Source organism: Oryctolagus cuniculus, chromosome 1 (assembly GCF_964237555.1).
Source record: "Oryctolagus cuniculus chromosome 1, mOryCun1.1, whole genome shotgun sequence".
Taxonomy (NCBI): Eukaryota; Metazoa; Chordata; class Mammalia; order Lagomorpha; family Leporidae; genus Oryctolagus; species Oryctolagus cuniculus.
Genome location: NC_091432.1, coordinates 132,320 through 387,788, shown reverse-complemented (window position 1 = coordinate 387,788; position 255,469 = coordinate 132,320). Strand labels below are relative to the sequence as shown.

The 255,469-nt window shown below is 68.9% G+C and overlaps 28 protein-coding genes and 1 long non-coding RNA gene across 87 annotated transcripts in view; 16 read left to right on the top strand and 13 right to left on the bottom strand.

Moving 5' to 3' along the window:
* Positions 1-16,763, top strand: part of CHID1 (chitinase domain containing 1) — a 32,524-nt gene extending 15,761 nt beyond the window's left edge. For 3 of the 6 annotated variants that reach the window (XM_070056504.1, XM_070056537.1, XM_070056573.1), the window contains 5 exons: positions 5,785-5,886; positions 6,362-6,517; positions 16,260-16,340; positions 16,444-16,486; positions 16,596-16,763. In XM_070056504.1, the coding sequence (XP_069912605.1) occupies positions 5,785-5,886; positions 6,362-6,517; positions 16,260-16,340; positions 16,444-16,486; positions 16,596-16,694 (481 nt within the window). In that variant the 3' untranslated portion in view covers positions 16,695-16,763. Of the gene's footprint in view, positions 1-5,784; positions 5,887-6,361; positions 6,518-16,259; positions 16,352-16,443; positions 16,487-16,564 lie in introns of all 6 variants that reach the window. The other 3 variants (XM_070056610.1, XM_070056639.1, XM_070056661.1) reach the window with 1 other exon arrangement.
* Positions 16,764-18,600: 1,837 nt separating this feature from the next.
* Positions 18,601-32,635, bottom strand: TSPAN4 (tetraspanin 4). 5 transcript variants are annotated; one of them, XM_051829806.2, is made up of 8 exons: positions 32,498-32,635; positions 28,114-28,193; positions 21,616-21,807; positions 20,603-20,677; positions 20,012-20,113; positions 19,795-19,926; positions 19,632-19,715; positions 18,601-19,070 (listed from the first exon to the last, which is right to left on the bottom strand). In XM_051829806.2, the coding sequence occupies exons 2-8, from the start codon at positions 28,174-28,176 to the stop codon at positions 19,002-19,004; spliced, it is 717 nt and encodes a 238-aa protein (XP_051685766.2). In that variant the 5' UTR covers positions 28,177-28,193; positions 32,498-32,635; the 3' UTR covers positions 18,601-19,001. The 5 variants fall into 5 exon arrangements, with proteins under 5 accessions (XP_051685766.2, XP_051685765.2, XP_069912974.1 ...); XM_051829805.2 differs by lacking the exon at positions 32,498-32,635 and adding an exon at positions 31,607-31,765; XM_070056873.1 differs by lacking the exon at positions 32,498-32,635 and adding an exon at positions 31,446-31,527.
* A 74-nt stretch (positions 32,636-32,709) lies between these two features.
* POLR2L (RNA polymerase II, I and III subunit L) lies at positions 32,710-33,712 on the top strand. The gene is made up of 2 exons (XM_051829810.2): positions 32,710-32,874; positions 33,477-33,712. The coding sequence occupies exons 1-2, from the start codon at positions 32,780-32,782 to the stop codon at positions 33,583-33,585; spliced, it is 204 nt and encodes a 67-aa protein (XP_051685770.1). The 5' UTR covers positions 32,710-32,779; the 3' UTR covers positions 33,586-33,712.
* A 604-nt stretch (positions 33,713-34,316) lies between these two features.
* Positions 34,317-38,075, bottom strand: CD151 (CD151 molecule (Raph blood group)). Of its 2 annotated transcripts, none has more exons than XM_051829808.2 (9): positions 37,922-38,075; positions 36,965-37,020; positions 36,088-36,211; positions 35,817-36,008; positions 35,662-35,736; positions 35,438-35,542; positions 35,203-35,361; positions 35,011-35,097; positions 34,317-34,938 (listed from the first exon to the last, which is right to left on the bottom strand). In XM_051829808.2, the coding sequence occupies exons 3-9, from the start codon at positions 36,169-36,171 to the stop codon at positions 34,879-34,881; spliced, it is 762 nt and encodes a 253-aa protein (XP_051685768.1). In that variant the 5' UTR covers positions 36,172-36,211; positions 36,965-37,020; positions 37,922-38,075; the 3' UTR covers positions 34,317-34,878. The 2 variants fall into 2 exon arrangements, with proteins under 2 accessions (XP_051685768.1, XP_051685769.1); XM_051829809.2 differs by having other exon boundaries at positions 36,088-36,178.
* A 454-nt stretch (positions 38,076-38,529) lies between these two features.
* Positions 38,530-43,240, bottom strand: CRACR2B (calcium release activated channel regulator 2B). 3 transcript variants are annotated; one of them, XM_070056456.1, is made up of 10 exons: positions 42,814-43,240; positions 41,122-41,304; positions 40,926-41,037; positions 40,464-40,662; positions 39,851-39,997; positions 39,660-39,750; positions 39,435-39,527; positions 39,137-39,303; positions 38,943-39,014; positions 38,530-38,864 (listed from the first exon to the last, which is right to left on the bottom strand). In XM_070056456.1, the coding sequence occupies exons 2-10, from the start codon at positions 41,281-41,283 to the stop codon at positions 38,699-38,701; spliced, it is 1,209 nt and encodes a 402-aa protein (XP_069912557.1). In that variant the 5' UTR covers positions 41,284-41,304; positions 42,814-43,240; the 3' UTR covers positions 38,530-38,698. The 3 variants fall into 3 exon arrangements, with proteins under 3 accessions (XP_069912557.1, XP_069912525.1, XP_069912584.1); XM_070056424.1 differs by lacking the exon at positions 42,814-43,240 and adding an exon at positions 42,248-42,367; XM_070056483.1 differs by lacking the exons at positions 39,137-39,303; positions 42,814-43,240 and adding an exon at positions 42,248-42,367.
* A 153-nt stretch (positions 43,241-43,393) lies between these two features.
* On the bottom strand, positions 43,394-47,875 carry PNPLA2 (patatin like phospholipase domain containing 2). Its single transcript, XM_051829799.2, has 10 exons — positions 47,750-47,875; positions 47,118-47,366; positions 45,721-45,953; positions 45,577-45,642; positions 45,131-45,340; positions 44,983-45,043; positions 44,695-44,850; positions 44,420-44,552; positions 44,186-44,308; positions 43,394-44,109 (listed from the first exon to the last, which is right to left on the bottom strand). Exons 2-10 carry the CDS (start codon positions 47,302-47,304, stop codon positions 43,827-43,829), a joined length of 1,452 nt encoding a protein of 483 aa, XP_051685759.1. The 5' UTR covers positions 47,305-47,366; positions 47,750-47,875; the 3' UTR covers positions 43,394-43,826.
* A 1,051-nt stretch (positions 47,876-48,926) lies between these two features.
* RPLP2 (ribosomal protein lateral stalk subunit P2) lies at positions 48,927-50,360 on the bottom strand. The gene is made up of 5 exons (XM_070057027.1): positions 50,135-50,360; positions 49,898-50,021; positions 49,757-49,805; positions 49,110-49,208; positions 48,927-49,037 (listed from the first exon to the last, which is right to left on the bottom strand). The coding sequence occupies exons 2-5, from the start codon at positions 50,018-50,020 to the stop codon at positions 48,961-48,963; spliced, it is 348 nt and encodes a 115-aa protein (XP_069913128.1). The 5' UTR covers position 50,021; positions 50,135-50,360; the 3' UTR covers positions 48,927-48,960.
* Positions 50,361-51,082: 722 nt separating this feature from the next.
* On the top strand, positions 51,083-58,673 carry PIDD1 (p53-induced death domain protein 1). 7 transcript variants are annotated; one of them, XM_070056258.1, is made up of 16 exons: positions 53,661-53,891; positions 54,073-54,448; positions 54,784-55,197; positions 55,423-55,632; positions 55,714-55,768; positions 55,866-56,067; positions 56,147-56,272; positions 56,377-56,556; positions 56,634-56,781; positions 56,869-57,004; positions 57,233-57,383; positions 57,460-57,583; positions 57,653-57,771; positions 57,851-57,958; positions 58,041-58,240; positions 58,340-58,673. In XM_070056258.1, exons 2-16 carry the CDS (start codon positions 54,151-54,153, stop codon positions 58,584-58,586), a joined length of 2,718 nt encoding a protein of 905 aa, XP_069912359.1. In that variant the 5' UTR covers positions 53,661-53,891; positions 54,073-54,150; the 3' UTR covers positions 58,587-58,673. The 7 variants fall into 7 exon arrangements, with proteins under 7 accessions (XP_069912311.1, XP_069912333.1, XP_069912303.1 ...); XM_070056210.1 differs by lacking the exon at positions 53,661-53,891 and adding an exon at positions 51,083-51,441 and having other exon boundaries at positions 56,869-57,383; XM_070056232.1 differs by having other exon boundaries at positions 53,657-53,891; positions 56,869-57,383; positions 58,134-58,240.
* A 445-nt stretch (positions 58,674-59,118) lies between these two features.
* Positions 59,119-65,092, top strand: SLC25A22 (solute carrier family 25 member 22). Its single transcript, XM_051830015.2, has 11 exons — positions 59,119-59,222; positions 60,655-60,817; positions 61,458-61,625; positions 61,712-61,837; positions 61,948-62,003; positions 62,686-62,776; positions 63,104-63,222; positions 63,311-63,473; positions 63,558-63,712; positions 63,784-63,859; positions 63,933-65,092. Exons 3-11 carry the CDS (start codon positions 61,606-61,608, stop codon positions 64,084-64,086), a joined length of 960 nt encoding a protein of 319 aa, XP_051685975.1. The 5' UTR covers positions 59,119-59,222; positions 60,655-60,817; positions 61,458-61,605; the 3' UTR covers positions 64,087-65,092.
* A 116-nt stretch (positions 65,093-65,208) lies between these two features.
* On the top strand, positions 65,209-67,564 carry CEND1 (cell cycle exit and neuronal differentiation 1). Of its 2 annotated transcripts, none has more exons than XM_051830017.2 (2): positions 65,209-65,372; positions 66,362-67,564. In XM_051830017.2, the coding sequence occupies exon 2, from the start codon at positions 66,434-66,436 to the stop codon at positions 66,884-66,886; it is 453 nt and encodes a 150-aa protein (XP_051685977.2). In that variant the 5' UTR covers positions 65,209-65,372; positions 66,362-66,433; the 3' UTR covers positions 66,887-67,564. The 2 variants fall into 2 exon arrangements, with proteins under 2 accessions (XP_051685977.2, XP_051685978.2); XM_051830018.2 differs by having other exon boundaries at positions 65,224-65,372; positions 66,420-67,564.
* Positions 67,565-73,733: 6,169 nt separating this feature from the next.
* Positions 73,734-77,467, top strand: GATD1 (glutamine amidotransferase class 1 domain containing 1). Its single transcript, XM_051830011.2, has 8 exons — positions 73,734-73,876; positions 74,061-74,137; positions 74,476-74,581; positions 74,679-74,786; positions 75,294-75,388; positions 75,835-75,928; positions 76,029-76,137; positions 76,319-77,467. The coding sequence occupies exons 1-8, from the start codon at positions 73,789-73,791 to the stop codon at positions 76,323-76,325; spliced, it is 684 nt and encodes a 227-aa protein (XP_051685971.1). The 5' UTR covers positions 73,734-73,788; the 3' UTR covers positions 76,326-77,467.
* TALDO1 (transaldolase 1) lies at positions 77,404-83,554 on the bottom strand. Its single transcript, XM_051830010.2, has 8 exons — positions 83,376-83,554; positions 80,118-80,241; positions 79,542-79,649; positions 79,307-79,438; positions 78,198-78,373; positions 77,923-78,120; positions 77,684-77,829; positions 77,404-77,595 (listed from the first exon to the last, which is right to left on the bottom strand). The coding sequence occupies exons 1-8, from the start codon at positions 83,470-83,472 to the stop codon at positions 77,551-77,553; spliced, it is 1,026 nt and encodes a 341-aa protein (XP_051685970.2). The 5' UTR covers positions 83,473-83,554; the 3' UTR covers positions 77,404-77,550.
* Positions 83,555-87,763: 4,209 nt separating this feature from the next.
* On the bottom strand, positions 87,764-101,752 carry EPS8L2 (EPS8 signaling adaptor L2). Of its 4 annotated transcripts, none has more exons than XM_070055357.1 (21): positions 101,616-101,752; positions 98,935-99,060; positions 98,794-98,849; positions 98,261-98,325; positions 94,071-94,250; positions 93,813-93,962; positions 93,660-93,739; positions 93,436-93,578; positions 93,290-93,360; positions 93,077-93,203; positions 92,623-92,711; positions 91,967-92,041; positions 91,665-91,813; positions 91,446-91,578; positions 91,059-91,171; positions 89,820-89,925; positions 89,311-89,427; positions 89,021-89,093; positions 88,743-88,923; positions 88,514-88,646; positions 87,764-88,433 (listed from the first exon to the last, which is right to left on the bottom strand). In XM_070055357.1, exons 2-21 carry the CDS (start codon positions 98,976-98,978, stop codon positions 88,356-88,358), a joined length of 2,163 nt encoding a protein of 720 aa, XP_069911458.1. In that variant the 5' UTR covers positions 98,979-99,060; positions 101,616-101,752; the 3' UTR covers positions 87,764-88,355. The 4 variants fall into 4 exon arrangements, with proteins under 4 accessions (XP_069911458.1, XP_069911501.1, XP_069911545.1 ...); XM_070055400.1 differs by having other exon boundaries at positions 94,071-94,232; XM_070055444.1 differs by having other exon boundaries at positions 98,965-99,060.
* A 998-nt stretch (positions 101,753-102,750) lies between these two features.
* TMEM80 (transmembrane protein 80) lies at positions 102,751-107,974 on the bottom strand. Of its 6 annotated transcripts, none has more exons than XM_070055677.1 (5): positions 107,436-107,974; positions 105,562-106,073; positions 105,109-105,202; positions 104,742-105,035; positions 102,751-103,967 (listed from the first exon to the last, which is right to left on the bottom strand). In XM_070055677.1, exons 2-5 carry the CDS (start codon positions 105,619-105,621, stop codon positions 103,762-103,764), a joined length of 654 nt encoding a protein of 217 aa, XP_069911778.1. In that variant the 5' UTR covers positions 105,622-106,073; positions 107,436-107,974; the 3' UTR covers positions 102,751-103,761. The 6 variants fall into 6 exon arrangements, with proteins under 6 accessions (XP_069911778.1, XP_069911877.1, XP_069911835.1 ...); XM_070055776.1 differs by having other exon boundaries at positions 105,712-106,073; XM_070055734.1 differs by having other exon boundaries at positions 106,054-106,073.
* A 45-nt stretch (positions 107,975-108,019) lies between these two features.
* On the top strand, positions 108,020-125,357 carry DEAF1 (DEAF1 transcription factor). Of its 2 annotated transcripts, none has more exons than XM_070055551.1 (12): positions 108,020-108,474; positions 109,515-109,612; positions 110,933-111,062; positions 111,149-111,295; positions 112,002-112,141; positions 112,535-112,600; positions 115,081-115,207; positions 115,567-115,695; positions 115,991-116,119; positions 117,505-117,752; positions 123,204-123,290; positions 124,999-125,357. In XM_070055551.1, exons 1-12 carry the CDS (start codon positions 108,177-108,179, stop codon positions 125,101-125,103), a joined length of 1,704 nt encoding a protein of 567 aa, XP_069911652.1. In that variant the 5' UTR covers positions 108,020-108,176; the 3' UTR covers positions 125,104-125,357. The 2 variants fall into 2 exon arrangements, with proteins under 2 accessions (XP_069911652.1, XP_069911633.1); XM_070055532.1 differs by having other exon boundaries at positions 123,201-123,290.
* LOC138846792 (uncharacterized) lies at positions 117,843-121,922 on the top strand. The gene is made up of 2 exons (XM_070063501.1): positions 117,843-117,935; positions 118,012-121,922. The coding sequence occupies exons 1-2, from the start codon at positions 117,843-117,845 to the stop codon at positions 119,191-119,193; spliced, it is 1,275 nt and encodes a 424-aa protein (XP_069919602.1). The 3' UTR covers positions 119,194-121,922.
* A 1,233-nt stretch (positions 125,358-126,590) lies between the features above and the next one.
* DRD4 (dopamine receptor D4) lies at positions 126,591-129,016 on the bottom strand. Of its 2 annotated transcripts, none has more exons than XM_070055626.1 (4): positions 128,706-129,016; positions 127,831-127,943; positions 127,215-127,744; positions 126,591-126,765 (listed from the first exon to the last, which is right to left on the bottom strand). In XM_070055626.1, the coding sequence occupies exons 1-4, from the start codon at positions 128,970-128,972 to the stop codon at positions 126,722-126,724; spliced, it is 954 nt and encodes a 317-aa protein (XP_069911727.1). In that variant the 5' UTR covers positions 128,973-129,016; the 3' UTR covers positions 126,591-126,721. The 2 variants fall into 2 exon arrangements, with proteins under 2 accessions (XP_069911727.1, XP_069911698.1); XM_070055597.1 differs by having other exon boundaries at positions 126,623-127,125; positions 128,706-129,004.
* A 3,692-nt stretch (positions 129,017-132,708) lies between these two features.
* On the top strand, positions 132,709-133,433 carry SCT (secretin). Its single transcript, XM_070055277.1, has 3 exons — positions 132,709-133,004; positions 133,102-133,180; positions 133,294-133,433. The coding sequence occupies exons 1-3, from the start codon at positions 132,739-132,741 to the stop codon at positions 133,393-133,395; spliced, it is 447 nt and encodes a 148-aa protein (XP_069911378.1). The 5' UTR covers positions 132,709-132,738; the 3' UTR covers positions 133,396-133,433.
* A 765-nt stretch (positions 133,434-134,198) lies between these two features.
* On the top strand, positions 134,199-139,031 carry CDHR5 (cadherin related family member 5). 5 transcript variants are annotated; one of them, XM_070054277.1, is made up of 15 exons: positions 134,199-134,379; positions 134,456-134,631; positions 134,822-134,872; positions 135,209-135,301; positions 135,413-135,514; positions 135,595-135,705; positions 135,795-135,965; positions 136,305-136,395; positions 136,477-136,574; positions 136,651-136,851; positions 136,939-137,052; positions 137,134-137,218; positions 137,685-137,792; positions 138,313-138,470; positions 138,628-139,031. In XM_070054277.1, exons 1-15 carry the CDS (start codon positions 134,274-134,276, stop codon positions 138,982-138,984), a joined length of 2,022 nt encoding a protein of 673 aa, XP_069910378.1. In that variant the 5' UTR covers positions 134,199-134,273; the 3' UTR covers positions 138,985-139,031. The 5 variants fall into 5 exon arrangements, with proteins under 5 accessions (XP_069910378.1, XP_069910336.1, XP_069910305.1 ...); XM_070054235.1 differs by having other exon boundaries at positions 137,484-137,792; XM_070054204.1 differs by having other exon boundaries at positions 137,460-137,792.
* Positions 139,032-139,362: 331 nt separating this feature from the next.
* Positions 139,363-142,079, top strand: IRF7 (interferon regulatory factor 7). Of its 2 annotated transcripts, none has more exons than XM_070055166.1 (10): positions 139,363-139,498; positions 139,815-140,082; positions 140,163-140,325; positions 140,411-140,618; positions 140,706-140,755; positions 140,833-140,962; positions 141,070-141,156; positions 141,232-141,621; positions 141,707-141,825; positions 141,902-142,079. In XM_070055166.1, the coding sequence occupies exons 2-10, from the start codon at positions 140,063-140,065 to the stop codon at positions 142,046-142,048; spliced, it is 1,314 nt and encodes a 437-aa protein (XP_069911267.1). In that variant the 5' UTR covers positions 139,363-139,498; positions 139,815-140,062; the 3' UTR covers positions 142,049-142,079. The 2 variants fall into 2 exon arrangements, with proteins under 2 accessions (XP_069911267.1, XP_069911224.1); XM_070055123.1 differs by having other exon boundaries at positions 140,703-140,755.
* Positions 142,080-142,234: 155 nt separating this feature from the next.
* On the bottom strand, positions 142,235-163,073 carry PHRF1 (PHD and ring finger domains 1). Of its 2 annotated transcripts, none has more exons than XM_070054068.1 (18): positions 162,911-163,073; positions 160,756-160,853; positions 160,174-160,302; positions 159,179-159,384; positions 156,947-157,030; positions 155,393-155,511; positions 153,047-153,150; positions 152,620-152,795; positions 151,856-151,985; positions 151,027-151,130; positions 147,336-147,517; positions 147,077-147,196; positions 146,455-146,609; positions 143,412-145,958; positions 143,148-143,302; positions 142,804-143,061; positions 142,536-142,664; positions 142,235-142,470 (listed from the first exon to the last, which is right to left on the bottom strand). In XM_070054068.1, exons 2-18 carry the CDS (start codon positions 160,829-160,831, stop codon positions 142,327-142,329), a joined length of 4,818 nt encoding a protein of 1,605 aa, XP_069910169.1. In that variant the 5' UTR covers positions 160,832-160,853; positions 162,911-163,073; the 3' UTR covers positions 142,235-142,326. The 2 variants fall into 2 exon arrangements, with proteins under 2 accessions (XP_069910169.1, XP_069910212.1); XM_070054111.1 differs by having other exon boundaries at positions 147,077-147,193.
* A 257-nt stretch (positions 163,074-163,330) lies between these two features.
* LOC127486741 (uncharacterized) lies at positions 163,331-167,524 on the top strand. Its single transcript, XR_007913343.2, has 2 exons — positions 163,331-166,342; positions 166,789-167,524. It is a non-coding gene; the product is annotated as an uncharacterized lncRNA (long non-coding RNA).
* Positions 167,525-168,693: 1,169 nt separating this feature from the next.
* On the bottom strand, positions 168,694-171,814 carry RASSF7 (Ras association domain family member 7). Of its 3 annotated transcripts, none has more exons than XM_051830921.2 (6): positions 171,791-171,814; positions 170,253-170,383; positions 169,463-170,151; positions 169,225-169,353; positions 169,069-169,134; positions 168,694-168,984 (listed from the first exon to the last, which is right to left on the bottom strand). In XM_051830921.2, the coding sequence occupies exons 2-5, from the start codon at positions 170,374-170,376 to the stop codon at positions 169,078-169,080; spliced, it is 999 nt and encodes a 332-aa protein (XP_051686881.2). In that variant the 5' UTR covers positions 170,377-170,383; positions 171,791-171,814; the 3' UTR covers positions 168,694-168,984; positions 169,069-169,077. The 3 variants fall into 3 exon arrangements, with proteins under 3 accessions (XP_051686881.2, XP_051686882.2, XP_051686883.2); XM_051830922.2 differs by lacking the exon at positions 171,791-171,814 and adding an exon at positions 171,027-171,181 and having other exon boundaries at positions 169,069-169,150; XM_051830923.2 differs by lacking the exon at positions 171,791-171,814 and adding an exon at positions 170,609-170,756 and having other exon boundaries at positions 169,069-169,150.
* LMNTD2 (lamin tail domain containing 2) lies at positions 171,242-175,994 on the top strand. Of its 3 annotated transcripts, none has more exons than XM_051830908.2 (14): positions 171,242-171,367; positions 172,244-172,508; positions 172,597-172,749; positions 172,868-172,955; positions 173,032-173,166; positions 173,254-173,328; positions 173,410-173,486; positions 173,680-173,924; positions 174,125-174,221; positions 174,312-174,498; positions 174,577-174,696; positions 174,778-175,264; positions 175,338-175,390; positions 175,785-175,994. In XM_051830908.2, the coding sequence occupies exons 2-14, from the start codon at positions 172,312-172,314 to the stop codon at positions 175,914-175,916; spliced, it is 2,046 nt and encodes a 681-aa protein (XP_051686868.1). In that variant the 5' UTR covers positions 171,242-171,367; positions 172,244-172,311; the 3' UTR covers positions 175,917-175,994. The 3 variants fall into 3 exon arrangements, with proteins under 3 accessions (XP_051686868.1, XP_051686867.1, XP_051686869.1); XM_051830907.2 differs by lacking the exon at positions 171,242-171,367 and adding an exon at positions 171,886-172,014; XM_051830909.2 differs by lacking the exon at positions 171,242-171,367 and adding an exon at positions 172,020-172,085.
* Positions 175,906-187,792, bottom strand: LRRC56 (leucine rich repeat containing 56). Of its 11 annotated transcripts, XM_051830916.2 has the most exons (13): positions 187,314-187,792; positions 186,228-186,297; positions 185,689-185,879; positions 184,994-185,081; positions 183,959-184,019; positions 180,994-181,090; positions 180,719-180,919; positions 178,928-179,099; positions 178,554-178,730; positions 178,411-178,475; positions 178,199-178,326; positions 177,902-178,020; positions 175,906-176,589 (listed from the first exon to the last, which is right to left on the bottom strand). In XM_051830916.2, the coding sequence occupies exons 3-13, from the start codon at positions 185,863-185,865 to the stop codon at positions 176,279-176,281; spliced, it is 1,596 nt and encodes a 531-aa protein (XP_051686876.1). In that variant the 5' UTR covers positions 185,866-185,879; positions 186,228-186,297; positions 187,314-187,792; the 3' UTR covers positions 175,906-176,278. The 11 variants fall into 11 exon arrangements, 10 of the variants coding, with proteins under 10 accessions (XP_051686876.1, XP_051686870.1, XP_051686871.1 ...); XM_051830910.2 differs by having other exon boundaries at positions 178,199-178,475; XM_051830911.2 differs by having other exon boundaries at positions 178,199-178,475; positions 185,689-185,876.
* A 190-nt stretch (positions 187,793-187,982) lies between these two features.
* HRAS (HRas proto-oncogene, GTPase) lies at positions 187,983-192,323 on the top strand. Of its 2 annotated transcripts, XR_011381420.1 has the most exons (7): positions 187,983-188,166; positions 189,043-189,201; positions 189,283-189,461; positions 189,539-189,698; positions 189,795-189,876; positions 190,245-190,368; positions 192,040-192,323. XR_011381420.1 is itself a non-coding variant. In XM_051830659.2 (6 exons), the coding sequence occupies exons 2-5, from the start codon at positions 189,091-189,093 to the stop codon at positions 190,362-190,364; spliced, it is 570 nt and encodes a 189-aa protein (XP_051686619.1). In that variant the 5' UTR covers positions 187,983-188,166; positions 189,043-189,090; the 3' UTR covers positions 190,365-190,368; positions 192,040-192,323. The 2 variants fall into 2 exon arrangements, 1 of the variants encoding a protein (XP_051686619.1); XM_051830659.2 differs by lacking the exon at positions 189,795-189,876.
* A 6,804-nt stretch (positions 192,324-199,127) lies between these two features.
* RNH1 (ribonuclease/angiogenin inhibitor 1) lies at positions 199,128-206,640 on the top strand. 3 transcript variants are annotated; one of them, XM_051830650.2, is made up of 10 exons: positions 199,128-199,284; positions 202,570-202,710; positions 203,673-203,843; positions 204,229-204,399; positions 204,546-204,716; positions 204,798-204,968; positions 205,057-205,227; positions 205,347-205,517; positions 206,253-206,423; positions 206,497-206,640. In XM_051830650.2, the coding sequence occupies exons 2-10, from the start codon at positions 202,625-202,627 to the stop codon at positions 206,582-206,584; spliced, it is 1,371 nt and encodes a 456-aa protein (XP_051686610.2). In that variant the 5' UTR covers positions 199,128-199,284; positions 202,570-202,624; the 3' UTR covers positions 206,585-206,640. The 3 variants fall into 3 exon arrangements, with proteins under 3 accessions (XP_051686610.2, XP_069911053.1, XP_069911073.1); XM_070054952.1 differs by lacking the exon at positions 199,128-199,284 and adding an exon at positions 199,545-201,623; XM_070054972.1 differs by lacking the exon at positions 199,128-199,284 and adding an exon at positions 201,665-202,325.
* A 1,311-nt stretch (positions 206,641-207,951) lies between these two features.
* PTDSS2 (phosphatidylserine synthase 2) lies at positions 207,952-232,231 on the bottom strand. Of its 6 annotated transcripts, none has more exons than XM_070054877.1 (12): positions 232,077-232,226; positions 225,759-225,860; positions 218,527-218,609; positions 215,974-216,041; positions 212,144-212,278; positions 211,924-211,974; positions 211,468-211,581; positions 209,524-209,642; positions 209,262-209,376; positions 209,042-209,187; positions 208,735-208,920; positions 207,952-208,622 (listed from the first exon to the last, which is right to left on the bottom strand). In XM_070054877.1, exons 7-12 carry the CDS (start codon positions 211,573-211,575, stop codon positions 208,463-208,465), a joined length of 834 nt encoding a protein of 277 aa, XP_069910978.1. In that variant the 5' UTR covers positions 211,576-211,581; positions 211,924-211,974; positions 212,144-212,278; positions 215,974-216,041; positions 218,527-218,609; positions 225,759-225,860; positions 232,077-232,226; the 3' UTR covers positions 207,952-208,462. The 6 variants fall into 6 exon arrangements, with proteins under 6 accessions (XP_069910978.1, XP_069910964.1, XP_069910981.1 ...); XM_070054863.1 differs by lacking the exon at positions 232,077-232,226 and adding an exon at positions 228,579-228,934; XM_070054880.1 differs by lacking the exon at positions 218,527-218,609.
* Positions 232,232-234,917: 2,686 nt separating this feature from the next.
* Positions 234,918-251,957, top strand: ANO9 (anoctamin 9). 2 transcript variants are annotated; one of them, XM_070053884.1, is made up of 24 exons: positions 234,918-235,023; positions 238,825-238,899; positions 238,978-239,091; positions 239,359-239,504; positions 240,138-240,184; positions 240,260-240,318; positions 240,397-240,470; positions 241,072-241,206; positions 241,284-241,380; positions 241,524-241,584; positions 241,676-241,758; positions 242,166-242,270; positions 242,736-242,903; positions 242,988-243,024; positions 243,244-243,355; positions 247,993-248,050; positions 248,135-248,232; positions 248,310-248,443; positions 248,540-248,692; positions 249,129-249,276; positions 249,666-249,770; positions 250,329-250,422; positions 250,506-250,618; positions 250,915-251,957. In XM_070053884.1, the coding sequence occupies exons 1-24, from the start codon at positions 235,018-235,020 to the stop codon at positions 250,940-250,942; spliced, it is 2,250 nt and encodes a 749-aa protein (XP_069909985.1). In that variant the 5' UTR covers positions 234,918-235,017; the 3' UTR covers positions 250,943-251,957. The 2 variants fall into 2 exon arrangements, with proteins under 2 accessions (XP_069909985.1, XP_069910016.1); XM_070053915.1 differs by lacking the exon at positions 238,978-239,091.
* Positions 251,958-255,469: the final 3,512 nt, after the last annotated feature.

Here is a 255,469-nt window from a genome sequence, read left to right as displayed (position 1 = left end):
CTGCAAGCTGCTGTGTGCGCTCTGCCTGCCCACTGGGCTGAACCCTCCCGTTCCTGTCTGTCCTCCCACCCTTGTTGGAGAGAAGCTGCAGAGGGGCTGCAGTGTGTCTGTCTGTCTGCAGGGGGCGTCTTAGTTCACCCTGCACCTCACAGAGGCTCCCTGTTGGGGGCAGAACAGCAGCCGGGAGGGAGTTCTGTGAGCAGCAGCAGGGAAGGGCACCCAGCCTCAGCACCACAGTGCCGCGGGGCCTGCTGCCTCTTGGTGGCTCTGCTTTCAAATAAATAAATAAATCTAAGAAAAACAGCGCATCCGTGGATTGGACTTGTGTGATGTCCATTGAAAGCAGAGCCACAGAGAGGCAGAGAGAGAGAGGTCTTCCATCCGCTGGTTCGCTCCCCCCCAGCCACAACAGCCGGAGCTGGGACGAAACAAAGCCAGCAGCCAGGAGATTCTTCTGGGTCTCCCACGTGGGTGCAGGGGCCCGAGCACTTGGGCCATCTTCCGCTGCTTTCCCAGGCCACAGCAGAGAGCTGGAGGGAAGTGGAGCAGCCGGGACTCAAACCGGTGCCCATATGGGATGCCGGCACTGCCGGTGGCAGCTTTACACGCTGCACTATAACGCCCACCCCTCTGTGCCTCTTGACTGCACAGATCCCTCTCTTGTCCGATCCCGTGGGTCTCAGATACTCGACCACAAGGTTCTCAGGAGGGGTCGGGGCAGGGGCACAGGCTGGGGCTGGTGGAGTCCCAGCGGCGGCTTCCTCAAGCGCGGAGCCCAGGGGGATGTCCAGAGCTAGAGCGACGTGGGTCAGGCTGGGAGCACGCCGCCCTCACTCGCTGGGGCTGCCCCTGCCTGGTAGCACTGGCCGAGCTCCTCTTTGCTCTGTTACACTCTGAAAAATGAAGCCGGCCCCTGCCTGGGGCCAGTCGGTGCCCGTGGCCTGTGGCCTATGGTTGTTGGGCTGGCACATGTCTGTCACATGTGCACATGCCGCACTGAGGGGCATGGCGCAGAGCCACCCACGCCGAGGGCACGACCGTCCTTCAGCTCAGGGACTGCGTGGGTCACGTCCTTGGAGGAGGTGTGGGGGTGTTCCCAGGTTTCTGTGCCACTTTCTGTGGTTAGTGGGAGTCACACCTGCACAGGTGGCCACACCTGCCTGAGCCTCAGTGGGCGCGGCCCGCTGTGCCAGGCACACCTGGGGTGGGTTGGGCCACGCGGTGGTGGGGAGGGACCTGGACGGAGGCTGCACGTCCAGTAGGGACAGTGACGCTCCCGAGCCTCCGCTGCCAGGGCACCCGCGCTCGCGGGCTGGGCACGAACGAGGCCCTGTCTGTGGTGGAGCGGGGCTGAACCCCAGCAACCCCACTGGGCCGTGCTCGCACATGGGGCCAGTCTGTCCAGGGCTTCATCACCAGCCTCTGGTGCCCAGCTGAGATAGGAGGGCACCCTTTTTTTTTTTTTTTTAAGATATATTCTTTGAAATGCAGAGTTATAGAAAGAGAGAGAGGGAGAGAGAGAAGTCTTCCATCCGCTGGTTCACTCCCCAGATGGCTGCAACAGCCGGGCTGCACCTGCTCAAAACCAGGAGCTTCATCTGGGCCCCTACCTGGGTGCAGGGCCCAAGCGCTCGGCCGTCTTCTGCAGCCTTCCCAGGTGCGCTGGCAGAGCTGGACTGAAGTGGAGCAGCCAGGACTTGACCTGGGGCCATGGAAGCTGTTAGGGTCACAGGAGGCGGTCTAACCAAGTGTGCCGGCGCGGAGGGAGCCCCTGAAAGTGGTGGGGCTAGGGACCTGTAGAAGGCAGCTGCCCCGTATTCGGGGACACTGGAACAGTGGCCACTTAGTTCCCACGGTTCCCGAGGCCGGAAGCCTGAGACCTGCGTGCCTGCAGCGTCGGCCTCCGGTGAGGGCCCCTCCTGGCTGCAGAGGTGTCCCCTCTCTCTGTCCCCTCTCTCTGTCCCCTCTCTCTGTGTCCCCTCTCTCTGTGTCCTCTCTCTCTGTCCTCTCTCTCTCTGTGTGTCCTCTCTCTGTCCCCTCTCTGTATCTTCTCTCTCTCTCTGTCCCATCTGTGTCCTTTCTCTGTCCCCTCTCTCTGTGTCCTCTCTCTGTCCCCTCTCTGTATCTTCTCTCTCTCTGTGTCCCGTCTGTGTCCCCTCTCTCTCTCTGTGTCCTCTCTCTCTCTCTGTCCCCTCTCTCTCTGTGTGTCCCCTCTCTCTCTGTGTCCTCTCTCTCTCTCTGTGTCCCCTCTCTCTCTGTGTCCCCTCTCTCTCTGTGTCCGCTCTCTGTGTCCCCTCCCGATGTCCTCAGTGGTGGGTTTCCTGGTCTCCTTGCAAGGATAATCCCATCATGAGAGCTCCGCCCTCAGGAGCTCCTCTGACCTTGGTCACCTGCCCAAGGCCCCACCTCCTAGCACACGGGGGTCAGGGCCTCCGCGGGAGAACTCGGGGCGCACACACACACACACACACACACACACACCCCGTCTATGGTGATGTTTACTATAAACAGGTGGGAGTTGAGAAAGGCCTCTGGGTACAGGGGGAGCTGCCTGTCCCTCTGCAGGGGGTCCCACAGCTGCCTGTCCCCTGCCCCGGGGGCTGGCCCTGACAGAGGCCGAGGCCGAGGGAAGAACAGGGCCCCGGGACAGAGGGACAGTAACAATATGCTGTCCACAGGCCTGGGGGAGGGGCTCTGGCTGGAGCTGCCTCCTGCACTGGTCCCCAGCCGGACACAGTTCAGGACTGCCAGGCCCTGACCCGCCACGGTGCCCTGCAGGCGCCCCGTCAGCCGCACAGAGCCTGGTTCCCTATCGCCGCCGTTCCTGGGTCCCATTTCTCCCCACTGCTGCGCTGCCTGCCCCTTGGGGGTGGAGTCTCTGATCTTTCACCTTGGTCTTCAGGGCTCCACACACCCCTGCCCTCAGCCCTCGCCCTCTGTCCCCCTCCCCACCTCGCAGCCCCTGCTGCACCGTGACCAGGTGAGAGAGGCAGCTGCCTGAGGAAGCGCCGTGGTTGACGGCGGGGCCAGGCCATGCCCTGGAGGGGGTGTCCACGAGCTCGGAGGCAGCAGACAGCACTGGACCCTGAGCCAGCGCTAGACAGGACTCTTCAGACTTCCCAGGGGCCCCTCAGGCCCGCAGGCGCGGGTGGGTGGGATCAGGCCTGTGGCCCCTGGCCTAGAGAGCATAGCTGGAGTTGGGGTCCCCACTGGTGCCTCTCAAAGCCCGACATGGCTCAGAGCCTGAGTTTGCCCAGAGAGCAGCAGGCCTGGCCCCAGTCGGACGTCCGTCTGCAGCCCTCTTGTGGGCTCCCAGCCGGGGGTGGGGGAGGGGGAGCTCTTCCAGAGTGGAGCCGCCAGGCTGCCCTCCCAGCAGGAGGGGCCTGGGCCCCCCAGGGCAGCTCCTTCCATTCCCAGAATGGGGGGGGCTGCTCAGAGCCCTCCCAGCCCCCACTGCACCTCCAGTGCACCTCGCTCTCTCAGGGCTTTCCAACCCTGGAGCTTGGAGACCCCCAGGGACGGGAGTCCTGGGATGGGAGGGAGGTGAGAAACAGCCCTGGGTCTGGGCAGGACTTGAGGCCTGAGGCTGAGGGGCCGCACCTACGACCCCTCCAGCAAGGCCCCTCCCTGCCTGATGAGACCCTAGGCTGGGGGACGGCGGGGCCGCGCACCCCGCACTCCTCGTGTGGCATGAAGCTTTGAGGAGAGCTGAAGCCCGGCGCCGCCGTCCCGGGTGGGAGTCTGGCCGAGCTTCCCCTGGGAGAGCCCGCGCGGCCTGAGTCGCACCCGCAGTCTGGTTTCCCACTTGCAGCTGGCGGCAGCTGGCATGGTGGGACTGCCGCGTGAGGGGCAGGGGCTCCCGAGGCACCTCTGGGCAGGTGGGCTTGGGGTCCTGGTGTGGGGGGAGGGGCAGGATGTGGGCATAGCACAGGGAAGTGTCCTGTCCAGGAGCCGGGGCCGCCAGAGAGGTTGAGCCTGAGGGGACCCTGGCTGGTTCCCAGCAGGGGCCTGTGGGAGCCGGGCCCGAAACTGCCAGCGGGTAGGGCTCCCCGGGTGAGGGGAAGTGGTGTGGTGCCTCCAGCCTGCCCGGAGCACACGTGCCCACTCGCAGCAGAGTTACCCTGAGTGGCGGGGCTCAGACTGCCTGCCCTGGTTCCTGGGAACTCGGCCCCTTCCTCCTGGTGCCCCATCCATGCCCAGGCCCCTCTGTCCCGTGGCCTCCTGCTGTGGGGACTCCACCTCAGCAGCCTTGTGCCCCACCTGCCGCTGGACTGTCCCAGGCTGTCCCAGGAGATGGGGGCCTGGTGGGTCTAAGTCGAGGACGAGGTGCCTGAGGGAGGTGCTGGGCTCGTTCACGGCTTCCCAGGGGCGGGGACGCCATCTTTGGCACCTGGGGCCCCCACCCACTGACCCATCCTTCGAAGCCTGGCGTTTGTCCTTCCCGCCTTTGCCTGGCCGATCACCACCACAAGCCAGATGAGCCAGCTGGGGCGGCTGAGCGGCTGTCAGGAAATGGATGCGGCAGTGGCCACTGCCGTCCCTGTTGGTGACCCAGCGTGGTGGGCTCCTGGAGGGCACAGTGAAGGGGGAAGGGGCCGCCCCGTCAGCCTCAGCCGCCGTCCAGGCTGTGTCCTGTAGGTGGGCCTCTGGCCACACAGAACGGATCTGACCAGGTGACGAGGCCTCCCCAGACCCTCCTGCCTCTTCCCCTGTCACGTGGGTGGGCTGTCAGCTGGTCTCCCCACTGATGCCAGGCCTACGCCAGCACCCCAGAGGCTCCCTGAGGCTGTGCCGGGGGAGCCCTCAATGTGGACTGGTTGGAGCCAGGGATGTGTGCGGGCTACTGAGTGTCTCACCTCGGGACAGGTGGGCCTGTGCCAGGTGGAAGCTTCTCCTGGGGCTGGGAGGCCTTTCTGAGGCTCCCCGGGTCCTCGTCCACGCGCCCATCTCCCTTCTGCTGGGGTCTGTGTCCTGTGTGTGGCCTTAGGAGTGTGGCTGTCCCCACCCCAGCCAGGACGGTTGCCGTGCAGACATGTCCCTCGAGCTCCCTGCTATGGCCGTGCCTTCCTGGGAAAGGTCTGGGCCCACGGTCACTGTCTGCTCCTGCTGGAGGCCCCTGCTGGTGTAGCTGCCCCATGGCCCTGGGTGCTCGGCAGGTCTCTGGCATGGCCTGAGCCCCTGCGGAGGGGCATCCTGGGCCCTTCCACACCTGAGGCCCTGGCCCGGGGCTCCCTAGCCCCATCTGCGGCCCTGGCAAGCTGAGTTCTGCTTAGGGCCCGCTTGGGGGTGTGAGTGAGCATCAGGGCTGCTGTGGGCAGAGCAGGTGGGCCTTCCTGGGTCCCCTGAGAGCAAGAACAGGCGCTCCCGCTGCGAGGCAGAGCCCAGGGAGGAGCGGTGTCCCGTGGGCAGCAGGGGCCTGGGTGATTCTGGCCTGGCCCCCGCCTGCCCACCCCTTTGGGATCGTCCTGCTGCACTGTGCAGCTCCCAGCCCTGCCTGCAGAGGCCACCTCCATGGCAAGCAGAGAGGGACACCTCTGCCCCGCCCGCCTGCAGCCCTGCCAGCCCCCAAACCGGTGCCCAGCCTCTGAGCAATCGCGGCCAGCACTGTCTGGGGAAAAGTGACCCAGGACCCTCGCAGAGGGGAGGGCAGGGAGGGGGAGTGGGCCGGTGACCCCCACAGCGGCCTGGGATCCTGCTGGACCCTGGCAGCAGTGGAGCTGGGGCAGCCCCGGGAGAGGCCCGAGGGCCACGCCAGGAGCCCACGTGGTCTGCTGGTCTCTGCAGGACTGACCGGCTGGGCACGTTCACGCACAAGGAGTTCGAGCAGCTTGCCCCCGTGATGGACGGCTTCAGCCTCATGACCTACGACTACTCCACGTCGCAGCAGTGAGTGCACGTGCGGGGCCTCCACGAAGCTTCTGGCCAGCGCCCTGGCCTCCCGGGCGGACACCCTCCCGGCTGTGGGCCCTGCCGCTCGCCACTGGTGGTCACCTCTGGAGGAAGCTGTGGCTCTGTGTCTCTCTCCTCTGCCTGTGAGAGGTGGTCTGGGGGCAGGGGCGGGGGGCTGCCCACCTGGGGGAGCTGTGAGAAACACGCAGGCGGTTGTCCGGGAGGAAGGAGGCTGGAAGGCCAGGGTGTGCTGACCCCTCCCCACCCCGTGTCCGGGCCTGGCCTGTGCTCCAGGGAGGGGGAGGCTACTCAGTGAGCACCTTAGCCCAGGTGCAGCGGGAGGTGCCCGGCCCCCCTGCTGGCTGCCTGGTCTCTGGGGAGAAGTGCCCCCTGAGGTGACAACCTCAGGGACCGGGGTCAGGTGCGGGGCTCCCTGCCTGCAGCCGAAATCCACTCCTTGTCGCTCCTGCAGGCCTGGCCCCAATGCCCCCCTGTCCTGGGTTCGAGCCTGTGTCCAGGTTCTGGACCCCAAGTCCATGTGGCGCAGCAAGATCCTTCTGGGGCTCAACTTCTACGGCATGGACTACGCGGCCTCGAAGGACGCCCGCGAGCCCGTCACTGGGCCCAGGTGAGCGCAGGGCTGGCCTCGCCGCGCTTGGGCTGGCGCGCTCCGGAAAAGCGGGGTGGGGTGGGGGCGTCCAGGTTCCGCCAGGCTCTGAACCTCAGGGTCGGAGACGAGCACTGGACGAGGGGCTCACGGTGTTGCTGTCCCCTGCACTGGCCCAGGGCTCCTTGTCCTCCGGCCGCCCCGCCCGGCCACGTGGCCCTGCTTCGCCGGGCGGCGCTCGCCTTGTGCCTGGGCCTCTGAGGCTCCTGCAGGGCTCGCGCTGCACGGCGCTGCCGCCCGTCTTCCCACGGGCTGTGCTGTCGCCTGCTTTCCTCTGCGTTTTGTTTTAAGAGTTAGGTGCTTGACAGGCAGAATTACAGAGGGAGAGGGAGTTGGGGGGCGGGGAGGGAGGAATCTTCCATCCACTAATTCCCGCCCCACAAGGCTGCGATGGCCGGGGCTGGGTCCAGCACGTGGGTGACGCACGGAAGGACTTGCGCTCTTGTCCACTGCCTGCCCCTGCAGATGGGGCGTCTCGGGGCCCTTCCACATCTGAGGCGCGTTCCCGGGAGCTGGATTGGAGCGGAACGGCTGGGACTTGAACCGGCGCTCCTAGGGGATCTGGCTTTGCAGGCAGCAGCTTAACTCGCTGTGCCACAGTGCTGGCCCCGCACGTGATTTTCTATTCCTTCCTCTGTTTTTCTCCTCCTCTGGGGTCCTGTGGTGTGGCCTGTGGGGCTGTCACCCTGGGAACGGGCGCCAGCCGTCGCGAGTTTGCCGGGCTCGGCGCTGGGCGTTTGGCTTCCTCTGAGTCTTCGTGTCTTGCTCTGGGTGCGGTTGTGTCCCGCCTCCTGGGAGCAGCTTGAGCCACCGTTTCCCTGAGAGCCTGGTGCTCTTCGTGGGGTGGTCTTCAGAGTCTGGGACCCTGGGGCTACTCACTTAGCTCAGCTTTGTGGGAACCTCGGGGGGTCCCCCAGGCCTGCTGTCTGTGAGGGCCGCTGCGCCCGTTGTCAGGGCGGTGAGCTGAGGCTCGGCCACCTGCCCCAGGTCGCTGGTGGTGGCCTGTGCTGGCCCCACCGTGGTGTCTCCCTGCAGGGGGGGAGCTGGGGCGTCAGGTGAGGAATGTGCTGGGCAGCTCTCCTGCCTGGTCTGAGGGACCCCTCACGGCCGAGACTGCCCTCACGTCGGGCCAGCCATGCTCTGAGGTCAGGGGACAGAGGGAGGGCTGGCCATGGGGCAGACTTTCTCCCACTCCATGTCCACAGTCCTCTGTGTGCACGACTGGCCCTGGGGTCTGGGGTCCAGCACAGGCATGGGCCGCCTGCCCGTCTTCTGGGCCCTGGTGCTGGGTGTGCTGTGTCACTGAGCCTGGGCCTGATGTGGGCGGGGACGGGGGGCGGTCTGCTGGCTGAGGAGGACCGGGGGAGGTGGCGTGCGTGGCACACGGGGCTGCAGTGGCCCGAGGCTCCTGGCTGCCGTTGCCCAGTGGGTCAGGGAGTCAGCTAGCAGCTGTGGTGCCGCGCTGGGAGACCTGGTGGGGCTGCCCGCAGGCCCCTCCCTTCCACCCCAGGGCCCCCAGTGTCCCTGCACCTCTGGGGCAGCGGGTGCTGAGATGGAGGCCGGGTCAGTCTCTGGGTGTTCAGCCCAGGACCCTGCAGCACACAGTGAGGTGCTGGGTGCCCGTCTGCCCCAGTCAGCACTGCTCAGCCCTCTGCTGCACCCCCCTTCCACAGCCATTCTCTCTCCTGGGATCTCGGGAAGGTCCCCCTGCTGCCCCCTCCCACGTCCCTGAAATGGTGCCTGGCTCAGGGGGGTGGACGGGGCTGTTGTCCGCAGGATGCCTGGCCACGCGCCTGCTGATGCCGGCACAGCGCGGAGGACGCTTCCTCCTGCCGCAGAGGGAGCATTTCCCAGCCCAGAGCCAGGCGCCCCCGTCGGCCTTTGGAAGTCTGCCTTCGAGTTACCATCCATGCATGGGCTCGGGCAGGCGGCCACGTCACGCGTCCTGGGGGGCTGAGAGCTGGAGGCCACGTCCAGGTGTGCGGGACTGGCTGCTCCCGGGACCTCCGTCCGGGCAGCAGGTGCTCACGGGGTCACCCCTGGATGTCCACGTGCTCATTCTTCTCAGAGGCTCCCTGGCTATGTGGTCAGGGCCCCATGGCCTCCTTTCACCTTAGTCACCTCCGTGGCTGCTGCCTCCAAGTGCGATGCGTGTGAAGACACTAGGGCGGAGTGGGGCACCCTTGTCCCGCCAGGAGCCCTTGGGCACTGTTAGCATCCGCTGCAGATTGATTGGATCGCGAGTCCTGCTTGCTGTTGCCTCTTTGGGGCCAGAAGAAATGGTCTCATACGTTCCCCAGCCCTGTCCTGGGGTCTGGGGGACACGGCTCAGCCCCGGCACCCGCCATGGGGGGAGGAGCTGTGATGCGGGGAACACGGCCGCGCAGCAGCTGAAGTTCAGTTGTTGAAGCCTCCGCCCCCTCCCCAGGTCAGCCGCACAGCGCACGGCTTGGCCGGCCCACCCCCGGGTGCTCAGTGCTCATCTGTTCTGAGGAGGGGCTGGGGCTGGGGGTCAGGGAGTTGTGACGATGAAGGCATGCGTGAATCTGGCTGCACGGACCTGTGCACCGTGTGTTCATGCGTGTATGAACGTGCAGGTGACCACATGGGCCGCCTCAGGCCTCCTCCACAGCCCTGCCCTGATAGGATTCTGGATGCCCCCAGCCAGGGAGGGGAGCCACTGCTGTCCCGCCTCACCTCCCAGCCGGCCCTCCTCTCCCATCAGCTCCTTGCCAGGGGTGCAGGGGAGGGCCCTGGGCCCAGGAGGTTCAGGCCTGGACCCAGACCCACAGGAGGGAGCAGTGGGCAGAGTGGAGCTCACTGGGTGGCCAGCAGCTCTGCCCTGTCTGACTGCAGTGGGCACTGCCCACCGCCTCACCTCGGTCAGGACAGCAGCGCAGACGCCAGCTCAGCAGAGTGGCCTCCCATGAGGCCGGAGACTCACGTGTCCACTCCTGTGGCCGCAGAGCTGAGCAGGAAGTGCTGACAGCAAGGCTGTGTCTCCTCCCTCAAGGGCACAGCAGGGGCATGCACCCGCTGTGTTCTGTGCCACTGTGGCTAGTCCTGCAGCCACAGGGACCGAGGGGACACATGGGGATGACAGGGAAGGCGCCCACAGCCGCCAGAGTCCTCGCAGGATGGCCCTGGCTCAGAGCCATGCTGGCTTTCCCTCCTTGAGTGGGCCATGCTCCCTGAATGTCTGAGGGGAGGAGGAGCTGCGCCCGGGGCCATGCACTCGCCCCCAGGCCAGAGGTCCTTAGAATGTTCATCCCGATGGCCCAGGGACGTCCGCCCCCACCAACCCACTGTCCCCCGAGGCGCGTGAGGTTAGAACTGCTTGCTCTCTTTCCCATTTTTTTTTTTTTAATATTTATTTGAAAGGCATTTATACAGAGAAAGAGAGAGTCGTCTTCCGTCCACTGATTCACTCCCCAGATGGTTGCAATGGGCAGGGCTGGGCCAGGCAGGAGCCAGGAGCTTCGTCCCGGTCTCCAGCAGGGTGGTAGCAGGGACCCAGCACTGGGCCGTCTTCCGCTGCCTCCCCAGGTGCATTAACAGGGCTGGGTCGGCAGCACCGCAGTGGGGCTCAGCTTCGCAGCACCATGGGTGCCGGTGTCGCCCGCGCGGCCGCGCCCGCACCGCACGCCTGCCCCTCCCCTCGCTTGTGTTGGTGCCGGATCTGCTTTTCTCTCCAGCGTCTCCCTCGAGGGCCACAGCTGCCCCCTGGGACCCCAGGAGCGCGGAGGGAGCTCCGAGGGTCCTGCTGGGGTGTGGCCGGATCCCACACCTGGACGTGAGGGCCCCACAGAGAGGGTCTCGGAGACCTGGGAGGCCCCAGCATCAGCTGCATCCCCCTGCCTAGAGAGGGCTTGGCCTGAGGATGGGTGAGGGTCCCAAGTGCCTACAGGCAACCCAGGGGCTGACTGGAGCCCTAGGGTCCCAGACAGGGCTTCTCCCTGCACAGCCTGCACCCAGAGCTGGCCCAGACTAGCGGTCTTGAGCCTGGCCCTGTGAGGCAAGCGCAGGGCACTGTCCGCTCACTGTGGTAACCAAGTCCCTCGGCCCCCAAGGCCTCTCTGCAGCTGGGTTCTCCTTGTTGGGGTCTCACGAGCGGGAAGAGTCCAGTGCCCTGCTCGTGCGAGCCCAGAGCTCCGTGGCACTGCCTCGGCTACGGGTGCGTACGTTTGGTCCAGGTTAGTGGTACAGCGGCCTCTTGGGCAGCTTGGCGGGCAGCAGCATTGGCCCCAGTGTGTAAGTGGTGGCGATGGGGCAAGGAGCCAAGCACACGTGAGGGAGGGAGACCGACCCCCAAACCTGGGTCCGCTTGCCCGAGGCGCAGAAGCCCGCGCTGACTTCCGGTGCTGGAAGAGGGAGGTTCCTGTTCCTGCCTCCCCAGGGTCAGAGGTGAGGGGTCTCATGGGTGCCGTGGGGGGGTGACAGGTGCATGTCCAGGTCCCTCGCTGGTCAGCGGTGCTCCTGGCCCTCCTTTGGTTGGTGATACTGTGTTCTGTTCGTTCTCCCCCCTCCCGCTTCCCTCCCCCCCCCTTCCTCCCCTCCCTCGGACACCCACAGCCCCCCCCCCCCCAGCTTTCAGAATGAAGTTGCCCTGGTGGCCTGGCCAGCCAGCCTCTCCCAGGGCTATCTGCCGTCCCTCTCGGCCTCCAGCACTGGAGCCTGGGCCCATCCAGGGTTGAGCGCGGTCAGCCACCTCGCCATCTGCTCAGCGCAGGCAGAGCCGGAGCCCTGTGGTGCAGAAAGCCGCCGGCTCACTCAGGCCAGTGGCCGCGCTGTGTTCAGCCTGTGCCAGCCAGGCCAGCCATCTGTGCCTGCCCGAGGGGGCTCTGCGAAGCAGTGTTCACTGGTCGTGACCGTGACCGTGGGCAGGGTTCCCCAGGTCACGGCCCGTCTCTAACGCAGTCTGGGCAGTGGGGAACATCCCGGAAGGGACTGCATCAGGCCTGACCTGGCTCCCTCCATTCCTGGGATGCGTGTCCCTCGCACGTGGGACTGGGTGCTGATCTGTGGACACCTGTGGCTGCCCCACTGCCCTGGTGGGCCCAGACGTCCCTCCTGCCCAGAGGCTCTGCCCAGGCCTCAGCAGGGCCCCCTCCAGAGGAGAGATGGCTGGGGGGAGGAGACGCCGAGGAGGCCAGAGAGGCAGCTCTCGGCAGTGCCCCAACCCAGGGGCTGTTGGGGACACATGGCCCCAGCCCTCTGTGGAGGCCCCCGTGGGAGGCACTGGTCTCTGCAGTGTATCTGTGGCCCTGCTGGCACTGCTGGGGCCGACACTGTCCTTGACCTGGCCTCCTTACCTCCTGCTATGGAGATGGCTGGGCGAGGGGCCTGGGTCTCACCAGAGGGGCTCCAGCCCTGCAGAACTCTGTTTGCAGCACCAGCCAGGCGTTTGCCGGGCCTGCACACTCATCAGCCTGCCTCCTTGGCCTGCGCCCCGCCCACCCTCCCGGCTCTGCCTCCCCGGCCCGGCCTCCCCGGAGTGCCCCCGTTGCCCAGCCTTTCCGATGGGCCGGGCCTGCAGCTGCCTCCTCTCCTGCCGCTGGCAGCCCCTGGCCCTGGCTGCCTCCTGGCCAGGGACAGAACTGAAGGGACAGCGTCTTCTAGAGGGCTGTGCTCCTCACGAAGCCGCTGTGTGTCGTCCGCCTGGGGCCGCGGGCCCTGGCCTTGTCTCCGTCCTCCCCCGGCACGGTCCCTTGGTCCGTCCTGCCTCCGTGGGATGTGGTGTTTCTGCTGTCCTGTCCAGAGCATTTTCTGCCTTGTGTCCCGGTCCCTGCTCACCTGTGCTTTGAAGGGTTCCCCTCGCTGGCGCCTTCAAGGTGGACACGAGTGTATCTTGTCTGAATCCCCGTGGGCCGGCTTTGTCCCACTGCTCTGCCCAAAGGTGCAAGTCCCAGGTTCCAGAGAGAGCTGTGTTCATCCTGCCTTGTGGCCCCCGCCTGTGCAGCCACGGGACTCCTCCCACGGTGCCCCACAGGGAAGGGGACCACATACTCCAGGTGTGCCTGGGACCTCAGGTCATCCTAGGCATTTCACCCTGACAGGAGCAGCCGGGGCTCGGAGTGGCCATGCTGGTCCCTGGTGCAGCTGACCCCGCACACGCTCTGGGCCCCCTGCTCACTCCCCCTCTCCAGTGTACCTGCAGGTGGCGCCTGCTGGCTGCCCCAGGACCCAAGGTCTTTCCTAGTGGGCAGTGGCACCTGTCACTGGTGGGACAGAGCCAGGAAGCGTGTGGGAGCCTCCGGCCCTGGTCCTTGAGCTCACTCCTGGTTGGTCCAGGGGGCACAGGTGGTGGCCTCAGGTGCCCTGCACTGTTCCTATCTGGTGACTGCCTCTGTCCCCTGGGAAAAAGCTCTGACAAGGCACAGCACTGCCCCTTGGCGCGGGTGAGGCGCAGGTGTGTGGCCGTCACCCCGCCCGCCCCACGTTTCCTCCATCCCTGTCGGCCTGGAGTGAGGGAGGGCTCTTCACACCTCTCCCTGCTGAGATCCCGGCGCCACCTCCTACCCCGCCTGGCTCCGTCCACGCTGGCTCTGCACGTGGGTCGAGATGCCGTAGAATATCTGGGCTCTGCTCTGGCCCAGCCCTGCTCTTCAGGAGACCATTTGAGCAGAGCAAGGGTCGAGGTGGCCATCTGCTGCCACCAGCGCCCCACGTGCGGCATCTGACACTGGCCTCAGGCCACGTCCTCCAGAGCCGCCACGTGGCTCGGCTGCCAGGCGAGGGCCCCTGCTTCCGGGCTCTCAGGACGCCCGCCCGCTGCCGTCCCAGGGCATCCTGAACCCGGGTGCTCAGGCCAGCTCGGCAGCAGTGGCTTCTGCTGGGAGAGCGCCCACCGCAGGCCAGTCCAGGTGGCCCTCCCGGCTGGTGTGCCTGGTTGTGGGGCGTGGCTCAGGCTGCTGGGAGAGCGCCCACCGCAGGCAAGTCCAGCCAGTCCAGGTGGCCCTCCCGGCTGGTGTGCCTGGTTGCGGGGCATGGTTCAGGCTGCTGGGAGAGCGCCCACCCCAGGCCAGTCCAGGTGGCCCTCCCGGCTGGTGTGCCTGGTTGCGGGGCGTGGCTCAGGGCTGGCGTCTCCACCTCCCCTGGGTTCCTGTGTCCTGTCTGCCTTTTTAGCCTGGGCCAGGCCCCATCCCTGGTTCCTGCCTTTGTCCCACGAAGCTTCAGGCTGCTGTCCCCACAGCGATCGCCAGAGCCCTGGGGGCCGGGAGCCCTGCTCTGCGGCGGTCGCTGTGCTTGGCGTCTCTGTTCTGGTCTCTCTGACGCACTCCTTGGCCCTTGCGCTCCGGGACGGTCACTTCCTGGAGGGCACAGCTCGTGGACCTGAACGCCGGGGGCCTTCATCACCCGCAGCAGCAGTCGCCCCGCACCCCCCTCCCCAGCTCTGCCTGTGCCGAGTGCCGGCCGCACCTGCAGTTCTAGGGGAGGGTGTGCTCGGTTATTGGCAGGGAGCCCCGTGCCCGAGTGCCCCTCTGGCTGCCTGGGGCGCCCTGCTGGCAGCTTCCTCCCAGCAGCCCCTGCTCCCATGGAGGCACGTGCGGCCCTTGCTGCTCCCCAGGGTCGTGCTCAGGCCCTAGGGGAGGGGTCCAGGCCCAGGCCTTGTGTGCCTGGAGTTGGGGGTGCTGCTGGGCGGGAAAGCACCAGTCTGGGCGGCCGCCCCTGCTCCGCTGGGCGTCGTCTATCCCGTGGCCTCCTGCAGACTGCCCGCCCTCACCATGTTCCTGTGTGGGGCCTGGAGGAAGGGTGAGCAGGAGCCCCGCCAGGGTCCCTTCCCAAATTCCGGGAGCAGGCTCGCCCCGCCCAGCCCAGGGCCCGTGTGTGGTGAGCAGTCCATGGGGTCTGCACTCTGGTTGTGTCTGCCCCCAGCGAGGGACCCGGCACCCATGGGAGTCCTGGCTGACACCCAAGCCTCAGCTCCAGGAGGCAGCGGATTCTGAGGAGGCGATACACGCCCGGGAGGAAGCCTGAGTGTGCGTGTGGCCAGAGCTCCCCACGGGGCCGGGGTCATCTGCCCCCACCCTGCAAGGCTCAGGTTCCTCTCACAGAGCCATTAGCGGTCATCAGATCTGCCCAGCACCTTCAGGTGGTCAGAGCCGGCGCTGGGCCAGGGCTGTCCCCTGGGCACCTGTGGCAGGGTCTGGTCTGCAGGGGCTTGTGGAAGGGACCAGGAAGGTCTGGGATGGGCGCAGAGAGAGAGCAGGGCTGTGGCACCTCGGTGGCTGCAGCCTAAGCAGAAACTGCCACAGAACCATGCGTGGTCACTGACAGGGTGGACACGGGGCCGTGCGTGGTCACTCACAGGGTAGATGTGGGGCTGTGTGTGGTCGCTGACAAGGGTGGATGTGGAGTCGTGCATGGTCACCCACAGGGTAGACATGGGTCTGTGCATGGTCACTGACAGTGGACATAGAGCCGTGTGTGGTCACTGACAGGGTGGACGTGGGGCCATGTGTGGTCACTGACAGTGGATATGGGGCCGTGTGTGGTCACCGACAGGGTGGACACGAGGCCGTGCATGGTCACTGACAGGGTGGTCGTGGGGCCGTGTGTGGTCACTGACGGTGGACGTGGGGCCGTGCGTGGTCACTGACGGTGGACGTGGGGCCGTGCGTGGACACGGGGCCGTGCGTGGTCACTGACGGTGGACGTGGGGCCGTGCATGGTCACTGACGGTGGACGTGGGGCCGTGCGTGGCCAGTGACAAGCCGCAGCTCACACTCCGGGCCCCGTGCAGCGCCGGTCTTGGTGCTGGGCAGCGGGGTGCCCTTGTCCTGCACTAGCCCTTCCAGCACTGGGCCCCACTGCTGCCCCTTCCCCAGCTCTCCCGGACCCCCCAGCGTCCTGGCTGGCCGGGTCTGCACGTGCCCACTGGGACGTTCCTGGGCCAGGGATGTCGGTGCAGCAGCCGCAGGCTGGCTCATGACGGGCACGTGGGGGCAGGGCCGCTTGGCGCAGGAAGCTGGTGCTGTCGCTTGCCCGCCTGTGCCTTGTCGGGGGCTGGGAGGCCCTGATGCCGCAGAGCGGCCCCGAGCCAGGGCTTCCCGCAGGCCGTGCTGCCCTCGGGCGTTGCTGGACAAGGTGTCCGCCGCTCTGGTCTGGAAGAGGCCCGGGGGTGGGGCGCTGCCGCCTGGCTCAGGACAAAGGCCCTCCCTGTTCTGGAGCCTGAGGTCCTGCACCCCGGGGTCCCCACAGTGAGGGGACCGGCTCTGTGCTGCAGGTGTCAGTCCTGGCTGGTCCTGGCCGCCCACCAAGCCACCTGTCCACGCTGCCGACTCCACGGCCCCCGACACTGGTCTCACACGTTCAGTGAGACGGGTGAGGGCTTGGGTCCCCCACAAACCTCTGGAAGCCTCAGCCCTGGCCAGCACCTGGGGACTCTGAAATCAGGCCCCTGGAGCTGAATGGGGCTGCGGGGTCCACGGCAGGGGTCCAGCCTCTGGCGGCTGGAAACTGCCGCCCCCACACCTGGGCCCGCGGCAGGGCCCGAGCAGCCTGGTCTCTCCAGCTGACCGCTCTCACTGGGCTCTGAGGAGAGTGTGTCCAGCGGCCACCCTCGGTCGGGCCATTATCGGGAGGACTCGGGGTGACTTCTCCCGAGGTTCTGCCTCTGGGGGTGCGAGGTAGGGCCTGGGGAGACTGTGGCTCCAGTTCCTGCCGATGGCCGCACCCACAGCCTCGCCTCGGCCCCTCCCAGGTACATCCAGACCCTGAAGGACCACAAGCCGCGGCTGGTGTGGGACAGCCAGGCCGCAGAGCACGCCTTCGAGTACAAGAAGTGAGTGGGACGTGGGCGAGGGGGCGGCGGCTGGGCAGAGGCACTGCAGGGGGGCCTGGGCGGGCGGAGGCACAGGGCAGCCGTGGGTCCTTCTGTCTTCCAGGAGCCGAGGCGGGAGGCACGTCGTCTTCTACCCCACCCTGCAGGTGAGTGCCGTGGTGCCCACCGGGGACCCTCGCCCTCCGTGGGGCAGTGGGAATGCACCCCGCGGCCCTGGAGTCTAGGCCGCCATCCCTCACCTCTGTCTGCCCACAGTCTCTGCAGGTGCGGCTGGAGCTGGCCAGGGAGCTGGGCGTCGGGGTCTCCATCTGGGAGCTGGGTCAGGGTCTGGACTACTTCTACGACCTGCTCTAGGCAGGCAGGTGTGCGCTGCTAAGCTGTGGAACGACTGGGTGTGCAATACAGGCTGTGCTGTGTGCTGTGCACTGTGACACGTCTGTGGCTGCGACACCGCACCTCAGGGCCCCACCCCCACAGGGACCCACCCAGCCCGCAGCCCCCCTCACGGAGCCCCGCCCACCCCACCCCAGGCTCAGCTTTGCTTCCTGTGGCTTGGGGTCGCGTGGGGGTTGGAAGCTTTGGAACAATCCCAGGCTCCACACCTGGACTCCAGGGGCCCCATGTGAACCCAGGAGCTGGTGAGAGCAGAGCTGAGGCCCCTCTCACCCATCACAAACCTCCTGGCCTCAGGCACAGGTGTGTGCAGGTGCCAGACACCTGACAGCCACAGAAACGGCCCCAGGAAGGCCAGCATGGCTGGGGTGGGGGGTCACACAGGACGTTGGGGCCGAGACCCCAGCACAGCTCTGCCTGGTCCCAGCGCAGAACAGAGCAAGGGGCTGAGCCTGGGATGGGTCAGCCCCGGTGACAGCCCGGGGCAGGTGCCCGGAGCTTCTGTCCACCCGCTGCTACCCCCATGCAGTGGCTGCGGCCGCAGGCCAAGCTCTACACCCTGAGAAACAGCTGGGACTTCTGTGTCGCGAGGCGAGGGATGGCTGACCCTCGCTGCCCCCCATCCTCCTCACCCCTGGCCCTCTGCAGTCCGCGGACCATGAAGCCCCTAGGTCCTGGGTCCCGGGCTGGGGGGCAGGGCTCTCAGCCCACTCCCCGAGGGGATGGGAGTGGGAGAGGCTTTTAGGGGGGCTCTAGTCGGGGCCTGGCTGGCGAGCTAATAGCTGTGCCAGGTGGGGAGAAACCGTAGGGCAGGACAGGCCATGACAACCCCCCCTTCCCGGTCCTGCAGGGCCCAAGGGCCGCGCTGGCCCCGCTGGTTTGGGGGTCGGGGACTGGGATGAAGCCTCGCAGGTGCCAGGTGGGGCAGCGCCGGGTTAAACAGGAAGATGGGGGTGCGGCTGGGGCCGGAGCACTGGCCAGTCCATCTCCCTGGGGAGCTCAGCCCCCTCCCGCAGGCGGGGGGCAGGGGCAGGGGAGGCCACCGCACCCAGCACACTGGTGCCGAGGGTGGCAGAGCAGGACGTCCACATCCGTGTGGTGGGGGAAGCAGAGGGCAGCCTCCTCCAGGGGATGCCCCAGGCACGTGGGCCGAGGGGACTCCGCTGGGAGTGGCCGAGCCCTGGAGGGCCCTGTGGGAGGGGGAGGCCCTGGGTTCTGGGGCAGTCGCCGAAGGGCATGGAGAGGCTCACAGCTGGCAGATGGGGGCTCCGGGGTCTGGCCAGGGGCACCTGCACCCAGGAAAACGGGGCTGAGCGAGCCATGGGACCCTGCCCCCGGCTTCCTCCCGGGAAGGGCACTGCCCTGACACTGGGTCTGGCGCGTCACCAGAGATCTCTGGGGTCCTCTGGCCCCCTGGGGTCAGCAGGCCGTGTCTGAGCCTCCCTGGCTCGCAGGGTGACGATCTGAGGGGGACTCCAGGGGCGGCAGGAATGGGGACGGCTGGAGCTTGAGCCCATGGGGTGCACCTGAGCTAACAGGGCTCGTGGGAAGGGTGGGAGGGCCCCCACCCCGGACCCCTGGCTGTCCCTGCGGCGAGCAGCTCCCCCAGCTGGGACCCCTGAATCTCCCCGTTTCTGTAGTCCTGCGCCCTGGGGTCCCCCGTGATCTACAGGGACACACGGGGCAGAGCTCCTCGGAGCAAAACAGGAAGGGAGGGCGGGTGTGGACGCCAGGGCCAGCAGCTCCTGGGAGACAAGGGAAGGCGTTTGCTTAGCTGTCCTCGGTGGGCTCTGGGAGCCCTGTGGCTGGCACTGGACGCCACAGCAGCCCCGGGCGCGTGTCCAGGCCTGGAGACACGGGGCGGGGAGCCGCTCACACACTTTATTAAGATGCACCTGGGCCTGCGCCCGCCGTGGAATGCGAGTAATGGGGTCAGGCCCCACCAGAGCACCAGGACCAGTGGGCAGGCCTCCAGGGTGTCCTGGGGGGCTGGGGGCCCCACCACTGTGAGCGCTGCCCTGGAGAATACATGGATATAAAAATGCCGGAAGCCCCTCCCGCCCCAGCCTGGACATCGCGGCCAGCACCTGTCCGCCCCTCCGTCCGGTCCAGAGACCCTGCAGCTGCCGGAGCTGGGGCCCCCCAGGACAGGCCCCTGGGCGCTTGCTGCTCCCCCCCCGTGCCGGGTCCTGTGGCGGGAGAGTGCTGGGCCGTGGCGGTCTCCCTGGCAGGGTGTCCTTTGGCAGAGAAGCAGGGGTGTCGGGCGGGCTACGCGCAGTAGGTGTCCGCCTTTACCACCTGGCAGTACATGGTCATGGCGAAGGTCAGGCCCAGAATCTGTGGGGGGAGGGGCTGCTGTGGTCAAGGCCCCAAACCCCAAGGTCTGCCTGGCAGGCCCTGCCCACCAGAGACGGGGCGTCCACCACAGATGGGGCACCCACCACAGGTAGAGCGTCCACCAGACGGGGCGTGCCCAGTTGGTTTCCAGACCCCAGGGGTCCCCGGGCTCTGCTGGCAGCTCCCTGGGTCACAGCCCCCCACCCTCAGGCCAGGGCCCCCAGTGCCTGCCCCACTGTGACCACCCGAGTACATCCTGCGACCTGGCCGTGACCCCAGCTGTCCATCGGTGCGCCCCAGGCACGGAGCAGGCTGCCCTACCGGGGGTGGTCTCTCATGCTGGCACCAGGACTCAGGGACTGAGGTGGGGAAGCAGGGTGGGGCCAGTCCTCTGACCACCAACCAGCACAGGCTGGCCCAGCCTGTCTCCCCACTGGACCTGGGTTCAGGAGCCAGGCTGTCCCCACCCAAAGCCCTCCAGCCGTCTGTCCCGCCGTCCTCACAGCCTGCACTGCCACCAGGAGGTCCCCTGGGGTCCAGGGACCGCCCCGCCCCGCGTACCTGCACGAGCGCCGTGCACAGCCCAAAGATGCCCACGGCCAGCAGGTTCTCCTGGAGCCAGACCTTCACCGTCTCGTAGCAGGGCTGCGGGGGGCCGGGGGCAGGTCAGCGGGCTGGGGAGGCCCCGCCCGAGGCCTGCCCTGCCCCGGCCCGCCGCGCTCACCGCCTTCCACCAGGTGCCGGGCGCGTGCAGCCCGCAGCTCTCGCTGAACTCCAGGCAGCAGGAGTCGGGCACGCGCGTGGCGTTGTACACCTCGAACCAGTCGGTGTAGTTGGAGACGCCGCAGCAGCGGAACTGGGGGAGCCAAGCACAGGGCTGGGGCGGAGGGCACACGCCCGGGCCCCGCCCCTCCCGCGGCCCCGCCCCCACCGCGCCTCACGTCGGTCTGGATGATGCTCCAGGCGTTGGTGAGGCCCACGTTGCCCTTCGTGCCGAACAGGTGCAGGCCCTTCTTCAGGTCTTGCTGGGCATACCTGTCAATCTGGGGGTGCAGCAGGGTCAGCAGGGCCCCCGGCCGTGCCCTCCAGCCAGGCCCAGGCCGGTCCTCTTCCTGAAGTCACTCCCTGCGCCCCCAGATGCCCCCCCAGGGCCCAGGCCCCTCTCATCGCTGTGCCCCATCCGTGGGGTCCATGCAATTGTCAGGACACACACGTGTCTCCTTGGGGACAACCAGGCCCAGACCCCAGTCTACAAGACCAACTGCCCAGGAAGGAACCAGGCCCCTGGAGGAAGCCCCCGCCGGGGCGGGAGAGGACCAAGAGGAGCCCGGCGTGTCGGGGGCCAGAGAGGCTGTGCTCCGGAAAGCGAGGCCCCCGTGGGGTGTGGCGGGAAGGCGGGGCCAGGAGGGGGCTCCCGCAGCCAGCGAGATGCCCCGGAAGGGAGCGGCTGTCATAACGGGAGCAGTCCAGCGTTGAGGGCAGTAAGAGCCAGACAAGCCCTGGACAGCAGGGGTGCCCGTGGGCGGCCGTACCTGCTCCGTGTAGGCCAAGAACAGCACCGCGATGGTGGCTTCGAGCAGGAACACCAGCAGCAGCAGCACGAAGAACTGCGGGCAGCGGGGCTCGGTGAGGGCAGGCAGGGACCCGCACACCACCCCAGGGCCGCCCCTCACCCCAGAACCCTCGGCACCCTGCCCGGGCAACTGTGCACGGAGCCCAGCTCCGGTACCCCCACCACCCCCGGGACCACAGGTCACCCCCACTGGTGCACTTGGAAGGGGTCCCAGGCACGGCCAGTGCAGGGGCTGTGAAATCCCTGTGTAGGGCAGCCCACGGCCAGCACGTCCTCAGGCAAGACCACGGTGAGGGAACCAAGACCCTGAGCTGCAAAAGTCCCCCGCCCCGGCCACACAAGCCCTGCGGCCCAGGGGCAGCCGTGTCCAGCCCAGCCCTGGGCGCTGCCGGCTGGGTCTGGCGTGGGGAGGCGGCCTTAGCTCGCCATGCTCCCAGACCGGTCACTGCTGTGTGGGGCAGACGGTGGACAGGAGCCCAGACATCGCGGGGCCCTGGACGGGGGGCACAAGCAGGGCAGGGCCAGGTGGCCGTGAGTGGGCCCTGTCGCGTCTTGGGTCCCCTCGCAGCCTTGCTGCCCCCGGGACCTGCACATGAAGCGTCCTCGGCTGTCAGAGGAGCTCCGAGCCCGACTGTGAGGGGAGGCCCTGCGGGAGGGGCAGAGGGACTCAGGCCAAGGGCCACTCGGGGCTTCCTGATCGGAGACCTGTGGTGCCCCAGGTCCGGGGGCTCGCCCAGGACCCGCCCCTCTGTAACCACGGTGACTCATGGGCCCACATCCCGCGGTGGTCGGAAGGACTCGGCAGCCCAGCAAAGCTGCTCACGCATGCGCACGTCCCACTGGGGTAGGCCCCCAGCCCTAGCGCATTTCCCGACATCAGCGCCTCCTGCACTCAGGGCCGGGGGCTGCCACCCAGCCTCACCCTCCGGCCAGTGCCCCAGGTCAGGCACCAGGCCCCCCGCCGTCACTCACGGTGAGCAGGAGGCACTTGTTCTCCTTGATGGCTCCGATGCAGCCCACGAAGCCGATGGCCATGACGAAGGTGCCGGTGGCAATGAGCAGGTTGGCGGCCGACAGGGACGGGAAGGAGGAGGACAGGGTGGCGAAGTTCCCCTGTGTGGCGGCCAGCCAGATGCCGACGCCGAGGACGCCGCAGCCTCCCAGCTGGGACCGAGGCACAAAGGGCTGAGGGGCCGGCCAGGGCAGAGCCGGAGGCTGCGCCGACACCAGCCTGAGCCCCCCAGGCGGGCCCCTGCCCACCCCGGCCGCCCAGTGGGCCCTCAGGGGTGTCTGGGGTCACCAGAGCTGGACGCCCACCCAGCCTTGGCCTGAGTCCTGGGCCGGTGTCCCCTTCCGCACAGCCCACAGCCACAGAGGGTGATGACCTGCAGGGACCCCAACCCCACCCCCTCACCTGCAGTGGACAGGGCCGGGGCTCCAGAGCCTGGCCCGCAGCCGCCAGGGGTGCCTGCCTGCTCCCCTCAGGCCACTTGGTCCCAAGGACCCCGCACACCAGGTGCCCTGCCCCTCCCCACAGCCTCTTCACCACTGGTGGGGGCTCCCCGGAGACCGGATGCTCGGTGCCCCACCCCTGCCGTCAGGGTTCAGGGTGGGTTCTTGGCTGGCTCCAGGCAGGGGGACTGCCCCGGGGAAAGGCTGGGCAGTCCCGGACCCCAGACTAGAGGAGCTCGCACGGCACCCACCAGAGCCACCACAAGCCCCTCATCACCCCCACAAAGGCCTCCCTACCCCGAGGCTGGACTCAACCCCCACCTTCCCCGCAAGAAGCTCTGGCTGGGAGAGGGACAGCCCCCAGCCCCCGCCCGCCACAGCAGCCCAGGCCTGAGGTCATCACCCCCACAGGGCGCCAGGACCCTGGCAGCCCCAGGAGGCCACCCCTCCCCCCACCAGCAGCCAGGGTGAGCTGGTGGCCGCTGACTGCCCGGAAACACCATGCCGTGGTCGGGGGACGGGGCAGCCCCCAGCCCAAGGGCAGCAGCTGCTGCAGGCCCCGGGACCAAACCTTGCGGAGGGCAGAGCCACCCCCACCTTCGCGTCCACTCTGCCACTCCCGGGATGCTGCACTGCAGGAGGTGGGGGCCCTGGGGTTCCTGAGGCCACTGGGGGAGGGCTGTGAGCCTGGCGGCACTGGCACCGGCGACACGCCTCAGCAGCGTCTGTCGCCCGGCCCCGGGCGGGACAAGGGTCTCCAGCCCCGCAGAGATGCCCGCCTCCCCCTGGGGCGCAGCTGCGTGGTGGGCGCAGCACTGTCCACGGTGCTGACTGGATGAGGCCGTGGGCAGGGGCGGTGCCTGGGCCGCCCACGCCCGCCGTCAGGGAGGGGCACTCCCCACTTGAGGGAGCAGAGCAGAGGCTGGACAGGTGCTGGGCTGAGCCTGCCTGACCCTGCGGGTGGCCCACGGGGGGCAAGGGGCAGACTCTCATGGCCTTGCCCAGCTGCTGCCCTCGGGACTGGGGCAGGGGGTGCCCCCCGAGGGATGGGCAGAGCCCCGGGCTGACACAGGCCCTGAGCAGGTCCTGCTGCCGAGGAACCAAGCCGCCGGGGCGCAGTGGGCCCCTCCCGGGGGGCGCTCCTCTGAGCTGGGTGCCCCTGTCCCGCACCGGCCAGGGAGGGACATCAGACGCTGGCGTCGGGGGCAGATCCACGGTTAAAACCCAAGCTTCCTGTGCAGTGCACGCCCACCCCAAGGTGGGCAGGGACCTCGCCCCTTGGGACGCCTGGGAGGGCTTGAGGACCGTGTGAGGCAGCCGCGCCGCGGGGGGGGGGGGCACCTTCCAGCCCCGCCCCGCCCCTCCGCAGCCCAGCCAGGGAAGGAGACCCCGCCCCCGCACTGCCACGCAGCCGGCCTGGCCTGTGACCTGCCGCTCCCCCGGGCCCGGCGTGTTCTTGCAGATCGGCCGCGTGCAAACTCGCACGCACGCACGTGTGCCCGCTCGCCGCGTGAACATCACCTGTGATTTTGAAAATGCTTCTGTGCACGCAGCTTTTAAAACCCTGTGGCAGGGAAATGACAGCCTCCAAGCGCAGGGGGAGTGGGCCCGTCAGAGAGACGGGCCTCAGAGGAGGGTGCGGCGACTGGAGCCACCAACCCCAACACCTGCTCCCTGCCCCCCTGCTGCCGCGCCCCCGGCCAGACAAGCCTGCGGGAGGCTCCACCCAGGGGAGAGTCCACCCACCCTGGGCTCAGCTCTGTCCCCCGCTCAGCCCCTGCCTCGGACCAGCTCACCAAAGGGCTCACCCTTTGCCCCGTCTGCCCAGCACACACGGCCCCACTCAGCCCCGTCTCGCTCACTCGGAGCTCAGCGGCGACCACCCAAGCCTGCGGTGAGGTGACAGCCCTCAGGAGCCCCAGCCCAGCGCCCGCCACCACTCACCCCTCAGCGTGCACTTCCTGGGCCCCACAAAGCCTGGTGACTGCGGGGGCAGTGCCAGCTGGCCCTCTGCCCAAGGCCCCTCCAGCCCCACGGCCCAGAGTGGCAGATGGCCGGGCAGATGGCCACGTCCTGGGAGCGGGGGAGAGGGCTGGGTGCCCACGGGGGGCCGAGGCTCTTGTCCAGAAGCCCCACCCCTGCCTGGCAGGGACCCTGTGGCTGGCGGAAATGCTCGGGTCTCTCCTGGCTGGGATGTTGGCTCTGTGAGCAGAATGAGCCCATCCACTTACAATTCTGTCTTCTTAAACATGCCAGGCTCACCCAGGGTGGTGGCAGAGCTGCCGGGAGCCCACAGGGGCAGGCGTGCCCCACAGACCCCTGGCTGCCAGCCCTCCCCCAGCCTCTGGGAGCCAGGAGCTCCGCCCAGCAGAGCACGGGGTGCTGCCGGCCCCAAGGGAGCCGTGGGGCTGCACACAGAGCCGTGGCCACCCTCGGGGCACCCAGCTCACCAAAGGGGCAGACCCGCGCCTCTGCCCTGGGCGTCTGCAGCCCAAGAGCGGGCGCTGAAGCTGTGAGGCTCAGGGGCTGGGCCCTGGACCACTGGACTCTCACTGCCCTTCCTCCAAGGGGTTCCACGTGGGGCCAGCACAGACCAACCAGGCAGGAGCTGGGGGCTCCCGCACCACCGCCCACCTCCCGTGCCAGGCCAGTCTGCGGTACGACAGGGAAACTGGGCCCGGAGGACGACTTGCTCCGGCCACCCTGAGCCTGACTGCACCCCTCGGGAACCAGTCCCGGCTGGGACCAGGAGGGGCACCTGCCAGGAGGCCCAGCACAGTGGAGGCCCTGAGCTCGGCCACGTCCATGTCTGGGAGGAGCTGGGCAGGCACCAGGCCACGGCAGAGCCACGGAGTCCTGACCCTGCCAGAGAGCTCGGGTCCCTCTTCCTCCCTGGACCACCCGTGGGGCGGACAGACCCCCAGCACAGGGCAGGGAGGTGGGGTGCAGGGGCGTGACCCCGCCCTCTCCCTCCCCAAAGGGCTTCAACTTCCATTACTGAAAAAGCTCAGGGGACAGAGGCCCAGCTGTTGATGCAGCCACAGCAGGGGTTCCAGGGCTGCACAGCCCCCCACACCCAGCCCCCAACACAGGCCCCACGCCCACCCCCCACACCCAGCCCCCAACACAGGCCCCACGCCCACCCCCTACACCCAGCCCTCTGACACCCAGCCCCCCGACACAGGCCCCATGCCCACATCCCTACACCCAGCCCCCCGACACAGGCCCCATGCCCACATCCCTACACCCAGCCCCCCGACACAGGCCCCATGCCCACATCCCTACACCCAGACCCCTGACACAGGCCCCACGCCCACCCCCCACACCCAGCCCCCAACACAGGCCCCACGCCCACCCCCTACACCCAGCCCCCCGACACAGGCCCCATGCCCACATCCCTACACCCAGCCCCCCGACACAGGCCCCATGCCCACATCCCTACACCCAGACCCCTGACACAGGCCCCACGCCCACCCCCCACACCCAGCCCCCAACACAGGCCCCACGCCCACCCCCTACACCCAGCCCTCTGACACCCAGCCCCCCGACACAGGCCCCATGCCCACATCCCTACACCCAGCCCCCCAACACAGGCCCCATGCCCACATCCCTACACCCAGACCCCTGACACAGGCCCCATGCCCACCCCCCACACCCAGCCCCCAACACAGGCCCCATGCCCACCCCCCACACCCAGCCCCCTGACACCCAGCCCCCCGACACAGGCCCCATGCCCACCCCCCACACCCAGCCCTCCGACACAGGCCCCACGCCCACCCCCCACACCCAGCCCCCAACACAGGCCCCACGCCCACCCCCCACACCCAGCCCTCTGACACAGGCCCCACGCCCACCCTCCACACCCAGACCCCTGACACAGGCCCCATGCCCACCCCCCACACCCAGCCCTCTGACACAGGCCCCACGCCCACCCTCCACACTCAGCCCCCCAACACAGGCCCCACGCCCACCCCCCACACCCAGCCCCCCAACACAGGCCCCACACCCACCCCTCCACACTCAGCCCCCCAACACAGGCCCCACGCCCACCCCCCACACCCAGCCCCCCAACACAGGCCCCACGCCCACCCCCCATGCCCAGGCCCTGCACTGGGTCCCGGGGCTGCACAGCCCCCCATTGGCCATGCGCCCCCGTGCCCCGCTCCAGGCCCTGCACTGGGTCCCGGGGCTGCAGAGCCCCCCGCTGGCCAGTGCCCCCCGCGCCCCCATCCCCCGCCCCCCGCCCCCAGGCCTCACTCAAGTGGGCAGGGCTCCAGGATACACCCCAGGCCCATCACAGGGACCAAGGCCCCACCGGACCCCAGCTGTGCAGACCCCAACAGGGCTGCCCTCACCCAGTGAAGGAGGGCGGGCACGGCCCCGAGCCCCCCGACACCTCGTGAGAGACGCCCCTGCATCCTGCCTCCCACGGGACCCAAGACCCCGCCTGGCAGCCCCACCCTCACCCCATCAAGCAGGGCAGCGAAAGCCGCTCAAACCAGCCCCCTGCAGCCCCCTCCTCCCAGCCCCCAGTGCGACCTCGGGGCCTTGGGCACCCACTCCCACAGTGGGGCTGCTGGGGCGTCCGGCCTCAGCCCAGGAAGCAGGTGTCCGCCTAAGGGCCCCGGGGGACTGGGGACTCGGAGGCGGGTCCCACGGCAGAGCCAGGAGGAGGGGTCAGGCCAGCGGGCAGCAGGAAGCCGCACAGGGCACTTCCTCCTCACCTCCCTGGAGCAGGGGCACGGCGCAGGCCCCAGCACCGCCCACTCGGAAGCACACCTGCCCCACTGCCACCCCTCCACCTCCACAGGGCGGCTTCCAGCCCTGGGGGCCACAGACAGATCCTGGACCCCAGCGGGCACAGGCTGGGCAGGGCAGGGGTGCAACTGGGCAGCAACAGGGCATTGGGTGTTGCAGCCCAGGAGGCCACCAGGGCGTCTGGGCTGGTGTCCTGGGATGGAGGCACCGTCCAGGGACAGTGAGGCAGGTGCACCCTGCTGCTGCCGGCGGCTTCTGTGGGGTCACGGTTCTTCCTGGGGACCCGTTAAGTGGGCTGCGCCGAGCAGACAGGCCCCCTTGAGGGGCCCCTTCTCCCAGCAGGCAGGTGTCCAGGTCACCAGGAGGGCAGGGGAGGGGAGAAGAGGACCCAGCCCCTCCCCCACACCCCATCCCCATCTACACTGGCTGGGAGCTCCACCCTCACAGCCACCCCAAGACATGGGACCCTGCCCACCTCTGCCACCCCCTCCCAGGTCCTGGGCCTCAGTGCCCACCCAAGTGACCACCCAGGGGGTGGCCATGAGGGGCAGGAGCCCCCTCGGGTCACTCCCCATGGAGGCCCAAGCTGGCTGCGCTCCCAGTGACCGCCGGCCCCTGCCCCGAGCCGAGGAGACCAGGCCATGGCAGGGGCAGCCGTCACAGGACCACACGCAGGGGCCCAGCAGGGCCGGCGCCAGACCCCATCCCAGCACAGGGGCCTGGGGGCTGGAGTGACTGCGGGCAGGAATCCTCCACCAAGCTCCCCACCCAGCTAGGGGAGCCCCGGGTGCAGCCCCGAGCAGGTCATGAGGGTCGGCCCCAGGGCCAGGCCTGGAAAGTTCTCCCAGGGGTCAGGTGTGAGGCGTCCCCGGCCCCCTCCACACACAGGTCCCACCTGGAAGCCACAGACAGCAAAAGTTCAGGGAGCCAGGGCCCCCCACCTCCTCACCACAGCCCTGCCTGGTGTCCCGGGCAGGCCCACCAGCCCTCTTCCATCCCCTGGTGCCTCTGGGCAACAGAGAAACTCCTGGCCTCGGGAGTCCCAGGGGGCTGGCAGGGCTGAGGCCAGGACGGAGGGGGCGCAGGGGGCGCACGTGCCGCCCAGCACACCGCTGGCCCCCACCTGGCCTCCGGGTCTGGGAGTGGTGCAGTGCCCAGGCGGCCCTGTCCAGCACACGCGCCTGTGCGGAAGCCCGGTGGACACCGCGCGGTAGCGGCATCGTCCCGCCCCGTGCACCTGCCCGGTGCGCGCGCACTCACCCAGAAGAGCAGGTTGAAGGCGAACATCAGGTACTTGACGCCCTGCAGGCAGCCGCGCGCCATGCTGCAGCGCTTCAGCTCTAGGAGGAAGATGAAGGAGAGGTCCAGGTAGAAGACCACGTACTTGCTGCCCTTGGGCGACGTGGAGCGCGCCTGGGCCGCCTTGGGGCCGAAGAAGGCGCCCGCGCCCGCGCGCCCGCCCAGGCTGCTGCCGCGCCGGAAGGGGCCGCCGCGCGCGAAGCCCGGCTCCTGGCCCTCGGGCGACGGGCTGCGCCGGTACGCGGACTCGTCCGTGCTGGAGCGCCGCATGGCGCCGGCGGCCGGGGGCCCGGAGCGCTCAGCGCCGCGCGCCCGCCGCCCCGGAACGCCCCATCCCGCCGGCCCCGCGGCGGCCCGGACCCGCCGGGCCCGGACCCCTGCCCCGCCGGCCGCGGCGCCTCCGCCCGCCCGCGCGCAGCCAATCCGAGGCGGCCCCGCCCCGCGCGGACCCCCCTCCCGCCCCGCCGGCCAATGGTGGCGCCGCGCCCCCTCCCCGCGGCCCGCCCACCTGCGAATGCGGGCGACCGGCGCAGCGCGGTGCGAACCCAGAAGCGACCCAGTTGCGGTCGTGGCTGCTCGGGGTGGGGGCGGGCGCAAGGCAGGGGGCGTGGGGGCCGGAGGCTTTCGGGCGCACAGCAGGGTCCGGAACACAGGCCCCCGGGCCCGGCTTCGAGGGCAGCCACACCGCGCCCAGCCGGCGCCATGCCGCCGTCAGCACTTTCAAGTGCTGGCCACTTGGGACAAGGGGCTCGGTGTTTCCTGGGGCGCCAGTCCAGGAGGGCCCCCACGCCTCCCGGACCCAGGCAAAGGCACAGGGGACATGCGCCGGTGACCCTCGAACTCGTGCGTGTGCACGTAGATTCTCAGACGAGGCTGGGGGGCAGAGGGCCCAGTGGTGGGGGGACACGACCGGGTGGCCCGCAGCACCGAGCACGGGGAGGGCTGGGAAGCCCCACGCTCAGGGCGGCAGCCCGGCTGGCATGGCCTTCCTGGTCAGCATGGCGGGAGGCTGGGAGTGCCCACCCCTTGGTACAGCCCCCAGAATACAGTCCAAAGAGGAAGGGACACACGCAAGGTCCCCGGGGGTCGGGCAGCAGAGGCCGTGAGCCATGGCCACTAGCACAGCCGTCCAGCCCTGGAGACCTAAGGGGTCTCCCGAGTGACCGCCCAGGAGGTGTCCGGGTGGCAGGGTCGGGAGGGGCTGCAGCTGCGGGCGGAACCTCTGAGTGCCCGAGGGCCACCTGCTCTCTGCTGCCCCCCACGGCTCCGTGGAGAACTGCAGCCCCAGCCCCCAAGGCGGTGGACAACTCCCTCACCGAGGTCCAGCCCGGCCCACGTGGCCCTTGTGCCTGCGTCACGAGGGTTCTTTGGCGTGCGTGGGCCTCAGGAGTGGGGGGAGGAAGCACCACCCACGGCTCTTCCCAGGGAGCAAGTGCAGCCATGGGCCCTGGAGACCCCAGCGGCCCCCAGCCCCAGCTGGCCTCCCAGCTTGGTGCCTGTGGGCCAGCTGAGGGGGAGGGATCACAGGGGCCAGGGGGCACCAGAGCCGACCCCTCCGGCCGCCTCACCACGCACAGCAGCCTCACCCTCCTGGACCACCTGGGGCGGCGGGGACAGAGGCCGGCGGGGGCTGCCCCAGAGCCTCCCCTGCACGGGGACGGCCGAGGCTGGGGTGGGGCAGTGACGGGCAGGGGTCCCCAGTGAGTACGGGGGAAAGACGGGGTAGAGGGGAGCCTGACAGGATACCTGCCCAGGATGCCACCAGAATGTCCCCCAAAACCCTGTGCCCACCCCCACCTGCAGATCCCTGCACACACCACCCCCACGGAGCAGAGGGTGCAGCCAGGGTGATGCCTCCAGCCCCTCCCCCACAGGAGTCCCCTCCCCCAGGGAGACGGGCTCAGGAGGTCCAGCACCAGGCCTGCCTGGTTCGTAGGGGGAGCTGGAGGCAGGTCCATACAGGGCAGGAAGGAGGCCAGCAGGGAGTGTGCAGCTGGACGCGAGGGCACAGGGACAGCTCTGTCCCCTCCCCAGCTCAGAGGGGGCCTCAGGGACAAGCCTTGACCCTAGGCTCATCCACCCGCCGTCTGTCCGGCCAGCAGGGGCTCTGCGCTCCCCCTGCCCCCAGGACTGCTCACGGGGGCTTCTCCCAGCCCTGCCGGCTTCACATGTCCTGGCCATGTCCCCTCACACACAAGGGCTCCAATCCCACCCTGGCTGGCTGGCCGGAGGCCCCAGGAGTTCAAGGCCACAGCCCTGTAGGGGTGCATGAGGGAAGCAGGGGACAGGGACACCCACCTGGCCAGGCCGCTCAGACAGGCCCCCCAGATGGTGAGACGGAGACCCACGGCGGCTGGGAGCCTCGGCGGCGTGGTGGCAGCCCTGCCAGCCCGCCCACGGAGGCCCCAGGCTGAGCCGGCTCAGGGGCGGCTTGGAGGAGGCGGCCAGCACCTCCAACACAAACAGACCGAGGTGTCCACTCCAGGCCCTCAGGGGTGGGCACCACAAACCCGGGGCCCAGGCGGCCTGGCGCCTGCACACAGAGGCTGCACACATGGCCTGGGCGGGACCCGGCCCGGCTGGAGGCTGAGACGGCTCTGCCACCGCCTGTCCCACGGGAGGCCAGCTCCTGGCTCAGCACCCTGGATCACACGGGAGTGGGGGAAGGGCGGGCCTGCCCCCCCACGCCTCCTGGCCCGGGCAGCTCACTCCCATCTGCAGACGCCACAGCGCAGGGCTGTGAGGGCTGCGAGGGGCTCTCAGCGGCAGCACGTGTGAGCTGTCCACACCCGTGTTCCTGGCCCCGTGCGGGCGGCATGCACACAGCACACGCCAGCAGGCAGGAGTAGGGGTGGAGGCCGGGGTCCCGGCACGAGCGTCCCCACCCTGCTCAGCCAAAGTCTTACAGACGGGGAAACTGAGGCTGCGTCCTGGGGACGAGGGGCAGGGTCTGCGAATCCCGCCCGCCCCCCCCCCCCCCCCCCCCCCGCGCACTGCCCCTGGCTGCCCAGCACCCACCGCGGCCCTGCCGCTGGCCTGTTTCCAGGGCAACGCCCGGGGGGCGGGGCTTGGCAGCTGAAACCTGTCACGAGTTTCCCGGTCCCCTGCCCTGACGTGACCCCCCCTCCTCTGGCCAGCACCACCAGGAAAGCCCCCCACCCTCCCCAGAGAGGCCCAGCTGCTGCCCCCCACGCCACCACGGGCCAGGCCAGGGCTGACCCCTCGAGGCTCCCCAGCAGGCGCAAGTGCAGAGGGGGCGGGGCGCGCTGGGGGACATCCGGGAGCCCCCCCACCTCAGGTCGGCACGCACGCGGAATCCCAGGAATGCCGCCTTGGCCAGGGCCCCCGCAGGGGAGGGCGGCTCACTCCCCCACTCCCACAGTAAACAGCGGCGCCCAGTGGGAGCAGGGGCGGGGCAGGCCCCTGACCCCTCCCCCAGGAAGGCCCCACTCACGCGCTGGGCGCCCACCGGGCTGGCCTCCCGGACCCGGGCTCCCTCTCCTCCACAGCCGCGGCCGCCGAGCCTGGGTCTGACCCCAGGCCACGGTGACTCACGGCCCCATCCTGCCCCTCTGGCCAGGGCAGGATGTGCGTCCACTCAGCCTGGGGGAGGGAGGCAGAGAAGGGAAGTGGCCAGGGCTCGTGGCTCCGCACGTGGCCGAGAGGGCACTAACCCTGGCAGGGCAGTGGCTCTGGGCAGCCCCACTCCGGACCTGAGACCCTTCGTCCCCGTCCCTGTCCAGCGTCTGCCCTGAGCGGGCACTCAGCAGATGCCGGGGTCCCGCGTGAGGACCCCGCCCCGGCCACACATCCAAGGCCAGCAAACCTGGCCAGAGCCCCGCGGGGGCCACGGGCAACACCCCCACAGCCCTGCGGCTCCCCAGCCCGCCTGGGGCAGCCGGGGCACCAGGCTCAGCCCGGTCCACCCGGGAGGCAGCAGCCCCGCCCGTGGAGCCCCTGAAGGGGACGCACAGCTGGGGCTGCCCCTACGCGGGGGCCCTGGCCTTCGAGGGTCAGCTCAAAGGGGCTGACCACACGCCCAGCGCCAGGCCCGGGAAAGAGCGAACAAGACGCCGACAGACTGCCGTCGGGGCTCCCAGCAACTCCCCGCGGGGACCCGAGCCTCGCGCAGGGCTCAAGGGACAGCGACCGGGTCCAGGCCGGGCCGGGCCGGGAGGCGGGAAGGTCCGTCCGAGGCCTCCCGCCCCGGGGCCAGACCCTCTCGCCGGGCCCCTCGCCCGGCCCCACTTGTTGCTGCGACCGGCCTGGGGCTCCGCACTGGAGGTGGCGCTCGCGCGCCGCGGCTGATGTCCGCGTCCGGGTCCAGCCGGCGCCCGCGTAGTACCTGGGCCGCCGCCTCCCGCCGCCGCACCGCGTCGTCCGCTCCCGCCGCGCAGCTGTCAGTCAAGCGGACACGAGAAACGCGAACCGGCGCCGCCGAGCCCTTTTGGCCGAGCCCAGTCGCCGTAGCGCGGCACGTACCAAACCGCCGGACGGGGGGCGCCGCCGGACGCGGCCTCCAATCGGCGCCGAGGAACCCCGCGCCAGTGGGCGCGCCCGGGGCGGGGCCTGCAGCGCCGCGGACGGGCCCGGCAGTGCGCGGGGCTGCCGCGGAGTGCGCGCCGCCATGATCATCCCGGTGCGCTGTTTCACGTGCGGCAAGATCGTCGGCAACAAGTGGGAGGCCTACCTGGGGCTGCTGCAGGCGGAGTACACCGAGGGGTGAGGCGCCGGGCGCGTGGGGCCCGGGGGCGGGGCGGGGCGGGGACCGGGCCCACCCGCGCCTCCTGTCCCGCGCCGCGGGCTGACGCGGGGCTGCGGCGGGGCGGAGGGGCAGGGGCTGCTTTGCCGAGGCCCCTCGGTCGCGCCTTCTCACTCCCAAGCCGCCTCCTCCGCCCCCCGGAGCCAGCGCTGCAGGAGTTTTCTGGAAGCGTCTCGTTGGTTTCCGGAAGTAGAAGGGTGGCTCCCTGAGAGTGGGGGTCCCGCGGGGCTGCGGTCGTGGTCGGGAGTCCCGGCCCCCGGGGGAGGGGGCGCCGGGGCTGCCCTGGCCACCGTGAGCCCAGCCTGGGAGAGGGCGGGCCGGGGCTGGGCCGGGAGGCTGGAGCCTCTGGGTGGGGAAGGGGTGGCCCTGGGTGGCTCCTCCCCGGTGCATCCTGGGGGGACCTGTCCACCTGGCCTGGAGCAGGGGCGAGCCCGGCTGTCTGGTCGCAGGGATGCTCCGGCCGCTGGGCCCGGGCTGGGCCGGGAGGCCGGAGCCCCCGGGTGGGAAGGGGCGCGCTGGGGGCGAGCCCGGCGCAGGCCGCCTCACTGCTGTCTGGTCGCAGGGACGCCCTGGACGCCCTGGGGCTGAAGCGCTACTGCTGCCGCCGAATGCTGCTGGCCCACGTGGACCTCATCGAGAAACTGCTCAACTACGCGCCCCTGGAGAAGTAGCGCCGCCCCGCCATGGCCCGCGGCGTCCTGCCCTGCGTCCTCGCGGCCGGGCTGTCAGACGCCGGGAGCAGAGGCGGGCCGCGCGCACGCATGTCGCCAGCCGCCCAGTAAAGTCCTTGCACAAACACCACTGGTCCCCTCCTTGGCCTCGCTCCGCCCCCCCCCCCCCAGTCCACCTGGCCCAGCTGTCTCGGGGTCCTGGTTCCTGCTCCCTGGTCCCCGCCCACCCAGCGTGGCTGCTCGTCCGAGCCTGCACTGCCTGCTGCGGTCAGCGGCTGCCCTTGCCTGGGTCCCCACCCTGTGGCCCTGTCGGGGTCGCACCAGCCCTGAGCGCCCTCAGGCTCCCGGGGGCCCTTCCCGGGCTGTCCCTGCGGGCCCAGGCTGAGGGCCAGGGAGCAGCTACTCCCAGCAACCCACACGGGGCCGAGCCCGCGGTCAGCTGGGGACGGGGACCAGGGCAGAGCAGGGCCATGGTGGCCGAGCCACTGCTGTCCCCAGGGTGTTGGCCGCATCGCAGAGCTGTCCCCGGCTCCTGGCAGGACCTGCAGGCCCCTCGTCTGCTCACTGCCTGTGCCACAGTGACCACAGTGGGCCCAGGGCCAGCTGGAGACGCCAGCACCCCTACGCTCAGGCGGAGCCCCTCACACCGGCCCCCAGCGGTGCCCCCGCCCAGCCTGCGAGCCGGGTCCACCCCTGCTAGCCTGCGCGTGCCTGAGGCAGGAGCTTCACTGTCCACTCCACGCACTTTATTAAGCCCGTCACGTGACAGACTGGGGTGCAGCAGGCCCCCGGCCCCACACAGGGACCTCCTGGGGGAGGGGGCAGAGGAGGGGGCTTGGGCTGGGCAGGCGCACTCCAGACCCAACACAGGCGTCCAAGGGTCCCCCAAGACTGTGGGAGGGGGCGCTGCTGGAGCCGCCCCCCCCCCCCCCCCGCAGAAAGCTGTACAGTGAAAGGCACTTGGCCGCCTCTGGGTGTGAGAGGCTGGCACGGGTGGGGGCAGAGGCGTGGCTTCCTCAGGGTCAGTAGTCTCCACTCCGCAGTGGGGTGCCGGAGCCCAGGCCCCCCAAGCAGAAAGCTGAGCAGCGAAAGGCACTGGGGTGTGGTGGGGGTCCGGGGCGTGGCTTCCTGTGGGTCAGTAGTGGGTGGCAGGGAGCCCAAGCCCCCAGACAGCCGAGCAGTGACGGGGCGTGGCCGGCGCGGTGGGGGTCCGGGTATGGGTGTGACGGGGGCGTGGCTTCCTCCGGCGTCAGTAGTGTCCACTCAGCAGCGAGGCGGGGAGGCCAGGCCCCCTCAGTAGTGCTCCAGCTTCAGGCTCCGGTACAGGCAGCAAGTGAAGAACATGCCGAAGACCTGCGGAGCCGGGCTGTGAGCGGGCGCCAGGGCCGCGGCCGCGTCCCCCACCACGGCCCGGCAGGCCCGCACCTGCACACACGCGATGCCCACGCCCACCGCGCCGATGACCCGCAGGTGCTCCTGGATGAAGGTCTCCAGCTTGGTGATGCAGCCGCCCTGGGGGTGGGGACAGGTGCTAGGGGCGGGGCCGGGGCCGGAGCCCCGCCCACCTCCACCTGGCAGACGGGGCGTGGTCCCGCTCGGCAATCCGGGCCCGCCTACCTCCACCTTGTAGATGTTGGAGGCGTGGTCCCGCTGCCCGCAGTTGGGCACCACGGTCTTGCAGCAGCTGTCAGGGACCACGCGGTCCCCGGCCTCGCTCGAGCGGATCCACTCGCTCTCCCGCCAGTCCCGCGAGCTGTTGCTGCCGCAGCAGTGGAACTGCAGGGCCGAGAGCAGGGTCGGCTGAGCCGCCACGCCCGCCCCGGCCACCAGGCCCCCCCTGGGCCCCACCCACCTCCTGCTGCAGCTTGTCCACCGCGCTGGTCACTCCCTCGTGGCCTGGCTGCCGGTACTGCCTGGTCATGGTGCCCTTGAGGTTCTCCTTCAGCTCTGCGTTCAGCTGGGGGGGGCAGCTCTTCCAGGTCAGGCGGGGGGGCGGGGGCGGGGCCGGACGCCTGCCCCCCGCCCCCCCAGGCCCGCTGTGAGCCGCGGCGCTGCCTTGCCCCCCCCAGCCCTCACCTGCTGGTAGTAGACGTAGGCCAGGATGCCCGCGATGATCTCCAGCAGGAAGATGAGCAGCAGCAAGAGGAAGTACTAGGGGACAGACACCCCCGTTCTGGGCGGACCCCACGGGCGCAGCCCCCCACCCCACCCCCAGGGGCCCCACCGCTGACCAGGCGCAGCAGGTTCCTCCGCTCCTTGAAGGTGGCGCAGCAGCCAAGCACGCCAGTAACCATGACCACGACGCCGGCCACCACCAGGATGTAGGCTGTGGCCAGGTACGTGCTGGAGGCCAGCAGGCTGATGTAGTCACTCTTGAGGGCCAGCGTCCAGACCCCCACGGCCATGACGGCCAGGCCGGCCAGCTGCGGACAGCGTGCCGGGTCAGGCCGGGCCGGGGCCGGGCGCGGGGGGCGGGTGGCGCGGGCAGCCCCCCCTGCTCACCCAGAAGCAGCAGTTGTAGGTGAAGAGCAGGTACTTGAGGCAGACGGTGCCACACGTGGCCTTCTTCTCGCTGAACTCGCCCATCCTGGGGCTGGCGGGGGAGGTCGGAGGCCCGGGCACACGCCTGGCCGGGGGACCCGGAGATGCCCGGGCGCAGGGGGCAGACAGGACATGAGTCACTTCCCAGGGAGAAGGGCTCAGGAGCCCAGGACCCGGCAAGGGCTCCTGCTGACTCACTCCTGCCCGCGGCCCCACCGCGGGCTGCAGGCCCAGGACAGGGGCCCGCAGAGGCACCCCAGGGGCGGGGGACAGGGCTCTGCCCACCCTCACCGAGGCGCAGGAGCTGGAGGGTCAGCAGAAGGGCAGGTGTTCCCCCCCCGTGGGGGGGCACTGGGAGAGGCCTGCGGGCGCAGACTGGGGCTGGGGGGCACTGGGAGAGGCCTGCGGGTGCAGACTGGGGCTGGGGGGCACTGGGAGAGGCCTGCGGGCGCAGACTGGGGCTGGGGGGCACTGGGAGAGGCCTGCGGGTGCAGACTGGGGCTGGGGGGCACTGGGAGAGGCCTGCGGGCGCAGACTGGGGCTGGGGGGGCACTGGGAGAGGCCTGCGGGCGCAGACTGGGGCTGGGGGGGCACCGGGAGAGGCCTGCGGGCGCAGACTGGGGCTTGGGGGGCGCAGACTGGGGCTGGGGGGCACTGGGAGAGGCCTGCGGGCGCAGACTGGGGCTGGGGGGCACTGGGAGAGGCCTGCGGGCGCAGACTGGGGCTGGGGGGGCACCGGGAGAGGCCTGCGGGCGCAGACTGGGGCTGGCGCCCGGGGCCAGGTTTGCAGACGGGCAGCCCAGCTGCACTTTCACCTCCTGCCCCGCCCAGCACTCACCTGCGGCGGGAACAACGTCTCTGGGACAGGTGGGCGGAAGTTCCCAAGAAGCTGGGCTGCAGGGCAGGTAACAGGTTACTGGCCTGGCTCCTGCGGACAGGCAGAACCCTGCCCCAGCCTCCTAGCCACCAAGGCCGTGGCCAGGGCCCCCGGGAAAACTGGCCAGCAGTGGCCAGGCCCGGTATTTTTGTCTGGACAAGGGTGGGGCAGAAAAGGCATTCGGACAGTCCGATCCTGGGAGGGGCTTCGCCCCACCCATGCCCTCCGCCCACGAAAGAGCAGCTAGCGGGGCACAACCCCCCAAGTTCCACCCACGCCGCTGGGGAACTCAGACTCCCCGCATCAACTCCCGGGGCCACGCACAGCTGTGCCCCTGGGGCTGACTCAGAGGCCCCAGGCTTTGTGAGGCTACTGGGGTTGGACCGGATCCCCGCCACCCGGCCAGGCAGGGCGGCCCCTCCAGGGACGGCTGGTGGCCGTGAGCCCCCGGGGACAGGAGCGTGGGAGCCTGGGTGGCCAGAAATAGATACAGCGGCCGCGCGCAGAGCCGTCCCGGGCCTCTCCCGCGCCCCAGTGCGGGGGCTCCGGGGCTCCGCAGCTGGCGGGTTCGGGCGCAGTCTGCGGTGAGGTCACCGCTGGGGCCGGGGCCCGCCCATATGCACAGGGCAGGGGTGGGCCTGCGGGCGGAGGGAAGGGGCCGGGGTCGGAGACACTGCGTGGGGCGCTCGGGCTGGGAGTTTCAGGGCTCCGCGCACGGCGGGGACGCCCGCCAGTCCCAGGGTTCGGGAGGCGCCTCCCCCACCCCGACCGCCTGGCGCCGGGCTCCCCCGGAAGGGCCTGCGGCCGCGTCCGGCGGGCGTAGCCTCCCGCGCGCAAACGCCGGGCCCCGCGACCAGGCGCGCAGGGGCTGCGGGCCATCGGCTTCGCTCGTTCGGCCCGGCTCGGCCGCGCACTCACCGGCCACGCGTCGGAGTCGGCCCGGGCTGCGGCGCTGCGGGGGCGGCGGTTCCAGCGGAGAATGCGCGGCAGGGGCCGCTGGCGAGACGCCCCGCCCCCGACACGAGCTGCGGCCACGCCCGCGGCGCCGGGCCCCGCCCCCTGGACGGGGCCACGCCCGCGGCCCGCAGACAGCGCCAGGCAGGTCTGAGCCGGCTTCGCGAAGTGCGGGCCTCGGCGGAGGGAAGCGGGGCTGCGGAGGGGCTGGAAAGGAGGCAGAGACCACCGCGCGGAGGTCCCCGACAGCGGCGAGATCCGGCGGCCTCCCCGCGTCGGCAGAACCGAGGCCGGCCCGGGGCGGGGGAGGGTGAGGGGGCTTCGCGCCGGTGCGTCTGGGCCCCCACCCCCGGGGGTCTGTCAGTCTGTCAGTTCGGTTGGCAGGGCTGCGTGCCGGGAAACGCACTCGGGGTTGGCTGGTGAGCGTGGGAACCTCCACTGGCCGCCAGGTCCCACGGAAGGGACGGTGAGGGCTCGGGTGACGACCCACGGCCGGAAGCCCCCCGCCCCGCACCAGGGCCACGTGCCCCGCACAGGTACCGCGCACTTGCACGACGCCGAGGACGAGGCAGTGCAGTCCCTGGACTTTATTTGGCAGTTTTTATGATTTTTCCCCGCTGGACACCGATGCGGACAGGAGGAAGACGCCCCACTGCCCCCCAACCCCTACTCGGCCCCTGCGCCCGCAGGGCTTCAAGGCGCGCCCTGTCCCGCTAACGCCCTGTGCGTGGCTCGGGCCGGTCAGCGTGCACTGGGAAGGTGGCCGGAGCCACGTCTGGGGGGACGAGTCCAGCCGCCCAGCGTGGGCCCGGGCGGGCAGGCGGTGGCCGGGGCCTTCCTGCGGCCGGGGCCCAGCAGCCGGGCCTCACAGGCGTCCCTCGCGTCGCGGAGCCGCGTGTTCAGCTCCCTGGGGAAGGCAGAAGGCGAGGTCGGAGGGGTCCCTGCCCTCCCGGAGGGGCCGGGGCTGCGTGGCGCCCGCCCGCACCTGAGCAGCTCCAGCTGCCGCAGCAGGCTGCGTTTCTCCTTCTGCATGTTCCTGGACACCGCGACCACGTCTCTGCGGGCGGGGAGGGGCGGCCTGGATGCGGCGGACCGCTGGGGAGACCCCTCCCCTGCCCCGCAGGCCCTGGGGGGTGGAAGTGGCCCGGGCCGGGGCCGCGCCTGCCCCGCCCGCCGCACCTCTGCGTTTGCTCCTGGCGACCCCGCGCGTCGCCCTCCAGCCTGCGAAGCTGCTCCTGCGCCCCCTCGAGCTGCGCCCGCAGCGCCTCGTGGGCGCGCCACAGCTGGGCGTTCTGGGCCTGCGCCTCCAGCTGCTCCGCGACGCGGGCCTGCAACTGCTGCTCCAGCTGCGGGTGTCGGGGGCGGAGGCTGGCGAGGAAGGCCCGCCGCTTCCCGGGGAGCCGCGCCCGCCCGTTCCGGGGCCCGGGACCTCGGCAGGGCCAGGAGCGCTGGGGAGGGGCGAGGGCTGCGCGCTCACCTCCCGCTGCCGCAGCCCCGCGCGCTCCAGCTCCTGCTCGCAGCTCTGCAGCTCCACCTCCAGGCGGCCCCTCCACTCCTCCCGCGGCGGGTTCTGGAACGCGCGGGCACCTGAGCCTCCGCTGGCCACGTGGTGCGCGGTGGGCGGGGCGGGGCGGGGCGACGCGGGAAGCCCAGCAGGTGTGTCGGGGACCCGGGGGGGGGGGGGGACGGGGCGCGCGCCCACCTGCGTGCGAAGGCGCTGGCGCTGCTGGCGAAGCTGCTGCTCCAGCTCCTCGTACAGACAGCGCACCTCCCTCTCGTGCTCTCTTTCCCGCCTTCGGGGTCGGGCCGGACAGCAGATGAGAACCTGCGGGCGCTGCGGCCCCCGCGCCCGGCTGCTCCCGGGAGCCCCTCCGCCCGGCTCCCAGCCCTCACCGCCGCAGCGCCTGCTCCAGGCCGTCGCGCTCCCGGGCCGCCTCCTCCAGGCAGGCAGTCGCACTCATCAGCACGTCCTCGAAAGAGCCCAGCAGCTCCGGCCGCTCGCGCTGCAGCCTGGCCCAGAGCCCGCGCACAGCGCGCTGCCTAGAGGGAGCGGGTGGGGACAGGAGCTGGAGCGCCGAGTGCCACTGGCCAGCCCCACCCTCCCCTGCGCCCAGGACGGCGAAGGCGCGCGCGGGGCTCCCCACTGGCCAGCCCCACCCTCCCCTGCGCCCAGGACGGCGAAGGCGCGTGTGCCGTGCGCGGGGCTCCCCTCCCGCGGGTGCTCTGGGGCCACGCCTGTGGTGTGGCTGCAGGGCGTCCAGTGTTCCCGGGGCTGTGCCCCGCCGCCCCTCCTCCCTGCAGCCGCCTCCTGGAATGCAAATTCTGCGGGGGGTGGTGGTGGAGAAATCTCGGTGCCTCCCAGCTGTGGGAGAGGCTGGGCCCGACAGCCAGGGACCCAGTGTGGGAGCAGTGGTCGGGGCCGGTGCCCCGAGGGACAGCAGAAGGGGGTGGGCGGGTGCGAGTGCCCCAGGAGACAGAAGAGGGGACGGGGGCCCGCAGCACTCACCCCCCCAGGGCGGGGGCCACCCCCAGCTGCTCCAGCAGGGCTGAGATTTGCTCCTGGCCCTCCTGCTCCTCCTCCTCCTCCTCTCCGTCCTCCAGAGAGCCCCTGGCGCCCCGCGCATCTGACCAGCCCGACTCAAAGGTTTCCTCTGGAGCTCGGGAGGGGGCCGTGCCCTGGGCAGGCTCCACCCCCACGAACTTCCCTGTGGGCGCGAGGGGGGACAGCAGGACCAGGGTCGTCACCCCGCTGGCCTGCTCCGCTCCCCTCCCGCACACGTCCTGCCCACTCTCAGGGCCGAGTTTCCTGTTTTTCTTCCTCCTTCTGGTCCTATTGGCCCCGGCTCCACCTGGGGCTGCCAGGGAGGGGCTGGGGGGCAGGAAGGCCAGCTCTCCAGCCGCCTGTGCGCCCGGCAGGGACCCTGTGAGCCGGGCAGTCTCAGGAGGGCAGGCAGGGCCTGGGGCTCACCCAGGCCCAGGCAGAACTCGCGGGCGGTGAGGAAGCCGGCGTGGGCCTGGTCGAGACTCTCAAACACGGCTTCCAGCTGCTCCGGCGTGAGGGGCAGGTCGCTCTGTAGGCCCTGCCCGGGCAGGGACAGCGGGGATGAGTGCGCCAGCCCCGGACGCGGGCCGGCCTCCCGGGCTGGGGCTGGGGCTGGGCTCACCTGCAGGTCGAGCCGGGTGATGAAGCCCTTGGCCTCCTTGTCGCAGAGCAGAAAGAGTTCCCGGGCCTGCTGCAGCACGGACGCCCGCCGCCCCGCCGGGGGCCCCTCCTCCTCCCCCTCCTCTTGAGCCTCCCCAGCCCCAGGCTGCCCGGGGCTGGCCATGGGAGCAGGGGCTCTGCTGTGCTGTGAAGCCAGGAGGGGGAGGGGAGGTGAGCTGGGGACCAGCAGCAGGTGACAAGGCAGGTGGCAGCGGAGTGCCTCCCCGTGGTGTCACTGGGGTGGGTGAGGCAGGCTAGGGCCTGTGGGGGCTGCCCAGGGTGGCACTGGCCAATAGAGACCAGAGGGAGCCAGTGCGGGCTGGGGGTGGCAATCTCAGGGGCCTCTTGGGTGTAGAAGAGGGATTAGCAGAGAAGCCCACCAGAGCCTGGAGCCAGGGGTACCCGTCAGGTTTGACCCCTGCGAAGACCCAGCCATTCCTGGCCAAGCCCTAGGCCTCTGCATGGCCCCTGACAGCTGGCAGACAGGGCCAGGTCCTCCCTCCTGGGGCCAGGCCCCACCAAGCACGGGTGCAAGGTCCCAGGGCGCACCAGAGCCTCCCATGGCTTTTCTAAGAAGGCCTATAAATTCTGGGTTTCCCATCCCTTCCCCCCGGAGTGGCCCCTTTCATGTCCTGGGGCCCCACCCCCTAATCAGAGCCACCTGCCTGGCCCCCAGCCTGCACCAGCGGTCCCCCCACCTGGGACCCTCCCCCCACCCATATGTCGGGAGAAGGGGGCGAACTCCAAAGAGGCAAGTCTCAGGAAGCGGTGGGCGGGGGCGGGTCAGCAGGGATCGAGGCATCGCGGCCAAACCCGAACCGCTGCCTCCGCCTGGCAAGGCTGCCACCCCGCCGGCGACTGCCACTCCACGGGACTGAGGTCTGTCCCAGCCGGAAGCTGCGCGGCGGCCGGCCCGGGAGCCTGGAGGAAAAGCTGGCGGGGTGGGGCTACGAGCCGCCTCCGCTCCCCGCACCCCCCCGCCCCGGTGCCCCCCGGGCACGACTGCAGCCCCCGACGAGGCGGCGGGCGGGCGGGGACCAGGCGAGCGCGGCGGAGGGCCCCCGGCGGCTGGACCTGCGAGCGCTTACCTGGGACGGCGCCGCCGCACCTGCTGCGCGCCAGAGCAGCTCCTCCCGGAAACGCGGCGCGCCCCGCCCCTGCTCAGACCCCGGCTGCCTACCGCGGGGCGCAGGGCCCGAGCCGCCCCTACTGCCCCGCAGACACCGAGACCCCAGCAAGGCCCGGTCCCGGGCGGAGCCGCCGCGCGGTGTCCCCGCCTCTCGGCGCTGCCCTGGACGGCCCGACCCCCGGAGGGCGCGAGTGGCCAGCGGAGCAGCGATATGCCCCGGAGGGAGACCTGGCGACCCCCTGTAGCAGGGTCACGGCTCTGCTGGGCCGGGGTGCAGACACGGGAGTGTGGCGAGAAGGACCCCCGTCCCCAAGGATCTGATGCCGGGTCCCCGCGCGGGTGTGCAGGAAGCCGGCAGGCAGGAAACAGAGCGACTGCTTTCCGCGCCAGCGCTCTTTGGCGCCTCGCGATCTCGGCTCTCCGATGGTAAGCGCCAAGCCGGGACACTGGCAGCACCAAGTGCAGGCGGGGGCGGGGTGGAGGGAGGACCCCTCCGCCTTTTGGGGCACCCCCACCTGCTCCTACCTGGAGGGCTCCTCTCCCCTCACCAGCAGCACCTGGGGCTCCTGGGTGTCTCCCTGGACAGTCCAACCGCAGCAGGCTGGGCCCCAGAACGACCTTGACAGGGACAGGGGGGCGGCCCCTGGCACAGGGCACCTGGTACCTGCCTGGCCGGCTCGCCCAGTCTTGTGGCCCCAGGTCTAGGACCAACCGTTATTGTTGGCTGGGGGGTGCCACCACAGCCAACCCCCACCTTCTGGGAGGGGCAAGCAGGGGTGGACCCAGTAAGACTAAGCGCACTGGAGAGGTACCCCAGCCCACAGCCCTTCTCCGTTCCCCTGGGGCCAAGGGGTGCTGGCCTTGTCCCCTAGGGTCGCCAGCCCTGGGCCAACAGAGCTGAGCTCCTGGCACCCAGGACCTGCCCTGCTTCCAGACTGCAGATCCCTGTGGTCTCCCCTGGCGCTGGCAGGAGGCGGAGTGAGGGAGGGCAGGGCCTGGGGCGCCAGAGAGGACCAGCTGTGTGGCAATGCCCAAGGTGCAACCAGACCCGGAGCGGCCCCACGCCCCCGCCGCGTCACCCTGAGCCGGGAGTGCCATCGCCGCCTTCTGTAAACATTCTGGTTTTATTTAGCAAGCAGGGATCCTGAGCGGACGTTCCCAGTGGCTCTCGGGAAACTGCCCTGGCGTGGACCACACAGGTGTGGGTCCTAGTCAGAGGCCTGAGGCGCTCCTAGTGTCCACAGGGTGGGCAGCAGGCTCTGTGCACCTCGGGACACGTGGAAGCAAAGTGGCCGAAGCCAAGCTGTGCCATTTATTACGTCTGCCTTGGCGAAAATAAATAATTCTTCACACAGTTCTGTGAACCGGGACAAGCCAGGAAGGAGGCGCAGGTGCACGGTTCTCAGGTGGGAGGGGCCCAGGCGCCAGGGAGGGTGCTCCGCCCCCGCCCCACTGGGTGTGGCCAGCAAGGGGCTGTGGGGGCCTCACAGCACAACTCGGCATCGCGCTCTGGAGGAGGCAGCCCCGGGATCGCCGGCTCAGCAAGGGGGCAGGGGCAGGCCGGGGGCGCTCAGAGAGGGCTCCGGGTCCGCGGGCTGGGGGGCAGGCCCCGTGGGCTCGCGCAGGCGCAGGGCGTCGGGCGGGAAGGCCACGTTGGTGCAGAAGAGCCCGAGCAGCAGCTGGCGCTGGCACTCCTCCCACTTGGCCAGCGCGTCCCCCAGCGAGAGGTTGCTGCGCATCCAGCGGGGCAGCGCCTGGCTGCAGGACAGCGGCACGGAGGGCAGGGACTGTGCGCGGCGCAGCTCCGCCTGCTCCGCCAGCCTGCGGGGGGGGCGGGGGGGGCTTCAGTGGGGCTGCGAGGCAGCGGCGGGGCCCACGGGCGCTCACGGCGGCTCACCTGGCGGGCAGGTGGCTGCCCAGCTTCCTCTTGGCGCGCATCATCAGGTACTGGCAGATGCTGCCCGTCTGCTCCTTCATCCACCGGATGTCCTCGGGGACGTCGGGCAGCCACTCCAGCAGGCTGCGGAGGGGCGAGGGGCTGCGTCTGTGCCCCTGCGGCCGCCCCCCCGCCCGCCCTCCCAGAGCGCGGTGCCCGGCACCCCCTCGCGCCACCCTGCGTCCGGCCACCCACCGGATGGTGAAGGAGACGGCGCTCTCCAGCGGCAGCGTGTAGGGTACCATCATGGCGGTGGCCAGGCGCACGGGCAGCATGTTGGACAGCGTGGCCATCAGGTCCTTGGGCTCCACGCAGGCCTCCAGCAGGGCTGAGGTGGGGGGTAGGAGGTGGGCGAGGGTCGGAACGGCAGAGCCCCGCCCAGCGTGCGCGCGCCTCGGGCCTCAGTTCCCTGCAGCCCAACTGGGCCCCTCCATGCCCGTGCCCCTGCCTGCGCGCACGCGCATGCGCACCCTCATTGAGCCGTGCAGGCAGGTGCTCCAGGATGTGATCCTCCTCCCCCCGCGGCGGCAAGGGGGCCTCTCCTCCGGGCGTCTCCTCGGCCGGCTCGGGGTCGCGGGGCTGGGCGGCGGGCAGCGCCAGCAAGGGGTTGGGCTGGTTCAAGAGGCCTGCGGTGGGGGAGGGGGTGGGAGCGGGATGGCAGGGCTGACCAGCAGGGCCACCGCCGCTGCTGGCCGGCAGGGGGCAGCACCAGCCCGGTACAGGCCCCCGACCCCGCACCCGGGGCCGCGCGCACGCACCGTTCCGCCGCAGGAAGCGCAGGCCGTCCCTGTAGCCCTGTTTGCACATCTCCCGCAGCACCTGCGGCGGGACAACGTGAGCACACGAGCTCCGTCCCCGCCCCTCGTCCGCCCACCAGCTCCGGGCCGGCCCGTGGGCGCGGCTCACCAGGGGCTCGGGCGGGAAGAGCGCCTTGGACAGGCGGTAGAGGTTGCGCAGGTTGAACTGGATGCTGGTGTTGGTGACCCTGAGCTCGTGGATGTTGGTGGAGCCGTCCTGGGGGCAGATGTCGCTCTCGCCCGAGAACGGCGACACGGTGATGGTGTTCCTGAGCTCGGACAGCGGCAGGTTGTCCGAGATGCCGCCGTCCACGTAGCGCTTCGGCGGCGACACACGCACGGTCACAGGTGCGGGTGGCCCGCGCCCGCGCCCGCACCCGCCCTGCCGCTACTGCATTCGGGCCTCTTACCCAGTGGGCTCTGGCCGCCTGCCGGCCTGGGCAGCGGGCAGAGGCCCGGACAGCTGGGGGTGGGGCAGCCACCGGAAGTGCGGCTCATTGAGTGGCACCAGAAGTGTGGGGGGGTGTGCCCAGGGCCCCGGGCAGGGGTACTCACCACGCCTTGCAGGGCAGGAGGGATGAGGCCACAGTACACTGGGATGAACGTGCTGCACACGTTGGCCTGCAGGGCAGGGCAGGGCAGGGCCGTGAGCCGGCCCGGTCGGCCCCGCCCCCCGCCCCCCGCCGGCCCCAGGCCCACCTGGATGAGCTCCTCCTTGGAGCTGAAGTGGGACAGGATGACGTTCTGGCCGTCGGAGACGCGGGTCAGCGAGATGCCCAGGCGCCCGCTCGCGCGCTCATGGCCGTCGTCGGGCAGGGTCTTCAGCAGGCAGCCGCGGATGGTCTTCACCAGGTTGAAGGAGGGGTGCAGGGGCCCCAGGAACCGCTTCCGGGCCTCCTTGGACACTTCGATGATGTTGGCACCTGCCTCACCTGGACGCCAAGGCCAGGGTCAGGGGCCCCCGCCGGGACACCCGTCACCACCCCCGGGTGGCCAGCAGCGACTAGGACTTGCCCTCTGCCTGGTATTTCCCAACCGCCCGTCCCCGTGAGTCACAGCTCCGGGGTGGCAGTCAGCCCAGGACAGGGGACAGGGCACGGGCTTCACCCACTTGGCCGGCCCAGACCGCAAAGTCCAGCACAGCCCACAGACATCAGGCTGACGTGTGGGGGGCCCCCGTGGGGAAGGCAGCCCAAGGACAGCCCCGGGATGAGGCCAGTCTCTCCAGGGGGCAGGGCTGAGGACCTTCCTGGACACGCGTGGGCCCTCCCTCCCAGGCGGGGGGCTCTGCCCACTCAGGGACAGCCTCTGCTCCAGGAGTGTTTGGGGGTCGCTGGGGGACACGCATTGGGCATGGCACCCCGCCCTGGCCATGTGGCCTGTGTCAGTGGGAGGAGGCAGGACTGGGGGGGTCAGTGAGCCTTCCACCCCACGCCCTCCAGGCAAAGGTTCAGGAGGGGTCAAGGAGAACCCTGGACATGCGCCTGCTTGGCATGGCACCCAGGCCGGGGACCTCGTGGTCCTGGCGGGCTGGGGGCTGGGCAGGCCCCCGGGGACTCCTGAAGTGGCCTTGTGCAGTAAACACCGCTCCCCATGTGGCAGCCGGAAGTGCGTGTGTGGACAGGCCACTAGGGTACTGCTGACCGCAGGGCTCCAGAGTCCAGAAACACCCCAGGGAGTCCAGCACACGGTAAGCAAGAGCAGGAAGAAGCGCTGGCCCTGCCCAGACCCACTGACCCCTCCCCCAAGGTCCCCGGGGCAGAGCGGGGCCACACCAGGGCCCAGCCACGCAGCCTGGACCCGCACAGCCCCAGGACGCAGTGACCGCTGGCCCCGAGACCGAGGGGCGGGAGGGGGGTGGACCCGAGTTCCTCCTCCCCCACCGCGGCCCCGCCCCCGAGTTCCCTTCCCTTTCCAATGGAACAGCTCGGGCTGCACCTGCCGGCCGGGCCCTCCCCAGTGGAGCCCCGCACTGTCCGAGCAAAACAAACCAGGCCCCGCCCACGGACCGGCACCCCGCACACCCTGCGCCCGCCGCGGGGCCGGCTTCTCGCGCACGGGGGGCGCCGCCCGCCCGCCCGCGGGTCCCCGCTCACCCAGGCAGGCGCCCGTGACGAGCGCGGTGGCTGTGAGCGCCCCGGCCGAGGCGCCGTAGATGTGCGTGGCGTTGGCCACCAGGAAGGGCGCGTGCTCGCGGAGGCAGGAGGCCACGCCGACGTGGTAGACGCCCAGGAAGCCACAGCCCGCGAACGAGATGTTCCACTTGCTCTCCCGCGGGAACATCGCGGCGGGCGGCCGGCCGTGCGGGGCTCGGCTCCGGGTCTCCGCCGGCGGAGGCGGGGACGCTGCCGAGGGTGGCGCGGGAGGCGCTTTTAGTGCGGGGCGGGGCGGGGCCGGCGCGCGCGGCCAATGGGGGCGCGCGGGGAACGGCCGCGCCCCGGGGCCCCGCCCCCAGCGCCGAGATGCCCGCAGCCCCGCTTAGCCGGCCGCGGGACCCGACGAAGCCCCGGCCCCGCGGGGGTCGCAGGCCGGGGCACTCTCGGGAGCCTGGTGCGGAGCCGGGCGCCGCGCGGAGCAGCCTCCTCCTCCGGGTCCGCCCCGACACCGCCCCGGAAGCCGAGGAGCGCGGCCCCGCTGCCCAACTCAGAGCCGCGCCGAGCCGGCCTCGGGTCGGAGGACCCGCACGTCCGCCACGAGCCGCGCACTCCTCCCGGGCCCACGCGCCCACCTTGGTCAGTGCCGGGGTCCGACTGAGGCTCCTCCGGCCGCCTGGTCCACCTGGGGGTGACTGGCGCCCGCCCCTGCCCCGCCCGCGGTGGGTCCGGGGGCGGAGCGCTTCCGGGCGCTGTGCCTCCCGCCCCTTTCCGCATTTTTTCTCCGTGATCGTGGCCGGCTGGGCTGGCCGGGGCCCAAGATCGGTGTAGGGGCCCGTCCAGGCTGGGGCGGCGGCAGGTCGTGCCCACCTGCCCCTCTGGGAACTCGACGGGGATGTACTTAAGGGATCGTGCCCCTGGCGTGGGGCCAGAGCCGCCAAGCGCTCTGGGCCTGAGAAACAAGCCGGGTCACAGGTGCGGGAGGGCTGGGCGGTGACTGCCCAGGGTGAGCAGGAAAGGGGTGCAGGGTTGAGAGCGGGGTCCTGGAGGGGGACACAGCCCGACTGAGGAGGTGGGAGGGTGTGGCCAGGGACTGCCAGGAGACCCTCAGAGGGAGGGGCCAGCGCCCCAGGGCCACCCTGGAAGGTCCAGGGGGCTCACAAGGCACTGGACCTCCTCCCCAAGATCTGTTGCCAGGAGGCCGGGAGGCCGGCCTCGGCCCTCCGCGGCAGCCGGGCCCGACACCTCTTACCCGGTTTCCACAGCACCAGGGCCACTCTGGGGACAGACCCCTCCTCCAGCAGGCTGGGAGCCAGGGTCAGGGCGGGTGATTCCTGGAATCCTGGCCTGGGCTGGGCGCCGCGCTCCCTGGAGGCTCGGGTCACCGCTGCCCCCACAGCCCCTGGCCCCCCAGCCTACTCCACTAAGGGGCTTTCCGGAGGGGCTGCGCTGGAACCCGAGCCCCTGCAGTCAGGGCGCCCCCACCCAGCCGAGCCCGGGCGCAGCGACTCCTCCGCTGCGCACAGCCGGTCAGAGGCACGGCCCCCACGGGCAGCTGCTCCACGGCGCCCTGCTAACGCGTCAAAGGCCTCCTGGGCCCCCGCACCCCTGGGAGACGTGGACGCAGCTCGGGGCGCTGGCCGTGGGCTGGCCCAGCTCGTCCTCACGGCCGTCCGGGGAGTGACCGGCGGTGGAGGCTCCGCCCCCCTCAGCCTTTCACGCACAGCGTAGCAGAAAACAGCAGAGAAATCTCGGGTCCGCGGCCCTCAGGGGGCGCCCCGCAGCCCTCCCCGCACAGAGAGACTCAGAGGCTCCGGTACAAAGGCTTTATTGGGGGGGGGGGGGGCTAGTCGAACAGGCCGAATCCCATGTCGTCGTCCGACTCCTCGGACTCCTCCTTCTTCTCCTCCTTCTTCTCCTCGGCTGCAGGGACAGAGGCAGTGAGCGGCCGCCCGCGGAGACCCCAGCCCACGCCCCGGCTCCCCGCCCACTCACCTGCGGCGGGCGCCGAGCCGGCAGCAGGGGCCGCGGAGCCCGGGGCGGCAGAGACGGCCACAGCCGTGCCGGCGGGCACACTGGCCAGCTTGCCGATACCTGGGGGAGGCGGGGGGAGCGATGCCTGGAGGGCCCTCGCCGGCACAGCCCTTGGGGGGGGATCCCGCGGCCCCAAGACCCCGTCTGCAAACTCGGCTTTTAAATTACCAAGTCTCAGCACCGCGCGCCACGCGCAGCAGAGCCGTAGGAGCGCCCCCAACGGGACTGCCCGCACCGCGCGCGAGCGGGGCCGTAGGAGCGCCCCCAACGGGACTGCCCGCACCGCGCGCGGGAGCGGGGCCGTAGGAGCGCCCCCAACGGGACTGCCCGCCCCGCGCACGGGAGCGGGGCCGTAGGAGCGCCCCCAACGGGACTGCCCGCACCGCGCACGGGAGCGAGGCCGTAGGAGCGCCCCCAACGGGACTGCCCGCACCGCGCGGGAGCGGAGCTGTAGGAGCGCCCGCCCGGGACCGCCCCGACGCCGACCCCGACGCCGGCGCCCGCGCCGCTCCGCCCTGCTCTGGTCCACAAGCGAACCCTGGCGGGCCACGAGCCGGCCGGCAGGGATTAGGATGGACCCCCGCCCGCAGCCCGCGCCCCCCGCTCACCCTGCGCGATCACGTCCTCGATGTTCTTCCCGTTCAGCTCGCTGATGACCTGGCGGGGACACGCGCGGGGCGCTCAGCACGGGCGCGGGGGCCCGCACGCTCGGCGGCGGCGTGACCGGCCCAGCCCTCCCGCGCCCCCACCTTGTTCAGCCGGTCGTCATCCGCCTCGATGCCCACGCTGTCCAGGATCTTCTTGATGTCTTTGGCGCTGGGCGAGGAGTTGCCCCCGAGGGCGGCCAGCAGGTAGGAGGCCACGTAGCGCATGCTGCGGGCGGCGGCGGCGTTACCGCGGCGACCCCCGCGCGCAGCCCGGGGAGGCCCCAGCCCCGCACCCCCGCCGACCCCGCGCCCGCTCCCGAGGCCCGGCGCTCCACTCACGCGGCGGCGGCGGCGGACGGGCCTCACGCGTGCGACCTCGGCGGCGTCCGGGGCGGAAAGGAAGGCGCCGGCGCAGTGGGCGGGGGTAAACCGCTACCCAGAAGCCTCTGCGCCGGAATGCGAGGCGCCTCCGGATGACGTCCGCGGCGCGCAGCCAATGACGGCAGGAGAGGCGCCATCGTTCGCTGCCTACCCAGGCGGTCGCCGTGGCAAAAGCGAAAGATTGTTCCCGGACTGGCTTCCCGGATACCGTAGGGCCGAAGGTCCCTGGATATGGGCAGGGCGGCGGGCGAAGAAGGCTGACCGGGACTTCGTCTGCCTTCCGCGCCTCGCGCTCCCAGCATGCCACGCGGCGCCTACAGAGCCCAGCATGCAGCGCGGCCGCCACGCGCGTGCGCATCTCGTGCCGCGAACCACGAGTCCCATGATGCACCGCTACCGGAAGTCGCGGCCCCTGCCGGCCTGGAGCGGCCGCACGTGGGCGCGGCGAGCCTGCGCGCCCAGCCGCCTCGCCTGGGCCCCGCGCGCGACACGAGGTCTGCGTGACCGGCCGATGGCGTCCGTGTTCTCGCCCGCGCTGGCCGCGCGTCCGTCCCGGCACGCGTGGCTCAGTCACCCGCTCGGGCCCGCGACCCGGGTCATGGGGGCCCCACCCTTGCTGGGGTAGTAGAGAAAGACGGGTCTTGTGCGGCCTGGGGAAGCGTCCCTGAGCTGAGAGGGGACAGGGAGCCAGCCCGGCGCGCGTCCTGATGGGCTCCAACCGGAGCGCAAGTCCCCGCGCGTGGGTCAGGACCCAGTGTGTGAGCGCACCCCGAGCCCCCAAGCGTGGGGTCAGGAGCCGTGTGTGAGCGCGCCCCCCCCCGAGCCCCCGCGCGTGGGGTCAGGCCCGGTGTGTGAGCGCGCCCCCCCCCGAGCCCCCGCGCGTGGGGTCAGGCCCGATTGTGAGCGCACCCCGAGTCCCCGCGCGTGGGGTCAGGAGCCGTGTGTGAGCGCGCCCCACCCCCGAGCCCCCAAGCGTGAGATCAGAACCCGGTGTGTGAGCGCACCCCGAGCCCCCGCGCGTGGGGTCAGGCCCGGTGTGTGAGCGCGCCCCGAGCCCCCGCGCGTGGGGTCAGGCCCGGTGTGAGGGCGCCCCCCCCCCGAGCCCCCGCGCAGGGCGTCAGGAGCCGTGTGTGAGCTTGGGCCGCAGGCCGCCCCTCTAACGCAGGAGGACCCTGGGCACTCGGGAAGTGGGAGGCCAAGTCCTGGCGAGGGCGGACTCCGGTGCAGCCCCAGAAGCAGCTGTCCGATGCTTCACGCAGAGATGGGTGCGTTGCTGGGTTTTTGGTGATCGCCACCTTTCTGAACCGTGCAGTTCGCGGAGGCCGCGTCACTGCTGTGGCCTCACAGCCCCGCCTGGTCCCTGGGCTGCACCCCCAGCCTTAGCGACCCCCATACACTCACAGCAGAGCTACAGAGCGAGGGAGACAGACGTCTTTCATCTGCTGGTTCACTCCTCAAATGGCCACAACTGCTGGGGCTGGGCCAGGCTGAAGCCAGGGGCCTGGAGTTCCATCCGGGTCTCCCACGTGGGTGCGGGGGCCCAGGTGCTCTCCCAGGGCGTCAGCAGAGCTGGATCGGAAGTGGAGCAGCCAGGAACCAGTGCGCATGGGGTGCCAGGGTTGTTGCACCGCGCCAGCCCCCTGGGTCTCTGTGTGTCGTTTTAAATACGTATTTATGTGGAAAGCAGAGCGAAGGGAGACAGCCAGGTCTTCCACCCGCTGGTCCATTCCCCACATGGCTGCCACGGGGAGGCCGGGCTGCAGCCGGGATCCAGGAACTCTGAGTCTCCCCTGTGCGGGGCGCCCGGAGCACCCGGGGGGGGGGCTGCATGGGAGGTGGAGCAGCCAGGACCCAACCAGGCCTCCTGGAGGGCGCTCCTGCTGCCACAGGGTGCCTGCCCTGCTCGTCTATTTAATAGATTTGAAAGGCAGACAGAGGGGCGGGCGCTGTGGCAGAGCAGTGAGGCTGCCACCTCAAAAATAGGTGGGGCCGGCGCCGCAGCTCAATAGGCAAATCCTCCACCTTGCACACCGGGTTCTAGTCCTGGTCGGGGCGCCGGATTCTGTCCCGGTTGCTCCTCTTCCAGGCCAGCTCTCTGCTGTGGCCAGGGAGTGCAGTGGAGGATGGCCCAAGTGCTTGGGCCTTGCACCCCATGGGAGACCAGGAGAAGTACCTGGCTCCTGCCTTCGGATCAGCGCGGTGCACGGGCCGCAGTGCACCGGCCGCGGCGGCCATTGGAGGGTGAACCGATGGCAAAAGGAAGACCTTTCTCTCTGTCTCTCTCTCTCTCACTGTCCACTCTGCCTGTAAAAGAAAAAAAAAAAATAGGTGGCCCATACGGGCGCCAGTTCCAGTCCCGGCTGCTCCACTTCCAATCCAGCTCTCTGCTGTGGCCTGGGAAAGCAGTGGAAGATGGCCCAGGTCCTTGGGCCCCTGCACGCGCATGGGAGACCCGGGAGAAGCTCCTGACTTCGGATCGGCGCAGCTCCAGCCGTTGCAGCCATCTGGGGAGTGAACCAGCAGATGGAAGACCTCTCTCTCTCTCTCTCTCTCTCTCTCTCTCTCTCTCTCTCTCTCCCCCTCTCTCTCCTCTCCTTCTCTCTTTCTCCTCTCTCTGTGTAACTCTGAATTTCAAATAAATAAATATTTTTTTAAAAATAAAAGGCAGAAAGAGATCCATGAACTGGGTCAGTCCCCAGCTCAGAACAGCCAGGGCAGGGCCAGGCCAAAGCCAGGAGCCTGCAGCTCCATCCAGGTCTCCTGGGGGCGGGGACACCCGCTGTCTCCCTGGGGTGCAGCTGGGCCGGGGAACAGAGCTGGGGCTGTGGTGTCTGTGGGGGCTTCCTGTGGGTGGGGTCCCTCTTCCAGGGGAACGTGTCCAAGGTTCCTTCCTTAGCACCTATCACATTCACTCCTTTTCTCTCTCTCTCTCTCTTTTTTTTTTTCCCAGAGTGGTGGTTTTATTTTTAAATTTCTGTTTTCATTTTATTTGAAAGAGACTGAGATGTTCCAGAGACAGGTTCACTCCGCAAACTCCTAAACAGCCAGGGCTGGGCCAAGCCAAACTAGGAGCCTGGAGCTCAGTGGGCCCCCCCCCGTGGGGGGCAGGGGCCGAGTGCTTCAGGCATCTCTGCAGCCCCCCAGGTGCACAGAGCCAGGACCCTAACCTCTCGGCTGTAGGCTCCCAAGGGTACACCGAGTGCCCACCCCAAATACACTCCATGAGGCTCAGAAGTACCCCCCTGATTGGGCCTATGAAGGATCCCCCCTTCAAACGGCCACTAGGCGGGCACTAGGAGGGAGGCCTGGCGGGAGCCGCGGGTCCACCTCGCGGCGGGCAGGGACGAGCAGGGGAGGGGCGGCGCGGGGAGGGCGCACAGGCCTGGCTGGGAGCACCTGGCACCTGTTCTGCTGGGTGACAACAGCCCCGCGTGCGGTGGGCGGGGGGCGTGTTTGGAGGGGCGGGGCCCAGAGTCCCCGCCTGCCCGCCCGGAAACGCGCGGGCGGGAAGCGGGAAGCGGGAAGCCGGGCGGGCGCCTGGACCCGGGTGCGCGGCGCCGCGACCCGGCCGGGGTGTGCAGCTGCCCCCGACGCGAGGGACCGCGCTCCTTCCCTGGCGGCGGGGGCGGCGGAGCGTGGGCTCTCGGGGCTGAGCCGCGCGGTAGGTGCGGGTCCTAGGCACCGCGGTCCAAGCCGATGCGCGAGAGGGTCGAAGGTGGGCTCTTAACCCCAGGACTGGGGCAGACTGGGCTCCCCACCCCAGGCAGCGCTGTCCACGCTCGGTGCCCCTCAGACGCTGGACCACAGCCCCCAACAGTGACCCTGCAGAGCCCAGGCTGAGGGGGAGGGGGAGAGACCCAGCCCCCATCACACTCACTCCTCTCCCTGCCTCGCAGCTTCCCAGGGCCTGCCTGAGCAGGCCTGCTCTGCGAGCTGGGACATGCCTGGCCCCCAGGGACGGCCGGGGGGTGACGATGGCCACAGTGGCGGAGGGGCTGGAGCCCGAGGCAGCTGCCACGGGAGATGCTGCAGCAGCGGCGGCGGTGGGTGCCGGGCCCGGGGCGGCTCCTCTCCTGGCCGGGAAGCAGCTGAACTTGGACCTGTACCCCGCGGGCTGCCAGCGACTGCTGCACCTGTGCGCCCAGCAGCCGACGCAGCTGCTGCAGGTGGAGTTCCTGCGGCTGAGCACCCACGAAGACCCCGGGCTGCTGGAGGCCGCCCTGGCCCGGGTGCCTGCACGCCTGCCCCGCCTCCGCTCCCTGGTCCTCAAAGGTGAGCCCGGCCGCGGCGTCTGACCCTCTCCCCACCCCTCCCTGCTGCCCTGCCTCAGGCCCGCCCCCACCCATCAGCTGCCCTGGTCCGCCGTCCCCTGCGCTCTGTGGAGCCTGGCTCCCCCTGAGCAGATCCAGTGTGGACGCCGCTCCTGGGGAAGGACGTGGGCGGCGCTGCCTGGGGCTGAGCCATGGCTCCATCCCTGCGCCCTCCGCCTGCAGCACCGAGCCCGCGTCTGCCTGTCCCCATGCAGCGCCAGGTGCGGGGGCCAGCAGGGCCGAGCTGGCAGCCAGGGCCCTGGCTCTGAAGGTCACGTCTGCCCCTCCCCGTCCCAGGAGGCCAACGCCGGGACATGCTGGGTGCCTGCCTCCCGGGCACCCTGACCACGCTGCCAGCCAGCCTGAGTGGCCTGGGCCGCCTGGCCCACCTGGACCTGAGCTTCAACAGCCTGCGGACGCTGCCGGCCTGCGTCCCACACATGCGCAGCCTGGACGCTCTCCTCCTGTCCCATAACCGCCTCTCGGAGCTGCCCGAGGCCCTGGGAGCCCTCCCTGCCCTCACCTTCCTCACTGTGACGCACAACCGGCTCCGGGCGCTGCCCGCGACGCTGGGGGCGCTGTCCACCCTGCAGCGCCTCGACCTGTCTGAGAACCTGCTGGACTCCCTGCCCGCCGCCATCGGGGGCCTAAGCCGCCTCTCTGAGCTCAACCTGGCCTCGAACGCGCTGCAGAGCGTCCCGGCCTCCCTCGGTGAGTGGCAGCGGAGGCCCTGGGCTCCTGGGGCAGCACCCTGCAGCCTCACATGGGCTCTGGCCCCTCTCCGCTTCTGTAGGGGCCCCTGCACCCGCAGCCTGCCCTCAGCCCAGCCTTCAAGGCCTCCATGAGGCCCACTGAGTCTGCCAAGGGGCGGTGTCCGCGAGGGTGGCCCCCGCAGGCCCCCCCTCCCGGCGCTAAGCCGGCCCCGCCTGCCTGCAGCCCGCCTCCGGTGCCTGCGGCTCCTGGTCCTGCACAGCAACCGCCTCACCTCCGTGCCCGCTGACCTGGCCGGCCTCCCGCTGCTCGCCCAGCTGGACCTGAGGGACAACCAGCTCCGGGCCGTGCCCCCTGAGCTCCTGGACGCACCCTTCGTGCGCCTGCAGGGGAACCCCCTGGGCGAGGCCCCAGCAGCCTCCCCGAGTCCCCCAGGTAGGCCTGTTGCCAGGGAGGGGCACCACAGGGGAGACGCGGGCGGTGGCACCCCCCAGGATCTGTCCGCCCCTCCCGCAGGGACCCCCATGGATCCGGAGATGCCTCGGCTGCGCCTGACCTCGGACGCGGGCAGGTACCGGGCAGGGCTGGAAGAGCGGCCAGGACGTGCCCTGGGGGTTCTGGCGTCCACGGGGGCCCTGTGTGTGTGACCGACGCTCCTCCACCCTCAGCTTTCCCGTCACCCCGTGGGGCTGCTCCGTGACCCTGGCCCATGGTGTCCGCCTGCTGTTCCCGGCCGGGGCCACCACCGCCCCCGTCACCATCCACTACCAGCTATGGCTGCCGCAGCCGGGCCTCGTCTCGCTGGGCCCTCACGACTCCCTGCTCAGCAGTGTCCTGGAGCTGTGGCCCCACGGGCTGACCTTCCGGCAGGCACGGCCAAGGCAGGTGGGGGGTGGGCGTGGAGCCCCCAGGCCCGGCTCTGGCCCTCACACGGCCCCCTGCCTGGCAGGATGTGAGCCTGTGGCTGCTTGTTGTCCCCCCACGGACCCAGCTTTGCCGTGAGGTGGTGGTCAGGACCCGGAGTGACGGCAGCTGGAGCGACCTGGAGACCTTCCTGGAGGAAGAGGCACCCAAAGTGAGAGCTGCCCAGGCCTGGCCTGGTGCTGTCCACCCCTGCCCGCTGTTTGCCTGGACCCCCGGCCTGACTCAGCCTCTCCTCTGACCCCTCCCCTGTCCCAGCGGCTCTGGGCCCGCTGCCAGGTGCCCCACTTCTCGTGGTTCCTCGTGGTTCTGCGCCCTGTGTCCGATGCCTGCCTGGTGCCGCCAGAGGGGACCCTGCTGTGCTCCTCTGGCCACCCTGGGGTCAAGGTCACCTTCCCCCCAGGGGCCACCCAGGAGCCTCGTCACGTGTCCATGCAGGTACGGCCAGCATAGGGCCATGGGCGGCTGGGGCGCCTCCGCGCACGGTGGACACTCAGGCGGCCTGTCTGCCCCAGGTGCTGCGCATGGCCGGCCGGGAGCTGCGAGCCCTGCTTGGGGAGCCTGGGGCCGCCGTGAGCCCCCTACTGCGCCTCTCGCAGAGCGGCCCCACGTCCTTCCTGCGGCCGGTCACCGTGCAGCTGCCCTTGCCCCCTGGCCTCACAGGTGAGAGGCGGCTGTGTGGCCCCTGGGCCGGTGGCCTGCAGGGCAGCCCTGCAGCGGGGCCTCAGCCTGCTGTCCCGTCCTGTCCAGGCCTCGACCTGGACCGTTCCCGCCTGCACCTGCTGCACCGGGCTCCTCCTGAGGCCACGTGGGATGACATCACGGCTGCGGTGGCGCTGGAGGTCACCCACCTGTATGCACGCTTCCAGGTCACACACTTCTCCTGGTCAGTGCCCCCCCCCCGCCCTCAGCCCCATCCCTGTGTGCCCAGCCCCTGGTCACTCCTCCTGGTCAGCCCCCCAGCCCCAGGTCACTGCTCCTGGTCAGCCCCCCCCAGCCCCTGGTCACTCCTCCTGTTCAGCCCCCCAGCCCCTGGTCACTGCTCCTGGTCAGCGCCCCCAGCCCCTTCAGCCCCGCCCCCGTCTGCCCAGCCCCCAGCTCACCCGCCCCCCAGGTACTGGCTCTGGTACACCACCAAGGCCCGCGTGGGGGACCTGGCCCGCAAGGCCTGGGAGCGGCTGCGGCTGCACCGCGTGAACCTCATCGCACTGCAGAGGCGCCGGGACCCCGAGCAGGTCCTGCTGCAGTGCCTGCCCCGCAACAAGGTGGGGCGGTGGAGGGGGCGGGCAGCAGGTGGCGGGCGTGGCAAGGCCTCGGGCTGCAGCGCGCCGGTGCCCGCAGGTGGACGCCACCCTGCAGCGGCTGCTGGAGCGATACCGCGGCCCCGAGCCCTCCGACACTGTGGAGGTGTTCGAGGGCGAGAAGTTCTTTGCAGCCTTCGAGCGGGGCATCGAGGTGGACGCTGGTAGGCTCTGTGCCCCCGGGGAGGGGCGGGTCCCTGGGTGCGCCCCCTGCTGAGCCCCCTGGCCCCCAGACCGCCCCGACTGCGTGGAGGGCAGGATCTGCTTCGTCTTCTACTCACACCTGAAGAACGTGAAGGAGGTGTACGTGACCACCGCCCTGGACCGGGAGGCTCAGGCCGTGCGAGGACAGGTGGGCGGGGCGGGGGCGGCGGTAGGGCCCGGGCTGCCCGGACACCCGCCGGAGCTCTGAACCCCGCCTGATCTCCCAGGTGTCCTTCTACCGGGGCTCGGTGCCCACGGAGGTGCCCAAGGAGGCCGCCCGGCAGAGGAAGGGTGCGGACGCCCTCTGGATGGCCACTCTGCCCCTCAAGCTGCCGGTGAGGGCAGGGGCAGGGCTGGCCCGGGGTGACGGAGTGTGGAGTGGCGTTAGGGGCTCACCGCACACTCTCCCTGCCACAGAGACTGCGGGCGCCCAAGGGGCGGGGGCAGGGGGCCAGCCTCTCCCTGGCACCTCTGAACCTGGGGGACGCTGAGAACGGCTTCCTGACTCAGGCCAACCTGCTGAGCGTGGCCGGGCGCCTGGGGCCCGACTGGCCCACGGTGGCCCTGCACCTGGGCCTGCCCTACGGGGAGCTGCAGCGCATCCGCCACGACTTCCGGTGAGGGGAGGCGGGGTGGGGCCGGCGCAGGCTGGGGAGGGAGGGTGCCGCCGCCGGGGGCCCAGGGAGCACGGTGCCAGCGCCTCTGCCCCCTCCCAGGGATGACCTGGACGGGCAGACCCGCCACATGCTGTTCTCCTGGGCCGAGCGCCAGGCCGGGCAGCCGGGGGCCGCGGGGCTGCTGGTGAGGGCGCTGGAGCAGAGTGACCGGCGCGACGTGGCCGAAGAAGTCCGCGCGGTCTTGGACCTCGGCCACCGCAAGTACCAGGACAGCATCCGGCGCACAGGCCTGGCCCCCGAGGACCCCCCGCTGCCGGGGCCTCCAGCCTCACAGGCCCTGGCCTAGGCCTGGCCGGCTTGGGCTGGGCAGAGCCCCCAGCGCCCGGCCTCTCAGTGGTCGCGTGTGCAACAAATACAGATGGTGCCATCTGCCTCCCGGAGCTCCGTTCATTTGTGGGGCGGAGGGGGGAGGCCGGGTGCCGAGAGGGCGGCCGTGGCGGCCGGGCAGGGGCTCTGTGCGCCGTGCATCTCCCCAGGGAGCCGGAGGAGCCTGTGCTACAAAGTACCCGCAGTGGCCGACCGGATACAAAGTTGCCCTGTGGCTGAGCTGTGTGTCCCTGCCCTGGCCGCCCGCTTGGCCAGTGGTCCCCAAGCGCGCCCACGTGTCTGGCTTGGGATTGGGACCCCCTCCCCTTCCACAGCACCCCCACCCGCGGCCCCTGGGGCCTCGGCCTGAAGAAGCGCTGCCTTGAGGGCCCGACTCCGGGCTCCCAGGTGCCGGCGGGCGCGCGGCGGCGGCACGGCCGGGCGCAGTGGCCCCGGCGGCCGGGAGGGGGAGCCGAAGCCCGCGTGCGGGCCGGGGCCGGGGCCGGGGCCGGGGGCGGAGCGCGCGCGGCGCCGAGCGGACGCGCCTCCCCGCCTAGGTGCTGGCGGGCGCGCGGCGCGGCGGGGAGGCGAGCGCGGCGCGGCTCGGCGGAGCGCGGTGAGTGCCCGGGGGCGGCCGCGTGCGCCCACTGGGGCGCGGCCGGGGCGCCTCGGCGCGGGGAGGTGACAGCGGCCGGCCAGGGCGCAGGGCGGCCGTGGCAGGGCCGGAACCGGCGGATGCTGCGGCCGCCCTGTCGCCCGGGTGTGGGAGGCCGTGCTCGGCCCCGGCGGTGCCGGGCGCGCTCCCCGTGCACACGTGTCCTCGAGGGTGGGAGCCTGGCGCCTGAGCTCAGGAGCGGCCGGGCCAGGGGCGCGCTCGCGGCCCCCCCCCCCCCCCGCGGACATGTGTGGACACGTGCGTGGCCGGAGTCCCGGCAGGGCCTGAGCCGGCAGCGGGCGCCCCCGACCGCTTCTCCTTTGTCCGCCGTTCGGGGCGCGGCGCCATGGAAGACCCTGTCCGAGCCTCTCCAGCCGCGGGACAGAAAGCGATTGAATGGGGAGGCAGCGGCCAGCCCGGGCTCCGAGCCTCACCCCCCACTGCCTTTCTTGGGAGTAGGAGGAGCCGGCAGCCTCCTCCGTGGGAGAATTCACCCTGCAGGCCCGGGAGAAGCAGCGCCGGCCCGGGCTCTGCTGCTGTCCCCAGCCGGCCCGGGGCCTCGGTTTACCCAGCGGGGAGGGAGTGGACAGCGAGGGCTGGCTTAGCCCTGGGGCCTTTGTGGTCCGGCCAGGACCGCTGGGTTTCTGAGGCAACGTGGGTGTCCCTGGAGGGCCTGTGACAGCTGTCTCTCCCGCAGGGCTGGGAGCCTCCGTGGAGGCAGGAGGAGGGGGATGAGTCCAGGACGCTGCTCTTTGCTCCCCGTCCCAGGGCACAGAGCCTCCTTCGCTCTGCTGAGGACTGGCCCCTGCCATGTGGGTGCCCCCACCCCAGATGGGACCTGAGGGCTGGGCCCGACCTCGCCCTAGAAGGCCTCAGGGCAGCTGGAAGAGCTGGGTGGGGCTGGGGGGAGGGAGAGATCAGGTTGAAGTTCAGAGGTCGGCAGGAGGCCCTGGGTGGGGCTGAGCCAGGTGAGCGAGAGCCTCGGTGACACTCAGCCAGCCCCGTCTTCCCTACTGACCCTGTGTGCTCCTGCCCCTAAGGGACACAAAGGCACGGGTGGGCACTGACTCATCTCCCCCCGGGGCACAGGACAGACCGCCCTCCCGGTCCTGGGGCCCTGGACAGGTTCCGGTTGGGAGGCGGTGCTGCACTCGGCCCAAAGCTACAGACAGGACCCCCGGCTACCACACCCCCAGCCGCGGGAGGCGGTGGGTCCCCGGACCACTTCCCCCATCCCTGAGGGCCCAGGCCCTGCTGGGCTCTGAGAAATGTCCCACCTCCTCTTCCCTTAGCCCCAGCTCGCCCAAAGTGAAAGAGAAAGTCGCCCCCCCCACAGGCCCGCCCCACCCCGCCCCTCGGCCAATCCCTGAGCCCCCCTCGCCTCCTCCCCCAGCCTCCCGGCTGCCGGCTTTATCTGCCAGGGGAGGCGGCTTTCTGGAGTGCTGGAGGATCCAGTGCCGCCGGCACCTCAGCGCGGGGGCTGGGGGGAGAGGCGCAAGCTTTCGGAGGCACCTTGGGTGCGAGCCAGCGAGCGACCCCGGGCAGCAGGCTGCGGGGTGAGTCTGTGATAGCTGACCCCCGACGGGACAGGGGTGGGGGCGACACGGGAGAGGATCCAGGGCTCCAGGACCCCCCATTTCACTTCTGATGGCTGCCCTCCATGGGAAGCCCCTGAGGCTGGCTCTGGCCCTGCGCTGATGGGAGACGCCCCTTCTTTCTTGCCTGCAGAGGATGGGGGGCAACCATGGGGAGCCCCAGGCCAGCCCCCCCGGCTGCCCACTTCCAAGGCCCCCGGAGGTCCCAGTGGCCACGGCCCTCTTGGCAGCCCTGAGCCAGGTGCTGGTGGGGTTTCTGGGGCGCCAGCCCCCATCCTGGAGAGGCCGATGCCAGCGTGTCTGCTCAAGGGCAGGGTAGGGGTGACGGTCACCACAACCGGGTCGGTCCAGGGGTCAAGGTGCACGGGCAGCCACGCTGACCCATGCCGCTGTCCCCCAGAGCTGCCTGGCCCTTTAAAAGCTGGAGCTCAGCCCGTGTGCACGTGAGCGCCAGCGTGTGCGTGTGGGAGGCCAGCCGGGAGGACACGGGTGGGGGTGAGGGGGTAGACATGCTGGTGGCTGCAGCCTGGGGCGGGGGTGAGGGGCAGACGCTGCCTCCCCTCTGCAGGCCCTGCTCTATGCCTGCCCCTCTCCCCTGCAGCACAGAAGCGCAGCGGCAGGCACCTACACAGTCCCTGCAGGTGGGAGGCCAGCACCTCCCCCTCGCCCGTCCACCCTCTGGCCACCACCGACACCGCCTCCCCTCCCCCGCCGCGTCTCCTGCTCCTGCCTGGCTGTGCCGGAGTTAAATGGCTGAGAAACAGATCAGGTCAGCAGCAACCCCCAGCCCCCCCCCCCCGCCCCAGGCCCCATCTGTGGTCGGGGGGCAGTCCTGACGGCCCCCTGCCCACACAGCCTGCCCGCCAAGCTCATCAACGGCGGCATCGCCGGCCTGATCGGGGTCACCTGCGTGTTCCCCATCGACCTGGCCAAGACGCGGCTGCAGAACCAGCAGAATGGCCAGCGCATGTACTCCAGCATGTGAGTGCCCGGCGGCCGGGGGCAGCTCCGCCCCTCCCTCATTCTTGGAAAGGGAGAACCCTCCTGGGGCAGGGCAGGGGCCCCAGGTCACCCCCTCCCCTTGGCTGCAGGTCCGACTGTCTCATCAAGACTATCCGCTCTGAGGGCTACTTCGGGATGTACCGGGGTGAGGCTCGGGACGCTCGGGACGGGGCAGCGTGCTGTGAGTGCTGTGTCCCCTGGGGCTGGCTGCACCTGCTGCTGGCAGTGGAGACTGGGATGAGGGAGGGGCCGGCCCGGGTTTATGGTAGCGGCTCCCGGCCGCTCACCTAGGCCTTACCCCCACCTGCCCTTGGTGCTGGTACTCCCCCCCCTCCGCCCTCTGGCACAGGCAGGAGCCCATCTGTGCCTAGAAACAAGGGGGGGCTGTGGCTGCAAAGCAGCTTAGGACACACTCGGAGCTGGGATTTGCCCAGAAGCCACGCAGCCCTGAGCCTTCGGCACTGGCGCACGGCCTCCCCAGGGCTCTGCCCCCACGGACCTGGACCTGTGTCCTACCAGTGCGAGCACCCGTGTTCCCCATGGAGGCCTCCCAGTGGGCTCTGGGCTCCCTGCTTCACTGCCCCATAGCAGAGAGACCAAAGCCAGAGGAAGGGGGCTAGCGGAAGGCCCGGCCCTGTCCCCACCAGTCCCGCCCCACCTGGCACAACCCAGGCCCAAATGTGGGTAAGAGGGCAGGAGGAGGCAGCCGAGAGCGGCTGGGATGGGGCTGTGCCAGCCGGAAGGCCGCGCTGGCTGCCAGCCTCCCAGCCCAGGCCACCGAGCGTGTCCACTGTGCCCCACCCCGTCTGAGCCCCGCGCGCCCACAGGAGCTGCCGTGAACCTGACCTTGGTCACCCCTGAGAAGGCCATCAAGCTGGCGGCCAACGACTTCTTCCGATATCAGCTCTCCAAAGACGGGTGAGGGGCTTGGGTGCCAGGGGACAGAGCAGGCCAGGGCTGAGGTCAGTGTAGCCAGCTGGGTGCCCCCCACCCGCCTGCAGGCCTCACCTGGACTGTTTGACCTTGTGGGGGCAGCCCCCCCACACACACACAGGGGCCCAGGGCCCCGCCCTCAGCCCCCAGGGCAGCCTCACCTGCAGTGGGAGGGACACTCGGCACCCCAGCTCCCTGCACGGGGCGTGTCCGAGGCTCAGTACCCCTCCCTGCCCCTGTGGCAGCAGCGTCTGTCTCACCTCTGGGGTAGGGAGCCTCCCCCTCCTCACGGGCCCCGCCCCTGCGTGACAGGCAGCCGCTGACCCTGCCTAAGGAGATGCTGGCGGGCTGTGGGGCTGGCACCTGCCAGGTGATCGTGACCACGCCCATGGAGATGCTGAAGATCCAACTGCAGGACGCGGGACGCCTCGGTGAGGGCGGGGCTTGCGCGGGGGGGGGCGGGGCGGCCGCCGGGGCCCCACCCCTCCCAAGGAGACTCAGCCGCCCCTGTGCCACCAGCCGCCCAGAGAAAGATACTGGCCGCCCAGGCGCAGCTCTCGGCCCAGCCCTCGGTGGAGGCCCAGGCTGCTCCCCGGCCCACGGCCGTCCAGCTCACCCGGGACCTGCTGCGGACCCGCGGCATCGCAGGCCTCTACAAGGGACTGGGGGCCACGCTGCTCAGGTTGGAGGGCCGGGCTGGTGGCAGGCGGCCGGGCCCCGCCCCCAGCCGCGCCGCCCCCGCCGCCAGCTTGCTGCCTCTCCACAGGGACGTCCCTTTCTCCGTCGTCTACTTCCCTCTCTTTGCCAACCTGAACCAGCTGGGCCGCCCGGCGACCGAGGAGAAGTCGCCCTTCTACGTGTCCTTCCTGGCCGGCTGCGTGGCCGGGAGCGCGGCCGCCGTGGCCGTCAATCCCTGCGATGGTCAGTAGGGGCCAGGGCGGGGTGCGCGGGCTCCCGGGCGGGGCTCCGGCGCTCACCCCCGCCTCTCTTAGTGGTGAAGACGCGGCTGCAGTCACTCCAGCGCGGCCTGAACGAGGACACCTACTCGGGCTTCCTGGACTGCGCCAGGTGCGCCGGGGCGGGGCGGGGCGGGGCGTGGGGGGCGGCGCCGGCCCTGGTCCTGACCTCCCCTCCCCCACAGGAAGATCTGGCGGCACGAGGGCCCCTCGGCCTTCCTGAAGGGCGCCTACTGCCGCGCGCTGGTCATCGCCCCCCTGTTCGGCATCGCGCAGGTGGTGTACTTCCTGGGCATCGCCGAGTCTCTGCTGGCGCTGCTGCAGCGTCCCCAGCCCTGAGCCCTCCCCCGGGGCGGGGGAGCTGGGAGGGGATGCAGGGTCCACGTGGGTGGCACACACCCAGGGCTTCGCCTGCCCAACCTTTGGGATCAACGTCTTATTTATGTAGAAAATGCGGAGATTCTTACATTCCTCAAGCCAGCCCCTGCCCCAGTCCTGTGCCGGCTTGAAGGCCCCCGGGGACGGAGCTGGTCTCTGGGCTGGGGGCTCCCAGGCCTGGGCTGGGCAGACTGGACCCCACCCCCTCCAGTCCACCGCCTCTCATCTCTGAGGCCCTCCTGGTCCACGGAGGGGATCCATACAAATCTATTTATTGAGTCTGCTGCGCCCACGTGGCTCTGCCATCTTCCCGTCCGTCCGTCCGTCCGTCTGGCCTGCCGGCCGGCCCTGCTGCCTAGCTCACGTCGGCCTGGCCAGCATTGGGGGGGAGCCACACCCACCCTGTGGGACCCACACGTTGTGAGGGGTGGGTGATTGGGGAGCAGGTCCCGCCCACCAGCCCTCAGCTGGCCTGGCCCCGTGGGGCCCGGGTGCTGTCAGGCTGTCCAGAGAAGCCCCGCCCGGCCCCTCTTGCTGCATCTCCTGCAGACCTCTCCTGAGACACCCCCGTCCCTGCCCTGGGATTGGTCGGCCGGAGAGCAAGCAGGAAGACCAGCGGCCGGGCTGCCCTCCCCCAGGGTCCACTGCTCTTGGGACCTCTGCCGGAGGCCCCTGGCCACCCCCAGACCCCCAGACGCTGGGTGGAGGCCTCTCCCCGCCCGTCCCTGCCATGTGAATGTGTTGGTGATTGATCTGACGTGCTGGTGCTGTGTTCCCAGACTGGGCGCCCCAGGCCCTCCCCCACCCCGTGACACTACCTGGGCTCAGTTCTCGGTTTCCCCGTCACCTCCGTACCTTGGAAGCTGTGCTGCTGCTTACAGATTATATTTTTTTTTCCTTTGAAGAGTTTTAAAAGTAATTTTTTGTGTCTTGTCATGTAAGAGGATAAATAAATATTCTACCTAGATGCCTCTCTGGGAGTCTGTTTGGGGGAGGGGCCGGGATGCTGGGCGGCCGCCTGCGCTAAGCCTCGCCCCGGCCGGGGGCGGAGCCGCGGTGGCCGCGAGGGGCGGGCGCTGAACCTGCGGCCCCGCCCCTCGCTGGTCTTCTGCCCGGGCGCGGTGCATTGTGGGCATCTCCCAGGCTCTCCGCACCGCACCGCATCGCATCGCATCGCATCGCCTGGGCAGCCGCCGCCCGCCGTCCAGAGGGAACGCAGCGCCGCGGTGCGAGGCCCGCAGGACGGCGTAAGGCGGGGGGCTCGCGGGTGGGCGGGGGGGGCCGAGTGTGGTGCCTGGGGGTGCAAGCCTGCCTGGTGCTCTCCTGAGCACCGTGGCTCTGGGAGGGGGAAGAAGCGGCTGGGAGGTGAGAGGGCTCAGAAATAAGGGAGGGGGAGACCACTGCCCGCTGCGCATGTGATGCCCAGCGGCTGGCACCCCCCTGCCGGGGGCGCTGGGGGTGGGAAAGGGAGGCCCTCGCTCCCTGGGATGCGGGGCAGTGGCTGGTCCTCTCCCCGGACACCCTCCTCACGCGGTGACCTTCAGATGACCTTCAGTGAGGTCACTGCATCAGGCCCGGGGTGGGGAACCTGAGCGGCAGCCTCGTCACTGGCTCCCTCTTCCTTCCCGGCTGGGGGACCCCTCAGCCTTCCCCCAGGGGAGACAGGCGGCCCCAGGTCTCCAGGCAGGCGGCTGGGCCTGGGGTGCTGTCCCCGCCCTCACCTGGGCCGCTGAGAATCTGGGCGAGGCCCAGCCCATCCTGCACCTGGCCTGCAGGCTTGTTCTGGGGACACCTGCGTCCCCAAGGCAAGCACTGCCCCGGGGCAGCAAGGACTCAGTGTCCTTGAGCTGCCTGCAGAGGGGACCTCCAGGGAGCAGTCTCAGTGCCACCTCCAGGTCCTTGCAGTCCCACTCCCAACCCCAGCAGCCGCCTGCAGCCGGCCCCGCCCTGCCCTTCCCCACCTGGGCTGAGTGCGCAGGCCGGATTCTTCCCCCTCGGTGCCTCCCTGCCCTGCGCCGGCGGCAGGGGCGTAGCCCAGATCTGCAGGAGGGCCCTGTCTGCCCACCTGCGGCCAGCCAGAGGGCAGGAGCTGGTGGAGGCCAGACCAGCAAGAGGAGGGTCTGACACCCACAGGAAGCTCCCTAGAGGGGACTCCTGGGGGGACCATGAGCCAGGCAGGGGTGGGGGCGCCCAGGAGCGGAGCCTTGCCCACCCCCTCCCTGGTGTCTGCCTGCAGGCCCGTACCATGCTCAGGGACCAGCCGCGCTGACCGCCTGCCTGTCCCACACGCCCAGCAGCCCCACCTGCCATGGAGTCCAGAGGGAAGGGAACCAGCAGCCCCAAGCCCGACACGAAGGTGCCCCAGGCTGCCACTGAGGCCAAGGCCCCCCCAGCCACCGACGGAAAAGCTCCCTCCGCCAAGCCCGTGAAGAAGGAGGCCCAGACGGAGAGGCAGGAGCGGCCGGCAGCCCCTGCCCCCGCGCCAGCCAAGGCAGACCCCGCCCTCCTCAACAACCACAGCAACCTGAAGCCGGCCCCCGCCGCCCCCGCCGCTCCCGCCGCGCCCGGCAGTCCCGACGCAGCCCCAGAGCCCAAGGGTCCCGGGGATGGGGCCGAAGAGCACGCATCCACCTGCGGGGGCCCCGGGGGCCGAGGGCCCTGGCCCTTGGAGAACTTGACCCCCTTGCTGGTGGCCGGGGGTGTGGCCGTGGCAGCCGTGGCCCTGGTTCTTGGAGTGGTCTTTTGGGCCCGGAAAAAATGATGCCCGGTGCCCAGCTCGGGGCCGGGAGCCACTTTCTGTACAGAGCTGGAGGGCAGTGCATGCAAGGCCTCACCGTCACACATCCGTGTACACACGCACACACACGCACACGCACTCCCCAGCCCCGCCCCCGGCTGCACAGCCCTAGGGCCGTGGAGAAGGATGGGGCATTAAAGGGCGTGGTGTCTCATTCTCCCCACTCCTGCTCTCTGTGTGCAGCTGGGCGGGACACGGGGGGCTGACCGGAGGCGGCCTCCGCCAGTCCCTGGCCGGGCTCTGCCCAGGGCACCTCTCCCAGCTTGTGCCCGGGAGCCCCTGGGGCTGGGACTGCCTCACCCCCTGCCCAGAGTGGCGACTGTCCTGGGGGCAGCCGAGAGCCCCAGGGAGGGGAGGACCCTGAGGACCCCGCCCCCAGCTCCGCGAGGGCCCCTCCCATCTGCTTCCAGCGCCCCCTGTCTAACAAGCGTATAAATGCAATAATACCGGTAGAGTAGAACCATTTGGCGGGCGAGCGACACCCGTGCTCGGCCCCATCCTGCCTGCAGGGAGACTCTGGCCCTCGGCCCTGTGGCAGAGGGCTGGCTCTGTGGGAGCGAGGTGTGCCCACATCTGGGTGGTGGCCGTGGGCACCCCGGGCCCGAGGAGAGGCCGAGTCTGAAATAAACTCTGTTATCCGAAGGCTGGGCTGGCGTCTCACCCTGCACTCGGGTAGGGGGTAGGGGGTGGGGGCCGTGAGGCCCAGGTGGGGGCGTCTCACCTGCACTGGGAGGGGCGGGGCTTCCATGGGGGAATGAGGAAGGCACAGATGCCCATGCTGGGCTTTCCAGGGACAGGTGGGGGAGCCCCAGGTCCCCTGGCCGGCCCCCTGCCGCCCCAATGCCCCTGAGCCTGATGGGCTGACTCGCAGACCCTCAGCCTTCCCGGGAGCCCTCACACCAGAGGGACACTGAGCAGTGGGGCCATGGGATCGGGGACGGGGGCCTCATTCCAGGAGGGGCCCTGCTGTCGGCCTCTCAGCACCTCTCCCTGGAGGCACGCAGGCCCCCAAGCCCACCCCAAGCAGCCTCCAGCTGACCAGGCCTCCATGTAGCCCCAGAAGTGCTGTGGGCTCTCCTGGGCACCTTCCCCTAGACCTGCTCTACTTCCCGCGGGCCCTGCTTGTGCCCACCCCCACCCAGAGACACAGCCCACATCCGTCTCTGGGCCCCCAACCCAGGCCCAGATGGGGTCAGCACCCATGGTGCACCTGCTGCCCCGTCCCAGAACACCCCTCCAAACCTCCATTTTTGTCCATATACGTATAAAGATTTATTTGAGAAGCAGAGTTAGAGAGAGAGAGGTCTTCCATCACTGGTTCACTCCCCAGTTGGTCGCAACGGCCGGAGCTGCGCCAAGCCAAAGCCAGGAGCCAGGAGCTTCCTCGGGGTTTCCCACACGAGGGCAGGGGCCCAAGGACCTGGGCCATCCCCCACTGCTTTCCCAGGCCAGAGCAGAGCTGGATCGGAAGTGGAGCAGCCGGGACTCAGACTGGTGCTCATGTGGGATGCCAGTGCCGCAGTCAGAGGCTTGACCCACTACACCACAGCGCCAGTCCCTGTCCACATGTTTTTTTAAGATTTATTTTATTTATTTGAGAGACAGAGATCTTCCACCAACTGGTTCACTCCCCAAATGCATCAGCCAGGGCTGTGCCAGGCCGAAGTCCGGAGCCAGGAGCTCCTTCCGGGTCCCCCACATGGGTGCAGGGGCCCCAGCTCTGGCCATCATCGGCTGCCTTCCCAGGCCACCAGCAGGGAGCTGGACTGAACAGATGCTCTGATTGGGATGCCGGTTCACAAGCAGTGGGGTCACCTGCTGCACCTTCGCGCCGGCCGCTGCAGCCTCTTAACCTCTGCACCCCCTGCCACCGGCAAGTCCAGGAGGCCGCCGGCCGCGCAGGGAGCAGGGTGCAGGGCACAGGGCGCATGCGTGGCTCCAGCTTCCAGCTCACCAGCCCCTCCCAATCCCGCCATCCCGGCAGGCAGGCAGACAAGCTGTTGCTGGGCGTCCGGAGAGGGGGCGGCTGAGTCCCCCGGCGGCCGGCCCTGGGCGCTGCGGCCCTGGCAGAGTCTGAAGGGTGCTGCGGCTGTGCCGGCCTCGCGGGGCCCCTGCGGCACTGGGAGCAGAACAGCACTTGTTTTGTTTATTTTTTGTCTCCTAGTTGTTCACCCACCTGAGAGAGAGCATCGCTGGCTGGCTCACTCCCCAAATGCCTGCGAAGGCTGCGGCTGGGCCAGGACTCGAACCCGGCACTCGGGAGCAGCACAGGCGCCAGCCTGGCCCCCGCACCAACACCTGCCCGCTCCCCTCCTTTTTAGGGCTGAAGAAAGCAACATCCCAGGAAGAATGGGGGGGGGTGCCCGTTCACGTCCCGGACGCGGGGACGCACGCTCAGCCGCCCGTGCACCCTGCACTCACACGGACTGCCTGCCACCTGGGCCGCGACTGCGTCTTTCCCGCCAGGACGCCCCAGGGCCCCGTGCACCCCCCGCCCGGACACGGGTCCCATCCTCTGCCTCCTGGCACGGCCCACCCTGAGCTGGCCGCCTGCCCCTGCCCGAGACCCCTTCCTCACGTCACTGCACAGCGGCCTTGTTTCTCCGACTTGGCGTCATTCCCAGAGACCCTCCTAAGAGGGTCTTGGGGCCGCCCAGGGCTTTTTTTTTTTTTTTTTTTTGGATTTATTTAGGGGCCTGTGTTGTGGCACAGCAGTCAAGCTGCCACCAGGACACTCGCACCCCACATGGGCGCCGGTTCCGATCCTGCTCCCTGCTGATGGCCAGGGAAAGCAGCGGAAGATGGGACAAGGGCTTGGCCCCTGCGCCCCGTGGGAGACCGGATGGAGCTCCTGGCTTTGGCCTGGCCTGGCCCTGGCCACTGTGGTCATCTGGGCAGTGGACCAGTGGCTGGAAGGCTGCCAGGTCCCAGGCCTGCCTCCACATTTTTTTTTAAGCAGGGAGCTGGATTGAGGCGGCCAGGGCCCACACTGGGGCTCCTGTGGGATGCCGGTGTCACAGCGTGGCTCAGCCCACTGTACCACGGGGCCGGCCCTCGAGAAAGAGTTTTCATTATTCTACCCCAGAACTACTCACGGGTAAGGTCTACGCAAGCGTCAATGTAAAAAGCACACAGTGCACAAAGCAAAGGCCGAAAAACTCGGAGCCGAGGGGGGGCCCCAGGGCAGCTGCACCCCCACCCGGCCCCCTGCCTCCTCCTCACACCCACCCCTCCCCCACACCTGGGACACCTGCCCCAGTGCTCAGGCCCTGCCCCTGCCCCTGCCCAGGGCGAGACCCACGTGTGGGGGTTGCCATTCACTGCCTGGTGTCCCTGCCCCTGCCTGAACCCATCCACACGGCACCCCCCCACCCCCACCTAATCCCATCCACACGGCACCCCCCACCCCCACCCGATCCCGTCCACACGGCACCCCCCACCCCCACCTGATCCTGTCCACACGGCACCCCCCAACCTCCACCTGATCCCGTCCACACGGCACCCCCCACCCCCACCTGATCCCGTCCACATGGCACCCCCCCACAGGCACCCCCCACCCCCACCTGATCCCGTCCACACGGCACCCCCCACCCCCACCTGATCCCGTCCACACGGCACCCCCCACCCCCACCTGATCCCGTCCACACGGCACCCCCCACCCCCACCTGATCCCGTCCACACGGCACCCCCCACCCCCACCTGATCCCGTCCACACGGCACCCCCCACCCCCACCTGATCCCGTCCACACGGCACCCCCCCACCCCCACCTGATCCCGTCCACATGGCACCCCCCCACAGGCACCCCCCCCACCCCCACCTGATCCCGTCCACACGGCACCCCCCCACCCCCACCTGATCCCGTCCACACGGCACCCCCCCACCCCCACCTGATCCCGTCCACACGGCACCCCCCCACCCCCACCTGATCCCGTCCACATGGCACCCCCCCACAGGCACCCCCCCCACCCCCACCTAATCCCATCCACACGGCACCCCCCACCCCCACCTGATCCCGTCCACACGGCACCCCCCCACCCCCACCTGATCCCGTCCACACGGCACCCCCCCACCCCCACCTGATCCCGTCCACACGGCACCCCCCACAGGCACCCTCCCACCCCCACCCCCCACGCCACAGGCCCAGGGAGGACTCTCCTCTCCTGGTCCAGGTGCCCACATCCGGGATACCTGGTTGCTAAGGCATCTCAGTGAGGGAAGTTCCTGGGAAGGCGGCGCTGGGCGGACAGCGCCTACTGCTGCCCAGGGGCTCTGAGGGAGGGCGAGGAGCAGGCAGGGGCCACCGGTCCAGGGAGGCCTCACCCAGAGACCGGAGGTGCTCCCCACCCCTGGATCCCAGCACAGCAAGGGCGAGAGACAGAAACCAGACCATGCAACCTCTGGTGCACCCCTCGGCCCTGACACAGCAGAGCCCTGGTGCCCCCGCCCAAACCTGCTCCAGCACCCGGGTCCTGAGTAGCCTGCGAGTGACCCCAGCCCCACACCGGGTCCTGAGTACCTTGAGGATGACCCCAGCCCCCACACCCCAGTCCTGAGTAGCCCGCGGATGACCCCCAGCCCCACACTGGGTCCTGAGTAGCCCGCGGGTGACCCCAGCCCCACACTGGGTCCTGAGTAGCCCGCGGGTGACCCCAGCCTCACACCGGGTCCTGAGTAGCTTGAGGATGACCCCAGCCCCACACTGGGTCCTGAGTAGCCCGTGGGTGACCCCAGCCCCACACCCCAGTCCTGAGTAGCCCGCGAATGACCCCAGCCCCACACCGGGTCCTGAGTAGCCCATGGATGACCCCCAGCCCCACACCGGGTCCTGAGTAGCCCATGGATGACCCCCAGCCCCACACTGGGTCCTGAGTAGCTTGAGGATGACCCCAGCCCCACACCCCAGTCCTGAGTAGCCTGAGGATGACCCCAGCCCCACACCGGGTCCTGAGTAGCCCGTGGGTGACCCCAGCCCCACACCCCAGTCCTGAGTAGCCCGCGAATGACCCCAGCCCCACACCGGGTCCTGAGTAGCCCGCGGATGACCCCAGCCCCACACCGGGTCCTGAGTAGCCCGCGGATGACCCCAGCCCCACACCCCAGTCCTGAGTAGCCAACGGATGACCCCAGCCCCACACCCCAGTCCTGAGTAGCCTGAGGATGACCCCAGCCCCACACCGGGTCCTGAGTAGCCCGTGGGTGACCCCAGCCCCACACCCCAGTCCTGAGTAGCCCGCGAATGACCCCAGCCCCACACCGGGTCCTGAGTAGCCCGCGGATGACCCCAGCCCCACACCGGGTCCTGAGTAGCCCGCGGATGACCCCAGCCCCACACCCCAGTCCTGAGTAGCCAACGGATGACCCCAGCCCCCACGCCCCAGTCCTGAGTAGCCTGAGGATGACCCCAGCCCCACACCCCAGTCCTGAGTAGCCCGCGGATGACCCCCAGCCCCACACTGGGTCCTGAGTAGCCCGCGGGTGACCCCAGCCCCACACCCCAGTCCTGAGTAGCCCGCGGGTGACCCCAGCCCCCACGCCCCAGTCCTGAGTAGCCTGAGGATGACCCCAGCCCCACACCCCAGTCCTGAGTAGCCTGAGGATGACCCCAGCCCCACACCCCAGTCCTGAGTAGCCCACGGATGACCCCAGCCCCCATGCCCAGGTCCTGAGTAGCCCGCGGGTGACCCCAACCCCACACCGGGTCCTGAGTAGCCCATGGATGACCCTAGCCCCCAGACCCCAGTCCTGAGTAGCCCGCGGGTCACACCCCAGTCCTGAGTAGCCGCGGATGACCCCAGCCCCCACGCCCAGGTCCTGGCAGGGGACTGCCCAGCAGGTGCAGGCCTTCATCACCCAGGCCCGGGACTCTTCCCAAGAGGCGCCCCACGGCCGGGCCGCTGGCTGCAGACCTGTGTGGGCCCCAGGACCCCCCTGTGCTTTGCCCAGCTGCCCAGAGCAGACCTGGTCATGTCCAGGTGTGTCCAGTCCCTTGGCCCTAAGCAGCACCTGCACCTCACCTGGGGGCAGGGGCCACGGGGCCGGCCACCAGAATGGGAGGGGCCCCGCCTGCAGCCGCTGGGGCCAGTGCACTCCAGGGCTTGCCCAGGCCTCTCCCCAGGGGTCACAAGATTGCCCAGGGCTGCAGCAGAGGCCGCTGGGCCCTCCATGCCCCCAGCATGGTCCTCAGAGCCCCTTGGCCTCCTCAGTCCGCCAGCCCAGGCCGTACTGAATGCCCGTTAGCCGGCAGAACCCCCACCCAGCAGCTTCAGATCCGCCGGGCCCCAAACCCAGACCCTTGACGCGGGACACCCCCAGCAGCCCGGCCAGAACCCGGTCGTCTGCCCACTGTCCTGGGAGGCGGAGCCCACTCGCCCCTGCCCACCCCCCTGGACGCCTGCGGAAAAGCCCCTACCCCTCAGGTGCACAACCTGCGCGGTTACCTGCCCGGACTCAGGAGGCGCCCCCGGGGCAGGGACCCGCGCCCACGGGAAAGGACCCTCGTGCACGGGGCAGGCACCCCTGGCCGGCGCTGGCTGGAGGAGCCCATGGCCAAGTTAGGGACAGGAAAGGGGGAACAGAGCTCCCGCAGTGACCAGCACCAGGTGCGGGCCGGGGTCTCCTCGAGTCTGCGGGCATCCGGCCGGGGAGCGCTCTCTCGCCGCTCTCCGGAGCAATCCCCGCCCCCAAGCCAGGGCAGCCGCGGGCCCTCGGAGCAGCGGAGAGAGCGGCCCGCTACGCGCCCAGACCCCCAGCCCCAGGACGGACACCGCCCCGTGAAGAAGGCGACGGCGCATGCGCCCAGCCGCGGCCCCGCCCCGAGCTCGTACCCCTCCGGGAGCGCGCGCCCGAGCGCCCAGCCCCTCGGCGCATGCGCACGCACGCCCCCGCCGCCATGGCTGCCGAGAGGCTCCCGAGCCGGCCCGCCTGTCTTCTGGTGGCCAGCGGAGCCGCGGAAGGTGGGGTCGCGGGCCGCGGGCGGCCGCTCGCCGGGAGGCGCGGGCCGGGGTCCTGGGGGCGGCCCTCTGCGGCCCTGCTGCCCGCGCCTGAGGGGTCTCCCAGGAAAGGCCCCCGGCGGCCGCAGCGTCGGTGGCCAGCGCTGGGGCCGGGCCGCCCAGGCTACCCGAGACCCTCGTCCTGCAGGTGTGTCCGCCCAGTCCTTCCTCCACTGCTTCTCGCTGGCCAGCGCCGCCTTCAACCTGCAGGTGGCCACGCCCGGGGTGAGTTCCGCCAGCGCCCCGGGGTCCCGGCCCCAGGCGGCTGGGGTGACCCCTGGGCTGGCTCGGCCGAGGGCGCCTCTGTGGCTTTTTGTTGCCTGTGGGGGCGGGCGTGGCCGTGGCCCTCAGGCGTGGACGGCTCCTAGGAGGGCCGCGTTGTGCGTCTGTGGCTGCGCAGGCTGGGACTGAGGACTGTGGGGTCAGGGGTGTGGCAGAGCCCGCAGGACCCCGGGCTGTGTCCACTCGCGTGTGGGACTGCCCTGGGCCGCCACACACAGGGCCCCCTCTGCCCGAGGGCCTCAGCCGACCCGGGATGACCAGCGCTCGCCTTGCGTGGGCAGGGGAAGGCCGTGGACTTCGTGGATGTGACCGAGAGCAACGCGCGCTGGGTGCAGGACTTCCGCCTCAAGGCCTACGCCAGCCCTGCCAAACTCGAGTCCATCGACGGTGGGCGGAGGGCGTCCCCCGGGGGAGGGAAGCGAGGGGAGCCTGGCCCTGCCCCCCCCCGGCGGCCGTGCTGGGGCTGACCGCGGTCTCCTCCCAGGCGCCAGGTACCACGCCCTGCTGATCCCCAGCTGTCCCGGGGCCCTGGCCGACCTGGCCAGCAGCGGGTCCCTGGCCCGCGTCCTACGGCATTTCCACTCTGAGAGCAGTAAGTGGCCCCGGGGCCCGGGCGGGTGACAGAGTGGCCCGGGCTCGGTGGGGCTGGGGGGGGTGATGAGCTGGGGCCGGCACTCATGAGGACAGTGTGAAGGGTGTGGGGCCTCCCACGGTGTCCCCGCAGCACCTGGGGATGGCAAATAGGCCCACCGGACCCCCTCAGCCTCCCTGGGTCCCCCTACACTTCCACTGGCCCCCCTAGACCCCCGAAGCTTCCCAGGACCCCCAAGGCCCCCCTGGATCCCTGCAGCCCCCTAGACCCCCGTGGCCTCCTGGACCCTTGTGACCTACTGGACACGCGCAGCTTCTTGGGACCTCCGTGGCCCCCCTCTGGCCTCCCTGGATCCCCACAGCCTCGTGGGACCCCACTGGCCCCCGTGGGTGTTTCTGGGCCACCAAACCCTGCAGGCCTGGGCTCTGAGCAGGCCCCTCCCGAGCACCTGCTGGGTGTTTCCTGGGGGGGGGTCCGGGCCTCAGGCCTCCCCCTCGCTGCTTTCAGAGCCCATCTGTGCCGTGGGCCACGGTGTCGCCGCCCTGTGCTGTGCCACCAACGAGGACAGATCCTGGGTGTTCCGGGGCTACAGCCTGACGGGGGTGAGTGCCTCCCGCCCGCCCCGCCCTGGGGCTGCCCGTCCCATGGGGTGGGGGCTGTGCGCCTGCCGCTGCACACGGCCCCTCCAGCAAGAGTGGGCGCCTCGCTCAGGGGCTGTGAGGGGTCTGGCGCGGCTGAATGACAGCCTGGGGCGAGGACGGGGTCTCCACCTGCCCGGGCCCGCTGGCTATGGGGTCGGAGGGAGAGGCCCCGAGGTGGGCGGCAGTGCAGCCTGTGACTGGCTGCCTCCCGCCACCCCAGTTCAGCCGTCCTCCCTCCCTGTGGGACCCCCCCCCCAGCCTGGCCTGACTCGGCCCCGTCTGGCGTGTGTGGTGGGGTCCCTCCCTGCTCCGTTTGGCCTTGCCGGTCTCTGCGGCAGCCTTGAGTGGCGGCGGGTGGTGGGCGCTGGGCGGGGCAGCCGGCTCAGCTCCGCGCCCGCCGCCCCCAGCCCCCCGTGTGCGAGCTGGTCCGGGCGCCCGGCTTCGCCCGCCTGCCGCTCATCGTGGAGGACTTCGTGAAGGACGCGGGCGCCAACTTCAGCGGTGAGCCGCGGGCGCCGCTGCGGGGATGGGTGGGGCTGGCAGCCCGGGCCACGCGGCCTGCGGCCCGCTGACCACCGGAGCCCGTGTCCTCGGTCCTCAGCCAGCGAGCCGGGCGCCGTGCACGTCGTGCTGGACCGCCACCTGGTCACCGGCCAGAACGCCAGCTCCACCGTCCCCGCCGTGCAGAACCTGCTCTTCCTCTGCAGCCGGTGAGGGGCGGGTGGGGGGCCGCGGGGGCCGGTGGGGGGCCGGGTGGGGGGCCGCGGGGGCTCGGTGAGGGGCCACGGGGGCGGGTGAGGGGCCGCGGGGGCCGGGTGGGGGGCTGCGGGGGCTCGGTGGGGGGCCGCGGGCCAGAGCTGGCTGGGCCCTGACCGAGTGCCTGTCCCGCAGGAAGTGAGCCGGGAGGCCACCTCGTCCTGGAGCCCCCCCCCCCCCCCCCCGGGTGCTGGGCGCAGGCTCCTCCCGCCCTGGCCACTGGGGGAGCCTGGGGAGGGGACGCTCGGACCGGAGGTGAGCAGGGCTGTTTTGGAGCTGCAGCCCGGCGCCTGGCTGGTGCCCCCCTGAACCCTGGCCTGGCCTGTGGCCTCAGATTGTCAGAGGCGGGGGGCCCGGAGCTGGTGCCGTGGGGTTCCCTGCCCGAGCCCTCCGCCCTCCTCCCTCCTGCTGGGGTGTGGCCTGGCTGCAGCCTCCCTGCCTCTGCCCCAGGCAGCTGTCCAGTGTGGGGGTCCCAGCCCACCCAGTGCCCACGGCCTCCCTGGCCCCTCCACGGGTGCTGGTGGGCGCGCAGACGTGGGGGGGACGCAGAGAAGCAAACCTCCACCTTGACGCCCGAGGTCCGGGCTGGCTCGGCGGTGCCCAGCTGGGGGCCTCCTGGTCCCTGTGAGCTCGGGGACTTGGGGCACATGTGGTGTAGTGGTGGGCGCCTGGGGGAGGAGCCCCCCAGGCACAGGAGCCCAACAGGAGTCCCAGGGTGGCCCAGAGGAGGAAGCGCAGGAAGTGTGCCTCAGGAGGGCCTGTGTAGGGGGCAGGGACAGGGCAGGACTGCACTGCCCCCCAGGGAAGGGGAGGCCCCAGCGTCAGGGCCCCCCAGGGAGTTGAGTGCAGGGAAGGGCTGCCCACAGGGCCTGGCCTCCGTCCTGGGAGACCTGCAGGGTCAGCTCCCAGGGAGGGGGCTTGGCTGCTGAGGGAGGGACCCAGCGCCGGGTGTGGGATGGTGAGGCTCTGCTCAGCCCTGCTGTCCCCACAAGGTGGCGCCACTGGGCTGCACAGGAGCCTGAGCCTGGCCTGGCCCCGGAGGTCAGCAGTGACTGCTCCCTGCACCCCGAGCTGGGACGCAGGGCAGGACCCCAGGACCCCGGCACCAAAGCCCACCCCTCCCAGCCCCACCAGTGCAGCTCTGAGGCCGACCCTGACTGGGGTCAGCCGGGAAGGGGTGTGACGGGCGGTGGCTGGGGCAGGGAGGAGACCACAGAACAGTGAGGAAAGTGACTGCTTCAATGCGTTAGGCAGAATTTACATAAAATCAGAAACCTGTGTCCATCCCCGCTCCAATTGCTACAAAACGATTCGTCAAGCCAGGCGTCCGCCCGTCCTGGAGGGCGCGGTCGGGTCCCGCCGGGGTCTCACTTGCCGTTCTCCGAGCCGTTCTCCGAGCTGAACATGCGCTCCTGCGGTGGAGCGCGGGGTGAGCGGGCCCCCAGCACGGGTGTCTGGCGCGGGGCAGCCCCCCAGCGCTGGTCTCCCCCGGGCACTCACCGTCAGCACGCGCTCCAGCTTCACGGCGTCGGCGGTGAACTTGCGGATCCCGTCCGAGAGCTTCTCCACGGCCATCTGGTCCTCGTTGTGCAGCCAGCGGAAGGCCGCCTCGTCCAGGTGCACCTGCTCCAGGTCGCTGGCCTGGGCTGCGGGACGCACACGCACCAGGGCCCTGCAGGCCTGCCCCGGCCCACGCCCCGCCGCCCCCCGCCCGCCCGCCCCCGGCGCGCCGGCCTCACCCGCCTTGGCCGAGAGCACGGGCGCCAGTTTGGTGCTGTCCCTCTGCAGCTCCCCCAGCAGCTTGGGCGAGATGGTGAGGAAGTCACAGCCGGCCAGCGCCTTGATCTCGCCCGTGTTGCGGAAGGAGGCGCCCATGACGATGGTCTTGTAGCCGAACTTCTTGTAGTAGTTGTAGATCTTGGTGACGCTCCGCACCCCTGCAGGGGCCGGGCACAGGTCAGCCCGCTCGCTGGGTCAGCCTGCCCCACCCTGCAGCCCACGCCCGCGGCCTCACCAGGGTCCTCGAGGGGCTCGTAGGCCTTCTTCTCCGTGTTGGCCACGTGCCAGTCCAGGATGCGCCCCACGAAGGGGGAGATGAGCGTCACGCCCGCCTCGGCGCAGGCCACGGCCTGGGCGAAGGAGAAGAGCAGCGTCATGTTGCAGTGGACGCCGTGCTGCTGCTCCAGCTCCCTGCGGGCGGGGACACGGCCTCTGAGAGGAGCCCCCCCAGCAGCCTGCCGCAGGGCAGGTGCCGCAGCCTGCACGTCCACACCCCGACCTGCGCACTGCGCGGGAGGCAGGTGGGGCCGTGCCTCGTTCACGTGGCCCGGCCACAACAGGCAGACCCGCCAGGGTCCCGCACGGGCCTGTCCTGGCTACAGCTGCGCCACCCCAGGGACTCCAGCCGCTAGCTCCTGTCCCTTCTGCGCCGAGCATCCACGTGTACACGTTCACTCTAATAATTTATCTTAAAAGACGTGATGTACTGTCCATTTATTTGAAAGCCAGAGGTGGACATCAGCACACACACAGCCCTTCTGTCTGCTGGTTCACTCTCCAGATGCTGGGCCAGACGAGCCAGGAGCTCATCCGGGTGTCCCCCGTGGGTGCAGGGGCCCGGGAACTTGGGCCATCACTGTGCTCTCCTGGGCCGTGCAGTGGCTGGGGGCTGGAACTGGGACGGAGCTGGGACTGGAACCCACGCTGCCGTGGCGTCCCAGACAGCACACGCCGGCCCCGACCGGTCACGTTTAAAACCATGTAAGATCTCTGCTGACTCTGCCTTTCCGAGAAATCAATCATTTGAGACAAAAGGGGGGGGGCTGGTGCTTGTGCCGCCCCCATCTGAGTGCCAGCTGCAGTCCCAGCTGCGCCACTTGGTCCAGCTCCCGGCTAACGGCCCCAGGAGGCTGTGGAGGTCGACCCCAGAGCCTGGGCCCTTGCACCCACGTGGGAGACCCTCCAGGCTCTGGCTTCAGCCTGGCCCAGCCCTGGCCACTGGGGCCATCTGGGAGGGAACCCGCAAGTGGAAGGCCCCTCTCTCCCCCTCTGCCTTTCAAATCAGTAGCTAAGTCTTACACCGCACGCCCACTTAGGCCTGTGGGACCAGGCGGGCACACCTACTTTCCTGCCTGGATGCCTTCCCAGGTGGACGCCAGCTTTATCAGAATCCTGTCCCTGCTGATGCCGGCTTCCTCGTAGAGCTGGATGAGGCGCCTGGCTCGGGCCACCATTGCGTCCTTGTCGAAGGAGAGCCTGTGGGAGCGAGGGGACCCTTCCAGGCGGTGCAGGGAGGAACCGAGACCCCGCCCTCCACAAGTGCCTGCCCACGCCCTGGGGCTGCCAGGATCGCACGCACCTCGCGTCCACCTCTGTGGACACGCGGCCCGGAATCTTCTTCAGTATCTCTGCTCCGAACAACACAAAAAGCTTGTCCATGGCGTCTTTAATCTGGTCCTCTTGGGACCTGAAATTCCAGAAGAAGCATGCTCAGCTCAGGCTTACAGGGGTCTGCGAAGCAAGTCCCGCTCCCCCAAGGACGCAGGGTGACGGGCGGGGGACGCGGTGCCTGCACCCTGCATGCGGTTCCCTGCCCGAGCACCTGGGAGGCGGCACGGGAGGGTCCAAGTGCTTGGGCCCCTGCACCCACGGGGGAGACGCGGCTGGAGCTCCCGGCTCCAGCCTGGCCCAGGCCTGGCCGCCGAAGGCATCTGGGGTGTGACCCTTCACTCTGCCTCTTCAGCAGAAAAGTGGATAAGACATTAAAAACATCATTTGAGAAAGGAGCGGGGACCTCGGTGTTACACCGTGGGGTGGGCATGTGGGGCGCACGCTGCAGACGGAGCCCGAGTGCGGCAGGTGCGCCCGGCTCAGCAGGCACTGGGGACGCCCCAGAACCCGCGCCTGAGGGAGACGGGGCCTGGCCGGCACTCACCCGCCGCGCGCCTTGCCGTAGGCCATGGCCTCCTGCACCAGCTCCTGGTAGGCGGGCATCTGCGCTGCGGCCAGGATCAGCGACGGGTTGGTGGTGGCATCCTGGGGCTTGAACTCCTCGATGGCTGGGGGCACGATTCCCACACACAGGAGGGTCAGTCGGCGGCAGCCTGACAGGGTCCCCCCGGCCCCACGCCCCTCGCCGTCTGTCGCCAGGGCTGGCCAGGAAGCAGCCGTTTGCGCAATGGCGAAAGCACCACCAGTGCCGAGCGCCTGAGGCCAAACGCACTCGGCGAGAGCCGACTTCTGGTCCCGTGGGAGCGGGCGGGGTGCCCACTGGTGCAAAGTCGGCACACAGCAGGCTGCCGCCCGCAGGCCCCATCTTGGCGTGAGCCCGTCCTCAGGAACCCAGTGGCGCCTGACCTGGGCCTTGTGGCCAGGCCGCCCCAGCGGGACATCCACGTGAAAAGCAGGCCGGTGTTGGGCACAGCGGGTTAGGCCGCCTGCAGCACCAGCACCCCCCACGGGCGCCTGCTCCGTCCCGGCTGCCCCACTTCCAATCCGGCTCCCTGCTGACGGCCGGGGAGGCTGTGCTTGGGAGACCCAGAGGTCCTGGCTCCCAGGCCATCAGGGGAGAGAACCAGCGATGGAAACCCCCACCCCCCACCCCCCGCTCTGCCTTTCAGGTAAATAATAAAACTTTACAAAGAAGCACAGCAGGTGCACAGCCCTGGTGCCGCCCAGCGCCGGTCACCGCAGGTGCCGAGGCAGGAGTTCCCTGAGCAAAGCACGAAGGTTGGTGGCTGACGGGGGGACCCCGTGTGCCCTCCGGGGCGACGCCACGCACGCGCCCTGACAGGCGGAAAGGGACGCCTAGCTCCCAGGGCCGGACACCTCCCCAGCTGTTTGTTTTAAGATTCGTTATTTACTTGGAGGGCTACCCGCTGGTTCACTCCCCAAATGTCCACAGCGGCCAGGGCTGGGCCAGTCAAAGCCAGGAGCCGGCAGCTCCCTCGGTCCTCCCACACGGGCGCCCGGGCCATCAGAGCAGCTGGGGCTGCAGCCGGCACTGATATGGCTGCTGGCCCCTGCGGTCCTCAGGATGTCCGCACTAGGGCACGGAGCCGGCACGGTCGGCCAGAACCCACCGAGTCCTTGGGAAGCTGGCGCTGGTCACCTCGTTTTCACAACGCAAAGCAGGACCAAGGTCTGGCCGGGACAGCAGACAGCTTCGGGGCCCAGGGACCCTGCACACGAGGGGGGCTCCAGGAAGAGCACCCACAGCTTTGATCTCGTTTCCGAGGAGGCCTGTGGGGCCAGCGTCTCTGACCCAAGAGCTGGGCCCCTGCACCCACGGGGGGACCCGGATGGGCTCCGGGCTCCTGCTCCAGCCTGGCCCAGCCCTGGAGGTTGCAGGCATTTGGGGAGAGCTTTCTCCTCCTCTCCCCTGTCCCTGTCCCACAGCGGGGAAGGCATTAGGACACTGCTGGGTGCCTGCGCCCCACCAGAGGGCCCGGGCTGCAGTCACAGCTCCACTCCTTGCCCAGCCTCCTGCTGGACACGCCCTGGGGGGCAGCAGGTGCCGGCTCCGGGGCACGTGGGGAAGACCCTGGTGGTGACCCGAACTCCTGGTCTTGTCCCAGCCCAGCCCCAGCTACGGCGTTATCAAATTAAATTAAAATATCATCACTTGTGTTTAAAGACAGCTCGGCCCCGCCCACAGCCCCCCATCTAGCTCGACCCCGCCCACAGCCCCCAGCTCGGCCCCGCCCACAGCCCCCAGCTCGGCCCCGCCCACAGCCCCCAGGCTCTAGCTCAGCTCTGCCCACAGCCCCCAGCTCGGCCCCGCCCACAGCCCCCAGGCTCCAGCTCGGCCCCGCCCACAGCCCCCAGCTCGGCCCCGCCCACAGCCCCCAGGCTCTAGCTCAGCTCTGCCCACAGCCCCCAGCTCGGCCCCGCCCACAGCCCCCAGGCTCCAGCTCGGCCCCGCCCACAGCCCCCAGGCTCTAGCTCAGCTCTGCCCACAGCCCCCAGCTCGGCCCCGCCCACAGCCCCCAGGCTCCAGCTCGGCCCCGCCCACAGCCCCCAGGCTCTAGCTCAGCTCTGCCCACAGCCCCCAGCTCGGCCCCGCCCACAGCCCCCAGGCTCCAGCTCGGCCCCGCCCACAGACCCCAGGCTCCAGCTCGGCCCCGCCCACAGCCCCCAGGCTCCAGCTCGGCCCCGCCCACAGCCCCCAGGCTCCAGCTCGGCCCCGCCCCCAGCCCCCAGCAGAGCCGTGCACCAGCTCCCCGGTGGGCGGCCGGGACCCAGGGACTGGGCCGTCACCGCTGCCGCCCAAGGTGCGCACGGCAGGGAGGAGGGTCAGCACCGAGACCGGCCGGCGGCCGGTAAACAAGCGCCCGCCCGGTTCCTCAAGTCACCGTGAGAAAGCAGAAAGGAGAGGAAGTCGCCTCCTCTTCCTCCTCGCGGGCCGACTCCCCCGAGAACCCTACCTGTCCCCAGCACCCACGCACCCTGCGAGGGCGCGCCAGCCCCTCCCCGCTCCCACAGCACGACCACCCCCGGGCGCCACCCACCCACCCCGCGGGGCCGACTGGCGGGGGCGGGGGCAGCGACACCGGCCCGGCCCGGGCGAGCCCCAGGGCGCACGGCCTCCGCGGCTCAGGGGCTCTGGACGCCGGCCCCACCCTCTGCCCGGTCCTGAGGGGGCTCCCGGGTAACCAGGGGCTCCGAGGCCGGGGTGTCCCGGGGGCGCCACGGAGCCGGCGGCCCTGACTCAGGCTGCGGTCCCCTGACCCCGGCCCCGGCGCCCCTGACCCCGGCCCCCGCGCCCCCGACCCCGGCCCCCGCGCCCCCGGCCCCGGCCCCCGCGCCCCCGACCCCGGCCCCCGCGCCCCTGACCCCGGCCCCGGCGCCCCCGGCCCCGGCCCCCGCGCCCCCGACCCCGGCCCCCGCGCCCCTGACCCCGGCCCCCGCGCCCCCGACCCCGGCCCCCGCGCCCCCGGCCCCGGCCCCCGCGCCCCCGGCCCCGGCCCCCGCGCCCCCGACCCCGGCCCCCGCGCCCCTGACCCCGGCCCCCGCGCCCCCGGCCCCGGCCCCCGCGCCCCCGACCCCGGCCCCCGCGCCCCTGACCCCGGCCCCCGCGCCCCCGGCCCCGGCCCCCGCGCCCCTCTCCGGGTCCGCGGAACTTCCGCCCCGGGCTGGAGGCCGGCTCGGGCGCCGCGCGGGCGAGGGCGCGTGCACCGCGGCCCGGCCTCACCGTGGAAGTCGCCTGTGTCGGCCACCACAGTGGTGAACTGCTTGAGCTGCTCCAGCGCGGACTCCATGCGCTGGCGCTTCACGGGGGACCCCGACATGGCGCGGCGGCGGCGGCGGCGGCGGCGGCGGCGGCGGACGCGGGAGGCTCAGGCCGGGCCCACAATGCCCCGCGCGCCCGGCCAATCGGAGCGCGGGGCAGGAGGGAGGGGCGGGAGGCCCCGCCCCTGGAGACGGGCCCCGCCCCTGGAGACGAGCCCGCCTCCTCGCATGAGCCCCGCCCGCGGAGGCCGAGGCCCGCCGCTCCCCGGCGAGAGTGGGCAGGGCCGCGGCGGGGCGCGGCTGGGGGTGGGTTCTCTGCAGCCGACCAGTGCCCGTGAACCGGGGTGCGGGGCTGCGCGTCGTTCCCTGGCCTCGCGTCTTCTTGCGTCTAGTTCTGAACGTTGCGTGTCGTGCTCGCCTGGTCCCCTTTGGGGCGCCCGGTGGGGACCCACCCGCCGCAGTGGTGCAAACTAGCTGCCAGGGGACCTCTCCCCACGGAGACGGAGGTGGGACGCGGGGCGCCTCTGCCAGTGCGGACGCTCCGGGCCCGCTGGGACCCGCACGTGGCGCTACGGGCCTACAGCCCCGCACAGGGCGAGGACCGGGAGGGGCTGGCTCTGGGGCTGGGTGGGGTGGGGAGGGGTCGACGCAGAGGGTGAACCCGAGTGGGAGCCCAACCTCTTCTCTCCTGCCTCTTGGTTTCCTAAGTTATGTGTTTGAAAGGCAGCGAGAGGCCGGCGCCTCGGCTCACTAGGCTAATCCTCTGCCTTGCGGCGCCGGCACACCGGGTTCTAGTCCTGGTCGGGGCGCCGGATTCTGTCCCGGTTGCCCCTCTTCCAGGCCAGCTCTCTGCTGTGGCCAGGGAAGGCAGTGGAGGATGGCCCAAGTGCTTGGGCCCTGCACCCCATGAGAGACCAGGAGAAGCACCTGGCTCCTGCCATCGGATCAGCGCGGTGCGCCGGCTGCAGCGTGCCAGCCGCGGCGGCCACTGGAGGGTGAACCAACGGCAAAGGAAGACCTTTCTCTCTGTCTCTCTCTCTCACTGTCCACACTCTGCCTGTCAAAAAAAAAAAAAAGGCAGAGAGAAAGCGCGCGCAAGTGAGCGAGAGAGAGAGAGAGAGAGAGAGAGAGAGAGAGGGCTTCATCGTCTGGTTCACTCCCCAGGTGGCAGCAGGGCAGGGCCAGGCCCAGCCCTGGGCGGCGTCCTCTGCTCTCCCAGGCGGTCAGCGGGCGCTGGATGTGGACCAGGCAGAGCAGCCTCTGGAGCTCGGTATCTGCATCCAAGACTCCGGCACAACCCGGTCCCCACCGGGTCGTCTAAGTGACTTGTTTATTTAGAAGAGAGATGGAGAGAGACAGAACGAGAGACACAGAACGAGAGACTGAGAGAGACAGGGAAAGAGCCCATGCCCACAACAGCCTGGCTGAATTCGGATTGGACGCTCCAGGTTTCTCCCTGTAGCAGGGAGCCGGGGTCAGGGCTGAGCAGGTGCCACCGGGCTGGGGGCTGGGGGCTGCCCACCAGCTGGAGGGGCGCACACCCTGTTCCCTCACCCTCCTCCCTCCTGCCCAGGGCTGGCAGCTGCTTCCCCCAGGGCCACGTCTGCACAAACCAACTTCCCCGTTCAGCCCTGGGCACAGCAGAGGCCCCCAGGCCCTGGCCCCGCCCCTGGGCTCCCCGTGAGGGCCGGGCACCTGCTGCTGTGGCACCAGAACCTCACTTTGCCTGGGGCCCCTCAGACGCTCCCACAGGAGGTGCCAAGGTGTGGTCAGGGTCAGTCTTCGTGGTGCCCCCGACCCCCGAGCTGCCTGTGTCCGGGCAGTGCCTTTCTGGAGGACGGAGCCAAGACCTCCAGCTGCGCCGCGTGCAGAGAGGAGTGGGCCTTGTGGCTCAGCAGGTGCCTGCTCCTGCTTCCACCCAGCTTCCTGCCATGGCCTGCGAGGCAGTGGTGATGGCTCAAGTCCCTGGGCCCTGCACCCACGGGGGGACCCCGATGATGCTCCTGGCTCCTGGTTTCAGCCTGGCCCAGAACCAGCAGTGGAAAATACTAAACTTTTAAAAAAGATTTATCTTTTTTAAGATTTATTTATTTATTTGAAAATCAGAGTTACCCAGAGAAGGAGAGAGAGAGAGAGAGAGAGAGGTCCTCCGTTTGCTGGTTCACTCCCCTATTGGCCATAACGGCTGGAGCTGCACCAATCCGAAGCCAGGAGCCAGGAGCCAGGAGCTTCTTCCGGGTCTCCCACGCGGGTACAGGGGCCCAAGGACTTGGGCCATCTTCTACTGTTTTCCCAGGCCACAGCAGAGAGCTGGATCTGAAGTGGAGCAGCTGGGACTCGAACCGGTGCCCACATGGGATGCCAGCGCGGCAGGTAGAGGCTTTACCTGCTACGCCACAGCGCCAGCCCCAGGTTTATGTCTTTATTTGGAAGTCAGACTTGGAGAGAGAGATCCAGAGCCCAGCCCTGGCTGTTGCAGCCATTTGGGGAGTGAACCAGTGGACAGAAGACCTCTACCTCTCTCGCTCACTCGCTCTCTCTCTCCCCCTCCCTCCCTCCCTCTCTGTAACTCTGCCTTTCAAATAAATAAATAAACCTTAAAAACATGGGTAATTCGGCTGCATCCCAGCAGAACGGGAATACACTTCCCGGGTCAGGAATTCGTCCACAGAACTCAGTGGGCAGACAGCTGCAGGGAAGGGGTGCAGGCGTGAGGCGGGCGCCCCCCGAAGGCCACGCAGTGGGGCCCGGACACCCATGTGCCACGGGGCTGTTCCCCGGGACCCCCAGGCCAGCAGCCTGAGACCTAGAGCAGGCAGCGCCCGCTTTGGGGGACCCTCCTGGGCCTGTCCCTGAGGCCACTGCTGACCCAGGCTCTGGTGGACACAGCACTCGGCCCCTGCTTCCCCCTTTGTGGGGGGGGGGCACCGTTGGAGCTGACAACACCGCAGGAGGCAACATGCGTGGTCTCCAGCTCCCGGCCTCAGCAAGGGGCCACTGTGAGGGCCTCGGTGCCCTGTGCTGTCACCATCACCAGGCCGTCCTGCCGCATCCCTGACTCTGTGTGAGGTTCCCGGCGTCCCAAGTCCTCCCCTGCACGCCCTTCCCTGGACACCGAGGCTGGGCCCCCTCACGTCTGGGGGGTGGGACGAGACACCTGACAGCCCCCCCCCCCAACCTCTTTCCAGAAGAGACAAAGCCCTTCCGGAACGGCACGGGCAGCCCCTGGCGTCCTGGCCAGGCCTGGCCGGGTGTGGGTGGCCAAGGCCAGCTGCTGGGAGAGCCGGGAAACGATAGCCACAAAGACACGCTTGTCCCCAGGACAGAGCCGGGTCTTGTCCAGCTTGGGCCTTGCCACCCCATCCCCCACCTCTGAGGTCTGCAGCCAGCAGCTCGGGCCCCTCCCCCAGGCCCCCAGCAGGCACTGCTGGGCAGCCCATGGGGTGAGTGGTTGAGGACACACTCGCTGGACCGGATGAACGCACCTGAACCCAGGTCTGGGGCCTGGCAGGAGGCCCCGGAGGCCAGTGCTCAGTGGGCGAAGGTTGCAACCTGTCACCCCCTGACCTGCAGGCCCCAGGAGGCGACCCTGGCAGCCAGCGCTGTAGGAGCCGAGAGACCTGGCTTGAGGGCCGGGGGCTGGAGTGTGGTCGGCCGTCCAGGAGGCACAGAGGGCAGCGGCCTGGGCATGGGAGGGCTCGGGGAGCGGAGGAACCACTGCAGATTCTGGGCCCCAGCACTGAGGCTGCAGGGGAGGCAAGGCCTGCGGGTGGTGGGTGATGGGGCTGGCCCCCGGTCAGCAGAGGCCGCTCCTGGAGCAGGTGGAGCCCTGCGTCCCCACTGGTGGCCCTGATTCCCTACCGGCCAGAATGCAGGTTGCAGGGGGCCCATGGTCCTGCCCAAGGGGAGGGGACCCTCGTTCCCTGGCCTGGGGCATTGGCCAAGGGGCTGCAGCTCAGAGGGGACACTCCAGCTCCCCTGGATCTGGGTGGCCTGTCTGGGTGTCGATGGCAGAGGCCCACGAGGCTCAGCCCCTACTGCATCCCCGGACACCCCTCCCCCGCCCTGGGGTCGGTCCCGGGCTGCTTTGGAGACACCTTCGCTGCCCGCTCGGCCCGGGCTGGGGCCCCTCCTGGCGGCCGCTCGCCGCAGCTCGCAACGGGGCCAGCAGGGGGCGCCCTCAGCCTCCCCCGTGGCTGCGGCTCAGACGAGGCGGGGCCCAAACTCTTGGCTGGACTCAGGCCTCTTCCCCGCCCGCTCCACGTTCTGGGGTTTGCGTCCCAGCAGAAGAGCGGGCAGCCGGGCCAGGATCATCCCGCGATCACCCCCTCCCCGAAACAGACACATGGCTGCCGGGAAGCTGACGGTTTAATGACAGGGAGCCCCCGCAGCGCCCGGGGCGGGCACACCAGCCAGCAGCCACGGACAGGACCCTGTGGCCTGAGGCCGCGTCAGAGCAGGCTCTGGGCTCTGTGGGGAGGGACGGGCTCCGAGGAAAGGACTTGTGTCCAGTCCATCCTCGGTCCTTTAAGGGGCTCGGGGCTCGGTGTGCACCCCACCCCACTCTGCGCCCAAGTCCTGTCCGGGAGCCTCTGCCCCGGCTGCCGCTGGCCGGGGTGCAAGGGCACATCCGCAGGGGAGGCCACAGGAAGAACCCCCCACCTCCGGGGATTCTGTGGTCTGCAGGGGCTGGCACCGCCCAGCGGCAGCTTTGGCTGAGGCCCGCCGTGGACTGGGCTGGGGCTGGGGTGGCAGAGTCGCTGCCCACGGGTGTCGCTGGGCGGGAGGTACATCGCCTGCAGGCCCTCGGCCAGGGGCAGAGCCCGGCTGGGCACCGCGCCCCATCCGCGTCCTTGGTCGGAAATACACGTGCGGAAACCGCGCAGCGCGCACGGCCCGCACGGCTCAGCCCTTGCAGACGCGCGCCCCACGCCACAGGCGTCTAGCTGGCGTCCCGCCGCTGGTTCTTGGAATGGAACTTGCTCATGAGCTCCTCCAGCTCCGACCCGCTCTGCTGCTTCTAAGGAGAAGACACAGGGTGGCGTGGGCGTGGGCGCGCGCGCCGGGGCGGGGGGCGGGGGGCGCGTGGCGCGCGCTCACCTCCAGCACGGCCTTCTGCACCGTGAGCTGGCTGTACACGCGGGCGCCCTCCTCCCCGCACACCTTCCTCAGCTCGTCCTTGTTGAGCGAGAAGAGCTGCGGGCCCGTCAGGATGCCCAGGTTCTCCACGATTCTGCGGGCGGACGGGCGGAGGCAGTGAGGGCGGGCCGTGGGCGCGCCCGCCGCCCCCGCCGCCCCCGCCGCCCGCCAGCCCCGCCCCGCCGCTCACCGAGCGCTAAAGGCCTTGGCTTCCAGCCAGGCGCGGACCTCTTCCGGGCCGGAGTCGAAGCTGAGCGGTGGGTGCGCGGGGGCGCTGCGCTCGGCGCGGGGCTGGCGCGGCGGCTGCGCGCGGATGTGGTTGATTTTGCGCACCAGCTCGTCGTTGACCTCGTCCATGTGGTGGATGAGCTCTGCGGGGGGGGGGGGGGGGACAGCGGGCTCAGCCGCCAGCCCGCCGGCCGCTCCCCTCCTCGCACCCCCCCCCCGCCCCGCACAGCACCCGCTCACCGTCTTTGTTCCCCGCAAAGCTCGGGGGCAGCTTGTGGGTCGGGCTGGCTGGACCCCAGTACTTCTGTCCAGCCTGCGGGGTCGGGGTCGGGGGGTATCAGGCGCTCCGCCCGCCGCTCCTCCCGCCCTGCCCCCGCCTCCCGCGCCCGGGTGCGGGATCCCCTGGCCAGCCCCGGACAGTGCCTGGAGCAGCCCGGACTCCAGGAGGCGCGCAGACGTGGCTACCCCTCCCCCACCCCTGCTCCGGGCCCTGGGCAGGACGGAGCCCGGGCGGGCGGGCGGGCGGGCACCTCGAGCGGGCCGGCCGCGTCCTCGGGCCGGGCTTCGGCCAGGATGTTGCAGGGCACGTAGCCGGCCTGGCCACTGCGGTTGCACAGCTTCCACCACTGCCGGCCGTCCTCCAGCACCTGCGGGCAGCAGCGGGTGAGGCCCGCACACCCCACCCCGCCCTGCTCACAGCTCCCACAGCAGCCCGGGGCCTTCCCCACGGCCAGTGGATGGAGACCCCTCCCCCGCCAGCCCACCGCTCACAGGGAGCACTCCCGGAGCCCTCCGAGGCCTGTCCTAGCCCCCTGCGGGCCTCCCCTCCCCCGCCCCTTTCCCTGGGGGCTGGCCGGCCTGGATTCCACCGGGTGGGATGCGGCTCCTGCACCAGTGAGTGACAGCCTGGCCAGGTCTCCTGGAGGGTCCCCACCTGCCAGAGGCTGCTCAGCCCAGCCCCCGCTCAGCCAGGGAGCCCCCTGCCCCAGCTGGAGCTGCCCCGTGGGGGCCCCGTGGGGGGTTGGGCTGCAGCCCTCACCTCCAGGACCTCATCCTTGAGCACGGACAGCTCATTGGCGTTGCGGGCGGTGAAGTCGTAGAGGATCCTGACGTACTTCGCCATGGCCGGCGTGGGCTGGTGGCCCCTGCGTGGGACAGGAGGGGCTCAGCGCAGGGCTGGGCTGGGCCGGGCCGGGCCTTCCCGGTGCAGTGCCTCAGCCGCGCAGCGGTCCAGGTCACAGCGCAGTGAGGCTGCGCTCCTCAGCCGGGAATGAAAACTGTGACAGCCCCAGAGCGCTGGGCCGCGGAGGTGGGCGGGGCTGGCCCCAACCCAGGCCACCCAGGGGCCTCCAGCTGAGAAGCCTGCACCTGCACCCCACACAGCAAGCCTAGGCTGCCCGGTCAGTGTGGCGCTGGCCACAGGGCAGCTCCCTGGGGAGGGGGACGCTTCTCACGGCTGCCGGGACAAGGGGCGTGGCGGGCTTGGTTAAACGTGGGAGACCTGGACAGAGCTCGGGTCCCAGTTCTGCCAGGCCCAGCTACTTGGGGATGGATGGAGACCTCTCTCTCCCTCTTTCAAGTAAACAGTCAGCAAATCACAAAGCAGGGCCGTGTTGTGGCACAGCGTGTGTGTGCACCTCGCCTTGGCGTCCCGGCTGCTCGGTCTCCCGCTAACGCTCCTGGGAGAGCAGATCCCGGCCCAGGAGCTGGCCCCTGCCGCCTACGTGGGAGACCTGGATGAGCTCCAGGCCCTCGCCTGGCTCAGCCGTGCCCACTGTGGCCGTTTGGGGAGTGAACCAGCAGATGGAAGATCTGTCTGTCTCTCCCTCTCTGTCATTCTGCCATCCAGATAAATAAATAAATCTTTAAAAAGAATGAAATACAATGCAGGCTGTGGCCCCTGCCCCTGGTGGTGAGAGACACTCCCCAGGCAGGCCCTGGGCCAGGACCCAGAGCAGAGCGGAAGTGAGGGTGGGGGGGGGCAGGGAGGTGAGGGCCAGGTCACGCACCAGGAGGGACGGCTCTGGCGCGGGCACATCCTCGCCCTGGGACCTCCGTGAGCTCAGCAAAGCCCTGTTTATTCCCAGGTCACCTGCTCCAGGTGTTCTCTTATAGCACCAGGGAGGGGCTAAGGCAGGAACCTCCTCCCCTTGACTCACAAGGAAGCGTGGAGGCAGCGAGGGCTGAACCCCCACCGGTACACAGCGCGGTGGCAGCCTACACGCGGGAGAGCCCCTATGCTTTGGAGAGTGAGGGTCGCGCCCTGAGCGGGGCTCACCTGTGACCGTGTGTGGGGCCAGCGGCCAACAGGGCCTCCCCCGGGGGCGTGGCCTCAGGGGCAAGGCCGTGCTTCAGGGAGTTGCGGAAGGACAGTCGGCTCCCTGGAGTCAGCTGTGGGGAAAGCAGACGCTGTGGGCGTGCCGAGCGGGGAAGGAGGGAGGGACCAGGCCCGGGCCAGGCCGGGACCGCAGCACTGGGGACTCGGGGAACCAGCTGTGACGGAGGCATCACCAAGACAGAGCCAGACACCCGGGCGGGGCCACAGGGACGTGGACGGGGCTGGGGGAGAGGAGCCAGCCCAGCTGGGGGGGGGCTGGGGGAGAGGAGCCAGCCCAGCTCGGGGGGGGGGGCAGCCGGGTTGCAGCGGGGCTGTGAGGACTCTGACCTCAGCATCTGGGGCCGGGGCCAGGCCCTCCACCTCCCAGGGGGCCTCCTGCAGCACGTCCAGGGGCGGCTCCCAGCCGCTGTGGAACCTGGGCACGTAGAGGAGCACCTGCGGCTCCCGTGGCCACTCAGCGCTGGAAGGAAAGTCCCGGGGGTCAGTGGCAACCCGGCCAGAACCCCCATCCAGGTGTGCCCCCACTCCTTCCCCGCCACACGGTACCGGGGCCTTGTCCAGGTCTCCCCCAGCGACTCCCACAGTGCCATCTCTTTGGGCACCAGGTGGCCGCGCAGGAAGCCCACGGCGTCCCTGGACAGCAGGGGGCTGGACACGGAGCGGGCAATGTCGGGGCCCCCGCAGGTGTTCACGATCTGCGGTACAGCGGGGTTCAGATGGGCCCCAGCCCCTCCACCCTCCACCCTCCGCCTGCAGCTCCCGGGACCCCAGCTCTCCCACGCCCCGCCCCCGCGCCCCCAGCACCAGGTCCAGGGTCCCCAGCCCCTCCCACGCCCCGCCCCCAGCACCAGGTCTAGAGGCCCGAAGAGGAAGTGCACGAGCTCCGCTGCACTGGGGTTCTGGATATGCTTCCGCAGCTTGGCCTGGGGGGGCACAGGGGGCGGGGTCAGGTGGGGGCGGGGACACGGGCGGGGGACAAGTGAGGGCGGGGACACGGGCGGGAGGGGGACAGGTGGGGACGGGGACACGGGTGGGATGGGACAGGTCGGGGCGGGGACACGGGCGGGAGGGGACAGGTGGGGGCGGGGACACGGGTGGGATGGGTCAGGTGAGGGCGGGCACAGGGGGCAGGGTCAGGTGGGGGCGGGGACACGGGCCGGGGGGGGGGACAGGTGGGGGCGGGGACACGGGCGGAAGGGGGACAGGTGGGGGCGGGGACACGGGCGGGATGGGACAGGTGGGGGCGGGGACACGGGCGGAAGGGGGACAGGTGGGGGCGGGGACACGGGCGGGAGGGGGACAGGTGGGGGCGGGGACACGGGCGGGATGGGTCAGGTGAGGGCGGGGACGCGGGCGGGAGGGGGACAGGTGGGGGCGGGGACACGGGCAGGGGGCAGGTGAGGGCGGGGACACGGGCGGGAGGGGACAGGTGGGGGCGGGGACACGCGGGGGCGGGGACACGGGCGGGGGCAGGTGAGAGCAGCGGGCCGGAGGCGCCACGCACCAGCAGGTTGAGCGCCAGCTTGGTCTTCTGGAAGCAGTCCACAAACTCGCTCTCGGATGGCGGCCGCGCCCGCAGTGTGAGAACGCCCTCTGCGGGTGGGGCAGCCCTGAGCCGCGGGCGCTGCGGGCGGTGCGGGCGCGGCCCCGCGGCCCCCCTCCGCCGCCCGCGCGCACCTGCCGGCCCCTCCCCGCCCGCGCGCACCCGCGGCCCCCGCGCGCACCTGCCGGCCCCTCCCCGCCCGCGCGCACCCGCGGCCCCCGCGCGCACCTGCCGGCCCCTCCCCGCCCGCGCGCACCCGCGGCCCCCGCGCGCACCTGCCGGCCCCTCCCCGCCCGCGCGCACCCGCGGCCCCCGCGCGCACCTGCCGGCCCCTCCCCGCCCGCGCGCACCCGCGGCCCCGCGCGCACCTGCCGGCCCCTCCCCGCCCGCGCGCACCCGCGGCCCCCGCGCGCACCTGCCGGCCCCTTGCGGGCCTTCTTCTTGCCCTTCTTGCGTTGGTTCAGCTGCTTGAACGCCTCGGCCGCCTTCTGCAGCCGCGCCACGAACCACTCGATGTCGTCCAGGGCGCAGTTGAGGATTTGCTGCGGTGCGGGGGGCAGGGGTCAGCGGCCGGGGGCCCCTCCGCGGCGGGGGGAGACCGCCCCGCAGGCGCCCGGCCCGCACCCACCGTCTCCTTCTCGATCTTCTGCGCCAGGGCGGCCCGGGGCTCCTCGTCCTGCGAGTCCTGGCGGCAGAAGCCTGGCGGGGGACGGCGCAGCTGTGGACCCCGGCCCGCCCCGCCCCGAGCGCGCCCCGCCCACCCCCGTCGCGCACCTGGCTCGCCGGCGGGCGCCCAGGCCCCCACGCGGTTCCTGGCCTGAGCCGAGTCCCTGCCGAGGCGCTGGAAGGGCACGGGGGCCGGGCCCTGGGGAGGGGGCAGGATCGACTGCCGCTGCCGAATCTTCTCCTGGTGGCCCCTGGCGGCACAAAGACCGCCCCGCTTAGCCGGGCCGGGCGACCCCGCCCCGCCCCGCCCCCCCGCGAGACCCCCGCCCTACTTGAGGGTCTGCGGCCGCGTCTTCTTGCCCAGCCGGCAGTCGGCCAGCGCGCTCTCGATGTCCTCGTGCACCAGCTCCGCCTGCGGGCCCGGGGCGTCAGGGCGGTGGGCGCAGCGCGGGGCCCACGGCCGCCGCCCCCCGGCCGGTCCTCACCTCCACCTCGTCGCAGTGGAAGAAGTGGACGTCGGGCTTGGTCTGCTCGGGGTCCTGGCACACGAGCAGCAGCACGGACGCGTAGCGCAGCTGGTTCAGCACCGTCTGGCTGAGCTGCACGGTGGCCAGCGGGAAGTTCTCCAGCTCCTCCTGCGGGCGGGCGGTCAGGCGCGGCGGGCACACGGCCACCCGCGACTCGCGGCACACACACCTGTGGGCCCCAGCCGCGCCCCCAGGCCCCCCCCGGCCGGGCCGCACCTGGGACTCCACGTCCAGCAGCCGCACGCAGCGGTCGTCCACCTGCAGAAGCATCTCCTGCGTCCAGATCTTGTCCTTGGAGCTCAGCTGCACCAGCTTGCGGATGGCGTCGTCCACGGACGCGATGGCCTCGCTCTTGTCCATGATAAACGTGGCCAGGTGCTGGGGAGGGGCGGGCCACTGCTGGGCTCAGCGCTGCCTGTGCTGGCCCTCAGGTGGACATCAGTGGGGGCCGTAACCAACCCCACCGGCAGTGTTGTGGGCTCCACTCTCCCAGCCCCCTCCCCACGGGGCTCCCGGTGACCACTGGCCTTTGCCAGACCAGTCCCTGCTCCTGTGCCTCTGTGGGCACAGCCACAGCCCCAGGGTGGGGGGGGGCTGCCGGGGCGGGGCTCTGCAGGCTGGTTTGCTGCTGTCTCCCAGCTCCCGCCATGGCCCGGAGCATCCACCCGGGCCCTCACTGAGCCACAAACCCAACACGGACTGGGACCCTCAGACACTAAACTCGAACACGACACCACGGAAAGGCCCCCGGAGGACACCCGGGGCAGCTCCCCACGGCCTGCTCCGTGGGTGCTACCTAAGCAAAAGCAAAACCTGACACCAACAAAGCTGCAGAAGACAGGATCTCCGCCCGGTCCCTGGGAAACGCCACGGAGAGGGCGGACACAGGCAGCAGGAAGTTTCCTCACAGAGGGGACAGCGTTCACCCCGAGGCGGCAGAGGGCAGGGAGCGTGGACAAGCGGCCCAGGCTTGAGCGGTGAGGCCACGGAAACGGACTCAGTGACCACTCAGGAGCCTGCGCCCCCGGCCCTGCGGCTCTGCTGTTTGGGGACGGATCGACCGACACGGAGAGGCCTGGTGTCACCCCCGCGGGCTCCCACCCCAACCTGGCTGGCCCCCGCGGGACAAGGCGGGGACACACACCTCTCCCCCAGCTCCCACACGTGTCACAGCCAGGCCGGCCAGCCTAGGGGCCAGCAAGAGGGGACAGAGAGAGTGGGCAGGAGCTCCCAGGGGCTGTGTGCATGAGGCCGGACACACCTGGAACACACACTGCTGGGAGAGACCAGCACAGCCAGGAGATACGGCCAGGCCACTGGACTGGGCCAGGCCCCTGGACCACTGGACACAACAGGAGGACACGACCAGAAGCTCCTGGCTCCTGCTTTGGCCTGGCCCAGCCCTGGCCATTGTGGCCATCTGGGGAATGAACCAGTGGGTGGAAAACCTCTCTTTCTCTCTCTCTCTCTCCCTCCCTCTCTGTAACTGTCTCTCAAATAAATAAATAAATGAATCTTAAAACGAAACAGACACTGCCGCCTGCATCCCACATCACAGGGCCTGGGTTCAAGTCCCAGCCCCGCTTCTGAATCAGCTCCCTGCTAATTCACCTGGCAGGCAGCAGTGAGGGCTACGTGCTTAGGCCCTGCCACCCACAGAGGAGACCCAGAGGGAGTGCCTGGCTCCTGGCTTCAAGCTGGCCCAGCCCTGGCTGTTGTGGGCATTTGGAGAGTGAACCAGCTGTCTGTCTCTCACTTTCTGCCTTTGAAGTAAATAAAATAAAGAAATACAAATTGGGGCTGGCATTGTGGCACAGTGCAAAGCCAGCTTCTCGTAGGAACGTTGGATCAGGTCCCGGCTGCTGCTCTTCCGATCCAGCTCCCTGCTGTGGCCGGGGAAAGCAGTGGAGGACGGATCAAGTGCTTGGGCCCCTGCACCTGCGTGGGAGACCTGGAGGAAGCTCCTGGCTCCTGGCTTCGGCCTGGCCCAGTCTCAGGGTCACTGCAGCCATTTGGGGAGTGGTCCAGCAGGTGGAAGATCTCTCTGTCTCTCTCCTCCTCTATCTTTGTAATTCTGGCTTTCAAACAAATAAGTCTTTTTAAAAAAGAAATAAAACTTAAACATGAAAGGTGCAAGGGCAGGCATCGGCCTAGAGGCTAAGGCCAGGTGAAGACGCCTTTACGTACTTGACAGGTAGAGAGGGAGGTCCTCCCTCTGATGGTTCACTCTGCAATGGCCAGGGCTGGGTCAGGCCGAAGCCAGGAGCCAGGAGCTTCCTCCGGGTCTCCCGCGCGGGTGCAGGGGCCCAAGCACTTGGGCCATCTTCCACTGCTTTCCCAGGGCATAGCAGGGAGCTGGGTTGGAAGTGGAGCAGCCGGGACTTGAACCTGTGCCCACATGGGATGCCGGCACTGCAGGCAGCGGCTGAGCCCACGGCACCACGGTGCCAGCTGCTTGACCACAGCTTTCTGCCAGTAAGGACCCTGGGAGGTGCAGTGGTGGCTCAAGTGTCAGGGTCCCTGCCCCCCACCTGGGAGCCCTGGGCCATCAGCTGGCCCATCCTGTCTGTGGGGAGTGAACCAGAGGATGGGCGCTCTCCCTCCGTCTCTATCTATTCAAATAGTGTAAATGAATAACTAAAAAAACCAAAGGGGCATCCCCACAGATCTTAGAGACGCGAAGGGAATTCTAACCAAAGTCTCCCCACAAAGAAAGCTGTGCCCCCAAAGGCCCCCAGGGGCCCTAGAGACCACGTGAGGAAGAAGCAACGGCAGACGAGACAGCGAGGCCCTGACACCTGCCCAGGTCTGTCCGACAGCAAGGCAAGGGGGTCAGATGCCTCGGACGCCCCAGAGAGGAGAGTCGGCCCGGCCGACGCCCCAGCGGCCAACCCTGCCCCGCCGGCGCCTGTCCCGGCTGCTCCACTTCCTGTCCAGTTCCCCCTGATCGCCTGGGAGGGCGGCAGAGGTCGGCCCAGGTTCCTTGGCCCCTGCACGCATGAGGGAGACCTGGAGGAAGCCTGGCCCGGCCCCGGCTGTTCCGGCCACCTGGGGGGGACTCAGCGGATGGAAGGCCCCTCTCTCTCAGTCTCCCCCTCCCCGGGTCTCTGGCCTCCCAGTCAGCAGACCTGATGCTGCCCTGAGCAGGGGCGGTGGGCGGTGGGCAGTGGGTGGTGGGCGGTGGGCGGAGCAGCCCCACGGGGAGGGGACGCTCACACGGGGGAAAGGCCGCGCGGAAGCAGGGGTCCCAGCGGGCCACGGCCCCCACGGCGGGATGGCAGCGGCCTCTGAGAACAGAGGGTGACCGCGGGCCATCAAAACCGGACCTCCGAGCAGCCGGAGGCGGCGTCCAGGTCCCACTCCCGCCCCACTCCTGCTCACGTTGGCCCCGGGGGCCCTTCCACCCCCGCGGGAGACCTGGACGGAGTTCCCGGCCCCTGGCTCGGGCCTGGCACGGCCACCGCAGGCATCGGGGACTGAGCCGGCAGCTAGGGGCTCTTGTGGCTCAGCGTTTTGGGGCGACAGTGGTGGTGACACAGCTGCAGGGTACCCCGCTGGACCCACCGCACAAGACAAAGGAGCTCACCCACAGACACGGGCCTCGGGGATCAGGGTGGGTCTGGCCCGCGCCCTCGGGCCCCGGGCGGGAAAACCCCACACACTGCACACCCCTGCTGTCCTCTGGGAGGGCAGAGCCAGGCCAGCAGGAGCAAAGTCCAGGCACCCGGCCAGGAGGCCCAGGCAGCTCCTCACCTCTGAGGGCAGAGTCCCGGGCAGAGAGGTGCTGGCATTGCCGGGAAGGAACCGCAGGACACCTCTGTGCCCGGCCCACGGGCTCCGAGCCGGCAGCCGCCGCCCACTGGGCCACGCAGCCCAGCAGGAGTGCCCTGGTCACGGCCCAGGCTGCGAGGCCTCGGGACTCCTGGAGGTTCCTTGTACCCATTCCACAGAGGAGGAAGCTGAGGTGTGGGAGAGACGCCCCATCACTGCAGCCGGGGCCACGCAGGCTCCCCTCCCCCACAGCCCCTGTGCCAGGCCGGCCAGCTCCCGGGCACAGGAGGGCTGAGCCGGTGCGAGGCAGACCCTGGGCTGCCAGTGACAGCTGAAGGGATGGAGACCCGAGTGGAGTCGCCGCTCCTGGCTTCCGCCTGGCCCGGGAGCCTCCCCGCCCTGTGTGTCCCCTGCTTCTCAGAACTCTGGTGATGGGTTATAAAACTCGGACAGCGCCTCCTCGGCTGACCACAGAGGGGGCCACCTTCCACCTCCACATCCAGGCCCCCGCCCGGGGACACAGCGCCCAGGAGTCTCCCTGGGCAGTACTGGTCAGTGGCACCCCCTGGGGAGGGAAGCGGCTGCTGCAGGTGTCAGCCGGGGCCTCCCCTCCCCTGCCGGCCCAGGGGCCTCACCTGCACGTGGTACTGGGAGGTCTCCTGCATGATGACGTTGGAGTTGGAGTATTTCTTCCTCTGCTCTGATGTGGGGAGACTCAGTCAGTCCAGGGGACAGGGCCACCACAGGGGACAGAGTCGGGTGAGGGGTTGGGAAGTCCCCCAGCGTCCGTGGAGGGGGCAGCGGCTGCCTGTGCCTGGAGGGCTGCCCCCCCCCACCCTCACAGCTGCTGGCTACAAAGCCCCCGCACCCCTCTTGCTTTCCAGATGGGGGTGTTCAAATGGGGGGTGTGGTGGGCTGGGGGCAGGGACTCAGGCAGGAACAGGACAGGGCTGGGGGAGGGTGGCCAGCCCCCTCCCCCCCGCCGACACCGGGCTGCTCACCCCCCCCCCCCGCCCGCGATCAGGTTCCTGTGAGCAGCACGGGATCAATATTGATGCTCCCTGAATTATTTGTGAAGGCCGCTCCCCTTACGGGTGGGGGAGGGGCGTTTTGCCGCTGCTCAGAGCACCAGGGTAGCCAGGGTGGGGGAGCCGCGAACCTCACTCACCAAACAGGTCCTTGGCACTCATCTTGGCCACGCCATCGGCCCGGCCCAGGCTGCCACTGCGGGGGAGGGGCAGGTGAGGCCACAGCCGGGGCAGGGGCACCCCTCCCCGGGGGCCCGCGGTGGGCATGGGGCTCGGCTCACTTGGTGGCACCCGGGCAGCAGCTCACGGACCCTGAGTGGCTCATGGCGTCCTCGGTTCTCAGAGGCGGTGGCCGGCGGCGCAGACCTCAGCCCGGTGCAGTCTGGAGCCCGGGGCCCTGCTCACAGCTGAGTGGACAGGGGAGCTGAGCTGACACCTCCTGGCCTGGCCGGGGCCTGGGCAGGGGTCCTCAGGAAGCAGAGCCCCTGCCCTGGGCCCCACCTCGCCCCAGACCCTCTCTCTGGTCTAAGCGGGCTGGGGGTGCTGGGATGACAGTGCCCAGGTCCTGGGGGCCAGCGGGGCAGGAGGGCGGGGCTGTGGAGAAACAGCCCGGAAGAAGCCCCCGCCCCAGGCCCCGTCCCTGCTCCCCCAAGGCCTCTGCCTCCGCTGGCGCTGCCCAGGGACTCGTGCTCCTACACAGACTGGCCCCTGGCTCCCTCTTCGGTCTGGGGGCTCTCGGGGGGCCGGAGCAGGTTGTGTGCACGGAGTCCTGGGGTCCCAGCCACCCAGAAGGCTCCCCGCGGAGAGGGTCCCGGCCAGGACAGGACCCCTGACAGGAGGCCCAGCAAGGGGGAGTGGGCGGGGCAGCACTGCTGCCCAGAGGGGTGCCTGGCCCCTCCCCGGGGGGCGGCGGAGCCTGTGTCCCCAGCCAGACTGACGTCCTGTGGGCTGCTGGGCAGGGCCCTCCTGGGGGTGTCCAGGCGTGGCCCGGGGGGCTTGGCCGGATTCCTCTGTCCACCCGTCTGTGCAGTATGTCCGGAATGTTCATGACCTCAGTGGGTGAGTCCCGGTGTTTGCTTAATGAAATTCCTGGCTGGCTCAGCCAAGGCGCTGGCACGTGGGGCCAGTGTGCACGTGTGCGCACACGAACACACACACACACGCAGCAACACAGCAACACCACAGATACACACAGATCCAACACACACAGACACGATACACTCACACACACACAGACACCACACACACACAGACACCACACACACATACACACAGACACGATACACAACACACACACAAATACCACACACACATACACACAGAGCAACACCATAGATACACAGACACCACATACAACACACAGACACCACACACACATCAACATCTCACAGACACAGACACCACAAACACACGCAGCAACACAGCAACACCACAGATACACACAGATCCAACACACACAGACACGACACACTCACATACACACAGACACCACACACACACACACAGACACCACACACACACACAGACACCACACACACACACACACAGACACGATACACAACACACACACAAATACCACACACACATACACACAGAGCAACACCATAGATACACAGACACCACATACAACACACAGACACCACACACACAGACACACAACACACATCAACATCTCACAGACACAGACACCACAAACACACGCAGCAACACAGCAACGCCACAGATACAGACACCACACACAATACACACACAGACACGATACACTCACATACACAGAGCAACACCATAGATACAACACAGACACCACACACACGTCAACACACACCATCACACACACAGCACACACATGCACAGACACAAACGCCATACACACATGTACACATATCACATATGTCAACACACAGCACACACAGACACCATACACACACATACACACATCACAACACAGCATACAAACACACCATGCACTACACACAAACACAGATTCTCTGATACACGCACACACGTGGGCACACACATGGCACACACAGGGGCACACACACGGCACACGGAGGGGCACACACACGGCACACACAGGGGCACACACACGTGGGCACACACACGGCACACACACGTGGGCACACACACGGCACACACAGGGGCACACACACACGGCACACATAGGCTGAGACTTGCGCATGCTGTGTCTTCTGCTCCCTGGGGGGCGGCAGGGGGCATCAGGCCCCAGGTGGGGATCAGGCCCCGGGGTGGGTGGGGCCCCAGGGGCTTGGGCTGCACTTTGGCTCACGGTCATGGCTTTCCGGGTCTGCAGGCAGGGCCAGGCATGCACGGTGCCCAGCTGGCCCCACGGGCTCCAAGTTCAAATTCCAGCTCCACGCTGGGTGACCTTGGGGAGGGGTCAGCTTACTCACAGGGGCTCCTGGCTGCCCTCCAGGAGCTGGGCGGGGCCCTGGGGTAACCCTGGGAGGCTGTGAGTGGAGAGACCCCGAAGGGCCTGGGGGTGTGCCCGGTGGGCCCAGGAGACGCGCCTGGCATCCGGTGGCCTTGGGCAGCAGTGGGAGGGGAGGGGTGGGGCAGAGGTGGTCTGGGGCGGGCCTCAGGGGACGACCAGTCTGCCTTCTGTCCCCTGCCACCAGGGCCTGGGAGCCCTCGGGATCCTCCCCGAAGCACCGGAGGCCCAGCCGGGACCGGAACCTGGTCCTGGAGGCCCTGCCTGGCTCGGACACCCAGGAAGTGCCAGGTCGGGCAAGGGAAGCCCCTCTCCCTACCTCCCCCGAGCCGACCTGGGGGCTGGGAGGGGGCGGCCGCGTGGGTGAGTCACCGCGGCTGCCTTGAAGACGTCGGTGCGCCCGGCGCCTCCCAGCACCGACGGGCAGGCCCTGCCCGGCCCGGCCCGGGCCCCCAGCGCACCGAGAGCCCCGCGCCCGGCGCCCCCGCCCGCGCGCCTCGGCGGAGCGCTCACCTGCTGCCCGCGAAGGTCCCTCGGCCCCGCGTCCGCCGCCGTCCCAGTCTGTCCGCGCCTGGGCCGCCGCGCTCGGTGTCCGCGGACGGGCGGGACGCGCGGCGGGGCGGGGCGGGCCGGACGGGGCGAGGTGGAACCTGAGCGACAGGTTCGGAGTCACCGGGGTGCGCGGGGCGGGGCCCGGAGCCTCGCCCCCGCCCTCCGGCCCCACCCCCAGTCCTGCGCGGCCCCCGACCCAGCTGGGCCCCCCGGCGCGGGCGGCACGGAACCGGCAGAGCTCGCCCCGCAGGTGTGGGGGCCCCGGGGTCGCTGCTGGCACTGGCGGCCCGCTGAGGGCTCCAGCCGCGAGGAGGCCAGGGCTGCGTCCCCGGCCACAGGTGTCCCCCGCGGGCCCCAGGTCCAGAGGGATCCCCTTTCGGTTCAGCCCAGCCCCGACCCCCATTACTGGGGAGCGGCCCGGCTCCGGCTGTGCGGGGGTCAGAGGCGGTTCTGAGCGCCTCAGATGGGCGGGGCCACGCAAGCAGCCTCCAGCCTGGACACCTGAGTGAGGGCGGGGCTCCCTCTCCCTCCCCAAGGCCCACATCTCTGGGACCCCGGGGACAGGTCGGAGGGCAGGTGCCCTGGGCTGGTAGGCGAGAAGGAAGTGCACACGGGCAGAGGTCAGGCCCAGGCCACGCTGGACCCGCCCTAGGGACCCACAGGCTCTGACTGCTGCTAGGGAGGCCAGGCCAGGTCCAAGGTCCCAGGAGGGCCGGTGGCACCGCAGCTGGGCTGTGCAGACAGACAGGAAGTGGCGCGGGGCCTGCCCAGGGCCGGTGGGGCCTGGCTTCCTGGTTTATGGCCTTTGCGGCTGATCTGGAACACACCTGGATCCCGCTGCCCACGTGACCTCGCCCTGCCCCAGCAGCCCAGGCCCGCAGTGGGCACCGTCCACGCCGAGTCAGCAGTCTCCTTTGCGCCGCTGTCTGCGCCCCCTCCCCCAGGGGGACACTGCCTCCTGCAGGCGGGGGCGGGGTGTGTAGGCCGGGGGAGGCCCAGCTCCTGCTGGCCACTGCAGCCTCTCCAGCCAAGAGCAGAGCCTGAGCTCCCGCCAAGGCCGTGGGGAAGGCGGGCGGGGGGCAGTGACGAGCAGACATCCAGGGGCTCCAACGTTTATTTAAAAAGTGCACAGAACAAGCTCTGGTCCGAACAAGAGGCGTGGGGAGGGGTCAGCTCGGACGCCTTCCTCGGGGCTGGGGAGGGTCAGCTCGGGCGCCTTCCTCGGGGCTGGGGAGGGGTCAGCTCGGGCGCCTTCCTCGGGGCTGGAGAGGGTCAGCTCGGACGCCTTCCTCGGGGCTGGGGAGGGGTCAGCTCGGGGCTGGAGAGGGTCAGCTCGGATGCCTTCCTCGGGGCTGGGGAGGGTCAGCTCGGATGCCTTCCTCGGGGCTGGGGAGGGTCAGCTCGGATGCCTTCCTCGGGGCTGGGGAGGGGTCAGCTCGGGCGCCTTCCTCGGGGCTGGAGAGGGTCAGCTCGGACGCCTTCCTCGGGGCTGGGGAGGGGTCAGCTCGGACGCCTTCCTCGGGGCTGGGGAGGGGTCAGCTCGGGGCTGGAGAGGGTCAGCTCGGATGGCTTCCTCGGGGCTGGGGAGGGGTCAGCTCGGGCGCCTTCCTCGGGGCTGGGGAGGGGTCAGCTCGGGCGCCTTCCTCGGGGCTGGGGAGGGTCAGCTCGGACGCCTTCCTCGGGGCTGGGGAGGGGTCAGCTCGGACGCCTTCCTCGGGGCTGGGGAGGGGTCAGCTCGGACGCCTTCCTCGGGGCTGGGGAGAAGCTGCAGCTGGGGGCCCAGGCCCGAGAGCCGCCCACTTCCTCCACACCTGTTTCTTTAGGAAGCCGGACGCGGCCTGGCCCAGGCCCCCCAAAGCCCCTGCCCTGGGCTGTGCTGTCCAGCAGGGACCCTGGCGACTATGAAGGCACCGGAAACCAGCGAGGAACCACGGGCCTCCCGGGGGCGAAGCCGGCAGGAAGCAGCCTCTCTGAGCGGCCACGGGGCTCTGTCCTCCCTCGGCCCGAGGGTCAGGGGTGCCGCCCTCAGTCCTGGGCAGACGCTCCCCGTGAGCAGCAGGTCCTGGACGGAGGCAGAGGCCTGGGGGCAGGGGCTCCTCGGCGGCGGCTACCTCACCAAGGCGGCGATGACCACCAGCTGCAGGACGGCCTCCAGGCCGTGCAGCGCCAGGCGCGCGGCCCCGAGGGCCGAGTCCGCCCACAGCACCAGCGTCTGCCGGAGCAGGAAGTGGACGGCCAGGAGGGCGCTGACCGCTGTGAGGGCCAGGCTGGCGGCCAGCGGCCCCTCGGCCTCCGTCAGGTTGCCCTTGGTGCCTGGAGAGCAGAGCGAAGGTTGAGGGGGCTGCGGGGGCTCCTGCCCGAGCCTCAGCGCCTCTCAGCTGAGACCGATTTTTTTTTTTTTTTTTACAGGCAGAGTGGACAGTGAGAGAGAGACAGAGAGAAAGGTCTTCCTTCGCTGTTGGTTCACCCTCCAATGGCCGCCGCGGCCGGCGCACCGCGCTGATCAGAAGGCAGGAGCCAGGTGCTTATCCTGGTCTCCCATGGGGTGCAGGGCCCAAGCACTTGGGCCATCCTCCACTGCACTCCCTGGCCACAGCAGAGAGCTGGCCTGGAAGAGGGGCAACCGGGACAGAACCCGGCGCCCCGACCGGGACTAGAACCCGGTGTGCCGGCGCCGCTAGGCGGAGGATTAGCCTGTTGAGCCATGGTGCTGGCAACTGAGACTGATTTTGTTGAAAACCCCTGAGGCACCTGGCCCTGGGCTGAGGTCAGCTTTGGACAATTTCAGGAACACCCAACAGACCAAACTGCACCCTCCTGGGATGGCCCCGTCCCCGTGGAGGAGCCGAAGCGGTGACAGCGAGGACGCTGGCTCGCTCCCCTACGCCCCGCGGAGTCCCAGGTCCTAGGACGCGGAGGGCCGGGGCCCCGATTCCTCGGGTCCCTCGCTGGACCCTGGGCCTCACGGGTGGACGCGCGAGGGCCAGGGCCTGGCAGTGGCCTCTCAGGTGCGGTCCAGTCCTGTCTGCAGACGGACGGGTGAGAGGCCAGGGCTGCAGGCCGGGGCAGGGAGGCATCCACACTCACCTCTGGGCCCTGGTCCTGGACGAGAATTAACCCCTTCCTTCAGGGGACGGCACCTGCAGCTGGGCAGGGGGCCGGGAGCCAGGCCAGCCCCCTCCTCACACGCCGAGACCCGGGCAGGGCCCTGAAGGCCCAGGACCCCTTGGCGGTGACCCGAGCAGGTGCCGTGTCGGCCGCTCGGTGCCGTGGGCGGCGTCCACTCACCCAGGTGCAGCCGCAGGGCTTCGAGCAGCCCCATCAGCAGGAGCAGAGCCGCGTCCAGGAGCAGGTGGCCGGGCGGGCAGCTGAAGGCCTGACCTGCGGGCACACAGCGGGGCTGCAGCGGCTGGCGGGCGGCCCCCAGGGCGCCCGGCGGGGGGGGGGGGCTTACTTTTATAGAGCAGCATCAGGAGGGTGGCCGGGAAGTAGAGGGCGCAGAAGGCCCGGCTGAGGCGGAACAGCGCCTGCAGGGGCGCCGAGGACAGCTGCGGCGGTTAAGGGGCCTCACTCAGAACGGGGGCACGCAGGTCCGGCCCGGGTGCGTGGAGCCCTGGGCTCCCAGTCCTGGTGCGGGCACTGGGACCCCCGAGGCAGGAGGGCGGGGCGGCTGCAGGCCGGCAGGCCCTGCTTTCCTGCCCCCCTTTGGAGAAAGCTGTTCCTCTCCGCCTGGGGGCAGCTCGGCCCCGGTGGGGGGCGGCGGGAGAGGAGCCCTGCACCCCCTCCCCGGAACCCAGCGCTTAACAGCGGAATCACTGCCGGCCGGAGCCTCCGCACCCGCCCCGCTCCCTGCCGGCGGCCTGGGAAGGCAGCAGGTGAGGACCCACGCGTCGGGCCCCGCCCCGACCTGGGAGACCTGGATGGAGCTCCTGGCTCCCGCCGGCTCAGCCCTGGCCGTTGTGGTCATTTGAGTGAAGAAGCTGATGGAAGACTCCTCTCTCTCTCTCTGTGACAGCAATCAATCTTTTAAAAAGATTTATTCGAGAGGCAGGGTTACCGAGAGAGAGGTCCTCCTTCGACTGGGTCACTCCCCAGATGGCCCCAACGGCTGGAGCTGGGCCAGGCTGAAGCCAGGAGCTTCCTCCGGTCTCCCACGCGCGTGCAGGGCCCAAGCATCTGGGCCGTCTTCCACTGCTTCCCCAGGCCACAGCAGGGAGTTGGGTGGGAAGAGGAGCAGCCGGGACTCGCACCAGCGCCCATATGGGATGCCGGCACCGCAGGCAGAGGATCAGCCGCCTCCGCCACAGCGCCCGCCCCCGTCAATCTTAGGAAAAGGCAGCGCGGCCGACAGCTTCCTGGCCAGCAGGTCCTGCGGGCGCGAGTGCTTGTGGCAGGATACCACCTCCGAGGAGCCGCTCCCTGCAAGACACAGCGTCCCCGGGTGAGGTGGACACCCGCGGCCTTCTCAACACCGACACCGACCCCCCAGCAGGAAGCTCCTGTGGGCCCCCTGCAGGCACCCTCCCGGGCCCTCTCGCCCGTCCCTGCCCTCCTCTGCAACTGCACCCGTCACCCAGAGCACCCCCCCCGACACGCGCTCTGGCCCAGTCGATTTTATTTATTTGAGGGGCAGAGTTACAGACGGAGAGACACAGAGAATCTTCCACCCCCTGGTTCACTCCACAGTTGGCCACAACAGCCAGAGCCAGGCCAGGAGCTTCCTCGGGTCTCCCACGTGGGTGCAGGGGCCCAAGGACCTGGGCCGTCTTCCACTGCATTAGCAGGGAGCTGGATCGAAGTGGAGCAGCCGGGACTCGAACCGCTGCCCACATGGGATGCCTTAGCCCACTCCACCACAGCGCCGGCCTCTGGCCCAGTCTTCTGGTCGTGCCCACCCCACAGGGCCCCTGCGGCCTCTCCCCTCGGTCCTGAGCCCGGCCCCGCGCCCGCAGCTCCCGCGGAGGCGGTTCTTGCCCGGCGGCCTTTGCAGCCCCGGGGACGGCCGCCAGGGCGCGCTCGCCTCGCGCGGGCGAAGCGGTCTGGGGGGCGTGCGGGGCGCCGGGGGTCCCTGCGCCCTCCCAGGCCGGACGACGGTCACTGGGGGTCTCCCTCCCTCCCAGGCCGCCACTGCTACAAAGGGGGAACCCGCTGGTCTTTCCGACCGGGCGGGGGCGGGGCAGGTGCTGGCGCAGCGGCTGGGGGCCCGGGTTCGAGACCAGCCGCTCCACTTCCCATCCCGCTGCCTGGGGGACACCCGGGCCGGGTCCCAGGCTCCTGGCTGCCCCGGGGCTGTGCGGCCACTGGGGGAGTGGCCAGCGGGTGGACGCTCGCTCTCTCCCCCTGTAGCCGCCTTTCAAATAAATCTACAGACCCACTGAGCCGGCAGCGCACCAGGGTCGGTCACCCCTTGGCCGCCCCAGCCCCACTGCCCAGGCCTCCGCCCGCAGGACCCCGCACCTGCCCGGGCAGGAGGCCGCGCGGCCGGGGGCGCGCCGGGCGGGGACCCTCGCGCGCGCCCACGAGCCCGACGCACGGAGCGCGCCCCTCAGCCTTAAAGGAGCCGCGACGCGGGCGGGCCCGAGGGCGTCCCGCTCGGCGGGGACCCCGCGCCGCGCGGCCTGCCGTGTGCGGGATCGCGGCCGGCCCCGCCCCGCTCCCGGGGGCGGCTTCCCGCGGGGGGCCACGGCGTGTCCCAGGCTGGCGGCCTCGCGGGCCCGCTGAAAGCCCCAGCCCGGGACGACGGCGAGGCCCGCTCGGCCGTCACCTCACGCCGCCGCTCACCTCGCCGCGCGGCCGCCATCTTGCCCCGCTCCCGGCGGCCCCTGCGCGGCCTCGGCCATTTTCGCTGCGACCGAAGGGGCCCGACCGCGCCGCGACCGAGGCCTGACTCGTCCGTCCGGCGGCGCTCGGCCACTTTCGGACCGGAGGAGGCGGGGAGCCGAGGTTCGGGAGGATTTGGACTCGGGGGCGTTCGGCTCAGATCGGCTTGGCCTCGGGGCGAATCGGCTCCGTCCGGGGCCGCAAGCGTCTCCCGGAGAGGCCGAACTGCGTCGTCGAAGGCCGGCGAGAGCCCGCCCGGAGCCGGACGTCGCCGTCGGCCGCGGGCCACCGTGGGCAGGGCCTCGCAGGCAGAGAGGAGGGCTCGGGACCGAGCCGCTCGGAAACGCCCGTGCGGCCTCGGAAGCGTTCGGACCGGGCTCGTACGGCCTCGGAAGGGTTCGGACCGGCTCGTGCGGCCTCGGAAGCATTCGGACCGGCTCGTGCGGCCTCGGAAGCGTTCGGGCCGGCTCGGCGCCTCACTTCGGGCTGCTTCGGCTCTCCTCGGCTCCAGGCTCCTGGCACAGGCTCGGCTCGGCTCGGCTCGGCCCGGCCCGGCCCGGCGCGGCTCGGCGGACGGCTAGGCGTAACTTCGGGCGGCGTCGGCCCGGCTCGGCCCGCCTCTTCGGGCCCCGCTTCGGGCTCGGCTCCCACAGCTTCGGGCGGCCCCGGACGCAGCCTTCGGGCGGGCTCGGCGGAGTCCGGATGGAGGACTCGGACTCGGCGGCAAAGCAGCTGGGCCTGGCCGAGGCGGCGGCGGTGGCGGCCGCGGCCGCTGTGGCGGCGGCGGCCGCGGCCGCAGCGGGGGGCGAGGCCGAGGAGCCGGTGCTGAGCAGGGACGAGGACTCGGAGGAGGACGCGGACTCGGAGGCCGAGCGCGAGACACGGCGGGTCACGGCCGTGGCGGTGATGGCTGCCGAGCCCGGGCACATGGACATGGGCGCCGAGGCCCTGCCCGGCCCCGACGAGGCGGCTGCCGCCGCCGCCGCCGCCGCCTTCGCAGGCAAGTGCGCCGCGCCGGCTCCTGCGCGCCTGCCCCGCACGCCGGCCCCGCAGGGACACCTGCTTCCTTCTGCACCTCACGTTACCCGTGTTCTGGAACCTTCTGCACACCTGCCTGCCCCCCGCGCCGTGCATGCTGGGTGCTGGTGGCACAGGAGGGTCACGCGGATGCCGCGGTGCAGGTGGCCAGCTCCCTGCCCCGGCCTCCCCGTGTGTCCGCTCGCTGCTCGACACCCGAGCCTTGGGCTGTGCGGCCAGTGCCCTGCAGAGGGGTGCCTCCCCGCTGCTGACCGCTGACCGGCAAGGCTGCTGGCCCTGGGACTGGGGGTCAGGGGCGTGGCCCTGAGCAGTTCTGGGCCGGGTGGCCAGCAGGAGGCGCCACCGTGGGCTGTTTGAAGGACGCTGGTTTGGCGATGTGTTCGTGCCCTGAAGTCCTTTGTGCCGGTGTTACAGGGTGTGGGGGACGTGCAGGCCAAGTGGCTGCTGGTTTGTGACTCCGTGACCAGCGGTGCCTCTGTCCACTCGTGCGCTCGGACACCGGCCCTGCCCGGGCAGCCCCGGGGCTGGCCGCATGGCCTCTGAGTGGCCGCTGCGTGGTCAGCGCTCCTGCTGGGGCCTGGTGGTGCAGGTGGACGGGGGCCCTGTCCCTGCAGCTTGGTGGGTGCTGGGGAGGCTTGGGGCGGGAATCTTATGGCACAGAAGGGAGCTCGCTCGGCTGAGGACCAGGGAATGCCAGGGTGGTGGCACATGTGGTGTCATGTGTGTGCCTGCACACGTGTGTGAGATGTGTGTCCCCACGTGGTGTATGTAGTGTGTGCCTGCTATGTGTGCACATGCGTGTGTGATGTATGTGGGCATGCACACACGTGTGTAGGTGTGTGGAGGACACTGGCGGAGGCGGGAGCTGGCAGGTGAGCTGAGCCGCTCAGGGGGAGGAGCTGGGGTGGGGGCGTGTGGCCTGCTGGGTGGGGCCTTGTTAGGGCGGGGCCTCTGTCGGGGTCCCCGCGCTCTCTCGCCTGAGGTGGCCTCGTCCTGTTGCAGAGGTGACCACGGTGACTGTGGCCAACGTGGGGGCCTCTGCAGACAACGTCTTCACGACCTCGGTGGCGAACGCGGCCTCCATCTCGGGACACGTGCTGGTAAGCCGCCCCTGGGTCTGCACACAGCCGAGGAGGGGGCTGCCCACAGGGCTGGGGGGCTGGGGGGCAGGGGCCCCGCTGAGCGACGGGCAGTGCACAGTGGACGGAGTTTCGTGAGGTGTTCAGGATGTGGGGGAGCTGGAGGGAGCCCCGCACAGTGGGCTGGGGCCGGGGCTGTTGGCCCCCGTGCAGGGGGCTAGGGCTGGGGCTGGGGCTGTCAGCCCCTGTGCAGTGGGCTGGGGCTGGGGCTGTCAGCCCCCGTGCAGTGGGCTGGGGCTGGGGCTGTCGGCCCCCGTGCAGGGGGCTGGGGCTGGGGCTGGGGGCTGGGGCTGTCGGCCTCCGGGCAGTGGGCTGGGGCTGGGGCCGGGGCTGTCGGCCCCTGTGCAGGGGGCTGGGGCTGGGGCTGGGGCCGGGGCTGTCGGCCCCCGTGCAGGGGGCTGGGGCTGGGGCTGGGGCTGGGGGCTGGGGGCTGGGGGCTGGGGCTGACGGCCTCTGGGCAGTGGGCTGGGGCCGGGGCTGTCGGCCCCCATGCAGTGGGCTGGGGGCTGGGGCTGACGGTCTCCGGGCAGTGGGCTGGGGCCGGGGCTGTCGGCCTCTGTGCAGTGGGCTGGGGCTGGGGCTGTTGGCCTCCGGGCAGTGGGCTGGGGCTGGGGCTGGGGCTGTCGGCCTCCGGGCAGTGGGCTGGGCCTGGGGCTGGGGCTGTTGGCCTCCGGGCAGTGGGCTGGGGCTGGGGCCGGGGCCGGGGCTGTCGGCCTCCGGGCAGTGGGCTGGGGCTGGGGCCGGGGCTGTCGGCCTCCGGGCAGTGGGCTGGGCCCAGCTCCCAGCGCTGCTGCTCACCTTGGGGCAGGGACACACTGCAGTCCCGTGGTCTCCCGCTTCTCCCCACCCTCCCTTCCTTGGGGGAGCCTGGAGCCTGCCGTGACCGCACTGACCACCAGGGGGCTCCCGTGAGACGGGGGTGGGGGCACAGCCTGTGAGCCAGGGCCAGCGTCCTCCTGACTGGGGCGCGTTCCTGCTTCGCCGCTGGTTCCCCACTGCTGAGATGAAGGCTCAGCACCGAGTGCTGCTTTGGGGGGCGCCCTGGGGCAGCAGTGTGGCCAGGAGGGGCCGGGGCCGGGCCAGCTGTGTCCAGGGCAGTGGTCGGCACGGGGCCGGGCCAGCTGTGTCCAGGGCTGGGGCCCGGCGCGGGGCTGGGCTGGGCAGGCGCCCTTGGCCTCCTGCTCACACTGACTCGTGGTCAGCACACGACGCGGGTGCCGGCCTCGCCCTGCGCAGGCCACGGCCGTCTTCCGTGGTCGTCAGCGCCGCCACTTCTTGCAGTCGGGCCGCACGGCCCTGCAGATCGGCGACGGCCTGAACGCGGAGAAGGCCACGCTGATCGTGGTGCACGCCGACGGCAGCATCGTGGAGACCACGGGGCTGAAGGGCGCGGCCGCCCCCCTGGCGCCAGGTGAGGCTCCCGCGCGGGGTCTGCAGAAAGCGTGGGGTCGCCGGCAGCGCGGCCGCCGCGTGACCGCAGCTCGCGTCCCTCACCAGGGCCTCAGTCTCCCCCCGCTCCTCTCACCCCCGGCCAAGAAAAGACGGGCACCAAGTACAACTGGGACCCCTCGGTGTACGACAGCGAGCTGCCCGTGCGCTGCAGGAACGTCAGCGGCACGCTGCACAAGAGCCGGCTGGGCTCGGGTGAGGGCGGGGCGGGGCCTGGGCGGGCGCTGGAGGGGCGGGGCGGGGCGGGGCCTGGGCGGGCGCTGGAGGGGCGGGGGCGGGGCCTGGGGCGGGCACTGGAGGGGCGGGGGCAGGGGAGGGGCCTGGGCGGGCGCTGGAGGGGCGGGGCGGGGGCGGGGCCTGGGCGGGCACTGGAGGGGCGGGGGCGGGGCTTGGGGCGGGCACTGGAGGGGCGGGGCACTGGAGGGGTGGGACAGGGGAGGAGGGCGGGGCAGGGGCTTGGGCAGGCACTGGAGGGGGCGGGGCAGGGGCAGGGGAGGGGCTTGGGGCGGGCACTGGAGGGGGCAGGGCAGGGTCTTGGGCGGGCACTGGCGGGGGGGGGGCAGGGGCGGGGCAGGGGGAGGTGCTCGGGTGAGGGCGGGGCTAGGGGAGGGGGCTGGGGAGGAGCTCGGGGGAGGATCCTGGGTACCAGGGCTCAGGTGAGGGGGGCTCGGGGGAGGGGCTCGGGTCCTGGGCAGGTGAGGGCCCCAGGCCGAGGCCAGGTGGGGAGAGAGCAGGTAGGGGTGGGGCTGTGGCTGAGGCGACCCTGGGAGTGGGCAGCCGGAGGTCAGCACAGCCTGCTGGCCTGGGTGTGGGTGGAGGTTTCCCACGTGCCTGGAGGGCCTGGGCTGGCCAGCGGGGGCGGGGGGCAGAGTGGCCCCGTGACTGCTGCTGCTTGGCCCAGGCGGCCGAGGACGCTGCATCAAGCAGGGGGAGAACTGGTACAGCCCCACCGAGTTCGAGGCCATGGCCGGACGCGCCAGCAGCAAGGACTGGAAGCGCAGCATCCGCTATGCAGGGCGCCCCCTGCAGTGCCTCATCCAGGTACGTGTGGGGGAGGGGGCAGGGGGCCTGCAGCGCCTCCTCCAGGTAGGGAGAGGGCAGGGCGCCCCCTGCAGTGCCTCATCCAGGTACGTGTGGGGGAGGGGGTAAGGGGGGAGGGGGAGGGGTCTGCAGTGCCGCGTCTAGGTTGGGGGGCCGGGGCCGGCCCTGCGGTCAGAGGGCCCCTGGTCACTGGTCCTCTCCGGAGCAGGGCAGTAGGAGAGTAGGAGGGTGGGGGGAGCTTCCCCACGCACCTGGTGTGGCCCCTCCCCAGGGGCGCGGGCAGGTGGACAGGCCCTGGACGCCAGGGTCCTATTTCTCAGGGCTCCAGAAGGAGGGAGACGGCAGCGCCCGGCCGGCCACGGCGCCCTAACCCGAGCGTTGTCTGGGTTCCAGGACGGGATCCTGAACCCCCACGCGGCCTCCTGCACCTGTGCCGCCTGCTGTGACGACCTGACCCTGGTAGGTTCCTGGGGAGCCGCCGCCCCTGCCCGAGACCGGGGGCGCCTTGACTGACGGCCGCGCGAGCCGGGCACGCAGCAGTGCGGCTGCGGGCCGCGCTGTGTGCTGTGTTGGGGGTTCTGGCGCAGACGCGTCACGGAGCTCGCTCGGGGACAGAACCTCGAGTCTGAAATCCCGCCTCGTGAGAGCCGCTCAGCGAGCCCCCACTGTGTGACAGAACTGGGGCGACGGGCACGCGGGCGTGGAGCCAGCGCAGGCGGGTGACAGGCAGACGGGCGACGGGCGCGCGGGCGTGGAGCCAGCGCAGGCGGGTGACAGGCAGACGGGCGACGGGCGCGTGTCAGTGTGGAGCCAGCGCAGGCGGGTGACAGGCAGACGGGCGACGGGCGCGTGTCAGTGTGGAGCCAGCGCAGGCGGGTGACAGGCAGACGGGCGACGGGCGCGTGTCAGTGTGGAGCCAGCGCAGGCGGGTGACAGGCAGACGGGCGACGGGCGCGTGTCAGTGTGGAGCCAGCGCAGGCGGGTGACAGGCAGACGGGCGACGGGCGCACGGGCGTGGAGCCAGCGCAGGCGGGTGACAGGCAGACGGGCGACGGGCACGCGGGCGTGGAGCCAGCGCAGGCGGGTGACAGGCAGACAGGCGACGGGCGCGTGTCAGTGTGGAGCCAGCGCAGGCGGGTGACAGGCAGACGGGCGCGCGTGGGCGTGGAGCCAGCGCAGGCGGGTGACAGGCAGACGGGCGATGGGCGCGCGGGCGTGGAGCCAGCGCAGGCGGGTGACAGGCAGACGGGCGACGGGCGCGTGTGGGCGTGGAGCCAGCGCAGGCGGGTGACAGGCAGACAGGCGACGGGCGCGTGTCAGTGTGGAGCCAGCGCAGGCGGGTGACAGGCAGACGGGTGACGGGCGCGTGTGGGCGTGGAGCCAACGCAGGCGGGTGACAGGCAGACGGGTGACGGGCGCGTGTCGGTGTGGAGCCGACGCAGACGTGGCATCGTGGAAGTCACGCGACTGAGTTCTAGAAGTTCGGGCGCTGAGACCTGTGCGGGCTCCTTCAGCCCCCAAGGCCGAGGCTGGGTCTGCTGGACGGTGGCCAGGGCCTGTACACGGAGCTACAGGAGTCCCTGGCGGGGAGACCTCCGTCCACAGCCCTGGGGGTGCAGGGGGACCTCCGTCCACAGCCCTGGGGGCGCAGGGGGACCTCCGTCCAGCTCTGGGGGTGCAGGGGGACCTCCGTCCACAGCCCTGGGGGTGCAGGGGGGCCTCCGTCCACAGCCCTGGGGGTGCAGGGGGACCTCTGTCCACAGCAGTGGTGTGCCAGGGGACCTCCGTCCACAGCACTGGTGTGCCAGGGGACCTCGGTCCACAGCAGTGGGGGTGCAGGGGGACCTCCGTCCACAGCAGTGGGGTGCAGGGGGACCTCCGTCCACAGCAGTGGTGTGCCAGGGGACCTCCGTCCACAGCACTGGGGGTGCAGGGGGGCCTCCGTCCACAGCCCTGGGGGTGCAGGGGGACCTCTGTCCACAGCCCTGGGGGTGCAGGGGGACCTCCGTCCATCTCTGGGGGTGCAGAGGGATCTCTGTCCACAGCATTGGGGGTGCAGAGGGACCTCCGTCCACAGCTCTGGGGGTGCAGGGGGACCTCGATCCACAGCCCTGGGGGTGCAGGGGGACCTCCGTCCACAGCAGTGGGGGTGCAGAGGGACCTCCGTCCACAGCTCTGGGGGTGCAGGGGGACCTCCGTCCAAAGCACTGGTGTGCCGGGGGACCTCTGTCCACCGGCGGCAGCCTTCAAGAACAAGCCTTGTGGATTTGCCCCCACAGCCTCTGTCCAGAGTGATCTGCTGGCTGGGCCGGGTGGGGCTGCCTGGTGGTGTGCGGTCCTCCTGCTGGAGTCCTGGGGAGGCTCGGCTCCCTGCCGCCCCCGCCCCCGGCTCCCCCGCGCCTGCCCCGGCCAGTGGTTCCGTCTCCCGGGAGCCCCAGCAGCCCCTGGGTCACGGCTCAGTCTCCTTCCCGACATTTGGTGGAATTATTAGTGTAGAGAGGGGTGTTGTTTTTCTTTTCTTTTTTTTTTTTTTTTGAAAGATTTATTTATTTGAAGAAAGCGTTACAGGGCGGGGGGGGGGGAGGGGTGGGGAGGTCTTCCGTCTGCTGGTTCACTCCCCAGATGGCAACGGCCAGAGCTGCATGGATCCGGTGCCAGGAGCCTCTCCCGGGTCTCCCACGCAGGTGCAGGGGCCCAAGGACTTGGGCCGTTCCCTTCTGCTCTCCCAGGCTAATTAGCTCTCACAGAGCTAATGGAGCAGCCAGGATTTGAACTGGCACTCGTGGGATGCCGGCGTGGCAGGCGGCAGTTCAGGGCCACGCTCACGCTCGGCTTCCCGACACGGTCTCACCACGCGTCCAGGGCTTGCGCCAGGAGTGGAGGCAGAGCGGCCTCCCTCACGCCAGTGCCGCCACCGGCCGGCTTTGCTTTCCCCGCAGAGTGGGCCGGTCAGGCTCTTTGTGCCTTACAAACGGCGCAAGAAGGAGAACGAGCTGCCCACCACCCCAGTCAAGAAGGACGCGCCCAAGAACATCACGCTGCTGCCGGCCACCGCCGCCACCACCTGTGAGTGCCCAGTGCTGCGCGAGGGGAGGGGAGGTGGCTCCCCGGGAACCCGTGTGCCGGGGCGCACGGCTGCAGCCCGAGTCTTTGGTTTGCTTGAAAAGCAGAGTTCAGTGCCCAAGTCCCGTAACAGCCCGGAGCTCCGTCCAGTTCCCCCCCGGGGGTGCAGGGACCCCAGCGCCGAGCCGTCCCTGCAGCCCCCCAGGCAGTTCTGACCCAGGTGGTGGGCGTCTGAACCGTGACCCCCGGCCGCGCACCCACCCTGGCCTCCTGACCAAACCGGCCGGGCTCACGGCTGGAATGGCGGCAGCGTGAGCCCAGGTCCCTCCCCGTGCCGGCCTGAGCCTCCTCCGCCTTTGCAGTTACCGTGACACCCTCGGGACAGATCAGCACCTCCGGGGCCCTGACCTTCGACCGGGCGTCCACCGTGGAGGCCACGGCCGTCATATCCGAGAGTCCGGCCCAGGGAGATGTGTTTGCGGGAGCCACAGGTGAGCCTCAGCCCCGCGTGACGCGTCCCCGGCCGCCTCCTCACCGTGGCCAAGCTGTGGGCTGGGCTGGCCCGCACGGGGGCCCGGCCGGGGCAGGACCCGAGTGACCGGCCCGGCTCTGAAAACTGGCTGTTTGCCAGCTCCTGCCGCCGCCCAGGGCTGTGTGGAGCCGGCCGGAGGCGCTGGTGTTGGGGACCGGTTCCCCTGCCCCTGAGTGGCCGGGGGTCCCCACGTGGGCAGGCTCCCAGTCTGCTGTGCCCGTGCACGTCCCAGCCAGCCTCCCTCTCCCCTCCAGTGCAGGAGGCTGGGGTGCAGCCGCCGTGCCGCGTGGGCCACCCCGAGCCCCACTACCCCGGCTACCAGGACGGCTGCCAGATGGGCCCGTTCCCCGAGGCCGCCTTGCCCACCTCACACCCCAAGATAGGTGAGTGTGAAGACTGATTCATCTATTTTCTCATCTTGCCGAGAGGCGGAGGGAGGGAGCGCCCGCGTGCTGGCTCGCTCCCCACACACCCACAGCAGCCAGGGCTGGCCAGGCCGAAGCCAGGAGCTGAGCGCTCCGTCGGGTCTCCCATGTGGCTGCTGCCTCCCGGTGCGCGCTGGCAAGAAGCTGGAGTCAGGAGCCAGGGCGGGGACTCAGGCCAGGCCCTCCGACGGGATGCGGTTTGCCTGTGCCCCCTGCCTGTGTCCGCAGAGGGAGACCCGTGAGCACCGGCCGCCACGGGGAGCGCCGTGACCTGGGGGCTGCCGCGTGAGAGCAGGGGGTGGAGCTGCGTGCCCCCACCCCACGGGGTGCTTGCACTTTGGCCCTTTCTGCCCCCTCGGGCAGCACAGAGAGGCCCGGCCCTCGTCCACGCGTCCTGCACGGGCTGACGCTGCGCCTGAGCGAGCCCGTGTGCGTGTGAACGTGTGTGTGCGTGTGAACGTGTGTGTGCGTGTGAGCCCGTGTGTGTGTGCGGCTGTGCCGCTGCGCCTGAGCGAGCCCGTGTGCGTGTGAACGTGTGTGTGCGTGTGAACGTGTGTGTGCGTGTGAGCCCGTGTGCGTGTGCGGCTGTGCCGCTGCGCCTGAGCGAGCCCGTGTACGTGTGAACGTGTGTGTGCGTGTGAGCCCGTGAGCGTGTGCGGCTGTGACGCTGCGCCTGAGTGAGCCCGTGTGTGTGTGTGCGTGTGAACATGTGTGTGCATGTGAGCCCGTGTGTGTGTGCGGCTGTGTGTGTGTGTGTGTGAGCCCGTGAGTGTGTGTGTCTGTGTGTGTGCGTGTGAGCCCGTGAGTGTGTGTCTGTGTGCTCTCCTGTGTGTGCTCACCTGTGAGTTCTCTCCTGTGCACCTGCCTCCCAGGTCCGGCAGCAGGTCTGCTTCAGGTCCAGGCCCTCTGTTGTGCCCCCACTTCCCAGCTCTGTCACTCTCCTCTCAGCTCAGACCGGAGCCCCGCTGTGGCCGCAGGGCTGGGCCGCTCCAGCCGGGGACACCTGGTTCTGGCCCCGACTTCCGTGCAGGGCTCTCACGGGGCCGCCGTCCAAGGGGCCAGCTCTGCTCTTGCAGGGCTGGTACGGCTGTCCGGATCTTAGCCCAGCTTCCGGGTGCTCGGGTCCCTGCCCTGGGAGGCCCGGTGGGCCCTGCCTGCCCAGCGCTGGCCTCTGTGCGCGTGGGGCGGGCAGCCGGCACGGGGAGGCTGTGTTGGCCCCTAGTGAGGAAATGGTGGCGGGCGCTCGCTCTGTGGGGTCACCCTGCCGCACCGGCTTTCTTGGGGAATCAAGTGTGGGGCCGGGAGGGCGGGCCCCCCATCGCCCTGGCGCTCGTCTGTTCCAGTGCTGACGTCCCTGCCCGCCCTGGCCGTCCCTCCCTCCACGCCCACGAAGGCCGTGCCCCCTGCCGTGGTGAGCGGGCTGGAGCCGGCGGAGCAGCGGAGCTGGCTGTACCTGGAGGAGATGGTGAACTCCCTGCTGAGCACCGCGCAGCAGCTGAAGACGCTGTTCGAGCAGGCCCGGCAGGCCAGCTCCTACCGCGAGGCCGCGGCCACGCAGGCCAAGGCCCAGGCCGACGCCGAGCGCAAGGAGGTAGGGCAGGCCGCCGGGGGCGGCGCTACACCCACGCGCCTTCCTCTGCGCTGGACGGAGAGAGGCTTTCCGTCCACCGTTCAGGCCCCGATGGGTGGCTGCAGCGGCGGGGCCTGGGTCTCCTTTGGGCTGAAGCAGGGAGAGGGTGAGAAGTGGGGCAGCCGGGATTCGAACCCGTGCCGCGTGGGATGCGGGCATCAGGGGGCCGCACCCCGCCCTGGGCCACGGCCCCGCCCCGGGGGAGGCGTTGTCTCAGTAGGGAGGCATCTGGGAGCCATTTTATGGGCAGGGAGGGTTCCTGCTTCCCGGTGGTCTTGGCTGCTGCAGAGGCTGGACGGTGCTGGGGGGGTGCAGCGGCAGCGCCTCCCGCAGCTCTGTGTGCGCTCTCCCGTCCTCACCCCTCCCGTCCTCACCCCTGTCCTCACCGCCTCCCTGTCCTCACTCCTCCCTGTCCTCACTCCTCCCGTCCTCACCCCTGTCCTCACCCCCTCCCCATCCTCACCCCTGTCCTCACCCCTCCCGTCCTCACCCCTGTCCTCACCGCCTCCCTGTCCTCACTCCTCCCTGTCCTCACCCCTCCCCGTCCTCACCCCTGTCCTCACCCCTCCCGTCCTCACCCCTGTCCTCACCGCCTCCCCGTCCTCACTCCTCCCTGTCCTCACCCCTCCCCGTCCTCACCCCTCCCCGTCCTCACCCCTGTCCTCACCCCTCCCGTCCTCATCCCTGTCCTCACCCCCTTCCCCATCCTCACCCCTCCCCGTCCTCACCCCGTCCTCACCCCTCCCGTCCTCACCCCTTCCCCGTCCTCACCCCTCCCCGTCCTCACCCCTGTCCTCACCCCTCCCTGTCCTCACCGCCTCCCCGTCCTCAACCCTCCCCGTCCTCACCGCCTCCCCGTCCTCACCCCTCCCCGTCCTCACCACCTCCCCGTCCTCACCCCTGTCCTCACCGCCTCCCCGTCCTCACTCCTCCCTGTCCTCACCCCTCCCGTCCTCACCCCTGTCCTCACCCCCTCCCCGTCCTCACCACCTCCCCGTCTTCACCCCTGTCCTCACCCCCTCCCCATCTTCACCCCTGTCCTCACCGCCTCCCCGTCCTCACTCCTCCCTGTCCTCACCCCTCCCCGTCCTCAACCCTCCCCGTCCTCACCGCCTCCCCATCCTCACCACCTCCCCGTCCTCACCCCTGTCCTCACCCCCTCCCTGTCCTCACCCCTCCCCGTCCTCACCCCTGTCCTCACCCCCTCCCCGTCCTCACCCCTCCCCGTCCTCACCCCTGTCCTCACCCCCTCCCCGTCCTCACCCCTCCCCGTCCTCACCCCTGTCCTCACCCCCTCCCCGTCCTCACCGCCTCCCCGTCCTCACCCCTGCCCTCACCCCTCCCTGTCCTCACCACCTCCCGCACGCAGCTGTGTGGGCTCCCTGTCCTCAGAGTGGGCTGAGCCAGGGTGTGGAGGAGGCATGGCCAGGGCACGGTGTGGCCTTAGCCCCCCCACCCCACCCCCAGGTCCCTGGCCATTGTGGGCCAGGGGCTGCAGTCGCTCAGGGCTGACCACGCGCAGGGGTCACAGGCAGCGCAGGGGCGGGGCCGGCTCGTGGGCAGGTGGGGCCTGAGCCCTTCCAGCGGTGGTAAACGTGGACTTCGGCTTGCAAACGAAACTCGAGATGAACTTTTTCTCGCAAAGCCTGTGCGAGACTCAGACGCGCCTCTCGGTTCTTCGTTTCCGCGGTGACTTTCTAAGATCTGTTTGAGAGGCGGAGTCAGAGCAGGGAGGTCTTCCCTCCAGGTGCCCGCAGCGGCCGGAGCTGGGCCAGGCTGCAGCCCGGGCATGGCGCTCATCGGCGTCTCCCAGGCAGGTGCCGGCCCCTCCGTGATTTCTTGTGTGGGCCCCGTCAGTGTCGGGGAGCGCCTGTTCCCACGGCTGCAGGCAGGAGGTGCTGTTTAGCAGGTGGGACCCTGGCCTGCCTTCCAGCTCCTGCGAGGAGCGGGGAGCCTGGGCCTCTGCACCCGCGTGGGAGACCCGGGTGGAGCTGCTGGCTCGGGGCTGGCCCAGCCCCGGCTGCCGCGGTGTCTGTGAGTGAGCCCGTGCACGGAGCTCTCTGACTGCTGCCCTGTGTGTGATTCCAAACTGCACGCTGAGAGTCAGAGGAGAGAAAAGCGAGAGTAACCCAGCTCACAGGGGCCAGCGCAGGGCCCCCTCCCCCGTCGCCAGCACTGAGCCTGGCTGACCGTGGGACAGAGGGTCCTCTCCCAGCACGCCGCCAGTCAGCCTCCCACAGCCCGCGTGCGGTCCCACTCCCCTCCTTGCAGCCCGGGGTGGGCACACTGCCCCCTGCTGTGAGGGAGGCCAGGGAGCCCCCCCGCCCCCGCCCCACTCGCTGCCCCTGCCCCTCAGGTTGGCCGCATGTGAGCACGGCCACGCTGTGGGATGTGGGCAGGGAGGGGCGTGTCAGAGCGGGGCTGGGCCTCCCCGCGGGTGTGTCGCTGCTGCTGCCTCGCGGTGGCTGAGCGCGGGCCGGGCTCTCGGCTGCCCTGGCTCCCCGGCGGGTGTGGATGCCAGGGGAACAAGAGCCATGGCTCCTGCAGGCTGCTGTTGTCTGAGATGGGGCAGAAGTGTTCTCTGTTTTCTTCTCTGAAACGTCATTTATTTAAAAGTCAGGGAGAGACAGAGAGCGCTTCCGTCCACTGGTTCACTCCTCAGATGCCCACAACAGCTGCGGCTGGGCCAGGCCAAAGCCGGGAGCCTGGAGCTTCTCCTGGTCTCCCACACAGGGGCAGGGGCCCAAGCACGTGGGCCGTCCTCCACTGCTTTCCCAGGCCACAGCAGGCAGCGGGATCGGAAGTGGAGCAGCCGGGACTCGAACCGGTGCCCACGTGGGATGCCGGCACTGCAGGCAGTGGCTCAGCCTACTACGCCCCAGGCGCGCCGCCCGTGGAATTTTTTTAAAGATCAGATTTAGGGCTGGCGCATGGCACAGCTGGTGAAGCCGCACCTGTAATGCCGGCACCCCGTGTGAGCACGGGGTCAAGTCCTGGCCGCTCCACTTCTGACCCAGCCTCCCACTGATGTGCAGCTTGACTCCCGAGTGAGAGGCCCGGCTGCAGCTCCAGCTCCTCGCTTTGGCCTGGCCCAGCCACAGCCCTGACGTTGCGGCCATTTGGGGAGTGACCAGGGGATAGAGGATCAGTCTCTCTAGCTCTGCCTTTCAGATAGGTAGGTAGGTAGGTAGATATGGCCGGCACCGCGGCTCACTAGGCTAATCCTCCGCCTTGTGGCGCCGGCACACCGGGCTCTGGTCCCCGTCGGGGCGCCGGATTCTGTCCCGGTTGCCCCTCTTCCAGGCCAGCTCTCTGCTGTGGCCAGGGAGTGCAGTGGAGGATGGCCCAGGTGCTTGGGCCCTGCACCCCATGGGAGACCAGGAGAAGCACCTGGCTCCTGGCTTCAGATCAGCATAGCACTGGCTGTAGCGGCCATTGGGGGGTGAACCAACGGAAGGAAGACCTTTCTCTCTGTCTCTCTCTCTCACTGTCCACTCTGCCTGTCCAAAAAAAAAAAAAAAAAAATAGGTATCTTTACAACAAACAGCTTTGCCCAGCTGCAGCCATTCTGGGGCCGTGGGCGTAGCTCTCTGGGGACGCCCTGTGTCCCCGCCTGGCCGCCAAGGGCACAGTGTCCGGGAGAAGCAGCTGCGTGGCCGCAGGGCCCTGGCCAGCTTCCAGGCCGGCTCGGGCCGATCCCTGCTCTCCCAGGAAGAGGAGCAGCTGTGGGAGGGGCCTGGCCCAGCCCCGCCGCGTCCCACTGGGAGCGCGGTCCCCAAGCTCGCTGTCAGCTGGGCGTGCGGGGCCCGAGGGCAGGTCGGGCCGCGGTCAGCGCCGGTGGAGCAGCGGGACCAGCTGCTGTGGTTGCAGTGGCTCGTTGGCGCTAGAGTTTTGCTCATTTATGTTTGTTTGAAGGGCAGAAGGGGAGAGAGAGATCCCAGCCCCTGGTGCACTCCCCCAAACACTCACAGCAGCCAGGGCTGGGCCAGGAGCTCCATCCAGGTCCCCCGTGTGGGTGGCAGGGCCCCAGGAACCTGGGCCGGGGCTGCTGCCTCGGGGCGCGTGCCAGCAGGGAGCACGCAGAGCCACCGGCAGGCCCCAGGCTCCAGTGCGCGGTGCCATGGTGCCACGGCCAGGTTTTTTTTTTTTTTTTTTTTTTTTTTTTTTTTTTGACAGGCAGAGTGGACAGTGAGAGAGAGAGAAAAAGGTCTTCCTTTGCCGTTGGTTCACCCTCCAATGGCCGCCACGGCTGGCGCGCTGCGGCAGGCACACCACGCTGATCCGATGGCAGGAACCAGGTGCTTCTCCTGGTCTCCCATATGGGTGCAGGCCCAAGCACCTGGGCCATCCTCCACTGCACTCCCTGGCCACAGCAGAGAGCTGGCCTGGAAGAGGGGCAACCAGGACAGAATCCGGCACCCCGACCGGGACCAGAACCCGGTGTGCCAGCGCCGCAAGGTGGAGGATTAGCCTAGTGAGCCGCGGCGCCGGCCCCGAGGGCATTCTAAATCCTTTCCGTTCTGCTGTGTGCGACTCAGCAAATGACCAGCAAAACCCAAATGGCTGCCTGCCCCGCCCACCCCCCAGCAGCACAGCCGGGTCCAGCCCCTCCCACACTGGCTGCCCCTGCCCCAGACCCACGGCTGTGGCTGCCGGCCTCGCCCATCTTTTTTGATTGATTTTTTAAAAGATTTACCTATTTTTGTATTTGAAAGGCAGACAGAGACAGAAGGAGAGAGAGCCTCCATCCGCTGGGTCACTCCCCAAATGGTCGCAGCAGCCAGGGCTGAGCCAGGCCAGAGCTAGGAGCTTCTTCCGGGTCTCCCATGTGGGTGCAGGGGCCAAGCGCTGGGCCATCTTCCACTGCTCTCCCAGGCCACAGCAGAGAGCTGGGTGGGAGATGGAGCAGCCGGGACTGGAACCAGCGCCCACCTGGGATGCCGGTGTCACAGGCGGTGGCTTCAGCCACTGGGCGTAGCACTGCCACCCCCGCCCTTGGCCCCGCTCTGGGCCTCGTGTGCACCAGCCGCCCCATCTGCTTGTGCCTCCGGCAGGAGGTGCTGGTGCGCAGGGGTCGGGGAGGCCACTCAGCTGCCCTCCGAGGGTGTGGTGCTCGCCACGACGGCCTGGGCCCTGCAGCTTTCCACAGCCACGTGTGGTCAGAGCCGTCCCCTCGGAAGCAGTGGGGCTGTGTCCCCCAGGTGACCCGTGGGGGCCGCTGCTCTGTGCAGGGCGGGGCCTCTGACCCCGTGGCCCAGGTGAGTTCTGGGGCAGCGGTGGGCGTGGGGGCTGGCACAGGCCAGGGCTGGATGGCCGAGCGGGGCCTGACTGGCTGTGTGTGCTGGTCCTAGAAGGCCGCTGCCCGGGCGCCCCAAGAGCCCACGCTGACCGCCCTGTCTCTCCTTGCAGCAGTCCTGCGCCAACTGCGGCCGGGAGGCCCTGAGCGAGTGCACCGGCTGCCACAAGGCCAACTACTGCTCCACCTTCTGCCAGCGCAAGGTAGGGCCCACCCTGCCCTCTCCCTACAAGCCCCGCCCCCTCTGCCCGTCCCACCCTGTCTGGGGCCCCACCCCCTCTCCCCACACTGCCCCTTCTCTGCCCGCCCCACTCTGTGAGCCCACCCCTTCTCTGCCCCACCCCTCTGCTCCACCCCGCCCCTTCTCTGTGAGCTCCGCCCTGTCTGGCGAGGCCCCTCCCTGGGCAGTTCATGCCTGTGAGGCCTTTGACCTCGTAGTGGCCCCCAGCTATTACCCAGTTCTAAGATTAAAAAGCATTTTTTTAAATTATTTTTTTTGACAGGCAGAGCTAGACAGTGAGAGAGAGAGACAGAGAGAAAGGTCTTCCTTCCGTTGGTTCACCCTCCAAATGGCTGCTAAGGCCGGAGCTGTGCTGATCCGAAGCCAGGAGCCAGGTGCTTCTCCTGGTCTCCCATGGGGTGCAGGGCCCAAGCACTTGGGCCATCCTCCACTGCACTCCCGGGCCACAGCAGAGAGCTGGCCTGGAAGAGGGGCAACCGGGACAGAATCCGGCGCCCCGACCGGGACTAGAACCCGGTGTGCCGGCGCCGCTAGGCGGAGGATTAGCCTAGTGAGCCGCGGCGCCGGCCTCTTTTCTTTTCTAAGGACGTATGTGTTTGAAAGGCAGAGTCACAGAGAAAGGGGGTGGTCTCCATCTGCTGGTCCCAACCCAGATGGCTGCGCCAGGAGCTCCGTGCAGGGGCAGGGGCCCAGGCCCTGGGCCGTCACTGCTGCTTCCCCGGCTCAGCAGGAACCGGGGCCGCTGTTCCTTTAACAACTTCACAGGCAGGAAGAGGGGCTGTTCCAGTCCCCAGAGAGCAGGAACGGTCTTAACACCGTAACTGCGCGGGCCGGAGCAGCAGGCGTGTCACACGCGGGCCTCGGCCCGGAGCAGCACCCGTGTCACACGCGGGCCTCGGCCCGGAGCAGCAGGTGTGTCACACGCGGGCCTCGGCCCGGAGCAGCAGGCGTGTCACACGTGGGCCTCAGCCTGGAGGAGCACGTGTGCAGCATGCGGTGCCGGACACACGGGCGCAGGCCTGGACTCCTGGCCCTGTAGTCCTCGGCCGCCCCGGGCCGGGTGCAGCGCCGCCGCCCAGCTGTGTCCGCCTTCCCGCGGAGCCGCCGGGGTGTTGGCTCCACGCCTGTGCTGGCCTCGGCCCCACCCTGCCTCCGGGTGCCATGGGAGTCCCGGCCATTTTAGGTCAGATTTGGATTATTAGTGGGATTTTGGGGGTTTTAAAAATCCATTTTACTTATTTTTAAAGCCTACTTATTTGGAAGGTGGACAGGCCACCCACGGGTCCATTCCCCAGGTGCTAGTGAGAGCTGGGGCGGGGCAGGCCAAACTGGGAGCCTGGACCCCCCCAGGTCTCCCCCACACTGGGCCATCTTCCCACACCTTCCCAGGGAGCAGCCCGGACTTGAACCAGCGCCCATGTGGGATGCGGCTGGTGGCTGGCGTGGCCCCAGACCCTACAGGGGCGCAGGACAGCCTCAGGGGCACCAGGAAGTGGCCCCCTGGCCGTGTGCGTGGAGCAGAGAGGAGGACCAGACTCGGGTGGGGACCCCTGTTCTCTTATTTGAGAAACAGCCCCCTCCCCGGGTTCGGTCCTGGAGCCCACGGCGGCCTGGATTGGGTGCCCGGAGGGGCCCCGCCAGCGCTGACCTGAGCCCCCCCTCCCCCGCAGGACTGGAAGGACCACCAGCACCTGTGCGGACAGGCAGCGGCCGTCACAGTGCAGGCCGGCGAGGTGCACGTGGCCGAGGGCGCCATGGAGAAGGTCACGGTGTGAGGCCCTGGAGGTCGGGAGCCGCCGCTGCCGGACCACGAGGACCGGGCGCCGAGGACGAGGGGCCGTGGACGGCCAGGAAACTTGCTGGCCGAGTGAGACTGCCGCGGCCCGAGCCCAAGCCGCTGCCCGCCGCCCACCGCCCGCCACCGCCCGGGCCCTCGGGGCCACAAGCGTCGGCCGCCCGCGGAGTGCCTGTGTTGTGGCGCATGTGCGCACGCGCTGCCCTGTTGGTCAATAAACTGTAAATAAGGCCACCCCCGTGCCTGTCCCCGGGCCCTGAGGGCCTCAGCTCTGTCCTCGCGTGCGCGTGGGGATGGGGCGCTGGGCACGGCCGGCGCACACTGAGGGCCTGTGTGCGGCACCCACGCCCGAGAGAGCTGAGGCCACACCCCCACGTCCTGTCCACCTGTCCATGAGAGCCAGCGAGCGGGGAGGCCTCGGCCTGCGCGGCTGGCGCCATCTCTCCTGCTTGCGCTGCGCACCCAGGCCAGACGCCCGCACGTTCTGGAAGCTTCTGCGTTTCCACACGCCCCTCCTGGTCCCTGAGCCCGACTGATGGAGGAGCTCCCCCACGCCCACTCCCCACTTGGGCTGCACCCCTGGGGCGCTGTTCCTGAGCTGCCGGCTCCTTCTAAAGCCCCGCCCCTTGGCGAACCACACAGCCGCGGTGTCCCCGCCCCTTACCTGGTGATGACCGTGACCCCAGCGCCGCCGCAGCACAGCGGGGCCCAGCTGTGGCCAGCACAGAGGGCTCCAGGGTCCAGGGCAAAGCAGGGGCCACTCCTGCCACTTGGGTCACGGAGCCCCTGAGGTTCCTGGGAGGCTGGTTCTGGGTGGACAGCGGGGCCAGTGGCGTCCAGGGGGAGGGGCAGCTCCCTCTATGGGATATTTGTTCTTATGGGTTTTATTTTCACTTAGGTGGAGGGCAGAGCAACAGATCTCCCATCCGCTCTCCGCTCCCCAAAGGCCCACAGCAGCCCCGAGCCTGGGTCCCCCCGGCTCTGCGTGGGGTGGCCAGGGCCGGGCCTGAGCTGCCCCTGCTGCCCGCTGGGAGCACATGAGAGGCAGCTGGGTCCCAGCAGAGCTGGGAGCTGGGCCCGGGCCCTCCCGCAGGGGACACGGGGCCCGGCGCCGCGCCTGCCCGCACCACGCGGGCGTTCCAGAACACTGTCGCCTGGGAGGCCTGCTGGCAGTGTTGAGGGTTGGGTGCCCTCCCGAGCTGTCCCCTCCGTCCACAGCGCAGCTCTAAGGGGTGGGCAGTGCAGGTGCCGGGCCTGGATGCAGCCCTGTGCCACCCCCCCCCCGGCCTGGGCAGGGAGGGTGCCCGGTGTCGTGGCCAGAGGGGCTTGGGCAGCCCTGTGCTGACGCCAAAGCAGGCTCCGGAAAGATGGGTGGAGCCCTCCTGACTAGATTTTTGGTTTTTTAAAAAAACGTATTTTATTTGAAAGGCAGAGTTACAGAGAGGGATGGTGCGTCTGCTGGGTCACTCCCCAGATGGCCGCTGCAGCGGGAGCTGGGCCAGGCTGAAGCCAGGAGCCAGGAGCTGCTTCCGGGTCTCCACGCGGGTGCAGGGGCCCAGCACTCGGCCGTCCTCCACTGCCTTCCCTGGGCAGGCGCATCAGCAGGAAGCTGGAGTGGAAGTGGGGCAGCCGCGACGCGGACCTGGGGAGCAACGACGAGAACAGCACCAGCCCCCTTGTGGGCGGGGTCTTCCCACCCTGGGACCCTCCTCCACCCCAACCCCAGGGCCAGCAAAGGTCCCCTCCCTGCAGGCCCTGGGGGCAGATGCTCTGCCTGGGGGGGCCGGCGGGCGAGGCCCTCAGCGGCACTGGCGCAGGGCCCTGCGGAAGACGCGGCGGAACTCGGCGTTGAAGACGGTGTAGATGAGCGGGTTGAGCGCGCTGTTGACGTAGCCCAGCCAGGTGACGGCGCTGACCAGCCGCGGGGGCACGGCGCAGGCCGGACACAGCGCGCGCGTGATGTGCACCACGAAGAAGGGCGTCCAGCACACGAGGAAGGCCCCTGCGGGCGCCCAGAGCCGTGCGCTGAGCGGCGCTCGCTGCCCAGCCCTCCCGCCCCTCCGGGACCGCCGCCCGCGTGCAGGAACGCACCGACGACCACCGGCAGGACCCGCATGGCCTTGCGCTCGCGGCCCGGGATCTTGGCGCGCCTCCTCTTGCGCGCCTGCGGCTCGGGCGGCGGCGGCGGCGGCAGCGGGGGCGGCGGCTCGGGGGCGGCGGCGGGGGCGGCATCCGGGGACGCGCAGTCCGGGGACGCGCAGGCCGGGCGCTCGGGGAGGCCGGGCGCGGGCGGGCCAGGGCCGCTGGGCCTGCGGGGCTCGCGGCCCTGCAGCTTGGCGCGCCGGGCCTCCTCCCAGCGCCGCAGGCCGCGGAACGTGGCCCAGTACAGCAGCAGCATGAGCGGGCAGGGCAGGAAGAAGGAGCACACGGACGAGTAGACCACGTAGTCGCTGTCCTCCAGGCGGCACACGGCGGGGTCGCGGCCGCTCACATCGTTCAGGCCGCACAGCACCGGCGCGGCCACCGCGGCCGACAGCAGCCACGTGGCGCCGATGAGCAGCAGCGGGCGTCGGCCCCCGCCCTGGCGGTTGTAGTGCAGCGGCACCGCCACGGCCACGAACCTGCGGGGCCCGGGAGCGCGTGAGCGCGTGCGGCGGGGGGCCCGGGACCGAGTAAGCGCATATGGCGGGGCGCGCACGCGGCCCACCTGTCCACGCTGATGGCGCACAGGTTGAAGATGGAGGCGGTGCACAGCATGACGTCCATGGCCATAAGCGCGTCGCACAGGCGGGGGCTCAGCAGCCACACGCCGCCCTGCACCTGGGCACAGCGGTCACACGTTGTGACCCGGGCACGGGGCCGAGGCACGGCACCGGTCTCAGGGTGGGTCTGGGCTCCGGTCGGCAGGGACCCCGCCGGCCCCGGAGCCTGCCCCGGGGAGAGCCGAGCGTCCCCATCGCAGCCGTCCTGGGATGAACCCTGGTAAAAAGTGTGAAGACGGCAGGAGGGCGGCCGCCGGGGCCGGGGTGGGGGCGTCGGTCCCCAGGGGCTGGGAGCGGACGGCGCCCCCTGTAAATCCCGCTGCCCGGAGAGGCTGAGCGGCTTAGGCGGCGTCACGGTGACGTCCGTGGGGCCGGGAGCGGCGGAGGTCGCGCTGTCAGGCGCTGCACAATGGCCCCTCCCCCGCAGCCCAGGACAACGCGTCCCCAACCCTAAGCCGCTTTTCTCCGGCCACACTCAGAGCAGAAGCGTTGACACCAACGTGGACCCCTCCCGGGCCAGCACTGGCCTGGGGCGGGGACCCTCGCTCGAGCTCCGCGGTCCGGCCCGGGTCTCCCCTCCGTCCACCCGCTCCTGACCCGTGGGTGCCTAGGCTGGAGGCCTCCCTGCGTGCACGGTGCGCCCGCGTGACCTGGCGCGGGCCTGATGGGAGTGTGTCCGTGCCCGGGGGACCCTGGGGCATTCCCCCCCGCCCGGCCCTGGGACCTCTTGGGTCGCGGACCCCGAGACGGGAGAGAGGGGAGCGCTGGGCGGGGAGCGCAGACGGCAGGGTCCCGGGCGCCCGCGGGGGCGCGGGCTCACCTCGGAGTAGACGAAGAGCGGCAGCACCAGCAGGGCGAGCAGCAGGTCGGCGGCCGCCAGGCTCACGATGAAGTAGTTGGTGGGCGTCTGCAGGGCGCGCTCGGCCGCCACGCTCGCGCACACCAGCGAGTTCCCCGCCAGCACCGCGCCGATGAGCAGCACGCCGCCCGCCAGCGCCGCCGCGCCCCCGGCCCCTAGCCCCGCAGCCGCCCCCGGCGCGCGCCCGGCCGCCAGCCCGCCCGCGTCCGCGGCGCTGCGGTTCCCCATGGCGCGCTGGCCCCGCGCGCCCCGGCGGGCGCCAGCACCGCGGTCAGCGCCCCGCGCGGCCTCCAGGAGTCCCGCCCCGGGCTCGCCCCGCCCGGCCCTAGTCCCGCCCCCGCCCGGCCCAGCCCAGCCCCGGCTCGGGGCCCCTGCGGCTTGGGGCCCGCGCTCCGTGCGCCGCCGCACAGAGGGACGGGGATTCGGCGGCAGCGCCCGGGGAAACCGGGCACCGGCTCGGCCTCCGTCCGCATGTCCGGGAGGCCCGCAGGCCCTTCCCGCACGCTGCCCTCCAGACACCCGCGCAACGCAGAACGACTCCGCGGACGCTGCCCACACCTGGTCCGCTTCCCGCCCCGGAGCGCCCCGCGGCTCGCCTGGCCGACCTCCTCGGTCTCCCCCTGTCGGGGCCGCCGCCTCTGGCCCGGGCTGGTGCTGCGTCGCCCAGGTCGCCTCGCCAGCCGCACCGGACCCCCGCCCGTCCCGAGGAGCCGTGAAGGAAACGCGGGAGCGCTCCCGCCCGGGGAGGGTCCCGGACCCCTGAGAAGACAGCAGATGGCACGCGGATGAGGATCCTCAGCAGGGACTCAACCCGGGTGCGGCTGACATGGGAGCCGTTCTCTGCACAGGGCGGTCCCTGTTCTCACACCGGGTGCACGACCGGGCGCGCGTTACAGAGAACCAGGGGCAGACATAGACCCTGGACGGCGCTCGGAGGGCCGGAGCCACGCGGGGTCTGCGGGGCCGGGACCGCAGGCGCTGGCCGCGAGCCCCCACTCCCACCCCGTGCAGCTCCGCAGGCGGGAGCCCTGTCTTCCCTGTGGTCCGGTGCAGGAGCGGAGCTGGTGCTGTACAAAGGGAGGGGCCGGGCCTGCTCAGGTCTGTGTGGAGCCCCCTCCTCCACCCACCCAGAGTCCACCACTGCTGTTTTATTATTATTATTTTCAAGATTTACTTTCTTATTTGAAATTTGTAGTTCCAAAGAGAGAGAGAGAGAGAATGTTCCGTCCACTGTTCACTCCACAAACGTCCGCAATGGCCGGGGCTGAGCCAGGAGCCTCCTCCGGGTCTCCCACGTGGGTGCAGGGGCCCAAGCAGCTGGGCCGTCTTCCACTGCTTCCCAGGTGCATTAGCAGGGAGCTGGAAGGGAAGAGGAGCAGCCGGGACTCCAGTTGGTGGCCGCGTGGGACGCCGGCCGCTGTGTCTCTCAGCGCACTTGGAGCTCCTTGGCTGGTGCCAGCACGCACACTCGTGGATTCTGCCGGACCTGCAGCCGAAGCAGCGCAAGTTTCCTGACGTCACTGTGGGCGGGCGTTGGGCTTCGTGGTTACCATGCCGGTCGGGACACCCACAGCCCGTGTGAGACTGCCTGGGTTCCTGAGCCCAGCTTCCTGCTAAGGTGCACCCTGGGAGGCAGCAGTGACCACTGGAGTGACTGGGTCCCAGCCCAGTCCTGGCTGCTGGGGGCGGAGGTGGATCGGAGGATGGGAGCCCTGCCTGTCCATCAGTCAATCAATTTTAAAAGGGAGTGGACCATCCTGGAAGAAGGGTGCCCAGAAGTTAGTCTTGGAGGTTGGAGGCGTGGCTCAGAGCTGTCCCAGGCTGGGAAGGGTGTGGCCTCTGGGAGGGGCAGCAGGTGCAGGGGGCCTGACCCTGCCAATGGTTGTACAGCTGCTGCGGGGCCACTTTTGCAGAGGTCGCTGGGATGCCCGGTCACCGGAGTGGGCAGTTGGCACAGCCATTTGGAAGCCGTGACCTGGACCTGAGCGCCTGGGCGGGAGTTCCAGCTCCACTCCTTTTTTTTTTTTTTTTTTTTTTTGTTAACTTTAAGAAAATTTTTTCAGCCTTTAACACTCAGTATTGGGTTAGCAGTTGTTAAGCCATAGCACGTGCATTATTTGTTCAAATAACAATTTAAATTTACATTATAGGGGCCGGCGCCGTGGCTCACTTGGTTAATCCTCTGCCTGCGGCGCCGGCATCCCATGTGGGCACTGGGTTCTAGTCCCAGTTGCTCCTCTTCCAGGCCAGCTCTCTGCTGTTGTCCGGGAAGGCAGTGGAGGATGGCCCAAGTGCTTGGGCCCTGCACCCATATGGAAGAGCAGGAGAAACACCTGGCTCCCGGCTTTGGATCGGTGCAGTGCCGGCCGTGGCAGCCATTTGGGGGGTGAACCAATGGAAGGAAGAACTTTCTCTCTCTCTCTCACTGTCTAACTTGCCTGTCAAAATAAATAAATAAAAATCTTTAAAAAAATTTTACATTATAGTCAAGGGCTTATTGGTTTTGACTCCACTCAGCTCTCTCGCGCGCTCTCTCTCTCTCTCTTTTTTTTTTTTTTTTTTTTTTTTTTTTTTGGACAGGCAGAGTTAGACAGTGAGAGAGAGAGAGACAGAAAGGTCTTCCCTCCGTTGGTTCACTCCCCTAATGGCTGCCACGGCCGGCGCTGTGCCGATCCGAAGCCAGGAACCAGGTGCTTCTCCTGGTCTCCCATGGGGTGCAGGGCCCAAGCACTTGGGCCATCCTCCACTGCACTCCCGGGCCACAGCAGAGAGCTGGCCTGGAAGAGGGGCAACCGGGACAGAATCCAGCACCCCAACCGGGACTAGAACCCGGGGTGCCTGCACCACAGGCAGAGGATTAGCCAAGTGGAGGTGTCGACCCTCCACTCAGCTCTTTTTTAATAAATATTTTCTTTTTATTTAAATATTTGTTTGTTTATTTGAAAGACAGAGTTGTAGAGAAAGAGAGTCTTCCACCTGCTGGTTCACTCCCCAGATGGGGAAACAGGGCTGGGCTGGCCCAGGCTGAGGCCAGGAGGTTCCTCCAGGTCTCCACCTGAGCCGGCCCCCACTGCTTTCCCAGGACACAGCAGAGAGCTGGATAGGAAGTGGGGCAGCCGGGACTCGAACCGGCGCCCACATGGGATGCCGGCCCTGCACAGGGAGGCTTTACCGGCTGTGCCACAGCGCCGGCCCAAAACAACACATCTGAGTGATCCGCGCCAAATAAGTCCCCAAGAGCGAGGACAGGGCAGCGACCCGGCGCCAGGCGCGGTGACGTCGGCGCAGCGGCGCGGGGCGCGGTGAGCACCTGGGGGGGGGGGAGTCCCTCCCCGCCGAGGGGGAGCCGGCCCGGACACCTGCCACGCGGATGGCACCGAGGCCCTGCCCCCTTGTCCTGGACGCTGACCCGGAGGCAGGTCCGCACGGCCGCATATGCAGTGAATTCGGCAAAATCTAAAAAAGTGTCAAATCTCCAATTTAAAAATACTTCTGTGGGCACAGAGGAAAATAAACCACAGTGTACCCCAGAGAAGTGTGTGCTTGTTGTTAATAAGTATCTTAAATTAAAAAAAGGTTGACGTTTCAAATTGTATCACGCATTTCTTTTGTTTATTTGACAGGCGGGGAGACACAGAGGAGGGAGAGGGGAGAGAGAGCGAACCTCCATCTCCCGGTTCACTGCCCGAATACCCGCAAAACCAGGGCTGGCCAGGCCGAAGCCAGGGCTCCATCCGGGTGTCCCCCGTGCGCGGCAGGGTCCAAGCACCTGAGCCGGGGAAGGCTCGCCCTCCCGGACAAGGGGCGCCGCCGTGGCGCAGGGGGCGGGCGCCGGCGCGTGCGACAGCTGGGGGGGCGGCCCCGGCCTGCGGAGACCGGTGGGCGCGGCCGGGCCGCGTGGAGCCGGGGCGGCGCTGGGCGCCCCCGGTCCGGGCGCCGCTATAAAGCGCCGGGGCTGCGGGCGCGCCGGGAATTAGGCCTGCCCGCGCCCACCATGGCCCCCCGGCCCCTGCTGCTGCTGCTGCTGCTCCTGCTGCCGCTCGCGGGCCCCGCCGCGCCCGCGCCCGCGCCCGCGCCCGCGCCCGCGCCCGCGCTGGGCCAGCTCCCCAGGCTGCGCGGCGCCCCTACCCCCGGCCGCGCGCGCCGTCCCCCGCCCCGGGCCCCGCGCCACTCGGACGGGACCCTGACTAGCGAGCTCAGCCGCTTGCGGGACCGCGCGCGCCTACAGCGCCTGCTGCAGGGCCTCCTGGGCAAGCGCAGGTGAGCGTGGGCAGGTGAGGGCGCGACCGGCGCGGGGGAGACCCGGCCTGGGACGGCCGGCCACCTGCGCTCTGACTGGTTGTGTGTGTCTGTGCAGCCAGCAGGACTCCAAGCCCGGCCCAGCCTCCTGGTCCAGGCCCTGCCCGAAGTGGTCCCACTGCCCACCTGCAGGCCTGGTGAGCGCCCTGCTCCTGCCAGCTCCTGTCCCCTGGGACCCTGTGTGTGGGGGTGGGGTTACGGGGAGTCTCCAGCTCCCAGGCCGCAGCCCCCAAGGTGCCTGTCTCCGCAGGAGGCTCCTCGGGCCACCCCTGGGCCCCGCCTGGTCAACCCTGCTGCCTCCTGGGCCCGGGGCTGGGGTCTTGGTTTTGGAGCTGGCCAGCACCGAGACTGAAGCAGCGCCTTGGATGCCCTGATGTTGACCACGGAGAAGGAGGGGGTCCTGCAGGGGGCAGGCGGGGGGGGGTTGTCCTCGCACTAATAAAGGAGGAACTGGGACCCCTGATCCGTGGCTGCCGTGTGGGAGCAGGGCCCCAGAGCTCGGACCACGCCCAGCTGCCCTTTATCCCTGGGAGCCACTGGGCCACCTGCTGTCCATCCTCTGAACTCCCCAGGGTGTGCCCCTCCCCGGGCCTTGCAGTAGGGATGTGGGGGAGAAGAGGGGTGGGGGGAGACGGGGTGGTGGCCCAGGATTCCGGGAGCAGCACCCCGTGACTGCCGGGCTGGCCATGGCGTCCATGCTGGGCGGGGTCCCACCGCAGGCCAGGGATGGACCCCGTCCCTGAGCTCCTCCCTCCTTCCTGGCCTCTCCCTGGCCGCTGGAGGTGTGGGGGTCCCAGGAAGAGATCAGGACCCTCAGAGCCCTGCAGGGGTGCCTGGGACACAGTCGGTTCCTGTGGGATTTAGACGGCGAGGGAGGGGAGGTGGGCCTGGAAGGGAACCCTGGACCCCCGCCTTGCCGTGGGCCTTGCAGCCCCCATCACGGTGCCCCAGGCCGTAGCCCCAGCAGCTCACACCTCGTGCTTTGGCGTCTGTGGGTTGAGCCCCAGGTGACCCTGGGGTGGAGTGGGGGGGCAAGTGACCACCTGGCGTCCCCCTCCTGGCTGCGGCCAGCCCGTGCCCAGCCGGCCGGCGGGATCCCCCCTGGCAGAGGCCAGCCGTGAAGCCATAAAGCAGGGCGGTGCCTGCCAGGGGCAAAGGTCGTGCGAGGCAGGAACTGCAGCAGTCCAGGACGGCAGGGGGACGGACAGACGCCAGACGCCAGCCGGCCGGATGACAGCCACCAGGACGGGGACCTGGCCCCTGCGGTGGCCTCCCCTGCTGCTGCTGCTCCTGGGGCTGCCGGGCCAGCCCTGGGGGGCTGAGGCGCAGACACAGGGCAGGTGCCGGGCAGGGGCGGGGGCGGGGGCGGGGTGGGGGCGGGGCTGGGTGCTGACCCGTGCTGTCCGCTGCAGTCTGCTCCATCAACCAGACCCTCTTCGAGGTGAAGGAGAACTCGGACGTGGCGAAGCCCCTGGTTGACATCTACGTCCCCGATGGCCTGCAGGTGGCCCTCGGCCCCTCGACCACCGCCGCCTCATTCCGGATCCAGGGGACTCAGCTGTTTCTCAGCGCGAGTCCAGACTACGAGGTGGGAGCGGCCCTCCCCCCCCATCCCCTCCCGGGCACAGTTCTGCCAGGCAGTGGCTGATCTGGCGTCGGCCCCGGGCTTGGGGGCTGTGGCCGGCAGCCATCCTCCTGCCTGGGCGGCCGGCCTGTGCAGCGGGGACCGTGTGCTGGGCACTGGGCAGGCGCCTCCCCACGTCCCCCTGCCTCCGCAGGCCGTGACCTTCCTGGAGGCCGACCTGGAGTGCAGGAGAGGGACCACGGTGGTGAGTCCGCCCCTCCCAGCCCCTCCCACGCTAGAGTGCAGGGATGAGCTCACCCAGGGCACGCTTCCCCGGCCACACCCGAGACCCGCGGCCCGGCGCCCCGGCACCCATACCCTGGCCTCAGCCACCAATATGTCTGGAACTTCCGACTGGCCTGCTTGCTCCCTTTACCCCGGCCCACCTCAGCCCCCTCCTCGGTGGCGGCTGGGATGCCGGCCACACCCAGGGCCGGGACCCCACAGGGGTTCACAGCGCCCTGGCCCCAAGAGTGAGGGAAGGGGGGAGCGGGCTGGGCACCCCGGGGACCCTCAGGGAGACGCCGGCCACGCCCTGCAGGTGACGAGGCTGCGAGTGTTCGTGACCGTGCTGGACGTCAACGACAACCTCCCCACGTTCCCCTTCGACACCCTGCAGAAGGGTGTGGAGGAGGTTAGCCCGGTGGCGCCTCGGGGCCGGCCCTGGGGGCTGGGGGCTGGGCCAGGGGCTTGCCCCTGGGGTCTCCAGTGTGGCCCACCCCAGCCCACCCCTGTCCATGCCCAGGATACGAAAGTGAACTCCACAGTCATCCCCGAGACAGAACTGGAAGCCAAGGACCTCGACGAGAGCGACACCTTGTTCTACACACTCCAGGAAGTGACCCCGGTCCGTGCTGCCCCGGCCCCCGGCAGACACCAGCCTGTGCCCACCCCCCAGCCTCTCAGGTCACGTCCCCCTCTCTTCAGGGTGCTGGGCACTTCTTCTCCCTGGCGGGCGCAAACCACCCTGCCCTAAGGCTGGACCGGACCCTGGACTTCGACAGGTGGTCAGAAATGACCTTCCGGCTGCTGGTGCGGGTGAGCAGGCCCCACCAGCCCCGGGTGCTGGACACTGGACACTGGGGCCCCAGTGAGGCTGCTGCCCGCCTGACCAGTGGCTACTGCAGGACACCCAGCAGGAGAACGAGCTGCCCAGCCACACGGCCACGGCCACCCTGATCCTGAAGGTGCTGCCCGCTGACCTGCGGCCACCCTGGTTCCTGCCCTGCAGCTACTCAGATGGCCACGTCTGCATCCAGGCCCAGTACCAGGGGGCAGTCCCCACGGGGCACACGCTGGTAACGGGGTGCTGCCGCCGGCCCGGGCGGGGTCAGGGCGGGCTTGGGTCCTCCCAGCTTTGGTGACATCCAGCCGTGGGCACTGGGCCCTGGGCCCTGTTGGGCACTGCCGAGCAACTCCCTCCCCAGCCACCAGGGGGCAGTGGGCCCTGGCTGGGCAGTGCACGGGAGGCAGGAGTCCAACTTCCCTGTGAACATTCCTGCTGACCCAGCATTCAGATGTCCCTGAGACTCGGGCCTGGCAGGGACATGTGGCCATTGGCCAACTGGGCCCCGCCGCGGCCCCGGCTGGCCACCACACCCGTCCCACAGTGTCCCCTCCCCTGGCCGTCCCCACAGCCAGGTCCCCTCACCCTACGCCCTGGACCCATCTACGCTGAGGACGGAGACTCGGCCATTGGCCAGCCCATCATCTACAGCCTGCTGGGGGGTGAGTGAGGCCCTGTCCCCAGCCCCATCCCCACCTGGGCCCAGCCAGGATGTGAGGCTGACCACCTGCTCACCCTCCCAGGAAACCAGGGCGGCGTGTTCGCCATCGACGCCAACTCGGGCCACCTCACCATGGCCAGCAGCATCCCCAGCCCCACGACCTTCGTCCTGCTGGTGAAGGTGGGTGCCGGCATTGTGTGGGGTGGGGTCCCCCGGCCCTCCTGCACCCTGACCCCGTGCACCCCCTGTCCCCCAGGGCGAGCAGGCCGACCTGGCCAGGTATTCCGTGACCCAGGTCACCGTGGAGGCCCGTGCGGCCACGGGCAGCCCACCCCGCTTCCCCCAGAGCCTGTACCAAGGCACGGTGGTGCCCGGCTCCGGCGCCGGCACGGTGGTCAGGGACGCAGTTTCCCCGGCTCAGCCGCTGAGGATCCAGGCTCAGGACCCCGACTTCCCGGTACACGGAGCTGCCCGCTGGCTCGGGGGGGGGGGTCCCTGGCCTTCCCTGGGACAGAGCGTGCAGGACTGACTGGGGCCGTGGCAGGACTTCAACTCAGCCATCACGTATCGCGTCACCAACTGCTCAGAGTTCCAGATGGAGGGCGAGACCATGCTGACCACCACCCAGCTGCCCCACGCTTCGGTCTTCTATGCAGAGGTGCAGGGCGGGGCGTGGCCAGCGAGTCCCGGGGGGGAGGTGAGGAGGGTCTCAGGCAGGACTAGCCCCTTCCTATGCCAGGTGGAGGCCACCAACACGGTGACCACAGCCACGGCCACCACTGTTGCCGAGATCCGTGTCTCTGAGCAGGAGGCCCCCTCCACAGGTGAGCTCCAGAGAGCCAGGGCAGGCTGTCCCCACCCCCAGGGCACGGGTGCCGGGGAGCTGAGGCAAGCCCATTGCTGCCCCTGGCCCCTCAGGCCGCCCGGACGCCTCCACTGCCCCAGAGACGGGAGAAATGACAGGGACCTCACAGGGGCCTCCCCAGACCGCTTCAGCCACGCCTGGGGGATCCCCCTCCCCCAGGCCAACCACGACCAGGGGCTCAACGCAGACCCTGACCCCAGGAACCTCTCGGCCGACATCTCCAGATGTGGGGTCCCCCTCCTCCACGCCAACCACAACTAGGAGCTCAACACAGACCCTGACCCCAGGAACCTCTCGGCCGACATCCCCGGATACGGGGTCCCCCTCCTCCATGCCAACCACAACCAGGGGTTCAACACAGACCCTGACCCCAGGAACCTTTCGGCCGACATCCCCGGATACGGGGTCCCCCTCCTCCACGCCAGGCACAACCAGGAGCTCAACACAGACCCCGACCTCAGGAACCTCTCGGCCCCCAACCCCAGGAATCTCTCGGCCCCCAACACCAGGAACCTCTCAGCCAACATCCTCAGGTGTGGGGCCCCCCTCCCCCATGCCAGCCACAACCAGGGGCTCAGCACAGACCCCAACTTCAACAACCCTGCCTGGGCCCAGCTGGAGCCCTACCCCCAGGCTAGGGAGAGCAGCAGGGGGACCCTGGGCCAGCCGCCCCACACAGGCATCCTGGGGCAGTACCTGGGGTGTGGGGAGGTGGCAGGTAGACAGCCGTGTGCAGCAGGAGGAGGCTGACCAGGGCCCCTTCTGGTCTGAGAAGGAGTAGTTGCCGGCATCGGGCATTGAGCCAACAGCATAGCGGTCCACCCCAGGGCCCGGGGCCGTCCTTGTGGCCCTGCCCACCATGCTGGCAGCAGGTGGCACCAACCCTGCCTGGTCCCTCTGGCTGGCAGCCCAGCCTCGCTGGCGCCCCCTAGTGCCCTGCTCCAGGGACGGCTCCCGGCTGGCTTGTGTGCAGGGCGTTGCTGAGCCTGGCACACGGTGGCCCCGGGGAACCCCGGCGAGTCTCCGCCCAAGTGGCAGTGGTGTCTCCCACAGGGGCGCCAGTGGGCGGTGGCCAGCGCTTCTCTGTGGTGGACATGGCCGTGCTGGGTGGCGTGCTGGGCGCCCTGCTGCTGCTGGCCCTCCTCGGCCTGGTCTTCCTGGCCCACAAGCTCTACGGCCCGTGGTTCAAGCGCTGCTCCGACAAAGTTCTAGTGAGGCCCTGGGCAAGGTGGAGGGGAGGGCAGAGGGGGAGGGGGCAGGGCAGCAGAGGCTGGGACCCAGGGCTGTGGTCACACCAGGACCTCCAAGAGGGGGAGCCCACGGGGCTGCATGATGCCGACGCTGCCACCCCCCCGTGCCCCAACCTAGGAGCCTGCGCCCTCCGGCTTTGACAACCAGACCTTCCTGCCCGGCCCGGACGACGCCAACCGGGCTCCCACCCCCAGCCCCGGGCCTGAGCCCCCGCCCGCTGTGCCCCCCAGCCCCGAGCCCTCAGAGCACGCCCCTGGGTCCCCCGCCGCCACGCGTGCTCAGGGCAGCCCCGAGGCCGTGAGGTCCATCCTGACCAAGGAGCGGCGGCCCGAGGGCGGCTACAAGGCCGTGTGGTTTGGCGAGGACATCGGGGCCGAGGCGGATGTCGTGGTGATCAACACGCCAGGCGTGGACGGCGCAGGCCCGGATCCGAGCCCCCACGATGCGCCGGGCACGGAATACACCTACATCTAGCGCCCGCGGGTCCCCGCCGAGGGACAGAATAAAGCATTTTCCAATCATGCCGGGGCTGAGGTGTCTGTGGGGGACCGGGGAACCCCATCCGCTAGCGTGCGTCCGGACCGCGCCCCCAGGCTCAACATCGCGGCTGTCGTCGGGGACCTGAGCTAAAGGGCTGGAAGGGTGGCCGAGGGAAGCAGGGATGGGGGGGGTCCCTGCCGGGCTGGCCTCCACAGTTTCCCCACGGTCATGGGCGATTGCAGAGCGCCTGACGCCGCCCACCCCTCCTGGGGTCAGGTGGTTTGGGGGCCCCACTGCGCCCTCGCCCCCAGCCAGTTCCCGGAGCTTCCCTGGGAGGCAGCCTGACCTGCGGAGAGCCGGGCCCGCGCGGCCCCAGACCGCCCACTTCCGCGTTGCGGTCGCCGGGCCCGCCCCCACAGAACGCACGTGACCCCTCTGCCCCGCATAAAAGCGCGCGCTGGCCGCAGCGCTGAGACCACTCTTCCGTCCCGGCGGCTCCGGCGTCCAGGTACACAGGGCTCCCGTCGGAGCGGTGCCGGGAGGTGCTGAACCAGGCCGGGCGCCTGCAGGCCCAAGCGGAGCGGGGGCCTGGGCTGAGCTGGGACGGGGGTGGGGGGTCGGGGTGGCTGATGGCGCTGCGGGGCCGGGGGGCTGAGGATCGGACCGGGGCTGGGGCAGGGGGGCCGGGGGCCGGGGCAAGGGCAGGAAGCTGCCGGGCGCTGGGCCCGCCGTGTAGGTTTCGTTTCCCGGCGACTTGTGGTTTCGTTTTCCTGGGCGGCTCCGGGCCCGCCCCCTTCATGCGGCCTTTCCCACGGCCTCTGCAGGGTCCGGCCTGCGACCACCGTGCAGACCTGACGCTGGCTCAACACCTGTGACTCCACGTGTGTGCACTCGCCACATCTGTAGTCACAACCTGTAGCCACCCCGCCGCACTGACGTCGGTGGCTACAAGCCCTCAACCCGCATCTGTGACCCCTGTAACACCTGGGTCACACCTGCGACACCTGGCCCCGCTACCTGCGGCCACCCCTGCCCCGGACGGGACCGCGCGCCCTGTGCCCGTGTCCGAGCGATGGCCTCCGCTCCCGAGGGGTGAGCACCCGGCCGTTTTCCCACCTGCGCGGCCAGCCCTCCCTTCGTCCTCCCCGACCCACACGGTTCCTCCGCCACAGGCGGCCCCCGCGCGTGCTCTTCGGGGAGTGGCTCCTGCAACAGGTCAGCAGCGGCCGCTACGAGGGGCTGTGCTGGCTGAACGAGGCCCGCACGCGCTTCCGCGTGCCCTGGAAGCACTTCGCGCGCAGGGACCTGAGCGAAGCCGACGCGCGCATCTTCAAGGTGGGACCCCCGCCCCCGGCGCGCGCCCCGTCGGAAGGGGGGGGCTGCTCCGGACTCGCCGGGTCTCCGTTCTCTCTCCCCCCAGGCCTGGGCGGTGGCCCGCGGTAGGTGGCCGCCCAGCCGCCTCGAAGGTGACCAGCTGCCCCCAGAAGCGGCTGAGCGCGCTGGCTGGAAAACCAACTTCCGCTGCGCGCTGAAGAGCACGCGGCGCTTCGTGATGCTGCGCGATAACTCCACGGACCCCGCAGACCCGCACAAGGTGTTCGAGCTGAGCCCCACGCCGCGCGGGAGAGGTGAGGGAGGCCCCAGGGCCAGGCTGCCGGGGCAGGGTCGCGGCCAGCCCGCCGCAGGGTTCTAACGCTCCGCTCCCCCCTCAGAAGACCCAGGCGTGGAGGAGGAAGATGCTCTCCAAGATGCCCCACCCACACAGGTGGTCAGGCTGCCCGGCTCCGGGGGTGGGGCGGGGGCGGGGCTTCGGAGCTGCTTACTGGCCTGTTTCACCCGCAGGGCGGGGCCCCCACGCCATTCCTGGCCGGAGGAGCAGCGGCCGCCCCCTGCGGGGACATCCTGCTGGAGGCTCTGCAGAGCTGCCTGGGGGAAGAGTGGGGGGCAGACCCAGCCCCTCCACAGGCTCTGGGTGAGGGAACCCTTGGGTGTCGCTGCCTGGGGGAGGGGCTGCCCTAGTGCGCGCGGTGCTGGCCACGGCTGGGTCAGAGTGGCCGTGCCTACCATAGTCTTCCTCAGGCCCAGCGCTCCCTGTTGAAGTGTCCCCAGCGTGCACAGCAGAGGGCGTTCTGAGCCCAGAGCCCCCGGCCCGGGCCCTGATGACAGGTGAGCACCCCGGACAGCACCCCCAGCCCCTGCCTCCCACAGGCCCCCACTGCTCACAGCGCGTTCTGCACACAGAGCCCAGCCCAGGCGTCCTGGACGTGACCATCATGTACAAGGGGCGCACGGTGCTGCAGGAGGTGGTGGGGCGCCCGAGCTGCGTGTTCCTGTACGGGCCCCCCAGCCCCGCGGTGGCAGGGGCAGGGCCACAGCAGGTGGCCTTCCCCAGCCCGGCTGAGCTGGCGGACCAGCAGCAGCTGCGGTACACGGAGGAGCTGCTGCGGCACGTGGCGCCCGGGCTGCAGCTGGAGCTGCGGGGCTGGGGGCTGTGGGCCCTGCGCATGGGCAAGTGCAAGGTGTACTGGGAGGTGGGCGGCCCCCTGGGCTGCGACCGCCCCTGCAGCCCCGCCCGGCCGCTGGCGCGCAACTGCCACACCCCCATCTTCGACTTCAGCACCTTCTTCCAAGGTCAGTGAGACACACACGGGGGGGGGGGGGGGGGGGGGGGGCTGCGCTCAGTGGCGCCCGGGCTCACCACAGCCACCTCTGGCAGAGCTGGCAGAGTTCCGGGCACGGCGGCGCAAGGACTCCCCACGCTACACCATCTACCTGGGCTTCGGGCAGGACCTGTCGGCCAGCAGGCCCAAAGACAAGAGCCTGGTCCTGGTCAAGGTGAGCCCCGGTGCCGGAGGGGACGTGGAGGGCCCCGCCCGTGGACGCCGGCCCCTGACGTGTGCCCTCGCTGCAGCTGGAGCCGTGGCTGTGCCGTGCACACCTGGAGGGGGTGCAGCGGGAGGGCGTGTCCTCCCTGGACGGCGGCAGCCTGAGCCTGTGCCTGTCCAGCACCAACAGCCTGTACGACGACATTGAGCGCTTCCTCATGGAGCTGGGGTAGCCGGCCCCCAATAAAGAACCCGAGAACCAGTGCTGTCCGACTCGGGGTGGTGTGGGGACTGCGGGCAGCGGCCTGCCAGGCCGGACAGCACAGCCTGCAGGGAGTGTGCCGTGGCTGTGCGGCCTCCCTGGGGGCGTCTTCCACAGCCCAGCACTGGGGTCCCACAGACAAGGCAGGAGCCGCGTGGAAACAGTGTATCTATAATATACACGTTAAAAAGCCCAGTCCCTGTGAGCCACAGGAGCAGCCCCGGGCCCCAGTGCTGGCGTCCCGGGGCCTCAGGCCTCAGCGCCCTGCGCGGGCGGCTCGTCGGCAGCCTCGGCCTTCCGGTGCCTGCGCATGTGCCGGTACTTGTCCACGTAGGCCTTCACCAGGTTGGCCACCTTCACGGGGTTGATCTCGCCACTCTTGCTGTGGCAGATCTGGGGAAAGGGACAGTCACCGGGTGCCCTCTGCCCCCCTGGCCCCAGCCCGGCCCGGCACCCACCTTCTGCACCGCCTTGCGCAGGATGTCCTTGTACTCCTCCTTGGTCACCTCCCTCTTCTGGTAGAAGGGCTTGATGGCCAGCTTCACCTCCTCCACAGCCCGCTCCTGCATGTGCAGCTTCTTCATGTACTAGGGCGAGCACACAGGCCGTGAGGCCCACACGCCGGTGCCACACGGCCGCCGCCGCCCTGCCCCAGGGAGGGCCGGGCAGCTCCCACACATCTACCTTCTCCCAGACGGCACGGAGCCGGGGGGGGGGGGCACTCACTTCTTCCTTTTTGGTCTTCTCTGGGGCCGGCCTGAGAGACGCGGTCCCCTCCTCCGAGTTGTTGGTGGTGGCCTGGCTGGCCGGATCTGAGGCTGTGGTCAGGAGGGTGGGCACTGGGGCCAGGCTCTGTGCCACCCCACAGCCCGCAAGGGGCAGGCTCCCTTGCAGGACAAACTGGACGGTGGGCTGGCTGGCTGGCACGCAGGGGAGCACGCTTGAGGGCTGGGCCAGGGCGGGAGGCACGTAGGGGCTGTAAACCTGGGAGAGAAACCCGCTGAGTGCAGGGCCCAACAGGACCCGGCCCCGGCCAGCGACCCAGGGGCCCCGCCCCATGCCACACCCACCTGAGAGGGGTCTCCGCTGAGGAACACAGGATCTGCAAACGTGTGGCTGGGAGGCGGTGGCTCAGGAAACGCTGCCACGGTCACCACGGCAGGGGCCCCGTCCTCCACGTCCCAGGCCCCCTCCCGGGGTCTCTGTGGCCGATGAAGTGGGGCCCCTGAGGGACCACACACAGGGACCCGTGAGACAAGGCGGAGGCTGCCCTGCCCACCTCACCCCCAGGGACCCGGCGTCTGCCCACGCCCCCCAGGGGACGCCCTACTCACTCGGGGCTCTGTCTTCAGCCACAGCACTGCTCTCCGGCTCCTGAAGGTTCCAGGTAACTCTCTTCACCAGGGCTCGGGACCGCAGCAGGGGGGTCTGGGAGGCCTGCTCAGGCCCGGCCACCACTGGGACACCCCCTGTCTCCAGGGGGGCTGCACCCAGGGAGTCCTGTGCCCCGTCGGTCCCAGCTGTGTCCTGCACAAGTGATTGCTCTTGGGGGCCCCCCACGTGGGACGGAGGCTGGGACGTGTCCTCCCCGCGGGTCAGCGGTGCCTCCCCTTGAGCAACGGCCATGGCCAGGCTGTTGTCAGGCGGCCAGCTGGCTGGGGGCTGCACAGGCCTGGGGGGGAAGTCGCGCTCAGGGGAGGAGTCGGTACTCTCAGGGGAAGGTGGTGAGCTCATGTCGTCCAGCTGGGCCAGGACAGTGTCGCTGGAAAAGTCCTCGAAGACGTGGCCAGCCTCGACGGAGTCCCCGTAGTCCAGGTCATCAAGCGCGTCCAGCACAGGGGTGTCCTGCGGAGGGGCCTTGCTGCCCACAGCGCCCTGTGGAGTGGCATCCGCCTGCACCGGGGCTGCTGGCCCAGCTGGGGGGTCTTCCTGCGGGGGAGGTGCCGGGGAAGCCTCCCGCACGGTCACTTTCCTCTCTGGAGACCTGGCTGGGGGCCGTTTCTCGTGGGAACGTGGCTGTGGGGGCTCCCGGCCCCTGTGCTCGGCACTCGGGGACCGTGACCTCCACTTCCTCCTCTCCCGCGGCCGGGCAGCACTGTCCTTCCTCTCCGGCCGTTCGCGGCTCCTCTCCCGCTGGTGCTTATGCCTCCAGCCCCTCTCTAGGCTGCTGGGGGGGGAGTACTCCCGCCCCCGAGACCTGGACCCCGACCGCCGCCGCTTCTTTCTCCTGCCATCACGGTGCTCATAGGAGGAGCTGCCGGGGCTCCCCGAGCGTGACCGGGTCCTTCTGTGGCCTCGGCCCCAAGAGTCTCTCCTGCGGTCCTTGCCCCTGACCTTGGCCTTCTTCCTCTTGGCTCTCTCGTGGCTGCTCGAGCGCTCGCTGGAAGACCTGCGGCTCTTGGCCTTGGCCCGGTGCCTCCTGGAGGGGTCCTCACTTGCCGCTGGTGACACTGACCGCGAGCTCCTGTCCCTGGAGCCAGAGCGGGTCCCAGAGCGTGTCCTCCGGTGCTCCCGGGCCACCCGCTTCCTCTTGGTTTTCTTCCTGCCGCGGGAGCTGGAGCGGGAGCGGGAGCGGGAGCGTGACGGGGATCGGAGCTCCACAACCCTGTGGGTGGTCTCCTGTGGCACAGCGGGGCTGGGGGGACCTTCTGGCTCCAGGACAGTCACACAGGTCACCGTCCGCTCCTCAGAGCCAAAGAAGGTGTCACAGGGCCCCCTGTCCTCGTCCCAGGGCTCAGGGGCCGGGGAGGCGAGACCCCGGCTCCCCGTGGGCTCCTCCTCAGCAGCCCCCGCACCCCTGAGCCTGAGCGTGCCAGAGGATGGCCCACGGGAGGCCTCGGCCTCCGTCTCAAAGACCTTCTCCACGGTGTAGGAGGTGACACAGCGCACGGCCTGCAGGGGGGGCGCCTTCGGGCTGCGGATGGAGATGGTGCGCGTGATCTCGGAGGGCAGGAGGCTGGCGCCCAGGCTCTCGGGGCTGCTGCTGGGGGGGCTCGAGTCGGAGCCGGTGGGGTCAAACGGGTCGTAGATCTCGCTCTTGAGCTGCTTTGTCTTTTTGATGGAGAAGAGGGGGGAAGGGCTCTCCTTCCTCTGCACCTTGCTGTCCACCGGCCGGAATGTGTTGCAGAAGCCAGGGCTGGAGAGTCTGCTGGCCTGCGCTGTGTTCCCGGGAATGTTGATCCGGAAGCTCTCGAAGGTCGAGCTGACCCCCTTCCCTCTGGAAGGCCCCAGTGGGGGCAGGCTGCAGTGGGAGCTGGGGGCGGGGGGCCGGGAGCTGCCCGTGTGCGAGCTGGGCTCCTGGGGGCCCCTGCTGCCAGGCTCGCCCTCTCCCCGGGTGCCCTGCCCTGGCTGCCCGGGGCCCTCCCTCCCTGTCAGACGGCTGATGCAGGCGCTGGGGAGCTCGACCCTCTGCCCAGGGGCTGGAGCCGAGTCCTGGCTGGGGCTGGGGCCACTGCCGCCCCGTCGGATCTTTGGTATTCGGGGCAGGTCAGCGATGCTGGCTCTCCTGGGGGCTGGCTTCACGGGATGTCCTGGGGCTGTGCTTTTGGGTGTAGAGTTAGAATGACTACTGGAGGGCTTGGGTGGGGCCGACACCTGCTTACTGGAGCCGTTAATCCGGGAGCTGCCAGTCAGTCTCAAGCCAGGCCCTGACCCAGGGATGGCAGAGGAGTCCGGCCCTACTGGAGGCCCAGTGTGGACAGGGGTGCAGGGCAGGGCTGGGCGGCTTGGACCACTCGACCCCAGGCTCTGTGGCCTGCTTCCTAAGAGGTGGTGGGCTGGGCCCCCTGAGGAGGGCAGTCTGGGCAGCAGGCTGCCTGTGGGCCTGGACCCTCCTTCCGCTCTGGCTGGACCAGCCGAGTTCCGCTGAAAGGAAACTGGGGCTGAAAAACAAAAGTCCAAGGCAGTCACCTCCTACCTCCTCGCTGGAGCGTGGGTGCTCGCCACACCTCTACCAGACCCGCTCCGCGTGGTGCACCCGGCGGCCGGCGCAGAGAGCGCTGTGCACATGTGAATGTCTGGGCTGCTCCCAAGCCTGCGGTGCCACAAATGGCCACTGCCGCCCCGACACCCTCTCCTGCTTCATAGGGTTACTTGTGTCCCAGATGCCCAACAGGGTAGGCCGTGATCGGAGGGGCTGCCTGGCCAGAACACAGGGCAGGGCTGACGGCCTGGACGGCTCAACCCTGACGCCTGACCATGCTGGCTGTGGCCGAGAAGTACAGGCGAGGAGGCGCCAAGGGACTGGCAACGCCATCAGCACCTGACGCCTGCCCAGTGAAGGACACTGGACACTGACATCCTGAGTGCCAGCGCCCAGCGGCACGTCAGCACTTGTCCCCTCGGGCCGAGCCTGGGACTCTGGGGACCCTGCCGCACCTGCCGTCCTGGCGCTGAGGGAGCCGTCCCGGTGGATGAGGACGTCAGCGCTGTCCAGCATCAGCAGGCTCTGACCCGAGAGGATGCTCCCCAGGAGGTCGGGCGTGGGTGCCGCCTCTGTGTCAGGCTCCGCGGTGCCGATGGGGAGGTGTGACCTGTGGGCACAGACCCCGGCAGGCCCTGCCAACACTGCCTCTGCACTGTGGCCCTCAAGCCTGACAGGAAATGGGTGCCCAGGAGTGGGGGTGCCTGGCCTGTGCCCCCAACTGCCACCCCCAGTATCTCCCAGAGGAAAGCACCCAGCAGCTCCCCGAGGTGGGGACAGGAAGAGGAGCACTGCTACCCGCCGTGACACTTCCGGAGCCTTACGGGGCCACAGAGGAGACCTGGCCCAGGGTGCTGAGGGGCTCCCGGGGCCGCCCCTGCCCAGGCAGCTTTGCCCACGGCTGGGGCAGGGAGCTCTGGCCACGTGGCTGCAGCTCTGTCCAGCCTGGGACTGGCTGCAGGGCTTCCCACTAAGAGCCGAGGGAGGTGCTCAGACCAGAGACTGCCCACGTGGCGGCTGGCCCTGGGACCACCATGCCCCGCCCGGGTTCCCCCAGAAGCCTCTGTGGCCATATACCTGGAGGACCCCAGGGAGACCGGCCTGGCCACGGGCTGGTGAGACCGCAGGGCGGAGCGGGACAGAGCCCTCCTCTTGGCGCTCAGAGGCGATGGGGGACTCACAGATGGCTCCTCACTGCTAGAAGGAAGACAAGGACCAAGGGAAACAGGTGACCCCAGGTGACCCCAGGTGACCCAGGTGCTGGCCCTGGCGGCACAGCCTTCGATATACACAGTCTGCGGCCTTGGTGTGCCCACGTGTCACCCTGTGCAGTCACCTGTCGAAGGGGTCCAGCTCGTAGGGGTCCCCAAACACAGAGAGAGGGGCTGCCCCGATGTCTGCTGGCACGAGACTCAGCGAGGGCTCCAGGGGTCTGGCCAGCGCCGGCGTGCAGGTGCCGCGGGCCGGCCTGCAAAGGCCCAGTGTCCGTGCGATGCGGGAGCGCGTGGTGACTTCCTTCTGCACCGAAGTGGGAGAGAGACAGCACGTGACGCCGATGGCTCTGCAAAGGCTGCACACAGGCCAGAAGCCGCCAGTCCCTGCAGGTCCCCAGCGGGCAACCGTGAGCATTTCCAGGTGGCATTTTGTGTTCAGAGGCAGACAACAAAATCAACTGGTGACTGACAGCTGGCCACAAAAACCACCTGGGCAGACAGGGATTCCAACCATCGTCCTGACTGTAACGAGTCCCAAGTTACTAAGACGGCCCTCGCTGATCATCCGGCTGCTTGGACCGTGGTCCCCAGAAGGAATGGCAGAAACAACACATCAAGGCGGATGAAGCAGATAACCCTAAAATATCCTGGAATTCCAGGGCCTGAGGATAAGGGAGGGGACATCAACAAATCACCAGGCCCCATCAGGCTGAGGGCCCAGCGTGCACGCAGGTGGCCACAGACCTGGGACGGCAGTGCACCTGGGGCACACACCCTGCTCACTGCAAGGATTGTCTAAACGAATCATCAGACCACACGCCCAAGACCCCACTGCAACTAAAGCGTGTTGTCATATCAAGGCATGCTTGGAACATCATTACAATTTCTTTCTTTCTTTCTTTCCTAAGAGGCAGAGAGACGGATACAGAACCAGAAAGGGAGCGCTCCCATCTGCTGGTTAACACCGCAAGTGCCTAACAGCTGGGGCTAGAGCTGGGCCAGGCCACAGCCAGGGGCCCAGAACAAGTGCAGGTCTCCCACCCAGGTGCAGGTGCCAACCCCCGTGTGAGCTCTGCAGCAAGCTAGCCCGGCGAGCAGAGCAGACTCTGATGTGGGAGGAGCCGGACACCAGCTCCTGTGTCCACTGCCTCCGACAGGAGAGGACGAGGCCCACCAGCAGGAGTCCACACCCGGCACGGTGGTGCAGCAGGCCAGGCTGCCACCGGTGATGCGCCATTTCCAATCCAGCTCCCTGCTGGTGCACCTGGGAAGGCAGCAGGAAACGGCCCAAGAACCTGGACCCCTGCCGCTCGTGTGGGGACCCCAGGGGAGCTCCAAGCTCCTGCTGCTGCCCTGGCTCAGCCCTGGCTGTCGCAGCCATCTGAGGAGGGAGCCAAAGGACGGAGATCTCTTTCTGTAGTTCTGCCTTTCAACTGAATACTCAATCAATACATGAATTCAGGGCTGGCACTGTGGCATACTGGTCCCAGCCACTGCCTCTGATGCTGGCATCCCGCATGGTTGACAGTTCAGGTCCTGGTTGCTCCACTTTCCATCCAGCCCCCTGAGGAAAGCAGGGGAGGAAGGCCCCAGGGTGTGGTCCAAGTAGCTGGGAACCTGCCATCCACACACAACGCTCAGATTTCAGCCCAGGCTCTTGCAGGCACTGGGAAGTGGACCAGCGGATACGGGAACTCTTTTTGTCGGTCTCTGCCTTTCAGATAAAATGAAAAGAAATAAAGGTACAAACATCTGACTGGGGCTGGTGTCATGGCCGAGGGTTAAGCTGCTGCCTACAACACTGGCATCCCATAGGGGCGCTGGTTCATGTCCTGTTCCACTTCTGATCCAGCTCCCTGCTAATGGCCTGGGAAAGCAGTGGACGATGGCCCAAGTGCTTGGGCCCTGCACCCACGTGGGAGACCTGGATGAAGCTCCTGACTTCAGCCTGGCCCAGCACTGGCTACTGCGGCTATCTGGGAACTGAACTAGTTGGATGGAAGACCTCTCTTCCTCTATGTAACTCTTTCAGAATAAATAAACTTGGGGCAGGCACAGTGGCGCAGCAGGTTAAGGCTTAGCCTTTGGTGCCAGCATCTCGTGAGTGCTGGTTTGAGGTTTTGCTGCTCCTCCTCCAGTCCAGCTCCCTGCTGTGGCCTGGGAAAGCAGTGGAAGATGCCCCAGGTGCTTGGTCCCTTGCACCCATGTCAGAGACCTGGAAGAAACTCCTGGCTTTGGATCCCCATTGTGGCCAACTGGGGAGTGAAAAGGTGGATGGAAGACCTCTTTGTGACTCAGCCTCTCAAATAAATAATCTTAAAAAATTAAAAATAATAAGTATTTTTTAAATAAAATTTTATTTATTTGAGAGGTAGAGTTATAGACAGTGAGAGGGAGAAACAGAAAGGTCTTCCATCCGTTGGTTCACTCTCCAAATGGCCGCAACAGCTGGAGCTGTGCCAATTCGAAGCCAGGAGCTTCTTCCAGGTCTCGCATGCGGGTGCAGGGCCCAAGCACTTGGGCCATCCTCCACTGCCTTCCCAGGCCATGGCAGAGAGCTGGATTGGAAGTGGAGCAGCCGGGTCTAGAACAGGCACCCATATGGGATGCCGGCGCCACAGGTGGAGGATTAACCTATTGCGCCGTAACGCAGGCCCCAAAAATAATGTCTTGAAAGCCCCCTGAACAATGGGTACGTCCAGCATGTGACAGCTTTATAGGTGTGCACCCCAGGATCCCGTCGGGGTACAGGATGAGGACTCCCACAGCCCAGCAAGGGCAAGCCTGAGGATGCAGTGTCCAGTCAGACCCCCGCCTGTGTGGCCTCTCTGCTGGGAGGCACAGTCTTGCCAAGGCTCAGCGTCACGGGCACCCGATCAGCTGTGACCACAGAAGGCAGCTCAGCCTCCAGCCCAGCTGCAGTTCCAGGAGGTTCAGCACATACCGCTTCCAAGGGCCTAGAACACACCTTGTCCCAGCCCTATCTCTGCCGCACAGTGGCCATTTGTGCCACTGACCTGCTGCCCCCCACCCTTGCCTCTATCCCAGGAAAGCACACCACCACCACGCGTGGCAGCAGTGGAGCCCCCAGCCCCGCGTCCACCCTGGGGACAGTACACCACCACCACCACGCGTGGCAGCAGTGGAGCCCCCAGCCCCGCGTCCATCCCGGGGACAGCACACCACCACCACCACGCATGGCAGCAGTGGAGCCCCCAGCCCCGCGTCCATCCCGGGGACAGCACACCACCACCACCACCACCACACGTGGCAGCAGTGGAGCCCCCAGCCCCGCGTCCATCCCGGGGACAGCACACCACCACCACCACGCGTGGCGGCAGTGGAGCCCCCAGCCCCGCGTCCATCCCGGGGACAGCACACCACTACCACCACCACGCGTGGCGGCAGTGGAGCCCCCAGCCCCGCGTCCATCCCGGGGACAGCACACCACTACCACCACCACGCGTGGCGGCAGTGGAGCCCCCAGCCCCGCGTCCATCCCGGGGACAGCACACCACCACCACCACGCGTGGCGGCAGTGGAGCCCCCAGCCCCGCGTCCATCCCGGGGACAGCACACCACTACCACCACCACCACGCGTGGCGGCAGTGGAGCCCCCAGCCCCGCGTCCATCCCAGGGACAGCACACCACCACCACCACACGTGGCGGCAGTGGAGCCCCCAGCCCCGCGTCCATCCCGGGGACAGCACACCACCACCACTACGCGTAGCGGCAGTGGAGCCCCCAGCCCCGCGTCCATCCCGGGCACAGCACACCACCACCACGCGTGGTGGCAGTGGAGCCCCCTCTACCTTCGTGGTCCTCCCTCTCTTCTTCGCGCGGTGCTGGCGTTTCTTGCTCCGCACTGACGGCCGGGACTGGGTCTTCCTTCTCCCGGGCACTTTCTTCCGTCTTCCTACAAAGAGGTCGTTGAGGACCTCGCTTCACCACGAGCTGGGCCCTGCCCGCCCCCGCCGGAGAGCACAGAGGATGGGGCTGGGGAGGGGCGAGGGCCACACTGGTGTCCCCTGCCGTGTCCACGCAGACAGCCCCAGCAGGCAGCAGCTGCCGGGCACGTGCGGGGTGACAGCATGGAGAGGTGGGCGTGTGGTGCAGGGGCCATGTCAGCACCTGGGACCCCCGCACTCCTCCAGAGCCCGAGTGCTGAGGCCCTGCTTCGGCTTGCTCAAGCGCACCCTGGGAGGCAGCAGCTGGTGTCTCAAGTACTTGGGTCCCTGCCACTCAGTGGGAGACCTGGCCACTGGCCCAGTCCCAGCTGCTGTAGGCATTTGGGAGTCACCAGTGGACGGGAGATTTGTCTCTTTCAAATAAAGTGAAAACAAATAAAATTTCAAAGGCTGGCATTGTGACACAGCAGGTAAAGCCACTGCCTGCAACGCCGGCATCCCATAGGGGCACCAGCTCATGACCTGGCTGCTCCACTGTTAGACGAGGAAGACAGTCCACGTACTTAGCACAGGTGCAATTTCTCCTACCCAAACACTGCCAACCCTGGGTGGGCTGGCAGCCAAGGCATGACCGCATTTGGTTGAGAAAATCACGTTGCAGGAGGACGGGGATGACCACAAGCCTGGCCTGCAGGGCAGGGCTGCCGGCGGCCACCTGCTGCGCCAGGCTTACCTGTTTTCCGTCTCCGCTTAGCGGGGGCCCGTGGTGTCAGGGGACGCTGGTACACAGCGGTGCTCAGACCAGTGGCCACAGCCTCAATGGTCTCCTCCAGCAGAGAGGACATGAGGTGCCTCGGCACGTGCTGCACAGCAAGGATGTGTCGGTCAGTGCCCCTGCCAGCCCGGCACAGCCCTGACCAGGCCCACTGGGCTTAGCCAGAGCAGCAACAACGCCCAAGCGCTGGCACCACCTTCCTCCCCTGGGAGCTGGGCCCAGGACCACCCCGGGGACAGCGGGGCTGGGAAGGCGTCAAAGAAGCAGGCTCAGGCGGGCTCAGCTCCCGAAGGCTGTGCTGGACACAGGCGCCAGGTCAGGCGGGGCGGCGTGGGTGATGGGCAGGGCTTCCCTCCCACTGGTGGACACCTGACCTCAGGGGAGAAAGCACCCTCCCCTCCTACTCCTCCTGGGGAGGGTGGGAGCAGCAGCTCTGAGGGAGGAGCCACAGAATGGGGCTTATGGCACCCAGGAGACAACAAAGAGCCAAGCTCGGCCGTGGCCCTGTGGTCAGCAAGCTGGGCGGGGCTCAGGCTGCCACACGTGGGAGGAGCTCCCAGCCCTGCGGCTCCGAGGCGAAAGCCCCACGCTGGGCTTGCTGAGCTGTCTCTGGCAGAGGTGACGAGGTGTGCCATGCTGCTCCCCTGCTCACATCCCTCCCAGCTCTTCCACCAAGTCCATTCTGGCCAGGGGAGGCCCGGGGTCGGGGTCAGCCCACCCACCTGAACTCTCCTGGCCGTGGAGATGCGATTCCGGTTCACAGTCGCTCTCACTCTCTCACTCTGCCTTGTCCTGGCAATGGCCCGGGTCCTGCCTGTGCGAGGCCGCAGCCGGCTGGTGGTGGGCACCACGTCGGCCAGCAGCAGGGAGACTTCCTCCTCGCTCACAATACCCGCATCTTGGAAGAAAGCAAGCCCTGGGTCGCAGTGCCAGACGAGCGGGCAGAGCACAGCCATCCCCCACAGGGCAACGGGAGGGACGAGGGCTTCCCGGCCAGGCCCTCCGGACCTGACGCCTGGAAGCCCAGAGTCCATGACCCCCGGCAGCAGTGCAACGGCAAGACCTGCAAGTGCTCCACACCACCTCAACCCTGAGCCTGACGTCCACCCTGGGGGTGTAGACGCAGCGACAGGGAGGGCAGGGCCTCACCAGCGGCAGGGGCGGCAGCAGCTCCAGGGGCGGCACACTCTGGACAGAACCACTCGTCCACCGGCACTTCCTGGAGAGGGGGCTCCAGACACTCCATGTGGTACCTGGAGAGCAGAGGGACAGGAGTCCTGCGTGCTGGCCAGAGGACCCTCCCAGTCCCTGCGCGGAGGCCTGGAGACTGGGCCCCCAGCAGGACGTGCCCTGAGGAGAGGACAGCAGGCGGGGCCCTGGGGAAAGGGGCGAGCCCCGAGCTCTGCGTGAGGGCTCTGCTGAGACCTCCCACCACTCACCCACCTGCTGCCACTCAGAGAGGTCCTGGGAAACTCAAAGGCCGGCACCTCACTATGGGCTAAGGAAGAGTTTTTGGTCTGGTTTGGTTTTTGCAGGAAGCAAACTCAGATGCTGCCTAACTATGGGTTTTTTAAATTATTTTTTTAATAGAAAACTTTTATTTAATAAATGTAAATTTCAAAAGTACAACTTTTTTATAGAAGTTCTTCCGCCCATAATCACCCTCCCAACCTGCAAACCATCCCATCTCCTAACTATGGTTTTATTTGTAACTGTTTCAATCCAGCTTGGCAGGAAGTGGTCTGAGAGGGGCGCCCCTAACAGGAGTCTGTCAGAATACTTGAAATTCCACTCCAAAAATCAAGTATGGGGCTAGTGTGGTGGCAGCAGGTTAAACCACACTCGGGACACCCGTGTCCCATAGGGGAGCGACGGTGCAAGTCCCGGCTTCTCCACTGCCAATCCGGCTGGAACCGCGGAAGACAGCACGAGGGCTCGGGCCCCACTACCCATGGAGCAGACCCAGATGTGGCTCCTGGTTCCTGGCTTCAGGCTGGCCCAGCTCTGGCTGCTGTAGCCAGCTGGGGACTGAACTAGTAGATTTAAGATCTCAGTTTCTCTGCCTTTCCAATAAACCTTTTAAAAGGAATAATGAGGGGCGGGCGCTCTGGCGCAGTGTCCTGAGCCCCACGTGGCCGCCTTCCTCTGATCCAGCTCCTTGCTTACGGCCTGGGGGAGCAGCGGACAGTGGTCCACTTGTGCCCCTGCGCCTGCGTGGGGGACCCGGAAGCAGCTCCTGGCTTCAGATCAGCCCGGCTCCGCTGTGGCTATCTGAGCAGTGAACCAGCAGATGGAAGGCATCTGCCTGTCTCTCCCTCTACCTGTAACTCTGCCCCCAAATAAAAAAAATCACACTGAATATATTAATTTTCATGGTTTTGGATCATCAGGATTTCCTTGTACTTGAATGGTTTTATCCATTAAATAATTCAAGTCCACAAAATGAACATACTAATTTATACACAACGCTGTAAAAATCCAAGAGTCACTGTAGAAGCTTCCAGAATTAAGACACTGACTGAAGGAGTTCAGAGTGATACCCAGAGGCTCCCTGTAAAGGGTAAAGGGCAGTTCAGCCGGTGGTGCGAGCCCACAGCCACCTCTGCCGTCTGGCAAGGCCGAGCCCCGCGGCACATGCCCTCAGGGGGTGTCCAGCTGCGCAGGCCCGGCGGCTCCAGGGCCAGCGTCAGCACGGAAGGCCTCATCTGCTGTGAGAGCAGCTCTGAGGGCTGACCACCCTCGGACCAGAGCCCCCAAGACCACGTCGCCAGCTCTGCTCGTCAGCCCTGCCCCCAGCTCACACCAACAGCAGCACAGCCGGCAGCTGCGGGGCCCTGGCTGAGCCCACTCGGGAGACAGGAGGAAGGCTGCTCCGCCTACTGGAGTCCAAGCACAAGGGCTGACAAAGCCCAGGCCGAGCGGTCAGCCAGTGACCGGCAACAAGGGCGTCTCAGCAGACCAACGAGGCAGCCACTTGAGGACAGAGGCCCGTCCCCAGCAAAAGCACAGGAGGCAGGTGTGGGGGGCCCTCCCACGCCAGCGCCAGGCTGCGTGCCCAAACCCTGACACAGACTGCTTGTCTGGGAGAAGGTTCCAGACCCTTTCAGCACACGCGGGAGGCAAGCCCTGAGGGGAAGGCCCTGACTCTCTGGCCACAAGTTCACAGCAGGAAATTCCTTCAGATCCCGGCAAAGGCCCAGGAGGCGACAGGGACGCACAGCACTGCAGGGCCAGCGCTGGCCACCACGCAGCTGTGTGCAACTCACCCCTGGCAAGCACGGCGCAGGCACCCAGCCCCACTTGGAAGCCCTCAGCGCCGGCCCACCCTCCTCCTGGCCAGCCCCACAGCCCCTCTCCTACTTCTCTTTTTGTGATGTGATATGTGCGTGGTTTCTGGAGAAGGGGAAGTGTGAGTGGCAGCTGTCAGTCTCTGGGACTCAACAACCTGGAGCCCTGCACGCCCAGCCCCACGGCCGCGGCCCGGCAGCGCCTCACCCAGCATCACAGCCATCGCAGAGCAGAAGCCTGTCCTCACGGTCGCTCCTGCCGCACACCTCACAGAAGGTCGGGTCCTCCTCCTCCTCCTCCAGGGCCTCTGCGCGATCCACGGGGATCTGAAGGCACAAGTGCTGGTCACGCACCAGACCCCCCCACGACCCGGGCAACTTCACATCACAGCCAGGGAGCCCTGCGCCAGCCGCCTTCTGCTGTCCCACGGTGGCCGGGGCAGGGAGCCAGGCCGCAGAGCAGCACGCAGCAGGCAGACCCTGCAGGTGTGGAGCACAGGAGGCAGCGGGAGGCCGCACGCCCTCAACATCGCAGGAGCTCAGACTGAGGCTGGGATGCAGAGCACGGCTCCCACGGCTCCCACGGCTCCCACGTGGGCGCTGATTCGAGTCCCGGCTGCTCCACTTCTCATCCAGCTCCCTGCTTATGGCCTGGGAAGGCAGTAGAAGGTGGCCCCAGTCCTTGGGCCCCCACACCCACATAGGTTCCTGGCTTCAGCCTGGCCCAGCCCTGGCCACTGTAGCCATGTAAGGAGTGAACCAGAGGATGGAAGACCACTCTGTCCGTCCCTCTCTCTGTGTAACCCTGTCTTTCAACTAAATAAATAAATGTCAAAAACAAAACAAAAACAAAAACAAACCAGTGAGGCTGTGGCTGCTGCTGCTCCTGGAGGCACAGCCCCTGACTCGTGCCTGCTCTGACACCACGGACCCCTCCCCACACACCATGGACCCCACCCACAACACCGCCCCTTCTTTCTCTGGAACCCATCAACCAGGTCGCTAGGTCAGCTTTTCTCTAGAGCCGGGCGGGGACGGGGAGTCTCTCCCAGGGCTGCATCTGGAGTCACTGAGACCTTTTCCTTTTCCAACAGGCAAGGAGCCGCGCACCACAACCAAGCCAACACTGCGGCACAGAACCCAGGCCTCCAGGACGGAGCGCACCTGAGAGAGCCGTCTGCCTACTCCGTGGCCTCCTGTATTCTGCAGGGAGGCCGGCGCTGCGGCACAGCGGGTTAGGCGGCTGTAACCCAAGGGCACCATCTGAGTCCCGGCTGCTCCAGTTTGGATCCAGCTCCCTGCTAGTGCACCTCGGAAAGCAGCAGCGGAAGATGGCCCACGTGCTTGGGCCCTGCACCCACGCGAGACACCAGATGGAGTTTCACGTTCTTGCTTGAGGCCGTTAGGGTGTGAATCAGCAGATGGAAGGTCTCTCCCCCTGCTGTCTAACTCTGCCTTCCAAGGTGGGGAATCAGCAAACACACGTGCACAAAGACAGAGGCCGTCTTCCTGCAGCACCAGTGAGGGGTGGCCAACCAGACGCGCCCAGAGCCCCTCTCTGTGCCCCTCTTCCGGCCCCCTGTAGCCGCTAGGGCTCCAGAGAAGCCAGGAGCTGCCCACCTGTCTCACCCGGGGCCCACAGCCCACCCCAGGCTGTCAAGGGTGCTGCAGTCTGCCCCTGAGGGGTGGTGGCCAGCACTCCCTGCAAACAGGGCCGGCACACAGGGCTGCGGGGCTTCTCCGCGCCGGCACCTACACTCACCTTCTTTAAGACTTTGCCACCAAACTGGGCTCGAATACAGATGCACTTGAACGTTGTTCGATCAACGGGACAGGAATTGGCATTCTGTAAGCAACAACAATCCGATCAGGACCCTGCAAATCATCGTCTGTTAATCCTGTAGACGGGGCCGGCTCTGGCGTAGCGGGTGAAGCTGCCACTTGCGGTGCCAGCATCCCACATGGGCACCGGTTCAAGTCCCAGCTGCTCCACTTCCCATCCAGCTCTCTGCTATGGCCTGGGAAGGCAGTAGAAGGTGGCCCCAGTCCTTGGGCCCCTGCACCCACATGGGAGACCCAGAAGAAGTTCTTGGCTCCTGGCTTCCGATCGGCACAGCTCTGGCCGTTGGGGTCAATTGGGGAGTGAACCAGGGGATAGAAGACACCTCTCTCTCTCTCTGCCTCTCCTTCTCTGTGTAACTCTTTCAAAAAAAAAAAAAAAAAAAAAGAAAGAAAGAAAGAAAGAAAGAAAGAAAGAAAGAAAGAAAGAAAGAAAGAAAGAAAAGAAAAGAAAAGAAAAGAAAAGGAGAAACGCTGAAGGCAGAAAGAAAGAAAGAAAGAAAGAAAGAAAAGAAAAGAAAAGAAAAGAAAAGAAAAGAAAAGAAAAGAAAAGAAAAGAAAAGAAAAGAAAAGGAGAAACGCTGAAGGCAGAGACCTCCCTTCCCGCCGTGTGTGCCGGGTCCTGCACAGGGGGCCAGGGCCCAGCGTGGCTCTGCCCTGCAGCACGGCAGTCTCGGCAGGGAGAAGAGAGGAAGCAGGAAGGATGCACTGGGGCTTCCCAGGACTCCCGACCCCGGCCACCCGGGCGCCCTTCCCGAGTGCCGCGCTCCCGCGAAGCCGCTGCGCCTCCAGTGACTTCCAGGGCCTCTTGTCCACCTCACATGACACAGACATCTTGTAGGAGTTTCCACGAGCCCTGCCTGCCTCCCAGCAGTGCACTCCACTCCGCCTGCCCCACCCTGCAGGCTGGGGGGCCTCTTCCCTCCCAGAAGCTGAGCCAGCCAGGCACTGCTCGCAGCGGCCCACCTGGGCTGGGTCTCGGGAAACACCCGGGACTGCAGGGCGACTTCACAGGCACCGTCCCCTTAAAGCCTAGGGCACACGCACGGCCGCCTCTCACCTGAGCCGTCTGGCAGGCACCTCCCCGTGCTCGCAGCCCACGGCACCCCGGCAGGACGTGTTCACGGGAGAGCCCCACCCCACCTGCTCACAGGCTGTTCCCAGCACACTCCTGGGACTGGGTCTGCTCTCAGCCTGATTCTAGTTTGATCTTAACATTCAGCAGTTGTGAACCTTAACGTGAAAAATCTTCCTTTTGTCTTTCCTTTTTAAGAGATGTATTTGAAAGGCAGCACGAGAGAGAGAGAGAGAGAGAATCTTCCATCCGCTCGCTCATTCCCCACACGTCCACAACAGCCAGGGCAGGGCTCGACCAAGGCCAGGAGCCTGGAACTCCGTCTGGGTCTCCACGTGGGTGCAGGGGCCCGAGCACTTCAGGCGTCACCTCCTGTCTTCCCAGCACGTGAGCAGGGAGCTGACCCGAAGGCGGAGCAGCTGGGCTCGAACCAGCACCCAAAGGGGATGCTGGCACCCCGAGCGGCGGCTTAGCTCACTGAGCCACGATGCCCCCCTGTGTTTTCCCCACTTTACAAACGATCTTGAGTGGGTTGGTGCCGTGGCATAGCAGTTAAGGCCGCCATCTGCAGCGCTGGAATCCCAGATGGCACCGGTTCAAGTCCCAGCTGCTCTGCTTCCAATCCAGCTCCGTGCCTGTGTGCCTGGGAAAGCAGTAAATGGCCCAAGTGCTTGGGCCCCTGCACCCACGTGGGAGACCCAGAGGCAGCTCCTGGCTCCAGATTGGCCCAGCTCTGGCATTTGTGGCCATTTAGGGAATGAACCAGTGGGTGAAGACACCTCTCTCTCTCTGCCTCTGCTACTCTGCCTTTCAAACAAATAAATCTTTAACAAAAACATGATCTTTTTTTTTTTTTTTTGACAGGCAGAGTGGACAGTGAGTGACAGAGAGAAAGGTCTTCCTTTGCCGTTGGTTCACCCTCCGATGGCCGCCGCGGCCGGCACAGAGCGGTGCCTTCTCCGTGTGCTCCTGTGCCTCGTCACCCGACACACCACACTCACCTGACAGCCTGCGGCACAGGGTGGCCCTGGACGCCCACGGCTCCCTGGAGGCCGAGAACCACCGTGGGGGCCATCTTACCTTGGACCACTCGACGATGCAGTCCAGGCAGAAGTAATGGGCACAGTTCTCTGGCGTCCCCACAGCCTGGTCTCTGAACACATTGAGACAAATCGGGCAACTCTCCGCGTCATCGTCTGAATTGAACGCGCCGCTGGCTTCCAACTTCCCCTGAGCATCCACTACAGCCACTACGGCTTCCGCATCTTCCTCGGAGTCTTCGGAACCTTGAAAAGAAGACACGTCACAGCCCACGCAGACAGGAGTGCCCACGTGGACGGCCCCAGAGCTCCCAGCCCTGTGCGGGGCTCAGGAGCCTGGGCCCTGGTGGGCACAAAGCACACTGTGCACCTGCAGGGCTGCGCTCTGACCCCGAGCCGACCTCCCTGCCAAGACACGGGAACAGGGACCTTGGCTGGGCAGTACACCAGGCCCTCAAACCTGAGCCCGGGAGCAAGGTCAGGACTCCGGGGGCCAGCACAGGTCCCCTCCGCACCAACAGCCAGGCAGGACGCACGTCTCTGGCTCCTGTTCCTCCCAGGTGTGCAGAGCAGGTTCCTAGCATGGCCACCCTCCCCCACACCGCACCCAAAAGCACCAAGAAGGATCCACAGGCAAATGCAGAGAGGTGGCCGTGACTCCTGGCTGCACCAGGGTGCTGGGATGTCACTCCAGGGCTCTGTTACCCGGCAACAGGGACCACCCCAGGCTGGCCCGACCCCATCAAGAGATTTCCTTCAGCCACTTGTGAGCGTCCCGCAGGTCCAGAAAAAAGCACCCGGCTGCCGGATGGTCCCACGACAGGAAACCGGCCAGTGTGGGGCCAGCCAACTCCACGCAGAGCTGTGGCGGCCAGAGCAAAGCTTCGGAAGCTCTGCAGGATGGTGGCCCCAAGTGACATGAGGAAGGCGTCTAGTGCAGCTGGGGAGGCCCTAGGAACCCCTCCCTCCACCAAACACGCGCGGGACCACCCCAAGCAAGGGGCAGACAGGCCCAGCCGAACACCGCCATCTCACCGTATCTGTCTCCCAGGTCTTCGTCCTCTTCCTCCTCAGAGGCCCCTGCCTCATCCTCTCTGCCACTGCTGTCCCCGTGCTCGCTGCCTGTGTCGTCCTCGGAGCCCTCGCTGCTGCCACCGCTGCCTTCTGCCAGACGCCAGGGAGAAACAGGCCAGGGCCACGTCAGAGCCAAGGCCACAGCGCAGCCGGGCCGCTCTGCACACGCAGGCTTGTGTTCAGCAGGGCCCCTGCCCCAGGTGTGTGGGGGGGGGCACCTGCCCCAGCTGTGGGGGGGGCACCTGCCCCAGGTGTGTGTGTGGGGGGCCCCTGCCCCAGCTGGGAGGGGGGGCACCTGCCCCAGGTGTGTGTGGGGGGGGCCCCTGCCCCAGGTGTGTGTGTGGGGGGGCACCTGCCCCAGGTGTGGGGGAGGGAGCAGTGATAGGAAGAGCTGCCTCCTTTCACTCTATGTAGCTCGTGTGAGAACAAAAAGGAAGCTATGCACTACTCCGCAACCCAAAATCAGTTTTCTAGGGAACAGAAGTTGAAAATGGACAGACAGACGAGCTCTGGGAGACTGCCCTCCCCTGTGTGGGGGCTCACCAGTGTCGCTGGCCGGCGGGCATCCGTCTGGCCCTGGGCTCCGGGTCGCGAGCTCATCCAGGGAGTCGTCATCCATCGCTGTACATTGGAGTCCAGCTCTGAAGGGAACCGAGCCAGGTAAGCCCCAAGCTGCCAGCTGCAAAGCCCCCTTGAACGGCAGCACTCGAGGAGCAGAACCCACCCAGAGCTGAGGGCAGAGCAGTCCTGGCCCTCGGCACACGGCTCTGTCACGCCACACGGCCACACCTCCCCGGCACACCGCTCTGCGCCGGGGCCGGCCGGCCTGGCCTCCACTCGCCTGACCAACACACCTGAGGTTCCGCCCAATCCCCCGGGTGCACAGCAGGGAGGCAGGGGCCAAGCCCACCGCACTGGGGCTCTGACCTGCCTGCTCTGCACGGCCAGTCCGAACAGGGGACACCGACAGGAGCAGCCCAGCACCGCCCCGGGCCCAGCCCTCCCGCTGCACCAGGTCCCAGCTGCAGGCCAGTCCGAGCCTTGGTCCCCGTCCCGTGGATGCTGTGTACCTCCTCTCCCAGGTGGCCCTGAAGGGAGCTCTGCTCGCCAAGGGGTCAGGACACGAGCCTGTCACTGGGTCAGACGCGGAGGGGAAGCTCTGGCTCGGGGTCCCACCCCTGGCAGGCAGCGCTGGGCTCAGGCCAGCTCGAGGGCTCCAGTGTCGCCTCCTGACACAGAGGTGCTGCCCCTGCTGGCTGCGGGTGCCCCACCGCACGGGGTCTGCACACCTGCTGCTCTGCGGCAGGCGACGGGCGCAGCCCATCCAGGCGGCACAGAGGGGAGAACCAGCAGTCCTCTAAGAGGATCTGCCCATCTCTGGCCGCCTGCTCCCCGCCCTGGAGTGCCACAGCCGAGGGAGGCAAACACACTCCAGCATCCAGCAGGGAGCTCTGGAGACCACGCAGGGGGCAGAGCTGTGGAGTCCTGGGGCCTGGCCGGGGTGCGCCCCACAAGGTCAAAGCCACAGCACGTGGCCGCCAGCTCCTCTGCCTCGAAGAGCTGCCAAAGGGTCAGCAGGGCAGTGATGGGGTCTGGGACCTGGGCGGGTGGCCGAGCCCCACGGGACCCCCGCGGCACAGGCCTCCCTGTGCCCTCAGCGGGACAGGGGCCAAGTGCCAGCGCCTGGGGCAGCCTCCAGGAGCCAGCACCCAGGACGAGACCACCACTGGGGCCCCCAGGAACTCCGTGGCTCCTGGGAGCCCCCACGGCCGGGCCGGGGGCCCTCAGCTTTTTCTGAGCAAAGCGCGGCCCCGGCCTGCTCAGGGGAGGGGCTGCGGAGCCCTCAGATTTGGGGGGCTGAGGGCATTTCCCTTCTCCGACTCGGGGAGCCGAGCCACCAGGAGTAAACGAGGCCGGCGGCGCGCCTGCGCCAGGACCCGGCCAGAGCCCCGGCGCCCCCCCCCCCCCCCCGCCCGCGCCAGCCTACACCACACCTCGCGATCGCGAACGCCGACTTCGGCAGAAACTCGGGGGCCCAGCAAGGTCACACGGGGCTGTGACGAACCCCGAGCCGCCGGGCACCGCGCGGCGCGGCAGGGAGCCCCCTACTGTTACTCCGAGTCCACAGCCGCCGCCGCAGGGGGAAGGGACGCCAGGGCCCGGGCCCAGCCTCGGGCCAGCCCCAGCGCCCGGCCAGGTGGCCAGCAGCCAACACGCGGCGCTCGGAGCCGGCCACCACCCCGCCGCTGCTGCGACCAGACACGCGCGCAACCTCCGAGCAGCGCCCGGGACCCGGGCCCGCCGCCCGCTCGGCGCCGCTCGCCCCGCTCCTCCCGTCTGCGCAGCCCGGACGGCCGAGCCCGCTCCCCGCAACGCCGTGCAGCCCGCAAGGGGTGCAGCCCGCGCGCGCGGCCGGCCGGGAGCGGGAAACGGCGTGGCCAGAGGCTCCCGCCACGTCCCCGCCAGCCCGGCCCCGGGGCGCGGCCAGCCCCGCACCCCCCCGCCCACCCAGGGGCCGCGCCGCCGCGACGACGGCCCCCCGGGCTGCGCGCGAGGTCTCCCCGCGCCGCCCGCCCGGGCCTATCACCCGCCGCCGCGCAGGCCTCGCCGCGCCGGGCAGGCCGCACACAAAGCGTCGCGACGCCCGCGGCCGCCCGGCGCCGCCGCGACCCGAGGGCCGCCCGGCCGCCGCACCTACCCAGGAACCTCGCAAGTCGCGGCCGCTCCAGCGCTGGCCGCCGCCGCCCGAGCGAGAGGCGCGACTAGGCCCGGTCGCCACTCGGCCGCCGCCGCCGCCGCCGCCGCCGCCGCGCGCTCCTCGACCCGGAAGTGCTCGTTGTGCCGGCTTCCGGGGCCCTCCGCCCCGCCCGTTGGCGGGAACCACCGAGGCTGGGGCGGGAAGAAAGGTCTGACGCGGAGGCGGCGCCGCGCCCCGCGGTCGGGGGCGTCGAGGCGCGGGGACAGCCCTTTCGCCTCAGAAATGCGGCTGGATCCCGGCCTGCGGTCCAGGGAGACCAGCGCCCCCTCAGAGCTCCCGCCGGACGCCCGCCCGCCGGAGCCACGCCCCGGCCACGCCCCCGGCCACGCCCCCGCCCGGCCACGCCCCCGCCCGCCGGGGGCCCTCGGACGCGGACGGCCCGGCCCGCTGGCTCGGCGGCGGCGGGCGGCCTGCTCCCTGCATCCGATCAGGGAGCGCGCGCAGGGGGACACAGAGTAAACTGTCAGCAGCCGAACTACGGGGTGACAGGGCGGGGCAGGGGTCAGGAGACCGGACGGAGTCCAGCGCAGGCAGGCTCTGCCCGGGGTCTGGGCAGGTCCTGCCCTCAGAGCGGCCCCGTGCTGGGGCCACTGCGGCGTGGGCCTTGGGAGGGCCAGGATGGGGCCAATTTTGGAGAAAGAGCGGAGGGGAGAACTTCGGGGACCGCCTGGGTCCCTCGGCAGACGTGGAGGGTGCCCTGGAGTTAGCAGTGATCGGGGTTCGTGGGGGGCGCTGGGGACCAGTGCTGGAACTCCAGACCCCTGGAGTCTGCGAAGGAGACCAAGAAGGAGGAGTGGGTGCTGGGGGAGAACCGGGGAAGCGAGCAGGTGCATCAGGAAGGGGCTTGGGAGCAGCAAGGTGGGGGCCACGGTGGCTCTGGGACAGCAGCTCCGGGGGCAGGCGTGGGCCAGAGCCAGTGCAGACAGCGGGGGAGGGGAGGAGCGGGGAAGGGGAGTTACCGGAGAGAGGGAAGAGTGTGCTGACAGCTCTGGAGCCGGGGGACGCTGGCCGGCCCCTGTCCTGGGGGATGCTGGCCGGCCCCTGTCCTGCTGGGGGACGCTGGCCGGCCCCTGTCCTGCTGGGGGACACTGGGCGGCCCCTGTCCTGCTGGTGGGCTGGTGGGCTGGTGGGCTGGAGTCCGAATGGGGTCAGACAGCACAGGCATCACGCATGCTGCCCTGCCCTGTGCCCTGGGCTGCAGCTCTGCTGTGCTGGTCCCCGGGAGGCTGTGAGAATTGGGGGGGGGACCTCCAGATGTTTCACGGCGGCTCCCAGGAAGGAGCTGGTCCCTGGACTCAGGGCCCCCCTGGGTAATCTGGGGTGACTACAGAGAGGGGCCAAGCGTTCCCTACTCCCTCTACAGCTGCTCCTGGGTCGGGGAAGAAGTCATGGTCACAGACATGGTATGCGTCCCTTACGGAGGGGGCAGGGTCCCCACAGGGCTGCCCAGAGCCAGGCTGGGTCCGGGCTTGGCACAGCGGGTGCCCCCTGAGCATATAGGCACGGATCTGTACCCCCCAGCCACTGATGGCCACAGCTACTCACGCACATGGCTGCCCTCTGCGCACCCCCCCCCCATTTAGACCTGCACCCTAAGGCCCCTGCTGGATTCCTGGTTTGGCAGGCACACACAGCTTGCTTGCTCCTGGCATGCCTGGGTGCTAAGGCTTGGCAGGGACCGCCCTCTGGTCTGGCCAGCCCAGGCCAGCCTCTCCCAGAGGGCCCGGCCCAACCCCCTGTGCCTGCCCCTCCCAGCAGCAGGGGCCTTCAGAGCCAGGTGGATGCTGGGGCAGGACCTGCGGTCAGAATAAGGGAGGGGGCTCCCAGGGCTGGGGGCGGGGCTGGGCTGTGTGTCCGGCTGCAGAATGCCCCCTGGCTGCAGCAACAAGCGACCAGAAGCCCAGGACTCCCTCTCCCAGAGTGGGTGTGGCAACGGGTCTGCTGGGCTGGGCTCCCGTAGGGGCCCTGGGGAGGGTCCGTCCTGCCTCTCCCAGCCTGTGACTACAGGGCTCCACGCCCGAGGGTCTGCAGTGCCCACTGCGTTTAGTTAGGGCCCACACACAGGTCTGGGCTGAGCTCACTCCAGATCCATCACTCAATCACACCTGCAAGTTTTCCCCAGTAAAGTGGAAATCAAGATACAGGCAAACTCCACCACCGAGGGGTAGAAGGGCTCTCCCACCGTGCTGCCTGGGAGGGGCACCCCTCGCTTCTGATCCACGGCAGAACCCGGCCAGCTCCCGGCAGCTCTGCACTTGAACCCCGGCCGCCACGTTCAAGCTCTGCACTTGAACCCCGGCCGCCACGTTCAAGCTCTGCCCAGCTGGGTCGGAGGCCTGGGAGCTGTACTTGTGGCAGCTGGCCAGCTCCAGCCCACGCAGGCCCCTGGGGCAGGGGACAAGCAGCAGGTGGAGGGTTTAAGGGCAGTGGAACACAGCCAAGGGCAGGGGGCTGGGAGCTGGCTGGTTTCAGGGAGGTGGTGCACAGAGCAGGGCAGCGGGCCCTTTCCTGTCCCATCAGGGCCACCCAGGCATGGAGGGGAGCGGGCTGGGCACGTCGTGGGGACGGCGGCTGCCACCTCCAGCCCCACCCAGAGCCCGTGACTCCATTCGCGCCCCGCGTGCCCACCAAGTCCAGACTAGGACTCCCCAGGTTTCCGCGGCCACAGGCCCCACGGGAGGGACCCACAGTCCCCAGGGCCAGCTCGCGGGGGACGCAAGGCAAACCGCTCGGAGCCGGAGCCCCCAGTCGAAGCCAGACCCACCCGGGCGTCTGGCTGGGCTCCGAGGCCGACGTGGGGGGAGGGGGGACGGTGCGCGCGGGACGTGCGTCCCGAAGGCGCCGAGTGCGGGCGCGTCCAGGCCCCTCCCAGGTCGTGGCCCGGCTACGTGCGCCGGGAGCTCAGGGACGAGGGCGGTCCCCGGGGACCGAGTTGGCGGGGGACGGCTTCCCGCCGCCTGGGGTCGTCGCGTCGCGCGGGGCCAGTCCCGGGCCCTGCGCCCCGGCCGGGCAGGTCGCCGAGCCCGCGGGCCCGCACCATCCGCGGCCACAGGAGCTGGGGGCGCCGCCACCCGCAGGCCCCGCCCGGCAGGTGCGCCCCGCCCCAGGCCGACGTGCAGAAAGGAACGCGCCGGCCTCGCCCGCCCAGGGCTGCGCGGCGGTGGGCGGGGCGCCCCGCGCCCCCTTCGCGCCCACTGGCTGGGGCGCGGCAGGGCGGGCCCAGCGCGGCCGGCCATTGGCTGCGGGAACGCCTCGTTTGCATACGGGGCGGGGCGGCGGGGCCCGGGCCGGGGCCGGCCGGGGGCGCGAGGGTGGCCGCGGCCGCCCCCGAAGTTGGTCCGGAGCCGGCTTCGGTCCCGCGCCGGATCGCAGGTGACGCCTGAGGGGGCCCAGGCTGGCGGGCGGGGTCGCTCCTTGGAGGCCGCCCTCCCGCGGGGGGTGTGGGGGGTCGGGCTGGGCAAGGACGGTGGGGCTCCAGCGCCCGGGTTGCAGGGGACGGGCATGGGGGCCGTCCCTCCAGGCGCAGGGCAGCCACTGCCAACCGCACACTGCGCTGCTCCGGACCCACTGTGCGTGTGACAGCGGCTGATCTGCCCCTGGGCAGCGCGAACCCCTTGGCCCCTCTGTGACCCGGGCTTGGGGGGGCAGGAGGGCTGCCTCAGGGAGGGGGCCCCTGTGGACCACGTCTGTCCATCTGAGATGGGCAGGGCCTGGCGGCTGGAGGGGAGGGAGGCACTGGGGGACTCCCTGCTCCACTGGGACACTGAGGTTGGGGCAGACGCCCTCCCGGAGGGAACTTCCTTTTCCTTGTGTTCCAGGGAGCCTCCCCGAAGTCACCAAGCCCAGGGCAGCCCTAGTGTTGTGATCATCAGCCAGCGGAACCAGCCCCTGGGTCAGCCCCCAGGACTTCTCACAGAAGACAGCGACAGCCCTGGCTCAGCACAGGCCATGCCTCCCAGAGGCCAGCTCTGCCCACGTCCCTGGGCCGCCTTGAAATCCTGGAGAGGAGTCAGTCCACAGCGGCGTCCAGTTCTGTGGGGCCAGGATGCCTGTGGCAGGGCCGTGTCCTCTCTCCTGGCTGGAGTGTGGCACCAGGGAGAGGCAGGCTTGGTGCAGGCTTTACACCGACTTGCACTGGCCCTGGAGGGGCCCAGCGGGCTTGGCACGGGCCAGGGCCCACAGGGGAGCGGAGGCTGCGTGCGGGCTCCGGGCGAGAGTCTGCAGAGCCGACATGCTGCCGGGCAGTGACTCACCGTGGGTGACCCTCGGGAAACCCGGGTGTGCTGGGCGTGGGCGGGCATGCAGAGGCCAGCGGGGCGCCGGCACAGCTGGCTCTGCACTCTGGCTGCACCCTCCCGGGCAGGGGAGGGTGGCAGTGACCGTGTGCCTCCTGCTGACACCTCTGCATCACATGGGAGAGGCCTGGCTGTGGTCCTGCCGGGCCGCAGACTGGACGTTTGTTGGGGGAGTGGGAGGCTTGCCCCCCACCCCACTGTAGCAGCTTACACCCCGCTGTGCGATGTAAACTCAAAAGTAAACTGCAATTCACAGGTTTGCCGCCTCTCAGGGGTGTGGGATTTCGTCCACCAGGAACAGCCCCCACCCAAGAGGAAGGCTCTGCCTGTCCCCCGACCCAGAGCACGCACAGGCCCCTGAGACACAGGGATCCTTGCAGACACACACAGGGGGACCCACTCTGGGGGCACAGAGAACCTGAGGGGGTGCTCATGAGCCCTGGGCCTGCGTGGGGTGGCCGCTGGACACCACCTGGTATCCCTCCTGCTGGCCTGAGGGCTTGGCTTTTGGAAGATGAGCCCAGGACGGGACACGGTACCGCTGCCCAGAGGTGCACCTGACTCTGAGCATGGGCGGGGTGCCAGCCCTCACTCCCAGGGCACAACGCCACTGGCCTTTGCATCCGGGTTCCCTCCCGGGTGACCCTTTGCTCGGCCCTCTCTCTAGGGCCGTAGGTCAGGCAGGTGCAGCTCCCAAGGCCCTCCCGGCAACAGGAAGCAGCCGGCTCCGGCACCAGTACTTCGGTAGCGGGGTCGGCCAGGGGTTCTGGCCTCCCCCCTCCTCCTGCTGCCCGGCTCCCCCAGGTGGCTCCCTCCTGTTCACGCGCAGGACTTCTACGCGGTCTGCCCCAGAGGAAGAGGGCGCACCAGGAGAAGGCTAGGGCGTTCCAAGATTGCCGTCCTCGCAGACCCTGTGACCCAGGGTGTCCCCGTCCACTACCCCAGTACTGCTGAGCCCAGACCAGCGGCCCCGCCAGGTTCTGCTGAACACACAGACCTCCCAGGGCGGCCGCAGCCCACCTGAGGGGCAGGCAGGGGTAGGCCTGCACTGTGGCTGCTTCTCTGCCCGACTGCAGCGAGGCCCCATGCCCACCCCCGGGGGGAAGCTTCCCCTCTGCCCACCCCCTCCCTGGGGCTGGCAAAGCTCCCCAGTGGCAGCTCCCGGGAGCCCTGGGCCCGCCCCCACGAGGCCTCTGGGAGACACAGTAAACCTGACAGGCGGGTCTGGCTCGTCCTGCTGTCACTTCCTGGTGCTAGCGGGGTGCAGGCTGGGTGGGAGAGAAACCCAGGACAGGGTCAGCAGGTCTCGCAATGGGAAGGCCCGGACAGAGCAAGAACGTGGGACCACCGCAGACCCAGCAGCGGTCTCCCAGGCCCCCCCGCAGGAGCTCCACGGCCCCTAGAGAGCGTCCTCCACACACCTCGGCACACAGTGAAGCCACTCGGGCGTTTATTGAGGTTCTCAAGTTGGAGTCTGGGGGTGGCACACGCCATCCTCGCCACGTACTCACGCGCACACGTGAGTTCGGGCCATGTTCCACGCTCCTGGCAAGGGTTAGGGTGGTCCTCCTCGGCACCCCCGCCCCGCGGGTGCCCACGCTCCTGCCGCCTGGTCCAGGCAGCTGTGGCTCATCTGCTAGTCTGCCGTCGGAGCCGGGGGCTGGGTGGCCTGCAGGTGCCGCTCCTGCTACCTCCAGGAGTTCTGCCTCAGCGGGGTCACTGTGGGGAGGACAGGGCTGGTGAGGCCGAGGCCAGAGCAGGGCCTTGTCCCGCCAGGGCAGGGGCGGGGGGCGGGGCACATACCCTCAGGGCTCAGGCTGGGGACCAGAAGAGGACTCCGGGGGACTCCCAGGAGGGACTCCTCTGTGGCTGGAGGCGGAAGGTCCTGTCGGAAACATGGCCAGCTTGGAGCTGGGCTGGGTCTCCAGCCTCCCGGGCGCCACCCAGAACCACGCTGACCTGTGTGCCGAGGGAGGCCCCCTCTGGCCGCGGGGGGGGTGGCAGCGCGGCCCCCGTCTGCTGGATGAACTGCTGCAGGTTGCACTGCCGGAGCTCCCGGTTCAGCTCCTCCAGCTCCTGGGCCTGGGCCTGGGGGCACGAGGGACCCTCAGAGGGCCCTGCCCTGCGGAGGGCCCTCCCCCCAGCCAGACCCTGCGTCACGGGTGAGGTGGTGCTGGGGCTGGGGTCCTGGGCTCACCTGCAGGGCGTGCTCGGCGGCCTCCAGGGCCCGGTGCACCAGGGCCAGGCTGCCCTGCACCTCCACGCTGTGCCGCTCCTGAGCCGCCAGGTCCTGGCGCAGGCGCTCGGCGGCCGACGCCGCGGCTGAGGGGGGCCCGGGGGCCTCTGCCACCAGCTGCAGCTCGGCCTCCAGGGCGCGGGCCTGGGCATCCAGAGCCTGCAGCCGGGCGGCGTGCTCCGCGGTGGCTGCGCTCAGGGCCTGCAGGCGGGCCTGCCCTTCCCGCTCCCGGGCCTGCTCCCGCCGCAGCTCCTGTTCCCAGAAGGCCTTGTGGCCGAGCTCCTCGGCGTTCCTCTGCACCCTGAGCTCCAGGCCCTGCAGGTCCGTGCCGCACTCTGGCGTGGGGGCCGCGGGGCCGAGGGACGGCCTGGGGCCCTGCGGGCTGAGGGTCAGTGCTCTCCGGGGTTCACAGCTGGGTGCTCCCCGTGGCTTTGGGGGAAGGCTGGCACGGACTGGACATCGCTCTGGGGGTGGGCAGCTGTCTGAGGAGGGCCTCCCAGCCAGGCTGGGCCCTGTCCGCCTTAACACAAACTGCACGTCGTTGGCAAACTGTCCACAGGTGGCCTGCGCACCCACTGGACACTCCTGTGGCAGCAGCTGCCGCTCCTTCTCCCTGAGTCGCTGGACCAGCACGAAGCGGCCCGTCTGGCCTAAAGGGGAAATGGCACAGGGTCAGCCACGGCCCCGCCCCGTCTACCCGGCCGGCCAGAGGGTGGGCACCCTGAGACCCTTTGTGCCCCCAAAGACTCACCTATTGCCTGGGCTAGTGCGATGACCACTTCCTGGCAGGTGGTCTGCTCTGAGACCCCACAGACCACCCTCTGGACGCCGTCCACCCAGACTTTCAGCTCCATGGCCGCCGGCCCCAAGAGCATCCCTGTCCTGAGGGGAGGTACAGGTCGCCGGTCAGCAGGGACGCCCTCTCCTCCCAGTCTGCCCCCCGGAACTGGCTCGGGGCTGCCGCCCTTAGGGTCAGTCCTGCCCTCCCCCGGTGGGCACTTGGAGGCGTCCCCGCCCCGCGCCAGCCGCCCCGTGCCCCGCCCCCACTCCAGGAACCAAGCGAATCATTAACCAGATCCAGGATTTCCTGCCCCCCCCACCAGTCACCTGGCTCAGAGGACGCTGCCCCTCCCGGGCAGCAGCGAGGGCGGCGGTCTCCGGGCACCCACGGGCGCCCGCGACGCCCCCGCGGCCCTGGGCGCTCCGGACCCTCTGGACCGACCCGACTCCAGGCCCGGGCAGCCCCCTCCCCCGCGCCCGGCCCTTCGGTGCGTTGGCTGGGGGGTCCGGGCTCCGTCTCCCGCGCGCACCGCGCGCACCGCGCGCACCGCGCGCACCGCGCGCACCGCGCTCCCCGCGGGCCGCACCTCGGCCTCCCTGCCCCGCCGAGCAGCGGGAGGGTGCAGGTGCGGCGCGGCCCCCGCGCGCCCTCCCATCCCCGCTCCGCGCAAAACTCTCCTCGGCCGGAGTCGGTGCCCCGGCCGCGCCTCGCGCCCGGCGAGGCCCGAGCAGCCGCGCAGCTCACCTGGGCGGTCGCCGGCCTCCGCGACTCCGGCGCTGGGGCGCTTCGGCGCCGCCGCCACTTGCCGCCCCCAGCGCCGCGGCGCGCCCCGGCTCCACGACCCCATTGGCCCACGGCCCACACGTCCCGCCCCGCCGCGCCCTCATTAGCTCCTCACAGCGTGCATCCCGCCCCGCGCCCGCGGCCATTGGCTGACTCCGCCCCGCCCCGCCCCATTGGCTCTCCGCCCGCCACGCCCCCCGCGGCGCCCAGGTGTGGGCGGGGCCCGGCGGGAGGCGAGGCCCGGCCGCTCCCGCCGGCGAACAACGCGGAAGAGCGTCTGCCGCTGCGGCGCTGCGGGGCAGGTGCGTGCCGGCTCCGGGCCGACTTCCTCGCCGCCGTCCAGCGGGACGCCCCCCCCCCCGCCCAGCCTTCTCCTTCAGGACCCGCGGCGACTGTCGCCGGGTCGCCCGGGGTCGGGGGCGCCCCGCAGGGCGGCGGGGGACGAAGGCTGGGGCTGTGACCCCGGCGGGGCCCTGCGGACAGCTTGGCCTGCGCGCCCGGGCGCGGGCCCGGAGCCCCTCCGCGGGGGCAGCCGGGCAGCCAGGGTGGCACGCGGAGCCTGTGCCACCCCAGGCTCGTCCCGCCTGCCCCTGGCCTGGGTGGGGCTGCGGTGTGTTCCCTGGCGCACGGGAACCCTGTCGCGGTCACTCCCACGGTTAGGGGAGCACCAGGCGCTGGGTGCCGGGGTGTACACTGCCGGCGGCTGCCCTAGTTTCTCTCCACACCTGGCTCTCTGTCCCAGTCCTCCCAGGGCCCGGCGCCCCCAGAACTCCCTCACCAGCACCAGGCTAGGGCTGGCTGGGCGCACCTCCTCCAGCTGAGCCCTGGTCTGGGGGGGTTCTCTCTGGAGGTGCCTGGTAACAAACAGCCCCACCCACTTGTGGTGCCAGTATCCACGGCAACCAGAGAGCCCTTCCTTCCCTAGGCCTGCTGGGCGCTCAGGCCTCGGGTCAGTGTTGGGGCTGGGGCCCTGGACTGGGGTGGGGACACCAGCCAGCACTTGGGGACAGAGACAAGGGGGTGTGTGCCCTGCGGGGGCCATTTTACCCCTGGTGGGTGGCAGTCAGGGTGGGTGCCCATGGGATGGTGGTCTGGTGTCCTGGGGGGTGGACAGGTGCACATGGGGCCCCTCAGCAGTGCTGCTGGGGCCTTGCTGACACCCACGGATGGCCCAGCAGGAGCCCACGCACCGGACACAGGGAACGCTTGGCCAGCCACCCCTCCCGGCCCCCCGAGAACACCGAGAATGGCCCCCAAGTCTGGCCTGCTGTCTGAAGAAGCTGGGGAGGGGGCTCCCCTGCCCCTGGCAGATGGGGAGCCACTCGGTGGTGACCCGGGGCCACCAGCCAGCGTTCCCAGCTCACACACTGACACCCTGGCCCCCGGCTGCCTGCAGGACACCAAGCCCCCTTCGCCACCGGCGGTCTCCTCGGCCACCCTGCGGTAAGGGAGGGAGGAGGAGGAGTCAGCTGCCGGGCTGGGCCAGCTGGAGTGCCCGGCCTGATGGAGCATCGTGGGTGCTGGCTCACAGCTTGGCCCCGGAGTCCCTGGACCCCCGCACCCTGCAGCTGCTGTGGGGCCAGCGAGAACTGGAGATCCGCGCGCTGCGGTGGGCTGTTCAGAATGGCCAGGACGCCCGGCAGCGCCAGCTCCTGCAGGAGGTGGCGGGGTTTCCACCCCAGAGGTCAGTGGCAGGCGCAGCCCAGCCCAAGCCCCGGCTCCTGCCTGACCCTGGGCGTGACCTAGACCCCTGCTGGGAAGCCCCCTCCCTCCCCTGGCTGCTGAGGGGCCTCTGCCCCCAGGAGCCCCCGCAGCCAGCAGAGGTTCCTGCAGAACCAGGTGCGGAAGCTCCGCCTGGAGCTGAGGGAGCAGAAGCAGCAAGCCCAGCGGGTGAGGCTGGGGGCAGCCGGCCGGGGCTGGACGGGGCCGGGCCTGCAGGGGCCCCGTCCCACGGCTCCCTGCGCAGGAGAAGGAGCTGTTGGAGCAGCGGCTGCACCAGCTGGAGGCCGAGCTGCAGACCTTCCAGAAGTCCTGCCTCCTGCAGATGGCCCGCTCGTCCTGGGTGGGCCGCGTGCTGCGATCCCAGACCGGCAGCGTGGAGGTGAGCCCAGGCCCTTCCCCAGCTCCACTGGGACTCCCTGAGGGCGGCCCCTGCTGGGGGAGCCTGCCCTCTGGCTGCCCCGCGCAGGTGGTGACCACAGAGGCCCTTGTGGACCCCAGCGACAGCGTCTGTGAGAGCGATCAGGTCCCCACGGCAGGGGAGGTGAGTGAGCGCCTCCCCCACCCAGAGGGGCTCTGCGGCCTGCAGGAGGGGAGAACCAGGGTCCGGTTTCTTCCTGGGCAGGGCTTCCGACTGGAGGATGTGGACTGGAACAGCATCGCCCACCGCTACCCCAACCTCTTCACCAGCATCGAGTCACAGTGACGTGGGGGTGGGGTGCACCTTGGTGGGCGGGGCAAGGTCCAGGCTCTGCCCTTTAGGGTCCCTGGACAATTGGCCTGGATTCTCCGCTGCTCGTGTGCGGGGGGGCGGGGGGGCTGCCAAAGGCCCTCCTGCCTTAGGGGAGCTGCATGGGGCAGAGCGGGGGTCCAGCAACCTGAGCGTGGTTCCCAGGGAGCTCCTGCCCCAGACACCCACGCTGCTGGACCCTGGGCGCTCTCAGCCTGATGAGAGGCCCCACGCCGAAGAGAGGCCTCACAAGACTGTCGAGTGGAGCTCCCTGCCCCGGGTGGGCACCAGCAGCTCCGGCGGCGCCGGCTCCGACTCCAGCAGCTGCCAGCTGGACCTGTCCTCTCGGGCACCGAAGGAGGATGTGCTGGCCAAGAAGCTCAGCGGAGCAGAGCCCCTGGGGATGGAAGGTGGGGTGGGGCCGTGGCCCCTGCCCGTTTTTGTGCCATCGGGCTCTCCCACGGCTGTGACCTCTGCCCAGCATGAACTGGCCCTTCAGTCCCCAGTGTCCAGCCACCTCTCCGGCCCCACTGGCCTCTGGCTGGTTTAGCCTTGACCCAGAGCATCCCACTCGCGTGGGCTCCCCTCCCCCAAGGGCTGCTTTTTCTAGGTCTCCAGATAACCCAATACGGCCGTCTCAGCAAGGCCGGCCTGGAGCCCGATGCCGGGGCGCAGGCTGACCCTCCGCGTGCAGGGCCCGGGGTGAGGTGAGTGCGCTGGCAGGAGCAGGTGCACCCCGCCCCGGGACGGGCACTTGTCGGTGGCGATGTGGGCCCAGCGTTGCCCTCCCCGCCCAGCCCCAGCTACTCCCTGAAGATCGTGGCCGTGAGCCGGCGGCAGAAGTTCGTCCGCATCCTCAATCAGTCGCTGGAGCACACGGCCGACATGGCCGGCCTCACGCTGCGGCAGCTGGAGCACGGCTTCCCGGTGTGCCTGTACCGCTTCCCGCCCGGCACGCTGCTGGCCCCGCGGCACCAGCTCACGGTGCGCCCCGCTGCGCGCGCCCGCGCACACGCGTCCCAGGCCCGGCCCGCGCCGCCCGTCACCGCGTGCCGTTTGCAGGTGTGGGGTGAGGACGCTCGCAGCGCCGAGCAGCCACCGGCTGCATCCTCGGGCCGGGAGCCGCTCTACTTCCGCGTCAGCCCGGGCTGCGTGACCCTGCTCCTGGGCCGCGAAGGCGAGGTCCGAGCGCGCCCCCGCGGGGAGAGGGATGGGCGGGCGGCACCGGCCGGCGACCCACTCGCCCCTGCCGGCCTCCCGCAGGTCCTCAGCAGGCACCAGGCCCCGCACTGCGTGACTCCGACTGCCCGGCTCTTCGCCGAGGACAGCTTCCCGCTCCCTGAGGCCCAGCCCGGCGCCGACATGGGCGAGCCGCGATGCCCGCCACGACGCCTGCGCGAAGCCCGGCTGCCGGAGGCCCCGGGCGGGCGCGGGAGGCTGGAAGGGGGGCTGCGGGTGCCTCGGGGCCTGCCCCCTCTCCAGGCCTCGCCCCAGGGAAGCCCGCCCTCTGGGCCTCCTGGCCAGGCCTTTCCCAGGACGCCCCGGAGGCTGGCCCGGCGCCCGAGGCCCAGTCCCCGTCTGTGCTGCCTTCCTTTGGGCAGGCTGCGGCCCTCAGGACCCCTCGACCCCTCGGCGACTCTGGGAGCCTTGCGGACCCTGACCCCCGGCGAGAGCTTCCACCCGCGGGAGGAGCCCGCGCGGCCCGAGTCCTCCAAGTACCCGGCACCGGAGCTCCTCAACTTCCTCCTGGGTGCGCGAGCGAGCGCGGGGCGGGGAAGGGGGCGGGCTGAGCCGGCCTGACCCCCCATCCTTGTGTCCCGCAGAGGCCAGGCTGGGCCTCCAGGACTGCCAGGCCAGGAAGGAGCACCGGGTGCAGGTGTGCAAGGCTTTGGGCATGGGGGAGGGTGTGTGTGTGCAGGGGTGCGGGGGAGGGTGTGTGTGTGTGTGCAGGCGTGCAAGGCTTTGGGCACGGGGGAGGGTGTGTGTGTGTGCAGGGGCACGGGGGAGGGTGTGTGTGTGTGCAGGGGCGCAGGGCAGTGGGCGCGGGAAGGGTGTGTGTGCAGGCGTGCAAGGCAGTGGGCGCGGGGGAGGGTGTGTGTGCGCAGGCATGCAAGGCTTTGGGCATGGGGGAGGGTGTGGTGTGTGCAGGGGCGAGGGGCAGTGGGCGCGGGGGAGGGTTTGTGTGTGCAGGGGCGCGGGGGAGGGGGTGTGTGTGCAGGCGTGCCGGGCAGTGGGCCGGCTTCGCTGCACTGCTGAGCTGTGCCCTGCAGGTTGGCCGCAGAAGCGTGGACCGCGACTGCCCGATGGTGGTGTTGTCTGTGCAGAACACGGCTGAGAGCAGGTTCGGCTTCCGCTTCCTCTGCTGCCCACCCATCACAGCCGACGCCCGGGGGCGGCGCTAGCGCCAGGCACACGTGCCCGGGGCCTGTTTATTGAGCCAGCGTTGCCTGCACAGTAAACCTTACACTTCTTTCCACCCAGAGCTGGAATCTCTTGGATCCTGGCACTCTGCGCCGAGGGAAGGCACCTCGCAAACCCTGGGGGGCAGGGGCCCAAGGCAAGGCCACGGCAACCTGGGACAAAGGCAGGCCAGGGGGAGGGCTGGGCGGCTGGGCAGCCGGGACCCGAGCTGGTCCTGGCTTCTGCCGCCTCCCGGCAGCCCCCTCCTCCAGGAGGGGCCCCTCCAGACCCACCTTCTGCCCCCAACACACCTGCCCAGGTGCTCCGGGTTCTGCGAGCGGCTCCCACAAGGGCAGGGCTTGCACTAAGGGCGGGAAGGGGCCGGAGTGATGGGGTTCAGGGGCCGCAGGCACTGGAGGCCCCGGGCTCTGGCTGCCGGATCCGGTGCCGCCTGTGGGTCTGGACGTCCTGGGCATGGGGGTCCTGGGCCCGAGGCCACCTCCAGGGCCCTCAGGGCAGTCACTGTAGCCATTCCCGGCCCCAGGCCAGGCCCCAGGCTGGTCAGGGCTCGGAGCCGCCGCCCCCTGAATGGCAGGCCTGCAGACCCTGGAGGGTGGCCAGGTGGGTGCTTGGGGGGAGAAGGCGTCAGGTCACCGCCAAGGCTCCTGGAAGGCTCTAGAAGGCAGGGGGAGACGGGTCAGTGGGGTCTGCGGTGGAGGGGGTCTCTGCCCCCACTATGGGCTCCCACGGGCAGAGGCACCCATGGGCTTCCAGCCTGTGACCTCTGGGGCAGGCAGAGGCCGCAAGGCCTGGCTCGGGCTTTGGTCCTCTGGGTCCCATCCGCCTGTGGCCCTGGCCAGTCCCTACCTCCAGTGCTCACTGGGCCTGGACCTGAGGCAGGAGGCTGGGAGGGGACCCCTCGCCCTGTCTCCTGCAGGGCTGCCAGCCCGCTCAGCCCAGGGGGTCGCCCTGAGGCCCCCACTAGCAATGACCCCTCCCAAGGCTCGCCCACCCTGCTGGGTGAGGGTTTTCCCTGCTTCCAAGGTGCGGTCACTCTGAATCCTGGGGTGAAGCAGCGGCGTCCCCTCTGCTGTGGTCTCCTGACAGATCTGGTGGCCTCACGCCCGCTGCCCCGAGAGCTGCCCTATGGGCACGTCCTACCGGCTGGCACAGCCGCCACAATGCTGCACACGCCCGGTCCTGGGAGGCCCCTCTCCTCTCTCTCTCTGTCCCTGTCTCTCCCACACACACACTCCGCTTCTCTCTCTGTGTGTCTCTCTCTCTCTGCTTCTCTCTCTCTGTGTCTCTCCCTCTCTCCCACACACACTCTCTGCTTCTCTCTCTCTCTCTCTGTGTCTCTCTCTCCCACACACACTCTGCTTCTCTCTCTCTCTGTCCCTGTCTCTCTCTCCCACACACACACTCTGCTTCTCTCTCTCTCTCTCTCTCTCTCTCTCTCTCTCTCTCTCCCACACACACACACACACTCTGCTTCTCTCTCTCTCTCTCTCTCTCCCACCCACACACACACACACTCTGCTTCTCTCTCTCTCTGTCCCTGTCTCTCTCTCTCTCCCCCCCCACACTCTGCTTCTCTCTCTCTCTCTCTCTCCCCCCCACACACACACACTCTGCTTCTCTCTCTCTCTGTCCCTGTCTCTCTCTCTCTCTCCCCCACACACACTCTGCTTCTCTCTGTCTCTCTCTCTCTGTCCTTGTCTCTCTCTCTCTCTCTCTGTCTCTCTGTCTCTCTCTCTCTGCTTCTCTCTTTCTCCCGCCCCGCCCTGCCCAGGTGGTCCTGAGGGCCTGAAGGGAAGGGGACTTGGGATCGGCCCACTCTGGGCTGGGAGCCCCCCCCCCCCCAGGAGAGGACCTTCCTGCCCATCCTGCTCAGAGCCCTGGGGGCCGAGCTGTTGGCTGCTGGTCTGAGGCCGGGGGAGGGGGCATCCCAAGGTGGGGGTCCTTTACTCTCGGGCAGGCTCAGTACCTGAGGCTGGGCTCAGGGGGCTGGAGGAAGTCTTGGGTCCAGCCTGGCCGTCCTGCTGCTCAGGGACCCTCCACGGGCCCCGGGGGGCTGCAGCTCCTCTCTGCTGGGACGGCAGGTGCCTGTGGGGGAGGGCCGAGGTGAGGGAGGGGAGCAGCTGCAGCCTTGTCCCCTGGCACACGGTGTAGTGAGCGTGGGGGTCCGGGTGCCCCAGGGGTAGCTGTCCAGGGCTGATAACCGCTGCTGCCCGCTCAGCCATGGCGGCCCTCCGTCCTGCCCGCCCCATCAGGAAGGACATACCATGGTTTGGGTGCTGGGTGACACAGCCCAGGGTGTCTCTGGGGCTGAGGCCCAGGCCTTGGGCTGGGGGTGCCGGCGGCCGGCTCTTCTGGCCTGCACTGGGGCGGCTGCTCCGGGGAAGTCCAGGCCTGGAGAGATGAAGCTGCTTGGGGAAGCCCCCCTGGTGGGTGTGGGGGGCTGGGTGCCAGCCCACCGTCAGGGGCAGGTGGTACCTGGCACTGCTGTCTGCGCTCCCACAGGCCTCTGGTGGGGTTCCCGCACAGCACTCGGCCGGCACCTGTAAGAGAGGGTGTGGCTGGGCCTGGTCTGGGGCCGGGTGCTGCGGAGCCAGTGAGGGCTGGGAGGGGTCAGTTACCGAGGGTGAGGTTGCTGGCGTGGTCGTCTGGGGCCAGCTCCTCAGCAGGCAGGCCGTCAGCCAAGGGGCCCTCAGGGACCAGCGAGGAGGAGGGCAGGTGCCTGGGGGCCCAGGGCCGGGTCCTGGACAGGGACAGCTCCAGGTCCAGGCTCTGCACAGCAGCTCCATGGTGTCCATCTGCCCGGGTCAGAACGAGAGCTCACTGGGCCCAGGTCCGCGTCTGCTGTGAGGGCAGCTGCGTGCCCCGAGGCCCTCTGCCCAGGCCAGCCCTCTCTGCCGAGCACCAGGGCCACTCCTAGAGGACCAGGGCTCAGGGCTGGAGCGGGGACCAGATGTGGGGGGAGGGGTGTGCCCTCTGCGGGCGGCCGCCGTACCCAGCCAGGGCAGGACGCTGGCCTCCTTGATGGCTTCTTTCACCATGAGCCAGTCCTGGTCCAGCTTCGGAGGGGCCGGCAGGCCCGTGTGGGTGGCCGGCACCTCATCCAGCAGCTGCAGCTGGGGGACGAGCCGCCTCACCGCGGCCCTGTAGTTGTAGCCCGGGGGCGCCTGCAGGGTTGGGGCGAGCCAGGGATGGCAGGTTTGTGTCCAGTGGGCCCTTCAACCCAGCTTCGTCCTGGGGCTCCCTCCCCCAGATCCCCAGTAGGGCACACCGCCAGTAGGACCCCCAGGGGGAGCGATGGGGCTGGGCTGGTCCACTCTGGGCCCCTGGGCCTGCCCCCGCCCACTCAGGGCGCATGTCCTCCCTCTGCGCCTCTGGTTTGTGGAGCTGCCTGGACTTCAAGGCTGTGCGCAGGGTGGACACTGATCCCATCATGTGGCTCCACCTAGCAGTGGCCAGTGGCAGTGTGTAGGCTGTGGTGGGCAGGAGTGGGCCAGGGGTTCAGGAGCACGCTCCCTCCAGCACAGGGGTGTACATGGGCACATGTGTGTGCATGTAGCCTGAGGGGTGTGGGGGCAGGCAGGCCCAGGAGGGCACAGGCATCTTGTGGGGTGGGGTATGTGTGGGGAGCAACTCGGACTAGACTAAGTTACTGGAATTAAGACTTATTCTATGCATCTGCTCTCCCACAATATGGCGCTGAGAAGGGAGAAACAGCTTCTACACAGCTGCCTCCAGTTCAACCAATAAACTGTAGGACCTGCTCCTGATTGGAGGAGAGCAGCGTACTCGGCGTGTGGGTAGCAGAGTTGGGATTGGTGGAAGAGGACTATAAAGGAGGAGAGAGACAACATGTACCAGGAACATCTATCTGAAGGAACACCTGAGCAGCCCCCGAGAGAGCCGGCCGGCGGTGTGCCGCTCCCCCGCGGAAGTGGGGAAAGTGGCAGGGGGAACCGCCCTTCCACGGAGGTGGAAGGGACGGTAGCCAACCCGGGAAGAACCAGCAGCAAACCCGGGGAGGGCCGAGCAGACCAAAGAACAGCGCAGGGTCCAGTGTCGTTCCTCCACGAAGAGGGGGAGCGACATAATGGTGCCGTGACTCGGATATGAAGCCTAGGCAGGGCTTAGTGTCGTTCCTCCACGAAGAGGGGGAGCGACAGGTATGAGGTCTGGACTGGGGGGCAGGCAGCTGGTGTGTGTGTGTGTGTGTGTGCGCGTATAACCTGAGGGGTGTGGGGCAGGCAGGCCCAGGAGGGGCACAGGCATCTTGTGGGGGTGGGGTATGTGGTCTGGACTGGGGGTCGGGCAGCTGGTGTGTGTGTGTGTGTGTGCGTGTAACCTGAGGGGTGTGGGGCAGGCAGGCCCAGGAGGGCACGGGCATCTTGTGGGGTGGGGTATGTGGTCTGGACTGGGGGGCGGGCAGCTGGTGTGTGTGTGTGTGTGTGTGTGTGCGTGTAACCTGAGGGGTGTGGGGCAGGCAGGCCCAGGAGGGCACGGGCATCTTGTGGGGTAGGGTATGAGGTCTGGACTAGGGGGCGGGCAGCTGGTGTGTGTGTGTGTGTGTGTGTGTGTGTGTGTGTGTAACCTGAGGGGTGTGGGGCAGGCAGGCCCAGGAGGGCACGGGCATCTTGTGGGGTGGGGTATGAGGTCTGGACTGGGGAGCGGGCAGCTGGCAAGCCTCCAGAGACAGAAGACGCCGAGCTCACAGGGAGCCCACTGTGGCAGAGGGGGCAGGGGTCTCTGGCCTGTGGGACGGCCCCTCCCGCACGCACGCTGGCCGCACCTTGCTGGCGGGGCCGGGGTCCGGCCGCAGGCACACCAGGTTGCCTTCCAGGGTGAGCGTGGCCAGCCGTGGGCACAGCCGCAGGTAGCCCACCTGCCCCAGGTCCTCCACGCTGTTGCCCTCCAGGTCCAGCACCTCCAGGTGCTCAAGCAGGCACAGCGGGCTCAGGTCCGAGATGTTGTTGTAGGAGACGAACAGCTCCTGGGAGAGAGGGGGCGGCTCAGCGGGGCAGGGCCTGGGACACCCCCACCCTGCCTGGGGTGCCAGAGACCCACCTTCAGTGCTGGCATGGAGCCGACGCCGTCCAGGTCAGCCAGACCGCAGCGGGCCAGCCACAGCACCTGCAGGCGGCCCAGGGAGGAGCCCAGGTCTCTGCAGAAGGCAGGGTTGGGCAGTGGTCAGTGCCGGTCGAGGGTGGAGGGGCGCGTCTCTGGCCAGGGAAGTCCCCATGTCCGGCCAGGTGTGCTGGGCAGCCTCCGGAGTCAGGGAGCAGCGTCCTCCACCCGCCCCAGCCTGGCCTGGCCCTGGGGAGCTGCCCTCTGCGGGATGGGGCTGGGCCTCTCTCCTGCTCCAGGTACCATGGTTTTTATTTCTGGGACATCGTTAATAGCTTCTCGGGCATTCACGTCGGGACCAAGGGCCCAAAATGCTGAAGCCCTGAACCCCTGAGGACACTGACGTGGGGGTGGACGCTGCCCGGGTGAGCCTGCTGGTCTGGAGGGACCAGTGGCTGAGCGGCGGCGCACCTGCCCCCGCATTCCGGCCGCCTCTGACGCGGTCACCCGTGTCCCCTGGCTGGGCAAGCGCCTTGGCATCCGACTCCAGCTTGCAGTGCCCTGGGGGGCGCCGTCTGCCGCTCCGCCTGCCCACCGGGCTCTTTCCTCCTGGTGCCCTCAGCCTGTGCCCGTGGCGGTGTTCATCCTCTGCCTGTGGCTTTGCAATTCCTTTCCGAGCAGCTCGGGGCCGTGCCCTGGCCTCCAGGCGCCTCTGCGGTCCCGTGGCCGAGTGTGAGGCTCGAAGCGTGCCCCCCACCCCGCGCCCCCCAGGCTGCAGGAGCCGTGTTCCACCGTCTTCTGGCTTCAAGTGTCTGTGGAATGCTCCACTTGCTTTGTCTAAACAACAGCATCGGTGTTTGGTGCAGCAGTTAAGCCTGGTTCAAATCCTGGCCCCTCTGCTTCTGATCCAGCTTCCAGGGAGGGCTCGAGTGCTCGGGTCCCTGCCACCTGCTTTGGGAGACTTGGGTGGAGCCCCAGGCTCCTGGCTTCAGCCTGGCCCGGTCCTGGCCATTGAGGCCATCTGGGGTGAACCAGTGGATAGAAGACCTTTCTCTCTCTGTAACTCTGCCTTTCAAATAAAATAAATCTTAAACAATTCACTTTTTTCTTATTTTTTATTCATTTTATTTATGAGAGTGAGTGTGGCTACTGTCCAAATGCAGCAATAGCCAGGGCCGGGCCACGCAGAAGCCAGGAGAAGTGCTCGGGCCAACGCTGCTGCCCATCCGTGTGCACAGCAGGTAAAGGACCCGCGGCTGCTCCCCGCGGAGGGGCCTGGAAAGCAGGGCGGACCCCCGAGGCAGAACATCGCTCCCTCACGTGGAACACGCACATTCCTGAGAAGTGTACTTGGCAAGCCCTGACTCGCTCACGGTGTGGCTCAGTGATCGATGGGGGTCCCGGGGGTGTCTACTCCTCTGCTCCGTGTCCATGCACGGCGCCCCAGGTCAGCTCTGCTCCGTGTCCGTGCACGGCGCCCCAGGTCAGCTCTGCTCCGTGTCCGTGCACGGCGCCCCAGGTCAGCTCTGCTCCGTGTCCGTGCACGGCGCCCCAGGTCAGCTCTGCTCCGTGTCCGTGCACGGCGCCCCAGGTCAGCTCTGCTCCGTGTCCGTGCACGGCGCCCCAGGTCAGCTCTGCTCCGTGTCCGTGCACGGCGCCCCAGGTCAGCTCTGCTCCGTGTCCGTGCACGGCGCCCCAGGTCAGCTCTGCTCCGTGTCCGTGCACGGCGCCCCAGGTCAGCTCTGCTCCGTGTCCGTGCACGGCGCCCCAGGTCAGCTCTGCTCCGTGTCCGTGCACGGCGCCCCAGGTCAGCTCTGCTCCGTGTCCGTGCACGGCGCCCCAGGTCAGCTCTGCTCCGTGTCCGTGCACGGCGCCCCAGGTCAGCTCTGCTCCGTGTCCGTGCACGGCGCCCCAGGTCAGCTCTGCTCCGTGTCCGTGCACGGCGCCCCAGGTCAGCTCTGCTCCGTGTCCGTGCACGGCGCCCCAGGTCAGCTCTGCTCCGTGTCCGTGCACGGCGCCCCAGGTCAGCTCTGCTCCGTGTCCGTGCACGGCGCCCCAGGTCAGCTCTGCTCCGTGTCCGTGCACGGCGCCCCAGGTCAGCTCTGCTCCGTGTCCGTGCACGGCGCCCCAGGTCAGCTCTGCTCCGTGTCCGTGCACGGCGCCCCAGGTCAGCTCTGCTCCGTGTCCGTGCACGGCGCCCTAGGTCAGCTCTGCTCCGTGTCCGTGCACGGTGCCCTAGGTCAGCTCTGCTCTGGCTTCCAGGAGGTCGTCTTCGTTTTCCCTGTCTCCTTGCCTGTGTTTATTAGGTCCCTTTCGTCATCTGACAAACGCAGCAGAAATCAGCAGAGCCAAGAAAACGCACAAGGAGGCTGCTCCCTGAATACCTGGGTCTTCTCACCTGGAAACTGGCTGGGTGCACTCAGGTGGGGAATTCCCACCCTGTTGCCACCTAAACCCAGCAACACCCAGGACAGAATCCACCAAACCCACTGCAGCTTCGTCCTGCGTGGGTGGCTGCATCTCACGTTCACCAGGATGCTTTGCAGAGAGTGGTTCTGACGGCCTGAGCTCCAGCCCGGCGGCTCCCGGGCTCTGTGGGCTGGCCCTCTCACGCCGTCCTCCCTGGGGTCCCCGGCTGCCCTCAGGCGTCGTGGCCCCGGAACCATCTCCACCCTGACCCTGACAGGGGATGACACGAGCCCATCAGGCTGCAAAGGGGTGGGCATTAGCACCCTGAGCCTCTCCCCCTTCCCACAGAGACACCCCCACCTAGGAGGGAGCCACACCTGCGAATGCCCCCTGCCTTCCACGAGGTCAGCCCCCCGAGGGCAGACAACAGGCTGCTGGGGAATTCTGGGCTCCTGGGGGCCACACCCAGCCCAAGCCCCACCATACATGAGCTCCCTCCTCAGCCCTGTGGGGCTCACCCTCAGACCCCCTACCCCACTCCCTGGGAGACACCCACCTGAGGGAGCCCAGCCGGCTGCCATTCAACTTCAGCTGGTTCAGGCTGGGCAGGTGCACTCCTGGGGGCCACGGGGGAGTAAAAGGTTGGTGTAGCCCCGGCCCAGCCACAGCCAGGTCTCTGCTGCCTCACTCACACCCCCTCTGGGCCCCTGCACACTGCAGAGGGCACAGGGCGGCCAGGGCAACTCAGGCCGCCAGGCTCCTGGGTCAGCTTGCCGAGCCCCTGAGCTCCCTCCTCCAGCACCCAGCACCCCCAGACCAGCACCGGCATCAGGGGGCAGCACAGGGGGCCCCGTCATGTCACGGGAATGCCCCAGTGGGTGACCCAGCATGCCCCGAGTCCCTGGGAATGGCCCCGACTTCTGGGTCCTCCCAGAGACAGGGCACCGGCCTGGTGAGACAAATGGGGCCCATGACAGTCCAGGGCGCAGTGGACTGGAGACCAGGGCCAGCAGGCAGGACCGGAGTGGCCAAACCAACAGGAAAAGGCAAAACAGAATGCCACAGAACACCCGAGACCCCCCAGGATGGGGCACGTGGACCCCTGCAGCAGGAGCAGACACCCGGAGGACAATCCCTGGCCCCTGCGGCTGTGCAGTGCACCCTGGAGACAAGGTCCCCCCACCCAGGAAACACCCGGCCCAGGATCAGCGGGTGGAGCCCCGGGGAGCCCCAGCGGGGAATGCAGGTGTGTGGGTGGGTGAGTGTGGGCAGAGCCCCAGGCTGGCCGCGGCTTGTGTGGGAGGAGCTCCGGCAGGCGTGGGGTGGAGCTCAAGGCAGGTGAGGGGGTTGTGGGCAGAGCCCAGGAGGGCCATGGGTGCGGCGGAGCCCGGGCGTGGCATGGGTGTCTGGGCAGAGCCGTGGCGGGTGTGGGCGGAGCCCCGCCAGGCGTGGTATGTGTGGGTGGAGCCCCGGCAGGTGTAGCAGGGTTGTGGGCGGAGCCCGGGCGCAGCGTCCCCCAGCAGGCATGGGGTGTGTGGGCGTGGAGGGGTACGGGCAGAGCCCTGGGGCTGGCCGCGGGAGGGGGCCTCACCGAAGTTCCCCAGGCTGCTCTCCCGCGTGTCCACGCACATCTCCAGCACCCGCACCAGCTGAAGGTCGTCCTCCCCGGCCAGGGCTCGCTGCAGAAGCCAACGGGGGTGGGGGTCATGGCCTCCTGGGCACGCCGGTGCCCTCAGCCCTGGGCACCCACTAGGGCGGCAGTTCTCTGCCTCTCCTGTGTTGGCCTTGGCCTTGGATGGCGTGCCTGGTGGGACGTGAGTGACGTGGGCAGACGTGGGAGCTGTGCTCGGCCTGAGGGGCCGTGGGCTGTGAAGGCCAGCCTGAGGCCTGGGCTGTATCCAGGCAAAGGCACACGGACCCTGGAGCCCTGAGCCGGCAGCTGGGTCGTGATGCCCGGTGCCCCACGTGTGTCCCCACCCTGCCTGGTGGCCTCTTGCCCTGGCCCCAGCACCCTGGGCACCTGTGTGCTGACGCTCTGTCCCCACCAGAGCCTCAGCCACTTGAACCAGGGACTCCCCCTGCTTCAGAGACCTCTGGACCTGCCTAGCCCAGGGCCACCTGCCAAGGAGACCGGGGCTGCTGGCGCTCCGGGGTCTGGTGGGGGCCCCACGCACGTAGGGAGTGGAGGGCACCGTCACCCAGGCGGGGTCAGGGAGCAGACTGGATGTGAGCAGGAAGGAGGCCCAGGACATCCCCCCACACAAACCCCCAGGCCCTGGCACCTACCAGCCGGGCCGGGGACAGGTGCTTCTCCACCAGCTGCTCCCCATGGCTGCCCCTGCGGCCGCCCGGGCCCTTGCTGCGAGGGCAGGGGTTGTGCAGGCCCTGCCAGCTCAGCTCCCGCACCTGGACGCTGGCTGAGCTTGGCCGCGGCCCACAGGATCCATCCCAGCCTGCGTCCATCCACGTCTAACCTGCTGGGGGTGGGGTGGGGGGCAGACGCAAGGCTCTAAGCTGAAGGCCCAGCTGGGACTCCCGCCCAGGCCCTGGCACCGGGGCCTGGCCTGGCACGCCTCAGCCTAGGTGGAGGGCCGCACGGTCCCAGCTCCAGCCGCAATGCAGAGCTCCCCGGCTAGGCAGGTGCCCTCTGCGTGCCCCTGCCCCAGCTTGTGTCCACACAGGAGTGCTGGCTCCAGGCCACCCCCGCAGTCCCCACAGGCTGTGAGCGGTCAGACCGGCTGCCTGCAGAGACCAGCACTGAGTGACCACTACCGAGCCCCCGGGGCTGTGGGTCCTTCTCTCTGAGACCCCGCCCCACTGCTCACCTGCAGGCAGCTGCCTTCTGCTGTGGGTCAGACATCAGGGCAAGGGGGTGGCATGGGTCCCGAGCGGCACCTGCCAAAGAGTCAGGGTCACCTCGGCTGGGCCAGGTCAGGGTCCCCGTGCCAGAAGTGGGCACGTGTGGCAGCATTGGCAGCGGTCAGCCAGCGAGCAGCCCCGAGCTCCCCCCGGGACCATCCTGCTGAGGGCCAGGGCACTGCTGGGGCTGCTCAGACCCCCACTTCCCTGCTCCCCCACACTGGCCTCTCCTGAGCCCCCGGGCCCCTGGAGGAATTTCTAGCGTGTTCCTGGCCCCCCTGCTGCTGTCTGGGACCCCCGGCTGTATCCTCCACACAGGCCCTGGCCGCACTCCATCCCTGCTAGGCTTCCCAGGGTCACCTTCCCCAGAGACAGATGTGGGTGGGCGGAAACCACTGCCCAGGGGAGGCGCACACTGCCCACGGCCGGGTTCATCCCCTCCACCCACCGATGCGGCGGGCCTCCTGGACAGGGGGTGCAGTCAGCTGGACTTAGAGGCTTTGGGGAGAGAGCCTCAGGGGTCCGGTCTGGATAGTGACCCACATGCTGAGGACCCAGGAACGCGCAGGTCCCCTGGGGAGCCCCGTGGACTTTCCCTGCTGCCTGCCCTCCTGCAGCTGGTGCCCGGCCCTAGGCCTCCCAGCTAATCCCCACCATGCCCAACTGCCACCTCATCATGGCCAGGGAGACGGGCTGGCCCTGGACGCCCATGGGTGGCCGAGGGTCCTGCCTCAGCCAGGCCCCAAGGGGTTCAAAGTCCAGGGGTTGGAGGCAGCTAGGCCCAAGCCCCCACTCCTGGACACTGCTCCTCTGCCACGCCCCCAAGGCCCGAGGCTGGCGACGGCCCTGGCTCCTCCCTTCACGGCCCAGTACCCAGGGCACACCTGGCTCCCTTCCCATGACCCCACCCTGGAGTGACCCCACCCTGGAGCCAGCCCCAGCAAGTCCCGAGGCGCGGGCGTGGCCTCCGCGGGGACACCTTTTGACCTCTGAGGCTGTCGCTGGGCCCCAGAGGCTCTGCTGAGTCCACCTCGGCCCGGGCTTCCCCTCACCTGCGGGGCGCCGGGGTGCCCAGCCCGGGGCTCGGCCCTGGGTGCCCGCGGCCGCGGCGCTCTCCGACTCCGCCAGTTCTTCCGGCCGCGGGGCTGCGGCCCGGGAGCCATGGCAACCGGGCGGGGCCTCATCTGCATACCAGAATATTCATGAGGCGCGAGCCTCTCACGCGGCGCGCGGCCACGCCCCCTAGCGACGGCTGCAGGGCGGGGGTACCCGGGACCGTGCTGCACCTGCCGCGGCTCCCGCGCGGGAAGCCCGTCCTGAGACCCCCGCCACGGCCAGAGGGGACGCCCGGCGCAGAGCCGCACGCCCCGTTCCCCGCCTCCCGCTTCCTCCAGGGGAGTGCGGGTCTCTGCCCTTCGTGCGTGCAGCAACTTTTGGGCTCGGTCTGATGGGAACTTCGGGCCGGAAGGCGGACCTCTGGCCTTCCCCAGCGCCGGCCCCGCTGCCGTGCCCGCCCCTCCAGCCCGCCACGCGTTCCCTCGGCACCCGCAGAACTCGGTGCGGGGCCCCGGCTCGGCCGAGGCCTGCCGGGCACCGCCCTGCGAGCCACTCCCGGAAGCCCCGCCCGGTCGCGCTTCCTGACGGACGGGCCGCTCAGCCAACCGCGTGGGGTGTGGCTCGGCCGAGCGCGTCCAATGATAGGCTGCGCCGGGCTGACGGACGGGCGCGGGGGCGGGGCAGGCGCGGCCGCGGTCGAGTGTCCGTCGCCCGCTGCCGGCGCCCGCAGCCTGAGCCGCACCCGGCGCGGACGGAGCCCATGCGCGGGGCGAGCCGCGCGCTTGGACCCCGCGCCCGCCCCCGCCCCCGCCCCGGCCCCGGCCCCGGGGGCAGTCGCGCCCGTGAGCGGTGAGTGCGGGCGGGGCGGGGGCGGGGGCCCGGCGCCCCCTCCCGGCCCTGCTGGCGGCGGCGCGGGGCGGGCGCGCGTGCGGGCCGGGGGCGGCGGCGGGGCGGGGGGCGGCGTCCGCGGCCCCTTCCTGGCGTCCCTGTGGCTGCGGGCCCCCGGGACCAGGCCCCGCCTGCGCCATGGCGCCGGGCGCCGTCTCCTCCCCGCGCTGCCCAGGGCTCGGAGAGGCCCAGCGCCGCGGCCACCGTGGCCCTCAGGGCCGCCAGGGCGCCCCGCCCTGCACGCCGCGACCCGGGGCGCGCCGGCTCGGGGTCCGGGCCTCCCCTGCGCTGCCCCTGCGCTAGGGCTGAGCCCCTGTTTGCCGGAACCCCTGCGCGTTTCTCCGAGGACTTTGGGGCCGGTGGACACCCCGGGGAGCCGACATCCTGGGGACCCCAGAGGGCGGGGATTGCGCCCCAGGCCCCCTGTCCCTCGGGCCGCGGCGGCACCTGCATGCGGTGCGCGCTCGGTAATGCTGTTCGGACGCACCCCCGGGCCCGGCGGCTGGCTGACGCTGGCCTGCCTGGGCAGGCTGTGGCCCGGCCGGCCGCGGCAGGACCTGTTCTGGGAGGCTAACCTCAGCCCTCAGGCCCTGCGGGTTGTGCGTTCTGCCTACACAGCAGCTTCTAATTTGGGTGCGTGGTTGGGAGAAGCTCTCAGCTGTCAGCCCTGCCTTTGGGGGTAGGCGCCCTGCCTTGCTCACGCTGTCGCTGGTGCGGCGGGGTGGGGAGGCGGCACCCCTCCCGCCCCCTGGATGGCGGCTGGCCCAGGTGGGCAGCTGGGCCGCCGTCCTGGCCGTCGGAGCTGCGGGCCTGGCTGAGCGTGGCCCTCCTTGGCAGGCGGGGCAGGAGACCCCACAGCGCCGGGCAGCCCGCGAGCAGCGCGCGATGACGGAGTATAAGCTGGTGGTGGTGGGCGCCGGCGGTGTAGGCAAGAGCGCACTGACCATCCAGCTGATCCAGAACCACTTCGTGGACGAATATGACCCCACCATCGAGGTGAGCCCGGCGACCCCTCCCCTGGGCGGCCAGCGCCGGTAGCCTGCCGCCACGCGGTCCCTGAGACGCCGCCTCCCGCAGGACTCGTACCGGAAGCAGGTGGTCATCGACGGGGAGACGTGCCTGCTGGACATCCTGGACACGGCGGGCCAGGAGGAGTACAGCGCCATGCGGGACCAGTACATGCGCACGGGCGAGGGCTTCCTCTGCGTGTTCGCCATCAACAACACCAAGTCCTTCGAGGACATCCACCAGTACAGGTGAGCGCCGCGGGGCGCGCACGGGGGCGCTGGCCAGGCCGGCAGTGCGCGCCCCGGCTCACGCCTGCCGCTCCCAGGGAGCAGATCAAGCGGGTGAAAGACTCGGACGACGTGCCCATGGTGCTGGTGGGGAACAAGTGCGACCTGGCGGCGCGCACCGTGGAGTCCCGGCAGGCGCAGGACCTGGCCCGCAGCTACGGCGTCCCCTATATCGAGACCTCGGCCAAGACGCGGCAGGTGAGCCCGGCCCCGCCCCCAGCCGCCCAGGGACGCCCCGGCCCCACCCCGCCCCCGCCAGGGAGCAGTGCTCACAGCCCCTCTCCCTCGACGCAGGGCAGCCGCTCTGGCTCTGGCTCCAGCTCCGGGACCCTCTGGGACCCCCCGGGACCCATGTGACCCAGCGGCCCCTCGCGCTGTAAGTCTCCCCGGACGGCAGGGCAGTGAGGGAGGCGAGGGCCGGGGTCTGGGCTCACGCCCTGCAGTCCTGGGCTGACGCAGCCCCAGGGGAGGGGGGGTCCCTAGAGAGAGCTGCCCTGAGCCAGGCTGGAGCGGTGACCCTGGGCCCCTGCCCCTCTGTCCCCAGTGTCCCACGGGTTCCTGTGGGTTCTGAGCCCTGTAGCTCACCAGCCGGGCGCAGAGTTGGGGTGGGGAGGTGAGCCTGCCCACGGGGGCGGCCCGGGAAGCTGCCGACGAGCAGGGAGGGGCAAGGGTTCAGCCTGAGCCCTCGGCGGGAAACAGCGGGTCCCCCGGTGGCCGCGCCCTGAGCCCGCTCCTCCCTTCCAGGGCGTGGAGGACGCGTTCTACACGCTGGTGCGGGAGATCCGGCAGCATAAGCTGCGGAAGCTGAACCCGCCCGACGAGAGCGGCCGCGGCTGTCTGAGCTGCAAGTGTGTGCTGTCCTGAGCAGGTGAGCCGGGGCCGCCGGCCCGTGGGTTCCCGCCCGGCCCCACGCCCCCGCCCGGCCCCACGCCCTTGCCCGGCCCCACGCCCCCGCCCGGCCCCACGCCCCCGCCCGGCCCCACGCCCCTGCCCGGCCCCACGCCCCCGTGTGCCCCACGCCCCTGCCCGGCCCCACGCCCCCGCCCGGCCCCACGCCCCCGCCCGGCCCCACGCCCCTGCACGGCCCCACGCCCCCGCCCGGCCCCACGCCCCCGCCCGGCCCCATGCCCTTGCCCGGCCCCACACGTGCCCCACGCCCCCGCCCGGCCCCACGCCCTTGCCCGGCCCCACACGTGCCCCACGCCCCCGCCCGGCCCCACGCCCCCGCCCGGCCCCATGCCCTTGCCCGGCCCCACACGTGCCCCACGCCCCCGCCCGGCCCCACGCCCTTGCCCGGCCCCACACGTGCCCCACGCCCCCGCCCGGCCCCACGCCCCCGCCCGGCCCCACGCCCCCGCCCGGCCCCACGCCCCTGCACGGCCCCACGCCCCCGCCCGGCCCCACGCCCCTGCCCGGCCCCACGCCCCCGTGTGCCCCACGCCCCCGCCCGGCCCCACGCCCCTGCCCGGCCCCACGCCCCCGCCCGGCCCCACGCCCTTGCCCGGCCCCACGCCCCCGTGTGCCCCACGCCCCCGCCCGGCCCCACGCCCCTGCCCGGCCCCACGCCCCCGCCCGGCCCCACGCCCCTGCCCGGCCCCACGCCCCCGTGTGCCCCACGCCCCCGCACGGCCCCACGCCCCCGCCCGGCCCCATGCCCTTGCCCCACACGTTCCCCACGCCCCCGCCCGGCCCCACGCCCTTGCCCGGCCCCACACGTGCCCCACGCCCCCGCCCAGCCCCACGCCCCCGCCCAGCCCCACGCCCCCGCCCGGCCCCACGCCCCTGCACGGCCCCACGCCCCCGCCCGGCCCCACGCCCTTGCCCGGCCCCACACGTGCCCCACGCCCCCGCCCGGCCCCACATGTGCCCCACGCCCTCCCGGCCCCCGCCCGGCCCCACGCCCCTGCACGGCCCCACGCCCTTGCCCGGCCCCACATGTGCCCCACACCCCTGCCCGGCCCCACACGTGCCCCACACCCCCGCCTGGCCCCACGCCCTTGCCCGGCCCCACATGTGCCCCACACCCCTGCCCAGCCCCACGCCCCTGCCCGGCCCCACGCCCCCGTGCGCCCCACGCCCTCCCGGCCCCACACCCTTGCCCGGCCCCACACGTGCCCCACGCCCCCGCCCGGTCCCACACCCCCGCCCGGCCCCCGCCCCCGTGCACCCACGCCCTCCCGGCCCCCGCCCAGCCCCACGCCCCTGCCCAGCCCCACGCGCGCCCCGCATCCTCCTGGCCCCTGCCCGGCCCCCCCACCACATCCTCCCGGCCCTCCCGGCCCCACACCCGCCCCCACACCTGCTCCATGCCCGCCCCCACGTCCTCCAGGCCCCTGTGCCCAGCATTCTCTTGGCCCCACCCGGCCCCACACCCACCCACCTCCCGCGCCCGCCCCCTGTCCTCCCCCACGTCCTCCCTGCTGCTGCCCGCAGGGGTCCTCCCCACCCCCACGTCCTCCCGGCGCCCCCGCTTGCCCGCCCGGCCCCTGCCTGGTCCCCAGCCCAGGCTCAGCCATGTTCTCTGCCCTGCCGGGCGCAGGCTCGAATCGCGGAGGTGCCGGATGCGGGGAGGCGGCGTGCGGACAGAAGAAGGAGGAGGAGGAGGAGGAGGAGGAAGGAGCGCTGGAGCCCGGCCAGCCCGGGTCGTGGTCAGAGGCCACCGCTGACCCTCCTGTGGACGTTTCTCAGACTCGGCGGCCCCCAGCGGCCCGGCCCCGGCCCCGGCCCCCTCCTGCCTCCGGGCTCCTGTCGGGTGCGGGCTCCCGCCTCCGGGCTCCTGTCGGGTGCGGGCTGAATCGCAGTAAATTATTTGAAGGTCCCGTCCCCCACGTCTGGCTTGGGCGCTGGGAGCCCTGGCCGCCCCCCGGCTGCGTCCCTGCTTCCCGTAGACAGCTGGACGGTGGGGGCCGCGTCTCACCGCGGGGCAGGGGCCCGAGGCTGGGGCGGCCTACCCTGCGGCCTCCTTGTTCTGAGCGGGAGCTTTTGGGGCCAGAGTGGCTGCCAAGGACAGCCGGGCAAGGGACCAACCTGGGCCAGCACTGCCCGCTGTCCAGCAGCCCTGCCCGCAGCAGGGTCCTAGTGCCCTGTGTGTGCCCTCCCTGCCTCCTTGGGTGGCCGGACGGCGTCCAGCCTGCCTGTGCTGTCTGCTCCGAAGAGTCGTGTGAGGTCAGCAAGCGTCCCTCGGGGTGCACCCAGCCCCCGGGAGCTGCCTACTGCACACAGAAGGCTTGGCACGCCCTGGGCTGCCTTCCAGGGCTGCGCGGGCCCTGGTGCCCGGCCTGCCCTAGGCCTCAGGTTGAAGCCCTATCCAGTCCCTGCAGGGCGTGCTCCGTCCCACACAAAGGCCGGGTGAGGACTCACAGGCAGTGACCTCAGGGTACCCAGCTTCCCTCCCGGTGGGCTGGACCCTGGGGTCTGTCGGGCCGTGACATCATGTCAGGGGCCGCCCTGGGCACTGGCCTTTTGAGGGGCTGGGTGCAGGGACCGCTGTGCAGGGGGTGTCTCTGGGCCAGCTCTGGGTCTGCAGTGGCAGGGCTGCGGCCAGGGTCCTGTGAGGCTGCAGCCTGGGGCCTGTGGTGGGAGGGACGGGGCCCTGCTTGCTCCTTGGGCACTTGGGTCCCTGACCGTGAGGTCAGTTGGGATTTCAGGGAGCGTGGCCTGATGAGGGGGGGGCGACAGGCCTGCAGCCCTGGGCTCTGCAGGGGCCCCTGGTCCCTGGAACCGTCCTCGAGAGGCTAGAGGGCGGCCAGGCTCCCTTGTGTGGGTTCTGCCTGGGCTGTGGTCCTGGCCAGAACTCAGGTGGGAGAGACTTTGCCGGCCCCAACCCCCTGTCACCTCTGCGGGGGCTGGACCGTGCGCACACACTACTGGACTCTGCGTCCTGTCTTTGGCTCCGCGGGTCTGCCTGAGGCCTCTCCCTACTGCTTCTGGGTGGAGATGTGGATTCCACACACCCGGTGGTCCTGACGCCTGGAGGGTGCCTAGAGGGGCTGCAGGGTCTCTGAGCATAGTCAGTGCCTGTCTGGGGCCCTGGGCACTCGCCGCACTCCCTGCCCCAGCTGGCCTGGTGCTGGAGCCGCCTCACGTGTGACCAGGGGCGTGGGGCTGGGTGCCCGCTCAGCCCCCCGGGCTCTTCCCCCTGGCAGGGGCTGGGTTTTGACGAGGCCCCCAGGGTCTGGCTGCACCAGCAGACTGGAGGGAGGCCCAGTGCTGTGTGCCCTGCCGGCCTGAGCTCCCTCTCCCACCGCCACTGGCCGGGGCCGTCAGTGCTGCTAGGCCCCCTCAGGCTCTGTCCTGTCCACCTCCCCTCTCCCCTTGGGCACCCATGCGGGCCTCTGTGCACCCTGGTGGCTGTGCGTGCAGAGTCTGGGATTGGTGTGAACGTCCCAGGGTCTCAGGGCCACCCTGTGGGGTCAGGCTGTGGCCTCGGGGTGGGAGGAGACCCGAGTGGCCTCAGTGGGGAGAGGGCAGCCCTGGGCTCTCCCAGGATGGGCTCCAGCCGTGAGCCCCAGCCGCTGCTGTGGGACGATTGCTGTGCTGCGCACAGGCCCTCCTGTACGTCCTGGGGGATCCTCCGTCCTGTGGGGCTCGGGGTGCCCCCGGGAGGCCTGTCACAGGACCTGTGGGGCTCAGGGTGCCCCTGGTCATCAGGCCTGGGTCCGTGGACCCCTGGAGAGATGCTTGCTTGTGTCCTGAAGGGGGAGGGGACAGGTGAGCCCCACCCCGGAATGGTGGGAGGCAGTGCCAGACTTGGGGCAGCACCAGGCCATAGCGTCTGGTTGGGCGGGGGGGGGGGGGGCTGGCAGCTGCACACAGGTCCGCAGTGGCCTGCAGGCTGCTGGGCATAGGGGATGGGTGGACCAGACCCTGCTGTGGACAGCCCCTGGACTGCTTTCTCTGCATGGAAGGGTCAGTGAAGGGAGGGGGACTGTGGCCCCCGCTGAGCTGGGACTGGCCCCTACATGGCAGGGCCCCAGCTGCCGGAGCCGCCTCCCCTGTGCCCTGACTGCACCGGGCACTCTGGCGTGGGTTGCGGCGGCCTGGCTGGCCTCTGCCCTGCCCGGCCCGCTCCCTAGGCTCTGCAGGCTGCCGCGGTGCGGTGCGGTGCGGTGCGGTGTGGTGCGGTGCGGGCCCAGGCTTGCCTGTGGCCGCTAGCAAACACCCCAGAGCTCTGGCTTCCTGGTTCCCAGACGGGGGCCGGATGCTCAGAGTGGACGCCTGCCCGCCCCCCTTGCCTGCGCCTGGGCAGAGGCCGGGTGTTCTCACCGCCGTGGTCCTCGTCACATGCCGGATTCTCTCACGCTGCTGAGTGTGGGCACAGGGCCTGGCCTGTCTGGGGGTGTGAGGAGCACGGGCCCCTGGGGAGGGGTGGGGTCTGGTGCTGGTTCAGCCCCTGTCCTGTTGTTCCTGTGCTGTTTCCACGCCGGGAAGCGCCGTGTGCCAGGTGCTGGTTTCCGTCCTGTTTGGGTTTTTCAGTTTCTGAGCAGCCGATGTGTAGTCTCCTGGGAGGACGTCTCAAAGTGGTCCCATCGCATTGCCACCCAGCCTTGCAGGCCCACGGCCCCGCCCCTCCCTCCAGGTCCCGCCCTCCGGGGATCTGCAGGTGCAAGGCTCCAGGCCCCGTCCCAGTTCAGCACACTGCAGGCCCCCAGCCCAGGTTAGCACCTCTCACCACCTGCACTGTTTTGTTAGGGGTTGTTGTCCCAGTCCTGTGGCAGGAGAGTGCTCCGGGCTGCGTCCCTGCTGCCCTCGTCTCCCTGGGCCCCCTTCCCTCGGGTCCCCCCTAGATCCCCATCCCCCTAGGGGCTTCTTCCTGTCGGGTGGGGTAGGGCTGAGCAGAGGAGCCAGGTTAGGATTCACCCAAGACAGCTGGGGCCAGGTGGGAGGGTGGGAGACGCCACGCCCACGGTGCCCATGAGTCGGCCAGGGGACTGCTGACGGTCAGACCCAGACCCCTCACCTGCCACCTGCCGCACAGACCAGGACCAGGCCTCCCCCAGCTCGGGCTCCTGCTCCTTACCTGGGGCAGCCACACCTGTCCCTGACCACAGCCCCTCCCACCCCAGGCACCCTGGGCCTGTGCCCACCTGGGCTACACCCCGGACCTGTTCCAGGGGCCAGCTGAGGTCTCGGGGCCAAGTGGGGTTTCACAGGCAGAGGGAAGGCCTCGGTGCTGGCCTGCACGTCTTTTATTTATTTAGTTTTTTAAATCTACTTGAAAGGCAGAGTTAGAAATCTAATATTTGCAGGTTCACTCCCCAAATGGTGCATTGGCCAAGGCTGGGCAAGGCCGAAGCCAGGAGCTCCATCCCGGTCTCCCGTGCAGGTGCAGGGGCCCAAGGACTTGGGCTGTCCTCCACTGCTTTCCCAGGCCACAGCAGAGAGCTGGATCGGAAGTGGAGCAGCCGGGACTCAAACCAGCGCCTGCATGGGACACTGGCACTGCAGGCCACGGCCTGACCCGCTGTGCTGCAGCGCTGGCCCACACCATGTTTACCACTCGCCAAAGGCGGAAGGAGCCAGGAGACCAAAGCAAGCAAGCTCGGGTCACACAGCAGCTCACTGAACGGCTGAGGCCGCACGGCCCTGCCAGGAGTCAGCAATGTGGGTAGGAGGTGGCTCGGCTCAGCTAGGACACCGGGAGCACCGCAGGGCTGGGGCGGGGGCGCCGCACGGCGCACGCACCACACTGCTCACCTCACTGTCTACAGCTGGTTCTCACAGGTGGCTGCTGGCCAGATCCAGCCGGTTCTGGCGGGTGGCTGCTTGCCAGTCTTCCAGGTGTGAGGTGAGATACTGCTCAGGGTGGAGAGGTTTCTCCTCATCTGGGCGGCACGCACTTTGTTCTCTTGTCTGTGTTCACCGAAACTACCAAAGTGTCTGAAACCAGGGACAGAGCCGACCCCTGCCGCTGTCCGGAACCAAGTCGGTGTTTGTGACGTGGAGCGGGGAGCCGGCTGCTGTCCTTGACTCCGGGGTCCCGCGCCCGGCCCTGGGGCTCTGCTCCACTGGTCATGGTGACAGCACGGTGGGCCCTGGCCACACTCCTGGTGCTCACTTGCCCAGGACCTTGGGGTTCCAGAAAAAACCCTGGGGATGAGACCGCAGTCCTGGGGTCGTCCCCAGGGAGCTGGGGACTGGCGCTGGCTTCACTGGGGGCTGGAGTGCAGTGATCCTGAGTGAGGGTGGGAGGCCTCGGGTCCTGGTCCTCTGCTGACCCGCCAGGGAGTGGCCCTGCCCCTTCTCGGCCCGACACCTGCTGCTCTTCCCCCCCCCCCCCGAGAGGTTGAGATTCAGATATCACATAAATCCTGCAGTTTATGATGGCTGCTAAGTGTGACCCCCAAGTCTCTGAGATCCCGAGGTCACGGTGGCTTTCCTCTCTGCCGGCGATGTCATTTGCTCCCAGTGGACTGGGAGCCCGGGGGCGTGGCCTGCACCCACTACGCTAGCCCGCAAGGATTTCTCATGGGCACGTGTGGTGGGACCCCTGGGGGGTCCGGGCTCGGCTCTGCCCCGGCTCCAGCTCTGGTAAGTGCACACCCCGGGAGGGGGCAGTGACGGCTCCGGTACTTCTGTCCCACGCGGGAGACCCGGACAGAGCTCCAGGCACCTGGCTTCAGCCTGGCCCAGCCCTGGCCACTGCGGCCGTCTGGGGAGAGAACCAGTGAATGGGAGCTCTCTGTCTCAAATAAGAATTAAAAGGAGAGTTTTTTAGAACAGATTTATTTATTTGAAAGGCACAGTAGTGGAGAGAGGACAGACTTCCATCCTTTGGTTCAGTCCCGAATGGCCACAATGGCAGGTCAAAGCCAAGAACCAGGAGCTTTGGAAGAAGCTGCACGTGGGTGCAGGGCCCGAGCACCTGGATCGTCTCCGCTGCTTTCCCAGCCACTAGCAGGGGGCTGGATCAGAAGTGGGGCAGCCGGGACTGGAACCAGAGCCCATACGGGATGCTGGCACTGCAGGTGGCGGCTTTACCAGCTACGCCATAGCACCGGCCCCTAAACCAGATTTCATCATATAATGATCACCCAAATATTTTAAAATAAGTACGATAAGTACGTGTCTAAAAACAATCCTAATTCTCTTTAAGATTCAGCTCTTGGTGCTGGTGCTGGCGGCGTAGTAGCTTAACCCTCTACCTGTGGTGCTGGGGTCCCCCTGCTCCTCTTCCCATCCAGCAACCTGCTCGCGCTCCTGGGAAGCAGTGAAGACGGCCCAAGTCCCTGGGCCCCCGCACCCACGCGGGAGACCTGGAGGAGGCTCCTGGCTGCAGCCTGGCCCAGCCCTGCTGTTGGGCCATCTAGGGAGTGAACCAGTGGATGGAAGACTTTCAATCTCTCTCTGCCTAAGAGGATTGCACCTTCTGGTGAGGACACCACAGGACAGCTGGTGTTCCCGTGCCCAGCGCCGGCCCCACCGCATCCCAGGGGCAGGGATTGGAACTCAAGACCTGGGGGATCCGGGCACTGTGTGCCCGCCCCCTCCTGGCAGCAGCCCCTCAGTGCAAGCTCTGTGGGAGACACTGTGCCGTGCTGTTTGCTAGCTGAAATGTCACAGCATCGCTTTTGATTCCTGCCCCTGCCCCTGGACCTGTGCGTGGCCGAGTGCAGGTCACTGAGCAGGTGCGCCTGGGCAGGCGGGGGTGACCCACGTGGAGACCCCAGACCCAGAGCCTTCCTGGCTGGAAGCAGCTTTGTCGCGGGCTGGGGGTGCAGTGGGGACTGCCCAGGAAGCTTCAGAAACTGTGGCTGAGCACCAGGGGCCAGAGCCCCCAGAGGGGCTCACAAGGTCACGGCCTCGCCCCCCGGAGCAAGGGAAGGGGGCTGCCGGGGCCTGGCTTCCCCTGGGAGACGGAGGCGGGTGTGCCCTGGCCTTCCTGGGGTTCACACAGCAGCCGGTTACCCATCTGTGACCGGGAGAGTGACCCGGCGCGCGGCCTGTCCATGACCGAAAGCTGTCTGGGGGCTTCCGGTTCCCCAGCTTGCACTGCTCTGGGCAGTGAGGCAGCTGCACCCCCACAGCCACCCCAGCCACTGCCCCTTCGTGCGTCCTGAAGGCACCACACGACGCCCCTTGAACAGCAGGAAGCCGAGCGTGGGCCCTGCTGCCTCAAGGCCAAGAAACGGGGGACAGAGACAGAGCCCGGCAGGGACAGGAAGGACCCAGCCTCCGGCTGTCGCTGAGTGAGGGAGTGACCGCTGCCCGCAGGAAACCCTGTTGGTCAGTTTGGTCCTGAGGGGTCCATTAGGAAAGTGCAGGTCAGGGCGGACAGCAGCCACCACTTACAGGAACCCCAGGCCGAGGGACCCCACCCGGCCGGGTCACCCGCCAATCAAAGCTAGCCAGAGCACCTCTGAGCGACCCGGAGCGTGCACAGGGATAGAGGCACCTCTGGGCGGCGCGTCCGTCTCCAGGGACCCTCACCCCGCATCCGCACTCCTGGCCACGGGGAAGCGGACCCAGACCCAGGGCCCCGCAGCAGCTCCGCCGGCTGGTCGGGGTCTCTGTAACCGCGTCGCAGCCAGGTCACCCCCCTGCCTCCGCTCCAGCAGAAGCCGGTGCTCAGGGCGCTGCCCAAGCGACCCTAGCCCCTCGCCTCCTGTCTCCGTCGGAGGCACGGTGCCCGCGACCCGGCCCCGCGCACCACGCGCCCGGCCCGGCCCCGCCCCTCGAGCCGGCCCCGCCCGGCCAGGCCGGCCCCGCGCAGCTGGAGCCCTCGCCGAAGCCGACCGTCCCGCCGTCGGTGTCCCGCGCAGCGACAGCCCGCGGTCGTCTCCAGGTCAGGCTCTCGCGCGCCGCGTGCGCCCGCGGCCAGGCGGACGGCCGTCCGGCCGGGGTGGGCCGGTCCGCTGCGGCGCGGCCTAGGACGGGCCTCCCGCGGATGTGGGCGCGCGCCGGGCTGCACTGCGGCCCGGGCTGCCCGGGCGAGACGCGCGCTCCCGAGCCGGGGCCGGTGGGGGGCCGGTGCGGGGTCGGGGGTCCGCGGGCCTTGCCGGGGCGGGGTGGGGCTGGGGATCCCCGGGCGGCGGCACCGCCCGGCGGAGGTTGGGCGCGCCCCGATGACGTCACCGCGCCGAGCGCGTCCGGCGCGCAGCAGACTGGGAGTCCGCTTCTCGGGGCTGGGCTGTCCCCACCCGGCCTGCTGCCCCGAGTTGCGTAACTCGTGCCCTCGTTCCTGCGAGCGGCCGCCCCGAGGAGGCCGCCCCGTGGAGTCGTGGAGGCCCGGGCGCGCCCTCGGGGGTCCCTGGGCCTCGGAGCCGCAGGGGCGCTGGCGGGGCCGGGACGTTTTTGGGGCTCACGCGGCCGCCGAAGCCCCGTGGTACGGGGCTGCTCTCACCGTAGGCGCCGCAGGCAATGTCGGAGCGCCTGGGGGTCCGAAAGGCGGGTCACGGCGGTGCCATAACCCGGCTGCTGGGGGCTACACGGCTGGGGTGGGGTCCTGTGGCCCTCGAGCTTAACGCAGGCGTCCGCAGGGCTGGGGGCGCCCGGGGCACCTGCCTTCTCCCCTCTCCCCGCGGCGGGCGGCTGGAGCGACCCTGCTGACCGCCCAGGGCAGCCTCCTGCCCCACGCCACAGCCTGCGCCTGGCCACGCTGCCGAAGCCCGTTGGGCTGGCGTGGAGGTGACAGGTGCCTGTCACGCCTACTTTAATTGATTTGAAAGGCAGAGCTGGGGGGGAGGGAGGAAATCTCCCCAAATGGTCACAATGGCTGGCTGGGCGTGGGCCAGGCTGAAGCCAGGAGCTTCTTCCAGGTCTCCATGTGGGTGCAGGGGCCCAAGGACTTGGGCCTTCTTCCAGTGCCGTCCCAGGCCATTCATTAGCCGGGCACTGCTTCGGAAGTGGAGGAGCCGGGACTCGAACCGGTGCCCACATGGGTGCCGGTGTGGCGCCGGGCCCTGGTCTCTCTCCCTGGGCTGACTGCAGGGTGTGCCTGTCCCAGAAGGCGGGCACGGAAGCACTTCCGGCCACTGCTGCAGGCGGTGGAAGTCGGGGATCAGTGCACCCACAGCCCCTGGTCCTCACCCCGGCCCTTGTCCCTGCCCCGCTCTGGCGTGGCACCAGGCACACCCAGAGCCTGCCCTCGCGAGCCCTTGGGGGTGGTCTGTGCCTGCCAGTCACCTGGGCTCCGACTTGGGGCCCTGGCCCTGCCAGCGGGGGCGACAGGCATGCTGAGCGACCACCCCGCCTTGAGTAACTTCTCACCCTGTGACCCCCAAGAGCTGACCCCAGTCCACAGCCCAGCTGCAGGCTCCCAGGTCGGCCCACACTGCTGGCCCTGGGCACCACAGCGATAAGGCCAGGTCTGCCAAGTGGTGTCCGTGACCCTGGACTCGGGGCCACCTGCTGGCTCTCAGCTTCCCTCTGCCTGCCTGGGAGCCCCACCAGGCCCCCTCTGACCCCTTAAACTTCACCAGTGAGGGCGCAGTCTCTGCGCAGTGAGCCGTGGAATCGAGGGACATGGTGGCACTCCCTGCTCCTTTTAAAATGTGACTTATCTGACAGTGACAGAGGCAGGGTCTTCCACCCGGCGCTTCACTCCCCAGAGGGGCCGGCCAGCTCTGTCCCGGTCTCCCGCACTGGTGGCTGGGCCAGTCTGGAGCAGCACCTGCGGCCTCCCCAGGGCGAGAGCCGGCAGGTGATGGGGCAGGCCAAGCTGCCAGGGGTCCACGCTGGCTTCCCCAGTGCGCGGGGCGGGTGAGTCGTGATGGTTTAACCGTGTTCCTGGGTGGACATGAGGTTGTGTCCGGGGCTGTAACCCGTCAGGAGGCCCGCGCTGGGTTCTCTCCGTGTGGCCACCGTTCCAGGCCTGGCCGCAAAGCGCGAGTCTGGGCCCCCCCCCGGGGGGGGGGTCCGTACCCGCCCGCCTGCGGGGGGCAGCAGAGGGAGCGGGGACCCAGGACTTCCGGAAGCTGGTGGTCTCCGGCTGCCTGCGCCTGGAGCTGAGGTTGGAGGGGGCCTGGATGGAGCCTGCGCCCCGCCCCGCCCCGCCCCGGTCCCGCGCAGGTCCGGGCCCTCTGCCCGCCCCGTCCGCTCCGCGCAGGAGTAACCGCGGCACCGGCCCGTCTCTCTCCGCGGTCCGCTCTCGGGGATACGTGGCGGAGCGTCCGGAGCCACCAGGTTGGAGGGGCCGACGGGGGCTGGGCAGGCTCAGAACCCCGGGCGGACCAGTCCGGGACAGCCAGGCTGCTAGGGTTCCCGACTCCCCGAGGCGCCGGCCTGACGCTGGTGGCGGCCGAAACAGAAGAGCGGGGGGTGGGGATTCTCCGTTACCAGGTTACCAGAGGGCCCCTGTGCTCCCTGGGGGGCGCTTGGGGGAGGGGTCGGAACGGCAACCTGGTGGGAGAGGGTGGTCCTCAGGCGCCCCTGGGTTTGGGTGACCACGCCCTCTCTGGGCAGCGGGTGTGGCTGCCCGAGTCCGCCCGGCCCTTGCCTCAGTTTCCCCTGCTGGCGGTGGGCTGAGACCGGTCAGCAGCCGCCCAGCCTCCTGGTCTCAGCTGCCCCTGCTCCCTGGGGCCCTGGGCCAGCAGGGGCGGCCTGGGCGTGACCGCGTGAGAGTGTTTCGGGAAGCTGAGGGTTACAGGGAACCAGGAACCTCTCCTGCGCTGCGGGTCTGCCTTGACCTTTCGTGGGACACGGATGGCTTCGGGGGCGCCCCTCCCCCTCCCCGCCTGTCTCCAGGCCGGGACTGGGCTCAGCTTCGCTGTCGCTCACTCCCGCCTGGCTGGTGGCCTGGCGTCTCCTAGGGCTGGGTCTGGGCTGGCCCAGGGTGAGGGCCCCAGCCTGGAGGCTGTCAGGACGCTGGGACCTGGGTGGCCGCCCGTGAGTGCCCGTCGCTGTGGGGTGACGTCCAGGGTCCTGGCCTCGTGGGACTGTGGTGCTGGCAGTGTGGGGAGGGAGGGGCTCCACCACGGGCCCCGCCCCAGCCCCCCCTTCCCCTCGAGGCAGAGGCTTCCCGGTGCACACCTGCTGTGCCCCTGCCCTGGGTGCAGGGAGGCCGTGCCTGGGCCCCCAGCCTCCTGGGTTCTGTGGTGGGAGGGGCATCTGGACTCCTGCTGTTCCGCAGCTCTTGGGCCGGTACGCACTCTCCTTCCCGCCTGGACCACACTGCGGCCCCCACCATGAGCCTCGACATCCAGTTCCAGCAGCTGACCGACGCCGGGTGGACGGAGCTCCTGCCCCAGATCCAGCAGTGCCCAGTGGTCAGGTCAGCTGGTGGACACACGGGCCAGCTGCTTCTGCACGGGGGCTGGGCCCCTGGGCTGTGGCAGCGTCTGTCTTGGTTCGGTTTGGGTATTTTAAAAGATTGATTTATTTGAGAGGCAGCGTGACAGAGCGAGAGCCTCGTCCGCTGGTTCACTCCCCAGATGGCCGCAACGGCCGGGACTGGGCCAGGCTGCTGCCAGGAGCCAGGAGCTTCACCCAGGTCTCCCACAGGGGTGCAGGGGCCCAAGGGCCTGGGCCATCTTCCTCTGCCTTCCCAGGCCACAGCAGGGAGCTGGGTCGGAAGTGGAGCCAGCGCCCACGTGGCTCACCGCGGCCCCGGCCCTGGCAGCCGGTCACTTGTGACTCTTAGGGGTTTTTCAGCCATTTAAAAATACAAGAATCCCGCGGCGGCTTGGGCAGGGCTGAGGACCCGGGGGCGGTCAGGGCCCGGGACCCAGCCTGTCCCCGTGCAGCGGCTCTCGCGGCCCCGGTGCCTGCCGTCCTGGTTTTCCTCTGGCAAATCTGAAGCCATCTTAGACTTGGAAGAGTTGGGAGGACAGTGTGGGCCCTGCCCGGTGCCGGAGCCTGCCCCAACAAGGCCTCTCGGCCCGGCCGCCCCACTGCCCACAGCTCAGCCCGCTGCCACTTGGAGCTTGGCTGCTCCCCCAGGGTCCCCAGGGGGCCCTCTGCTCCCTCCCCGGGCGACTTCATCCCGCTTCTCTTCCTGGGCTCTCCCAGGGGTGCTCAGGAGGGGACAGTGGCAGCTGGGGACACCATCTGCCCCGGGAGGCTGCCACCGGTCATCTCCAAGGTGTTTGCCCCGCAGGACCTCCCGCCCTCCTTGGAGCCGGTGGGGGGATGGTGGTGCTGGCTCCGCCTCTCCCGTGTCCGTTCCCTTGGGGGTGCCTGTGGGGTAGGGGCCCCCAAGCCCCTGGACGCATGCTGACCGGGCCCCGCCCGCAGGATTGAGGACTGTGGCCTCACCGAGCCCCGGTGCCGGGATGTGAGCACCGCCCTGCAGGCCAACCCTGCCCTGACCGAGCTCAGCCTGGACCTCAACGAGCTGGGGGACGCGGGCGTGGGCCTGGTGCTGCAGGGCCTGCAGAGCCCCGGCTGCCAGCTGCGGAAGCTCAGGTGCTGGAGGGCGGCTGGGCGCAGCCTGGGGCAGGGGCCGGGCGGCTCGGGCACAGCCTGGGGCAGGGGGCGGCTGGGCACAGCCTGGGGCAGGGGGCGGCTGGGCGCAGCCTGGGGCAGGGGCTGGGCGGCTGGGGGCAGCCTGGGGCGGGGGCGGCTGGGGGCAGCCTGGGAGAGGGGGCGGCTGGGCGCAGCCTGGGGCAGGGGCTGGGCGGCTGGGCACAGCCTGGGGCGGGGGCGGCTGGGGGCAGCCTGGGGCAGGGGCGGGGGCGGCTGGGCGCAGCCTGGGGCGGGGGCGGGGCGGCTGGGGGCAGCCTGGGGCAGGGCCGGGGCGGCTCGGGCGCAGCCTGGGGGCAGCCCTGACGGCCCCGCCTGCCCGCTGCAGCCTGCAGACCTGCTGCCTGACCGAGGCTGGCTGCGGGGTCCTGCCCAGCGCCCTCCGCGCCATGCCCAGCCTGCGGGAGCTGCAGCTCAGCGACAACGCCCTGGGGGACGCGGGCCTGCGGCTGCTCTGCCAGGGACTGCTGGATGCGCAGTGCTGCGTGGAGAGGCTGAGGTGACGCCCGCCGCCCTCCTGGGCCGCCCCCTGCGCGCGGAGCCCGGCATGGGGAGGCCCTGGGTGCTCGCGGTCAGCACGGGGGGGGGCAGGGCGGGCTGGGCCGGGGGCTGCAGCCCTGCGCCCAGCGCGAGGCCTTCCCCCAGGCTGGAGTACTGCAAGCTGTCGGCCGCCAGCTGCGAGGCCCTGGCCTCCGTGCTGCGGGCCAAGCCCGGCCTCAAGGAGCTGGCGCTGAGCAACAATGACCTTGGGGAAGCCGGCGTCCGCGCGCTGTGCCAGGGCCTGAAGGACTCGGCCTCCCAGCTGGAGGTGCTCAAGTACGGTGCGGGACGCGGGACGCGGGCGTGGGGCTTGGGGCGCGGGTGGGGCGCGGGCCCTCACGCGCACCCTCTCCCCAGGCTGGAGAGCTGTGGCGTCACGACGGCCAACTGCAGGGAGCTGGCGGAGGCCGTGGCGGGCACGGCCACGCTGCAGGAGCTGCACCTGGGCGACAACCCGCTGGGCGACGCGGGGCTGGCCGCGCTGTGCCCCGGCCTGCTGCAGCCGGGCTCGCGGCTGCAGACCCTGTGGTGAGTCCCGCACGGCGGGGTGGGGGGCCGGGGCCGGGCACGGCGGGGGCGCGGGGCGCCCGGAGACAGCGTCCGTCCCATCCTGCAGGCTCTGGGACTGTGGCCTCACCGCCGAGGGCTGCCGTGACCTGAGCGGCCTGCTGAAAGCCAAGGACAGCCTGAAGGAGCTCAGCGTGGCCGGGAACGCGCTGGGGGACGAGGGGGCCCAGCTGCTGTGCGAGGCCCTGCTGGAGCCCAGCTGCCGCCTGCAGTCGCTGTGGTGAGCAGCAGCGGCCCCGGGCGCGCGGCGCGGCGCGGCGGGGGTGGGGTGGAGCGTGGGGCCCTGGGACACCCCCCCCCCCAGAGTGGCCGGCACCCTGCAGCGCCCCCTTCCCGCAGGGTAAAGTCTTGCAACCTGACGGCCGCCTGCTGCCCCCACTTCGGCTCCGTGCTGGGCCAGAACCGGTCTCTCCTGGAGCTGCAGCTGAGCAGCAACCAGCTGGGGGACGCGGGCGTGCAGGGGCTGTGCCAGGGCCTGCGCCAGCCGGGCTGCGTGCTGCAGGTGCTCTGGTGAGTGCGGACACGGCCCTCTGTTCCCCTCGCATCTGGAGACAGGGCCGGGGAGAAAGGTGGAGCGAGCTCCCACCTGCCGGCCCACTCCCCGATGCCCGGGACTCTGGTCCCCCGCGTGGGCGGCAGGTGCACAAGAACCTGAGCCCTCACGGCAGCCTCCCGGGGAGCGTTGTCAGGAGGCTGGAGCCAGGACAGCACCCGGGCACTGCCGCGGGGACGCCGGCGTCCTCAGCCCTGTGCCCTGGCAGCTCCTGCGACCTCTGACCCCGCGCCCAGGGTTCCGGGTGCTTCTGCGGGATATGGGCCTTGGCTCACTCTGCTGCGTCCCTGGTGCTTCTGTGACTTTGCCCCCCACAGGACCCAGCAATGGCCTCTGGTCCTGCCCCACATCCTGCACACGTCCAGAGCATGCCCTCACTCCCTCCCTCGGACACCCTGGCCTCGGCTCTGTCCTGGGCTGGGCGTGGGGCCAGAAGCCCCTCCCTCCAGGTCCCCCGTGGCCGTGGCCCCACTTTGTGTCCAGGCCGGCTGACAGGACCGAGGCACCCTGGGAGCCTGGTGTGCACCACAGGGACCTTCCTGGGCCGCCGCTGCTGCTCCTGAGTCCGTCTGCCCACCTCTCCGAGGCTCTGAGTGCCCGGGGCCAGGACGTCGGGGGCCCAGGCTGCCCCATGCAGGTGTCTCAGGGGTCGCAGCCCCTGTGGGTCCTGACCCCTGCCTTGCTCTCACCAGCCTGGGGGACTGTGATGTGAGTGACAGCGGCTGTGGCAGCCTGGCCTCGGTCCTGCTGGTCAGCCCCAGCCTGCAGAAGCTGGACCTCAGCAACAACTGCATGGGGGACCCGGGGCTGCTGCAGCTCCTGGACAGCGCCCGGCAGCCGGCCTGCACCCTCCAGTACCTCATGTGAGCAGCGGGGCGTGGGGGGGGTGGGGGCAGGAGCAGACCCCAGACCCAAGCCCCTCCCCTTCTGCTGCAGACTGTACGACATTTACTGGACGCAGGAGATGGAGGAGCAGCTACAGGCCCTGGAGAAGGCCCGGCCGGCCCTGCGCGTCATCTGCTGAGCCCCGCCCACCCCGCGCTGTAGCCAACGCCATTAAAGCCCTTGTGCTGCCCTGTGTGTCTGTGGGGAGTGTTGGGTGCTGCACCGGCCACACTGCTGCTAGCTCGGGGCTCCCGGGGGCCACCCCACTTGGCCAGGACAGGGTGTGGAGCTCCCCTGTCACCCTCACACCTCGTGACAGAGGCCGGGGCTGAGCTGTCCCCTGTAGCTTGGGCACCCCACAGAGGCGCTGCCCCACCTCCGACCCAGCCCCCTGGTGACGGCCTGGGAAAGCAGCAGAGCTGCCCCACGAGCCTGGGCCCCGCACCCACGCGGGAGACCCGGATGGAGCTCCGGGCTTCAGCCGTCTGCACAGTGAACTAGCAGATGGAGGTCTCTCCTTATGGCTTTCAAATACATTTGCACACAGCCCCGGTGAGCCCCACCCCAGTGCTGGTGGCCGTGAGCTGGACAAGCCAAGTCCAGTGCTGCCCAAGGGCCGGGCAGCCAGCGCGAGCACGCAGCTCAGTGTCAGCTGCACGGGCGTTCCTTCCCGCTGATGTTTCTGAAGATTTTTTTTAAAGATTCATTTATTTAGTTCGAAAGGCAGAGTTACAGAGAGGCAGAGAGGTCTTCCACCTGCTGGTTCACTCCCCAACTGCCGCAACGGCCGGAGCTGCGCCAATCCGGAGCCAGGAGCCTCCTCGGGGTCTCCCGTGCGGGTGCAGGGCCCAAGCACTCAGGCATCCTCCACTGCCTTCCCAGGCCACAGCTGAGAGCTGGATGGGAAGAGGAGCAGCCGGGACTAGAACCGGTGCTCCTATGGGATGCTGGCGCTGCAGGTGGCGGCTCTGGGCCCCTCCTGAAGAGACTTCATAAGCAGAGACTTCCAGTTCCCGTTGTTGGTTCACCACCCGAATGAATGTCAAAGTCCCGTGCTGGAGCCAGAGGCGGAAATTGGGGCTGCATCCTGGCCTCCAGAGGGGGAGGCGGGGCCACTGCGCACCACCCGCCAGGCACAGGTGCAGCACGGGTGTCGCTGGTCGGGCAGGTGGGGGTTCCGGTCCAGGGCCAGGCTGTCTCTGCAGCTCAGACCTTGACCTGCCGCCCGCAGCGCAGCCCTGGGCGTGCCGGGCAGCTGCGGTGTTAGCCTCCCCTGGGCCTGTGTCTGGGCGGACCCCACTCAGGTCCCAGGGCTCCTTGAGCAATAGGCGATGCCAGACGGGGCAGGCAGTGGTCAGTCTGAGCCTGGGCCCATCCAGGCAGGGCAGTGGGGAGACCACCGTGCAGAGGTCAAGGGCAGTGCGTGCCCTGGGGACCAGGGCAGGTGGTCTGGCCCCTGCAGGAGGCGGAGCCTGGGGGCCCATAGGTCCTGAAGAAACTCCTTCCTCCTTTTTAAGTATTTATTTCAAGAGCAGAGTGACAGGGAAACAAGGTTCCATCTGCTGGGTCACTCCCCAAACGGCCACAACAGCCAGGGCTGGGCCGGGCCAGAGCCAGGGGCTTCCTCGAGTCCCCCAGGCGGGTGCTGGGGCCCAGGGACCTGCACCGTCTCCCGCTCTTCCAGGCGCTGCACCAGAACCTGTGCTCACGTGGGGCACGGTGGCCCAGCCCCTCAACTCTCACGGTAAAGCCAAGACATCCCGGGCTGGGCTCCCTGCACCTGCCCTGCCTGGCTGACCACGAGCCTGTGCCCAGGGGTCTGGACTGGAGAGGAGGACTGCACAGCCCCAACACCGGGGGGCAGGACCCCAGCCCCGCAGCCGCCGCCCTCATCGGCCCGGAACATCTCAGCAGCCCCTGCTCAGGCCACGCCACACAGCACGTGTGCACACACACGAGGGCAAAGCCGCAGGCCAGTACAGAGCAGCCCTGAGGCCGAGGCCGAGGCCTGGGGGGCTCAGGAGGTGGCCGACGGCAGGTCTGTCTGTGGCTGCCCGCCGGCGGGCCCGGACAGCTCCTCGTCCAGCTCCAGGGGGCCGTCCTCGCTGCCCGCGGTGCTGCCCGGGTCGCTCTGCTGCTTCTGCCGCCGCGTCTCCTTGTACCTCAAGGTGATGTCCCTGCGGGCAGCACAGCCACGTCACCACCCTGGGGACCGAGTCTCCACCTGCCACTCACTCCTGACAGACCCCGCCCAGAGCCAGTCCCGGCGGCCGGCCCCGCTGCGCTCACCGCAGGAAGAAGCGCCAGACGGTCCAGGTGAGCACCAGGACGGAGCCGAGCGTCCAGCACTGGGAGATGTAGAAGGGCAGCGACAGGGTCAGCGTGTGCGGGTCATACTTCACCACGATGAGCAGCTCCGTGGCCGTGATGGCCGCCACCAGCCAGGCCTGCTGGCCCAGCTTCCTGTGCGGCTTCCTACGGGAGGCGACAACTGGCTGGGTGCCCCCGGCTCCCGGCCCCGCCCTCACAGGGCATCCAGTCAGTCCACCTTGCTCACAACCACGCCCACCGCAGCCCCGCCCGGCCCCGCCCTCACTGGTCGTCCAGGAAGTCGTAGATCTCGCGCATGGCCACGCCGCCCACGTTGACCAGGAAGACGAGGCGCAGCAGCACCAGGAAGTGCTCGGGCGGCATCCAGAGCACGAACTTCAGGTAGAAGGTGTTCAGCTCGGCCAGCAGGAACTAGGGGGGCAGAGGGTGAGCAGGTGCTCGTGCCCGCGGCGGGCACCCAAGCAAGGGCGGGGCAGCGGCCTTACCACGAGGATGATGCCGCACACGGCCAGCCAGCGCCGCAGGCTGGACGCCGGCCTCCACTCGAAGCGCACCCAGCTGTAAGGCGTGAACTGGAAGGCGATCCGCTTCATCTTGCCCCTGGGGACCACACAGCGGGCAGCTGGGGCAGCAGAGTGGGCTGCCCGCGCCCCCGGGAGCCCCCACCATCCCCACCAGGACAGCGCTGGGGGCGACCCCGGGCCTCCAGGAGTGCACGGTCCGGCGGGCAGAAGCCCGGCAGCCTACCTGTAGGTGGGGATGTTCCAGAGGCCCTGCCACTTGTACGTCTTCAGGGAGAGCCACTCGAGCGTCTTCATGCCGCAGTAGATGCCCAGCCCGTTGCACACCAGCACGTCCATGATCCACTGGGGGCAGCAAGCAGGCAGGTGGCGCCCAGGGCCCAGCAGGCCCAGAGCCATCCCTCGGGGTCCCAGCAGGCCGAGAGCCGTCCCCCCGGGCCCCAGCAGGCCGAGAGCCGCCCCCCCCGGGTCCCAGCAGGCCCAGAGCCGTCCCCCAGGGTCCCAGCAGGCCCAGAGCCATCCCTCTGGGTCCCAGCAGCAGGCCCAGAGCTGTCCCTCGGGGTCCCAGCAGGCTGAGAGCCATCCCTCGGGGTCCCAGCAGGCCGAGAGCCGCCCCCCCGGGCCCCAGCAGGCCCAGAACCGCCCCCCCCGGGTCCCAGCAGGCCGAGAGCCGCCCCCCCCCAGGTCCCAGCAGGCCCAGAGTCACCCCTCCCCAGGCCCCAGCAGGCCCAGAGCCGTCCCCCGGGGTCCCAGCAGGCCCAGAGCCGTCCCCCGGGCCCCAGCAGGCCGAGAGCCGCCCCTCAGGGTCCCAGCAGGCCGAGAGCCGCCCCCCAGGGTCCCAGCAGGCCCAGAGCCATCCCTCTGGGTCCCAGCAGCAGGCCCAGAGCTGTCCCTCAGGGTCCCAGCAGGCCGAGAGCCGTCCCCCGGGGTCCCAGCAGGCCCAGAGCCGTCCCCCGGGGCCCCAGCAGGCCCAGAGTCACCCCCCCCCCCGGGTCCCAGCAGGCCGAGAGCCTTCCCTGGGGTCCCAGCAGGCCGAGAGCTGCCTGCCCCCGGGCCCCAGCAGGCCGAGAGCCGCCCCCCCCGGGCCCCAGCAGGCCGAGAGCCGTCCCCCCGGGCCCCAGCAGGCCGAGAGCTGTCCCTCGGGGTCCCAGCAGGCCGAGAGCCGTCCCCCTGGGCCCCAGCAGGCCCAGAGCTGTCCCCCGGGGTCCCAGCAGGCCCAGAGCCGTCCCCCGGGGTCCCAGCAGGCCCAGAGCCGTCCCCCCGGGTCCCAGCAGGCCGAGAGCCGCCCCCCCCGGGCCCCAGCAGGCCGAGAGCCGTCCCCCCGGGTCCCAGCAGGCCGAGAGCCGCCCGCCCCCGGGCCCCAGCAGGCCGAGAGCCGTCCCCCCGGGTCCCAGCAGGCCGAGAGCCGCCCCCCCGGGCCCCAGCAGGCCGAGAGCCGCCCCCCCGGGCCCCAGCAGGCCGAGAGCCGTCCCCCCAGGCCCCAGCAGGCCGAGAGCCGCCCCCGCCCCGGGTCCCAGCAGGCCCAGAGTCACCCCTCCCCAGGCCCCAGCAGGCCCAGAGCCGTCCCCCCGGGTCCCAGCAGGCCCAGAGCCGTCCCCCGGGCCCCAGCAGGCCGAGAGCCGTCCCCCCGGGCCCCAGCAGGCCCAGAGCTGTCCCTCGGGGTCCCAGCAGGCCCAGAGCCGTCCCCCGGGGTCCCAGCAGGCCCAGAGCCGTCCCCCCGGGTCCCAGCAGGCCGAGAGCCGCCCCCCCCGGGCCCCAGCAGGCCGAGAGCCGTCCCCCCGGGTCCCAGCAGGCCGAGAGCCGCCCGCCCCCGGGCCCCAGCAGGCCGAGAGCCGCCCCCGCCCCGGGTCCCAGCAGGCCCAGAGTCACCCCTCCCCAGGCCCCAGCAGGCCCAGAGCCGTCCCCCCGGGTCCCAGCAGGCCCAGAGCTGTCCCCCGGGCCCCAGCAGGCCGAGAGCCGCCCCCCCGGGTCCCAGCAGGCCGAGAGCCGCCCCCCCGGGTCCCAGCAGGCCGAGAGCCGCCCCCCCCCGGGTCCCAGCAGGCCGAGAGCCGCCCCTCAGGGTCCCAGCAGGCCGAGAGCCGCCCCCGGGCCCCAGCAGGCCGAGAGCCGCCCCCCCCCGGGTCCCAGCAGGCCGAGAGCCGCCCCCGCCCCCGCCTGCGCCCACACTCACGTGGTCCCACCAGCACTCGCTGAAGTTGGGCAGCTGGTGCTCCAGGCTGTACTCCAGGAACTCGAACATGACGCTCACGATCATGCACATCCACCAGTCCCGGATCATCAGGGTCTGCAGGGTGGGGCCGTCAGCCTCCGGCCAGCCCTGGGCCGGCAGGCACACGGGGCGGGGGGTGTGCCCACCCGCGGGGAGCAGCCCCCACATCTGTAAGGAGCAGGCCCCGACGCCGAAGCAGAGGTGTCCGGGGCTGAGTCCCACTGGGGAGGCCCAGAGGCCTTTGGTGGCGGGGGCAGTGTGGCAGCTGTGCTGGGCTGGCGCCTCCTGCATCTTCCCAGGGGGCCACCACAAGGCCACCCACGGGGTGGGGCCGGGGCCAGGGCCGGCTCCTCCCCAGCCTCACACAGGCAGCCCTAGGACCCACGCGTGTGCGTTTGGAGGACGATGTGCCCATACCTTCAGGTACCAGCCGATGAAGTGGGCGGGAACAAAGCCGTCCAGCTTGTCCTGCAGGGGACAGGCCACCCTCAGATCTGTCCCCATCCCGCCCCCGCCCTGCCCCCAGGTCAGTCAGGGCCCCTGGGACCACGAAGCCTGGTGCCTTCCAGCGGCCTGGGGTCCACTCCCACCAGCAGACCCCACGCCCTCCCCGCGGGAGGTTCGGGCTGGGCCTCACCCAGATGTTGTGGAAGGGGTCGGCCGCGTTGCCGGCATCGTAGATGAGGCAGTTTCCCCCGTAGTCCCTCTCGGGCAGCGGCACCCCCAGCCTGGGGTCAACGTACTTCAGAAACTGCCGGCCGTCCTGCACGGTCTGCAAGGCAGTGCCCACACTGAGGCCAGGAGCCCACACAGAGGCAGCCTCACGTCTGCGCCTGCGTGCATCTGGGGACCCCTGCAGAGGCTGCGCCATGCCCCCGGGAACCAACAAGGCCAAGGCAGGAGCCTATGCTGGGACCAGCCCCGATCCCTCCAGCACAGGCCCAGGATGCCAGGAGGTGGACATGGCGAACACTCTGGCCCCTGAACAGCCAACAGGAGTCCTAAGCCCACGGCCCTTCTGTGGACAGAGCAGCTGCAAGCCACGGAGTTGTGTCAGGGAGAGGGAGCATGGGGGTCAGCACACAGCGGTGGACACGGCTACCACATGTGCATCTACGGATGGACACGGCCAACACGTGTGCATCTACGGATGGACACGGCCAACACGCGTGCATCTATGCACGGACTTGGCCACCATGTGTATACATAGAAACGGCCACCATTTCTATGTATACATACGTGTGCATCTATGGACACAGCCAACATGTATGCATCTAGATAGACATGGCCACCACGTGTACGCAGATGGGCACAGCTAACACGCAACCATCTGTGTCAGGGACCGGGGCCGGGCGCAGTGGTGAAGCTGCCACGAGTGACGTGGCAGCTCCCGCAGGGGTGCAGGTCGGGGTCACCCGTGGAAGCTCCTGCCTCAGCCTGGCCCAGCCCCAGCCACTGCAGCCATCAGGGAAGTGACCCAGCGGGCGGAAGACCATCTTCCCCTCTGACTCCACCTCAGGTAAGTAAATAACTAAATAACACACACACACGCACACAGCCCTGTGGAATCACACATACACACACATGCACAGCCCTGTGGAATCTCTCACACACACACACACACACACAGCCCTGTGGAATCACACATACACACACACACAGCCCTGTGGAATCTCTCTCACACACACACACACACAGCCCTGTGGAATCACACATACACACACATGCACAGCCCTGTGGAATCTCTCTCACACACACACACACACAGCCCTGTGGAATCACACATACACACACATGCACAGCCCTGTGGAATCTCTCTCACACACACACACACACAGCCCTGTGGAATCACACATACACACACACACACAGCCCTGTGGAATCACACATACACACACACACACAGCCCTGTGGAATCTCTCTCTCACACACACACACACACACACACACAGCCCTGTGGGATCTCACACACACACACACACAGCCCTGTGGAATCACACATACACACACATGCACAGCCCTGTGGAATCTCTCACACACACACGCACACACACAGCCCTGTGGAATCACACATACACACACATGCACAGCCCTGTGGAATCTCTCACACACACACACACACAGCCCTGTGGAATCACACATACACACACACACAGCCCTGTGGAATCTCTCACACACACACACACACACACACAGCCCTGTGGGATCTCACACACACACACACACACACACAGCCCTGTGGAATCACACATACACACACATGCACAGCCCTGTGGAATCTCTCTCTCTCACACACACACACACACACACAGCCCTGTGGAATCACACATACACACACATGCACAGCCCTGTGGAATCACACATACACACACACACAGCCCTGTGGAATCTCTCTCTCTCTCACACACACACACACACACAGCCCTGTGGAATCACACACACACACACACACAGCCCTGTGGAATCTCTCTCTCTCACACACACACACACACACAGCCCTGTGGGATCTCACACACACACACAGCCCTGTGGAATCTCTCTCTCTCTCACACACACACACACAGCCCTGTGGAATCTCTCTCTCTCACACACACACACACACACACAGCCCTGTGGAATCACACACACACACACACAGCCCTGTGGAATCTCTCTCTCTCTCTCACACACACACACACACACAGCCCTGTGGAATCTCTCTCTCTCTCACACACACACACACAGCCCTGTGGAATCACACATACACACACATGCACAGCCCTGTGGAATCACACATACACACACACACAGCCCTGTGGAATCTCTCTCTCTCTCACACACACACACACACACAGCCCTGTGGAATCACACACACACACACACACAGCCCTGTGGAATCTCTCTCTCTCACACACACACACACACACAGCCCTGTGGAATCACACACACACACACACACACAGCCCTGTGGAATCACACACACACACACACACACACAGCCCTGTGGAATCTCTCTCTCTCACACACACACACACACAGCCCTGTGGAATCACACATACACACACATGCACAGCCCTGTGGAATCACACATACACACACACACAGCCCTGTGGAATCTCTCTCTCTCACACACACACACACACACACAGCCCTGTGGAATCACACACACACACACACACACACAGCCCTGTGGAATCTCTCTCTCTCACACACACACACACACACAGCCCTGTGGAATCACACATACACACACACACAGCCCTGTGGAATCTCTCTCACACACACACACACACACAGCCCTGTGGGATCTCTCACACACACACACACACACAGAGCCCTGTGGAATCACACATACACACACATGCACAGCCCTGTGGAATCACACATACACACACACACAGCCCTGTGGAATCTCTCTCTCTCACACACACACACACACACACAGCCCTGTGGAATCACACACACACACACACACACACAGCCCTGTGGAATCTCTCACACACACACAGCCCTGTGGAATCTCTCTCTCTCTCTCACACACACACACACACACAGCCCTGTGGAATCTCTCTCTCTCTCTCTCACACACACACACACACACACAGCCCTGTGGGATCTCACACACACACACACACACACAGCCCTGTGGAATCTCTCACACACACACAGCCCTGTGGAATCTCTCTCACACACACACACACACACAGCCCTGTGGAATCTCACACAGGCAGCGACTTAATCTGCTGTACCACAGCGCCAGGCCCCAAACACCTGTGTCTGAGATGGAACCTCAGACAACCCCACACGTGCTGCCAAGGACACGGTGGGCCTGGGACACCAACATCGCCAGTGACGACCCAGCTGCCCGTCCAACATGACCCCAGAGTCATCTCCATGCTGCGGGGGCAGGGAGCAGGGGCCGACTGCACACGCGTGCTCCCCTGGGAGGGGGCGGGTGCTGACTGCATACGTGTGCCCGTAAGCCTGGTCAGGGGTATGCAGTGCCCGGTGTAGAGAGAGGGTGTCGTGGGGACAGGAATGGCCTCGCCGCGGCTGTGCCTCCACACACACATGTGTGAGCGGGGACAGCCCTGTCCGTGCCAGCTCCACCTGCAGCCCGCCACATAGGCTGTGGGTGCGGCCATTTTTGGTCCTTGGGGTCTCCCCTTCAAGGCGCGCTGAGCAGAGCAGAGCTGTACTGGCCGGCACTGTGGGGACAGCCCTGACCCAGGCCGCACGAGGAGAGGTTCCCTGAACCCAGCCTCTGCAGGACGAGCACCGGGAAGCCAGGCACAAACCAACAGAAACCCAGGGACCCTCAGCCCCGGACTCCAGCGTGAGGCCCAGACTCCCCTCCGGCCTGGCCCCGGTCAGCTCTGCAGCGGGCCGTGGAGGTGCGGCCGGCTCTGCCCCACCCGTGCCCACGCCTAGAGCCATCTTCCCACAGATGGGCCCAGCCCCTTCCCCCCTCGGTCCCCAGCTCCCTACCTGGAAGAGGATGAAGATGAGAAACAGCTCGTAGACCACGCTCACGCACAGCCAGAACCGCCAGTAAGCTGCGGGGGAGATGGCGGAGGCATCAGTGGGCCCCACCCCGCAGGAGCCCCAGGAACTCTTCCCATGTCCAAACCCCGTGGGGCAGCCACGGAGCAAGGCACGACTTGGAGTGAGCAGTTTCTCCCCCTCTCCGGAACATGGCCGCTTCTGGCTCTTTCCTGCCTGGCCACTGGGGGCAAGAGGCCATTTCCCCGCGTGCACAGGTCCCTGCTGACCACTCCCAACCGTGGCACCTCGGCCACGGCTCACTCTGCATGCCATGCGTCCGACAAGAATGGAACTGAACTCACATTTTCCTGGATTTAACCAGGATCAACTCCTCTCAAGTCTCCTGAGCAGCCTGGACTTCTAGTGTCCAGCCGGCCCTGGACTGCCCGCCACCATGCTGAGCAGCAGGGAGCCCGCGACCGCCAGGGCCAACCCAGAACCCTGCTCAACAGCCTTGCACAGCTGGGGACACGGGCTGCACCTGAGGGCAGGGAGGGCCCACCTGCGAACCCTCGGTCAGCCTGGAGCCAGGCCAGGCCCGCACCTGGGAAACCTCCAAGTTTCCCCCACACACACTGCCCTGGCTGGGGAAGGCCCAGACCTCAGGGTCCTTACTTCTCCCGCGTCCTGTGGGTGTGGCGAGCGGCTGGGACGTGCCCACTCCCCTAAGAGCCCCGCACCTTTCCCACCTGCCTTGACCCAGGACCCAACCCACCCCGACGCCCGCTTCTGGAGGAGCCACAGATGAAAACAGACAGGATCGGGAGGGCTGCGCCCCCTCCGCCGGCCTCGCTGGGGGCTGCAGCCACTTTGAGCTTCCAGACAGGTGAGCGGACACCTTGTTGCTCCCAGAGGCCCAGGTTCCCCCCGGCCTGCCTCCCTGTCCCGAGTGCCTGGTGGCCTGAGTCCCCTGCCAGGTGACTGCAGCACCGTCAGAGTGGAGACGCGTGGGGGCTCTGGACAGCCGCCAGCATTAACCAGACTGGCAGGGGGCAGGGGCTGTGGCCCGCAAACCACTGAGATCGACACACGCCCGGGCTCACCACGAGGAGGGCGCAGGCGTGCGGGTCAGAAGCCTCCATTCATGTGGCCCAGAGCTCGAGCTCCCCGACCAGACGGAGCCGAGCGTCTGGGTGCCCCTCAGGAAGGGCTCGTCCCCCCGCCAGCAGGACAGACGCTCGACCGCGCCCAGGCCCTGTGCAGGCACAGCTGCTCCTGAGCCCGCTGTCTCCTTCCCCACTGCCCGCTCTCCAGGCAGCTCACCCCAGTGGGCAGGCCCTCCCCACTGTGTCACGTGCAGGATGGGCCTGCGGCACCTCTGTTCCCAGGCCGCTTCAGCAGCGACTCCTCAGCTGTGCACACACGTCTACCACAACCTAACCAATCACGACAGAGCCGCAGCCCTACACACGCCCGCACGGTGTAGGTGGGTGCATCACCCCAGACCCCACAACAGCTAAGTGAGCTGGACACCCACGGGGGCCAGTGTCATGGTGCAGCTGGTGAGGCTGCGGCTTGGGACTAGCATCCCGTATCTGAGGGCTGGTTCCAGTGCTGGCTGCTCTGCCTGGGAGGCACAGGCGATGCCGGCCTCGTGGGAGACCTGCATGGACAGCTCCTGGCCCCTGGCTCTGGCCTGGCCCAGCCCGGGTATTGAGGGCGTCTGGGAGCAAACCAGCTGATGAAGAACTGTTGCTCTCTTTCTCCTCTCCCTCAACTGACTTTCAAAAATAAAAGCAAACCCAGAGGCCAAGTGCTTGTGACCCTAAAATGAAAGCTGTGATATAAAACCACACATACAGGCCGGCGCTGCGGCTCACTAGGCTAATCCTTCACCTTGCGGCGCTGGCACACCGGGTTCTAGTCCCGGTCGGGGCGCTGGATTCTGTCCCGGTTGCCCCTCTTCCAGGCCAGCTCTCTGCTGTGGCCCGGGAGTGCAGTGGAGGATGGCCCAGGTCCTTGGACCCTGCACCCCATGGGAGACCAGGAGAAGTACCTGGCTCCTGCGATCGGATCAGCGCGGTGCGCCAGCCGCAGTGGCCATTAGAGGGTGAACCAACGGCAAAAGGAAGACCTTTCTCTCTGTCTCTCTCTCTCACTGTCCACTCTGCCTGTCAAAAAAAAAAAAACAAAAACAAAAAACAAAAAAACAAAAAAAACCCACACATACAGTATGATTCCCATTTCTTGAGGCTACCTAAATATGCAAACACCCCCAAACCTAACAGTGGCTACTCTGTATGGGAGGCTGTGTTTAAATATGACTGAGACAGGAGAGAAAGACCCCCAGTTCCCGAGCCGGGGCCGCCTGCGCCTGCCCTCCAGGGGGTTGGGGGCCGAGGGCCTGGGGTGGTGGGTGGGCCGGCACCAGGGAAGACAGGAGCCCCACGTCTGGGCCCCCGGCCAGGGGCAGGGAAAGGACACAGGCCCGCAGCGCAGACGGGGCGGCCTGAGCACGAGGCCGCGGCACACACGGAGGGAGGAGCAGCAGGTTACCTGGATGAGGTCTGGAAAATGGCCCGTCTTTAGCTTGTGTGACTCCAAAACATAAGAAAACCAAAATACTGGCCACAATACCTCTGCAAATAAAGAACAAACAGCCCTCAGTGTGCGCAAGCATCTGCCAGGCGGGAGGCAGGAGCAGCGGGATCCCGGGACACCCAGTGGGGGAGAAGCCCCGGCCGAGGGAGAGCAGGCCTCAGCGGGGCCGACCCACGTCCTGCACCCAGCAGCCTGGTCTGAGCTGTCAGGAGGAGGCTGGGGGTCCTCGGCCATCAGCTGCAGGGTAGGCATGAATGCTGCCAGGGGAGCGAGGGGTGGGGACCTGGGGCAGGTGCACCGACCCCGGCTGAGAATTCTGGGAGAAGCAGCCCCAGCCGGTGGCAGGCAGCTAGCCCGGCCCCACCAGGCCCTCAGGACCGGCCCTGGTGAGTTTCTGGTCTCCGCCCCCATCTCCAGGCCGCAGGGCCCTGCCCCAGGTCTCCGGTGCTAAGGGTAGGAGACTGTTTTGGGAGGGCCTAACCCTGCACAGGAAGACAGCTGAGCACACCCCGCTCAATCACGGGTGCAGAGTCAGAGGACCACGCCCTGAGCAGAGCCAGCGAGCCGGGCTGTCACACGAACCTGCAGAACCAGACTGCAACAGCGCCAGAGCAGGGCGGGGAGCAGATCTTCAGTTCCAGGGGCGTCTACACCCGCAGGACAGCGCAGGTCTACACCCCAACAGCACAGGGTCTATATCCGCAGGACAGCACAGAGTCTACACCCGCGGGAAAGCACAGGTCTATACCCACGAGACAGCACAGGTCCACACCTGCAGGGCAGCACAGGTCTACACCCACGGGACAGCCTGGGTCCACACCCGCAGGGCTACGCAGGGTCTACACCTGCAGGACAGCCTGGGTCTACACCCGCAGGACAGCACAGTGCCACAGCTGTGCACGACTGTTGCCAATGACCAGACTCCACACTCGACTCAGCTCCCATCCCCCCAGTGCTGGGACCCTGTCCAGGGTGCTGGGGGCTGCAGGGCACCTCTCAGCAGGATGGGCTGGGAGACCCCAGGTGCTGTCTTTGGGATGGGGTGTCAGAAGGGGCCCCTGGTCTCGGGTTCTGCGGAGCCCGGGGAGCACTTCCACCTGGCCGTCCTGGGCAGCCGTCCCTCCCAGCCGAGGGGACCCTCCGACTCGGGCGCCGCGTGCCTGACCCAGGAGCTGCCCATGGGAGAACTTGGGCACTGGCACTGCTGTGCTCCTTGTTTGGCTCTGGGGAACAAGATCCCCGTGCCCCTGCCACATGCGTGTGCTGTGTGTGAACGCATACAATCGCCCTCGGTACCCACACAGACGGCCCAGAGCTCCCAGATACCAGGACCCAGGAGTGCTCAAACCTTCCTACACTACAGCGCATGTGACCGGGCCCCGAGAGCGTGAGCGCGGGGACACAGCGGCCGCCCCACGCTGCCCGGGGAGCCGTGAGCAGCCAGGCCCTGCGGCTCAGCCCCCCATGCAACTGCCGAGTCCTCCCAGAACCGGACGACACAACGTCCAGCCACAGGACCTGTGCCTGTGTGGAGCTGAGTGCGAGCTCTTACCGGGCCTGCAGGTGGCCTGGAGCCCTGGACCAACGGCAGGACATGGGTGTCTGCCAGCCTGGCAGCGCTCACTTTCCGCCCGTGGGCCCCACCTGCCCAGCAGCCCCAGGGCCAGGCTCTCCTGTCACAACTGGCCTGCCCTCCAGGGTCCCAGCCTCTTAATTTTTTTTTTTTTTTAATTTGACAGGTATACAGAGAGAGAGAGAGAGAGAGAAAGAGAGAGAGACAAAGGTCTTCCCTCCGTTGGTTCACTCTCCAAATGGCCGCCACGGTCGGAGCTGTGCAGATCCAAAGCCAGGAGTCAGGAGCTTCCTCCTGGTCTCCCATGCCATGTGGGTGCAGGGGCCCAAGCACTTGGGCCATCCTCCACTGCCTTCCCGGGCCACAGCAGAGAGCTGGACTGGAAGAGGAGCAACCGGGACTAGAACCTGGCACTCATATGGGATACTGGTGCCGCAGGCGGAGGATTAACCAAGTGAGACACGGCGCCAGCCCCCCAGCCTCTTAAATTTTTAAAAACAATTTATTTGGAAATCAGAGTAACAGAGAGAGGAAGAGACAGAGACAGAGACAGAGAGCGGTCTTCCATCAGCTGGTGCATTCCCCAAATGGTTGCAACAGCCAGAGCTGGGCCAGGCTGAGGCCAGGAGCTTCCTCCAGGTCTCCCCCATGGGTGCAGAGGCCCAAGCACCTAGGCCATCCTCCACTACTTTCCCACAGAACATTGGCAGGGAGCTGGATCAGAAGTGGAGCACCTGGGTCTCGAACCAGTGTTCGTCTCAGATACCAGCATTGTAGGTGGCAGCTTAGCCCACTGCGCCACAGCGCCAGCCGAATTGGTTTCTAAATGTGTGCGCTGTGCTGACCAGTCCTACGCTCTGCATCAGCAGTGGCCTCACTGTCACCTCTTCATCCTCCCAGCCCTGCACACTGCGGATCCTTCCCCCAAACGCCACGGAGCTGGGGACGTCCCAGAGGGGGCACGGAGGACTCGCTGCCCCTCCATGGCTGACGGCTCACGTCCTCCTGTCACCAGGAGTGCCCGTGGTCCACTCACGGAGGACGCTTCTAGCTGCTCTGGACGCTCCCACGCAGCTGTCTGGGGAGGCCTGTGTTTCGCTCCTCCAGACAGACTCTCAGGAGTGTGACTGCAGGGTCCCCCAGTTCTGTATGGAGCCGCCGGACTGGCTCCCGAAGCTGCCGACCGCAGCACAACGCGTCCGTCTCGGCTGTTTCTTGCCACGGAGCCAGGGCTTCTCGTTCGTGTCTCCCGTGTGCTTTCCCAGTCTGTGGCTGGCACCTCGCTCTAACGCAGAAGCTCCCAGGGTGCACCTCACCTTCGGCCCACCCGTAGCTCGCTCTGAAGATGTCTCAGGAGCACAGTGTCGAGACCGATGTGGTCTGGGCCGGCCAGGACCTCAGCACGGCCGCCCTTTCCCTGCTGGGCCTCTGCTCTGTCGGCTGCCCCGCTGTGTTCCTCTGGGAACCAGGAACACACGTGCCACGAGTATGCAAATGAGCACCAGTCGGGACCCAGCTGCTCCGCCAGTGCCCCTGGGAAGGCAGCCTGGGCACCTGGGAGACCCGGTGAGTCCAGGCTCCTGGCTTCGGCCTGGCCCAGTCCCGGCCACTGAGGCCATTTGGGGAGTGAACCAGTGGATGGAAGATCTCTCTCTGTCCCTGTCAACTCTGCCTTTCAAGTTAGTTAATTAAAAAACAAACAAGGAGATCTTGCCCAGGTGCCCACAAACAGATCAACAACCCCGACATCCCATGGCGCAGGGCAGTGTCTCCACCAGGTGGCAGCACACCGTACTGGGAGAGTCCATCCCAAGAACAAAGCCAAACCCGGCCCTTCAAGTGACACGGCCACAGCTCCACCCGGGAGCCCAAGGAGAACCTTTCACAACACACACGTGGGCTGCCTTCGAGGGTGACTCCCATGCTCTCCCAACTGGGCAGCCTGCCCCAAGGGCATGGAAACACCGCCGGCAGGCGGCGCCCAGGGCACCGTGCAGACGGCCCGGCTGTGCTGTCAGGCTCCTGTTGGGAAGTGTGGGAGTTCAGCCCCAGGCAGACACAGCGACAGCAAGGCCACCTGGTGCGGGCTCCAGGCGCCTGCCGCGGAATCCCAGGGCCCAGGGGGCCGGGTGCGTGAGGAGCGTGAGGCGTCCAGAGTCCCCCAGCGCAGAGCCTCAGGGCAGAACTGGACCCAGGGCCCTGGAATGGCACTGCGCAGTACGGGTGTCCAGCCGTGGCAGGGGAGGGAGCAGGAAGGCCTCCTCTCCACTCGGGGTGGGGGTGGTCCAGGGCGGGATGAAGGGAGCAGGGCTCACACTGCTGCCCCTGAAGCTCGGGGGCGAGCCAGGGCCCCTCTGGGTCTGGGTCACCCATGTGGACAGCAGGACCCAGGCCTGGAGGACAGCCCAGGGTGTTAAGACCCTGGGTACAGAGATGGGGACCCCACTCCTCTCGGCGATGGCTCTCACCCAGGGAGACAAAGCCTCGGCCTACTCCTGGCTGCCGAGCCGTGGCCACGACCTGCCCTCAGCCTCTGTGGACTCTCGAGACCCTGGTGCTGCCAGCAGGCACACAGAAGGGGCCAAGTCCCACTCAGAACCCCTCAGGCCAGCTGAGGCAGCGCGGGGCCTGCGGGGCCTACAGGGCCAGGCGCAGGGAGGCGCTGGCCCCCGTCAGCAGGTCTGGATCCGGCTTGCTCTGGATGGAGCAGACCCAACAAAGCTGCCGGCAGACAGACGTCTGCGAGAGGGAGGAGCTGCCAGGGGCAGAAGCCAGCAGGAACCTGGGCGGGGAGGGAGCACGGGCAGAGCCGTGGGCTCCTGGGAAGCAGGCTACACCCTGGTCTGGGACCCCAACCGCAACTTCCAGCCAGAAACCCTGCTCACGGGCACTGCTGTGGGGCTGTAAAGATCCACGGGGAGACGCCTGTGCCCCAGACTTGAAGAGCCGATGCCGACGGTGTTGTCACAGCCGCCTCCGGTCCTGCCATGTCTCACCCACCCACCCGTCACCTGTGTGCACCCGACGGTGGTGTCACAGCCGCCCCACGGCCCCCATCGTGTTCACACCCACCCACCCGTCACCTGTGTGCAGTGCCGGCGCCGACGTCACAGCCACCCCACGGCCCCCATTGTGTTCACACCCACCCACCCGTCACCTGTGTGCAGCCGACACCGACGGTGGTGTCACAGCCGCCCCACAGCCCCCACTGTGTTCACACCCACCCACCCGTCACCTGTGTGCAGCCGACACTGACGGTTGTGTCACAGCCGCCCCACAGCCCCCACTGTGTTCACACCCACCCACCCGTCACCTGTGTGCAGCCGATGCCGACGGTGGTGTCACAGCCGCCCCACGGCCCCCACTGTGTTCACACCCCCCCACCTGTCACCTGTGTGCAGCCGACGCCGATGGCGGTGTCACAGCCACCCCACGGCTGCCACCGTGTTCAGACCCACCCACCCGTCACCGTCTCATCCTTGAGCACACACCAGGACCCTCGGTGGGTGAGGCTGCATCTACGAACCCCAGGTCCCAAGCAGAACAGAGCCCGCCTCCCCCACGTCCCACCCCAGTGCGGTCTCCAGCGCCCTGGGCCCCTCCCTCGGAGCAAGCAGGGCCGAGAGGCTGTAGCTGACCTTGCTGGACAGAAGCTGCCCAGGTGGACATCGAGGCCCAGAGGGCAGAGAGCCAGTCTGTCCCATGCAGGGAACGGCTCCAGCACAGCCAACACAGGACACACACGCCACATGCAGGACACACACCTCACACGCAGGACACACACGCCACACGCAGGACACGCAGGACACACACGTCACACACAGGACACACACGCCACAGGCAGGACACACACCTCACACATGCCACACACCTCACACACATCTCACACACAGGACATACACAGGACACACACACCACACACAGGACACACACCTCACACATGCCACACACACGCCACACACAGGACACACACCTCACACACAGGACACACACATCACACACAGGACACACACCTCACACATGCCACACACAGGACACACACCTCACACACAGGACACACACCTCACACACGCCTCACACAGGACACACACCATACACACAGGACACACGCCTCACACACAGGACACACAATTCACACACACGACACACACAGGACACACACCTCACACATGTCACACGCAGGACACACACAGGACACACATCTCACACACGCCACACACAGGACACACACCTCACACATGCCACACACAAAATCCACACCTCACACACTACACAAAACATATACACCTCACAAAATACACACACCTCACTCATCACACACACAAAACACACATACCGCACAAAATACACCAGACACGCCAAATACACCACACACAGAAAATACACACACCTCACACACCACACAATACACACCATACATGTCACACACAAAATACAACACACACCCCACACATATGCCACACACCACACATGCCAACACAAAATACCCACATCTCACACACCACAAAATCCACCACATACAAAATCTACACACCTCACACAAAATCCACACCATACATACCACACACAATCTACATCACATACCACACAAAATACATATACCACATACATGCCGCACACAAAATACACACACCTCACACACAAAATGCACACACTTCACACATACCACACACAAAATACACACCTCACATGCTACACATGAAATACAGATACTGTACACATACCACACACAGAATACACAAGCCTTATACATGCCACACAAACTACAATACACACACCTCACACATGCCCCCCACAAAATACATACCTCACACAAAATATACATGCCACACACAAAATACACACCATACACATTCAAAATACTCACCACATACAAAATACACACCACACACAAAATACACCCACCACACCTATATAATACACATATCACACAAAATACACTTCACACAACACACACACAAAATACATATATCTCACTTAAAACACACACACCATCCATGCCACACAGAAAATATACCACAAATTACACACCTATACAACACACCCCATCCATGCCACATATGAAATACAGCGCACACCTCATACAAAATACTGCACACCTACATAACACCCACAGCACACAGCACACAGAGCTCACACACACCACACAGCTCACATACATCACACGCCACACATACATCATACACGCCACATACATCACACACAACACAGCTCACATACATCACACACCACACATACATCATACACGCCACACATCACATAACACTCCACATACATCACACAGCTCACATACATCACACACACACTCCACATACATCACACACACCACATACATCACACACACCACACATACATCATACACGCCACACATACATCACACACACCACACATACATCACACACACATTCCACATATATCACACGTGGCTGGCCCTTGGCTCTGGATCTGCAGGACTCACTGGACAGTGCTGGGGCCTCCCAGGGCTCAGGACACAGCCCTGTAGGGACAGGGACAGCTCTGTCCTCATCAACCGATTTGGAGGCACCACATGGACCCCAGGTGGGAGGTCACGGGGAGACGCTGCGGCCCAGGCAAGGGCGGCACTGGCACTTACCTCTTGGTGTTGTAGGCTGTGTCCTGGGGTGTCTCTTCCAGGAGGGTCACGTAGCCAAGTGCACAGGTGAGGATGAACAGCACAGTGAGGGTGTGTGCACGCCTGCAACCCAAACACACAGCCAGGTCAGTGTGGGACTACACAGCCGGCGCCTCACACACGTGGGGATTCTGACTCAGCCCTGGCCGGGAGGCTCCTGAACGAGGCCTCCGCACACGCCACCCGGGGGGGGGGGGGGCACGCGTGGAGGGCAGAAGGGCCCTGGGTCCCGGGGCGCCCCAGCGCTTTCCCTGGGAAGGGCACAGCAAGACAGCTGGACTCCCCGAGGGCGATGTCTGGGGCCTGGGCTGTGCCCCGTGTCACCCAAGGGTCCTGATGTCTGCAGTGAGGACGAGGCCCAGCGACGGTGGCTGTGAGGGAGCCCGAGAAGGCCTGTGGGGAGGAGGCTCCTGTGCCCAGGCCCCACCCCGGCCATGAGACAGGGCCTCTCCAGAAGGCGCATGGTCCTCAGGAGGGACCAGCTGCACCAAGCTCAGCTGAGGGTGCTCTGGGCCCCAGCCCCAGGGAGGGCACAGCATTAACAGGACGCCCGTGAGACCCCATGGAGCCCCATCCAGAGGGAGGGCATGGGGGCTAACAAGGACCTGGTGGGACCCTCAGCAGGAGGGAGGGCATGGGGGTTACCGGGACCCCTGGGCCTCCTGCCTGGGTGGCTCCTGCCCAGGGCAGCAGTGCCTGCTAGAAAGCAGGGGCAGGACAGAGCCCCAGGCTAAGGGAGGGGTGAGGGATCCAGGACGGGCGCCTTCCCCACGCCAACCCTGCCTGAGCGGAGATGAGGGGTAACAGGCCGATACCTCCCCTGCGTGTCCACCCGGGGCAGGGTGGCAGTGGGGACACCACACTAAGGGGCTTCCAGCAGCACCCAGTCCAGCGGGGCTCAAACCACAGCCCCATCAGCGACCTGAGCTGAAACCGTGAACAGCTTTTCCCAAGTCCTTTGTGCAATACTTCCCAAACACAGCCCAGGGGCACACGTGTGTAGCAGGGCACGGCCAGGGCCCACAGGGCACACGTGTGTAGCAGGGCACGGCCGGGCCCACGGAGCACACATGTGTAGCAGGGCACGGCCAGGGCCCACAGGGCACTGTGTGACAGCGCATGGCCGGGGCCCACAGGGCACTGTGTGAGTGACAGGGCATGGCCGGGGCCCACGGGGCGCTGTGTGAGTGACAGGGCACGGCCGGGGCCCACAGGGCACACGTGTGTAGCAGGGCACGGCCGGGCCCACGGGGCACACGTGTGTAGCAGGGCACGGCCGGGCCCACAGGGCACTGTGTGAGTGACAGGGCACGGCCGGGCCCACACGCGTGTAACAGGTGCCCCTTGAGGCAGATGGCCTTGCCCTTCCCAGGATGCTGGATCCCGGAGGTCCCTCCTCCCCGTCCGGAGGGCCTGAGCAGACCCCAGACAGGCTCAGGCCAGGGCTGCTGGAAGTCCCAGACTCCGGCCACCCGACGGGGGAGAGGTGTGAAGATGCTGGCCCCTGTCACCAGGAGCCACGCCCTGCCGAGCGGGCACCAGGCTGCCCCGCCAGGACCCCTGGAGGGAGGCAGGTCAAGGACTGGCCTGGAGGCCGGGTCACCTGCTGACCAGCACGGGCCAAGGGTGCCACCGTCCCCTGCAGCCCTGGGCGTCACTCAGTCTGGACGTGAAACCCCGCGGTGAGTCCTGCCCTCCAGAGGCAGCCCCCAGCCCCCTCGCCCAGTCTTAGACAAGGTTTCAGACGGTGCGATTGCCTCTGGGGACTTGTGGCGCCCGTGTGACCCCTTCTCAGGTGAGGCTGCACCACTCCTCACTAAGCACCTGACAGCCGCTGGGAGCCCAGCTCCGAGGGGGTGCGGGGGGGTGGGGGCAGCCACTCACAGGCAGTCGTCCAGGGCCGCGGCTCCCTGCACGCGGAGACCCCACACCCCGGGCACGGGCACGCGCACGGCGCTAACCCCGGGCAGGGCGTGCCGCTCTCAGTGCCCCTCTGGGCCTGCGCCAGGACCCTCTCCTGAGGACCCGGTGGGGGCCCCGACGGACGGAACCCACCTAGCACAGGCCTGTCTCCCAGGGCCACGCCCCCACCCCGCCGCTCAGGCACAAGCTCTCCACCGGTAACCGGGGACGCAAGCCCCGCGGGGGCGGCTTCCCCCGCCCGGCCCCTTCCCTGCGCCCCCAGCGCCTGTGTGGGGGCTGCTCCAGGCTCGCCCACGCCGGCCGGCCGCCTGTCCTCACTTCCCATGGGCGCCGGCGCCGCGCCCACCCCCGGCTCCCAGAGTCCCTCGCAGGCCCACGTGTCCTCAGCAGGACAGGCCACGGCCCCGGTCCCCAGTGCCGCGCTGCGGTCGAGGGGTCCCGTCTCACACAAAGCAGCAAAGCCGAGGGTCAGCCCAAGGTCGCAGCGCCAGCCCGAGCCCGGCCGGCGGTGCGGGACTGCTGACCTGGGCACTCGGCCACTGCCCCGCCGCCGCCCCCACGGAAAGCCGAGGAGGGCGGCCTGACGCCGGGGCTGGGGCCGCGACAAGCGCCGGCCCGTGGCGGGGAACCGGAGACGCGGAGGCCGCCGGGCTGCAGGCGCCGGCTCGGGGGGACCGCGCACGGCCGCCGGCACCGTGAGGCCGGGAGCGGGACCGCCACGGAGCGCGCCGGCGAGGTCCGGCCCGGGAGGGCCCGAGAGCCCGTCCGAGGCGGCCCGGGAGCCCAGACCCCCGGGGCAGGGCGCGCCCTCCGCCAGCCGCAACGCGGGGACCCCGGCCAGGCGCCCCCGGCCCTCACCAGAAGAAGGTGTTGGTGCCGTCGTCGTACACCTCCGACTCGGTGCTGCGGCGGCCGTCGCCCGGCCCCGGGGCTCGGCCGGCCGGCGGCTCCTCCAGCGAGGCCTTCCCCACGGGCGCCGGGGACCCCGGCCGCGACCCCCCGGCGCCCCTGCGCTCGCTCCTGCGCATGGCGCCGCGGCGCGGCCGCTGCCCCGCTCCTCGGCCCCGCGCGCCCCCGGTCCCCGGCGCGAGCCCGGCGGCGCGGGAGGCGGGCGGTGCGGCCAGGGGTCGCGGAGCCGGCGCGGCGGGGTCCCAGCAGCGCCGTGGGGCCGGCCAGGCGGGGGCGCGGGGCCTTGTGGGAGTCGTAGTCCGCGCCCGCCCGGGGCATGCTGGGCCCGCCGCGCGACGTCACGGCGGCGGCCGCGGAGGCTGCCGGGAAGGACGCCGCGGGTCGCTAGGTGACGGGCGGCGGTGCGAGCAGGAGCCGGGGCGGTGCGGGCCGAGCTTGGCGGCCGCAAGTTCGAGTGCAGGCCCAACCCCGCGACCCGGAGAGACCCGGGCTGGACGGCGAGGGCAGCGGCCGGGACGGGCTGGGGGCCGCACCCCGCCCCGAGCGCCTGCTCCCGGCCCGCACCTGTCCCCTCGTGGAGTCCCTCCCGGCACAGCGGCGCGCGCTTTCTGCTCTCTCTGCGTTTGTCAAATAAGCTAAAAAAATACTCTAAAAAAGAAATGGAGTGGCCGGTGCCGCGGCTTAATAGGCTAATCCTCCACCTAGCGGCGCCGGCACACCGGGCTCTGGTCCCCGTCGGGGCGCCGGATTCTGTCCCGGTTGCCCCTCTTCCAGGCCAGCCCTCTGCTGTGGCCAGGGAGTGCAGTGGAGGATGGCCCAGGTGCTTGGGCCCTGCACCCCATGGGAGACCAGGAAAAGCACCTGGCTCCTGGGTTCGGATCAGCGCGGTGCGCCGGCCGTGGCGGCCATTGGAGGGTGAACCAACGGCAAAGGAAGACCTTTCTCTCTGTCTCTCTCTCTCACTGTCCACTCTGTCAAAAAAAAAAAAAAAAAAAAAAAAAGAAATGGAGTTAAAAAATAAATACATTTTTGTTCCAAAAAATCGAAACCCGTAGGTTTTTTTTTTTTTTTTAAAGATTGATTCATTTGAAAGGTAGAGTTAGAGAGAGAGAGGTCTTCCATCTGCAGGTCACTCCCCAAATGGCCGCAACGGCCAGGCTGGGCCGGGCGAAGCCTCACCCCGGTCTCCACGAGGGTGCAGGGGCTGGGCCGGAAGTGGAGATTAACCCGCTGACCACAACGCGCCCCCACGGCTTCATAAATTTTTTTTTTTAATTTGAGAGGCAGAGCAAGAGGTGTGTGGGGGGGAGACAGAACGAGCCTCTGGAGATGCCCCAGGGTCGCCGTGGCTGTGGCCAGGCGCAGGACCTCAGTCCACGGCCCCCACGGGTGGCAGGGACCCCAGCCTAGGCCTCCAGCTCTGCCTTCCAGGCGAGCAGGAAGCCGGGGCCAGGAGTCAGAGCCGGGCTGGCCGGGAGCTGGGAGCTGCCCTTCGCTGGCTTCATGACGACCCTTCTGTGCGTGCATTGCAAAATACTTTGCACGAAATAAAGATTTAAATTCCGTTTCATGTGGGCTTCCTGCAGGCCCCTCACAGGTCTCCGAGTCAGGACAGCAGCGGCCGCACGGCCGCCTGGGCACAGGTGTTCACCGCTGTCCGGCACAGCCAAGAGGCGGGGCAGGCGGCTGCCGGCCAGCTGGAGTGGACACCCATGCGGGTGAAGGAACTCGGTCGTCCAAGACTACCCACGATGCCCACACTGGCCTATCCATGGGGACAAAGCCGCTCAGTTGTGGGCAGTGCCGCCGAGGGGGTGCGGTGCTCGCTCAGTTCTGTCTTGAAGAGGTGGGGGGGCTCCCTGGGTCTGGGGTCCCTGAACAGAGGAGCAGGGGAGGCTGGAGGGGGTGGGTCCTGGCCTTTGGCTTCTCCACTCAGTTTTGTGTTTCTTAAAAAAGTTTTAGGGGCTGGCGCTGTGGCGTAGCGGGTAAAGCCACCGCCTGCAGTCCCGGCTGCTCCACTTTCCATCCAGCTCTGCCATGGCCTGGGAAAGCCGTAGAGGACGGCCCAAGTGCTTGGGCCCCTGCACCCGCGTGGGAGACCCGGAAGAAGCTCCTGGCTCCTGGCTTTGCTTTGTCCCAGCTCCAGCCGTTGCGGCCATCTGGGGAGTGACCCAGCGGATGAAGACCTCACTCTGTGTCTCCTCTAACTCTGCCTTTCAAACAGTAAATCTTAGAAACAGTCTTTTGAATGCATTCTTTGAGAGGCAGAGAGCTGGTTCACTCCCAGACACCCACAAGGCCTAAGCCAGGAGCCGGGAGCTCCGTCCAGGTGGCAGAAACCCGGGCCCTGGAGCCAGGGTCTGGGTCAGCAGGAAGCTGGCTTTGAACCCAGACCCCTCCGTGTGGGACGCGACCACTCACGGAGCCGGGAACCTCAGCACGCAGATGAAGGCCAGGAGCCAGGCCTTTGCCGCAGGAGGTTCAAGACCAGGTGAGGATGAGGGCGACTCCGGTCCACGGAGGACGCTGAAACCCAGAGAGAGAATCAGAAATGCGAGCTGGGGCCGGCGCCGTGGCTCCAGGTAAAGCTGCCGGTGGCACCCGCAAGTGGGCGCCAGTTCGAGTCCCGGCTGCTCCACTTCTGATCCAGCTCTCTGATAACACACTCAGGAATGCAGCAGAAGACGGCCCCGGTGCCTGGGCCCCGGCACCTGTGGGAGCTCCTGGCTCCTGGCTTCGGACCGATCCAGCTCCAGCCGTAGCGGCCGTTTGGGGAGTGAACCAGCAGATGGAAGACCTCTCTCTCTGTCTCTCTAACTCTGCCTTTCAAATAAAGAAATAAGCCTTTAAAAACAAAAACAAAGCAAGGGCTCCAAAGCGGAACCAGCATCGCTCCGAGTTCCTGTTTCTCTCCGACGGTCCGGCTAGGGTCCTGTTATGGATGCGACTTTACTGAGGATTAAATGAACAAAACCAAAACCCAGTAGAGGGGATTTCTCCGGTTACAATGAACTTCCCCGGGGGGAATGAAGCCCCTAAGATAAGGCGACTTCCCCAGGGCACCCGCACCGGCTGCGTCACTGCGGGGGAAGTGGGGACAAGACCGCGGCCAGCCCGGGAGCCGCGGACTCTGGGCCAGCCAGGCCCGGTGTCTACCAGAAGGCCACCGACGCCGGGGGTCGCAGGAACCGGCGCGGTCTCCCCCGCATGCGGGCCACTGGTGCGGAGTAGTGCGGGGTCGCCTGCGCCCCAAGCCCCCAGCCCACTGCGCAGAGCCCGGCGGGTCCGCGGGGCGCCCCGGCGGCTGGGAGGTCCCCGCACTTCATAAGAGCCCCCCACTGCGGCCTTCGCGCCCATGTGGGGCCGGGTTCTGACACTGGCACGGAAGGCAGGTGACCGCGCGCCCGCTCCCACGGCGTCGCACGTGGGGCCTGGGCCTGGGCTTACCTGCGCGTCGGTGCGGGCCTGACGCCTGCCTCTCGCCCTGGCCGTTCTCGTCGGGCACTCGGGGGGCTCAGTGCCCTGAGACCCCTTCCCCGGCCGCGCGCAGCCTGCAGAAGCCCCAGGGCGCCCCAGCCCTCAGGAAATGGCTGTTGGGGCGAAGCTCACGTGGGCGTGGCGGGAAACCGCCGGAAACGCCTTGCGGGGACCTGGGAGGAGGCCGCGGTGGGCTACAGGGCACGCCCCCTGCCCAGTGCACCAGTGCACCTGCGCCCAGGAGCACTGCCCCTCCCCACGCAACTGAGCCTGGGAACAGCCCCCACCCCGCGCCGTGCACCTGCGCCCGGGAGCTCCCCCCTCCCTGTCCCGTGCACCTGCGCCCAGAGCACTCCAGGGCTGGGGGCGGAGCCGCCGCGTGGGGCAGTGAGGCGACGGTCTCCCTGGAGGTGCCTGGGGCTCTGTGGGCGCAGACAGCGGGGATCGCCCGGGCGGTCGTGGGCCCGCGTGGGGGTCGTCGCACAGCCCTGGGTGCCGGCACCCTGACCTCCTCGCGGGGCGGCCTCCGGAGAGGACGGTGGACAGGGTCTTCCGAGGAAGCGCAGTGGACCTGGCCCGCGCGCCCGGGGCAGCGTTCCCCGGCACGAAGGGCAGGGCGGGCTGCAGCTTCGTGCGGAGCGGCGCTGGAGCCCGGCACCCGCGCCGTCAGGGCGATGGGCCTGGAGCTGGCGCCGGCGTCGTGGGCAAGGCCTCGGGCGGGCGGCCAGCGCCGGGCCAGGTGGCCGCCCCAGGTAACCCGTGCCCCCACCCCGGGGTTTCACGGGTTAACCCGGTTCCAACATCGCATCTCACGCAGGTTGCCCGTGCCCGTTTCCCGGCCCGAGGCCTCCTGGCGGACGTCCAGGCGGCTGGCCGCGTGCTGCGGAGCCGGCTCGCGCGTGTGGTCCTCAGTTCCAGTGTTTTCCTTGGGCACCCGCGTGTTGGTGTCCTGCTGCCCCGCCCGTCCCAGGCTCCGCTCCTCCCCGAGTGGGGGTCTTCCCTGCAGTTGTGCCCTGCTCCCGCCAGGGGGCGCTGTCTTGGCTCCGGGGCTCTGGGGCCGAGGGTCCTTCGCCAGACGCCCTTGGAAATGGGGGTCGAGGAAGAACAGGGTCTCTCGGCCGTGAGAGTGGGGAGGTCTTGGGTCGTGGCGGAGAAAGACGCAGCCGCGATGCCCCCGGGGGGACCCGCAGCGTAGACGGTGACGCGCAACGGTGCCCACGCAGAATATCACGCGAGGCCGGGAGGTGGCCCAGGTGCTGGGCCCCTGCACCCATGGGAGACCTGGGTGGAGCTCCAGGCTCCTGTCTTTGGCCTGGCCCAGCCCTGGCCGTTGTGGCCATTTGAGGAGTGAACCAGCGGGTGGAAGACCTCTCTCTGTCTCTCTCTCTGCCTCTAATGCTGCCTTTCAAATAAATGAATCTTTCTTAAAAATAAAATACAAATAAAGAAAATATCAGGTCCGGTTGAGCCGGGAACTGGGGGTTGACAGTGGCCTCGGAGTGTCCAGGGGCTGGTTGGGCCCCCGCAGACTCATCCGTCCACTCTAACTGGCCTGAGACAGAGGACGCTGGGTGCTCCCGGCCCCCCTTGCTATCTGAGGAGGATGTCAGGTTCCCCAGGGCTCCCTGCAGCAAGGGGTGGTCACACCAGCAGCCGTGTGAAGGGGAGGAGCCTCCACGGTTCCCCTTCCTGACCAGTGGAGTACAGACGTGATGCCTGGAGCTGGCGCAGCTGTCCTGGACCCCGTGGAAGGCGCTCTTGCTTCTGGGGGCAGAGCTACATGCTAAAAGGGTTCTGGGTGGTTGCTGCCGTGGCTCGGCCAATGGCGGGGGAGAGCCGTGCGCCAGCTTCCGGGGCCACTGCTGTCTGGAGTACTCTCCTTAGAAGGACAGAGAGACGGGCAGACACGGGCAGAGGGCTCCCAGGTGCCCGCAACAGCCCCGCTGTTCCCAGGGGGCCAGGCTGGGTCTCCCGAGTGGGAGGCACCGACACGGCTGCCAAAGCCGCACTGCCGCCCCAGGGTGCAGGGAGCAGAGCCACTTGGAGGGGGATGCGGGCGCCCAGGCCCCAGCCCCGGGAGATCTGCGGCTGGGCTGTGTCCGACCCACAGGCTGCGGCCGCTGCTCGCTGCCTTCACCCCTTCGCTCAGTTCCGAGTCACAGCTGCCACGCGGTCACCCAGGAAGTGATGTGGGAGGAGCCCAAACAGCCGTATGGGCATGGGGTGGGCGGGCACAGAGGACTCCATGCAGGGCACTCAGGGTGTCCGGCCAGGTCTGGGGCAGCAGGAGGCTACTGCTGGGGTGGGAGGCCACAGCCGTGACCCCGTGACCCCGTGGGTGTCCTGGTGGCACTGCGAGTGGCCCCATCCCCCGGTGCTCTGCTGGGGGTGGGGAAGGGGCTGTCACAGCCCACATGCAGGAGCCCCCCCTTGTTGGGAAGCGTCGGCCGCACCCCCGGGCACACCCCCAGTCGGTCACTCCAGCCTCCAGAGCCGCCCGCCCGGCTGTGGCCCCCCCTGCTCCCAGCTGAGAGGGCTCAGGCCCGGCATCTCCCAGCTGAGATGCACAGGCGGGGGGGTGGGGTCCACTCTGGGCCTGCAGGGCTGGAGGGTGGTGCCCGCTGGGAGGAGTGGAGGCCGGGGTACGTCCAGCAGGGGGTGTCCGCAACCCCCTCCCCAGGCAGACACCCTCCCCGCAGGGGACACTCCCCTCGGCCCCTCCCCCACCAAGCCCCAGGTCTCCAGGAAGGAATCGGGCCCCCACGGGGGCGGGTGCTCCTGGCCACTGGCTCCTCCCCGTCACTGCACCTGGGTGCGGCAGGGGAGGGGCGGAGGAGCCGGGAGAGGGAGGGGTGAGCCCTACGCGGAAGTCGCAAAGGGCGGCCTCACCTCACACACTCCGACCCCCGGCATGCAGGTGAGTCTGGCGGGTGGGGTGTGCAGCCCCCGCGGACAGCCCTGCTGGCCTCACCTGGACAGAGGCTGTGGAGGGCTCCCCGCAGGTGCCTGGCGGGAGGCAGCGTGGGTCCCCGGGGCCACCAGAGCCCTCTGGGGGGACGGGAGGGCTTGCCCCCCTGGCCTGAGCTGCCTGTAAGACCCCAGACCCTGCAGCTGGCGCCCATGGGGCTGGGGGCCCCCTGCTGCCCAGGCAGAGGTGGGACCCACAGAACAGGGGGCTCTGGGGACATCTCCCACCCCTCTCTGCCCGAGAAGAGGCTGCCTGTGGCTGGTGCCAGGCTGAAACGCAGGGAGGTGCGGCCCGAAACCAGCCTCCCACTCGGCTCCCGGCCTACACGGCCACTCCCGGCTGCTCTCAGGGCCCTTGTGGGCCCTGGCTCCTTGGGCCAGCGCGGGGACGCCCTTGGCCTGGCCCCAGCTGCTGCCACGAGCCCCGCGCTGGCATGCAGAGACCGGGCTGGTGTGGGCTCCCTGCAGCCTGAGCAGGTCTCTCCTGAGTCCCCTGGGGTAGGGGAGGAGCCACCAAGCCCCTCCCAGGGACAGTGCCCCGCCTTGTCCTCTCCTGCTGGCCTCCTGTGGTACAGGCCAGGCTCCAGGCCACCTGCCCACAGGCCCAGTCCACTCACCCCTTGCATGACCCACGGGCCTGCACGAGGAGTGCGGAGTGGGCCCCTCCGCCGTGTCGGGGGTGGGGATAGAGGGACCAAGCCTGGGTGAGCTGAGGGCATGGGGTGGGCGGGCACAGAGGACTCCATGCAGGGCACTCAGGGTGTCCGGCCAGGCAGAGGCGGGGCCTGGGTCCACAGGTGGCTCCTGCGTTTGTGCACCGTGGGGCTGGGACCTGGCCAACGGCCATCTCTCTGGCAGCAGATGAGCAGGGCCAGGCCCCGGTGGGCCCCCCAGAGCTGCTGCTGGTGCCGGGGCCCAGCCCAGAGGGGGGCTTTGTCCATCTTCTTCCTGCCTCTGCACATCGTGGGGGCGGCTTTGGGGCAGGGGGGTCGGATGAAGACCCCGAGGCACACGGGGCCACCTGCCCCTTCCACATCCTCAAGTGGCTGAGGGTGAACATGGCCCCATCCCTGCCCTGGGCATCGGGAGCCTGGAGAGTCCCACGTGGCATCTGGGGTCTAGGGGCATTGAACACTCTGCTTGGCCGGAGGCAAGCCCAGCCCCCACCTGTGAGGGCCCCCACGGACCAGCTGTACTGGGCACCAGTGAGATGTGGGGCTATGAACAATGGCCCTAGAAGACAAGGAACCCGTGGACAGCCTGTCCCCAGGGCCTCTGGGCAGCCATCCAGGAACCTGTCCAGCTGTGGGGTAGGATTGGCTGGACATAGCTGGACATGGTGGCCTTACACCTGGTGGACTGGTGTGTGTGTAGCTCTGCCCTTGCAGCCCCCATGTCCAGCAGTGGGGTGGGATTGGCTGGCTCTGCCTGTGCAGCCCCCGTGTCCAGCCCCGGGGAGGCGGCCTCCGTTTCCAGGAGGCTGGGGCAGTTGTCCCGGGGCTGTGCCTCTTCTGGGGGGTGGGGGAGTTCCGGTGGCAGACTGTGGACAGCCTCCCATGCTGAGCTTCCTGGGGTTCTCTGGTGCCCCAGTCCTGCCCATCGGGGTCCCACTGAGCCCCTTCCTGCCCTGGGCCCCTGGTCCTGTCCGGCTTATGCCGCAGGTCTTCAGTGCTGGGCCCATGCTACTGCTGTGTGGGAGGGGTCCGGAGTCCACAGGTGCAGCCCCATCCTCCGTCCCCCATGCGATCCCAAGGCAGGTAGGCAGGCAGGCAGGCAGGCAGCAGACACCAAGGGCTGCTTGAGACTTTGCCCTGGTCCGCGGTCAGAGACGCCAGTCCCAGGGAGCACAGGTGCCCGCCCCGCCCCGCAGGGCTCCTGAGCAATGACCCAGGGCAGGGGAGAAGTTTCAGGTGCCACAGCCACTCCTGAGCAGGGGTGCCGTCCTGGCAGTGCCCAGGAGCCTGGAGCGGGAGGGGTGGGTGTAGGCGGCAGCGGGATGAGCGCCGGGCACCACCCGGACCAGGAAACTCGGCCAGGCTGGATGGGGGCAGCTCTGGGCTCCCAGTCTTGGCGACTCGGGGAGTCTGCTGCCCCCGCTGCCCTGCTGCGGTGGGCGTGACGGAGACCGAGGGGCACAGCCGGGCAGACAGGCTTCGCCCTGGACTCAGCAGCGCCTGGTGTGTGGGGGAGGGGTTGGCTCAGCAGAGCAGGCACCTGGTTACAGGCAGCCTCAGGTCAGCGAAAGACACGGAGCCCAGTCATCTGGAGACACCATGCTGTCCACGCCTGACGGGAGGGGCAGGGCACGCAGCCGGGACTTCCTGGAGGAGGCAGGGTGGGGAAGGTGAGGGACTGCAGGGAGCAGGAGGTGCCCGTGTGCGGGGCTGGGGCTGCCCAGGGATGGCAGGAGGCAGAGGCCAGAGCCCAGGGCTCGAGTCGGGTGAGTGGCATCCATTCCAACGCCTGGAGGGGGGCACCCGGCCTCTGGCTGCAGGGAGGGAGGCAGGGTGCCCACGGGGCAGGGCTGCACACAGAAGCTGCAGTGTCCAGTCCCTCTGCTCACGTGTGGTCAGCCTGGGCCCGGGCCACAGGGCGTCCCTGGCATCACAGACAGCTCTTGGCGTCTGCCAGTGCCCCCCGCCCCCGCCCCGGGACCCAGGCTCCTCCCTCGGCCTCTGCCCCCAGGACAGCCCCTGTGAAGGCCACACAGTGGGCGGCTCTGTCCTCTCGCTGCCCAGGTTCTCAGGGTCCCCGAGCAGCTCAGGGTCGGCCTTGCCCTTGTTGCCTGGCCACTGCCCGAGTCCCCAGCCTCTGCCCACCGTGTGGTGCACACCCGTGGCCGCCAGAGAACCCCAGCGAGCACCTCCCCCTCCAGCCACTTCCCTCCCTGGGCCAGCGCTGACTGTGGCGTTCCCAGTCGGGGTGCTAGTGGCCCCGGCAGCACTGGTGACTGTCCCAGCATCTGGGGGGTGCCGCGCCGTCCTGGGAGCCCAGATGGAGCTCCCAGCTCCTGCCTCCTCGCTGCTGCTCCTCCTCAGGCCCTGCGCAGCGTCTTTTGCCCATTTTAAAGATTGGAGGGTAGGGGCCGGCGCCGTGGCATAGCAGGTAAAGTCGCCGCCTGCAGTGCCGCCATCCCACATGGGCACCGGTTGGAATTCCAGAGGCCCCACTTCCAATCCCCGCTCATGGCCTGGGAAAGCAGTGGAAGATGGCCCAGTGCTTGGGCCCCTGCACCAGCGTGGGAGATTGGGATAGAGCTGCTGGCTCTGGCCACTGCCGCCATTTGGGGAGTGAACCAGCAGATGGAGACCTCTCTGTCTCTGTCTCTTCCTCTCTCTCTGTAACTCTGCCTCTCAGAGAAATAGATAAATCTTTAAAACGCAGTTTGGGGTTGGGGAGCTGAGTGTGTGTGCAGTGGTTAAGGAGCTGCCGGAGGTGTCCCACATCAGGTGCAGCTCAAGTGCCCGGACCCTGCCACCCACGTGGGAGACCCGGGGGGAGCTCCATGCTCCTGCTCCAGCCTGGCCTGGCCCTGGCTGTCGGGGACGTCTGGGGAGAGGCAGCACTCTGCATCTGTCAGATGAATAAATGCATAAAAGGAAAGAGCCGAGCCTGGGCTGTCGGTGTCTGCACGCCCAGCCCCGTGGCAGCCCGGCTGCCACCTGGGTGTTCAGGCTGCCCCCTGGGGAGGCCAGCACCTGGCTCAGCCGGCTGCAGGGAGGGGCCCCGACCTCGCATCTGCCCCCCCCAGGAGGAAGAGCACCTCCAGGTCCCCATGGGGACAGAAGGGGACAGCTTCCCACTGTTGGACATGTGCCCTCAGGAGGTGAGTCCGCGGGGTCCTCCCCAGCTAGGCCCTTCCCTGCCCCACGCCTGGCCTGGGCCCTACACCCTCCTCCTGCAGACCCAGGCCCCTGAGGAATGGGACTACGTCCTGGTGGCCGACCAGTGCGCCCAGAAAAGCCACCGGCAGCAGCTCTTCCTGGAGGAGCTCAGGAGGAAAGGCCTCCACTTCAAGGTGGGCAGGGGCGGGGCAGGGGCGGGGCAGGGGCGCGGCCAGGCTGGTGCCAAGGGCCTCTGCGGTCCCTTGGGCAGGGGCGCGGCCAGGCTGGTGCCAAGGGCCTCTGCGGTCCCTTGGGCAGGGGCGCGGCCAGGCTGGTGCCAAGGGCCCCTGCGGTCCCTTGGGCAGGGGCGCGGCCAGGCTGGTGCCAAGGGCCTCTGCGGTCCCTTGGGCAGGGGTGCGGCCAGGCTGGTGCCAAGGGCCCCTGCGGTCCCTTGCCCCCAGGTGAAGGAGGACCACAAGCAGGTGTTCTTTGGAGTCCGAGCCGACAGCAGAATCTTCGACCTGTACCACACCCTTCTCGTGGAGCCTGAGGGTGCCGCCCCCAGCGCCGAGCCGGCCAAGCCGACCCCCGTCCCAGCCACCACTCGGTGAGGACCCTGTGCCCACCTGCACAGGCAGAGCACGGGACACACCCAGGGCTCACATGGTCTCCAGGTGGAGGTGACGGGTGTGAGGGCGGGGCTCTGCGGCTGCTCCAGGGAGTAGGTGGGATGTGGAGGCCCCTCCCCCTGGACTCAGTGGACACCCACTGTCCGGGCTGAGCACCCCTCCCTGGACGTCCGCCCCGGCCTCCTCTCCCCCAGGCACCTGCTTCTCGAACAGGGGCACTCCCCCCATGCCCCGCCCCTCTGGGCTGGGCCAGGCCTGGTCAGTGCAGCCTGCTGCAGGACACCCCTGGGATTTGGCTGTTCCCGGGGAGGACCATGCGCCCGAAGGGGTGCCCGGCTTTCCCTCCTCCAGGCCACGTGGCCTTGGCCGAGCCCTGGAGCTCCGAGAGCCTCAGGGAGCAGGGCAGGGGGTGGCTCCTGGGAGCCCAGGGTGCTCTGGACGGTGGGGCTCCCTGGTGGGGAGACGGCGAGGAGGGGGCAGCCCCAGGCAGGACCTCACCCTGGACGCTGGGGACTGTCAGGGGTGGGCTCTGCCAGGACGCGGGGGCGGGGGCCTGGGCTTGGCTGTACCCCAGGGGCCAGGGCCACGCTGACCCCACACTTGGGTTTCAGAATCCGCATCGTCAACTTCATCCTGAACAGCAAGACGGCGGCTGGCGGTAGGACGGCAGGGCGGTGTGAGGGGGGCCCCTGCCTCCCCCTCCCGCCCTGAGGCATGGCGCGTACACCCCCAGGCACCTTTGAGGAGCTGGTGAAAGACGGGGTCTTCAAGGCCTGGTTCCCCCTGCACAAGGTGAGCTGTGCACCAGCCAGGAGGGGCTGGGCCGGGCTGGGGCCCCAAGACGGGAGCTCTCACTGTGCCTGCACTCAGGGGGAGGAAGACTTGAAGAAGAAGTGGGCCCGCTGGAGGGACATGGCCCTGCAGCAGCCGATTGACGAAATCAGGTGATCTTCCCCAAAGGCCACTGGCACCTGCAGCAGACACCTGTGCCCCCACAGACTCACCTGTGCCCCCAAACCTTCACACTTCCTGCACAAACACACGTGTGCCTGTTCACACATTGGCCCCCACAATCACACCTGTGTCCCTGCAGACTCTCCACCTGTAGATGGGGGCGCTGTGGGTGAGCAGGCTCCTCCTCAGCCGCCGCGGCCTCCCCCGTGGGCCCCCCACACCCACGGCCTCTCCTGCACCCACAGCCTTCCCCGAGGGCCCTGCACCCGCGGCCTCTCCCATACCCACAGCCTCTCCCGCACCCAGGGCCTCCCTGGCCGTTGCTGCCTGACAAAGGATAGGGGGCAGGGGCGGGTTGCAGCAGGGGGGAGGGAGGTTGTGGGTGCGGGGAAGGAGGCTGTGGGTGCAGAGGGGCCATGGGAGGCCGTGGGTGCGGGGGCGGGGCATGGTGGCCCTGACAAAGGATTGGGGGGCAGGGCCGGGTTGCAGCAGGGGGTGGGAGGCTGTGGGTAGGGGGGTTGGTGGGTACAGGGGTGTGGGGCGGGGGGCCGGGGCACAGTGGTCCTGACGCCGGCCGGGTCCGGGTCGCAGGGGCTACTTTGGCGAGAAGGTGGCGCTGTACTTCGCCTGGCTCGGCTGGTACACCTACATGCTGGTGCCCGCCGCCCTGGTAGGGCTCCTCGTCTTTCTGAGCGGTTTCGCCCGGTTTGACGCCAGCCAGATCAGGTGGGCCTGGGGCTGGGGGCTGGGTAGGGGGACTCTGGGTGGGAGGAGCTGGCGCCAGCCCGACCCTGTGCCCCCAGCAAGGAGATCTGCAACGCCACAGACATCTTCCTGTGTCCCCACGGCGACCGCCAGCGCAGCTTCCGGCCGCTGTCGGACACCTGCACCTACGCCAAGGTGTGCGGGCCCCTTCCCCGGGAAGGTGGGGGGGGGGGGGGGCGTTAGAGAAGGAGACGCGCGCGGGCCTGCGGGGCTGCATGGTCCCCTTCCCCAGGATGGCGGAGGGAGACCCGGCCCCAACCCAGCCTCCCCCGCCCCAGCTCACGCACCTCTTTGACAACGAGGGCACTGTGCTGTTTGCCATCTTCATGGCGCTGTGGGGTGAGTCCCTGCTGGGCCCTGGGCCGCGGGGGCGGGGGCACCAGGTAAGGCTCAGGGTCGCCCTGCGACGCCCCCCCTTCCTCCCGCTCAGCCACCGTGTTCCTGGAGGTCTGGAAGCGGCAGCGGGCGCGCGTGGTCCTGCACTGGGACCTGTACGGCTGGGATGAGGACCAGGTGAGGTGGGCGGCGGAGGCGGGGTCCTCGGTGGGAGGTGGGGTCCCTGATTGGAGGCGGGTTCCCAGGTCAGAGAGGGGTTTCCCGGGTCAGAGGCAGGGTCCCCACGTCTGAGGCGGGGTCCCCACGTCTGAGGCGGGGTCCCCACGTCTGAGGTTGGGTCCCCGGTTGGGTCCCCGGGTCAGAGGCGGGGTCCCCACATCTGAGGCGAGGTCCCCACGTCTGAGGCGGGGTCCCGGGTCAGAGGCAGGGTCCCCACGTCTGAGGTTGGGTCCCGGGTCAGAGGCGGGGTCCCCACGTCTGAGGCGGGGTCCCCACGTCTTAGGCGGGGTCCCCGGGTCTGAGGTTGGGTCCCCGGGTCAGAGGCGGGGTCCCCACGTCTGAGGCGTGCCCGGGGTCTTCCCCAGGAAGAAATGGCGCTGGAGCTCATCAACTGCCCCGACTACCAGCTGCGGCCGCACCAGCACTCCTACCTGCGCAGCAGCATCGTCCTCGGCCTGTCCCTGCTCATGGTACCGGGCTGCGGCGAAGCGGGCCTGCCCCTGCCCCTGCCCCTGCCCCTGCCCCTGCCCGTGGACTCCCAGGGCCCTGCCCCTGCGTCCTGCCCCTGCCCGTGGACCCCCGGGGCCCTGCCCCTGCCCCTGCCCGTGGACCCCCAGGGCCCTGCCCCTGCGTCCTGCCCCTGCCCGTGGACCCCCGGGGGCCTGCCCCTGCCCGTGGACCCCCGGGGGCCTGCCCCTGCCCCTGCCCGTGGACCCCCAGGGCCCTGCCCCTGCGTCCTGCCCCTGCCCGTGGACCCCCGGGGGCCTGCCCCTGCCCGTGGACCCCGGGGCCCTGCCCCTGCCCCTGCCCGTGGACCCCCGGGGCCCTGCCCCTGCCCCTGCCTGTGGACCCCGGGGCCCTGCCCCTGCCCCTGCCCGTGGACCCCCGGGGGCCTGCCCCTGCCCCTGCCCACCGTGCCCCGCCGTGCCCCGCAGATCTGCCTCATGATCGGCATGGCCCACGTGCTGGTGGTGTACCGTGTGATGGCCGCGGCTCTCTTCAGCAACTTGAACTGGCCCTTCCTGGGGGAGGAGCAGGTGACCACGGCCGTGGTGGTGACCGGGGCCTTGGTGCACTACGTGATCATTGTCGTCATGACCAAGGTGGGGGAGCCGGGGGCAGGGGACGGGGGGGCGGGGAGTCTACAGGGGCCCCCGCTGAGCCCCCTGTGCTGTCCCCTCCTGCAGGTCAACAAGTATGTGGCCCTGAAGCTTTGTGACCTTGGTGAGGAGAGTGCTGCCCAGGCCGTGGCAGGGGGGAGGGGGCTTGGGGCGGGGGTCTCGCTCGGAGCTGCCATCAGAGGCCCAGGCGGGGGTCTCGGAGCCTCCTCAGAGGCCCGGGCGGGGTCTGAGTGGCCCTCAGAGCCAGCCCCGCCCCGTGGCCGAGTGGCCGAGTGGCCGAGTGGCCGAGTGGCCTGGGCTCCACGGCCTCTGGTCCTTGCAGAGAAGCCCAGGACCTTCTCGGAGCGCGAGCGCAAGTTCACGGTCAAGTTCTTCACGCTGCAGTTCTTCACCCACTTCTCCTCGCTCATCTACATTGCCTTCATCCTGGGCAGGTAGGAGCCCCCTCCCAGGGAGCCTGCGGCCAGGGCCAGAGAGCTGCTCCTCCCAGGGGCAGCAGGAGGCCCAGGGCCCCTCAGCTGGCCTGGGTGGTCTCCTGGCCGTCTCACCTGCAGGCTCAGGGGCACCGGCGTTGCCGTGGCTGCAGTGTCTCCGGTTCTCTGCCTGCCTGGCACTGCCCGGCAGTGCGTGTCAGCAGCCGGACGCTGCCCTGGCAGGCAGGGTGACCTCAGAGGCCTCAGGACCGGGTGGCCCTACAGTCCAGTGTCCGTGGACGCTGCTCATGGCCGGTGCAGAGAGGGAACCAGGCCAGCCTCGGACAGTCGCTCCCAGGGCACGCCCCTCGGCTCAAGTGTTCATGAGTTCTGGGGAGACCTGCTGCACCCACAACATTTGGCCACAGCTCCCCAAAACCTACGCCCTCCCCAGTAGCATACACAGCTCCATCTCCCCAAACCCCAAGTCTCAGCTCAGTCCAACGTTAACCCGAAAGTCCAGAGTCCAGAGTCTCATCTGATACTCTAGGCTGAGAGGCTGGACAGAAACAAAAACAAGTAGCATGCATCCAAGACGCGGGGGCCAGGCAGGCAAAGGGCACGCGCGTCCATCCCGAACGGGTAGACAGGAACCAGCCCTCACAGGCCCGAGCAAGACCTCAGCCCCGCAGGGCAAGCCCCACACAGCACCCCCGCGCCGGCACCGTGACAAGGCCCCATGAGCCAGAGCTGGTCCCGGGCAAGGGGAGCCTTGAGGCCAAGCTGCGCCCATCTGCCTCTGGCACCTGCCGTGGCAGGGCGGCCCTGTCCGCAGGAGGGCATGCGCCGAGCCAGACGCACTGCCGCGTCTTCACTCTTCCTCTGGCCCAGCAGCAATCCTGCAGAGCCCCCTGCCGTGCCCTCCCTGCTCCTGTCTCACTGCGCGGCCGGGAGCGGCCTGAGCACAGACCCGACCCCACCAGCTCTCGGGCCCAGGGAGCGAGTGGCTCCTGGCTTCCAGCCTGTGCTGCGCCCAGTTCTGCCAGCACCCCGGCCTCCCCGGCCCCCGTCCAGCTCCCTCCAGCCTCCAGGCTCTCCCAGCCTCTCCCTGCGAGCTGGCGCCACAGCCGCCTCCACATCTGCAGGGGTTCGTTGCCGCGACCCCGCTCCTGGCTGCAACCTTCTGTGTCACTCTGCTCTCCATCACGTTAGCCAAGACGCCCGAGGGGAGCTTCCTGGGCAGGGGAGGCAGGGCGGCACGGCGCACCAGGGAGCAGAGCTTCTCACAAGGGCGCCCCCACGGCCTGAGCCCCTCTCAGCGGGGTCTTGGGGGCAAATCCCACTGAGCCTGTAGCACAGACCCTGGGCTCTGCACCCACCACCTGCAACGCAGCTGCTGGCCTCTGCGTGTTGGTAGGATCCTAGCTCTTGTGGTGTGGTCACGTCCATAGGTCCTCTCACGTATGATGGGAGTGTGTCTGGCATGGTTGTGGCACACGGGTCCTCTCTCATATGACGGGAGCATGTCTGTGGCATGGCCATGGCACACAGACCATTTCTCACGTATGATGGGAGGGTGTGATGTAGCTGTGGCATGTGGGTCCTCTCATGTATGACAGGAGCATGTCTGTGGCACAGTCATGGCACATGGCTCCTCTCACATATAACGGGAGCGTGTATGATGGGAGCATGAGTGGCATGGCTGTAGCACATGGGTCCTCTCTCACGTATGACAGGAGTGTGTCTGGTGTGGCCGTAGCACATGGGTCCTCTCTCACGTATGACAGGAGTGTGTCTGGTGTGGCCGTAGCACATGGGTCCTCTCTCACGTATGATGGGAGTGTGTCTGGCGTGGCTGTAGCACATGGGTCCTCTCTCATGTATGATAGGAGTGTGTGTGGCATGGCCGTGGCACGGGGCTCCTCTCACATATGACAGGAGCATGTGTGGTGTGGCTGTGGCACACAGGTCATCTCTTACATATGACGGGAGCGTGTCTGTGGCGTGACCGTGGCACACAGGTCATCTCTCATGTATGATGGGAGTGTGTCTGGTATGGCCGTGGCACACAGATCATCTCTCATGTATGATGGGAGTGTGTCTGGCATGGCCGTGGCATGGGGCTCCTCTCACGTGTGACAGGAGTGTGTCTGGTGTGGCCGTGGCACACAGGTCATCTCTCATGTATGACGGGAATGTGTCTGGTGTAGCCATGGAACAGGGCTCCTCTCACATATGATGGGAGTGTGTCTGGCGTGGCCGTGGCACACAGGTCATCTCTCATGTATGGTGGGAGTGTGTCTGGCATGGCTGTGGCACAGGGTTCCTCTCACGTATGACGGGAGTGTGTCTGGCATGGCCGCGGCATGGCCTGGCCAGCTCTCTGCTGTGGCCAGGGAGTGCAGTGGAGGATGGCCCAAGTGCTTGGGCCCTGCACCCCATGGGAGACCAGGATAAGCACCTGGCTCCTGCCATCAGATCAGCGTAGTGCGCCGGCCGCAGCACGCCGGCCGCGGCGGCCATTGGAGGGTGAACCAACGGCAAAGGAAGACCTTTCTCTCTGTCTCTCTCTCTCACTGTCCACTCTGCCTGTCAAAAATAAATAAATAAATAAAAAGATTTATTTATTCGAAAGGCAGAGTTAGAGAGAGAGAGAGAGAGAGGTCTTCCATCTGCTGGTTCACTCCCAAAATAGCCACAACAGCCGAAGCTGGGCTGATCCGGAGTCAGGAGCCAGGAGCTTCTTCCTGGTCTCCCACACGGGGTCAGGGGCCCAAGGACTTGGGCCATCTTCTACTGCTTCCCCAGGCCACAGCAGAAAGCTGGATCGGAAGTGGAGCATCCAGGACTCGAACTGGTGCCCAGATGGGATGCGGGCACTGCAGGTAGCTGCCCTACCTGCTGCGCCACAGCGCCGGCCCCTGTTCTTTATTTGTGAGCAGGAGAGGCTGACAGGAGAGCTGCCCTTCCTGTCCCATTCCCCAGCTGGGGCTGAGCCAGACCAGCAGAGCCAGGAGCTCCCTCCAGGCCTCCACGTGGGTGCAGGGGCCCAGCTGCTTGAGTCTGCTGCCTCCAGGGTGTCTGGATGTGGGACGGGGCGTCTCCCCTGACCCTGTCCTGCACATCAGTCTGGCAGACGCGGTGTCTCCTCACGAGCTCCGCCGGCACCATTCCCTGGGCCTCGTTTCTGCGGGGTCCCTCTCTCTCCCCCACCCTGTCTATGGGGTCCCCTCTCTCTCCACCCTGTCTGTGGGGTCCTCTCTCTCCACCCTGTCTCTGCGGGGTCCCTCTCTCTCCCCCACCCTGTCTATGGGGTCCCCTCTCTCTCCACCCTGTCTCTGTGGGGTCCCCTCTCTCTCCACCCTGTCTCTGTGGGGTCCCCTCTCTCCCCAACCCTGTCTGTGGGGTCCCCTCTCCCCCCACCCTGTCTCTGTGGGGTCCCCTCTCTCTCCACCCTGTCTCTGTGGGGTCCCCTCTCTCCCCAACCCTGTCTGTGGGGTCCCCTCTCTCTCCACCCTGTCTCTGTGGGGTCCCCTCTCTCCCCAACCCTGTCTATGGGGTCCCCTCTCTCTCCACCCTGTCTCTGTGGGGTCCCCTCTCTCTCCACCCTGTCTCTGTGGGGTCCCCTCTCTCCCCAACCCTGTCTGTGGGGTCCCCTCTCTCTCCACCCTGTCTCTGCGGGGTCCCCTCTCCCCCCACCCTGTCTATGGGGGTCCCCTCTCCCCGCACCCTGTCTGTGGGGTCCCCTCTCCCCCCACCCTGTCTCTATGAGGGTCCCCTCTCTTTCCACCCTGTCTCTGCGGGGTCCCCTCTCCCCCCACCCTGTCTATGGGGGTCCCCTCTCCCCCCACCCTGTCTGTGGGGTCCCCTCTCCCCCCACCTGTCTGTGGGGTCCCCTCTCCCCCCACCCTGTCTGTGGGGTCCTCTCTCCCCCCACCCTGTCTGTGGGGTCCCCTCTCTCCCCCAACCCTGCCTGTGGGGTCCCCTCTCCCCCCACCCTGTCTGTGGGGTCCCCTCTCCCCCCACCCTGTCTGTGGGGTCCTCTCTCCCCCCACCCTGTCTGTGGGGTCCCCTCTCTCCCCCAACCCTGCCTGTGGGGTCCCCCCTCCCCCCACCTGTCTGTGGGGTCCCCCCTCCCCCCACCCTGTCTGTGGGGTCCCCTCTCCCCCCACCCTGTCTGTGGGGTCCCTTCTCCCCCCACCCTGTCTCTATGAGGGTCCCCTCTCTCTCCACCCTGTCTCTGCGGGGTCCCCTCTCCCCCCACCCTGTCTATGGGGGTCCCCTCTCCCCCCACCCTGTCTGTGGGGTCCCCTCTCCCCCCACCCTGCCTATGGGGTCCCCTCTCCCCCCACCCTGTCTATGGATCGGATTTCCCTGGTGGTTCCTCCCTGGCAAACCCATGGCTGCCTCACTGCGCATGTCCCTCCCTGGTGCCAGGCCAGCGCGTGTTGTTAGCATGTTAGGGAAATGGCGACTTTAAACACAAAACAGCCCCGTGTGACGATGCGGGTCTGCCTTGAGCTTGTGTGCAGGCCGTGCACAATGTGTGGGTAGACATGGGAGTGTGGGCGGCAGGGGTGGGGGTGGGGGATCGTGCACCCTCCTGTCCGGTTCCCTTCCAGCCCCACCCTCCCCCCCGGCCTCATTCTCTTCCCCAGGATCAACGGACACCCTGGGAAGTCCACGCGCCTGGCCGGCCAGTGGAAGCTGGAGGAGGTCAGTCTGTCCCGAGGCCCTGCAGCCCTGCCCGAGCCCCGCCCCATGCCCCTGACCGCCCCGCCTGTCCCCCCCCCCCCGCAGTGCCACCTCAGCGGCTGCATGATGGACCTCTTCGTGCAAATGGCCATCGTCATGGGGCTGAAACAGACGCTGAGCAACTGCATGGAGTACCTGCGCCCGTGAGGACCACCCCGTGCCCACCCCGCACCCAGCCCCAGAGCCCCTGCCCGCGCCCCACGCGTCCGCGTCCCCCCAGGTGGCTGGCCCACAAGTGGCGCTGCATGTGGGCCAGGCTGCACCGCACGGACCACGAGCTCGCCGACTGGCAGCGCAACTACCTCCTGAATGCGGTCACCACCTTCAGTCTGTTCGACGAGTTCATGGAGATGAGTGCGTGGGGCGTGAGGGGTGGCGGGGCGTTGTGGGCCCAGGGCTCCAGCACCCTGCGGTGGACCTCAACCCCGCCCCGCCCTGCCCCGCCCCCAGTGATCCAGTACGGCTTCACCACCATCTTTGTGGCCGCCTTCCCGCTGGCGCCACTGCTGGCCCTCTTCAGCAACCTGGTGGAGATCCGCCTGGACGCCATCAAGATGGTGCGGCTGCAGCGGCGCCTGGTCCCACGCAAGGCCAAAGACATCGGTCAGCGGCCGGGAGGGGTGGGGTGTGGTGCCCGCAGCCTTGGCGCGGGGTGAGCTCTGCCTGGGCTTGGCCCCAGGCAAAGGCCGGTCCCTCGGGATCTGGCCCCAGGGCTTGCAGCCGCCTGCTGTGTGTGTTGGGGGGAAGGGCTCCAGGGCCACGTGGGAGCTGAGAGCAGATGGCACCACGCTCCATACATGGGGCAGGGGCCCTGAGAGCAGCTGGCTGGTCACCACGCTCCATACAGGAGCCACGTGCTGGTGTGGGGAGGGGGAGGCAGGTGCCACGAAGGATCCCGGTCTTGGCCCAGTTTAGGGGGTCCCGTGCCTGGCGGTGGGGGTCCAGGAGGCGGAGCTGGCTTGGGGGTGCAGGGTGAGGGGCAGGACTGGGGACAGCACCACGGGAGGAGCCGGCAGCTCACCCTGCTGCTGGGGCCCAGGGACGTGGCTGCAGGTGCTGGAGACCATTGGGGTGCTGGCTGTCATCGCCAACGGCATGATCATCGCCTTCACGTCCGAGTTCATCCCCCGCATGGTCTACAAGCACCGCTATGGCCCGTGCAGCCAGGGCAACCACTCTGCCCAGGAGTAAGGCCCAGCCTCCCTGGAGACCCTCGCAGCCTCCCCCCAGGGGAGGCTGGAACCCCCCTCCCCCATCTCTGCCATGGCTGGAGGCTAACACGGCATCGCCCGGGGGCTTGGGGGCGCCCACTGGCCCTGCCCCCCGTCCTGCTGCCGGAGCAACAGGGCCCGGCACATCTCACCCCTGCCCTCTGGCCCCTCCGGGGCTGCTGCACCTGCCTGTCCAGCCCAGGCCCGGCCAGGAGCTCCCCTCAGTCGTGTTCTTGGCCAGGGACCTCCTTCCACACGGGGAGATGGAGGAGGTGGAGGGGCCCGTGGTGTGTCCCAGCCCCCACTGACCCCACAGGACACCCGGGGCCTGAGGGGCTGCTGCTGGAAGCCTCTCCCTCTCCCAGTTGCCTCACAGGCTACGTCAACCACAGCCTGTCCATCTTCTACACCAAGGACTTCCCACGCTCCTCCGCGGCGGCAGAGGCCTCCGGGAACGTGACCGAGTGCAGGTGGGGAGCCCCTGCCCCACCGGCCCGTGAATGCCCTGCAAACCTGTCGCTCCCCCTCTTCGTGGAGGAACGACACAGGACCCTGCGCTGTTCTTTCTGTCTGCTCGGCCCTCCCCGGGTTTGCTGCTGGTTCTTCCCGGGTTGGCTACTATCCCTTCCACCTCCGTGGAAGGGCAGTTCCCCCTGGCCGCATTCCCCACTTCCGCAGGGGAGCGGCACACCGCCAGCCGGCTTTCTCGGGGGCTGCACGGGTTCCCTTAGATGTTCCCCATAGATGTTCCCGGTGCATGCCGTCTCTCTCCTCCTTTATAGTCCTCCTCCGCCAATCCCAACTCGGCTGCCCACACGCCGAGTACGCTGCTCTCCAATCAGGAGCAAGTCCTACAGTTAATTGGTTGAACTGGAGGCAGCTGTGCGGAAGCTGTTTACTTCTCTCCCAACGCCATATTGGGGGAGAGCAGATGCATAGAATAAGTCTTAATTCGAGTAACTTAGTCTAGTCCGGATTGCTCCCCACACAAACCCCTCCCACCTGACCTCCGGGCCTGGCCGCCGCAGGTACCGGGACTACCGCAACGCCGACGACTACAACCTGTCTGAGCAGTTCTGGGTCCTCCTGGCCATCCGCCTGGCCTTCGTCATCCTCTTTGAGGTGGGCCAGGCCCTGGGGAGGCCCCACTCTCCCCACCCAAGGCCCCGCTGGCCCTGATCTCACCCCTCTCCTGCTGCCCCCAGCACGTCGCTCTGTGCATCAAGCTCATCGCGGCCTGGTTCGTGCCAGACGTCCCTCAGTCCGTGAAGAATAAAGTTTTGGAGGAGAAGTACCACAAATTGCAGGAGAGGATGCGGTAGGTGGGGCAGAGCTGCAGAGGTGGGCGGAGCTAGGGTGGACTGGGCGGGGCTGGGGTGGGGCAGGGAGGGGCTGGACTAGGGCTGGCCTGGCCTGGCCTGGGCTGGGCTGGGCAGGGCAGAGGTGGGCTCGGATAGGGCTGGGCTGGAGCTGGGACTGGGGTGGGGAGAGGCTGGGGTGGGTGGGCTGGGGCTGGGCTGGGCAGGGCTGGGGTGGGGCAGGGAGGTGCTGGACTAGGGCTGGCCTGGCCTGGCCTGGCCTGGGCTGATGCAGCAACCCCACCCTTGCTTCCAGCTTCAGTTCCAAGAGCACTGAGGTGTAGAGAAGCCAGAGCTGCTACCAGGAGCTGGGACAGAGCTGCCTGCACCACCTCCTGCCCTGCCCGCGGCTCTGCACATGCGCACGCGTGTGTGTGCTGTGTGACGTGTGTAGTGTGTGTGTGTGTGTTGTGTTAGAAGGTCGGGAATCGGGGTGTGTGTGTGTGTGTGTGTGCGCGGGGCCGCGGGGCTGAGGAAGATGAAGGCCAGCAGCAGCTCACCTGGGAGCAACCCAGGATTCACCCCACACGGTCCTGCCCAGACCCCGAGAACCTGCCGGGGCCCAGCCTCGTCCCCCAGGACAGCTCCCCGGGAGAGTCCTGTGCTCAGCCCCACGGGGCACCCAGCCCGACACCCCACAGCCCCCGCCCCCGGGCAGGCCCCGGGGGGCCGCTCCTCTGCCCGCGCCAGGTGGGCTCCCAGCCTGAGGGCACTGAGCGGTGAGACCTGGGGAGGAATTCGCCCGATTCATGCCCGGGCACCCTGCGTCCTGGGGGGGGGGGGGGTTGGACACACGGGAGAACTGACCCTGTGCCCCTACGAGCCCGGGTCTGAGCTCGGGCTGTGTGCCCAGCTCTCGGCGCTCTGCCAAGCCGCTCGCCGGCCTGCCACGTGTGTGCTGTCCACGGAACCACGTGGCCTCGCTGTCCCGGGCTGAGGGACCGGGGCCCTCGCTCAGATTCTGTCTGGAGAGGCGTCCAGCCGTTCTGATGGCCGCCCCGCCCCAACAAGCCTGCCGCCTCGCTGCCCACTGCTGTCTCACGTCTGAGTTCTTTCCTGCGTCAGGTCCACAGCCTCCCCCACCCATTGCCGCTAACAGATGGAGTGTATGGTGTATGTGTGTGTATGGAGCATGTATGGTGTGGTGTGTGTAGTGTGTGTGTTTCCTGGGTTCCCCAGAGCCTGCCCTGGCTCCCGGAAGGTGGGGTGGGGCAGTGTTCCCACATCCTAGCCACCCTAGGGGTGGACAGAAATGGCCCGGGGAGAGTGGGTCTGCCGGGCACGGGCCTGGGGCTTCCTTGCCCAGCGAGGCCCGTCTGTTCCTGCCGTGTGGTGGGGGCCCACACAGGCTCCCAGGAGAGGGGGAAGGGGTGGGTCCGCGAGGAGCTACGGGGCTCCGAGGTTCCGCAGGCTGGACCGGTCGGTTTGGCCACTGCCCCCGGGGTCAGGCGGCCACAGCTACTTGGGCTAGCGCGCGCCTGTCGCCTGCGCAAAGCGGCTCACTTAGGTCCGCCCTCGCCCTGGCTGCGGGGCGGGGCTGCACCTGCCGCCGCCGGCTCTGTCGCCGCTGCGCACCTGGCCCAGGTGAGTCGCCCCTCCCCCGCGGCCGCGGGAGCCCAGGACCGGCAGCAGGTGAGTGGCAGCCACAACGCAGCCTTGCGGAGGGGAACGCAGGTCGCCGGCGCCCGGCGCCGCTTCGGGCCGGAGTCGGGGAGCCTAGCGCGCTCCTTGTCCCGGGAGCCGCTGGGGGGCGGCGGGCACTGCTCCCGGGGTCCGACCCCGAGCCAGGCAGGCTGCTGGCGTCCCGGAAGCCGGAGCGCGGCCGGGCCCCTTCCCGGCCTCGCTGGGGGTGGGGCGGTGCCGCCCTTCCCGCTCCCGCGACGAGGTCCATGGCTTCCTCTGACTCTCAGCGCAGGAGTGCGGGGTCGGGGCGGGTGGGAGAGGAGCGCGGGCGCACCTTCCGCTCCGGCCCTCCGTGCTCGCCCAGCCCCCGCCGTTTGCGCATTCTCGCCCCGCGCGCGCCCGCTAAGCGCACCGCGAGGAATGGGGGTGCGGAGGCCGGCTGCCCCCGGGGACAGCTGGGGACAGCCGGGCGTCCGGCTCCTGGAGCCCTCTGGGCGCGCTGGGTCCGCGTCCAGGCCGTCACAGGGGCTGCGGACTCAGCGCACAGAGAACTGGACTTTCCAGGAACCGCCGCGGGGCGCGGGGCGCGGGGCGCGGGGCGCGGGGCGCGGGGCGCGGGGCGCGGGGCGCGGGGCGCGGGGCAGTGCCGCGCGGGGGGGCCGGACCTGGGTGTATTTCTGCGGAGACGCGCTCTGCGGGCCTCCCGGGACTGTAGGGGCGCGTGTCTGCGGCTGTTGGTTTTTTGTGCCCGCTGTGCAGAGCGGACTTGGGACTAAGGTGGCGGCGGCAAGGGGTGAGGGTGCGGCCAGGCTGGCAGCCGCGGGAGACCGTGGCGGGGCCAGGCGCAGAGCGTCGATTGGCAGGCGCTTCCGGAGCGGGCGCACGGCGGGGCTCCTGCAGGAGCCGCAGGAAGCAGAGGCGCCTTCCTGTCCCAGGGTCCTGAGCGCCAGGACCTGGGAGGGTCTGGGCCTTGGGCGGCATGGGAAGTGCCCCCAGGGGCTCAGCCAGGGGCTGGGGAACCGGAGACCCTTGTCCACTACGTGGGCAATGCCAGCCACCTGTAACTGAGGCACAGCCCAGGCCAGAGGTGAGAACAGACAACGGCTGCCCCTACTTCGGCGGAGCCAGCAGCCTCGGGCCTCCAGCGTCCGCCTTAAAGGGGCACTGTCCTCCCGCCCCCAGCCGAAGCTAAGCTGAAGCCAGGTCCAAGCTGAGCCATGGCCCTGGTGAAGCTGAGTCGGTGCTGGGCCGGGGTCCCCAGATGCTGCTCTGGGAGACAGTCAAGGCAAGGGCCAAGGAGCCCAGCTGGACACCCCGTTGCTGGCTGCGAGTGACCCCCTAGACCCCAGCTGGTCCGAGGTCAGAGGCCAGCAGTAGGAAGGAAGCCTGCTGAGCATGGCATCCTGGGCCCTCCCACAGTGGCTCTCACTGCCGGGACCCCCCCACGTCATGCCAGGCCCTTGCCTCCTTGAGGCATATGTGCACACACAGAGAACCCCCCCATATGCACATGCATGCACACATGTACTGAGTACCCCACACACTGAGTACCTCCACATGCACACATATGCACACATGTGCTGTGTGTCCACACATGTGCACACACAGAGCACCCCCACGCACACATGTGAACACACATGCACACACAGAGCACCCCACATGCACACATGTGAACACACATGCACACACAGAGCACCCCCACATGCACACACAGTGCCCACACGTGCACACACATGCACACACAGAGCACCCACATGCACACATGTGAACACACATGCACACACAGAGCACCCCCACATGCACACACAGTGCACACACATGCACACACACAGAGCACCCCCACATGCACACACAGTGCCCCACACATGCACACACAGAGCACCCCACATGCACACACAGTGCACACACAGTGCCCACACATGCACACACAGAGCACCCCCACATGAACACACAGTGCCCACATGTGCACACACACAGAGCACCCCCACATGCACACACAGTGCCCACACGTGCCCACACACAGAGCACCCCCACATGCACACATGTGCACACACAGTGCCCACACGTGCACACACACAGAGCACCCCACATGCACACACAGTGCCCACATGTGCACACACACAGAGCACCCCCACATGAACACACAGAGCACCCCACATGCACACACAGAGCACCCCACATGCACACACAAGAGCACCCCACATGCACACATGTGCACACATGTGCTGAGTGCCCCCCACATGTGCACACACTGAGCCCTCCCCATGCGTGCGCGCGCACACACACAGGCATGCGGGCTGCACGGGAAGTGCAGGGCTCTGTGGACTGGGGCGGGCCCCAGAGGAAGCCTGGCCTGACTCAGAGGGACAGGAAGAGCCTGGGGTGCGGAGCGGCCGCCCCAGGGGAGGGGGCGTGGGTGGGGCTTAGGCTGGGAGAGGATGTGACAGCCAGGCCAGGAAGCCAGGGGTGCTGAGCGAGTGACACAAACAGAGACGCTCCCTGGGCCCCGCGGAGGAGAGGCTGCTCCGAGCACAGCCGTGAGCCCATGGCCGACCTCCCCACCCAGGAGGGAAGGGCTGGAACCAGGTGATCCTGTGCCCCTTGCTGCCCTGAGTGAACCGCGGACTGGGACCTGGGTTCAGAGCTGGACCCTGTGGGGCAGGCGGCAGTATGGGGTGTGCGCTGTGGGTGTGCAAGACCCGGAGCCTGGCAGGAGGCACAGGAGTGCGGTGTGAGCTGTGTGTGCAGGCGTGTGCAGGGCAACAGACGCTGGGCCTGAGCCAGAGAATTGCTGGTGCGACAGGTGTGGGGGGAGCTGAGCGGGTGGTGTGTAGCAAGTGTGTGCAGGTGTGTGTAGGAGGTGTAGGAAGTGGAGGAGGTGGAGGAGGTGTATGGAGGAGGTGGAGGAGTGTGGAGGAGGTGGAGGAGGTGGAGGAGTGTGGAGGAGTGTGGAGGAGTGTGTAGGAGTGTGGAGGAGTGTGTAGGAGGTGTATAGGAGGTGTGTGTAGGAGGTGTAGGAAGTGGAGGAGGTGGAGGAGGTGTATGGAGGAGGTGGAGGAGGTGGAGGAGTGTGGAGGGGCTATAGGAGGTGCATAGGACGTGTGTGTAGGAGGTGTGTAGGAGGTATGGAGGTGTGTGTAGGACGTGTGTGTAGGAGGTATGTGTAGGAGGTGTATAGGAGGTGTGTG

Coding starts and splice junctions, on each gene's coding strand:
- RNH1 (XM_051830650.2), top strand. CDS start 202,625: ATGAGCCTCGACATCCAGTTCCAGCAGCTGACCGACGCCGGGTGGACG. Junction 202,711..203,672: donor CAGCAGTGCCCAGTGGTCAG/GTCAGCTGGTGG, acceptor CCCCGCCCGCAG/GATTGAGGACTGTGGCCTCA. Junction 204,400..204,545: donor TGCTGCGTGGAGAGGCTGAG/GTGACGCCCGCC, acceptor GCCTTCCCCCAG/GCTGGAGTACTGCAAGCTGT.
- PHRF1 (XM_070054068.1), bottom strand. CDS start 160,831: ATGGATGACGACTCCCTGGATGAGCTCGCGACCCGGAGCCCAGGGCCA. Junction 153,151..155,392: donor TGCGATGGCTGTGATGCTGG/GTGAGGCGCTGC, acceptor TCTGCTCTCCAG/GTACCACATGGAGTGTCTGG. Junction 143,303..143,411: donor GGCTGAAGACAGAGCCCCGA/GTGAGTAGGGCG, acceptor GTGGTCCCTCAG/GGGCCCCACTTCATCGGCCA.
- CEND1 (XM_051830017.2), top strand. CDS start 66,434: ATGGAGTCCAGAGGGAAGGGAACCAGCAGCCCCAAGCCCGACACGAAG.
- RASSF7 (XM_051830922.2), bottom strand. CDS start 171,169: ATGAGGGCGCGGCGGGGCGGGACGTGTGGGCCGTGGGCCAATGGGGTC. Junction 170,384..171,026: donor GGAGGCCGGCGACCGCCCAG/GTGAGCTGCGCG, acceptor ACCTCCCCTCAG/GACAGGGATGCTCTTGGGGC. Junction 168,985..169,068: donor CCCCAGCCTGAGCCCTGAGG/GTATGTGCCCCG, acceptor TCCTCCCCACAG/TGACCCCGCTGAGGCAGAAC.
- PNPLA2 (XM_051829799.2), bottom strand. CDS start 47,304: ATGTTCCCGCGGGAGAGCAAGTGGAACATCTCGTTCGCGGGCTGTGGC. Junction 45,044..45,130: donor TCTTCCCGCCCGAGCCCCTG/GTGAGCCGCGCC, acceptor GTCCCGCCGCAG/GTGCTGCGGGAGATGTGCAA. Junction 44,851..44,982: donor GCGCTTCCTGCGGCGGAACG/GTGCGTGCGCGC, acceptor CCCCCACCGCAG/GCCTCTTGAACCAGCCCAAC.
- RPLP2 (XM_070057027.1), bottom strand. CDS start 50,020: ATGCGCTACGTGGCCTCCTACCTGCTGGCCGCCCTCGGGGGCAACTCC. Junction 49,806..49,897: donor ATGACGACCGGCTGAACAAG/GTGGGGGCGCGG, acceptor TGTCCCCGCCAG/GTCATCAGCGAGCTGAACGG. Junction 49,038..49,109: donor CGGCTCGGCGCCCGCCGCAG/GTGAGTGGGCGG, acceptor CTGTCCCTGCAG/CCGAGGAGAAGAAGGAGGAG.
- PIDD1 (XM_070056210.1), top strand. CDS start 54,151: ATGGCCACAGTGGCGGAGGGGCTGGAGCCCGAGGCAGCTGCCACGGGA. Junction 56,273..56,376: donor TGGAGGAAGAGGCACCCAAA/GTGAGAGCTGCC, acceptor CCCCTGTCCCAG/CGGCTCTGGGCCCGCTGCCA. Junction 57,584..57,652: donor GGGCATCGAGGTGGACGCTG/GTAGGCTCTGTG, acceptor CCTGGCCCCCAG/ACCGCCCCGACTGCGTGGAG.
- SLC25A22 (XM_051830015.2), top strand. CDS start 61,606: ATGGCTGAGAAACAGATCAG. Junction 61,626..61,711: donor ATGGCTGAGAAACAGATCAG/GTCAGCAGCAAC, acceptor CTGCCCACACAG/CCTGCCCGCCAAGCTCATCA. Junction 63,223..63,310: donor GCAGGACGCGGGACGCCTCG/GTGAGGGCGGGG, acceptor CTGTGCCACCAG/CCGCCCAGAGAAAGATACTG.
- LRRC56 (XM_051830910.2), bottom strand. CDS start 185,865: ATGGACGCAGGCTGGGATGGATCCTGTGGGCCGCGGCCAAGCTCAGCC. Junction 184,020..184,993: donor GAGCAGCCTGGGGAACTTCG/GTGAGGCCCCCT, acceptor CGTGGCCCCCAG/GAGTGCACCTGCCCAGCCTG. Junction 180,920..180,993: donor GCTCCATGCCAGCACTGAAG/GTGGGTCTCTGG, acceptor CCTCTCTCCCAG/GAGCTGTTCGTCTCCTACAA.
- EPS8L2 (XM_070055357.1), bottom strand. CDS start 98,978: ATGAGCCACTCAGGGTCCGTGAGCTGCTGCCCGGGTGCCACCAA. Junction 93,963..94,070: donor TGCTGGACGTGGAGTCCCAG/GTGCGGCCCGGC, acceptor GCCCGCCCGCAG/GAGGAGCTGGAGAACTTCCC. Junction 93,204..93,289: donor AGAAGATCGAGAAGGAGACG/GTGGGTGCGGGC, acceptor CCCGCACCGCAG/CAAATCCTCAACTGCGCCCT.
- CRACR2B (XM_070056456.1), bottom strand. CDS start 41,283: ATGGCCAGCCCCGGGCAGCCTGGGGCTGGGGAGGCTCAAGAGGAGGGG. Junction 39,528..39,659: donor GCCAGCGCCTTCGCACGCAG/GTGGGCGCGCGC, acceptor CGCGCGTTCCAG/AACCCGCCGCGGGAGGAGTG. Junction 38,865..38,942: donor CGGCAGCTGGAGCTGCTCAG/GTGCGGGCGGGC, acceptor TGCCTTCCCCAG/GGAGCTGAACACGCGGCTCC.
- TSPAN4 (XM_051829804.2), bottom strand. CDS start 28,422: ATGCGGCGCTCCAGCACGGACGAGTCCGCGTACCGGCGCAGCCCGTCG. Junction 20,114..20,602: donor TCTTGGCCTACACGGAGCAG/GTACGGCCGCCC, acceptor CTGCACCCCCAG/ATTGACAGGTATGCCCAGCA. Junction 19,716..19,794: donor CCGGCACCTGGTGGAAGGCG/GTGAGCGCGGCG, acceptor GGCCCCCCGCAG/CCCTGCTACGAGACGGTGAA.
- ANO9 (XM_070053884.1), top strand. Junction 239,092..239,358: donor GGAAAGGCCTCCACTTCAAG/GTGGGCAGGGGC, acceptor CCTTGCCCCCAG/GTGAAGGAGGACCACAAGCA. Junction 240,185..240,259: donor CAGCAAGACGGCGGCTGGCG/GTAGGACGGCAG, acceptor GTACACCCCCAG/GCACCTTTGAGGAGCTGGTG.
- TMEM80 (XM_070055677.1), bottom strand. CDS start 105,621: ATGACCACAACGGCCAGGGCTGAGCCGGCGGGAGCCAGGAGCTCCATC. Junction 105,203..105,561: donor GCTCCATCCAGGTCTCCCAG/GTCGGGGCGGGG, acceptor TAACCGCCGCAG/CTGTCCTCGGCGCCCCTGCA. Junction 105,036..105,108: donor CCTGATGCTGCTCTATAAAA/GTAAGCCCCCCC, acceptor GTGTGCCCGCAG/GTCAGGCCTTCAGCTGCCCG.
- TALDO1 (XM_051830010.2), bottom strand. CDS start 83,472: ATGTCGGGGTCCCCCGTGAAGCGCCAGCGCATGGAGTCCGCGCTGGAG. Junction 79,650..80,117: donor TACGGCAAGGCGCGCGGCGG/GTGAGTGCCGGC, acceptor CTGGAATTTCAG/GTCCCAAGAGGACCAGATTA. Junction 77,830..77,922: donor CGTGCTCTCGGCCAAGGCGG/GTGAGGCCGGCG, acceptor TGCGTCCCGCAG/CCCAGGCCAGCGACCTGGAG.
- DEAF1 (XM_070055532.1), top strand. CDS start 108,177: ATGGAGGACTCGGACTCGGCGGCAAAGCAGCTGGGCCTGGCCGAGGCG. Junction 115,208..115,566: donor GGCCACCGCCGCCACCACCT/GTGAGTGCCCAG, acceptor CCGCCTTTGCAG/TTACCGTGACACCCTCGGGA. Junction 123,291..124,998: donor CCACCTTCTGCCAGCGCAAG/GTAGGGCCCACC, acceptor CCTCCCCCGCAG/GACTGGAAGGACCACCAGCA.
- LOC138846792 (XM_070063501.1), top strand. CDS start 117,843: ATGGGTGGCTGCAGCGGCGGGGCCTGGGTCTCCTTTGGGCTGAAGCAG. Junction 117,936..118,011: donor GGGATTCGAACCCGTGCCGC/GTGGGATGCGGG, acceptor TTGTCTCAGTAG/GGAGGCATCTGGGAGCCATT.
- PTDSS2 (XM_070054863.1), bottom strand. CDS start 228,748: ATGCGCAGGAGCGAGCGCAGGGGCGCCGGGGGGTCGCGGCCGGGGTCC. Junction 225,861..228,578: donor GGCACCAACACCTTCTTCTG/GTGAGGGCCGGG, acceptor TTTGGGTTGCAG/GCGTGCACACACCCTCACTG. Junction 216,042..218,526: donor ATTTTCCAGACCTCATCCAG/GTAACCTGCTGC, acceptor TCTCCCCCGCAG/CTTACTGGCGGTTCTGGCTG.
- LMNTD2 (XM_051830908.2), top strand. CDS start 172,312: ATGGCCCCCAAGTCTGGCCTGCTGTCTGAAGAAGCTGGGGAGGGGGCT. Junction 173,167..173,253: donor CCCAGACCGGCAGCGTGGAG/GTGAGCCCAGGC, acceptor TGCCCCGCGCAG/GTGGTGACCACAGAGGCCCT. Junction 173,925..174,124: donor AGAGCCCCTGGGGATGGAAG/GTGGGGTGGGGC, acceptor TGCTTTTTCTAG/GTCTCCAGATAACCCAATAC.
- GATD1 (XM_051830011.2), top strand. CDS start 73,789: ATGCGCACGCACGCCCCCGCCGCCATGGCTGCCGAGAGGCTCCCGAGC. Junction 73,877..74,060: donor GGCCAGCGGAGCCGCGGAAG/GTGGGGTCGCGG, acceptor CTCGTCCTGCAG/GTGTGTCCGCCCAGTCCTTC. Junction 74,787..75,293: donor GCATTTCCACTCTGAGAGCA/GTAAGTGGCCCC, acceptor CGCTGCTTTCAG/AGCCCATCTGTGCCGTGGGC.
- CDHR5 (XM_070054158.1), top strand. CDS start 134,274: ATGACAGCCACCAGGACGGGGACCTGGCCCCTGCGGTGGCCTCCCCTG. Junction 135,515..135,594: donor CACTCCAGGAAGTGACCCCG/GTCCGTGCTGCC, acceptor CCCTCTCTTCAG/GGTGCTGGGCACTTCTTCTC. Junction 135,966..136,304: donor TCCCCACGGGGCACACGCTG/GTAACGGGGTGC, acceptor CCGTCCCCACAG/CCAGGTCCCCTCACCCTACG.
- SCT (XM_070055277.1), top strand. CDS start 132,739: ATGGCCCCCCGGCCCCTGCTGCTGCTGCTGCTGCTCCTGCTGCCGCTC. Junction 133,005..133,101: donor GGCCTCCTGGGCAAGCGCAG/GTGAGCGTGGGC, acceptor GTGTCTGTGCAG/CCAGCAGGACTCCAAGCCCG. Junction 133,181..133,293: donor ACTGCCCACCTGCAGGCCTG/GTGAGCGCCCTG, acceptor CTGTCTCCGCAG/GAGGCTCCTCGGGCCACCCC.
- HRAS (XM_051830659.2), top strand. CDS start 189,091: ATGACGGAGTATAAGCTGGTGGTGGTGGGCGCCGGCGGTGTAGGCAAG. Junction 189,202..189,282: donor AATATGACCCCACCATCGAG/GTGAGCCCGGCG, acceptor CGCCTCCCGCAG/GACTCGTACCGGAAGCAGGT. Junction 189,699..190,244: donor CCTCGGCCAAGACGCGGCAG/GTGAGCCCGGCC, acceptor CCTCCCTTCCAG/GGCGTGGAGGACGCGTTCTA.
- CD151 (XM_051829808.2), bottom strand. CDS start 36,171: ATGGGCGAGTTCAGCGAGAAGAAGGCCACGTGTGGCACCGTCTGCCTC. Junction 35,737..35,816: donor GGAGGAACCTGCTGCGCCTG/GTCAGCGGTGGG, acceptor TCTGTCCCCTAG/TACTTCCTCTTGCTGCTGCT. Junction 35,362..35,437: donor TGGACAAGCTGCAGCAGGAG/GTGGGTGGGGCC, acceptor TCGGCCCTGCAG/TTCCACTGCTGCGGCAGCAA.
- POLR2L (XM_051829810.2), top strand. CDS start 32,780: ATGATCATCCCGGTGCGCTGTTTCACGTGCGGCAAGATCGTCGGCAAC. Junction 32,875..33,476: donor CAGGCGGAGTACACCGAGGG/GTGAGGCGCCGG, acceptor GTCTGGTCGCAG/GGACGCCCTGGACGCCCTGG.
- IRF7 (XM_070055123.1), top strand. CDS start 140,063: ATGGCCTCCGCTCCCGAGGG. Junction 140,083..140,162: donor ATGGCCTCCGCTCCCGAGGG/GTGAGCACCCGG, acceptor CCTCCGCCACAG/GCGGCCCCCGCGCGTGCTCT. Junction 140,963..141,069: donor AGCCCCTCCACAGGCTCTGG/GTGAGGGAACCC, acceptor AGTCTTCCTCAG/GCCCAGCGCTCCCTGTTGAA.
- DRD4 (XM_070055597.1), bottom strand. CDS start 128,972: ATGGGGAACCGCAGCGCCGCGGACGCGGGCGGGCTGGCGGCCGGGCGC. Junction 127,944..128,705: donor CGCTCTTCGTCTACTCCGAG/GTGAGCCCGCGC, acceptor CGCTGTGCCCAG/GTGCAGGGCGGCGTGTGGCT. Junction 127,745..127,830: donor TGCGCCATCAGCGTGGACAG/GTGGGCCGCGTG, acceptor CGGGCCCCGCAG/GTTCGTGGCCGTGGCGGTGC.